General features: G+C 40.8%; 2 protein-coding genes across 3 annotated transcripts in view; both read right to left on the bottom strand.

Annotated features, from left to right (window-relative positions):
• LOC140477399 (exostosin-1-like) overlaps window positions 1-56,175 on the bottom strand; it is a 166,366-nt gene extending 110,191 nt beyond the window's left edge. The window contains exon 1 of the mRNA XM_072571221.1: window positions 54,776-56,175. Coding sequence (XP_072427322.1) covers window positions 54,776-55,731 — 956 coding nt within the window. The 5' untranslated portion in view covers window positions 55,732-56,175. The remainder of the gene's footprint in view (window positions 1-54,775) is intronic.
• A 72,305-nt stretch (window positions 56,176-128,480) lies between these two features.
• samd12 (sterile alpha motif domain containing 12) lies at window positions 128,481-285,673 on the bottom strand. Of its 2 annotated transcripts, none has more exons than XM_072571219.1 (5): window positions 285,533-285,673; window positions 253,293-253,468; window positions 219,650-219,785; window positions 207,833-207,973; window positions 128,481-128,593 (listed from the first exon to the last, which is right to left on the bottom strand). In XM_072571219.1, the coding sequence occupies exons 1-5, from the start codon at window positions 285,543-285,545 to the stop codon at window positions 128,496-128,498; spliced, it is 564 nt and encodes a 187-aa protein (XP_072427320.1). In that variant the 5' UTR covers window positions 285,546-285,673; the 3' UTR covers window positions 128,481-128,495. The 2 variants fall into 2 exon arrangements, with proteins under 2 accessions (XP_072427320.1, XP_072427321.1); XM_072571220.1 differs by lacking the exon at window positions 128,481-128,593 and adding an exon at window positions 158,694-164,402.
• Between the last annotated feature and the right edge of the window lie 2,685 nt (window positions 285,674-288,358).

The raw sequence follows: 288,358 nt of genomic DNA, 5'->3' as shown, positions 1-288,358 counted from the left end.
CACACGCAGTGTTAAAATGATTTAAGTTGAACCTTTCAGTGAATCTATTAGTGAAGGAGGTCCTTCTGTTTTAGCAGAAGAAACCAAAAGCTATGTGCTATTCTCAACATTAGTTGAATTATCAGCCAAAGAATTTTCAATACTTTGCTAATAATTCTGAATATGGTTAAAAATCTCAAAAAAGAAAAATATTTTTTTTTAAAAATTGCTTTGTCTGATCATACAGCATATGGTTAGTCACAAACCACATTTAAAACATTGATCCATGTAATACAGCTCTCACCACTTAAAACACTGATGTTTAAAATAGACAGCTAAGTACGAAATTAGGGAGGTTTTGCTAAAACTGTACAAGACGTTACACAAATCATAGTTGGAATTCTGTTAATAGTTTTTGGCTCCTTGAAGTAAAGATTCACTAGGTCAATTCCTGGATGAAAGCAGTCCAGCTGTAGAAGGTGGTGAAGATGTGACTTATCAAGAATGGCATACAGGTTAGGCTTTTATTCATTAGAGCTGAGAAGAATAAGGGGTGAATTTATTGAAGAATAAAGGATTCCGAGGAGGCTTAACAGAGTAAATGCTGCAAAAATGTTTCTACTTGCGGGAAATTCTCACATTTGGGGACAAACTCACAGGGACTCTTAAAACTGAGATTTTCTTCTCCAAAGGAATTTATTCTTCAGGTTAGTGAATTCCTGGAATTCTCCATCCCAGGGCAACATTCCATTTAATTTTCTTACTGGCTGCACAGACCTCTGAGGCATGTGCATGGCATTGACTTCAGGAATTTAAAGTTTATGCTGTGATCGGCATCAGAAACATTGGAATGGCTGCATACGTGCAGTTTCAAGGGAACGTTGCCCCTGGTTTATGGAGGTTAGATCACAAAGTATATAAAGAGGAAGCAGACAGATTTTTGAAATCGGGAGTTGAGACCTATGATAAACTGACACAATAGAAGGTTTTGGCCTAGGGCAGATCAGCCACATCTTATCAAACGACAGTCAAGCTTGAGGGGTCAAATAGTCTACTTTGCTCCTTTATCTTATGCTATTTATGATTAAATTGAACAAAATACAAGATTCACATGAAGACATTGTTTAGTATTTGTTTTTATGATCATTCTTGAAATTGAAAAACAGTGATCATTAAATTCATTAGTCAGATAAAATGATGCCTTTATATTGCTTTACACAGGAGAAAAAGCTTTGAACACAAAATTCCTTGCCAGATAGCCCTCCGGTTTTGCAGCTGTACAATAACTTTTCTTTCCAATATGGCTATGAAGCAAATAATGGTGCTATGTAATGGATACCTTTCATGATGGGACTGTTAATAATAGATTATTACATCAGTATAATGGTAAGAGGTGGCTAGTTTCAAGCAGAAATACCAATGTAGTCCTATTGGACTGAATAGCATGTTTTTGTGCTAAACACACCGACACTCCAGGAACATAAACAGCAGCTGATATTTCCATGCTATATTGAAAAAAGAGTTATACAGAAGTGCCATTCTTCACTCAAAGCTTTAAACCAAGATCATATTTTCTCTCTCCTGATTCTATTACCCGGGTTACAATTGCAGTTTGTGGAACACATTTGTGTTCCAATTGGCTGCTGCTTTTCCTGCATTATAACAGGACTTAAGTATTTCCAAAATGCTCTCTGTTGTGTTAACTTATTGTATAAATTCAAGTCAATATCTCTTAGATGATGTAATGGAGTATATAAAGTACACAAAGTGGCTTTATAAAATAGATACGTATCTATCATAGAATGTAGCAGACTGTAATTTCAATATGGAACATATGGCTGCCTACAAAGACAACAAACAACGGCGTGATGGCTCAGTGGTTAGAACTGCTGCCTCTCAGCACCAGGGACCCGGGTTCAATTCCAGCTTCGGGCGACTGTTTCTGGAGTTTGCACATTCTCCCAGTGTCTGCGTGGGTTTCCTCTGGGTGCTCCGGTTTCCTCCCACAATCCAAAAATGCGCAAGTTAGTCAGAGTCAAACAACATGCCCTTCAGCCCAACTCGTCCATGCCAGCCAGATTTCCTAGTCCCATTTGCCTGCACATTTGGCCCACATCCCTCCAAACCTAAGTTAAGTGAATTGAACATGCTAAATTGCCCATAGTGTTCAGGATGTGTAGGTTAGGTGCATTAGTCAGGGGTAAATATAGGATAATAGGGTAGAGGAATGCATCTGAGTGGGTTACTCTTTCGAGGGTCATCGTGGTCCTGTTTCCACATTGTAGCGATTCTATGAATTGCACAGAACAGAGTGTTCATATTAAATTACGGAGACTGTCATAGTACTGCTGGTTACACCAGCTACAAATTGTGCGCTAATCATGTCTGCACAAATGTGGCAGTTATACTATGTTTTAGTGCTCTTTTACAAGGACACATATTTCCCCTCATTCACCCCTTCTGTGACATAGCTCACAATTTATAAAGCAGGTTTGTTACATTTTCCATTCAGTGTTGGTGAAAAACACTCAAGAGTAATATATATTTGTCCATTTTGAATCACAATTATATTCAGTTTATTAGATGCTTATTAGATGCATGTTTTGTGTACAGGAAATTAAACTTGCATTTCTGGATAGATACTATCAAATTACTACACAATGAAAGTAGATTTTGCAAGATCTTAAAGTACAAACTCAGTTGTCTATTAGAGTTTCTATTGTTCATTTATTGGATAGACTTATCCAATACAACCTTACTACTCCTGACATTCCTACAGAATATTTTTCTATTCTTCCACCCAACACAGACCCACAGTACAAGTTTCAATATCGACTGGAGCATTAACTTGAATACACTTGTTCAGTGATGCAAACCCGAAAGTTCCATTTCAAAGGATTTACCATTAAAACAATCAAATCCTCAACACAAAAATTCATGTCTGAAAATTAGATTTAGAATGATGAGCACTTTGCGCAATGTTTTCAATGTAATAGTGATCAAGATGACTTCAGGTACAATATTGGGAGGTGCCAAACAGTTTCCAAAACATTCAACTCTTAAGAGGGGAAAGGAATTATTCAGTCGTCCTGCAAGGATAACTACAAGATAAATTAACTTCACCACCTGTGTCATTTTATGATCTTAAAAATTCTTATACAGCCTCAGAATTGAAGGCAAATTACTGACTGGGAAATTGGTCGAGAAGCATGTGACATAAAGTAGTATTAATGGGTAGGTACTCAAATTGGCAGTATGTGACCAGTGGTGTCCCACAAGGATCTTTGTTAGGTTCTCAATTACTCACATTATTTATTAATGACTTGGATAATGGCATAGAAAGTCACATATCCACATTTAATGGTAATGCAAAGTTAGGTAGTAAGCTAATAGATTGCTGACCTTTATATCTAGAGAGCTGGGAGCATAAGAACAGATGTAATGCTGCAGCAAAACAAAACCCTGGTTAGAGCCCACTTGGAATACTGTGAAATCTGAGTACCACATCTTAGAAATGACACATTGGCCTTGGAGGGATTATAAGGTTTTTTTACAAGGATGATACCTAGACTTCAGGTGTTAAGTTATGAGAAAAGATTATACAAATTAGGCCTGTTTTCACTAAAATTGAATAAGCCAAGGGGTGATCTGAAAAAAGTCTTCAAGATTTTAACAGAAATGGGCAAAATAGAGAAAGATAAACTATTTCCACTGGTTAGGGATTCTAGAACTAGGGGACATTGTCTAAAAATTAGGGTCAAATCATTCAGAAAAGACACTTAAAAACACTTATAGACAATGGGTGGTAGATGTTTGGAACTATCTTCCATAAACAGTAGTGGATGCTAGGTCAGTTGTTAATTTTAAATGAGATCAATAACGTTTTTGTGAAGCAGAGATATTAAGGGATATGGACCAAAGGCAGGTTCCTACTGTTTGGACATAAATAAAAAAAGTTTCCGCTGATACTCTTGAAGTTTAATTCTAAATTCTATATTCTGCAAAGAAAACAATTAAAAACCAATTAAATAGACAAATCCAATCACATTCCATGGATAGCAACATAGTAATTTAAAAAAGAAATTGTGTGCACTAATACTTAAAGTGAAATACAAGACAAAATACAGCTCCATGCAGCAATAAGCACCAAAACTCTAAGTTGTCAGAGGGGAAATATTTAAGAAAGGCCAAATATATGCCTGCAATGAAGGGAAAAAGTCACAAATCAACAGAAAATCACTTCCAGTTCATGAACATCACCTACTGCTTTTTTAAAAAAAAAATTGGCTTAGGCTTACATCCCACAGCTTTCAATTGTTTAAGACAGTCTGGTGATTAAAAAAAGGAAAGATGAATGATTGATGCCTTATATTCTTATACTTCAACAAGCTTTCCAAAGAAAAACACAACAGAATAGTTAAATGTGAAATATTTTGCTTTATTCTAAATAGTAACATCATAAAGGTTCCTTTAACTCCTAAATTCCTAAAGCACTTATGATCTTATGATCTAGGAATTCCTTATAATTTTGGAATGCCAGTCCATATTGCCAAGGAAAACATTTGTATCACCACAGATGCAAAGAATGACAACATGTAAAAAACAAAACACAGAAAATCAACAAAGATACATACTAAAACAATCTAATGTGAATATGCAAATGTGAGGTAATATTTAGGCAATTGTATATCTTAATAAACAAGGATTGGAATACATGCGCAATGGAAAGATAGTGACAAGCACAAAATCTTCAAGTTCAAATGCATGATTTTCTCAATTTTTGGTACAGGTAAGACACATCCATTAAAGAAGTCAATAAAACTTTGTTTCATAAATATAAACAAGTGAGAAAAAAGTGCAAAAAATGTTATATAGAACAGCAGTTAAGCCATAGTTCAGACAACAATTCTTCATCATAGAATGAACAATAAAATCACACAATACAACATGGATTCTCCAGGTTAATACTGGAGAGGAAACTATAGTTACAAGCTAAGAGAATTATTCCCAGCTTTTCAGAAGCTCCTTGATAGAGGCTGCAAAAATACAAAAGCTTTGATAAGTAATTTGTTTTTTTTTGTTTAAAGAGACTGTAATGAGGAATTAGTTATTTCAAACTGTCACCAAGGAGGAAGAAAGGACTCAGGACAATTTTATTACATAGGATTGTTGGGTGTAGAATATTTTATCAAAGAAAATAGTGTAGGTGAAGGCTATTGTATCTTTCAACTGAAGCAGATGAAACAAAGGACTGTGAGTAAATTCATTTTAATTGCTCAAGTGTCAAACTGTTAAAGATCAGATGGGCCAAATGGTCTCCCTTCTGTGCTACAATACTCAATGGTTCAATGATAAAATGGTCAAATTAAAATGAACCAAAATGTAATCAAGACATTTTTAACTGAACTGAAACAAAGTCCTGTGCAAACTTGAGCTAGGTGTGATGAAAACTGTTGACCTTGCTAACTAAAAAACAACGTACACTGGAACACAAGATGTAAAGACATATGACTTACACATAATCCGCAAAGTATTTCTTCTGTTGTGAAGCACGCTTTCACGCTGTGGCTTTACAGAAGACTAAGCGCCAAGTTTTTTTTTAGATTAGATTAGATTAGATTACTTACAGTGTGGAAACAGGCCCTTCGGCCCAACAAGTCCACACCGCCCCGCCGAAGCGTAACCCACCCATACCCCTACATCTACATCTACCCCTTACCTAACACTACGGGCAATTTAGCATAGCCAATTCACCTGGCCTGCACATCTTTGGAGTGTGGGAGGAAACCGGAGCACCCAGAGGAAACCCACGCAGACACGGGGAGAACGTTCAGAGATAACAAACCTTAAACAAAACTGAAACAGCTTGTCATGCAACACAAGCATCATTCAGGATGCCTCAAGTCTCCCAGACAGGTGGTAAAATGATACTACTGTCCAACAATAAAGCTGCAGCCCAAACTCTCTCAGAACTCACTAAATATCATACACTATTAAAAAAAGTATAGATTTTACTCCTGAATGGAAGTGCTACTAATGAGTAATAATCAATAGTGAGTGTCACAATGTTGCCAGATTGGAAAGGAAATAACACATAGGAAGACTTTTCATTTCTGAAATTACTCTATTGGGAAAAGGCAGCTGTGAGAAGGTTAGGGAAGCAGGACGTGGCTTAATACTGACATTCTTCACCCTCAGATTGTGACATCACATTAATGCATTTTCCACTCACATATAATGAACGGCTGCTTGGCTACTGTACTAAGACTCCTCACACTGACTGTATGGATAAATTCCCAATGTGGAATAATTCAACTTGCACATCTGAATGGTGATTGTGGCTTAAAAATATACTCCTTTAAGTCTTCCAATCCATACATTTATATGTTCAATGAAACAAATTTGAAGACTGCTCACACTGCTTCATTCTAACTCAACACATTCAAAACAAATTCAAGACTGAAAATCATGTAAAACATATACCAAACTCTCAACTTGGGTTGAATATTTCTTTTAGAATGGATTTGAAAACAACATGGATATGTAAATTGCTCAGTTTATCACTGCTTCAACAATCTTTATTCTCTTTTTTCTGAGGTAAGGGATGCAATTTGATAAATTTGGCTCTTACTACAACCACTAATCAGTGACAAATATGCAAACATACCCTTTGCTCGGAGGTCTGACCCATACTGGTACCCAGTCTGGTACCTCATCAATTTAAAAATCAATAAAATCAGGAAAGAAAAAAAACACTTTCTTATTCTGGTTTTTAACTTACTCCATAGCCTTGCTACTTTCTAGTTCCGTTCCTCTTTTAGCTCTTCAAATCTTCACAATCATTGTACTTCCTAACTTTGGCCTTTAGGATATCTCAGAGTTTAATCATTATCAATGATGGCCAAACTTTCAACTGCTTAAATCTTAAGTTCTGAAATGTCCTCCCTAAAATCATTCTACCTTTTTTTTTAAAGCTCATTCTTTAGAACACATGCCTTTGTCCAAGTTTTGATTCTCTTACCAATATCTCATGTGCCTCTGCCAAATCTTTGCACAATAATTCCTTCTATGAAGCATCTTGGGATATTTCATGTTCTACATAGATGAAAGCTGTCGATCGTAATATTGAAGGAAGCTGGAGTATTTCTGGATCAAGAAATATCTTCCCTAATATAATTACATACTTGGAATGTTGTCCATGCTCACCACAGATGATAGCAAAGAATGGATTTTGATAGGACCACTGATGTTTTAAAAAGCAAGAGCTAAACAGTCAGGGAAAGGAGGTGTCCAAAGCCTTGACAGGAGAGATACATCTTAAAATAATTTAAGGGAGAGACCTAAATGCAAGTCGACAAAGTGGCTTGACAGACTAAGTGCAAGAATAGTCATAGAGATGTACAGCATGGAAACATACCCTTCGGTCCAACCCATCCATGCCGACCAGATATCCCAACCCAATCTAGTCCCACTTACCAGCACCTGGCCCATATCCCTCCAAACCCTTCCTATTCATATACCCATCCAAATGCCTCTTAAATGTTGCAATTGTACCAGCCTCCAGCACATCCTCATTCCATACACATACCACCCTCTGTGTGAAAAGTATGCCCCGCAGGCCTCTTTTATATCTTTCCCATCTCACCCTTAACCTATGCCAACTAATTCTGGACTCTCCAACCCCAGGGAAAAGACTTTGCCTATTTATTCTATCCATGCCCCACATAATTTTCTAAACCTCTATATGGTCACCCCTCAACCTCCGACGCTCCAGTGAAAACAGCCCCCAGCCTGTTCAGCCTCTCCCTATAGTTCCAATCCTCCAACCCTGGCAACATCCTTGTAAATCTTTTCTGAACCCTTTCAAGTTTCATGACATCTTTCCTATAGGAAGGAGACCAGAATTACATGCAATATTCCAACAGTGGCCTAACCAATGTCCTGTACAGCTGCAACATGACCTCCCAACTCCTGTACTCAATACTCTGACCAATAAAGAAAAGCATACCAAACGCCTTCTTCACTATCCTATCTACCTGTGACTCTACTTTCAAGGAGCTAAGAACTTGCACTCCAAGATTTCTGTTCAGCAACACTCCCTAGGACCTTACCATTAAGTGTACAAGTCCTACTCAGCTTTACTTTCCCAAAATGCAGCACCTGAATTAAACTCCATCTGCCACTTCTCAGCCCATTGGCCCTGTTGTAATCTGAGGTAACCCTCTTCGCTGTCCATTACACCTTAGATTTTGGTGTCATCTGCAAACTTACTAACTGTACCTTCTATGCTCGCAGCCAAATCATTTATGTAAATGACAAAAAGTAGAGGACCCAGCACCGATCCTGTGGCACTCCACTGGTCACAGGCCTCCAGTCTGAAAGTCAATGAAACTAAAAGCTGTTATTAATCATAAAAAAGGAAAATGGAATATACAGGGGACTAGAGTTAGGGGACTGGAGAGGGCAAAAGGGAGGGAAGGTGTAAAGAAGCAGAAGTTGGTGAAAATGCCATTAATTTCAGAATTTATAGATGAGAATGTTAGCCATGACTGGGCCATTCAGTGGACACGATGCCCTTCAGTGAAGTGCTCAGAACATTCTTCTAAATTAAAAAGTCAGAGAAATGAAAGTGTTATTTGCTGGTCAAAAGGTGTATAGTAGGAACTACAGAAAGTGACAATTGGGAGGCTGGCAAGAGCAGCAAGGGTCACAGCACAGGTAATTGTACAGCCTCCAATGAAATAATATCTTTCCTTAAATATTACAGTCTCTGTAATGGGGCGAAACCATTCACAGTACTCCAGACATGATCTCAGCAGCACTGGGTACAGTTGCAGAAAGACTTCCCCATTCTCATATTCCAACCCTCTTGACATAAGGGCCAATATTCCATTTGCCTTTCTGATTACCTGCTGCACCAGTGTGCTGGTTTTCTGTGTTTTGTGCTCCAGTACCCCAAAGTTCCTTTGTGTTGCAGCTTTTTGAAGCTTTGCTCCATTTAAATAATTCAGTTTGCCACATTAAAATGTGAGAGCCAGTGGTAATATAGCAGTCATAAACAGACCAAACAGAAACAAGTCAACACCATCTCTCCAGGATCTGTACTTGTGAAAGATTTAATAGGTAATGTACTGTCAGAAGGAAACAGAATAAGTATGCATACAACTGTCAACGGGAAACTCATACCAGACTAGGTATACTGTTAACCTCAAAAGGCACAAATCTTCTCATATAAAATTCTACACGTATTGAAGTATTAAACCTTTTAATCAGTAAATACGACAACTTCTCTATCCAATGCATAAAACTTATTTTACACCACAGAACTAACATACCAAAGGCACAAGATCAAATTAAAAAATATTGATATATTACTCCTACTTACCTTCATGACGTCTACAAATTAAATACAAACTCAAATGTTACTAATAACTAGTTTAGGATTCCAGCCAGCATCTGACTGCAAGGAGTCACAGGTGAGATGATGGCATAATAGCAATGTCACAAGACTAATAATCCAGAAGCCCCTGGCAAAATGAGCTCAGATCCTACTTTAAAATCTGGTACAATTTATAATCCAGTTTTATTAATGGAATTTAAGGCTAATGTCAGTAATGGTGACTATGGCAATTATTTTACCTATATGGTCTGTCCTAAATGTGACTCCAGAATCCACAGCAATGTGGTCAATTCTGTAATGGCTGAGCAGGTCACTTAGTTAAAGGATAACAAATGCTGACTTTGCCAGTGACACTGAAATCCCACGAAACCATAAAGAAACAGAGTTAACAAAAATAACCCAGGTGCCAGAAGTGTGATGCTTTATGTAGTGGGGTTAAAGAAACTACATAATCAAAACATGCGTCCCAATGCTCACAGTAACATCATATACCACTGTACTTTGACAATTTGGTAAATTAAAAGAAATGTATCTGGAAATGCAACTCAGTCATTTTGAAAATCTAACACAACTAAAGTAACTTAAATCATCAAAAATGACCACTAATCTCACCCAAAAAGGAAGTTTGCTCACTGCTGCAAATTTCTGCCATACTCTCCATAAAAAATACAACTCTAGCAAACTATTCTACAAAACATGCTAGCTACACTAACTCATTAGTAGTCTTCCTTCACAAAAAAATACGTATGGAGAGACTATTACCTCAAGGTAGGGGATAAATTGACTACCACAACAGATCTATGACTGACCATTACTTTGCACCAAAAGTAGCCTCTGAATTGTGATGAAATGCAGAATTATGTTCAATTTTGTCCTGTCCAGATCCAGGATTGTCAAGTCCTTTCAAGCTCCAATATACCAGGGAGTTCAGTGAACTCAGCACAGTTCAAGAACTAATCCTGAGGTCTTCTAAGTCAAAAACAATAAGTGCCTGTCAGATATCACTGGCTCTACATGGCTGTTACAGGAATTTATCATGTGGTGAGCATCATTTTAGGAATTAATTTATTGGGGGGACAGGGTGAGGTGGGGTGAGACAGTGAGACAAAGAGTGAGACAGAGAGAGACATGACAGGCAAAGGTAAACAAGCAGACTACGGATAGCAGGCCCAGACAGAAGAAAAGTTGAATGAAGGATAAGAGCTAAGAGAAGAAGAAAGTGGGTAAGCTGCATTGAATGCAACCCATGTAATATGACAATGATATAGGAATATGCAAGATTGGATGACAGTGCTAAAACCAAACCAAGTCATAACAGGACAGGAGATAAGGTGGGTAAAAAATATACAAGGATGTTATTGAGGTTAATGTTAAGTCCTACAGGCTATAGGATCTCCAATTAGAAAATGAAATGTTATTCTTCGAGATTACGCTGAGGCTCGATGGAACACTGTAGTAGGCCTATGACAGAAATGCTGGAAGGGAACATGGTAGTGTGTTTGCGCTAGCATTTGGACTGCAGCAGTTCAAGAAGGTAGCTCACTAATTTTAAAAAGGGCCTATTCAGTTTCTCCAGCAATTTCTATTTTTTTATATTTAACAGTTAGATGATCAATTATTTTGCTCCTGTTCTTCTTTACAGAAGGTCACTTTTCTCAGGTTTCCCAAAAGTTGGCCATGCTTTTCCGTTTAACTGATAAAAGTCCAAATATTCACATACTACTCAACAATGATTATTAGACAAGGTTTGTAGGATTCTGAGAGAAACCCCACACGACTTTCTGTTCCTGAGATTTTCAGCTATTTAGCTCAGAACTCAGGGGAAAAATACCCATTTTAAAGTGGTGATGTACACACAAATCAAATGCTCAAGTGTAATTTATATCATTTCTGCAACAAATGTAGCTATAATTAGAAACAGATAGTCCCCTATAGGGCAGGTTGCCTTTTCCCAAAAGTTTTTTGTGACTTACAGCCCTTTTAACAGTAACATCACTGACTCTTTTAATAAAAACAAAATCAAAACCATTCACGAAATGTGGACGGCACTGGCAATGCCAACGTTGATCACCCATCCCCAACTGACCTTGACAAAGTGATGGTGAGTTACTTCCTTGAATCACTGTAGTCTATAATTTGCAGGCACATTCCCAATGTGATCACATAGCTTATAGGAAAGGAACTCTGGGATTTCAAACCACCATCAGTGATATGGTTCCAAGGACGGCATGCATTCTGGGAGGGAAATTTGCAGGTAATGTTTTCCCTTACATCTGGTCTATACTTTTTGGTGGTAAGGATCATATGTTTACAAGGTACTACTGGACAAACCCAAGTGCTTTGCTGCAGTGCATAGTGTAGAAGGCAGACATCCTGACTGTGCAGGATTCTGGATTAGTGGTGCTGGAAAAGCACAACAATTCAGGCAGCATCCGAGGAGCAGTAAAATCAATGTTTCGGGCAAAAGCCCTTCGTCAGGAATACAGTATTCCTGACGAAGGGCTTTTCCCCGAAAAGTCGATTTTACTGCTCCTCGGATGCTGCCTGAACTGTTGTGCTTTTCCAGCACCACTAATCCAGAATCTGGTTTCCAGCATCTGCAGTCATTGACATCCTGCACAGTTAGGTAAAAACAAACAGCCTGTTTTATCCTGGACGGTGTCGATTTTCTTGCATATTGCTGGAGCTATACTCAAGGCAAGAGTGCAGCGCTCAATCACACTATTAATTTGTACTTTGTATATGGTAGACAGGCATTAGGAAAACTGGAGGAGAGTCAATTGCTGCAGAATTCCAAGCCTCTGGCCTGCTCTTGTAGCCACAGTATTTATATGGCTGATTTCGTTCAGTTTATGGTCAATAGTATCCCCCAGGATGATGATAGTTCAGAGTCAATATGGTAATACCATTGAACATCAAAGAGTCAGTTTGTCTTGTTGAGGATGGTCATAGCCTGGCATTTGAGTGGCCTGTATATTATTTGCCAATTATCATACCAAGTCTACATGCTGTCCGGGTCTTTCTATATATGGATACAGGCTACTTCAGTATCTGAGAAGTCATACAGAACAATCAAACATCCCCACGTCAGACCTTATAAATGGAGGAAAGTCATGGATGAAGCAGATGAAGATGGTTGGACGGAGGATACTATGCTGTGTAATTCCTGCAGCAGTGTCTGGGACTGACGTGAATGACTTCCAACAGCCATAATCATCTCCGTTGAGATGAGCATGATTCCAGCCAACAAAAGGTTTTCCCCTCCAATTCCCAGATTTGAATTTTGCTCAGGATTTCAAGGGTATCTGAATATCAGATCTTTTATCCACATTTGGACCAAGGCTGTAGTGAGGTCATCAGCTGAGTGGCCCTGTTGGAACCCGGAATGTGGGTCAATAAGCAAACCATTGATGAGCCTGTTCAGAGAGAAACAGAGTTAATGTTTTGAGTCCAATACGACTCTCCTTCGGAACTGCTCTGCTTGTGATATGATCTTTTGATAGTTGCAGCGTTGAATAATTGTGTGATCACGCTGTTTAGTACGTGTACACTGCTTACTCAGGAACCTAATTTGAAAAGGAAGTGTAAAAGGAAGGAAATGGCACACATCCTTTATTATACACTTGGTGAAATATGTCTCTAAATAGCAAACAGTGTATAGCTCAGCATTTAAAACAATGTGGCCTATGATTCAAATTATATATGAATTTAAAAAGTGGAAGGCTATGTATCCTCAATACTGTAACAAATTTAACTCTAGCAAATTTCATAGGGTTTTGTTTTTAGTTCGTAAAAGTATGCATATTAACTCTGGACAAAATTTCAAAGGTGACTTCAAAGGTTTCTTAGACCTGGTTTCAAAATGTCTTTGAAATCAAAACATCTTTGAAATCAAAACATGCACACACTTATTAAAGCATTGGTTAAAGGATGGGGTTGGGAAACATCAGCCATGATCGAATAGTGGAGCAGACTCAAAGACACTAATTCTGCTCTATATCTTATCGCCTTACAGTTCACAACCCCTATGCAGACTGAAATGCAGATGTGGAACATGAGCATAGCATCTGGTTTCTGCAGGAATGATCAGTTAATCTTTGTCTTGTGGCAAAATGGAGGAATGGTAGCAAAACTGCCCATTCTCCCTTCAGTGTCATGGCTACTACTATAAAGAAAAAAAGTGCAACTTTATTGGGATTTTTGCTATCACAAAACAGACATAGAAACATTGAAACATAGGAGGAGTAGGCCATTAGGCTCATTGACCCCGTTCCGCTTTTCATTATGATCATAGCTGATCATCCAATTCAATATCGTTATTGCTTTTCTGCCACATGTCCTTTGATCCCTTTTGCCCCAAGCTCTATCAACCTTTTTTTTGAAATCACCACTCTTTGGATAAAGGAATTTATCATCTCCCTGCCTCCCTTTTAAAATAGAAGGTTCCATAGTCATCCGCCAATCTGTAGAAAGTTTCCAAAGACTGCAGAATTTTGGAAGATGACCACTAGCGCACCCACTACTTCTAGGGCCACTGGGTTGCAGATTACCAAGCCCTGGAGACTTGTTTGCCTTCCATCCCAGTAATTTCCCAAATACCATTTCCCTTTTGATACTGATTTCCTCCAGTTCTTCCCCCTCACTAAAATCTGCATTCCCCAACATTTCAGATATGTTGTATGTGTCCTCCTTTGCATATACAGAACCAAAGTATGTACAGTATTTAATTGGTCAGCCAATTGCTTCCCATTGTAAATTCCCTTGTTTCTGACTGTAAGATTTGACTACAGTAATTTTTTCCCTTCATATACCAATATGTTTTTTTATGTTCTTCATAAACTTACTCTCATACTCAAGTTTTCCCTCACTTAATCAATCAATCAGTTGTTTCTACTTCGCTAAATTCTAAGCAACTCACTTCTCAGGCTTTTCTTTTAGGCCAATTGCATGCTTCTGCCTTGGATCTAATACGATCTCTAATTTGTTTTGTAAACCACAGATTGGCTATCTTTCCCATTTTACCTTGTGCCAGAGAGGAATGGAAGGCTGTTGCAATTTGCTATTGCCTTTCCACTGTCATTCCTTTAAATAATGTTCCCCAATTAATCACACAACTAATGCCTATTAGCATCCTAAATTCCTCCATTTAGAATCATGACCTTAAGGCTCAGAATCAATTACATTGCTCTTCATCTTAATGAGGAACCCTTTTATGGTCACTCATCTCAAGGGGCCTTGCACGATCACCAATTATTTGTTTCACATTACGCAATACCTAGCCCATGATGCCTGTTCTGTCGCTGATTCCTCAAAGTATTGGTCCAGAAAACCATCCTGTATTCACTCCAGGAATTCCTCAGTTACCCTATTGTTACTAATTTGATTTATTGATCTACCAAGTCAACCATAATTATAAATGTTCCTTTATTGCAAGAGTCTCTACTTTCCTGTTTAATGCCATTCACAACATCACCCTGACAGTTTGGGAATTTATATGCAACTCCCACTAATGTTTTTTGCCCCTTGATGTTTCTCAGTTCTACCCATACAGATTTCACATTGTCAAAGTGAATACCCTTACTCACTGATGAATCAATTTCCTCTTTAAACAACAATACTGCATTTTCCTTCTTGACTGTGTATATGCATCTCTATGGGGTTGGAGTCCCTTCCTTTGAAGACAAATCTGAAGTCAGTGCTAAGATTATACAACTGATTGTGCTTTTATATATATGGCATCCCCATTTATGAGTAAATGGAAATAGGGTGCTTGGGCCTGAGGCTGCTTGACTTTCCTAGAGTTTAAAGTATGCGCAGCCTGAAGTTATTGCATTTGCGCTTATTTTGAAGTTGCTTGCTCCTTATCTTTGGCAGTGCTTTACTCTGGCAGTTGTAAATTCCTTCTTCAATTGTTCACCTCAACAGTAACTCACAGTGGAGCTAGAAGTAAAGAATTCATTGTAGTTACATGTTAAAAAACCAACATTAAGCTGTAGAAGCTACTAGTACAATTAATGAATTGTGTACTTGTGATCTGTAGCACCACAATCCAACTGTGGATTGATTACTACTTTAATCAGAAGACGTTCGTTCATTCCTAAACAGTTGAACCTTCACCTCAGTAATGCCTGTGTTACTTTCAGCAACAACTGCATTAATCAAAGTGTATGAACTAGGGATTTGCTCTATGTGGCCTCTCAATTTTTCCACTGTGCTAGAAAGAGAAAACTTGTGCATATATAGCATCTTTTGCAATAAATCAATTCACAGTTTATGAAATGCTTTTGAAATTTGCACCACAGAACTACCACAGACAGCTACAAGATAATAACCAGGTAAATTTTTGATAGTGAATGAGGGTTTATTGGCATGGACACTGAACAAGACTCCCCTGCTCTTCTGCAAACAGTGTGGGGGGGATATTCCGTGTTTGAACAGTGTAGACAGGGTCTCTGTTTAATGTCTCACCTGAAATACAGCACCCAAATAATGCTACATATGCTCCACTTGAAGGACACACATCACACAAGGTTAATTTGCAGATACTGTGGCTCAGTTAACACTGCTGTCTCAGGACCAGGGACCTCAGTCACCCAAGGCTGGAATTGAGCAGTCTGTGAAATTTGCACATGCTCCCAACGTCTGCATGGGTTTCTTCCAGTTGCTCCCAGTTTTCTTTCACAGTCCAATGATGTGCAGGCTAAGTGGAGTAAGCATGGTAAATGTAGGGCTATGGGAATAGAGTAAAGGACTGGGTTAGGTGGGATGCTCTTCAGAGGGTAGGTAACAGACTCCATGGGTCAAATTATTGCTTTCCAGACTGCAAGGATTCTACAGCAAGCAATATGGATGGTGAATGGAAATTTCTTTATTATTACGGGAATTTTTGCTGCATTTATATTGGTTGAGACCCCACATCTGGAGTACGATAGAGTTTTGGGTCCTTATTTGAAAATGGATATAACTGTACTAGAAGCTATAAAGTGAAGTTTGCCTCAGTATTTACAGTAAAGGAGGATAAGTAATTCTTCAACATTAAAGAACTGCAGATGCTAGAAATCAGAAACTGCTGGAAGCACTCAGCTCATCTGGCAGCATCTGTGGAGAGAAATGAGTGCTAAAGTTCCAGGACCAGTGATCCTTCTTCTGAAGAAGGGTCACTGGGTCTGAAATGTTAACTCTGCTTCTCTATGGATGCTACCAGACCTGCTGAGTTTTTCCAGCAATTTCTGCTTTTGTTAGTTATTCAACATGCTTACCAGTTCCACATGGTCATTACCAATTTCCCAACTTTCATGGTCTTTAATGTGTCAGTCTTCAATGCTCCTTACCACTCACTTCCTCTTATGTCACGATAAAATTTCTATTATTGATTTTGATGTCCCTTGCAAGTTTACTTTTATGATCAATTTTAGAAGCTATTATAACTGCTTAGTGGCCTTTAGCTGGTCTGTATATCATTCCCAGCACGATCTGTGCTGTTTTAAGCTCTTAATTCTATGCTACCCCATGTTGCTGTAGTTGTGCATGGCTATTTTCTTCTGTGGAGTGAAGCTCTCTCTCTCAGGGACATGAACTTGAATCATCCTCCACTGTTCAATTGTTTTACCCATTAACAGATTTTTCCAAATTTACTGCGGACAGTATCTCTCATCTCATTAAAGTCGGCCTTATCTAAATCTGGAATTCTTGCAGCTGATTCAGCTCTGTGCTTTCAAATACGACACTGAACTCCATCATGTTATGGTTGTTATTTAGATTACTTACAGTGTGGAAACAGGCCCTTCGGTCCAACAAGTCCACTCCAACCCTCTGAAGACTAACCCACCCAGACCCATTCCCCTAACACTATGGGCAATTTATCATGGCTAATTCACCTGACCTGCACATCTTCAGACTGTGGGAGGAAACCGGAGCACCGGGAGGAAATCCACGCAGACACGGGGAGAATGTACGAACTCCACACAGACGGTCACCCAAGGCAGGAATTGAAGCCGGGTCCCTAGCACTGAGGCAGCAATGCTAACCACTGAGCCACCGTGCTGCCCCTAATGGATGAAATAGGAACAGCGTCCACTCTGTCCCTAGGCAGTCTCGAACCTCAAACTTTCAGTTAACAGCTGAGCACACTGACCAATTGTGCCACAGAAATTTGACAAATGCTCATGCACAATTAGGTTAATTAATTAAATCAGGCTTGACACATTGTCAAATTCAATATTCCTATCCCCTTGTCCATCCTTCAGGACAATTTACGGTAGAAAACTATCCTGGAACCTCCAGAAATTCACTATCTTGCTAACAGATTTGGAGATGTAAACTAGCAAAGTTATAATCCTCCTCAATACTACTCCACCTTTGTGCCACACTTGCTTAATTTCACAATTATACAATTAGCACTTCACACATGCTACCAGAAAACTAGACACAACACCTATTAGTTTTAGAGCCTTTACTGTTCCTCAGTTCCACCTATACATTTCAACTGGATGTTTTCTCTTCATTATATTCTCCCTCATCTCTAACGTAGTTTTGTTCCTAATTAGTAAGGCTGCTCCAACCCTTGTACCATTTTCCCTAACATCATTGGTAACGTGGTATATTTAGTTCCCGGTCCCACCCATCCTCCAGCCATGTCTCATTAATTGGTTACTACATCAAGGCCCAATTTGAATTTCAGCTCATTTAAATTTATTCCTTATCCTGCATGAATCTGTACATAGAACTTGTATTTGGGTCAGACACGTTAATCTGTCCTTCAGCACGAATGCTTTATTCACCTGTTTAATCTTTCTTCTGGTTTAAATCATTACACTTATACTTTTGCCATTACCTGCCTTGCCTAAAGTAGGATTCCTGACTGCTTCTTTACACACTGTCCTATTAATTGCTTTTGAAACTGTTGATTTTTGAGCCCCACCCCACTTTTTATTAGGTTAAAGTCATTTAAAGTCCTCCCAATGATTTGGATTTGGGGATCAGGAATAATATTACCAAATTTGCAAATGATATATAGCTATGTCAAAATGTGTGGTGTGAAAGAGCAGCAAAGCAGTTTCAGGAGAGTTTGGACAGGCTTAGGTGAAGGGACAAAATTATGGCAGATAAAGAAATGTGGAAAAATGTAAGGCTATCCATTTTGGTAGGTGATGTAGATGTGCCAAATATTTCTTAAATAATGAGTTTGGAAAGTGTAAATTTACAAAAAAGTCTAAGGTGACACTGTTGACAAATCTGAGGGCCAATATGCAGATGTAGCAATCTATTAGCAAGGCTACTGGAATTTTAGCCTTTATTAGAAGAGGATATCAGTGGTGAAGTCTTGCTTCAAACGAATAGGAGCTTGATTAACCCACAACTGGATAGTCCAGGTTTGATCTCCTTGATTAACCTGTAACTGGATAGTCCAGGCTTGATGTCAATGAACATTCACCAGACCAGTTCTTGGGAAGATTATTTTTCGACTCAGAAGACAGTTTTCCCTGTAGAGGGCAGGTCGTTGAATAATTTTAAGGTTGATGCTGACTCCTCCCTTGTCAATCAAAATGTGTCTATCATAATAGTGTGTAGAGAGGCCACCTTAGACAGCTTTGACTATCAAATGGTAGAGCAAACAAGAGAGCCTAATGGTTTACCCCTGCCCTTTACCTCATACACATGCTCATATGTAATTTCTGATTCAGAAACTAAACAGTTGGCAACTGAACTATAGCTAATGTATTCATGACATGGTGTATTCTGCCAATTTCTCTCAAGGAACGTTCAGTGTGCTTATCACTACTATATGAAAGTCAGTGCAATTCACAATAAATCACATTGCTGCCTTTATGTAGTCCGGTTGACAAGTGATCCCAGACTTACAGCAATGTGGTCAACAATAACTGCCTTCTGAACAATCAAGGATGGGCAAGAAATGCTGGTCTGACCAGAGATGCCTATATCTTATGAATGAATTGAAAATACAACAATGGATTTAGATTTAAGATTTAGATTTTATTGTCATGTGTACTCAAGTACAGAAGTACAAGAGTTCAGTGAAAAGTATCTAATGTTATCATATATGGTGCCATCTTAGGGACAAAGGTACCTAGGTACTAAAACCTCAGGTACAATGCAGTAAAAGAAACAAAGTTAAAAGTTAAACATCACAGACCTTCATGGAATAAGTATAAAAATAAAGAAATAAGGTAATAGTTAACATTAAAGTCCTTCTGAATATAATCTAGAAAAATAAATGAATAAAGTTAAACATTCAAAAGTCTGAGTGCTTGCTGAGGCCCCAATATCCTCTAATTAGTTCGCTCTCCAAGAGACTTCAGCTGCCTGTTTTATTAGATTAGATTACTTACAGTGTGGAAACAGGCCCTTCGGCCCAACAAGTCCACACCGACATGCCAAAGCGCAACCCACCCAGACCCGTTCCCTGCATTTACCCCTTCACCGAACACTACGGGCAATTTAGCGTGGCCAATTCACCTAACCTGCACATTTTTGGACTGTGGGAGGAAACCGGAGCACCCGGAGGAAACCTACGCAGACATGGGGAACATGTGCAAACTCCACACAGACAGTCGCCTGAGGCAGGAAATGAACCTGGATCTCTGGCGCTGTGAAGCAGTAGTGCTAACCCAACGTTCTCACCACCGCCAGTTGCCAGGGACCTCCCTCACTGCGTGGTCTTCCTACATCCTGCTGCTGATGTCACTGAAGCTACTGCCTTGGAACTTGCCTGGGAAGGGCCACTCAGTCTCTGATCACCAGGCATGCGCTGGGCCCCACTCTCACTGTCAGTCATCTCAAGTGCTGGGATGAGAAACTGCAACGGGCCACTAAGACACCATCATGGGCAGCAAAAGACTCCTGCACTGTGCCAGGAAGATGCCTCGCCAGGCTGAGAGGACAACTTGTCAGGTGCATGTTGAGGCCAGGAGAAGGAAGAAAGAGGAAAAAAAAAGAGAAACAGACGAAGCAGACAAGCTCTGCCTGAAGCGTCCTATTCTGCTGCCATCTTAAAAGATTTTGAGGGTTGATTATCTTTACTCGCCTTTAAGAATTAGACATCTGAAAAATTAGTAACATTATTTTTTTTACATTAGGATTAAACCTCAGCACAACGTCGTGGGGCAAAGGGCCTGTTCTGTGCTGTACTTTTCTATGTTCTATGCTCTGTGAATGAACCATGCAGAAACCTGACAAAATTCAGCATTTATCATCTATCTTTGTGGCTGGACATTTCAAGGAAATTAATGCAGACAGTGAATTTGTCAGGAACCACTGCTCTGGTTTTTCCTGTTCCATATGATGACAAGCCTAAAGATCAGTAGCTACTTACTACACAAATTGATCAAGTCGATAATGCTCCAAATCTGCAAGGGAAAATCCCATGCAAGATCCAAGAAGAATCTGCACTATTGTCAGCACAGGGGCTCAGTGGTTAGCACTGCTGTCTCACAGCACCACCAACCCAGGTTCAATTCCAGTTGCAGATAACTGTGGAGTTTGCACATTCTCAGTGTCTGCGTAGGTTTCCTTCGGGTAGTCCAGTTTCCACCCACAGTCTAAAGATGTACAGGCTGCGTGGACTGACCAAGCTAAATTGCCCATAGTGTTCAGGGAAGTGTACGTTAGGTGCATTAGTCAGGGGAATGGGTCTGGGTCGGATACTCTTCAGAGGGTTGGTGTGGACTTGTTGGGCCAAATGGCCTGTTTCCAAACTGCAGGATTCTATGCTGGTTAGATAGGATGACAAATCTGCACAGACTGAAGGCAGATCTTGCATTATTACAAAATGAACTTAATGACAGAGTCTACAGTAAATCTTTGTGTTTCAGGAATACCTGTTTGTGAACAGGATCTCACAGAAAATAAATGTGAAACATCTATCTACATTGTTGTGTGTTGACATTTGCAAATAATAGATAACCCAATACGGTCAGATGACGAGATAACCAAACATTTCTTTAATTCTCATTTCAGTAAGGGTACATGTAAAGAGTCTGATATTGCATAATGACAAACTAATTGAGAAGCATCTCTAATACGTTCCTACAACATATGAATCTGCAACAGGAGTAAGTCAGTCATAAGATCACGGCTGACCTGATTAGAACAAAGAAAATTACAGTACAGGAAAAGGCCCTTCGGCCGTCCAAGGCTGCGCCAATCCAGATCCTCTATCTAAACCTATTGCCTATTTTATAAGTATCTGTATCCCTCTGCTCTCTGCCCATTCAGGTATCTGTCTAGATACATCTTAAATGATGCTATCGTGCCCGCCTCTACCACCTCCGCTGGCAACACATTCCAGGTACATCCCACCCTCTGCGTAAAGAACTTTCCACGCATATCTCCTTTAAACTATTCTCCTCTCACTTTGAACATGATCCCTAACAGTAGAGACCCCCACTCTGGGGGAAAAAGCTTTATGCTGTCCATACTTCACGATTTTGTAGACTTTAGTCATGTCCCCCCTCAACCTCCGTCTTTCTAATGAAAGTAATCGTAATCAACTCAACCTTTCTTCATAGCTAGCACTCTTTATACCAGGCAACATCGTGGTGAACCTCCTCTGCACCCTCTCCAAAGTATCAACATCCTTTTGGTAATGTGACCACCAGAACTGTACGCAATATTCCAAATGTAGCTGAACCAAAGTCCTGTACAACTGTAGCATGACCTGCCAACTCTTGTACTCAATACCCAGTCCGGCCGTATGCCTTCCTGACTACTCTACTGACCTGCATTTCCACCTTCAGGGTACAATTGCCATGAACACCAAGATCTTTCCCCAGGGCTTTTCCATTTCCTGTATAGTTCGTTCTTGAACTGGACCTTCGAAAATGCATCACCTTGCATTTGCCCACATTAACCTCCATTTGCCATTTCTCTGCCCAACCCTCCAATCTATTTATGTTGTGCTGCAGTCTTTGACAGTTCCATTCACTATTTCCACTCCATCAATCTTAATGCCATCTGCAAACTTGCTACTCAGACCACCTATACCTTCCTCCAGATTATTTATGTATATCACAAACAACAGTGGTACCAACATGGATCCCTGTGGAACACTACTGGTCACAGTTCTCAATTTTGAGAAACTTCATTTCACTACTACGATCACCTACTACCCAGCCAGTTCTCTATCCAGCCACACCCTGGACCCCATTCGACTTCACTTTCTCTATCAGTCTACCATGGGGAACCTCATTACTCTGCTACCCCTCACCACCTAGCTCATCAAGAATCTAACCATTTATAGAATCAGAGGTGTACAGCCCGGAAACAGAATCTTCAGTCCAACTCATCCATGCCGACCAGATATCCTAATCTAGTCCCATTTGCCACCACTTGGCCCACACCAGTCTAAACCCTTCCTATTCATATACCATCCAGATGCCTTTTCAAATGTTGCAATTGCACCAGCCTCTACCACTTCCTCTGACAGCTCATTCCATACATGCACCACCCTCTGCATGACAACATTGCCCCTTAGGTCCCCTTTTAAATCTTTCCCCACCCACTTCAAACAGAAACCCTCTGGTTCTGAACACCCCCACTCCAGGGAAAAGACTGTGTCTATGCATCCTATGCCTGCCGCTCATGACTTTATAAACTTCGATAAGGTCACCTCCCAGCCTCAGATGTTCCAATGAAAACAGCCCCAGCCTATTCAATCTCCCCCTATAGCTCAAACCCTCCAACCCTGGAACATGCTTGTAAATCTTTTCTGAACCCTTTCAAGCTACACAACATCCTTCCGATAGCAGGGAAACCAGAATTGCACACAATATTCCAAAAGTAGCTCAACCAATGTCCCGTATAGCTGCAACATGACCTCGCAACTCCTATACTCAATGCACTGACCAATAAAGGCAAATATACCAATGACTTCTTCGCTATCCTATCTACCAGAGACTCCACTTTCAAGGAACTATGAACCTGTACTCCAAGGTCTCTTTGTTCAGCAACACTCCCTAGGACCTTACCATTAAGTCCTGGCCTGAATCGCCTTTCCAAAATGCAGCACCTCACATTTATCTAAATTAAACTCCACCTGCCACTCCTCAGCCCATTTGATCAAGATCCTGTTGTACTCTAAGGTAACCGTCTTTGCTGTTCACTACACTTCCAATTCTGGTGTCATCTGCAAACTTACTGAGTATACCTCCCATGTTCACATCCAAATCATTTATAAAATGTCAAAAAGCAGCGGACGCAGCACTGATCTTTGTGGCACACCACTGGTCACAGGCCACCAGTCCGAAAGGTTACCTTCCACCACCTTCAAGTCAATTCTGTATTCTCCCTGAAATCCATCCAATCCCAGCTTGCTGACCAGTCTACCATGAGGAACCTTGACGAACGCCTTACTGAAGTCCACATAGATCATGTCCAACGGTCTGTCCTCATCAATCCTCTTCATTACTTGTTCAAAAAACTCAACCCAGTTCATGAGACAAGATTTCCCGCACACAAAGCCATGCTGACTATCCCTGATCAGTCCTTGCCTTTCCAAATACATGTAAATCCTGTCCTTGGATTCCCTCCAACAACTTGCCCACTACTAAATGTCAGGCTTGCCGGTCTATTGTTCCCTAGCTTTTCCTTACCACCTTTCTATAATAGCAGTACCATGTTTGCTAAACTCCAATATTCCATCATCTCACCTGTGACTACTGATGATACAAATATTTCAGCAGAGTGCCCAGCAATCACTTCCTAGTTTCCCACATTGTTCTAGGGTATACCAAATCAGGTCCTGGGATTTTTGCATTTATACTCATCTTTATGCATTTTAAGCCAACCAGCACCTCCTCCTCTGAGATATGGACATTTTTCAAGATGTCATCATCTATTTACCCACCATTCTATATCTTTCATGTGCTTCACCACAGTCAACACTGATGCAAAATCCTCATTTAGTATCTCCATCTCCTGTGGTTCCACATACAGCTGATCTTCGAGGGGTCCTATTCTCTCCCAAATTGACTCCCTTTTGTCCTTAATGTATTTAGAAAATCCCTTTGAATTCTCCATAACTCTATTTGCCTCAGCTATCATGTCCCCTTTTTACCCTCCTGCCTTTACACTCTAAGCATTCACTTGATCTCTGCTGCTTATACCTGGCATTTGCTTCCTTCTTTCTCTTGACTAAAACCATAATTTATCTAGTAGTATTCCCTACACCTACCAGCCTTGCCTTTCACTCAAACAGTGTCTCTCTGGGCTCTTATCTCATTTTTAGGCTTCTAATTTTTCAGCCGGCCATTTACTTGCTAACATCCGCCCCCTATCAACTTTGCAAAGTTCTTGCCTAATACCATCAAAATTGGCCTTCCTCCAATTTAGAACTTCAAGTTTTAGATCCAGTCTATCCTTTTCCATCTCTATTTTAAAACTAATAGAATTATGGTTGCTGGCTCCAAAGTGCTCCCCCACTGACACGTCAGTCACCTGCCCTGCCTCATTCCCCAAGATTAGGTCAAGTTTTGCACATTCTCCAATAAGTACATCCACACACAGAATCAGAAAACTTTCTTGATTATCTCAAACATTTTCAAAGACTTTGCTTCTATCACCTTTTAAAGGAACGGAAGTCCAAAAACTCCTAACCCTCATAACAAAATTCTCATGTTCATTTTAAATGGGTAACCACTTATTTTTAAACAGTGACCCTACCTTCACAAGAGGAACCATCCTTTTCACATCCATCCATCAAGACCCCTTTGGATCTTTTATGATTCAATCAAGCTGCCCCTTATTTTACCAATAGAAGGCATGTGGAGTTAGGAGGTCATGTTGCGGCTGTACAGGACATTGATTAGGCCACTGTTGGAATATTGCATGCAATTCTGGTCTCCTTCCTATCGGAAAGTTATGGTGAAACTTGAAAGGGTTCAGAAAAGATTTACAAGGACGTTGCCAGGGTTGGAGGATCTGAGCTATAGGGAGAGGCTGAACATGCTGGGGCTGTTTTCCCTGGAGCGTCGGAGGCGGATGGGTGACCTTATACAGGTTTACAAAATTATGAGGGGCATGGATAGGATAAATAGGCAAAGTCTTTTCCCTTGGGTTGGGGAGTCCAGAACTAGAGGGCATAGGTTTAGGGTGAGAGGGGAAAGATATAAAAGAGACCTAAGGGGCAACATTTTAAACGCAGAGGGTGGTACGTGTATGGAATGAGCTGCCAGAGGATGTGGTGGAGGCTAGTACAATTGCAACATTTAAGAGGCATTTGGATGGGTACATGAATAGGAAGGGTTTGGAGAGATATGGGCCGGGTGCTGGCAGATTGGACTGAAGTTCATTGCCAGAATCCTGCAGCAGCCAAAACAGCAAGTTCCTTGTGAACCATACAGACAAGTTAAGCTTCATTCCTTTTATGTAGTCAGCACAGCTTCAGCAGACAGAGGAAAAGCTGGGTCATAATTTCAAATTATCAAACAGGCAAATCAAACCTGACATTAAACAGTTTTGTATTTATTGTGTGGCTGAAAATGACTGCAGTTTGCTTAAATTGCATGTCAGCAACCAAAACTTTAGGCTTATAACAAATTACTTTGAAAAATATTCCAGATCATTAACTCTCACTTCAGACTGGAAAAGCCATCAGGGGCAGTTCTACATGCATAACCGACCCAAACAGTGGCTTTCAGTGACTCTTGCCATCTCTCCATTAGGTGGGAGGAGATTGCTTTGGGAACGGTCATTCCTAACATTAGTCTGTTCTAATTCACTTCTTAATTACAGATTTCAGTTTACTTCACAAAACTTAATTTATCCTTTTACTTCAAATGATTAAGTCCACAGGCTGATTCACTGTAACTTACATGGTCTCTATGCACATGTAGGAAGTGCTCCCCTCCATTGTTGCAGCACAAATACTTCCAGGTTTCCAGATACAGTGATAACCTCTGCAAACCAAATGTGTATGGTAATACAGAAATACTGTAACTTTATGATTCCTTCCTGACTCATCTGAAGATACAGATACTTGTTGTGGTAATATGCAATTGATAGAACAAGCTTTCCAGTATTCAACCTACATTTTTATTTTAGTTTACATCATAGTGACAATTCTGCCAAATCCCTGAAATCCTATTCTGTACAATCATGTGAAAAAGCTAATTATTAAAATAGCTTGAAACACAATGTAACAAAGAAAGCTCTTGTATTGAGGTTATTGTTCAGTTATTATAATTCCACAAATCATAGGCCACAGTAAACTCGACATGCCTTGCTTTAGTGTGTTAAATGGCTCCACCCCCTGGAAAACATGTTTATTGTTAGGCAATTAACTATCACTGCTCAAAGTACTTCACAATAAGAGTTGGTTGCACTTGACCGTTTTCTGGAGGATTAACTTATATTAGAACATTTTAACTGTAGCATATGGAACTTTTTAAAAAACTGCAGTGTATCAATTTCACAAATGTAAACATATTTAATGCATCATATTTAGCAACTAAAACTCTGCTATAATGCTTCAAATTCATAATAGTGCATTTTGCTTTCAATATATTCACATCGAAGGAGGGGAGAGGTTAAATACTTTTTATTTCTCAAAATGCTGGAAAGAATGAAAAACCTGACGAAACACATTTTTCAAGCTGTCTAAAGCAGATCTTATTCTTCCATATCTCAATTGCTCTGCTCTTCTAAATCTCAATTCTAATTCTATCAGAATTACTTACAAAATAAAAACTGAAAGAACTGATGCTGTAAGTCAGGAAAATAGAAATTGCTGGTTCTAAGGAGGGTCATAACACAAAATATTAACTGATTTCTCTCCACAAACACTTTCAGACCTAAACTTTTCCAGCAATTTCTATTTTTACTTCAGAATTAATAACAATGTTCTCTTAAATCTAATTTTAATGTTGATCTTGCTCTGCAGCTGGAACATTACATTTTTCGTTACATTACTCTAATGCATTTTGTATGGTATGATCTGCCTGTACTGCACACAACACAAATCCTTGCACTGTACCTGGAGGAATGTGACAATAATAAATCAAATTGAACTGTTGAGATCAATTCAGTTGTACAAGGTATTTTCCCTTCCCACAAGATTTACTCTTGTGGCCTCCAAACAAGATCTCAACGTTATCAATTATTCACAATTCAATGCTGTCAGATTTAAGCAGCATAGAAACAGACCCTCTGGTTCAACTCATTCATGCCGACTAGATTTCTCAATTGATCTAGTCTATTTGCCAGCATTTGGCCCATATCCCTTTAAACCCTTCCTACTCATCCAGGTGCACCTTATGTACTCTCCTCCACCCTCAATTTAAAAAAGTTGCCCCTTAGTTCATTTATAAATCTTTCCCTGCTCACCTTAAATCTACACCCTTTAGTTTGAGATTCCCCTACACTGGGAAAATAGACCTTGGCTATTCATCTGATACAAGCATGAGGGGCACGGATAAGGTCACATCTCAACCCCGATGCTCAAGAGGTAAAAAGTCCTATTTGCGCCCTTCAGGATCTCAAACTAACCTTTTGAAAACGTAAGGCATATGCCATACGTAGTAACAGTACTTCAAAACAAACAATCAACAGATTCATTTGGAGATGTTACAAAAAGCCACATTGTTGTCTTTTAAAACATTTAGAGAGACCACATGACATTCTAAAACATTTAACAGAGCTCCACAGTACTGTAATTTAACTTTTACATTTAGAATACACAGATATTAAATGTAATTAAATAGTACCTGACAATGGGGATGACAGAAAATAACAACGCAAAGACTAAGTTATCAAGTCAAGCTATTATGGAATCCAGCTTGAAAGAACATTGCTCATGACAACATGCCTCCCCCCTGCCCCAGAACAATCCGAACTTAATGCCATGATTGATGAAAGCATACAAAAAGATAGCAATCTCCCTGATTGTGCATAGAATGTTACTTTCAATCTAATAGCTTAAACATAGAAAGTACGATATGCAAGTTCATCAAAATAAGCAGAAAAGCAGCAACCAATATTTAAATAAAGCTTAGAAAAATGGAATATAACAGTGGGCTGACATTCCATCAGTTGGCTGCAGTTCATATCCAGAAACGCAGACAATGGAAGAGGCGAGATTCCGCTCTTCTGATATTATTTTTCATGTGCTGTCAAGGAGTTCACTGCTTATAATCAAACTGAATTAAATGTGGCACAATGAGGAGAACAAAAATCAAACTGGAAGGAATAACCTCAAGGTACCAAGACATCAAAATGGAAATAGAGGTTATTAGATTTTGATAATCAGCACTTATGACATAATGGAGAATTCGTGGACATGTCACCCTTACACTAAAAGAAGACAACAGACATGTCTCTAAATGCACACAAGGCAGCCTCTCATATGTCTCTGAAAGTAAAGTGTTTCTATGCTGGCATTTCATTCGGTTATAAATAAGGTGTTTACAAGGCTCACCTGTGCAAGTCTCCAGTGAAATATTCACCATGTTACTTTTTACTATCCTCCATTAACATTAGGACAGATAATAATTATCTGCAGTAATATAATTCCACAAATCCAGCTTTTAAGCAAGTGCAAACTTTGTTGCTCTTTAATTATACCATGAACTTGTCTAACTAATGTTAGAAAGGAGGACCATTTCCATTTGAGATGCAGTTTGTAAACTGAAATATCACATTTCAGGTCATTTTGATGAGCATAAATGATTCATTAACAAATGACTGACAGTGATTTAATGGATGATTTACATGACAACTATGTAGCACATTCAAATGTAAATGCTACTGTTCCTGAGAAGCCTTTAAAGAACAACAGTGAATAAAACATTTCTTTCTTGGAGGAGGAATCTGAATAGAACATCCCTGTTTCACATCCATTTGTCACCTGCCCTCTCACCAAGAATTCATGAGTGGCTTTTAATAGAAAATTCTGCCGTCCAACGAATAAAATCTTTCAGCTTCCCTGTAAAATATTGGCAAGAAATAAAAATCCCAGTATATCATTCCAATCAGCACATAACAAAAGGTATAACAGAAATTGAGACATATGCCACGATGAAACATCAAAAAAAATCTTATTTCCAAATTGCCATGAATAAAGCCTCATTAGATGTGTGCAATAAGATCTTAAACAGCAATGAGATATATGACCTGATCATCTGATATAGGTTGAAGAACAATCAGCCAGAATACCAGGAGACTTACCTTGTTTTTCTTAGAACAGTGGCACGAGACTTTTACCATCGGAGGAACAAATGGGGCAGGCAGGCCTTGGTTTAAAGTTTTACACAAATGGTGATAGCTACAGCTGTGCAGTAATTCTTCAGCGCTTAAAATTGTATTGGGTTTTCAAATCATAATTGGTATCTTAATTAGCAAAAGATTGCAAATCAGAAGATCTGTTACCGCTTCACAGTTGGGAATGTCTTTCGATGTTGAATGCTAAATAAGCACCAGTTTTGTTGACCTTATTAGTTGTAAAAGTTTATATCTCCACAAGCTAACAAATGATTACCACTGCACTCATTACTCAGCTGACCAGCTTTCCCTTTAACACCCAACTAAACAGCAAATTTTAAGTGAATCAGTAGTTGGTAATTTTAGCATACTTAGCAGTGGTAACTTATGATTGTAAATTAAGTAAATTCACCAAAGTCAACATGCTACGGCTTTGCTTGTTTGGAATTTTTATGTCAGCTTCACTTGGGGAAAAACACCAGCTTACACACATTTTCCACAAATGCAGAAGAAAACGAATTAGTTGCTTCAATGCCAATTAATTCAAGAACAGTTCAGTAACCAGACTAGTTTCCACTATTCTGACAGGAAGTGAGAGATATTCAATTTACAACAATGATTTAAAGCACAAAGGTCAACAGAAAATTCTTGACCAGGCTATTATTTGCGTCATGAGAACCAATATTTGTTCGCACACTTATTTCCTGGTCAACAGGCAAAGTTGCTGCTAAGGATTGGAAAGGTTTTTTGAATTCTGTTCCATTCTAAGGCATTAAGTGTAAACATTAGAAATCCTCAGTTAGCATACAGTTGAAAACATCCCACCACCACACCCCAATCATTTCACAGATCAAACAATCTTCATACTCTGGAGATTGCCCACCAATCCCAATTGATTATGATTACAATAAGATGTGCGCTACGGAACCCTCATGATTTAGTTAAAAACACTCAACCCTACCCAAATTCATGTACAGAACATACATGAGCCAGTAGTATAACTGCTAATTTTAGGAAACAATGTGGCAGAAGTGTCAGTAGGGCAGTATTTCAGTGATAGTGAACAAAACTCAAGATTTAATTAAGATAGACATGGAAAGGGACAAAGATGGACTGGAAAAAAAGATTACATAAGGGAGAGGATGTGAGCAACTTTAATACGATAAGACAGGACCTGGCTAAAGTAGATGGTATGTGGTTTCTTGTAGCAAAACTTATATCAGAGGAGAAGGACCCTTTCAGAAAGAAAGTGCAAGATTAGCACGCTCCCATAAAAAAGGTGAAATCCAGAGATGCTTGATGTCAAGGAATGTAAAGGATTGGATAGGCAAAGCTAATGGCAGATACCTGGGGCTCAAAACCAGAAATCCAGGAGGTATATAGAATGCGCAGAGGGTTATGCAAAGAAGAAATTAGGAAAGTGAAAAGGGAACATGCAAAAACACAAACAGGTAACATTAAGGAAAATCCAAAGGCATAAGTATAATCAGGGTAAGAGCAGGGGCTATTAGGGACTAAAGTGGCAAATGGCATGTGTAGACAGAAGACATAGGTGAGGCTTTAAATGAGAATCTTGTATTCGTATTCACTGTAGAGAAGGACAGTGTAAATTCAGAAACCAGAGAGAAAGGCTGTGATATGCTTGAAAGAATTAGAATTGGTTTTAGTAGGTGCAACATTAACAAAGATCCCAGACAAGATGTTGGTCAAGCTGCTGTAGGAGGCAAGAGAACAGATTGTGAGAGCTATGACATTAATTTACAAATCTTCTTAGTCACACATTGGATGCCAGAGTCCTGTAGGTCAGGCAATGTAGAGCCATTATTCAAGAAGAATGTTAGGGATAAATTAGAGACTACTGGCAGATAGTCCAACAACAGTGGTGGGGAAAAAAAATTGAGGGACAGAATTACTCTCCATTTGGAGAGACAGGACTAATCAAGTTTAGTTAGCATGGCTTTGACAAGGAGTTTATGTTTAGTAGATTTGATTGAATTTTTCCAAGGAGATTACTAGATCAATAGATGTGGATAATTCAATTTGTGTTGTCTACATGGACTTCAGTAAAGCTTCTGACTAGGTTTCACACAGGACTCTGGTCAAGAAGCTAAGAGCCATAGTATCCATTATTGGCGCAGAGGCAAGAGGCAGGGGGTATTTGCCAAACGTTGCTTTCGTGACTGAAAGCCTGCGTCTAACGGACTGCAAGGCTTAATGCTGGACCCTTTGCTGTTGGTAATGTACATCAGTGATCTAGAAATAAATAATTGGACGTTTGATCAGAAAGTTCACAGATCCTACACTCATCAGGACTTAACATTCATTGAAGGGGTAAAAACCAACATTTATATTGCACGAGAACACAGTACTGATTGGTTGGCAAGTGAATTCTGATTGGTAGATGCAGCATCATGCGAAATACACCCATGAATACTGATTTGGAGATGCCAGTGTTGGACTGGGGTGTACAAAGTTAAAAATCACAACACCAGGTTTAATTGGAAACACAGTAGCTTTCGGAGCGACGCTCCTTCATCAGGTGACAACCACCTGATGAAGGAGTGCTGCTCAGAAAGCAAGTGTGCTTCCAATTAAACCTGTTGGACTGTAACTTGGTGTTGTGAGATTTTTAACCCATGAATACTGGTTGACAGTTGACTGCCAGCTTCTCAGTTTTAAACCAAGCAGGTTAACTTAAACTGGCCAAGGCATTACCCTGAGAAATTAATCACAACAGATGCTGCAACTTACTGCTACTGTGCAACAGCAACATTGTGGTGCTTACTACTAACAGAGTGCTGCAACCAAATTTTAAAAGTATTCTATCATCCAAACAAGTACCAAGATCTGTATATTTCAGTGGCGAGATGCTAGATTTTTAGGCCCTATGTCTAAAAGGTAGATGGATAACTACTTCAAGCAAAGTACTGCTGTCCATACAAAAGCACCTCATGCTTGCAAAATTCATAACTATGTCCAACACAGTGATTCTGCATTTGGATAACATTTGTTGGATAATCTTGCGTGCGAGAAGAATTATGCTGACAATTAATTTAGGATTGTCAGCCAGGCTATGGAGAGCACTTGAATGTGCTGGAAGCCTGGCAATTAACTGTCAATCAGCATTAATGGGTATATTCTCCATGGCAATGCCAGAGGATACTTGCCAACCAGCTTTCTACTCTCATGCAGCATAAATGGTGACTCTTCCCTTCTTGACAAATGCCCTGATGAGTGCAAGACAAAAGCTTTGACAAAATGTATCTCGTTTTAGCAATTCTAAGTTATGAATTACCAAATGACTAATTTTATTCTGTTTACACTAACCTATATTAAAAAAAATCAATAAATCAATGGGAAGCTTCATTTCAAAGTTTTCAAGTTATCCACATCACAACAGTTGTGAACATGAAGTTTCATTTTAAAACGTGAAGTTTTCTTAGGGTAATAAAATTGTTAATTGTAAAAGTAGACATGCAAAATAAGGAGCGAAAGAAATCATCTATTAGAATAACGATTATGATTACGTAAGGATGGCACTTATGTTTGTCATGCAAGGCAGCAATGAAAAAAAAAGTTAACAAATATATTTTAAAAATCTGAATAAGTGCCCTGTGTTTGACAAAAGCAGGGACAAACAATGTCATTTAATGGCAAGTAGAAAGCTAATGCTAAATCAAAAACCTTAAACTACTTTCCTAACAGAATGCTAGACATACCTACACTATGTGGACAGCATGAGTTCAAGGTTGTGGATCCCCCCCACTTTCGCAACAACAGTAGATGCTGGCCTGGTCAAGAACACTCACTTACCATGAAAAAATTGTATTAAAAAACGTTGGCAACAGTTACATACCACAATATTCATTTCCACCCTCCTCTACACTGTACACCTGAACCAAAAACAAAACATAAATCCATGATATGGATATTAGAATTCCTAGCTTCACAACTTGCCCGAATTACATTCTGCATTTGCTCCAAATCCACAATATTGTCATTTGACTTATATGCTGCTGGTCTGTATATTAAGGAGCTCGCACAGTTACAGCATAAAGACTGATGAAACAGCATGAGGAAGTAGTTAAATTTTAAACATATATCATTTGATATCCACCAGAATCTGCAGCCAGATCTGCAAATACAGTGAGATTATCTTAAAACTAAATTATCCAAATTTGAAGATATATTAATTGATATTTATTACAACATACTTGAAGACATTTTAATAGCATATTAAAACTTAGGGAAATTCCAAATCTGCATTTATAGTGTTAACATTTATAAACTCTTAAATTATACCATGTTTCCTCTTGGTATGAAGTGAAATTAAAGTTGGCATCATTTGAGAGCCAAATTAATTACTTTCAGGTGAGCTCAAGAATTTCAGTGCACAAACTTTGTGGATGGTTATCAAATTCAACACATCAAAAAGATTAATACAGCAGATTTGAAGACGCTTTTCTTTACACAGTACAGCTGGTGAAACTAACACTCCATGGTAAAGGTGTTTCTCTCCTCCCCCTTTAGTTACAGCTCCCCCATGAAACTGAAAAGATTGGATCAAAGTAATAGCCAATTCTGAAGTTTTCTTGGTACCATTGTCCCTTATTGACAGTAAGCTGGAAGCTGGGATCACTATTCTGAAAATGCCAACAGCTCTCTGCCCTTGCAGGAGAACAGCTCTTTAACTAAGGTCACCAAGTTGCCTTGACTACAATTACCAAAGCCTTGAAAAATGAAGTGGATTTCTGCATCCAGCTGCTAAACATGACCAGGCTAGAGTATTGAAGCTGCTGACAAAGAAATACCTTTCAGTGAAAAAAACTTTTCGTTTTCTTTGTTCATGTCAGTTGGAATAAAAATACAAGCTACTAATTTTTAGCTTGAGATATAAAAATTAAAAAATTTCTTGACAAGCACTATTTCAATATAATTGTCTAGGCAATTATAACAACTGATTTCACACTGCAGAGGCATAAATTAATATTAAATTATCCATAAATGTCAATTTACTAGTATCAGAGACAAAGTCAGGAAGTGTTCTACACATTCCCTAGACATTCCTGAAATGTGCTGAAAGAAACGGGGAGTCTACCTTGTTCCAAGTACTCATCCACCCCTTGAGAAATAAACCAGATCACAAATTCAAGATGGAGCACACAAGCAGTGCCCAAAAGTGAATGTTTTCGCATTTCGTTTTAAGAAAAACACTCCAACAGTAGGTCTGACGGGAACTGTAGACAATACTTGTTCCATCATTCAATGGTGATTGCTTTGAATTCTACTCTCCTTTGCATTAAACTCCTCAATACCTTTACCTGACAAAATCTTAGGATTTGAAACGTAATTATCCCAGTATGCACAGTCTAATGAAGAAAGCAGTTCCACAATTCCACTACCTTTGAGAGATACTACTACAAATATGCAATGAGAAAAATACACAAGAAATCAAATCAGTGGAAGACTGTGTTAAATGGATGAATCTGTGGTTCTGGGGAAGGTTAAAATTACAGGAGCAAGCTAGCTTGCAAAAGAAAATTTAAAACAAAAGGTTTTAAATTTGACACTCTAGGGTCTGACAGTCACATTAGGTCACTTATGACTGATAATTGACTAGGACTTTGTATAGGACAGTGTAGTGTCCTATAAGCTGATGTTTATTGAAATTATTTTAACAACTATTATTTTCAACTCATAGCCTACCCTTAAATGTCTTCCTTGTTGATTTTCCAATCCTTGAATGGTCTTTTGTGTTTTAAATGTGCCCTATTTTCATCATAAAATTGAAAGAATTGCCATTTCTTATGAATTCCACAAAATCATGATTCTTAGAGATTGTATCAGCACCTCTAAACACAGGTGACAATTCGACTACCGCTACTGGTGTAGTTTGCAAACATTGCTTTCCTCTTCATTCTGGAACAGCATGAAGCAGTAAACAAAATATACTGGTAATTTAAAGAAATGAAATAGTGCTAAAACAAAAACAAATACAAATGTGCAGGTGTTTCAAGTAACAGTATATTCTCTTACCCTGAATTTTTAACTGAATCTTAAAAGGTGGTCAGCTCAAAAAATAAAAACAAAATCATTTTCTGAAAAATGCAAATATGACTTGCGCAAACCAAAAGGATGCAAGAAACCGATTCAATTACACAGTTACATCTAACAGTACTGTTATCATGCAAATATGTTGTGTGCTTGGAATGAGCTGCCAGAGGACGTGTTGGAGGTAGGTACCATTACAACATTTAAAAGACATCTGGACGAGTATACAAATAGGAACGGCTTAGAGGGATATGGGCCAAATGCTGACAAATGGGACTAGGTCAAATTGGGATGTCTGGCTGGTGTGGATGAGTTGGACTGAAAGATCTGTTTCTGTGCTGTATGACTATAAATATATCCTGTGAAGCAGCAATAAAAGTCTCCATGAACAAGCTTGTAAAATCTCTGCATCCAGCCCAGTTCTGATCTCAATGAAGGTTGCAAGACCTGGTGAATTGCACCGACATGCAGGGCAGTGAACCATGGCAATCTCAATTTCACAGACCGGATAAAATACTGAGCAACTGTGGCAGACCCCTTCGTCCTGTAGTTATCCAAACGATGAACATCAATACGCGTTCCATTACCAAGCTAAACCTGCATTTCACAAAAAGTCAGGGTATGACCTATACAGGACAAAATTACCAACACCAATTTAACACTTTCAAATAAACTACTTTAACAAAAATAACTGATCTGTATGACTTCAGGGCAAACTTTAACACTGCTTTCATGAAAATTCAGCTACAATTTTTTTTAACTCCCAACTAGACTTATGAAGTCTTCATTTTCTTGACCTTGCTACATTCTAGGGAATGAGGCTGTTCATAAATACAAACCTTATTTTCTCAGCTACATTATAATGAGCAACACAAGTTAACAGTTTGGATGTTTAGAAAGAAGCTAAATAGAAAAATAAAATGCAAGGCATACCAGGGATAGAATGTTTCCAAAAAGAAATTGGAAATCAAAATTAAATACCTAACAGAAAATTAAGTCAATGCAAAACAAAATCAGTGTTGGCAGATAACAATTACTGAGGCAACTTTTATAAAAAGGATACCCATTGTTGCCAGCAAGGTTCAGAGAATATAGAACATGGTAGCTTAAGCTGCATCTTACTGCTGTCAAATGCTGGCAGTTTCTTGGCCAGACATTCAAATTTCTCTTTCTGAAAATAACACCAACGACCCATGAATTGCTATGAATTCATTTAAATGAGCCCAAGTAAAGTAACTGGATAGTCTTTATGTGCCTGTAAAGTTCAAAAGCAAATTCTGACAGTGACTGCTCCACACTAGTTCAATTGAAAAAAGCTCAAGGCCCAGCCAAGCCACAGCTTGAAAACTGTAAAGGCATTTCAACAAACTTTCTCACAGCAAACTGCTACAAGGGAAAACCAAGTACTGAACTGGAGGGGCAGTCTATTCAAAAGCACTGTTGCTCTGCCTCTCCTCCTCTCAACACATACCATTTATAGCTTATTTAAATTCAACACAGGAGCCTGTGTCAGACAAAAATAAGGGGACACCACATGAAAAATTCATAACAAGCAGCTGCTGAAGATATAGACAACTAAAGTGAGGAAAACTCTCACACTGACTCTTCAATATTCCTGCAATAGAACAGCCTTTAAACCTAAATGGAAGAAAATACAAAACAACCTAGAACTGTTAAGCTTAACTTTTAGGGAACTTTACAAAAACTATATTGCCTTGAAAGAGTCAGACAGTAAATTTAGGAATGAGTTAATCTAAATAATGTTGTCCTCACTACTTGATATAAAATTCATTGCAAAAGTAAAATGCCAGCTCAAACAGAAAATGACATCAGCTCTGCACAAACAGACTGTAAAACTTTACTACAATTCTTCGAAGTGGTAACGAGCAGGATGAATAAAGGAGAAGTAGTTGGATACATTTGGGTGGATTTTCAGAAGGTGTTTGATAAAGTGCCACACATTACACTAAGTGTATAAGCATGCAGAAAGGACTAATTAACTAAAGACAGTTTTTTTTTGGGGGGGGGGGGGGGTTCAGGATGGCAACCTATAACTACAGAAGTGCCACATGTAAAAACAAGGACTGCAGATGCTGGAAACCAGATTCTAGATTAGAGTGGTGCTGAAAAAGCACAGCAGTTCAGGCAGCATCCAAGGAGCAGGAAAATCGACATTCCTGGCAAAATGAAGGGCTTTTGCCCAAAATGCCGATTTTCCTGCTCCTCGGATGCTACCTGAACTGCCGTGCTTTTCCAGCACCACTCTAATCTAGAAAGTGCCAAGATCTCAATTATCATTCCTGGAAGGGCTTATGCCCAAAACGTCGATTCTCTTGTTCCCTGGATGCTGCCTGACCTGCTGTGCTTTTCCAGCAACACATTTTCAGCTCTGATCTCCAGCATCTGCAGTCCTCACTTTCTCCTCAAATATATATCAATCACTTGGTTGAGAAAAGTGAATGCACCATAAATAAATTTGTGGAATACGTAAAAATAGGTAGGAAGACAAGTGGTGAGGATGACAGTCTGTAGAGGGATATAGATAGGTTAAACAAGGGGAAAAGACTTGGCAGATGGAACATAATGTTGAAAAATCTGATTTTTAAATGGAGAAAGACTGCAGAAAGTTGCTGGAGGGGGATTTGGGAGTCCTCACACATGAATCACAAAAAAGCTAGCATACAAATTCAGCAGGAAGGCAAATGGGATGGTCTTTATTTCAATGGAATGGAGAATAGAGGTAGAGAGATTTTGCTAACACTATAGAAGGCACGAGTCAGACAAAACGGTCAACAGTTTTGGGCTCCATATCTAAGCAAAGATATACTGGTCTTGGACACAGTCCAGAGAAAATTCATTAGGCTGATATCAGATATGAAGGTACTGTCTTATGAAGATAGGCTGAGTAGACAGACACATATTTGCCCATAAGAGGTGATCTTATGGAAACAATAAAAAGATTCTTCAAGTGCTTGATAGGATAGATGAGGAAAGATAGTCTTTTGACCCTCTGTTTCTATAAGGTGAAACAATCTCAGAATAAGAGAAAGATAAGATGAGAAGGAACATCTTTTAGAGGGTTGTGAATCTGTGAAATTCTTGTCCACAAAGGGTCACTGAGCCAGACAGATTTTTAATCTGTAAGCAAATCAAGGGTTATGGAGAAAAGGTAGGAAAGTGGATTGGAGGATAATTAGTTCAGCTATGAGGTCATTGAACCCTGGAGTAGACTCAATGGGCTGATTGATCTACTTCTACTCTTATGGCTTATGGTCTTTTAGCTGCTAAACCTAATTCAAGAACATAACTAAACATTTTAAACAACAAAACTTCCACTTTTTAAGAGCAGCTATATAACAATTTAAAAACAAAAAAAAGGGCTTCTGGACTAGACTTGTTTCCAGACTCAGTTCAGGATCTTCCCAGAAGCTATAATGTTGCAAATTGCAGCTGTTTGAGGGGGGCATGGGATGCAGATGGACTTCTAAGAGTAGAAAGTAGGAGTTAGCTGTGAAATGTACACTTATGTTAGACCATAAGACACAGAGGCAGAATTAGGCCATTTGACCCTTCGAGTCTGCTCTGCCATTAAATCATGATTATGTTTCTCAACCCCATTTTCCTGCATTTGTCCTGTAACCCCTTAATCTCCCTACCAACCAAGAACCTATTTCTATCTTAAATATACTTAATGACTTGGTCTCCAGTTCTCTGCAGCAATGGGTTCCACAGATTAACCACACTCTGGCTGAAGCAATCCCTCATCTCAGTTTTAAAAGTCTGTCCCTTCATTCAGAGGCTGTATCTTGTTCCTACTCTCTCATAGGAGTGAAAACATTTTCTCAATATCCATTCTATCCAGGCTTCTTAGTATTCTACAGGTTTCAATGGGAATGCCCAATCCCATCCTTCTAAACTCAAGAGTCCAGTCCTAGAAACAACAACCGCTCCTCATATGACAAGCCCGGTCATTCCCGGGATCATTCTTGGAAACCTTCTCTGCACACTCTTCAACATCAGCACATCTTTCCTTGAAATTTAAGGCCAAAACCACACTCAGCATTCCAAATGCAGTCTGAAGAGAGCATTATACAGCCTCAGTAGTAATTTCTGCTCTTGCATTCTAGTTCTCTTGAACTGAATACGAGCAATCTTCCTAGTGGCCACCTGAACTGCATGTTAATCTTAATCAAAACCTGATCTAGGACTCCCAAGTCCCTTTGTGCCTCAGATTTCCAGAGTCCTTCCCCAATCAGAAATTAGTCTATGCCTCTATTCATCCTACCAATGTGCATAACCTCATACTTTCCCACATTGTATTTCTTTGATTAGATTAGATTACTTACAGTGTGGAAACAGGCCCTTCGGCCCAACAAGTCCACACCGCCCTGCCGAAGCGCAACCCACCCATACCCCTACATTTACCCCTTACCTAACACTACGGGCAATTTAGCATGGCCAATTCATCTGACCTGCACATCTTTGGACAGTGGGAGGAAACCGGAGCACCCGGAGGAAACCCACGCAGACACGGGGAGGACGTGCAAACTCCACAGTTAGTCACCTGAGGCGGGAAATGAATCCGGGTCTCTGGCACTGTGAGGCAGCAGTGCTAACCACTGTGCCACCGTGCCGCCCAGTCTTCTACCCTGTCCATGCCCTTCCACAGACTCCTTGCTTCCTCGACACTACCTATCCCTCCACCTGTCTTTGTGTCATCTGCAAACTTGGCAACAATGCCCTCACAGTTTCTTCATCTAGATCGTTAATGCATAACATGACTTCTCGTCTATTACTAGCCAGTTTACCATCATCTTCTCCCGCGACTTTCTTTTTTTGGAAGTTAGCTTCTGCTGGCTTTTTAAAGTTTCCCAATCTTCTAGCTTCCCATTAATCTTAACCACAATCATATACTTTTCAATTTGCTTTTATGTGATCTTTGACTTCCCCTGTTTGCCTGTAGCTTTATCCTCTCTTTAGTTTTTCCCTGGGATGAATTCCTGCTGTGTCTCTTAATTATCCCCCAGAAACTCCTGCCATCGCTGCTCCACTCTCTTCATTGCCAAGCTCCCCTTTCAATCAACTCTGGCCAGCTCCTCCCTCATGGCTTTGCAGTTTACGCAACTATAATACCATCACATCAGATTCCACCTTCTCCCTCTCAAAATACAGGGTGAATGCTATCGTATTTTGGTCACTAGCCCCTGGGGGTTCCTTCAACTTAAGCACCCTAATCAAGTCTGCCTCATTACACATCACCAAATCCAGAATGGCCTGTTGCTTAGTGGACCCTCCCACAAATTGGCCCAAAACAAAAACCATCTCAGACATTTGACAATTTCATTTTTTTTTAAATCCAGTACCAACCTGATTTTCGCAGTCCACCTTCATACTGGAGACCCTCCAAGATTATTCGAATAGTGACTTTCTTGCATGCCTTTTCCATCCTCTGACTTGTTTTCTTCCCCACATCTTGACGACTGCTAGGAGGCCTGTATACAGCTGCTATCAGGGTCTTTTGCCCTTTGCAGTTCCCCAACCCTATCCACACAATTCTGCACCTTTTACTCTATATCACTTCTTGCTATTGACTTCACAGTATTTCGTATTGACAAGTATTCCTGCCCTTTCACTAGGATATATATCCTTAGATATTTAGTTCCCAGTCCTGATCCCGTTACAGCCACCTTGCTGTTATACATACAACATAGTACCGAAAAATTTCAGTGTGCTGTAAGCACATTTATCTTGTTTCATATATTGCATGCAAGTACAACACCGTCAGTCCTACATCAACTGTTCCCCTTCTCATAGGTGAACCCTCATCTGCTGTGAGTAAAGTTAGATTCCTGACCCTTTCCATACTCTGTTCCATTACATATTTTAGAAACTTTAATATCACAACCGAGCCCTCTTCCCCTTTTATTTTTTTCCGTGCTGCTGAGCCCTATGTCCCTTTAAATTCTTTCCATGTAACTGAACCCAACACCCCCCTCCACCATTATTTAGTTTAAGACCTATGTTTTCTCACTGGTAGATTATTTCTACCACCTACCTAACCAGAATGTAATAGGAAGCATGGAAAAAGAGTAGGCCATTCAGCCCCTCAAGCCTATTCCACCCTGGCTGATTTATAGCTTAACTCCATATAATTTCCTTTGGGCCACATCCCTTAATACTTTTGCTTAACAAATTATCAATCTCAGATTTAAAATTAACTGACCTAGCATCCACTGCCACTTGTGGGCCAAAGTGCAAAACCTCTAACCACCCTTTATGTGGTAGGAGTGCACTCAACATCTCTACTGAGTAATCGAATCCTAATATTTTGACTATGCCTCCTAGTTCTAGAATCACGAACCAGTGAAAATTATTTTTCTATATCTAACCAACACTTTTCTGTTAATGTCCTGAAGACTTCCATGAGATCACCAGTTAATCTTCTAGATTGTAACAAAACCAGGCCTAATTTGTATAATCTCTCCTCACAACTTAACCCCTGAATTCCAGGTATCATTTTTGTAAACCTACATATTATTCCCTTTAAAGGTCAATACTTCCTTCCTAAATTACAGTGCCCAAGCTGCTCATAGTACTCAAAATGGGGCCTAAGCATGATATTGCAGAATTCTGCGTGCTTATACTCTAGCCCCCTAGATATAAAAGGCCAGCATTCGATTACCCTGGTTGCTTTTCTGCAACCGTTTGCAGCATTTTAAAAATCTATGCATCTAAATACCCCAAAGTCACTCTAGACACCTCAAACAGATAGAGATGTGTAACATGGAAACAGGCTTCTACCATACTCATCCATGCTGACTAGATATCCTAAGTAATCTAGCCCCATATCCCTCTAGGCGAAAGTGAGGACTGTAGATGCTGAAGGTCAGACTCAAGAGTGTGGTGCTGTAGAGGTAAAGCAGGTCAGGCAGCATCCGAGGAGCAGGAGAACCAACATCCTGATGAAGGGCTTTTGCCCGAAGTGTCGATTCTCCTGCTCCTTGGATGCTGACTGACTTGCTATGTTTTAGCAACATCAACTCTCGACCCATATCCCTCTAAACCCTTCTTATTCATATACTTATCCAGATGTCTTTTAAATGTTGCAATTGTATCAGCCTCCACCACTTCCTCTGGCAGCTCATTTCATACACACACCACCTTCTGTGAAAAAATTGCCCCTTAAGTCTCTTAAATTATCACTCCCTCACTCTAAATCAATGCTCTCTAGTTCTGGACTCTCCTACATTTAATATCATCCATCTAGAAAGTATTCTGATCTATCCTTTTTCAGTCCAAAATGGACAACCTCACACTTGCTTACACGGAAACCCACCTGCCACACTTTTGCCCATTCACCCAGTCTATCTCTTTAACATTGTCTATAATGCTACCTTTCGATCATTACAAAATTTGGATATATGACTTTTAATGTCATTATCCAAGTCATTAATAATTAACATCCTAGTTGGACAACACATCTAGCAAATTCAGTGATAGCAGGAATCAGTGGTTCTGTACTGTGAGCATAAAGAACGATGCTGAGACATCTTGGTCAGTAGGTCACTGAAGTGATGCAGCCTAAGGACCCCTTAAAAATTTGGAGATAAAGAAGCTAACAGAATGACGGTAATAAAGAAACTTGGTTACTCAAAGCAAGTCTGTAATTTATCATTCCTAAGATTTTTGTTAAACTTGAAGCTGGTTAAAGAAAATCTAATGAGAGACAATCAAGCTTGGAAAGCTTCAAGTTGGAGATTGCTCAAGATAATTGCTTTCCAAAATAACTTACTGCTGTCAACTGAATTAATTTCAACCATTAGCAGCATTGAAACTTCTTGTACAGTACAAAAGAATTAGAAGTTGAGAGTTTGATTTAAAAAGCCAGGTTACCAAAATAAAAATCACCTAGCATGGAAGAGCATTTCTACAGTATTTGTCTCTCATTGTCTTACTAGCATGCTTTTTAATGTAATTTTTTGTGATTGAAGGATTCCAACTAATACAGAACAGAGCAGGAGTTGAGCATGTTTAAATCAGGATTTTGCTAGTTTAAAAGAATTTTAAATATATGCAGGCCATCTGGGATGCATAAATCTTCATAATACCAAACATTGTCTTTGTACATGCCCCTACCCAAGCCCCCCAAAATAATGACAGTATCAAATTTAGGAAGAAGAGCGAAACAAGCCACATTTCGTAGCTGAGTGAATGAGGCTTCAATATGCATAGGTTATTGTCTACTCTATAGGTAAAATGCACTAAATACTGGGCATACTCAATTTTCATGTTACGTTGATTTGGAAGAACAGAAGATGTTTCTTTAGTACCAAGGGCTGCACATTTATAAAGCTGGTTCTTCTGTGCAATCAATCACTTTGTTAAAGTCAGCAGATTGTTGACTAGTGGTTTTGAAGTGGTAAGGCCATGACCGAACATCTCTACAGCTTTATTTTTATGACCAGCTGTTCAGGGTCAAGAGTGACAGCTGCACTTAAAATTATTTTTGTTCAAAATTACTGTTGAATTTCTTGATAATCAAGGTGGTTTTCACTTTTGTTCATAACAATTAAATAAATAGCAAAACTAAGGAGAGACAACTATCAGGAAGGACTGAAACGGTTCAGATTCTTTTCTCTGAAAAAAAAGGCTGATGGGGTAAAAGTAGGAAAGATAATTCTACTTGTGGGGGAGCTGAGGAGTCCAAAACTGAAGGTAATAATCTAAGGTAGCCCTTAATACATTCAACGGAGAATTAAAGAGAAACTTCTGAACCAGAGAATGTGCAGTCCAACACCACAGGGAGCAGTGGAGGTGCACAGCAGGGATATAACTGAAGAGGAAATTTTAAAAAATGAAGGAGGAATGGCTAGAAAACCATGCTGATATAGTTGAGAGATAGGCAAGGTGGCCCATGTGGAGCATTGCTCAATGAGGCTAAATCTCTATCATTCATTCTATGCAATTTCCACATAAAGCAACAAAGCCCTCCTATCAATTTTGGATCACTATTTTTAAAATATTACTACATAAATACACTTTTAACAATGTTTCTTTTTCAATTTTATTATACATATATATGCTTAAAGATACAAAGACAATTGAAAAGAACTTCACAAATATAAAACACTTGAGGTCAACATTTAAGCATCCATTAACTGCTTCACTGGTTCCCTTTAGAATGCAATACCCAAGATTGACAGCAGTTGGCCTGCTCTGAGTCCACTCATGACTTCACGTTTCAGTAAAATGGGTATATCAAATCAAATTTGGCAGGAAGCTTGCATTCTGCACAACTTTATGTATTTGCCTACTTTTAGAACCAGGTTACCGAACATTTTGAATTATACACCACAGTTCCTTTGGCAGTTTTCCCAACTGATGGGATTTATTTCAAACTACATCTGGGCATTCCTCCAACCATACAGTGCCATCTTCCAACCAAGGGTGGGCAACCTGCTCCCACATTTCTGCCAATTCCACTACAAAGATGCTATTTTGGAAAAATAATTCCACATACATTTGCCCTCTTGTAGAAAGGTCACAAAGCATTCAAGCAACAGTGCAGCTTTTGGCTCAGCTACCTTGAACAAAAATTATGAAAAATTATTCAGTATACAGTTCTCAATACTATCCTTCTAGACAGGTGAAACTCCCTCAAGCTGAGGGAATGACCATGGGCATTTAAAACAAAAATAATTTACTGACTGCAATCCTTAATTTAGGCAAAAGTTAAGAACAATTACAATTATCAAATACATGTACAAGGCATTCCTTTACTCTTGCCTGTAGTGAGTTTCTAGTCTCACCTAATCTAATTTTCCCAAGAGAAAATAAAGCACGCCCCTATTTGGTAGAAGGGGGAAAGGTGATCTATATAAAATTCAGACTATGCTTGGATTTTTAGCATGAGATTACAGAGTAAAATTGGTAGGTTTCTCACCTACTGAATCGTTCAAAGAGCAAGTTGCAGCTGATAGCCTGTCTTTACCACATATTTACTTCTGGCATCAAGTTCGTTTAGATTGGAGTGGTGCTGGAAAGGCACAGCAGGTCAGGCAGCATCCGAGGAGCAGGAAAATCAACGTTTCGGGCAAAAGCCCTTCATCAGGAATGGACGCAGGGAGCCCCCAGGGTGGAGAGATAAGTGGGGGGTGGGGTGAGGTGGGGATATGGTAGCAAAGAGTACAATAGGTGAATGGGGTGGGGATGGAGGTGATAGGTCAGAGAGGAGAGTGGACCGGATAGGTGGGAAGGGAGATTGGCAGGTAGGACAGGTCATGAAGACAGTGCTGAATTGGAAGGTTGGAACTGGGATAAGGTGGGGGGGGGGGGGGGGGGGGGAATTGAGGAAACTGGTGAAATCCACATTAATGCCCTGGGGTTGAAGTGTCATCTGGAACACTTCAACCCAATCTCCCTTCTCACCTATCTGCTGCACTCTCCCCTCTGACCTATCACCTCCAACCCCACCCGCATTCACCTACTGTACTCTTTGCTACCTTTCCCCCATCTCTTCTGTTTCCAAAACTTTCACGAGAAAGCTTATAAAGCTTTGGAATAAGAAAAAGTTCATTTTTAGAAAATATAAAAGTAGTACAGCTGTAAAATAAACTCATCTGCAACTAATGTAGAGTTGCTGCAGGTAAGTCCTTTTGACAGTTTTGTTAACATTTTAAACTATTTGAGGACCAACATTTTGACAGAGCAATTTAATTCAGATCTTTTTGAAAAAATAAGCAATTGTATGAATAATAATGATCTGCACATGCTCACTGAACTTGATTTTGAGATAATGATTGGAAGAGGAGAAGTGGAGAATGTCAGGGTGCGTTTTCAATCAAAAGAGAACAATTTAAACATGACTAGGAATTAAGACAAGACAAATGAACTGCTTGAACTTTACCCAGTGGTACTGATTCAGGTTTCACTATAATCTATCAAAAACATGTAAATGTCAAATTTACATGAAATTGATTTAATTATATTCAGCCAATACTTTTAATTAAATTTTTCAAGTTTACAGGTGATGAAAGTGACAGTGGGGGAGCATTTTGGCACCAGTGATCATAGTTCGATTAATTTTAAAATAGTTACGGAGAGGGACAAAGGTTGTTCACAGGTTCAAGTTCTAAACTGGGACAAGACGAATTTTGATGGAATTAGACAGGAGCTTTATAGAGAATTATATGGGTTCAGTGGTCAGCACTGCTGCCTCACAGTACCAGGGACCCAGGTTCAATTCCAGCCTCAGGCAACGGTCTGTGTGGAACCTGCACATTGTCCCAGTGTCTGTGTGGGTTTCCTCTGGGTGCTCTGGTTTCCTTCCACAATCCAAAGATGTGCAGATCAGGAGAGCTGGCCATACTATATTGCCCATAGTGTTAGGTGGTTAGTCAGAAGAAAATAGGTTTGAGTGGGTTACTCTTTGGAGGGTTGGTGTCGACTTGTTGAGCTGAAGGGCTTGTTTCCACACTGTAGGGAATCTAATCTAATCTAAGATTGCTGAGGTTGATTGGAGTAGCTTGTTTGCAAGCAAGGGGACCTCTGGCAGTTTGCAGGAATAGGGAACCCTGGATGACAAGAGGTATTGAGGCTTTGACCAGAAAAGAGGCGGCTGCGTGGCTCAGGTACAAAGCAGCTGGTTTCAAGAGAATCCATGGAGGTATGCAAGGAATACAGGAATTTACTGAAAAAGGAAATCAGGAGGGCAAAAAAAAAGGGCATGAGATAGCCTTGGCTGAGAAGATTAGGCTGAATCCAAAGAGGTACTTGAAGTATATTAAAGAAAAAAGAACAAGAGAGAGAATAGGGCCCCTCAAGGAGTTCAGGTTCACAGTTCTCTGAAAGGAGTCACAGGTAGACAGTGCAGTACAGGCTTCTTTTGGCACACTGGCCTTCATCAGGCAGGGCACTGAATATAGAAGTTAGGAAGTTATGTTGCAGTTATGCAGGACATTGGTGAGGCCGCACTTACAGTATCGTGTTCAGTTCTGGTCACATTGTTATAGGAAGGATGTTATGAAACTGGAAAGACTGCAGAAGAAATTTAAAAGAATGTTGTTTGGACTCAATGGTCTGAGTTACAGGGATAGGTTGGATAAGCTCAGACTTTTTGCTTTAGAGTGGAGACGACCGAGGGGGACCTTATTGAGGTGCATTAGATCATGAGGCACTGATAGGGCGAATGCACTCCATCCTTTTCCAAGGGCTCGGGAATCAAGGACTAGAGGTTAGAGAGGAAAGAATAAAATGGAACCGAGGGGCAACTTGTTTTTAAACAGAGGGTGGTACATATATGGAACGCAATGTCAGTGGAAACAGTTGAGGCAAGTACATTAACAACATTTTAAAAAGACATTTGGACAAATACATGGATAGGAAAAAAGGATATAGATCAAGTGCAGGAAAATGGGGATAGCGTGGCCGGACATTTTGGTTGGCATGGACCAGTTACCATGCTGTATAACTCTATAACATTCAATCTGTTAAACAAAGGATGATGAAAAATAAATTATTTTACCAAAAGGTTGCAAAGATAACCTCAAGTTGTCCTTTTCTGTGTGACAGATTTAATTGGTTAGTGTTTCTTTTTAATTTTAAATGTTACTAGCACTTCAACAACAAAAAAAAATACCTTAATGAAGCTAAAAACCATAATATGAAAATATTTGTTCAATCGTTAATACAGGAAGGGAAAATCTGTGTGTGACACATTAATTCCAAATTTATTGACAATTTAAGATACCAAATACCATCTAAATACAGAACGGAAAACCAAGAATACTATTTTATGTACGCCCCAGAAAATTTACAATTGATAACTGGAAAAATACAGCAAATTTGAAGCAATACAGCAATTTAATCAATGCTCAAATTTAAACCACAATCACCAAATCTGACATAATAAACCCATCTCTCAAAAAAAAACTAATACCTGTACATCAAAAAAAGAGACAGAAGTTGATCTCTTCTCATTCTTACCAAACTTATTTGTTCTACTTGTGAAAATATTTTCTTTCCATGCTGTATCTGTACTCAATTGAGCAACCTTCCAGTGCACTTTATAAAAAGAACAGACAAGAACATGGCAGAGGACATATAACGTGGAAAAACGTGAGGTTATTCACTTTGGTAGGAGAAAAGGATGTGCAGAACATCTTTTTTTTAAAATGGTAACAGTTTGGGAAGTTAGATGTTCAAAAGGAACCCAGGTGTTCTTGCAGATAAGATTGAAGGGTAATATACAGGTGTAACAAGCTAGAAGGAAGGGCAATGGAATGTTCATTGCAGGAGTAATGAAGTCTTGCCTCAATTGTATAACAGCATGGTTTGACCACACCTGGAGTACTATGTATGTTTTGATCTCAGGAAGAATACTACCAGCATACAGAGCGTAACAAAGGTTCACCAGACTTACTCCTTGGACAGTAGGACTTCTGTACAGAGAGACTGTGCCAACTGGAACTGTATTTTTCAGTAGCATTTTGATGAATGATAGGTGATCCTATTGAAACCTACAAAATATTTAAAGGAATAGGCAAAGGAGATGGAGTTAAGATGTTGAGAGTCTAAAACTAGGGGGACAATTTTAAAATAAAGGAGGAAGCCATTTAGGTCCAATATGAAAAGGAGTTATACTACTCAGTGGGTTGTGAACATTTGGAATTCTCTACCACAAAAGGCTGTGGAGGCTCAGTCTTCGAATATGTTTAAGATGGAAACTGATACATTTTTGAATGCCAGTGGCATACATGGTTCTGGGAATGGGGTGGAAAGGTTTGAAATGTTTGATCAGCCATGATTGTATTAAATTGCACATGTGCTCAACAGGCTGAATGGCCTACATCTGTGCCAATGTAATAAAATGAATTAATGTGGCATATTTAGAGTGTACTGGCTTAAATACCTCCATAAGACCAAAGGGGAAATCCTCGAGCAATTTCTGATTAGTGGAATAATAAACCAAGTCTCACAGAAATAATTATATCACTTTTTGAAACGAGATGCTTGGAACTTAGAAATTTAAGTGAAATAGAGAACTAAGCCACATTAATTATGATATCCACCTATGCAAATTTGAGAAGGAGAAGCATGGGGGCCTCCCCTCGCCCCACTCCTTCTTCTGTCTTTTCCACCACCCAGGCCTTTCCCGATTCTCAACTACTAATACATACGTGGGGAACAACATTCATGCTCTGTCTGTCAGCAAAAGCAGCCAAAACCTTATGGTCAATCAAGCTGGGTTTCACTCTGGAATGTGAGTTGTTCAATATTTCCATCAGCTGGGATAAGATTTGCTTTTAGTTGTCATATTTCCAAACACAAAATAGGCTATCAAAAAAAAATTTATTATTCTGGATAAAACTAATTCCACACATAGTACACAACTTCAGTTACCTTAATACAAATCACCACTTTGATATGTATAATGCATTTTTCCAATACAATTTTACGACGTAACTCAAATGTTGATCCCCCAAATACATTGTAGAAGTCTATGTACAATGCAACTACTCATCAAGTTAGCTTGATATCTCATTACTCAAGCCACATTCTAAAACGTATGCTTGCTTAGCACTTGGCATCATGCTTCCAAAACAATCAAAATACTTGACTTTAATTTATACATGCTGAGAGTTGTTGGCAAAACCTGTCAATGCATTCTTCAAGGTAGCCCCAACACACATTCTCTTGTGTTAAAATATCAGAGACAAGATGTGTGTTACACTTTTATAACTGGGAGCAGAGATTGCAAATTTTATCACAAAGGAAAGGCAGTGGAGTTCCAAAGTTTTCCTCAGGGACTGTTTTACTGAAAGCCTCTGACGATTTGAAACAGTTTGTACTCAAACTGTGTCAAGTTTGCAGGACAGAAAGTCAGGATTCAACAAGAAATGAACAAGTAAATTTCTGTGAGCCTGAGAAATGTACAGAAGATGCTACAGCATCACTAGTTTCACATGTATAATGCATTTTTCCAATACAATTTTACAACGTAGATTCGATTTTGACTTTGTCCTCCAAGCATTTAAATTAATGCTGTGGTAGGGAAGCACTATGCCTATATAACCATACATGTAGAAGTTTCACTTGGACAATTTAAATCATGCAGTCTAAATACAGTTACTGTCTGGTCACTAAAATTCCAGAGTCTGGTGAATTTGTATATATATGCAGCACCAAAAAAGTTCACTCTCAGCTAGCTCCTTGGATGTGAACTACATTTCCCTATTCTTTGGAGATACCCATATATTAGACATTTATCTAAAAATAAGTTAAAGCCATTAACAACCCCATACAATACATAATCTCTCCATTACTTCGACAACTGAAATTTCATACACATTCAACTCTATTTGCAATGAGCACACAGCTCTTTTCTTTTCACAACAAAGATTCAGGTAAACTCTCTGGGCTTCCATTAATGCATTATGGCTTTAAAAATGCCCAAGTTTATTACTGTATTTCACAGTCAAAAACTCTGATCAACTGTATCAATTTCAACTTCAAATCTGAATCAGTTGCAGAGTATCTGTCAAACACATTCTGCAGAATACCTTACTAAAGGTTTGTGGATTAATTATTGGACCAGTATGGTGACAGTCGTTTTTTTGATTACATGGCTCATATAATTGTACTTATCTACAACTAATAAATTGTGTTAAATGAAACAGCGAGAAAACTGACAACAGGATTGAAGGATTACATGGTTTGCTACAAAAGGAACCTATGCATTTTGTTAAGTAAAGAACGTTTAGATCACACTGTAGAGGTCACTACTGTAATTAAAAGCATACATAACCATTTTAGGACAGTCTTAAGACCAACGCTAGTTTTTGTTTCCAGAAACATCCATAAAACTAAAAAGCATGGTGAAAGTAGGAAAAATAATACAAATAATGTATTTTATATGAACTGAACAACAGAATTTACAAACAGGTCCTCAATGTCAATTCTTACCAGAATTGACATTCTGGTGAATTCTTCTATTATAACAGCATATAGGAAACACATCATAATTCAGCATTTGCCATGTATGTTTCTTGTGGCAGGAACTCACCATAAAGCAGGGAGTTCTAAAATTAATGGTTATCCATTATAGAGCTCCTCCTCATATCAGAAATAAATAACTTACACTATTACTAACCATAACCTTTCATGTTGTAAAAGGGTTTCACAATCAGTGATGGGTAGTCAGAGTCAAACACGAAAAAAGGCCCATGCCAGCTAGGTTTCCTAGTCTCATTTGACTGCACATTTGGCCCACCTCCCTTCAAAACTTTCTAATCCATGTACCCATCCAAATGCCTTTTAAATGGTTATAATTGTAATCATTTCTACTACTTCCTCTGCCAACTTGTTCAATGCACATACCATCCTCTGCATGAAAATGTTGCCCCTTAGATCCCTTTTAAATCTTTCTGCTCTCTTAAACCAATGTCCCTTAATTTTGGATTCCCCTACCCTCAAGAAGAGATATCAGCCATTCACCTATGCCCCTCGTGATTTTATAAACCTCAAAAATCACCCTTCAACCTTTTATGCTGCAAAGTCCCAACCTATCCTTATAACTCAACTTAGTACAGCAGCTAATTCATGCACACAAGATTCCTAGAACAATAATACAAATCACTAAGTAACGTCTTTTAGTGACACTGCTATAATTCCACTGTTGTTGTTTGATACATGCCATAGGATGCATCAACACTCAGTTGAGTATGGATGGGATCTTCATTCTGATGAAAGTACCTCTGACAGTACAATACTCCCTAAATACTGCACTGAAATGCTAACTGCATTTTATGCTCAAGATTCTAGAGTACAGATTGAACTTTCAACCTTCTCACTCTGTACCAAAAATGCTTGAGAGCCCAAGTGTAAATATCACCCTTTCCCAGCTGCTTTCAGTTCTGATGAAGGACTAGAAACTTAACTATTTTTCTTTTGACAGATGCCACCGGATTGGAATTTCTCAAGCACTTTGTTTTTATAATCGAAGACAAGCGACCAGCATGCACTTAGCTCAGACAAAGTACCAAGACCCTTAGTTTATATCAAATCTTAAATTACAACGAAGTTAATTTATTGCTGCCCAACAATAGATAAAAATTTAACCAGAGCTGGATTAGAACAGCATGCCCAGATTGCATTGTAAAATAATTAAATGTACAAAATAATCCACGACAATATGCACAATCTAATTTCTTGGGAGTAGAAAGGAACAGAATGCTGGCAATATCACTTATGAATCAAGTTAAATTACTTCAAAGTGGTAAAGCGTTTTACAGCGAAATTCATGTACTGACAGAAGTTAATTTCATAAAAGTTCACACTGAAATATTAGTACTCAAATCTAGTTTGTTTATAAATCCATGTGCCCACAATGGGATTAAGCAAGGAGTCAGTCTAACTGTTCTTCACATGTCAATATGGACATTAATTCAGAAATTTAGCCCATACTTAACAAAAACTTTTTTACAACTTCAACAAACTGGGTTATATACTGCCATATACCATGTCTACTATAACAGCTGCTATAAATGTTACAATCAAAATTAAAACAAGGCAATGAAAAGATCAAACAGAATACAGATCCAATTCCATTAACCATGTACTGAGTGCAAAAGCACAAATGCTTAACCCTTTAATCTTTGATAAGAAATCTGAAAGGTACTGTGAAATGTTTGAGTACAATGCTTCCAACTTACAAGTGGGAGGGGTTAGCATTACCATGGTAACAAATCAAACAAATCTATACACAAAATATAACAGTAAAACCTCAGGCAACCATATTGCATTCAGTTTTACAGCATTAGGGAAATTACTCATCAATTCTTCCCAACATGAACATTTGCTATTCAGGCAAAAAGTTGATAAGACTATAGACCAATTTGAACTTCTTTTTTAAATATAGAGCGGAAGAAAAAGGAAACATTAAATCTTTTGAGAAATTTCTTATTAGATATGCAAGCTGTTTAGAACGGCAGATTGCCAGTATTTCTTCAGGTATAGAATCATTCGCATATGGTCAGTGACTAGTAGAATGTAATGCATGGCATTCCTGACACCCCTTGGCTGAACTAAATCAATAAAAGCTGCACGACTACAGCAAAGTGTAAAAGCAACTAAGAGCTTTAGGAAACAATTTTTCACTTAAAAAGGATACAACAAAATGGTGGCGAACATCTCAAAATAATTAAGCAAAGACACGACATTTCCAAAATGTTTTCCTGAGAACTCATTTGACAATATTCCATCTTACTGAAAAGATACACCAAAATCCCAATAGCACTTAGCAGTTTAATTGCCTTCAGTGAGGGCAAAAAGTCTTGATGGCATTAAAAGAGTTCTCGGGTTCTTTCAAAACTAAACCAGGTTGGTAAAAATAAGAATCATTGCCAAGTGGGAAGAAAAATCACTTTGCATGAACTGACCAAATAAATACTTATTTAAAAAAAATACATCTCAATTAGAAATCTTTTTAAAATTCAAATGCCCCATACACCACTTCTGAACTATCAATAAAATCTGAAAATTCCATTTTACAGTAAAGAAGTTAACTAGTGCTTTTAAACTTTGTCTCAATCACACAAAGAACCAAACAACAGAATCACACTAATGTTTATGTGGCCTCATACTTTTGTCGTGATATTTGAGAAGGTAAGTCCATGTTACAACAAAATCTACCACACATTTGAAAGGAAATTTGCTACTGCGGGGCACAAAATACATTGGATGCCTTTTGTTCAGATGCTACTTTTATTCTACTGTCAAAGCAGCTCATTTCTGACAGGATTCCTCGAAAAACATGTAGAAATGGAATTTGGACCCGATACTGGATTGGTGGTGCTGGAAGAGCACAGCAGTTCAGGCAGCATCCAAGTAGCTTCGAAATCGACGTTTCGGGCAAAAGCCGGATTTCTGATTAAGGGCTTTTGCCCGAAACGTCGATTTCGAAGCTACTTGGATGCTGCCTGAACTTCTGTGCTCTTCCAGCACCACCAATCCAGAATCTGGTTTCCAGCATCTGCAGTCATTGTTTTAACCCATTTGGACCTAATACTCAATTGTTAAACCCATACCTACCATTTCTATGGATAAAGCAATCATTTTACTAAAATTAACATTTACCTTTCATATTCACTGTTGTCTCTGTCACAGCGGGCATCCTTATGTTTCTGCCAGTCTTTTCCATGTTTACAGGTTGTTAAGAGGACAATATCCTCTGCGTTATGGACATGATATAAGGCATTCCTGGTATCAGAACCTATGCCAGTCAAATACCTTTTCCCTTTAAATACCAGTAAGTACTTTCTCAGGGGAGGGATGTTATTGAAAAGCATATAACCCTTCTCGCCTCCGGTCCTTGGGTGCTCTTTAGAAAAGAGCGGTATGGAAACGTCAAAATTGCTTCTAAAATTTTCAGTACTGATGCTGGCTTTAGCTAACATCGCCTGGCCGATATCGAATCCCAGGTCCTCCGTGTAATCGGGCCAAGTTCCAGAATAGAGATTAAAAATCAAATGGTTCCTGCCATTGTTCCACAAGTACAGACTCTGAACTTTAGTTTTTAGGTTATGTACGTACTGAGGCGAAAGCTGATCGCGATCTAAAGTGTCCAAACTTAGCACGAAGAGACAAGCCTGTCTCGGGTCCGAGGTATAAAACTTAGAGTTCTCGATGGCTGCCAGGATGTTTTGGTAACTTTCGGACATTTTCTCCCCTTTCTGCTGCGGGTAGACGTAGACTTTGAAACCGTTTTTGTGACAGAGAGAGAAGTCGAAGCAAGAGTCCATGCGGCACTTCTTGCCCTTGTAGACACTGGTGTTAATCTCCCTCTTGTGCCGGGGGGAGCCGCGTTGGCTGAACTCTTCATTCTCGGGCTGGTCCCCGACCGAGAAACTCTGCAGTGAATTGGACCACTCGGGCCAGCGGTCGGGAGCCGACGGGGAGCCATCGGCCGCAGCCCACCGCCGGCTCTGCCTCCTCGCTGCGGACAGCCGCCCGAACCGCACTCCTGCCAGGTAGATGAGCAACAGCAGACCGGCGCCGGCTGACAACAGAAGGTAGCGTTTTTTGGCCTGCATGTGTCCGATCGCAGAACCCTGGCCGCACGGGGGGAAGAGAATCGGGAGAAGTGACTAAATCAGAACCCGAGCCTCGCCGATCACCTCCAGTCCGCCATCTTCCCCCAGCCACAGAGCCCCGCACTGAATGAAAAAACTTCAACACCTTTTTCTTCTTCTTCTTTTCCCAGATCCTGTTATTCCAGCGCATGTGGGCGATTTATTTTCCCCTCTCTCTCCCCGTTTTCCCCCACCCCCCTCTCCAAACTAACTAGCTCCCCCCGCCACAACGACTACGGCGTGGCATTGCAAGATGCAGTGGGGGCGGCCGTCGCCTCCGAGCCCGCAGGTCCTCCCGGGCACCAACGGTCGGCCGCGCGCCAGCCACAGGATGCGGGACCGGCGCGTGCTGGAATCCCGTCGCGTTCTCCTCTCAGCGCGTCTCGAGCCTTTCTCTCCCCCCCCCCCCCCCCTCCTCTCCAACCGCCGGCGGCGGCGGCGGCAGCAGCAATCTCTTCCCCACCCCACCCTTCAAAATCGCCGACACTGCAACCCACACCCACCTCCCCTCCGACCAACTACCTCTCCCCTCTGCAAATTTGCGGGATTGCGCCGGAGGAGAAGGTGAGAGGGGCGCCGCTTCTTTCACCCCGAAAGGGAGAGAGAGAGAGAAAAAAAAGGGGGGGGGGGTGGAAGACCTCCCGTTGTTCGGTCTCTTTGCGGGTTTGGAGACGGAGGTCACCGGTTGAATGAGGAGAATGTCGAGCTGCGGCGCCTTCACGGCCGGTTCCTGCCAGGGCCACCGAACCCTGTGTGTGAGCTGCGCCAGCACCGCCGCCTAGACCCGGTGTTCATTGTCAAAGCAACCCCCGGATGGATGGATACATAGACAGACAACCAGCCACTCAACCCCCGCCAGAGTCAGTGCAGGGCCATTGGGCTGCGTCACTTCCTCACACACCCGCTGCGCCCAATGGGACTGCGAGCAGGCGGGGCCTAGAAGGGGGTATTTTGGGGGAAGCCCATTCATGGGGAAGTGAGTGAGTGTTGCAGAATGGAGGGTATGCAGTTGTGAGTGATAAACTCATTCAGCTTTCACCGCAGAACGATTGGCCCAGCTACCTCTGCATGTTTTGCTTTATTGACCAACCGTGCCACACATATGGGGCATGATATGTCATTTTGTATTTTTTTTTAAAAAACGATGTTTTATTTCTGGGCTGATTATTTTGCTGCTTATTCCAATCGTGTTTTCAGTATCAGGAAGCGGAATAGGCTTAATTATTTCCGCCCCCTCATGCTTCATTAACAAGCCAGTCTGATTCCGTTACGAATCAACATTCTTCCCGTATCTATTCGTTTCATGGCGGGGGTGGGGGGAGATTTTGCTTTTAAATCCTAATCTCTGCTGTGTGCGTGGGAACGCAGCTGCCTGACACGGTTCCACAGCTGCACTGTATCGAAACTCACTGCATATGTAGTCAACCCAGATTGTGCTCAGCTTCACGAAAAACTGTTAAATCCAAACATGAATGAAATTTGCAAATTCAACCCCGTTCAGGGATGTGGTACTCCAATCCTATACGGTTTGAGTTAGCAGGATAATCCAGATTATTTCATATTTGAAGTGCGATTTATAATGTGTTAACTCAAGAAGAAAACGGCTGTAAAACCCGTTCAGATTTAGGACTGCTTTGAATTATTGAGTCAACTCGATATTTTCAGCATTCGAAAGATACAGGGCGTTTTACATTCAAACAAATACGTGGAAGATTTAATCCCTAATCTGGACGAAAGTGAGGACTGCAGATGCTGGAGATCAGAGTCTAGGTTAGAGTGGTGCTGGAAAAGCACAGCAGGTCAGGCAGCATCCGAGGAGCAGGAAAATCGACGTTTCGGGCAAAAGCCCTTCATCAGGAATGAGGCAGGGAAGGGCTTTTGCCCGAAACGCCGATTTTCCTGTTCCTCGGATGCTGCCTGACCTGCTGTGCTTTTCCAGCACCACTCTTAATCCCTAATTTGCCTCGAATGAGTTTTTTTTATCAGCAGAAAGGTGCACACGAAAATAACAGCAAAAGAACTATTGATCCACTAAACCTATCTCAGTCATGTTGCAATTGATTCACTTTTTTTAAAATCAATGCTGCCCACCTACCAGCAGCTTCTTCCCCTCCTCGAAGAAAAAAACAAGGTGAACTCAGGTGAAAAAAAAAACTCTGGAACGTTGCTCTCCGACCTTGAAAACGATGAAAACAAGTTCCAGCTTGATACAGAGGTATACTAATCACAGAACAACTTGTTCCAAAGGTTAATTGCCCCTTGCAGAAATAAACCGCACCCGATCACCAAACTGGACATGGGGTGAGGGGAAGAAAGGTAATCTCCTTTTCTGAATTATGTGGATGAAAAATTAAAATTGGATTAAGTTCTGCGCTGTTACCTTCCGTTGTAAAATACCTTTCTTGCACAACTCCTGGAGGGCGACCAGCATAAGTAGAACCAGACTTCATAAATTATTTCAGAAAGCAGAAATAAGAGAACATTAGAGGAAAGAAGTATGTTCACAGTGCGTTAAATTTATCTTCAGGTGAAATAAAAAAGAGAAGTTAAGCGCTTTTCACGTCAACTGGGTGTCTCAAATGTTTTGCAGCCAATTTAGTACTTTTTAAAAGTGTAATCAGTAAATGATAGGATATCAGTTTGCTCCTAGGACTCTCTACGTCATGCATTCCTGAATTAAACCACAATATCAAGTGAAAGCACGGAAATGAACGCAAATGGAGAGAAAAAGGAGGGCAAAAGAAAAATAAAGGCTCCAAACGATTAGTTACAGAGCCAAAGTTAATGGAAACGTGAGATTGGTTTGCCTACCTGCTGTTTTGCCGGATGATTCATGTTGCAGCGAAGAAGCGCAAATACAAATATCTTACAAAAAAGTGCTAAACAGTTTATTTATGCCCAGGGATTTTGACTTCAAAAACTACGTGTCTGAACGTAAGCAAGCAAGCCACACTCATAAACAACGGTCTTTTTGCACTGTTAACTCCTGGGTAAAATACAATAGAACAATTTCCCTTTTATAGTTGGATAGCTTTGTTATTGATAATGAATAACAACAAGACTATAAAAGTACAAAGTCTAGGAGGGTGGTTGTGGTAGCTTTTTGTTCAGTCTTTGGTGGTCTAATTTGATGGGGTGGGAACCACTGCTAGAAATCTGTAGAAAACGTAAAGATGTTATTCTGATTTATGAAGGAAGTCAGACAATCTGATTTCCTCACCCAACGCCACGTTTCTTTTGTCTTGCATTGTTAGGTACTCTGATTCGAAACGATCCATTCAAACAACACACTCTGTGGTTAAAGTTAGATTTTTTTTATTCGGCTGTTATTGGGAAATTTTGCAGGAGATTCAAGTTCCTAAACACCCAATCTCAAACCACTGCCCATTTCTTAATTCCTATTTATACCTAATAAGGTTTATCTTTTGACACTTGTAGTCCATTGATATTCTACAGTTAATTCTATTACTGGATTTGAAAGGCCAAGATTGTTGCTAACTGGGAACTTTGATTGGAAAGTGGTAGTATGCAGTTATAGCAAGTGATTAAGAAGGTAAATTGAATATTGTCAATTATTTCAAGGGAATGGAAAGTGAAGATGTAAGATTTTCAATTATTGCAAAGCACATTGGGAAGATCACAAATGGAATATAGTTTTGGTCTCCTTAAGAAAGGATATTTGAATCTGTTTGTTCAAGCAATGGAGGAGGTTACTGCAGATGAGTTGGTGCCAGCGGGTGTGTATGAAGGGAAAATTGACTCAGCAAGTAATCAATTCATCCCTGGAATGGTGAGCAGTTGTTGATGGCAAAGGTCTTCTGTCTCATGAAGTATCTGATTGGCTCCCAGGTAGCTGAACAGCTTGTGGGTCCCTGTGCTCAGGCAGAACATGTCTGAGAAGGAAGGCACTGTACTCTGAAGCAAAAAGAACACCTCAAACCTGAAGAAAACCTGTTTATTTCTTTCATCATTTACTGAGAGCTGTGGCTTTTAACCAATAAGTCAGAGATGTAATAGGTATGAACCAGTCATCCTGTACTTTCTGCAAACAAGTGTCTGTATCCAGAAAAAGAAGATTGTGAATCAGCAGAATCTAACAAGATTTCTCAGTAAATCCTGTGGACAGGGACCACTGAACTGCATTCCCAGTCTTCCCCTCTGCCCATAACTCTCATGTTAGTTTTGTATCTGTCTGTGTCTGTGTGTACGTAGAGGAAGTTTTATAAGGGTTTACAGTTTTAACTAGTAGAGTTGTATGTTGACTTATCATAATTGCTTATCTGAAGCTAGAATTTATTTATTTGTAATAAATTGTTATTATTGTCAAGTATAGTCTGTGCTTTCTGTCAACCTGCATCTAAAAGACAGGTAAAAGGCAAATTCTCACCATCCCCTGGCCTGTGACAGAGGTGTTCTATAGGGACCGTTTCTGAGTCCTCTTTTGTTTGTCATTTATAAAAATGATTTTGATAAAAATATAGAAGGCATGGTTAGTATGTTTGCAGACGATACCAAAATTGGTGGCATAGTAAGCAGTGAAAACGGATTTCTAAGATTGCAAAGTGACCTTGATACAGCATTTAAAAGGCATCTGGATGGATATATAAATAGGACGGGGTTTAGGGGGATATGAGCTGAAAATGTGTTGCTGGAAAAGCGCAGCAGGTCAGGCAGCATCCAAGGAACAGGAGAATCGCGTTTCGGGCATCAGCCCTTCCTGAAGAAGGGCTGATGCCCGAAACGCGATTCTCCTGTTCCTTAGAAGGGCTGATGCCCGAAACGCGATTCTCCTGTTCCTTGGATGCTGCCTGACCTGCTGCGCTTTTCCAGCAACACATTTTCAGCTCTGATCTCCAGCATCTGCAGTCCTCACTTTTTCCTTTAGGGGGATATGGGCCAAGTGCTGGCAAACAGGACTAGATTAGGTTAGGTTGGCATGGATGAGTTGGACTGAAGGGTCTGTTTCCGTGCTGTATATCTCTATGACTTTATTACTCTAGATGGGTCAATGGACTGAAAAATGGCAGATGGAGTTAAATTCACTTCTCAGTTATTGCCTTTCTCAAAGTTTTCCAGATTTTTCACAGAAGATCCAGTATTATACTTGTGGCTTTTTATACCATCAGAGCTGTTCAATGAATTCGATTTTTGACCCCTTGATTTTGCTGACTTAGTTAGGCTTTACTGAAAGCCTATTGTTAGATCGGGGGATATTGTTTTCATGCTTAGAGCGTTAATTGATATTTGAAGAATTGAAACCAGCCTTGCAAAATTTAAGTAAACTCAGCTATGCCTCTTAAGTAATTGGGGTTAATATTTCTGATAACATATATTTTTTCATTTTATCTTTATATTTAACCTAATTTGGTCAAACATGTAAAGGTGCAAAATAATGTGGCCATTGCACAGAGGAATGCAGAATCTATTGAAACAAATAAAGCAGAACAGTGTAATGAAAGAAAGACTGCCAGCTTCAAAAACACTATGCAGCCTGCACATACCAGCTACTATTCAGCTTTGATAGGCATATCACTGAGACACAGTGCACGTGCGCGCGCACACACACACAACCATTTATCCCTCTCTCTTGAAGTACAAGGTCACTGATAACATTTAGGAACAAAACCTGCAACACCTAACTTACTGAAAGGACTGTTCACAAAATCCCTAGTACTGAGAATATTTAGAATGGTGATCTCTGCCTTATGGCCTTTCACAAATCACCCTCATCCTACATTCTCGCATGACTACTTGCTTTATATCTGAAACCCCTTTTTTCATCCCAACATTTTTGTTCTGATTGTTTACTTTTAGCTACCCAAGAACTGTCAAAGAGCTGACATGTAGACAGTCAGGAGGCTGGAAGAACTCAGCAAGCCAGGCAGCATCAGAAGGTAGAGAAGTCGGCGTTTCTGGTATGATGCTTCTTCAGGACTGGGGATGAGTGTGGGGGGATCTGCAGCTTACACCTGAAAAGTTGACTTCTCTATCTTCTGATACTGCCAGTTTGCTGTGTCCTTCCAGCTTCCAACCTGTGTACTTTGGATTCCATCATCTGCAGTTTTTTTTTGTCACTAGATAGTTGTCAAAGCAGTCTCATGTAGAAGGTGTAAGTGCTCCATACCTTTGAGGAAGGCGTTCCATCACATGATCTGAAACTCACATCCACCAATTCACCTACAGGACTAACATGTATCTGAGAGGGTATTGTAGAGGTGGGTGCAAGTTACCTGGTACAAGTGGAATGCAGCAAGACCATGGGCTTCAGGTTCTGAAGAAAAGTCCTATTCAACTTGAAATATTCCACTGAGCGTTTTCAGCATTTTATGTTTTTGTTTCAGGGAAAATAGAACAGTCTGTTTGCCATCTCACTGAAAGGCAATGTTGCTGATGAGTTCTTCGAGACAGAAAAATAGAAATCAGCGTCCCGCCTCTATCAAGGAGCATAGAAGAGCACACTTCCACCATGGCACAAAGTTTTGCGCATTGTTTGAAGCTTATCCTTTCTAGCATAGACTTGGTAGCCAACTCTATGAACAGCACTTGTAGACCCTGCTGTGATAAGGAGTATAATAGCTATTGGCTCAATTCCACTGCATCACAAGTGGAAGCTACTTAATATCTTGATGCTGTAGTGGAAGAAGGTCAGGCTAAGATAATAAGAGCCACACTTGCTGCCATACAGACTTGGACTGTTGCTATTGTGTCTGTGGATTACATTGTGCAATGGAGATTACAGGGTATCACAACAGTTTGTCAAGCTGTCTGCAAACAGATTGCAGAGGCCCAGTCCTTGGGGAATTTAAGCAGCTCCGTGGAGCACAAAGCTCTCTTGGGGTGACTGCTATTGCAGGTAGCCAGCTCAAACTGCTGCAAAGTTAGTGCAGAGGTGCACATGGATGTTTCTCAATGCCATCTGCAGTGATGGAATGGGGAGAAACCAACAAATTTGAATTCTCAAGGAACATTTTGAATGAACTGCATAACAAGATTTTGAGCATTAAGCTTTAACTGTAAAAAATAAAGCAACTTTGACTAAACATTGCCTAAGAAAAAATGAGGACTGCAGATCCTGGAGATCAGAGTCAAAAAGTATGGTGCTGGAAAAGCACACCTGGTCAGACAGCATCCAAGGAACAGGAGAGTCAATGTTTCGAGCATGAGCTTTTCATCAGGAATGGGGTGGAGGGGCCAAGAGGGCTGACAGATAAATGGGAGGGGCATTGGACTGGAGGGAAGGTAGCTAACAACGCGATTGGTAGATGAAGGTGCAGGGTGATGATACTAGGTCAGAGAGGAGGGTGAAGCGGATAGGTGGAAAGGGAGATGGACAAGTAGGACAGTTCAAGAGGGCGGTTCCAAGTTAGAGGGTTGGATCTGGGATAAGGTGGGGCAGGGGAAATGAGGAAAGTGGTGAAATCAAAATTGATCCCGTATGGTTGGAAGGTCCCAAGGCAGAAGATGAGGCATTCTTTCTCCAGGCGTTGGATGGCTAGAATTTGGTGGTGGAGAAGGCCAAGAACTTGCATGTCCTTGGTGGAATGGGAGGGGGAGTTGAAGTGTTTGGCCACAGGGTGATAGGGTTGTTTAGTGCACGTATCCCAGAGATGTTCTGAAACATTCCTTAAGTTGGTGTCCTGTTTCCCCAATATAGAGGAGTCCACATCGAAAGCAATGGACTCAGTAGATGACGTATGTGGAAGTACAGGTGAATCTCTGTCAGTTGTGGAAGGATCGTTTGGAGTTTCGGACAGAGGTGAAGGGGAGGTGTGGTGCAGATTTTGCACTCTACCACTTAACCTGCATATCTTTGGATCGTGGGAGGAAACTGGAACACCCAGAAGAAACTCACCGCTATCCAAGGGTGGAATTGAACTGGGGTCCCTGGTGCTGTGAGGCAGCAGTGCTAACCACTGAGCCACCTTGTGATTCCTTGCTTCAATGAGTCATTATGTCCAACACCTTGCGTAAGCAAGGGAGAAAAGATGATTGGAGCTATGTAGGAGTGAAAATCTGAGGTTAAACTTAGATCAGCCGTGATCTTATTGAATCCAGGCTAAAACAGCTGAGTGGCCTACTCTCGTTCCTTGTTGCTATGTTCATAACTGTTAACAGTTCCCTTATACAGACCTCTTAGAATTCCCAAACCAACTTTCAACAGTAAGCCTGACTCTGGTGATTTTTTTATTTCTCCTAGCTTTGGTGGAACGAATCTTTTCTCGTCTTTAGATTGCCAAGGGATTTGTCTGTTTGACCTAGTGTGCTTCCTTCCCCGTTCTGACTCATAGCGTGCTGAGGCCAGCTTTCTGCAGCTGTCATCAGTTGCAGTCCTTTATTTCTCTGAAATCTCACTACCTTTCTTCTGTTCAAAAACTCTGGGACAGAAATTCTGTCGACAATCAGTCTAATGGCTCCTGATTTTTGTTTATTTATGAACATTTTGGATCTTAGCCTCATTAAGTTTCAACTTGGGTCATGGGATTCAATGATGCAGTGTTATTGTTGGGGAAAATTCATAGCTGTTCCCATGTTCCTCTACATTACTTCACAATGCCTTAAATTAGAAATACAGACAGACCACAAAACCTCAACTTCATAAAGGCAGGTTCCAGTGCTGGAAGTCCACAGTCATTCATTGCCATGCTGTAACCTCGAGGATAATGCTACACAAGTGACACAAAGATACTCATAAGCCAGGCACTAAGGGATACATGAGGTGAATAGTCCACTTTTGCATGTATTATTGTATGTCTTGTTGAACAAAGTTGTTACTGAAAAGCTTTTTCTTAGTAACTTCTATTGCAGGGTTTTGACCAAGGAAATGCTGTGATGGAACATAGCAGATGGATATAAAGTTGCAAAGGGGTCATTGGATGATATCATAATAGAAGTAATATCTCAGGAAATGCTCACTGATGGACCCAGTGGAGTGAAGAGCTCTTGGATGACTCCTCTCACCTCCACTTTTTCATGTTCTTGAGGTGGCTAACATGAAGGGATGGTGGCTTGAAGATGGAGAATACAGCAAATGCCTCATGATGAAGAGTTTGTGGTTTCTGCCAGGATAATGAGTTCTTACCAACCTAATGGACTGAACTAAGTTGGACAGCAACTGAATTTACATTTCTTGTACATTTCTTCATAATATATGGAATCCATGCAGCTATGAGTTGTTGTCAATGGCTTCCAGTACATTAAGAATCCTGCTACTTTGGTAAAACAATATGTCTCCTCTGCTTGCATCTCACTGGTTGCAGAAAAGATGATGAAATTCCTGATGAAGGTTATGCCTGAAATGTTGAATCTTCTGCTCCTCAGGTGTTGACTGACCTGCTGTGCTTTTCTAGTGCCACACTTTTCAACTCTGATCTTTCGCATTTCAGTCCTCACTTTCTCCTAGTGGCTCAGGGTAGCTGATAACAAAGGATGCATCTTCATGACAGCAAGGCTGTGGAGAACTCAGCAGGCCATTCTGAATTTGGTGACACCTCTGGCAAGTAATGCCGTGGATCTGGCCAATTGGTCGAAGCAGAGTTGCTTGTGAATCCTGAGGGTTTGTTTCATGATGTTCCTGGGCCATTCTAGGCATATGGTCTACAATTAGTTGGGTGGTGATGATGGAGATTCATGGATCATGTATTCAACAGCATCTTCATCCCCAAGCTTCCAGCTGCATGATCATCTTGGTGGCTTGAAGATGGAGGAAACAGCAAATCCCTCATGATGAAGATTTTGTGTTTTCTGCCAGGACAATGAGTTCTTACCAATTTGAAGGACTGACCAGAGTTGGACATGATCTGAATTTACATTTCCTGGACATTTCTTCATTATATGTAGAATCCACATGGTCTTCAGCTGTAGTTAATGGCTTCCAGCACATTAAGAATCCTGCTACCTTGGTATAACCATATGTCTCCTCTGCTTGCTTCTCTCTGGTTACAGAAAAGATTATGAAGTTCCATCTCCTGTTGTAAATGGCTTCCATTATTTCCCTAATGCAATGATGGATAGAAAACTGAAAAATGCTATATAGAAGTTGAGAGTGATGGCCACAGACAGCATTGTTCTGACCCACCTCTGAGACTGAAGGGCTTGTTGAAGCAGATGGCATGCTCTGTAACTTCTCCTTGTTGACTCACAGGTACCTCAGATATTGTACCTGGCTGACATAGAGTTGGGAGCAGGACCTTTAGTGGAGAGGCTTCTTCCTCTTGCTTCTGTGTACATCATCTGTCTCTGCAGCCTCAGTTTGATTCCCTGGTCCTGTCACAGCCCAAGAGCAACTGCAACTAAATAACTCATTAACTTATCAGCCTTTCTGTGTGGACATGTTGGAGAATTCTGACCTACCTGTTAAGACATAGCAAAATTTCCTTGCAAAAAAAACAAGTCACCAATGCTCATCCCAAAATGCACCAATGCTTTGCAAGAGTAAAGGTAAGTCATCCCACTGCAAGCTGGATGCCAGGCCCTTTAACTAGCACAATTGGGAGGAGTCCTTGTGCAGTTTTATTTGCTGACCATGAGCTTTAGAAGCTGTTTAATGTCAGAGCCTGTCCTCTTTCAAAGTTTCTCATGCACTTAAGGCACACCTGCGTGGATCTACTTCCAAGTATCAAAAATCCCACAAATCATCTTGGTAATCCAAGATGGAGGAAGGGAAAAATTTCTGGCTGTAACAGGCTGCTCCTTTATTGAGATATTTTAGGTGTTGGAGGTGATTTCCTTGAATTGCAGGAGCAGCAATTACTGTTTTATGTGCTGTTGCATTGTGTTGGAACTTTGGAGAAAATATCAGTCAAAACAACAGCACTTTTAAAAGGGAGAGGAGCAAAGACCGCTCATGGTCAGGTCAGTGCAGGGGAGGGAGAGAGAGAGAGAGAGAGAGAGAGAGAGAAAGAAAGAAACCCACACTGCTAACTGTCACAGCAGTGAACTTGTGTGTTGAACTCATGTATTGCTGGACATCAGAGTGCGTCTAGGAAAATTAGCAAACAGTGAAATTCACAACTGATCTTGGAGGAACCTGTTTGGGAGAGGTCACAGCACAGAAACAGATAAGTGAATAGTTTTAAGTATAGCCTTGCTGTAAATCTATAATAGTGGATAGTATGGGCTCTTTCTTGATTAAATGTTTTATTGAGATATGTCTCTTGACTAAACTTAAAAATATAAGCCATAAGTATTAAGTTAATGTTTTGTAGAGGAATAAGATGGTGCTATTTTCTGGTCTGTAGATTGGAAGAAGCAAGAATGGCCCTGAGTAGAGTGATATGCTCTTCTTGTCGGATGTGGGAGTTGAGGGAGAGTTTATGTGTTAGTGAGGATTATAACTTGCACTAAATGCCGTTGGTTGCGAATCCTATCAGATCGAAGGGATTGGTTGGAGGGACAGTTAGAGGCATTGGAGAATTTACAAAAGCAAGGGGATGTGATGGATGGCAGTTATAGAAAGGGAGAAAAGTTGCAGATACAGTCACATTGATGGGTTAACTCCAGGAATGGTATGGGAGATAGGCAGGTAGTGCAGAGTCTTCTGGGGCTATTCCCATTTCAAACAAGTATGCTGTTTTGGAAAGTGTAGGAGGTGATGGATTCTTAGGGGAATGTAGCACAAACAGCCAAGTTTCTGGTATCGAAACTCTAACACAATGAGGGGTACATTAGGTTCCAAGAGATCGGCTGTGTTAGGGGATTCTCTAGTCCGAGGCACAGATAGATGTTTCTTTGGCCAGCAGCGAAAAATCAGAATGGTGTGTTGCCTCTCTGGTGCCAGGATCAAGGATGTCTTAGAGAGGGTGCAGAATGATCTCAAGGGGGAGAGGGTCCAGCAGGAGGTCATTGTATACATTGGAACCAACTATATAGGAAGGGAAAAGGATGAGATTCTGAAGGGAGAATATAGAAAGTTAGGTAGGAATTTAAAAAGGAGGTCCTCAAGAGTAGTAATATCTGGATTACTCCCGATGCTACGTGCTAGTGAGGGGAGGAATAGAAAGATAGAGCAGATGAATGCATGGCTGAGGAGCTGGTACGTGGGAGAAGGATTCACATTTTTGGATCATTGGAATCTCTTCTGGGGTAGAAGTGACCTGGACAAGAAGGATGGGTTGCACCTGAATTGGTAGGGGGATTTGCCAGAACTGTTCAGGAGGATTTAAACTAGTAAGGAGGGGGTTGGGACCCAGGGAGATAGTGAGGAATAAGATCAATCTGACACTGGTACAGTTGAGAACAAAGGTGAGTCAAATATGTCAAGGGCATGCAGGGAAAAAGCAGCGAACAAGGTAGGACTGATAAATTAAACTGCATTTATTTCAATGCAAGAGGCCTAACAGGGAAGGCAGATGAACTCAGGGCATGGTTAGAAACATGGGACAGGTATATATTGGCAATTACAGAAACGTGGCTCAGGATGGACAGGCCTGGCAGCTTAATGTTCCAGGATACAAATGCTACAGGAAGGACAGAAAGAGAGGCAAGAGAGAAGGATGAGTGGTGTTTTTGATAAGGGATAGTATTACAGCTGTATTGAGGGGGGATATTCCTGGGAATACATCCAGGGAAGTTATTTGAGTGGAACTGAGAAATAAGAAAGGGATAATCACCTTATTGGGATTGTATTATAGAACCCCAATAGTCAGCGAGAAATTGAGAAAAAAATTTGTAAGGAGATCTCAGTTATCTATAAGGATAATAGGGTGATTATTGTAGGGGACTTTAACATTCCAAACATGGACTAGGACTGCCATAGTGTTAAGGGTTTAGATGGAGAGGAATTTGTTAAGTGTGCATAAGAAAATATTCTGATTCAGTAGGAAGGGTTTGAGGGATATGGGCCAGGTTCTGGCAAGTGGGACTAGATTGGGTTGGGATATCTGGTCGACATGGACAAGTTGGACTGAAGGGTCTGTTTCTGTGCTGTACACCTCTATGACTCTATGTGCAGGTACCTACTAGAGAAGGTGCAAAACCTGACTTACTCTTGGGAAATAAGGCAGGACAGGTGACTGAAGTGTCAGTGAGGGAGCACTTTGGGGCCAGCGAACACAATTCTACTAGTTTTAAAAAAGTGATGGAAAAGGATAGACCAGATCTAAAAGTTGAAGTTCTAAATTGGAGGAAGGCTAATTTTGATGGTATCAGGCAAGAACTTTTGAAAACTGACTGGGGGCAGATGTTCGCAGGTAAAGGGATGGCTGGAAAATGGGAAGCCTTCAGAAATGAGATAACAAGAATACAGAGACTGTACTCCTCCTCTCCTCCTGCTCCTCAGATGCTGTGCTTTTCCAGCACCACTCCAATCTAGAATCTGGTTTCCAGCATCTGCATTCATTGTTTTTACCATTTCTGTTAGGGTGAAAGGAAAGGCTGGTAGGTGCAAGGGATGCTGGATGACTGGTGAAATTAAGGGTTTGATTAAGAAAAGGAAGTAAACATATGTCAGGGATAGACAGGATAGATCACGTGATTCCTTAGAAGACTGGATGCAGGTTTGCTCGCTGAGCTGGAAGGTTCATTTTCAGATGTTTCGTCACCATACTAGGTAACATCTTCAGTGACCTCTGGATGAAGCACTGCTAATGATTCCTGCTTTCTATTCATATGTTTGGATTTCTTTGGATTGGTGAAGTCTTTTCCTTTGGTGGTATCATTTCCTATGGTGATGTCATTTCCTGTTATTTTTCTCAGGGGGTGGTAAATCAGGTCCAAATCAATGTGTTTGTTGATAGAGTTCCGGTTGGAATGCCATGCACCTAGGAATTCTCATGCATGTCTCTTTTTGGCTTGTCCTAGAGTGGATGTGTTGTCCCAGTCGAAGTGGTGTCCTTCCTCATCTGTATATAAAGATGTTAGTGACAGATGGTTATGTCGTTTTGTGGCTAGTTGATGTTCATGTACCCTAGAGGCTAGTTTTCTGCCTGATTGTCCAATGTAGTGTTTGTTACAGTACTTGCAGGGTATTTTGTAAATGACATTAGTTTTGCTTTTTGTGTGTATCAGGTCTTTCAATTTCATTCGCTGCTGTTTTAGTGTGTTGATGGGTTTGTGGGCTACCATGATTCCAAGGGGTCTGAGTAGTCTCGCAGTCATTTCCGAGATTTCTTTGATGTAGGGGAGAATGGCTAGGGTTTCTGGATGTGTTTTGTCTGCTTGTTGTGGTTTGTTGCTGAGAAATCGGCATTCTGTGTTTGTTGGGTACCCATCATTACCATCCCCTGAGAAAAAGAACAGGAAATGACATCACCATAGGGAATGGCACCACCATAGTAAATGACATCACCAACCCAAAGAAACCCAAACATATAAATAGAAAGTAGGAAACATCAGCAATGCTTCATCCAAAGGACACTGAAGATGTTACCGAGTATGGAGGTGAAATGTCTGAAAATGAACCTTCCAGCTCAGTGAACAAACCTACATCCAGAACTTGAACTTGAGCTCCAAAACTTCTCAAAACGTGAATATAAAGGCAGTAGGAATATACTTAAGAGGGAAATCAGGAGGGCAAAAAGGGGAAATGAGACAGCTTTGGCAAATAGAATTAAGAAGAATCCAAAGGGTTTTTACAAATACATTAAGGACAAAAGGGTACCTAGGGAGAGAATAAGGCCCCTCAAAAATCAGCAATGCAGCCTTTGTGTGGAGCCGCAGGAGATGGGGGAAATACTAAATGAGTGTTTTACATCAGTGTTTACTGTGGAGAAGGACAAGGAAGATATAGAAAGTAGGGAGATAAATGGTGACATCTTGAGAAATGTCCATATTACAGAGCAGAAAGTGCTGGATGTCTTGAAATGCATAAAAGTTGAAAAATCCCCTGATCAGGTGTACCCTAGAAGTATGTGAGAAGCTAGGGAAGTGATTGCTGGGCACCTTGCTGAGATGATTGTATCATCGATTGTCACAGGTGAGGTGCTGGAAGACTGGAGGTTGGCTACTATCTGTAGCATTGGCTCCATCATCACTCCAGAGGTAAATTTTATGGCAATTAATGTTTCATCTCATCAAAATCAAGCAAAGTTTATCCTGACACCAGATGATTGAATTGTTTACATAACATTATATTATATTTCTATAGTATATATTCACAATTTCCTGTGCAAGTGTTTTATATTAAATCTTTTTAATGTATAATTTTGATTGACATTACATTTAAGTAGTAAAAGTTCATTATGAGTACTGTTTCAGGAAATTAGGGATAAACTAGTTGAGCTGACCTTGACATTCTTAATAAGCTCTATAAGTCCCTGGTGAGACCACACTTGGAATATTGTGTCCAGTTCTGGTCACCCTACTATAGGAAAGATGTGGAGGCTTTGGAGAGGGTGCAAAGAAGGTTTACCAGGATGCTGTCTGGACTGGAGGGCATGCCGTATGAAGAAAGGTTGAATAAGCTCAGACTTTTTCTCTCTGGAGAGAAGGAGGAAGAGAGGAGACCTGATCGAGGTGTGCAAAATAATGAGGGGAATTGATAGAGTCAATAGCCAGAGACTTTTCCCCAGGGCAGGATTGACTGGTATGAGAAGTCATAGTTTGAAGATATTAGGAGGAAAGTATAAAGGAGACATCAGAGGTAAGTTCTTTACGCAGAGAGTTGTGAATGCATGGAATGCATTGTCAGTTGACGTGGTGGAAGCGAAGTCATTGGGGACATTTAAGCGACTGCTGGACATGCACATGGATAGCAGTGAGTTGAGGGTGCGTAGGTTAAGTTACTATATTTTACATTAGGATTAAATCTCGGCACAACATCGTGGCCCTAAGGGCCTATTCTGTGCTGTATCTTTCTATGTTCTATCTCATACTTGAAAAACAATGGGTTACATTTTTAAAATAACTTTAAATATTGGTAACTGTTTCAAAATGGTTGTAATGTAAACTTTTGAGCACCGTACAGGGAGCCACAGCACAGCTTCCAGGGATACATCAGATCACACCAAGATGTCCTCAATTTAGGCAAAAAAAGGAGATTTTTCAGGATTGTCCACAGGAATAATAGCCCAGAGAATATTGTGCTCTACATCGGTTTCCGGTAACATTAGGTAACACAATACTGTTATCTGCTGGGAATAATAAATGTGGTTAGCAATAAAAGTTGAATAACTGTGATTGATGAGCATAATACCTACTGCACTTGGAAAGATTTCATTTGCACTGCTTGCATTGGTTTAGTGCAGTCTAAAGTGCTGGAACATAAAATTGTCTCCAGCAACACACCATGGTTTAAACTATCAAGTTAATATTCATAAATCAATTTGAAAATTGCAGCCTGATTTCCCACCAAGAGCAGTTATTTCTCCCTGGAAATATGGCAAACGAATAGCCATAAACAGTCCAAAGAGTTGAAACAACAAAGCCCTCAGATGGAAACAAGCTATAAATTAATTTGTACTTGTCACAGCGTGAAACATTTTTTCATGAGTTTTAATTTGTAGTTTGTTCTGTTTAGTTTGTAATTCATGTGCTCATCATTGATAAACTAAGTAGCTTAAGAAATGAGTTATGACTAAATCTGTAGTTAAATACCATAGAATCATCAATGTTTACAGCACAGAAGGAACTAAGTCAGTCAATTGTTTGTGCTGACTCTTCAGTAAAACATTTTGTAACTAATGTCAGTGTCTTGCCTTCCTTTGTAATCTTGTATTTCCTTTGTTTCAAGTGTCTGTTTGATCTTTTCTTTAAAGGAACAAAGCTCTCACCATCAATGATTTCCAACAGCAAAGTATCCTCTGATAAAACATGCATTTGAAAACAAGCAATTCCTCACAAACTCCCCAGTGTTAAAATTATGACTCTTCCTCACTAGTTTATAAATTAGAGGAAAGAGTATTTCCTCACTAATATTATGGAAATCCTTTAATATTTTAAACGTTAACTTCTCAATATCACCTCAGCTGTCTTTGCTCCTGTGTAAACTAGAACAATCTCTTCGTAACTAAGTTTCCTGTGCATGATATTAATCTAATGAATCTGTACAATGTGTTTTCCATGGTTTAATGTTCGTTCTATATTATGGTTTCAAACCCTGTATTCTGATTGTAGGCTATCCTAGTTGACTGTATTAAATTGTTTTTGTATAAGATGCTTAAGGTAGAAAAGCATTCCAACTCACTCAAGTGTTTGCAATCATGCCAAAAATGGCCCAGAGAAAATGGGAAATAATAGAGTAAATGATAAAGGATTTGTAAAATTAAGTTTAAATAAATGGTTTAAACAGTCCTTAAAGAAGGAAAAGAATAGGAGAAGGGCTTTAAGCAGCTGAAGGCACAGCAGCAAATGATAGGACAAATAGGCAAAAAAGATGACAAGAGAAATTGAGCTAAAAATCAAACAACACTAGATTTATTTGGAAGCACTAGCTTTCGGAGCACTGTTCCTCTATCTGTGGACAAGAAGATTGTAAGACACACAATTTATAGCAAAGGTTTATAGTGTGATGTAACTGAAATTACATATTGAAAAAGACCTGGATTGTTTGTTAAGTCTCTCATTCTTTCATATGTAAATCGCAAAACTTTTTTTATATAAAAAAAGTTACATTCTCAAGTGAACTTTAACAATTGGTGTTATGTCAGCCCAGATAATGTATTGAAAGTGTGAGTTTCCCTGTGTGAGGCTGCCTGTGCCACAATGGTCAGACTGATTCGAATCTAAAAAAATGGATTCACAGAATCTTACATGGATTCATGCAGTTTGTGAGCAAAGTAAAATGTAAATCTGCAAGTACAAATTCACCCCACAAACTTATATGTGTATGTGTGTGTTGGGGGGGGGGGGGCGTTGGAGGAGGGGGGATATTAAGAGTGTCTGTAGAGAGAGTGTGTGTATGTGTGTGAATATAAAGGAGTATAAGTCTGTGAGAGGGTGTGCCTGGGAGTGTATGTGCGAGCGTATGAGAGAGGATCTGTGTGTGTCCGTCTGTCTGTGTGTGTGTTTGTATAGTGCAATGGGGTCACCTGTGGTGTGACATGAACCCAAGGTCCCAGTTGAGGCCATCCCCATGGCTACTGAACTTGGCTATCAGCCTCTGCTTGGCCACTTTTCGTTGTTGTCTGTCCTGAAGTCTGCCTTGGAAGACGGTCACCTGAAGGTCTGAGATCGAATGTCCCAGACCACCGCAGAATTATATTTTACTTTGCTCAAAAGCTGCATGAGTCCATGTAAGATTCTGTAAATCTGATTTTTAGATTAGAATCAGTCTGACCATTGTGGCACAAACAGCCTCACACAGGGAAACTCACACTTTCAAAACATTATCTGGGCCGACATGTCACCAGCTGTTAAACTTCACTTGCGAATGTAACTTTTAAAAAATGTTTTGTGAGTTACATACGAAAGAACTGAAACGAACATAGTCATTCTAAAAGATAAGAGACTTAACAAACAATCCAGGTCTTTTTCAATATATAATTGCAGTTACATCACACTGTGAACTTTTGCTTTAAATTTTGTGTTTTACAATCTTATTCTCCACAACTACCTGAAGAAGGAGCGGCGTTCAGAAAGCAAGTGCTTCCAAATAAACCTGTTGGACTATAACCTGGTGTGGTGTGAATTTTAACTTTGTACAGACCAAATCAGAAAAATTGAGGGTTTGAAGTAGATTAGAGCCTAGAACAGATTACAGGAAAAGAGACAAAATCAGAAATTGCTGAAGTCTCAGCAGGACTGGTAGCATCTGTGTAGAGAAAGTTTTGGGTCCAGTGATCCCTCTTCAGAACTGACTGCAGCCAAGGTCAGGCCCTAAAATTATTGAACTCAAGACTGAGTCCAGAAGGTTGCAAAGTTTCCAAGTGGAAGAGTTCTCTCAGCTTATGCTGAGCTTCGCTGAAGCACTATAGCAAGCCTGAGACAGATATTGGCCAAGGTGCATAGTGGTGTATCAAAATGGCAGGCAACAGGAAGCTCAGGTTCATTTTTGTGGACTAACCGTAGGTGTCTGCAGGGCAGTCATCCAGTACAGGAATAGAGGCAAGATCATGAAGTGATTTAAACAAGACATAGTTAACTATGTATTATGTCCCTCTGGCACCTCCACTTGTCTGATGTTAGCCTGATACTTCCACTTACCATAAGCGGAAGTATTGACCACTGCTGGGATATCCTGGAATCTCTGGCATTGATGCCATACTTAAAAGTTGTGCACCACGTAGAGTGATGGCAGTCTGGGGCTGCCCTGCACAGTTTGTGAATTTGCCTCATACATGACAGAGAAGGGGAAATTATTGTGCCGCTTTGTGTTCAGGCACCTGGAATCCTGATGGATGGAGTGGTGCAGAGGAGGGATGCTCTCTTTCCCCAGGGCTGCCAGAGAAGGCAACAACATCAGATATCGTTAGCATAGCCCAAGATTGCCAACTGCCCAATGTGGTCTCAACAATCCAGAGCAATGCTGCAGGAGGATCAATGATCCTTGCTGCTCCCCCAGGGTAAGTGCCTGCAGAGGCCAAAACCATCTCTCTTCTGTCTCACTGTCACATGTAATGTCTTCCCTCACTTACTCTCATCAACCTGACTTCCCCCACCAGTCTATTTACTATGCACTTCCTCTGCACTCTGACTCATTCACTGACTCTACCTTTAACCCTAACTCTGCAATCTAACTACTTGTGTCACACTCAACCATTTCCTTTTTCTCATGACATGAGAAAGCAGCCCACACTAAGACTGAAAGAGCCAAGACAGGCGATGTTTGACATTTAGTTCCTTGTCCCCAAAAAAGGAGATGATGCGATTGTGACCACCCTGAACAGCTGGCTGACAGTGCACTAATTCCTGGACTGAGGTGAAACCAAGACCTTGCCACATGGATCAGTACTGGGTCCAGTGCTTTTCATTATTTATATAAATAATTTGGATGTGAACATAGGAGGTATAGTTAGTAAGTTTGCAGATGACACCAAAATTGGAGGTGTAGTGAACAGCAAAGAAGGTTACCTCGGATTACAACGGGATCTTGATCAGATAGCCCTGTGTTTCTCATGGCTGATCCACCTAGCCAGCACATCCCTGGACACTATTAGCAATTTAGCATGGCCAATCCAACTAACCTACACATCTTTGGACTGTGGGAGGAAACCGGAGTGACCAGAGGAAACCCACGCAGACATGGGTTGAATGTGTAAATTCTGCACAGACAGTTGCCCAAGGACAGAATCAAACCCAGGTCTCTGATGTTTTGAAGCAGCAGTGCTAATCTCTGAGCCACAGTGTTGCTTGCTTCACATGCAATGTGTTTGCCATGTAGGCTCTGGTGCCTGCTGTAGGTGTTATATTGAGTTGGAATGGTGCCTTTCGGCAAACCATTCATCCCCTTGACTGGCAACTGCTGACAGTAATGACAAGTTGTCTGGCTTTGTGTCTGTGGGAATAGCGAGGCAAGGCAAACATAGTGTGAGCCTTTAAACTCTAGCTGAGGGAGAAAAGTGCAAGCAGGCGAGGCAGGAATAGAGTCATAGAGTCATGTGGATGTGCAACACGGAACAGACCCTTTGGTCCAACCCGTCCATGCCGACCAGATATCCTAATCCAATCGAGTCTCATCTGCCAGCACCCAGCCCATATCCCTCCAAACCCATCCTATACATATATCCATCCAGATGTCTTTTAAATGTTGCAATTGTACCAGCATCCACCACTTCCTCTGGCAGCCCATTCCACACATGCGCCACCCTCTGCATGAAAAAATTGCCCCTTAGGTCTCTTTTATATCTTTCCCCTCTCAACCTAAATCTATGCCCTCTAGCTCTGGACTCCCCGACCCCAGGGAAAAGACCTTATCTATTTTCTCTATCCTTGCCTCTCATGATTTTATAAATCTCAATAAGGTCACTCCTCAGCCTCTGACGCTCCAGGGAAAACAGCCCCAGCCTATTCAACCTCTCCTTCTAGCTCAAATCCTGCAAACTTGACAACATCCTTGTAAATCTTTTCTGAACCTTTTCAAGTTTCACAACATCTTTTCAATTGGAAGGAGACCAGAACTGCAAGCAATATTCCAAAAGTGGCCTAACCAATGTCCTGTATAGCTGGAACATGATTTCCCAACTCCTGTACTCAATACTCTGGCCAATAAAGGAAAGCATACCAAATGCCGCCTTCACTATCCTATCTACCTAAAAATCTACTTTCAAGGAGCTATGAACCTGCATTCCAAGGTCTCTTTGTTCAGCAACACTCCCTAGGACCTTACCATTAAGTGCATAAGTCCTGTTAAGATTTGCTTTCCCAAAATGCAGCACCCCGCATTTGTCTAAATTAAACTCCATCTGCCACTTCTCAGCCCATTGGCTCATCTGATCAAGATCCTGTTGTAATCTGACGTAACCTTCTTCACTGTCCACTACTCCTCCAATTTTGTTGTCATCTGCAAACTTACTAACTATACTGTTATGCTCACATCCAAATCATTTATATAAATGACAAAAAGTAGTGGACCCAGCACCGATCCTTATGGTGCTCCACTGGTCACAGGCCTCCAGTCTGAAAAACAACCCTCCACCACCACTCTCTGTCTTCTACCTTTGAGCCAGTTCTGTATCCAAATGGCTAGTTCTCCCTGTATTCCATGAGATCTAACCTTGCTCACTAGTCTCCTATGGGTAACCTTGTTGAAAGCCTTACTGAAGTCCATATAGATTATGTATACCACTCTGCCCTCATCAATCCTCTTTGTTACTTCTTCAAAAAACTCAAACAAGTTTGTGAGACATGATTTCCCATGCACAATGCCATGTTGACTATCCCTAATCAGTCCTTGCCTTTCCAAATACACGTACATTCTGTCCCTCAGGATTCCCTCCAACAACTTGCCCACCACCGACGTCACAATCATTGGTCTCTAGTTCCCTGGCTTGTCCTTACCACCTTTCTTAACTAGTGGCACCACGTTTGTCAATCTCCAGTCTTCTGTCTTCTCACCCCGACTATCAATGATACAAATATCTCACTAAGGGATTCAGTGATCATCCAGGTAGGAGTTTGCACTAAGAGAATGAATGGGCTGCTTGACTTGCAGTCTGGTCCAATTTGTCAGCTGGGTAGCTGTCCCTATGTACAAGTGAACAGTATTACAATAAAAAATACTGGTACATTCTAAAGTGTAACATTAATGTGCAGAACCATAATGTAAATAGATCATAAATGTGCCATGATGAAGCAGAGGTTGGTATCAATGTCCTTGGATGTGGGATGTATACAGTCCCTGCTCATGGAGTGTGGCCCGAAATGTTGGTGCTAGCCATGCATGTTGACTTGCATAAGAATGCCAAACACGGTACTAACAATTCAGAAAGTCCCCACCGTACATGGAAATCAGAGGCCTGTGCAGCTCATAAGAAAATTCGAGGGAAAGCTGGTGCCATGTGTCAAAAATGGAGATCTAGAGGAACAAGTGATGAACTGGAGTTGTCAGATCCCCGCTCTGTCATTCATGTCGGAAATTCTCAGCTTTTATTTTCTATCCAATGGGTGGGGGAATTAAAAACTGCGTGTTAATGCGGTATGATTAGGTATTAATGAGCCACTCATTAGTAAAAAATTGCAGCACAATGTCCAACATTTTGTTAGAAAATTTGATTTTTTTTGTCTCAACAACAAGAACAGCCTTGCTCAAGTTCATAAGTTCATTAGATATAGGAGGAGAATTAGGCCATTTGGCCTATTGAGTCTGCTCCACCATTTGATCATGGCTGATAAGCTCCTCACCCCCTTTTTCCTGCTTTCTCTCCATATCCCTTCAACCTATTATCAATTAAAAATCTGTCTAATTCCTTAAATTTACTCACTGTCCCAGCATTCACTCCACTTTGGTGTAGCAAATTCCACAGATTCACACCCCTTTGGGAAAAGTAGTTTCTCCTCAACTCTGTTTTAAATTTGCTACCCCTTATCCTAAGACCTGTCGTCCCAGAATGCCCTACAAGAGGAAGCATCGGCTCTATGTCTATTTTATCCACACCTTTTAATCATAGAATCATAGAGATGTACAGCATGGAAACAGACCCTTCGGTCCAACCCGTCCAATGCCAACCAGATATCCCAACCCAATCTAGTCCCACATGCCAGCACCCGGCCCATATTCCTCCGAACACTTTCCATTCATATACATATCCAAATGCCTCTTAAATGTTGCAATTGTACCAGCCTCCACCATTTCCTCTGGCAGCTCATTCCATACACGTACCACCCTCTGTGTCAAAAAGTTGCCCCTTAGGTCTCTTTTATATCTTTCACCTCTCACCCTAAACCTATGCCCTCTAGTTCTGGACTCCCTGACCCCAGGGAAAAGACTTTGTCTATTTATCCTATCCATGTCCCTCATAATTTTGTAAACCTCTATAAGGTCATCCCTCAGCCTCCGACGCTCCAGGGAAAACAGCTCTAGCCTGTTCAGACTCTCCCTGTAGCTCAAATCCTCCAACCCTGGCAACATCCTTGTAAATCTTTTCTGAACCCTTTCAAGTTTCACAACATCTTTCCAATAGGAAGGAGATCAGAATTGCATGCAATATTCCAACAGTGGCCTAACCAATGTCCTGTACAGCTGCAACATGACCTCCCAACTCCTGTACTCAATACTTTGACCAATAAACGAAAGCATACCAAATGCCTTCTTCACTATCCTATCTACCTGCGACTCCACTTTCAAGGAGCTATGAACCTGCATTCCAAGGTCTCTTTGTTCAACAACACTTCCTAGGACCTTACCATTAAGTGTATAAGTCCTGCTAAGATTTGCTTTTCCAAAATGCAGCACCTCACATTTATCTGAATTAAACTCCATCTGCCACTTCTCAGCCCATTGGCTCATCTGGTCCAGATTCTGTTGTAATCTAAGGTAACCCTTTTCGCTGTCCACTATACCTCCAATTTTGTTGTCATCTGCAAACATACTAACTGTACATCTTATGCTCGCATCCAAATCAATAATGTAAATGACAAAACATAGTGGACCCAGCACCGATCCTTGTGGAACTCCACTGGTTACAGGCCTCCAGTCTGAAAAACAACCCTCCACCACCACCCTCTGTCTTCTACCTTTGAGCCAGTTCTGTATCCAAGTGGCTAGTTCTGCCTGTATTTCATGAGATCTAACCTTGCTAACCAGTCTCCTACGGGTAACCTTATTGAATGCCTTACTGAAGTCCATATAGATCATGTCTACCACTCTGCCCTCATCATTCCTCTTTGTTACTTCTTCAAAAAGCTCAATCAAGTTTGTGAGACATGATTTCCCACGCACAACGCCATGTTGACTATCCCTAATCAGTCCTTGCCTTTCCAAATACATGTACATTCTGTCCCTCAGGATTCCCTCCAACAATTTGCCCACCACAGAGGTCAGGCTCACTGGTCTATAGTTCCCTGGTTTGTCTTTACCACCCTTCTTAAACAGTGGCACCACGTTTGCCATCCTCCAGTCTTCTGGCACCTCACCTGTGACTATCGATGATACAAATATCTCAGCAAGAGGCCCAGCAATCACCTCTCTAGCTTCCCAGAGTTCTCGGGTACACCTGATCAGGTCCTGGGGATTTATCTTTAACCGTTTCAAGACATCCAGCACTTCCTCCTCTGTAATCTGGACATTTTGCAAGATGTCACCATCTATTTCCCTACAGTCTATATCTTCCATATCCTTTTCCACAGTAAATACTGATGCAAAATAATCATTTAGTATCTCCCCCATTTTCTGTGGCTCCACACAAAGGCCGCCTTGCTGATCTTTGAAGGGCCCTATTCTCTCCCTAGTTACCCTTTTGTCCTTAATATATTTGGTAAAAACCCTTTGGATTCTCCTTAATTCTGTTTGCCAAAGCTATCTCATGTCCCCTTTTTGCCCTCCTGATTTCCCTCTTAAGTATACTCCTACTTCCTTTATACTCTTCTAAGGATTAACTCGATCTGTCCTGTCTATACCTGACATATGCTTCTTTCTTTTTCTTAACCAAACCCTCAATTTCTTTAGTCATCCACTATTCCCTATACCTACCAGCCTTCCCTTTCACCCTGACAGGAATATACTTTGTCTTGATTCTTGTTATCTCATTTCTGAAGGCTTCCCATTTTCCAGCCATCCCTTTACCTGCGAACATCTGCCCCCAATCAGCTTTCAAAAGTTCTTGCCTAATACCATCAAAATTGGCCTTTCTCCAATTTAGAACTTCAACTTTTAGATCTGGTCTATCTTTTTTCATCACTATTTTAAAATGAATAAAATTATCTTGAATACCTCAATTTGATCTCCCCACATTCTTCTAATTTCCAGAGAGTATAGGCCTAAACTATTCAACCTCTCTTCATATGATAAACCGCTCACCTCTAGGATCAATCTAGTGAACCTCTTTTGAACTGTCTTCAATCTTTCCTCAAATAAGGGACCAAAACTGTGCACAATATTCCAGGTGTGGTCTCACCAATGCCTTGTAAGAATACTTCCTTACCTTAATGTTCTACTCAACATCTCAAACAAAACCAGAATTTGCTGGATAAGCTCAGCTGGTCTGGCAGCACCTGTGAAGACAAATCAGAGTTAATGTTTCAGGTCTGGTGAACCTTCAACATCTTGCCTGACAGTTCCATATTCCTTATCATGGCCTACATCATTCGGGGGCTGAGACTATTTCACCTTACATTCTCTCTAAAACCTTCATGGCTTTTTTGAAGTGTGATGCCACAAATTGGACACAATACTCCAGTTACTGTTGAACTAGTGCTGTACAAAAGAGTGCAATAAGTTATTTCCTTCCATATTCTGTGCCTCACATCAAACCCTTGATCCAATATGTCTTTTAAACAACATGCCTTTTAACCTGCTCTTTCAATCTGCTCTGCTACAATCAACAATCTGCACAAAAATATGCTAGGTCTCTCTATTCCTGAACCCATTTTAGAATTGCATCTTTTTTTTATATTGTCTCTCTTTGTTCTTCCATCAAAATGTATGATTTCATAAGCCTCTGCATTAAATTTGATCTGCCACATGTCTGCCTGTAAAACCAACCTATCTATTTGTTTTAAATTCTGTATCATTATTGTTGTCTCAGTTCATAATATTTCCATATTTCGCTTCATCATTAAATTTTGTAATTGTTCTCTGGTCATTCACATCTCGCAAAGCAGTTCACCTGGTACTGATCCCACTGAAACCTACTGCATATCTTCCTCTGGAAAAACAGAGGAACAACCACCTGAAGAAGGAGTGGCACTCCAAAAGTAGTGCTTCCAAATAAAAACCTATTGGACTATAATCTGGTGTTGTGTGATTTTTAACTCTGAAATACAGGCATCAGTGAGGCAGCGTCGAAGTCATTTGTGTATTTGTAGAAACTGATTCCATATTTGTAGATGGTGTTGTTAAATGGATTCTCTGACTATAATCAGATAGGTAAGAGTGGAACCAAATGATGGTAGCCTGACTGGAAAATTGAAGGTAATGAGAAGTGGCTCAAATACTACCAAGAAGCTGAGGACATGAAGGAATAATGTAGTTATAGTAACATCTTTATTGTGTACTCATTACTATTCAAAAATGCCAAACACAATTGGTCTTTTTTGTGGATTTATTTTTCTATATTCATGCATTCAAGGAGCTATTTATTTACACTGAGGTATCTTAATTGCTATAAACATTTCAGCGTCTTCCTGTTGAGGCTTCACACTGACTCTTTAGCTTTCTTGCTGAAATGCATCATTTCTCTACATTAAAGTAAATCTCCTCATTGTAATTTTAGAAATGAACCTAAGTTAGCACTTTTGTCAAAATAATAGCAAAAGGGTTTTAATATCAGTACATTATACAGCAATTTAAAAGCATTGTTCATATGTAGTAATTTTCAGCTTGTGTTGAAAGAAAAATGACATGTTCTATTATAGTGCTTTGCATTGTCTCAGGGTATCCCGAGTTCATCATGTTGAATTACTTACAGTCCTTGTTCTTTCACAACACAAATCTGTGCATAACAAAGCTTTGCAAATGGCAAATATGAGGGGATGAGTTAATCTGTTTTGCTGGAGTTGCTTAAGAGATAAATATTGGTCAAGAGAATGTAAAGATTCCCTGCCTTTCTTCAACTGAGGTTATGGAACCTTTTACAGACACTTGAATAGGCAAACATTCAGTTTAACATTACATCTAAAATTTGCACCTCTTAAATCAATGAAGATTGTCTGATTGAGTCCAGGAGGGTGTAACTTCTTGACTGAGGCACTCTTTGCTACTGTACCAAACTGATAATTAAAGTCAGAGTTGAGAGTTTAGTGCTGCCTTTCCAGCACCATACTCTCGGCTCTGATCTCCAGCATCTACAGTCCTCACTTTCTCCGAGTTAATATTTACGATAAGTTTCTTGTAAAATTTAGTTTACAGACGCTGTTATTACATCCACCTTTTCATTAAAATTCATCATTTTTAATAAATTATTTCAAATTTGAACTGGTTAATTATTTTTGAAAATCTCCCTTTATCTTTTCTGAAGATATTAAATATTTTCTGGGTATGAGGCACGCAAACACCCTCACCATTCCCAAGTAGCTATTATTCACATGGGAGATTTGGGAGGATAATTTATATGAAAGACAGGACATCTTACCCACGCCATTGTAGCCGTCAGCCTATAGGCACCTGCCATGCCAGCAAAGTTGGTGGATAGTAATCAACTGTAGCAGCCAATAGCAACTCTGCTCCTCACTAATCAAGTATCCTAATGGCATAGTTAATATCAGCTGACACTGAGGATTGAATTAGGAACTTAATTGCACTATATACCACAGTTATCTGCTGGATCAACATAATGTGCCAACTAGAAAACTGGAAAAAGTTCAGTATTTAAAAACAGATGAACTTTTTTTTGTTAAGGAGAACAATATATCACATTGGAAGTCATGAAGCAATTGGTCTTATTTTCTGTGGTGATCTTGGGTTTCTGCCAATCTCCCACTGAAGTTATGCTGGAGAACCTGTGTTGAACCTAGAGTTAAGCGTTTAATGATTGATTGATTCATTGTTGTCACACATACCAAGATACAATAAAAATGGTTGTTTTGCATGCTGTACAGGCAGCTCTTACCATACAAAATCATCAGGGGAGCAGAACAGAGTGTAGAATACATTGTTACAGTCACAGAGAAGGTGCAGAGAGATCAGAATTAACATTTGAGACGTCCATTCAAAAGTGTGATAACAGCAGAGAAGAAGCTATTCTTGAATCTATTTGTATGTGTATTCAAACTTGCATATCTTCTGCCCAATGGAAGAGGGTGGAAGAGAGTGGAACCAGTGATTTAGGGGTTCCTAATTATGTTGGATGCTTACCCAAGGCAGTGGGAAGTATAGATGAAGTGAATCGATCGTAGGTTGGTTCGTGTGATTGCTTGGGCTGTGTTCATGACTCTGTGGTCTCGGGAAGAGCAGTTGCCATACCATACTGTGGTGCATCCAGATAGAATGCTGTAAACAAAATAACTAACTTGCAAGTTAAACAATTAGTTTGATCCTTGTACATTTATAAATAAATGTGTTGCTCAGAAGTATTGCTTTGGAAGTAATCCATCATGCTAGTGCAATTTATGTTAACCTCAGCTGACACTATTATCCAATTCACTCAATTAAAAGTCAACTGAGACAAGTTAGGTCTTATATCTTATTAAAATATATTTTAAGAGTGGTTTTGAGCTTTGAAACTGGGTGAAATTAAAAGTATTATTTATGAGTTGGAATCTATGATGTCAATTCAATTGAATAAATAGATTTACAACATCAAACTGTACAGTGCACACATTATGCACTCACATGTCATAATCTGACAGTATTTAAAGGGACAATGCATGACTGGAAAATGATGATGGTCAGAAAGGTCAGGTTACAAAGAATGAGGATATTTTAGATTCAATGACATCATGGAAATTACTATTGAGGACAGCCAGGATGGTGAGGGAAATACTTGTCCCCAGCATTTCAGCAAGAAAGAAAACATAGACACAGCATAGAAGATGAGCAGCAGATGTATAGAATCCAGTTCAAAGATGCAGGACAGGAAACATTTCTGAAGAATATTGATATTGGATTCGAAACATTAACTTTGTTTCTCTCTCTGCCCATTCTGCTGAACCTGTCGAGCATTTTCTGTGTTTGTTTCTGATTTCCAGCAGCCCCAGTATTTTGCTTTTATCAAAATCTAATCTCCTCCTTTTACTCTTAGGCAGAGTCCAGTATAACACATAGTCCTGTTCAGAGGCATTATATTCCTGTTAGGGTGAAGGGTAAGGCTGGTAAGAGTACGGAACATGGATGAATAAAGATATTGAGCCTTTGGTCAAGAATAAGGACTCAAATATCAGGTATGGACAAGTGAGATCAAGTGAACCTTTTGAAGAGTATAATGGGTATAGGGGCATTCTTAAGAAGGAAATCTGGAGGGGAAAAAAGAGGATATGAGATAGCCTTGGCAGATAAGGTTAAAGATAATCCAAAGAGATTCTACAAGTATATTAAAAGCAAAAGAGCAATTAGGGAGAGAATAGTGCCGCTTAAAGATTGACGAGGTTGTCTATGTGTGGAACCACAGGTGATGACAGAGATACTAAACAAATATTTCACCTCAGTTTTTACTGTGGATAAAGAAATGGAGGCTAGAGAACTTGGGGAAATAAATATTAATGGCATGGAAACAGTCCACATTACAAAGGAGGAAGTGCTAGAGGTCTTAACAAACATAAAGGTGGATAGATCTCCAAAACTTGATCAAGTGCATCCCAGGACATTGTGGGAAGTTAGGGAAGAAATTGCAGGGTCCGTATCAGAGATATTTGTATCATGTACAAGATGAGGTGCTAGAAGACTGGAGAAGACTAATATTGGGCTTTTATTTAAATAAGTCTAGAAGGAGAATCCTGGGAACTATAGATTGGTGAGTCTGATATCAGTGGTGGGTAAGTTAGGGGAGGGGATTCTGAGAGATAAGATTTACATTTGGAGAGGCAAGGACTGATCAGGGATAGTCAGCATGGTTTTATACGTTGGAAATCGTGTCTTACAAACTTGACTGATTTTTTTGAGGATGTAACCAAAAAGATTGATGATAGCAGAGTGGTAGACATTGCCAACATGGTTTTTAGTAAAGCCTTTGACAAGGTTCCACATGGTAGACTAATGAGTTAAATTGGATCACATGATATTCAGGGGGAGCTTGCCAAATGGACACAAAATTGGCTTGACTTTGGGAGTTAGAGGCTGTTGGTAGAGGGTTGTTTTTCAGACTGGAGGCCTTCTGGCCAGTGTGCTTCCACAGGGATAACGCTGAGTCCAATTTTGTTTGTCATTTATATAAACAATCTGGGCAAGAATTTAGATGGAATGGTTAGTAATTTTGTAGATGACTGCAAAATTAGTGGTATGGTGGACAGTGAATAATATTATCTAATATGACAAAGGGATCTTGATCTATTGGGCCAATTGGCTGAGGAGTGGCAGATGGAGTTTAATTTAGACAAGTGTGAGGTTTTGCATTTTAGTAAAACAAACAAAGACAGGACTTATACAGTTAATGGTAGGGCCCTGAGGAGTGTTATTGAACAGAGAGACCTTGGGCTCCAGGTACATAGTTCTTTGAAAGTTGCATCACAGGTACACAGGGTGGTTAAGAAGGTGTTTAGCACGCTTGCCATCATTGTTCAAATCTTGAGTATAGGAGTCGAGATACCATGTTGAGACTGTACAGGAATTTGGTGAGGCCACTTTTGGAGTACTGATCACCCTGCTATAGGAAGGATATTATTAAATCTGGAGAGGGTTCAGATAAGGTTTACCTGGATGTTGCCATGGCTGGAAGATTATGTTAGAAGAATAGGTTGGATCGACAGGGGCCTTTTTCAATGTAAAGTTGTGGGGTGACCTATTAGAGGTTTATAAAATCAAGAGGGACAAGGATGTTGTGAAACTTGAAAGGGTTCAGAAAAGATTTACAAGGATGTTTCCAGGGTTGGAGGGTTTGACCTATAGGGAGAGGCTGAATAAGCCACGGCTGTTTTCTCTGGAGTGATGGAGGCTGAGGGGTGACTTTATATAGGTTTATAAAATCTTGAGGGGCATGCATGCATGTATGGAATGAGCTGTTGGAGGAAGTGGTGGAGGCTGGTACAGTTGCAACATTTAAAAGGCATCTGGATGGATATATGAATAGGAGGGATATGGGTCAAGTGATGGCAAATGAGACTAGATTAATTTGGGATATCTGGTCTGCATGGATGAGTTGGACTGAAGGGTCTGTTTCCATGCTGTACATCTCTATGACATGGATAAGATGAATGACAAAGGTCTTTTCCCTCGAGTGGGTGAGTTCAAAACGAGGGGGCATATTTCTAAAGTGAGAGGAGAAAGATTTACAGGGACCTGAGGGGCAATGTTTTCACACAGAGGGGTAGTTCACATATGGAATTAACTGCCAGAGGAAGTAGGAGATCCAGGTACAGTTACAACATTTAAAAGACGTTTAGATTGTTACATGAATAGGAAATGTTCAGAGGAATATGGGCCAAATGCAGGAAAGTGGGATTAGTTTAGTTTGGGAAAGTTGGTTGGCAATGCCGAGTTGGAATGAAGGGTCTATTTCCATGCTATATGATTCAATTACACAATAGTAATCATTTTTCATGCACTTCCTCATGCCCTCATTTATTAATTTATTATTGTCATTCACCATAATATTAATGCAATGTGATACTTCTGTTCCACAATCACAGTCAGCCAGTTCACATATTGCCAATTATTGCCTCCTGAGCATCAACTTGGACTTTCTCTTGTTTCCTGATGAATGCCACAATATTATGGGATCTATTGCACACAAATGCAATGTGTGTATGTGTGTTAGCACAAAGAGTCCATTTCATTTGTCATGTTTTTCACATCATGATGGCATCCCAGCAGTATTGTAAGTGGTTGCTTCGTTGTCATCCTCCTTCTCCTCCTCCACATTCACCTCACCTGAAGATGTTGATGAGCCACTATTATTCTCTCTGCTGGGCAGCACTGTGTAGGATGCAGCACACCGTTATCATGCTTCACCCACTGATGTGCCTTTTGACATATGTAAGCACCTGAAGTACATTTTCAACTTACCATTCTGTTGTTTTATGATATACATAGCGGTCATTCAACTGTCATTACAGTGCCCCTATCCAATATTAATGGGTTGCTTCGCATTATTTCATGAAGGAAGTTTGAAATGGGTATGCCTTGCTTCCCGTGAGCCAGATCTTAAGACTGCTTCCTGGAAGAAATGGTCTGGAACTTCAGACTGCCACAGTATGAATCTACCCCAAGGAATTTAGCATGGATTAGCACGAACCCCTTCTTGTGGCTGCATACCAGCTGTGCACTGATTAACAAACATCCCGTGTGGTTCATAAAAGCCTCAGTTGCTGTGGCCCATATGTGCAATCGGTGACATTCTGTTAGAAAATATCCAGTTAAAGAAGTAAATCCGAGTGACTACTTGTTCTGTTTACTGTCACCACAGGAAGATTACATAATTGTCAGCCCTGCCAAATAATCAATCAGTGTAAAATCAAAAAAAATTGTGGCTTTTTTTCATCTCCATTGAGTTTCTTACCCACCACTGCCCAGGCAGTTTCCAGTTCGTAGATATCTGAAATATAAAAGGAACAAGGGGTGCATTATTTCTGAAAGGAAAAGGGAAGGGAAGAGACTTACACATTCTGCACTGTCATACAGAGAGAGTCGAGAGAAGAGCAAAGAGTAGGATTGAAGAAGGAAGATTAGGATCCAGATACGCTCTTCATCACATTGTTTCAGTATCACATGGTCACAGCCTCAATGATTCCTCATTCTATGATAAACACCACTGTTTCCTCCATGGCTGCTGTAGGGCACTTTCTCCTGCAAGAAAGAGGGAAATTTAGCAGTGGAATGTTGTGCAATATCTTTGAGTGATACGACTCTTGTGTTTGTATCTTTGCCAACATGTGTGAGCACTGTGAGCCAATATATGGAAGGCTAGCAATTGCGTTGTGCATATGAAGGTGGAATATAGTGAATTTCAGGGTTGAATCCTGATCTATAGAGATTGCAGATAGGCGGGTGATGAGGATGCAGCAAATTGAGCAGTGGATAAGAATGGTGGTTTCGGTGACAGGATGCTCCTTGTGATAAGAACTCACTGAGCCGCTGACTCTGTGGAGAAGGACTGGCAAGTGGGAGTGCTGGTAAAATGGCAGCAGAATGTATCAGGGAAGGGGACAAATGTCTTCTTGCTACCACAGCACATTAGCATGGTAGGAAGCTCAACGGTATGACCACTCACTAGATGACCAATTGAGTCAATTAAGTATTTAATTCAGGTCCATTTCCTGCCCTCTGACAATTTACCTGAGTTGGATAGATCACTGTGTGTCAGGTAAATCCTGGAACCTCCCAGAGGCATGCTCGAGGAGGGCTCTTTATGGTTACTCCATGGCTTACAGTCAGAGACCTTGGCCAGCTCCATATCAATGTCAACATAATTGGAAAATACACCCCCAGTCACCAGCTTCAGCCTGATTACCTGGCCCTGGTTTGGTACCAGTGCCTTCTAACTACAGTCTTAGCAGCGTGCACCTCTATCATTGAAACTGCCAATGAATCATCCTCAGTTCAACAGTGGTCTTAACAGTGGCCTCTTAATTGATCAATTTTTTAGTTCATTCCTGGAATGTGGAAATTGCTGGCCGGGCCCAATATTTTTAATTAGCAAGCTTTGATTGGCCTGGAGCAGTTGGTGGTGAGCTGCCTTCTTGGACTGCTGCAAGTCCTTAGTATGTAGGGATATCCACAGTGTTGTTATGAAGGGAGAATCAGGGATGGTGCAATTTGGAATGACATTGAAATGACTACATTTCAAACTTATGAAAGTATCAGCAGAAAAAAAAGTACTGAAAACTGGATAAACAAATAATTTGAAATTATTTCCTTTGCTTATCCTTTGTCACAGATTTTCGTCGGTCACACAAAATTAAGTGTTGGATGGGTATTCCAGGCCATTCTCAAGTTTGCTCATAAATCATCTACTGTAAGACAGATATAAGTAATATGGTCATCATTCCATGGATCGTCCAAGGGACAGCTGCTGTGTGTGTGATATGGCTAAACAGGAATTCTAACTAGATGCTAAATGCATGTAAACAACATCATGTCTAGATGAGGCTTAAGGTAAAGACTGTACCTCTCTTATTGATGTTTGAACGGAGTTATCTGTCTTTGGTCCTGCCATCTCTCTGTGGAGGGGTAGAGTTTTGTGAGGAACAATGACAATTAAATGCCTCAGTCAAATTCTGGACAGCAAATGCAAATCTATCCATTGAATTCAAGAACATCACGTTCTTGTTCTTTTTTAGACATATAAACTATACTGTAGCACTTTTTTACAGGGAGAGTTGGAAAATGTATATCTGACAGCAGATCATTAGGGATGGGCAATAGATGCTGGCCTTACCAGCAAGGCACATTTTGGGTTGAGCTTAATCTGTGGAATTCTTTATCACAGAGGGCTGTTGAAGCTGGTCATTAAGTTCATTCAAGGCTGAGATAGACAGATTTTTAATTAGTATTAAGGCTTATGGGAAAAAGGTAGGAAAGTGAAGTTGAGGATCTTCAAATCAGTCATGATCTTACTGAATCGTATTGAATGGCCGACTACTGCTCCTATGTCTGGTTTCTCATGGTTTAGGTATGTTCACATATACTATACAGGCTATTCAAGTAAATGATTGTGAAACTTGAAAGGGTTCAGAAAATATTTACAAGGATGTTGCCAGGGTTGGAGGATTTGAGCTATCGGGAGAGGCTGAACAGGCTGGGGCTGTTTTCCCTGGAGCATCAGCAGCTGAGGGGTGACCTTATAGAGGTTTACAAAATTATGAGGGGCATGGATAGGATAAATAGACACAGTCTTTTCCCTGGGGTGGGGGAGTCCAGAACTAGTGGGCATAGGTTTAGGATGAGAGGGGAAAGATATAAAGGAGACCTAAGGAGCAGGGGGTGGCACGTGTATGGAATGAGCTGCCACAGGAAGTGGTGGAGGCTGGTACAATTGCAACATTTAAAAGGCATTTGGATGGGTATATGAACAGGAAGGATTTGGAGGGATATGGGCCGGGTGCTGGCAGGTAGGTCTAAATTGGGTTGGGATATCTGGTCGGCATGGACAGGTTGAATGAAGTGTCTGTTTCCATGCTGCACATCTCTATGACTCTATGATTCTATCAAAGAGCCACAGGCATGAGTAAACCTATGCCTAACACAGGAAGAACAGGGAAGTAGTAACAGACTTGGTGGGGAACTTCAACATCGACCATTAAGCTTGGCCTGGTGGCACCACTCCTGATTGTGGTGAGGGAAAAATACAAGGGAAAAACCCACTTGTTCTCATCTCGTCACTCTACTGAATTTGATTCATTAGTCCATCCTTCATCACACTGTGTGGAATATCACTGTGCGAAATGGAATAGATTCTGAAAGTTTGAGTAGCTCAAAATTAGGCATCTGTGAGGTGCTATGGGCTCACTTCATCTCATCCACCAGTTTAACAATTCATTCCCTTCTTCACCAGCCTACCATGAGCGCATTATGTGCCAATTACAAGATGCACTAGGACTGTGGGAGCACTTTCACAAAACAGATTGTGGTGATTTAAGAAGAATGTCTTACCACAATATCACTCTCTGAGATGCATCGAGAACATGCATCATGTACAGCAGACATTTCACATCCCAGGAGAGTCATCCCCAGTACTGCCTTCACAAAATTCTTTAAGTCCACTGGCAGGATAGGTGTCCAATATGAGCATCATCTCCCTGGCTAATATCCCCGGTACTGGGGCAATGGTCACACGTGATGAGCAGGCCACATTGTCCACACGTCTGACTCAAGACTCCCTAAACAATGGCTCTGCTCCAAGCTCCACAATGGTAAATTGTTACTCAAAGGCAAAGGAAACGATACAAGGATACCCTGAAAGCCTCCCTAAACAAATATGACATCCAACTGACACATGGGAATCGCTTGCCCTGGAACACACAAACTGGAGAAGAAGCATCTGTGAATGTGCCTCAAGTGTCACCAAGTGGAACACGTGGAGGTCAAGCACAAGCAGCAAAAAGAGAGCACAGAATCTACAGCACCCCATGTCCCCACCTCCTTAAACAGCACAAGGCAGAGTCTACAGCCTCAGGATTGAACTATTTAGAAGTGACCGCAGAACCAAGCTTCCAGCACTCTGGAGTGAAAGCAAGTCATTCTCGTTCTTGATGGACAGCCAAAGAAATAAAAGAAGGTTATTGCTTAGCCATATGAAGCATAGTGAAGCATATTCATGTTGGATAAATAAGAAAGTTAGACTATTGTATTGCTTGTGTGTATATCACTTTATTTAATTAGAATTTATGGGCGGCACGGTGGCACTGCTGCCTCACAGCGCCAGAAACCCGGGTTCAATTCCCGCCTCAGGCGACTAACTGTGTGGAGTTTGCACGTCCTCCCCGTGTCTGCGTGGGTTTCCTCCGGGTGCTCCGGTTTCCTCCTACAGTCCAAAGATGTGCAGGTCAGGTGAATTGGCCATGCTAAATTGCCCGTAGTGTTAGGTAAGGGGTAAATGTATGTGTATGGGTGGGTTGTGCTTCGGCGGGGCGGTGTGGACTTGTTGGGCCGAAGGGCCTGTTTCCACACTGTAAGTAATCTAATCTAATCTAATCTAAAGTGGGATATAAATGATGGCCCTGACAGCAATGCACATACTGAATTGTATTCAGTTAACTAAATAAGTCTGGAATAAAATGCTAGCATGAGTAATGGTGCCCATGAAGCTATTGTATTGTTGGAAAAGCTCAGTTCATGTTTGGTCAGGAAAATGCTTTTTGCTATGCAGACTGACCGACAAATAATTCCAGATCTGCCTCAACGTGATTGACTCCAAACTGACTTGTAAATTAACATAGAAGCCAGTTGAGGAGTTTACTATACCACCTTCTCAAGGAGTGTTGGGTCTGGGAAATAACTGCTGATCTTGTTCTTGATGCCCACATTTCATAAATGAAAAAAAGTAGCCATATTGTATACAGTACAATCTCAAATGAATGAATGATTGGATAATCTGTTTTTGTTGGTTTTAGCTATGGAAGGAATGCTGATACCAGGTATCATTTACTCACTTGGGAACTTTGAGATTAAGCCTCACTTGAAAGATAGCAGTTTGAATAAAGTCAACAGTCTTTCAGGATTACATTGCTGTCACCCAAATATGTTACCAACCAGAAATGAATCCAAACAATAAGAAATAATGATTTGAAATGATAAATCTCAATTATTGCGCATTGATAAAGGAACCTATAGCACATTCTAAACATTAGGGGTAAATTTTACATTTCTGCATTCATTGAGCAGACTTTTACAGTGCCCTGCCAGGGACTTTGCTGGGAGGAAGTGGGGAGGGGCTTGCAAACTCCTTTGGGTGACCTTCCTGCTGCTCAGCCACCTGCCTTATTAAATGCGTGGACAGTCAAGATTTAGGATGTCCCGTCTGCCTCATCCCAATTATTGACAAAGTGATGCTTCCTGCCCAGCTTCAGAATTGAGGCCAACTGGGGATGGGTGGGTGTGGTGGGTGAGTGGGGAGGAAGGAGTTGGGGGGAAGAGCTGAGCAAGTCAGCCTGGTTGGGTCTCAGGCAGGATTGGATGGGGTACCTTCCTCAAATGCCCCTTTCTGTATCAGGTACTCATCAAGGTCTGTCCCAGCAAGTGCTCCCTGATTCCGCAGTTTCCCCTCAAGGTTCGGATGTATCTTCCCTTTTCACCCATTGGCCATAGGGTTTTCCAGTCATGACAACCTCTGTACCACACTTTCCTGATTCTCAACCCTGGAATTTAGAACGCAAGGACTACACGTAATCTCAATCTCTGTTTTTGCTGGAACTACAGAGCTCCTGCCCAATCACTTTGGTCAGCAGCATTCTGCAGCAGGACTTCTTTCCAAATGTTGGAAGTCTCATCTCCAGTCAGTTAGTGAATTTCATAGATATAGGGTTGCTGTGAGTACCCGAGATGCATTCCCCAATAAATCTTCAACTGGCTAGAACTGAAGACCCCATCATCTAAAAAGTCCTATGTTTAAAATTGCCACAAGGTCAGAAAATCAGTTAGCATGTCTATCTAAAGTTCCAATTTCTTGAGAAGGCTCATAAAATTGCAATTCTCTCATTACAACGATGACTACACTAAAAGTACTTCATTGGCAGTAATGAGACATCTGGTTATTGTAAAAATGCTACACAAACACATCCTCCTTTTCCATTCTTTTTACTTTGTGTTTCTCTTTCTAATTCAATACTAATTGGGTTCTTCTTATCAAACTTACATGCAGATGTGGCTTCAAAATCTTCCCTTTAGACTTGTTTGTTTCCTAAGCCTTGAACATTTATCTTTTGCACTGCAAAGTCATTGGCACACGTTAAATCACATGTAATTTCACCATCTGTTGTTCCTGTCTTCAATTCACCTTCATTAAATTTTTACATTTTTAAAATTCTCATATTGAAATTCCTCCAAGACCTCTTCTCTCCCTGTCTCTGTAACATTTTGCAAAATCTCAGTCTTTCTCCAACCTTGGATTCTTGTGCAATCCCATTTTCTCACTCCACTAATTGCAGCCAGGTATTCAGCTATCTACTCTCTGATCTCTTAAATTCCTTTCCAAACCGGTCCAATCTTTCCACCTTTCTCCTCTCTTTCTAGCCCATCCTGAATTTTTAAACAAGCTTAGTCATCTGACCCCTTCTTGGTTTGGCGCCAGTTTTTGTCATATTACACTCCTGTGAAAGGGACTTAGGATGTTTTGCTGTATTAAAGGCAGTATAAATACAAGTTATTCTTGTTGCTATTTTGACATTGGGAAAACATAGAAACAACAAACAACAGTGAGATAAATACCAGTCATCCATCTGAATAATCTATGAAGGAAACCAATACTTTATTTAATATAGAACTTCTTTGAAGCTTTGCCAACATGGGGATAATTTCCTTTGGTTTTTTTTGTTCTAGCAAAACTGTAAACATTGCAGGATGATTGCCTTCAATCACTATTTCTGGTTCAACCATAACGTGTTCAATCTTAACGACTTTTAAAATCTTGTGAGAATTAACTGTTATAGGGTGTATTTGTGTTAAGTTTACAACGGCATTGACTCATAGTAACCAGAGGAAACGGTCCTCCAGGTGTTAGCACAGATTGAGACAACTTTATTGTATCACAGATGAAATTTTAACCCTCAAGAAAATGTTGGAGAGGGTGGGGGTGGAGGTGGAGGTGGGAAGGTGATTAAATCAGGAAATTTATGAAATCAAACACCAAAACACTGCAGACAGGGTTTGCTTCTACTTTAAACATGGGAAGATCTGGACAGAATGAATACGCTGTTCCGGAGATGTTGTTCTGTAATGATTGATGTAATGTGATTGATCTCCCATTCCTGATGTTTTGGTTGCAATTTTAATTTAATTCCCCTTGTAGATTCCCAGAGCTTTGGAAAACCATCAGCTAAAAGATGCAGCAGGCATCTTTAGAGCACTGTTCAGAGGCCAGCAGACCCAGGGGAAATCCCTCCAACCCTGCATGCAAATTTTCTGCAGTGGTCAGCCATCATCTGTCTTTCAAATTCACCTCACCCTGTTACCCCTTTCAATTTCTCCATCTTAATTAATTGTTCAGCCACCTAACTCCCTGCTACCAAGCTGCAAAGATTCCTTATGTCCAGTGTCTGTCCCTATTGTGTTAACAGCGAATAACATTTACTCTAAACAAATGGAAAAAGACTATGTAGCATAATTAAAATAAATAGTAAATCCATGACTCAATTATAACACTCTCATCTGAGTCAGAAGGTTACTATTTTATCTCTAGATAACTGACTGCACAATGCAGCCCCATTCCCCAATGCTGTACTAGTAGACAGCTGCACTGTTGGAGAAGCCATCCTTCAGCTGGGTCTTTAAGTCATGTCTGCCATCTCAGATGACTGCAAAAGATCCAATGGAACTATTTTGAAGAAGAGTGAGTGAATTCATTCCAGTGTCCTGGTGAATATTTAATCTTCAAAGAACAGCGCAAATAGATTATCTGGTTACTATCATATTGGGGTTTGTGGGACAGGAATAGACCATACAGGCCATTCCATCTGCTCCACCTACCAATATAGTCATTTATGATCTTCGACTCCACTTTCCTGCTCATGTCTTATATCCCTTGATTTCCCGAGAGGCCAAAAATCTAACACAGCTTTAAATCTATATAACAATGAGGAATCCATAGCCCTCCCATATCTGCCTAAAGCTATTTATATAATTTACCAATTTAGCTGATAATTTCATGTGCTTAACAAAAACAGCTACAGAAGGCAAAACAAAAGGTAAAAAGCAAGGCCTCCTTCTCTCTCTGCACAGAGTTACTACTTGCAACAAATTCCCAAATTGACAGTCAATTCATGAAGCATTTCATTGGTCAATCATACTCATTTTCTGTTCACTTGCTGTCTTAACTAGCTTGCAGCTTTAAAGTCCTGAGTTAGAACTGTTACAGAAGGTAAAGATCAGAGAGTTCACAAGGGCCTCGTGTCAGTGTAGGGTAGTACCATAGGAAAGGGTAGGAGTGGGGTGGTTACAAAAAACTAGGTTTAAAGTGAAGTGGTTTCAAAGGATATAGTTAAGAGCAGAGTTATTAGAGGTCCTGTGTAATGCCTTGGAACACGCTACTACATTATAGGTGCTATAAAAATACAAGTTGGTATTGTAGCTCAGAGAGATGGTATGGATAACATTTGGAGGGAGGAAAGAAAGTACTTCCCAGTTGAAATGTCAGAACTTGAAATTAAGGGAGATGAAACTCTGAATATAGGAATGAAATTCCAAAGCTATCCATTTGCTGATCAATTCTGGGATACAATGGGCAGACCATTAAAAAATATTCACATTATACAATAGAACTATACATTAATAATATATTCAAATCTTAAAATGTAGTGAGTTGAAACAATTAACTTTGATTTGACATCTTCATGTGGTTCTTTTCAGAAACTTCTTCCTCTATTGCATAATTTCCTGGAGCAACACATCAACTACTTATGCTTCCCACTCCAGAGCATATTCCCAGAGGATTCCTGGTCTCATGCAGAGATTCAGTTGCAGGAGTGCACAAGCAGGAATGTGTGTGCACATGGAAGGTGATACTTGGTCTCAACACCTCTGGATTTAGAAAGAGAAGGCAGAGATCTAGAATCTCACTCACCTCTAAGTACTGGCCCATTCGGCTTTTTGAAGAACTTGTTCATTGGCTGCAGAGCTCTATGAAGCAATTTTCAAATTTGTAATCACTAAACCTGAACACTTGAGCACATAGGACTACACAGTTGTCTACTTTAATGAAGCTTTTATGCAAGACAATAAAAACACTACATTGGACAAACAGGCAGAAAATTAACCACCAGGATACATGAACACCAACTAGTCACAAAATGACATGATCCTCTCTCACTAGTATCCTCACATACGGATGAGGAAGGACACCACTTTGACTGGGACAATACATCCATTCTAGGACAAGCCAAACAAAGACACACACGAGAATTCCTAGAAGCATGGCATTCCAATGGGAACTCTATCAACAAACACATCAAGTTAGATCCCATCTACCACACCCTGAGTAAAGGAACAGGAAGTGACATCCACAGGAAATGACAACACCAACCTAAAGAAACCCAAACATATAAATAGAAAGCAGGAATTTCAGCATTGCTTTGCATGAGGTCCACTGAAGACATTACCTAGTAAGGTAACAAAACATCTGGAAATGAACCTTTCAGCTCAGCAAGCAAAGCTACATCGAAGACAATAAAAATGTTTATCAGCGAGGGTTTTTCAGCAACCTTGACTGCAGTGCCATTTATCTGGCCCATTGTTCAAATCTCTGATCTCTGAACTACTGGCTTTCTGAATTCTCGCTTCCTCTGTTGTGTAATGCTGTGAAAGGCCAATTTGGACTGTCATCTGCCTTTGACACTTCTGCTCCAACGAGCTTCACCGATCTCCTCTTCTAATTGGGAGTCTAGATTAGAGTGGTGCTGGAAAAGCACAGCAGGTCCGGAAGGGTGATGAAGGGCTTTTGCCCGAAACGTTGATTTTCCTGCTCATCGGATGCTGCCTGACCTGCTGTGCTTTTCCAGCGCCACTCTAATCTAGACTCTGATTTCCAGTATCTGCAGTCCTCACTGTTGCCTACTTCTAATTGGGAACCAAGCTCACCTCTAGTTGAACTCAGGCAAAACATTTCGAGATTGCAGCACATGAGCAACACAGACATGATGCTTGCCAAGATCTAGAGTTATCTTATTGCTGAGTTCCTGATCCTGAAAGTCAAATCCAGGATATCAATTTTTGTTTCCAATCTCGTTTAAAGAACTCCAATGAATTGTCTGAAAACCTTGATGCTTGCTCTGCATGTGATGCCATTTCTCAAAGTCAGGTCCTCTTCTCTGTTTTTTACAGCCACAATGCTTTCAGTGATATAGATATTTTTAATCAACCTCTCAGACATTGTATGATGTACCTATGAAGCAGGTTGGACCTGGACCCAGACCTGCTGACCCAGAGATAGGGACACTATCAATGTGCCACAAAGAGGCATAGGCTGTAGGCAATTAAAATAACAGGCCTCCTACTAACACATGTAACCGATGAACAATATGGGTAGTGCCAGATGCGTGCATTCATTAAAAACAGCAGGCAGCAGGAAGTCAAAATGCTGCCTGCTTTGTAATAAATGAGTATGGATTAATGGTATAAAAGAAAGCAAAATCTTGCTGAGGCTGGAGAACTGAAATAAAAATAGTGTTTGAGTAGTTCAGTCATTTTGACAGAATCCGTGGAGAGAAATTTCTGTTTTTCCACAGATTCTGCCAGACCTACTGAGTTTTTCCAGCACCTTCTGTTTTTCTTTCAGATTAATCAGATACCAGGATCTCCACATCCGTCTTTGGGAGTTAATTAATGTAACACCACTTTGGTGAAGCTATACTGGAGATCAGGATTTGACCATGACAACATTAAATGGTCAGATGTACCATATCAACATGTTTTACAAATTTATAGAAAAGTTGTGACTTTAATCGCTCACAACTTTCATAACATAATAGCATATTAACAAATGATATCGCATATGGGAAGTTTAAACCAAATGTAGCATTTAAATGAAACAGGGAAATAACTGAACCAGGGCTACAAGCATAATTCAGTTCTCATTTCAAAGCCACATATTTTCTTACTTTCATTTTGTTATATTTTCATTTTAAATTTCCATGTGGAAATATTTATTTACATGTATAACAGCAAAGTTGTACATAGCTTTTCCATGGATAAAATAGTATATTGAAGTTGCAGGATAGAAACAGGACATTTGGCTCAATTTGTCCACACCAAAGTACTCTATGTACCCTATTTCATGTAAACTGGTCAGTATAACCTTATGTTCTTTTCTCTTGTGTGTGTTTATCTAGCTTACTCAGCCACTTTTCAGTGTTAACAGCAGACATGGGAATTTATAACGGATGAAATTGATAGGTGGTGCATGCAGAATTATGACTTTTAATATATTATAAATATTTAAATTATATCACTCCATTTATTAGTAATAAGAATATGCAATACATGAAAGTGAAAATTATTTAAGCATTATTCATTTTAAACCTGGCGATGCCAGGAAATAAAGTCAAACGCTTACACAATTGCATATGTTGCAATATGGAATTGACTTTTCAGCTTACGCCACGATCATTTTGAACTTTCCCCTCAATAACTGATTCCTACAAGGTTACAGCTTTGGGATTCCTCACTCAATAGACCATTTCTCAGTATTGTAATTTTTAAAAAAAATCTCTTCTGAAAATACTGACCCACTACAATGGCCGCATCTTGTTATTTTTACTTTTAATTTTGATTGTGGACTGAAATGCAACAAGTACCATTTTACAACAAAGGACTGAGGAAAGAATTGCTGCACTTTTAAATACTTTCCTCATTCCTGAAGAAGGGCTGATGCCCGAAACGTCGATTCTCCTGTTCCTTGGATGCTGCCTGACCTGCTGCGCTTTTCCAGCAACACATTTTCAGCACTTTTAAACAACACGTTATTAAATCCTATTGTGTGTGCTTTGATCAAGCTGTGGGGAAAGCCCTTTGTAGATGGACTGGCCCAGGCCATGTATGCAAAGTGACATTTGGGTAGCAACAAGTTGCTGATTGGTTTGTGGAATTGTGGTCAGTTGTAGGTGCCAAAGCTTGACAATAACAATCTGAGGAGCTCCAAGGTGACTTTAACAGCACATCAGTGTTACATCCCACTGGGGTAGTGCACTCGAGGTGAAGTCCCGCTCTTATAAGAATCATCACAAAAAGTACACAGAATTCCCAAATTTACCTGTTTTTTAGATCCTGGTTGACAGAAAACACAGACAAAGTTTCTTTATTTAAGAAGGAAAACTATTACAAATAAATAGATTTTAGTTGCAGGTAAATCATTATGAACCATTGGCGTACAATTCTACTAGTTAAAATTCCAGCCCCCTTATACTCTCCCCTTTACTCACATACAGACAGGCACAGACAAAACAAAAAACACGGGTTGTAGATTGATGGAAAGGCTGAGAAAGCAGCGTAGTGGTTCCTGTTAACAGCGTTTGCTGAGAGGATTCTTGTGCAGGTCAGAATGCTGCTTCTCAATCTCCTCACTCTGGATGCTTTCAGTTGCTTGCAGGAGGCATAGGGGTAACTAGTTTACATTTTAAAAAGTCTCTGACTCATAAATTAAATATCACAACTTACAGCAACTACTGAAAGGGGCAAAAATTGGTTTTCCTCAGGATAAAGCAGTTTTTACTACAGAGATCAGAGACAGCTCCTGAGATTGGAGAAATCTGATAGCTTCTCACAATCCTTATCACAGTTCGAAGCTGTTCAGCCACATAGGAGCCAATTACGAGCATGGTAGACAATGGGAACCCAGTAGATGTGGTATATCTAGATTTCTAAAAGGCATCCCACAAGGTGCTGCACAAAAGGCTGCTACATAAGATAAAGATGCATGGCATTACGGGCAATGTGTTAGCATGGATAGAGATGATTAATTAACAGAAAGCAAAGAGTGGGGATAAATGAATGCTTTTCTAGTTGGTGAAGAGTGACGACTGGTGTGCCTCAGGGATCAGTGTAGGGACTGCAATTATTCACAATTAATATAGATGATGATTTGGAGTCTGGGACCACGTGTATTGTGTCAAAGTTTGCAGATGACTCTAAGATGAGTGATATAGTAAAGTGTGCAGAGGATTGTGGAACGTTGCAAATGAACATAGATAGTTTAAGTGAGTGGACTAAAGTCTGTCAGATGAAGTACAATGTTAACAAATGTGAAGTCATCCAGTTTGGTAGAAATAACAGCAAAAAGGACTATTACTTGAATGGTAAAATTTGCAGTATACTGGTGTGCAGAGAGACCTGGGTATCCTTGTGCATGAATCACAGAAGGTTGGTCTGCAGGTACAAAAGGTAATTAGGAAGGCAAATGGAATCTGTCCTTCATTGCTAAAGAAATTGAGTTTAAAAGCAGGGAGGTTATATTGCAGCTGTATAGGGTGCTGGTGAGGCCACACCTGGAGTACTGTGTACCGTTTTGGTCTCTTTATTTGAGAAAAGATGTACTGGCAATAGTGGGGTGCAGAGGAGGTTCACTAGGTTGATTCCAGAGTTGAGGGGGTTGGTTTATGAGGAGAGACTGAGTAGACTGGGATTATATTCATTGGAATTTCAATAATGGGTGGGGGTGAGGCGGTTCTTATAGAAACATGCAAAATTATGAAGGGAATAGATAGACATAGAGAGGATGTTTCCACTGGCAGGTGAAACTAGGACTAGATGGCATAGCCTCAAAATTAGGGGGAGCAAATTTACAACTCTAGTGAGAAGGAACTTCTTCACCCAAAGGGTTGTGAATCTATGGAGTTCTCTGTCCAGTGAAGTAGTTGAGGCTTCCTCAGTGAATGGTTTTAAAGCTAAGATAGATAATTTTTTCAGCAATAAAGGAATTAATGGTCATGGTGAAAGGGCAGAGAAGTGGAGCTGAGGCCATGAAAAGATCAGCCATGATCTTATTGAATGGCAGAGCAGGCTCGAAGGGCCAGAAGGCCTGCTCCACCTCCTAGTTCTTATGTGCTCGTGTTCACATGGCTGTTGACAGCAGAAGGTTGTTGTTATCAATAACTGCTCACTAGTCCATAGACCAAACAGCTACTTGTTGCCAGCTGATATTCCATTTGTATACAGCTCTGGATTTTAGCTTGTCTTCAAACTTCCATTACTGCTTTAATCAGGTGATGCTGAAGAGTGGTGACCACATGGCGAAGGGAACTCATGCCTGGCCACCTGGCCCCAGCCCATTGTAGAGCGCTTAACAAGAAGGATTGTAAAGTTGAACACTTTACATTATTTCTTTATTTTTCTGCCATTATATTCTTTGTTTTGGTTTATTTTTCTGTGTGTTAAGGTGGTGCTAGAGAGTGGTGACAACATTTTCACTGTATTTTATAACAAAATAAATGAGACAATAAATAAGTTAAATCAAAGAATCTGATTCTTTGTGTAAACAGCACTTACATGCTGACTGAACAGCATGGGGTACAATTCTAAGTTGGGAGGTGGGGTATAGAAGCAGAGGGACCTGAGTGTATATATACATCAATCATTGAAGGTAGCAGGACAGATAGAGACAGCACAGTGTTCTTTGCTTTGTTAATAGGGGCATACTGTACAAGAGCAAGGAGGTGATGTTGAACTTGTGTAGACAGTTGTTCGACCTCAGCTGGAGTACTGTGTACAGTTGTAGACAACATGTTATAGGAAAGATTTGAATGCATTGGAGAGAGTGCAGAACTGTTTGCTAAAAATGGTTCCAGCTATGAGAAACATCAGTTATGAGGATAGATTGAAGAAGTTCCCCTTGGAGAGAAGAAGGCTGAGAGGAGGTTTTCAAAATTATGTGTAGGCTGAATACAGCAGATATGGAGAAGCTGTTCATGATCATAAAAGGAACAAGAACAAGAGGACATAGATTCCTAGCCGTAGTTTCAGTGGATAAGTTGCAACGATGGGTTTGTAATTCTTTTAACATTGGTATTGCATGAAAATACAGCAATACAAAAATCTTGCTTTAAAGTTCAATACTTAATCATCATTGATTTGATGATACATACCATCCATTCTGTAACCATATTTGAGCATAGACAGTGGGGTGACAATGTGATATGTGTCACTTCCCATTTAGTAAACTTCTTTAAATGGTTTTCCAGTGTGATGTGGTCCATTGTCAGACACAATCCATTCTGGGAATAAATGGTATAAACTGTAGATACCAATGGTGTTTGTGTTCATTGTGCCAATGGTGTTGTGTTTATTGTGTTCCTAATTTGTTGACCAGTGGGTCATCTATCACAAGGATATAATCTTTCCCATGTGAATCTGTTGCCACTTTCAATAAGGAGTGGCATGAACATTACATGAATATAGAAGCTTCCTTCACTGCGGGATGTGCTACATTTGGCATGCCTCACATGCATTCACGAGTTGTTGAATTTTCTGACACATTGCGTGCAAGTGCACAGATTCACGTGTTAGCTGCTGTCTTGTGTGTACTCATGTATCCCTGACATAATGTGAACATGGTATTTTGATGTAATGCGTTTGGTATTAGGAATTGTCTGTTCTTAAAAATAACTTGTTGAAAATAGATCTTTAATACTGTTATACTATCCTGAATAATGATCTCGTGAAACTTTTGTAGGTGTTCATCTTCAGCAGTTGTCGAGTGCAACTATTTATACTGGCTCTGGTAAATGTGTGACAGGTTATTTCGAGAATGTCTTGAACTTCATAGTGTAGAATGGGATTTAATGCAAATTAATACATCCAGCTGAGTTTTAGATGACCACAGGGGTGTATTGGAATAGAAAGGTACACAAGTCACAAAGACAGAGATCATGGTTAAGCATCAGAGAGGCACAGATTTCCTGAGCAAGTCTAACAAACTACTCACATAAGACTTGCAAGTGACAAATAGGGACAGTGGTTAAGAGATCAAACTTTGAAAATTAATTGGGACACAGCACATGTTTTGGTTTGATGCATGCCCATTGGGTGGCTGGTGACTAGATCCCCACTGTTCACTCATTTCTCCTGTTAAGTTCAACCCAACTCCTGCTGTCAAATTTGATCAAACTTCCAATTTTAATCCAATCCCAATCTTGAAGGAGCTTTAGACTGGCATTGGACAAACAACACATGTTACTCAAAGTTGTTGATGCCCCTGGATTGGGCTGGAAGACTCCAGTCAGGGTCAAACGCCATCCCGTATTCCTAATTTCTCCGCCTCCGCCGTATCTGCTCCCAGGAGGACCAGTTCCACCATAAACACACCAGATGGCCTCCTTCTTTAGAGACCGCAATTTCCCTTCCCACATGGTTAAAGATGCCCTCCAACGCATCTCGTCCACATCCTGCACCTCCGCCCTCAGACCCCACCCCTCCAACCGTAACAAGGACAGAATGTCCCTGGTGCTCACCTTCCACCCTACAAACCTTCGCATAAACCAAATCATCCACCGACATTTCTGCCACCTCCAAAAAGACCCCACCACCAGGGATATATTTCCCTCCCCACCCCTTTCCGCCTTCCGCAAAGACCGTTCCCTCTGTGACTACCTGGTCAGGTCCACACCCTCCTACGACCCACCCTCCCATTCTGGCACTTTCCCCTATTACCGCAGGAACTGTAAAACCTGTGCCCACACCACCTCCCTCACCTCTATCCAAGGCCCTAAAGGAGCCTTCCACATCCATCAAAGTTTTACCTGCACATCCACTAATATCATTTATTGTATCCGTTGCTCCCAATGTGGTCTCCTCTACATTGGAGAGACTGGGCGCCTCCTAGCAGAGCGCTTTAGGGAACATCTCAGAGACACCCGCTCCAATCAACCAAACCGCCCAGTGGCCCAACATTTCAATTCCCCCTCCCACTCTGCCGAGGACATGGAGGTCCTGGGCCCCCTTCACCGCTGCTCCCTCACCACCAGACGCCTGGAGGAAGAACGCCTCATCTTCCACCTCGGAACACTTCAACCCCAGGGCATCAATGTGGACTTCAACAGCTTCCTCATTTCCCCTTCCCCCACCTCATCCTAGTTTCAAACTTCCAGCTCAGCACTGTCTCCTTGACTTGTCCGGACTTGTCCGACCTGCCTATCTCCTTTTCCACCTATCCACTCCACCCTCTCCTCCTTGACCTATCACCTTTATCTCCTCCCCCACTCACCCATTGTACTCTATGCTACTCTCTCCCCACCTCCACCCTCCTCTAGCTTATCTCTCCACGCTTCAGGCTGACTGCCTTTATTCCTGATGAAGGGCTTTTGCCCGAAACGTTGATTTCGCTGCTCGTTGGATGCTGCCTGAACTGCTGTGCTCTTCCAGCACCACTAATCCAGTAGTAGCATAGGGAAGTTAGACAATTGCCTAAGTGTCTTGTAAATGGGATGAAAATATAACATTTTCTGTACTACACAGTTTTAAAATGCACATGACTAATATCTTAAACCATTTACAATAGATGAACAGTAATTAAAATCAAGAACAACTTTCTTTATACTCACTTTATGTGTTTTGCTCAAGTCAGCCTTAGTCCAACTTTGTTCCAAGTATATGCCTGCATTTCATCGTAAGGTGACAGCTTAATGCAAGGGTATCCAAACTGACCCACAGGTCAAATGCAGCTCTGGTTTCTTAACTTATGACCCTAACTCAAGCAAGGTCTGTTCTGTTTCCATTTTATGGGCATGTTTGAACAGTGTTACCTCACGGCAGATAAATCATAAATCAGAACACCAAGATCTGCTAACGCGAGTGACTTTAGGTCTAACTAGGCTAATGGTAATGTGGGTTTGAAATTTCAAGTGACCCTTGAGGTTTCACTGGATTAGGCTTATGTGTCCCACAATGACAAAAGCCTTGGCACAAAGATTACTGACTCATAATGATTCCTTGTGAACCTACAAGAATTAATTTCAATGCTGCAGCTGAGTTTAATATGTGTAACTAACATTTTAGCATTACACGGCGTTACTGTTGTGGCCTGATGAGACACAGAGGAATAAATATTTTATGGAAATATCAGTTTATATATTTCAGTTAGCCCCTGCCAAAATATTGTTTGAATGAGATTTTAATGACAAATGGAACCAGAGGTAAAAGAATATCACAAATGACAAATAATTCTGGAAACTGTGAGATTGGAACCAGAAAGTGAAATTGCAACAAGCTGCAGTTTTTTTTGGCGTCTGTAACATAAAAGGCAATGTTAGAAAGGAGGCCAGTATTGCCCAATTAAATGACTAAAAGAAACTGGTTTGCCAAATAATTATGTAAAAAAACGCGCAGTTACTGGGAGTTAACTGGAAAAATCCCAAAATACAAGCATGGGGATTGCAATATCTAATTAACCTGTGGCTGTTCATTGTGATCCAGGCAGCATGTTGAATTAGAAATTCTAGCTATTTAAATGATTGGTTACACACATCAGAGGGTGCATGATAGTGCAACTGGCTAGGTCTGCTTAGAAGCAACTTGCGCTCCTTTGAGGGGAAGTGCATTGTGGCTACAAGACAGTGATGAGAATTTTGTAAATAGTCAATCTGATCTGTCACATTAAGACATGGCTAAATATATAAGAGAGTGAACACCAAGGTTTCTGAATGATGCAGCTGAGGAGTGGGTATAAAATATTATGAGAAGATGATCCATATACCGGGTGTGCTGGTTTCCTCCCACAGGCCAATCATGTGGAGGTTAGGTGGATTAGCCATGGGAAATGCAGGGTAATGGGGTTGGTCTGGGTGGGATGCTCTTTGAGGGGTTGGTGTGGACTTGATGGGCCAAATGGTCTGCCTTCACACTGTAAGGATTGTATGACTTCTACGAAACAAGTTGTTTTGAGGAGTGAGTTAATCTTCAAATGGGATATTGCATCCCCTCAAACACAAATGGTACAGCATAGATGAGGATAGCCACTCAAGACTTATTGAGTAAATACTAGGAAGCTTATTGTATGAATGTAACTATATGCAGGCCACATGAATAAAATCTACTTTTAGGTGCACATTAGCTTTAGGGTCTGTCTCTTCCCAACTCCTTTATGTTACCCATGACATGACCATAGTGATATCTGATATGCTGACTGTGTTCAGTCAAGCAGAAAAAGTTTCAACCCTATCAGACTCATATGCAAAAGGTACCTTCCCAGCTGCGCTAAGAGTCTTCTACATTCATAGTCACAGAGATGTACAGCATGGAAACAGACTCTTCAGTCCAACCAGTCCATGCTGACCAGATATCCAAACCCAATCTAGTCCCACCTGCCAGCACCCGGCCCATATCCCTCCAAACCCTTCCTTTTCATATACCCATTCAAATGCCCCTTAAATGTTGCAATTGTACCAGCCTTCACCACTTCCTCTGGCAGCTCATTCCATACATGTACCACACTCTTTGTGAAAAAGTTGCCCCGTAGGTCTCTTTTATATCTTTCCCCTCTCACTCGAAACCTATGCCCTTTAGTTCTGGACTCCCTCACCCCAGGGAAAAGACCTTGCCTATTTACCCTATCCATGCCCTTCATAATTTTGTTAACCTCTATAAGGTCACCCCTCAGCCTCCGATGCTCCAGAGAAAACAGCCCCAGCATGTTCAGCCTCTCCCTACAGCTCAAGTCCTCCAACCCTGGCAACATCCTTGTAAATCTTTTCTGAACCCTTTCAAGTTTCACAACATCTTTCTGATAGGAAGGAGACCAGAATTGCATGCAATATTCCAATAGTGGCCTAACCAATGTCCTGTACAGCCGCAACATGACCTCCCAACTCCTGTACTCAATACTCTGACCAATAAAGGAAAGCATACCAAATGCCTTCTTCACTATCCTATCTATCTGCGACTCCACTTTCAAGGAGCTATTAACCTGCACTCCAAGGTCTCCTTGTTCAGCAACACTCCCTAGGATCTTACCATTAAGTGTATAAGTCCTGCTAAGATTTGCTTTCCCGAAATGCAGCACCTCGCATTTATCTGAATTAAACTCCATCTGCCACTTCTCTGCCCCTTGGCCTATCTGGTCAAGATCCTGTTGTAATCTGAGGTAACTCTCTTTGCTGTCCACTACACCTCCAATTTTGGTGTCATCTGCAAACTTACTAACTGTACCTCTTATGTTCACATCCAAATCATTTATGTAAATGACAAAAAGTGGAGGACCCAGCACCAATCACTGGTCACAGGCCTCCAGTCTGAAAAACAACCCTCCACCACCACCCTCTGTCTTCTACCTTTGAGCCAGTTCTGTATCCAAATGGCTAGTTCTCCCTGTATTCTGTGAGATCTAACCTTGCTAATCAGTCTCCCATGGGGAACCTTGTCGCAGCCCATATATATCACGTCTACCGCTCTGCCCTCATCCATCCTCTTTGTTACTTCCTCAAAAACCTCACTCAAGCGCATACGTTTTCTTTGTACTTTTTCCTGCTTCTGTGGGGATCCTCAGGATCCAATGTGTGGCAGTGGTTTTTGGAACAGGAACTCAATATGTCAGGACCTGGATTGGCACCTGGGAAACCTCCAGCAGCTGTGTGGCGGCTCAGGTTCTGGTCATGTGAGTCGTGAAGAGGATAAGAGTAGAATATAGATAAGTTACCTGAGCATGCAAAGATCTTGTAAATAGAAAATAATGTGGGAAAGTATGAAATTGTCCACTTTTGCAGAAATTATGCTTTTACAGGGAATGTTGCTGGTGCCAACCATTGCTTAAATCATTACACCTATCACTCATTCTTTCAACCCCTAATGATGAAAGTTCAGTCTTTTAAGTCAGTGGCTTAAGCTCACACTTACATGCTGAAACCTGTTGCCAGCCTTATGCTTACAGCTCATGAGCCTTAGCAGCTCTTTACCATTTCATCCATATCATTCAGATACTCTACAGGTCTCTGACTGACCCACCTCCCTCTTTTTGCTGAAGAAGATGGTGCACAGTAGGACTCCGAAGCATAAAACGTTTCTTGTAGATTTAAACCCCACAATGCTGTTCAACCACAGAAAAGGGTATTGCTAAAGTCATGGACATTGGTGGACCAGGAGAAACTGGTGAAATGTCAGTAGTTATATTATTGGGTTAATAATCTAGAGGTTTGGACTAATGATCTGGTCACATGCTTTGTAAATAGGACATAAGTAGGATATGGATAGGCTAACCAAGTGGTCAAATATATGGCAAATGGAGTGTAATGTGGGAAAGTGTGAAATTGTATGAGGTCGCAGAGCTTCAAGATGCAAAATGATCTGAGTATCCTAGGGCACAAATCACATAAGATTAATATACAGGTACAGCAAGTAACAAGGAAAGCTAATAGTGTGTTATTTTTTGTTGTGAGGAGAACCGAATGCAAGGATATGGAGATTTTTCTTCAGTTATACAGGACATTGGTGAGACCACATCTGGAGAACTGTGTACAGTACTGGCCATTGTATTTACAAAAGAAAGTTAATGCATTGGAAACTTTTCAAAAAAGTTTACAAAACTAACATCTGAAACAATTGCCTTATGAAAAAGGACAAGACAGGCTATACGTGTATTCTCTGTTTAGAAGTGACAGAGGTGATACATATTGAAATATTTCGAATCCTGAAGGGACTTGACCAGGTAGATATAGAAAGGATGTTTCCTTTTCTGGGACAATCTAGATCTAGAGGTCATGGTTTAACAAGAAGGATCATCCATTTCAGACAGAGATGAGAAAACCATTTCTCTCAAAGGGTTGTGAGTCTTTGGAATTCTTTCCCATCAGAGGCAGTGGATGTAGAATCTTTAAATATTTTTAAGGCAGATGTGGATAGATTTCTGATTACTAAGAGCATGAAAGATAATTGGGTGTGTGCAGGAACATAGAGTTGAGCTTAAAATCAGATCAGAAATCCTATTATTGGTGGAGCAGGCTCAAAAAGCTGAGTGGCCGACTCTTGCTCCTTGTTTACAGGTTCATATCAGCTGTATGATAGAAGCCAGATATATAAAGGTTAATAGTTACAGGCACCTAAAGAGCTAAATCCCTGCCTTAATTTAAGGTTGCAGTTGTTGTACGTCAATTGATAGGTTTCAGTCATGACATCACTTTTTTTTAAAAAAGGACCTCTCATAAATTAACCTTCACTGAAGTTGTAGTCAGAGAATTGCTCCCTAAAGCCTCCTGCCGGATTTGGACTTTCCATCTTTATCCATTACAGCAGCTTACTGTGTCCTGCATAGTCTCTCAGATACAAAAATTCCAAGCAGAATGTCTATCGGGCCATCTATCCCTGGATGTAAAAATAACCCAACAATTAAGCTGTAAGTAGTTCATGTAGTTTATTTAGTTGTGCTGGACACAGAGACTATTGGAGTCTTCATTCCGTTTAACATAATGTTCAGCTCTGGTAAGTTAAGGGAAGTTAAGCAGTGTTATCACTGAAATTTGCAGTCTGCACTGATTTGCTTCATGACATTGCTACACTGCATCATAGATCTGGCTCAATGAAAATGATAATGAAATATGTAGCCTTCTAGATTAAAACAAAAGTGAGCAGCCTTCATTGTCTGGCAGAGCAAACCAAGGTCACAAGTCAGGATGACATGATCCCAAAGGCCCAGGTCTGACTTGCAAAGACAAATTGGAAAAAATAACTAACTCTGGTAGAAAGAGAAATCCCAAGAAACCCAATAACATGCTCACCTTGCAAAACTTTTTGAAACCATAAGGGTCATGATTTGAGTCTCCACAAAATCTCCATATCTTAATGCTGAAGCAGGTGAACAGAAGAGAGGAAAAAGTAAATTCCATTCTGGAAACCACTACCACATGGAAGATTCTACCGAGTGTGTGCAAAGATTTATGTATCCAGAATTGGACTGCAGATCAGTCATGTGCAAACCCATGGCAGAAATGCATGAACCTGAATAGACTTCATATTTGAATCAAGCAACAGCAGAAGATAAAGGCTGCCACCTCTTTGCCAGTAACCAAATCTATCAGAATTTGTGGGGTGGAATTTGTTGAGTGGTGGAGGTTTTACCCACTGGCTAGAAAGCTGGCAAGAGAGCCCTGCTATTATTTTTCATGAAGCCAATCAGGAAATGCCAAGGCCACCAGTAGGCCTTCACCTGAAACCAAGACCCTGGGAGATGAAATCCTCCGAGAGCTACCAGCCAGTCAGAAGATGGCAATTTTTTGTGCTCACTAGTTCAACAGAGGGGCAATGACTGCTGCAGGAAAGACACTTACCTAAGTCCCAGGATCACAGGGTGATCCAGGCCAAGGGTGACTCATGTGTGAGGGCTGGTGTTTTGCAGGATGGTGGGGGTTAAAGAGTGAGGGAGATTTGTTGGCAAGGCAGCAGAGAGGCTAACAGTGGGCTTCCCAATGACCAGTCCCTCAATCAGCAGCTGTTGACTACTCACCTCCAAGTTTCATTGCCATTGTCGGAGCCTTCAGACTGTCCTAAAAGAAGTCTTGTCTCCTCCACATTGTCATGGAGAAGGTTCTAGGTTTGTTTCTGTTCCTTGCTGCTGCTTCTCTCTCTTCTAGCCTAAACTTTCTTCAGCATGAGCTCTGGACACAGGTTTTGACTTCCAGGATGCCTATGATTTTGCTTCACCTTTTTATTCTTTCATAGATTGTGAGCATCATTGGCTGTACCAGCATATATTTCCCATTCATAATTGCCCTGGAGAAGGTGGTGATGAGCTGCCTTCTTGCAGTACAGCAATCTGTATGGTGTAGGTAGACCCAAAGGGCTATTAGTGAGGGAGTTCCACAGTTTATGCTTTTTTTGGGAGTGTGGAGGAGATCACCAGGTTGTCCATGTCCCCAACACAGTGTCCTCAGTGTCAGATAACTTCTGCAAACATGGCTATTATGTTAATATACTTGATTGCTTCTCCCCAGAAATTAAAGACATTCCCCTCATTGACGGTTATCCCTCTGTGCTGAAAAATGTGTTGCTGGAAAAGCGCAGCAGGTCAGGCAGGATCCAAGGAGCAGGAGAATCGACGTTTCGGGTATAAGCCCTCTGTACCAAACAACTGGCCCCAGCCTGAAGGCAGATATTTGGACACCAAGGTCCCATTCACCTCCTCTGTTACATGAAGCATACAGAAAACAAGAATTGAAACATAGATGTGCACAATCCACAGTAGGTTGAGAGATAGGGACTAATTTGTAATAGAGAACCAGAGGGCTGAGTTCTCAATGCAATGTCTGGAACTGGGACAGACAGATGGATCCTGGATCCTCAACAGGCACCTATCTTATGCAAGGCTATTTTGAAATGCAAAGTAGCCTGATTGGCCAGAAGGCAAGCTTGGTTCCCAATTCAAGCCTTCAGGGAGGGGAGCTCCCTCTTTGATGCCACCACCTTGCCGATTAGGTTAGGCAGTTCCTTGGTTTAATGCACAAGGAGTAGAGGGGCGGTGTTTATGCTTGATGGACCCACAGAATAAGTTTTAAAACTAATTCAAAGCAATTTACCATGGCTGTGGAATGAACCAGCAGGTATGTATAATTGTGCAAAGAACTGTTTGCTCTCCAGAAAAAGATTTTAAAATTCTAATCTTGGATCCAACTCTTCTTGCCCTATGGTGACCCGCTGGGATTCCAAACCCTGGGAAGCCTGGCCTCCATCTGTGAACAGTGAGAAAGCAGTTAAACTGGAAGCACAAAATCTCCGTAAACTACTGAAAATGTACCCCTGTTCTCACCCCAACATGCCTCTGTTAGAATTGGAAGTGGGTGTGGAGAGGCAGGACTAGACCAGGTCAAATACCTCCTGGTTTGTGGTGGAGTTACAATTTTCTCAAAGCTGCCATTGGTGGACAACTGGCCCTCTTTATAGATAAATGGACTGCTTGGCAGGAACTGTGCTTGTATCTATTTCATGTGACATTTTTCTGACAGAGAAGACAACAATTAGATGTTGCTGAAATTGAAAAAAATACATAAACGGTTTAACCGAGGCATTGACAATAAACCTTTTTGCTACTGTCATGCCAGTAGCATCTGCTGGCAGTTAGCTGATGGTCTCGAGCTGTTTGATTTATGTGCCCTGTTAGGAACCAAGCAAGTGGCAGCAAACAGACTTCGTTAAAATGATTTGGAATGAATATGCAAATGTGAAAAGCTAAACATTTGCTTGAATATGTTACACATTGCTAAATGAAGCTGCACCAAATTGACACCAAACTCTAAGATTAAATTTATAACTTTTATTTAGTGTGTCTTATATCCATATAACCTCGAGGAAGAAAATTGCAAATAATGTTACTGAACTCTTAATTAATTCCATCTAGGTTCATTATCTACAAACAGGGGGACTGTATTATCATATTTAACCACGTCTCCCCAGATATAAAAGATAATACCTCATTGAAAGGGACCGCGCCACATGTTAGGTCAAGTCTGCATTGCTTCAACTCCTGGAATTGGGAGGTGCTGGAGAGTGATTGAGGGAACAGCAGAGGAAAATGTCAACTTAAATGGGGAGGGAAGAGTACAAGTAAAAAACTGGGTTAAATTGAGTAGCATAAAGAGACATGTAATCAACATAAAAGAGAGTAAATGTTAACTTCTGCACAACATAGGTTAATCTCTCCACAATATCATACCCAGAACATGGGTTTGGGGTGGCACGGTGACTTAGTGGTTAGCACTGTTACCTCACAGTGCTGGAGATCTGGGTTTGATTCCAGCCTTGGGTGACTGCCTGTGTGGAGTTTGTACATTCTCCCTGTGTCTGCATGTGTTTCCACCAGGTGCTCCAGTTTCCTCCCACAGTCCAAAGATGTGCAGGTCAGGTGGATTTTCTGTGCTAAGTTGTCCATAGTGTTCAGGGTTGTGTGAGTTAGGTGTATTAGTCAGGGGTAAATATAAGATAGGGGGAATTGGTCTGAGTGGGTTAATTTTCAAAGGTCAGTGTGGACTTGTTGGGCATAAGGACTTGTTTCTACACTGTAGGAATTCTAAAAAAAATCATACTTTCCCCATATATTGTTACCCATAATTTCTGCAGTATTCAAAATAACAATCTGTGTAATTGATTAAAATGTGCACATATATATAAGATGAGGCTCTACTTCTTGGCTGCTCATTGCTTTTATTTCACTGTTTATTGAAAGAAAACTTGATTTTTGTGGGGGTGGATGGAGTACATTTTGTTCTTGAGGTGCAACACCCACGTCCTGTGAATGCATAAAATGTAATGCTACAGTGGGAGTAAAGTTCAGACTAGTTCCAGCAGAAAATTGTCTGAAGAGGAAGACATTTCTAAAATAATGGGTAATTAGCAATACTGGCAGCTGCCCCAGTAAGAAGATAACAAGAAAAGTAGAATGGATAGATTTGAATTCAATAAAAAAGTTTTTTATGCTACAGATCAAAGAACTGCTCCAGATTAATAAAAATGTTTGTGAACAGTGGAATATCATATGGTTTAATATGTATGATAAACAAGTACTGTAATGTGATGCAGACAAAGTTTGCCTGGATATGGTGATAATTAAATGGTTAAGGTGCTTACTTATCTTTAGTACCATGGACCTTACTAAGTAAATCACCTTTTTTAGTTCCATGTCCTAAATCGCCCTTTTAATTAAATTTGTCATTTTTTTAGATTAGATTAGATTACTTACAGTGTGGAAATTTTTGTAAGACAGAACTTGAATATTGCTCAAGAAAATACACAATTTATTGAAACTTTTCATCTTGCACTCATCAAGACAATTTGCAAGAATACAAGCTCAAGGGGAAATCCAAATCGTTGCGAGGAGAGTTGAAAGTTGGACTCTGTTGGTAAGTTGGTAAGTGGTAAGTTGGTTGGTTGGTAAGTTGGTTGGTAAGTGGACTCTGATAGATCAGGGTAGAGCCATTGAGAATACACCCATAAGTGCTGACTGTCAGTTAACTGACAGTCATCTTTTACATTTTAAACCCAGCAGGTTGGCTTAGATTGCTCAGGGCATCACCTGAGAAATGAACCAGTAAACTAATGTCATCTATTTTGTTAAAACAGGTGTAATGAGTGTACATGTTCTTTCTGTCTGTAAGCAACAGGGCCTTGTGCACTAATGTAAGTAACTTCTCGTGCACACAGTGTGCCTGATGGCCAATCTTAAATTGGTTGTCAGTGTAATTCTTTGCAAACTCATGATTACCCAAATAATGTTGTTCGATTGCAGAATCGTATCTGATGTTCAACTCTGTGTTGCATGTTTTGCAGGCACAGGCTAGTTTTGTATGGTTCGTATCTTGCTTGTTGCAAACAGTCAAAGAGATAGGCTATTTGATATGATCAATTTTCAGTCCCAAAGACTAGCAGATCCTATCAAACCCTTTCTATTTGTTTTTCAATTTTTGGTGAATACCAAAGGTTTCATGGCAGAGTACACAAAAAAGACATAGAGACTTATGCCAGTGTGATGGTACCATCCCTCCACAAACAGCAGCCTCAAAACAGATATTGTGGTGACTCACCCATTGAGGAGATATTTCTATGCAGAAAACATCTGGTATGTTTGCTTAGGAAACAATTATTATTGCACTTTATGTAATATGTTGTAGGTGAAGTAATTTTCAATATGAATGTAAATGAGTTTTTTTTGATGGTGTAATTATTTCTCCTGTTACCCTTTTATTTAGATTTCATTTTTGATGTACTCACTTTATTCATGTCTGGAACTTTAGCCTTTCTTTTCTGATCTGTAATTCAGAACATGGTCATCTTATCCTGCAGCACTGGGTGGAACAATCACAGTGGCACCAGAATTTCATAATCATTCATTCTTTGAATCCTGTAAGGCATAGCAAGTCTGGACTTGTGTGCTACGTGTTCTGGTAATAGAAAATGCCAACAATTGCAAATTAATTAGGAAAATTAATGTTTAGAGCTGAGAAACAGTAACAACAAATTCTGCTCTGGGGGTAATATCTTGGGAGAGTCTGGAGAGTTCTACAATTGAATGAGTCAGAATTGCTTCTGAATTACTTTGTATTAAGCAGCTGAATTGTGATGATAACAAAATTATACTGCCATAATTGCCCTAGACTGGGAGACTTGGGTTTAAGTCCTCATGTGGCACAGTGGTAGTGTCTCTTACCTTGGTCCTGGAGGCCCAAGTTCAAGTCCCTTATGCTACTGAGGTGGGTAACAACATCTCTGATTAGCTTGGAAAAAAAGTTAATAATTTTTTTTAAAAAGTTTAAAAATATATTGCCTGAATATATGCCTCTTCTGGTGCAGTGGTAGTATCTCTTCCTCTTGACCAGGAGCCCAGGTTGAAGTCCCACCAGCTCCAGTGGTGGGCAATGACAAGTTGATTGAAAATATTTATGCTGCCCAAATATATGTCTCTTCTGATGCACTAAATAGTGCTAGGAGGCCTAGGTTCAAGTCCAGAGGTGTGCACTAACACCTCTGAACAGGTTGATTAGAAAATATAAATACACTTTCCCGATAGCTCAGCAGGTTAAACAGAGGTAATTGAAAACATGGAGACCCGTCCAATATGGATCCAGCTGTGTTTATAGTTTATGTGGCCAGCCTGGCTGAGAAAAGTGAAATTTGTTCAAACTTGTCTTTCACTGATGGTAGTGCTTCCCAAATATTCTTCCATTGCCACCCCATTTTGCTGCCACAACCCCTGTACGTTAAGTGGGGTAGGGGGAAGACTTGTGAGGCTGCAGTGGCCTGTTGGAGTGAAGGAGCTGAGGTTGAGGAGATGTGTGCTGGAGCTGTATGCCAAAGGTAAAAGTTCATGAGAGCGGCAAGTGAGGCGGGGGGGGAGGGGTGGGGTGGGGAGGGAATGATGGTGATGGGGAGTGGTGGGAGGTTGGTGGAGTGGGGATTCAAAATTATTTCATTCGAATTATGACTCAACCAGCCTTTCAATTAACTTTTTCAGGCCTCCAGGATCAGGCAATTAGGTCACACTCACCACTAGAAAAACTCCAGATATTTAAAGGGCTGTTAACACTCAGAGCTCAATGGCAGCCATTGTTGACTCAGAGCTTGTGGCTGTAATAGTTGGTCAGCTATCCACAAGCTACTGGGGTTTGTGACCCAGAGTTTGGAAAGGCCTATGACCCAGCCTGTTTTCACAAGTAAAAAAGTGTATGTGACGTAAGGATAGGATTCAGCATAGACAAAATATCATTTTCAGTTGAACAGCAACAAAATCTTGCATTGTATAGCACCTTTAATATAGTAAAAATGTTTCACCAGAGCACTGTCAAACAAAATATAATGTGGTGAAAGATCAGGACAAATGAACACAGTCTCACCTAAAACACTCCTGACCTGTGTCTTATGGATGGTGAACTACTCCTAGCTTCTGATCTGCCCTTGGTGCCACTGTACTTATGTGGCAAATTCAGTTGAGTTTCTGGTCAACAGTAGCTCCCAGGATGTTGTTAGTAGGGGATTCAGTGATGGTAACACCACTGAATGTCATGGTGTGGTAATTTAGATTGTCAGTTATTGGAGATGCTCATTGCCTGGCATTTGTGTAGCACAAATGTTACTTGACATGTGTCAGCCCAAACCTGGATATTACCCCGATCTTGTTGCATTTGAACATGGACTGCTTCAGTATCTGAGGAGTCACGAATAGTCCTGAACATTGTGAAATCATTGGTAAATATCTCCACTTCTAACCTTATCATGGGAGGAAGATCATTAATGAAGTAGGTGAACATGAGTGGGCCTGGGACATTACCCTGAGGACCTCTTGCAGAGATGTTCTGGAACTGAGATGATTGACATCCAAAACCAAAATTGCCTTCCTGTGTGTCAGGTATGACTCCAACCAGAGGAGAGTTTGTCTGCAATACCCATTGATTCCAGTTTTGGTCCTTGATGCCACACTTGGTCAACTGTCAAGGGCTGTCACTCTTACTGCACCTCTGGAATTGAGGTCTTTTATCCAAGGCTGTAATGAGGTCAGGAGCTGAGTGATTCTCACTGAACCCAAACTGGGAATCACTAAGCAGGTTATTGCTGAGCAGGTGCTGCTTGATAGCATTGTTGGTGAATTCTTCCATCACATAACTGATGATCGAGAGTAGACTGACAGGGCTGTAATTGGCCGATTTGGATTTGTCCTGCTTTTTGTGTACAGCGCATATCTCAACTATTTTACAAATTGTAGGGTAGATGTAATTGAATTTGAAGGGGTTGGTTCAAGGAGTGGCAAGTTATGGAGCACACGTCTTAAATACCATTGTGGAATGTTGTCAAATCCCTTTGCAGTATCCAGTGCCTCCAACCATTTCTTGACATCACGTGGAGTGAATCAAATTGGCTGAAGACTGATATCTATAATGCTGGGGACCACTGGAAGAGGCCAAGGTGCTGGAGTATCGTTCTGCTGATGCATCCACAGTGCATCATGGATGGTCAGTCTTGCATTGCTAGTTCTGTTCAAAGTCTTTATCATTCAACATAGTATGACAGTGTCATAAGACATATGGAGGGCATTCTCAGCGTGAATATGGCATTTTATCTCCCCAAGGACTGTGCAGTGGACATGGACAGATGCATCTATAGTTGGCAGATTGGTAAGGATGAGGTCAAGTATGTTTTTCCCACTTGTTGCTTCCCTCACCAGCTACTGTAGACCTAATCCAGCATCTATGTACTTTAAGACTGAACCTGTTCAATCTGTCGTGCTGCTGCTGAGCCACTCTTGGTGGTGGAGATTGAAATCCCCCACCCAGAGTACATTTTGCACCCTTGCCACCCTCAGTGCTTCTCTGAGTGGTGGTTCATCAGTGAGGGAGTACAGTATGTGGTATTCAGGAGGACATTTCCTTGTTTATGTTTAAACTGAAGTGATTAACTTCATGGGGTCCAGAATCAAAGTTGAGGACTCCCAAAGTAACTCCCTCCTAACTGTATCCGACTCTACCACCACTTCTGTGGGGTCTGTCCTATCGGTGGGACAGAACATATCCTGGAATGTGGTGATGGTGTGTGGGATATTTTATGTAAGGTATGATTCCATGAGAATGACTGTCTGGCTGTTGCTTGATCAATCTGCGAGATAGCTCTCCCAGTTTTGGCATCAGGCCCCCAGTTGTTCATAAGGATGACTTTGCTTTGTTCAGACAAGCCGGCATCAACAAACCACCAGCCTCACACCATCGTGCCTGCTCTCAGACCAATTCTCACTTTCCATGCTCGTGACATCTCACTTTTTGTGCAGGGACATGATGCACCTCACACATCTGCACACAATGGACTTCTTTGGCTCTTAGCTTAATTTCTTAGTGCTCATTCACTTTGTGGTTACCTGGAGACTGCCAGCATCTGTGGATTGTATTGTTTTTAAACACAGATGGAAAGCCAGGTTAGCTTGTGATGGTGGATAGTACTGAACAGTCAAGTGTGTGGATATGTCACTAGGTTGCATCAATATCATGCCTGTAGCATCTGTCAGTGATAAACGTGACACTCTGATTACCAATTGGCCACGTGTGAAAGTGAAAGAGGACCAGTTCTTTATGGGTTGAAGGGGGACCATGGTTAGTCCAGGGTGATGCCATAGTCAGTCAAGGCACCTATCCAATTCCACACCAGGGAGCTGGCCAGGTTAGTCAGGCACTGAGTTCTAAACCAATACCTGTTTATTTTTCTGCATTTTTGATTGTGGACTGAAATCGGAAAAAGACTGTTTCAAATACCAAAGACTGTTGAAGGGATTGCTGCACTTTTTAAAAGCAAGTTTCCTGTCACTCAATACAAGTGTTGTTTACAGAGCTGGTGGTTCAAACAGTAGGAAAAAGTTAATTACAGATGAGCTGGGACCAGTGGCTGTGAACAAAGGGAGGTCTGACCAGCAAAACTTCACTGATTTGTCTCTGAAATGGTGTCCATTGTTGGTGACAAAGGTCTTCTGCCTGTTAACAACTATGTGACTGGCTCCCAGATATCTGAGCAGATTGTGGGTGTGAATGTTTGGATCGGAAGCTCTTAGACCTCCAGCAAGGAAGGAGTTAATCTTTTCTCTCCAGGAAAAAAAAAGAAACATTTGAAGCTGAAGAAAGCCAAAGTAATTCCTCTTATCTGTTGCTTTAACCAACAAATCTGAGACATTATGAACGTGAACCAGTCAGCCTGCCTCCTGCATGCAAGTGAAAGTACCAGAGGAAGGAAGATCAAGGAACAGCAAGTCTTGACAAACCAAAACGATCATCTCAGTGAACCCTGAGGGCAGGGAACATTAAGCTGCCTTCCCACTCTTTCCCTCTGCCTATAATATCCATGTCTCTTTTTGTGTCTGTCTGTGTCTTTCTGAATGTGTGTGTAAAGAAAGTTTTATAAGGGAGTTAGCATTTTAACTATGTTGAGGTTCATAATTGTTTATTTGTAGCTGGAATCTAATTATTTGTGATAAATAATAGTCATTGTCAAATACAGAAACCTGGTCTATGTTTTCTATCACCTAGGGTCTAAAAGACAGGTAAACGGGGATTTGTGCACTCTTACAAAATCTTTCGCTTTTGTGATGACTGGAATAGCAGAACTAGATTGCCAGAACACCACTGCAGTGAGGTTCACCAATGGGATCCATGTCCTTGTGTACTGGGGATGGTTTGTGGTCAGTCTGCAAGTCAAGTGGAATCAAATCTACGAATGACAGGAAGATCTGTTAGGGTGCTATGGAGACATCAGTCTGAAATGGAAAGTTTTTTGCAATGAGACAAAGAGGGACAGAGTAGGATGGAAGTGGATAGTAGAGCAGTTTGTTCTGATGCATTAACAAGAGTGGTGGTGAAGTGCAGAGGGCAGTTTGAGAGGATGATGTGGGTGACTTGTAGCTCATGAGCCTTTTTGAAAACAATGTGCAGTGGTTGCCTTGTGAGTGTGAGGTTATTCAGAGAAGATGGCGGCACATTCCCTTGCACAGCACCTTTTTTCTGTCATGCTGGCTAGGTCCTTTTCACCTGGGACTCAATTCATCAAGACACCCAGGTCTTGAAGTGGAGAGCGAGCTGTCCTTTCCTCTGGGTCGTGCCCTAAATGTACCAGTGTGTGGTGACGTTCCTGTTTGTCACTTTCTGAAATGGTGTGCAGCTGGGCTTTAAATATGGCTCCTGCAGCATGTTGCCAGAAAGTTCCAGTGGTGGCGAACACTCCTCTTCTCTGACCACATGATTCTTCAAGAAAGGAATCCAAGAAACTGATGACATCATTAACGAGGTGAAGAGTGGAAGATTGCATAAGAAAGGTCACTCCAAGTCTTGGCAATCAGAGTGCCATAAATCTCACTTGAACTGCTTTAATTCAAAAACAGAAAAACTCTACACAGTATTAAAGAGACCCTCCATGTTCTATTCATTGTTATGACTTGGAATAAAAATGCTCAAAAAAATTATCAGTTTTCACCTTTCATGGTCTTGATGAATTGCCAAGCTGTGTGCTTAGCATTCCTTCAGAAATGCTGCAAGTGGAATTTAGCTCCAGTATGTGATGCCTTGTTTAAAAGTTGTATGATGATGTAAACATGCTAGCCTGAATAACCTGTGTGAAAGAGAATAACATTCTTCTGTACAGTATTATCAAAATGCACTACGTTTAATGGATTTAAAACCTTGAAAATAATTGGACTAAGTGGACTGGAAGTTCTCAGGATAGTGGTGGTGTGAAGCTAAGCCTGAAGGGGCGGAGTCTTTCTGCATTAACTGTTCTGGGAAACCCTGACTGGACTTTGTAAGCAATCAGGCAGCTAATTTCGTGGCATCGATTCTCCTGTCCTTTTAAAGGTCAAGATACCACTGCCAAAGACAGTCAGCTACTCGGAAGGTCAGCAGGTGTTCGGCCCAATAGTGCCCCCAGGAGTGGTGGCCGTAGCTAATACACTGGTTTAGGAGCAGTATCAGCATGGACACCATTCTTGGGAGAAGCTAAGTGGGGTCAAGGTTGCTGAGAGCAATCATTTGGGGGTGAGAGGTAGTCAGTGAGGGGAAAATGTTGCCTCAAGTGTGGTCATTGCTACAGGATGGATCCTCTTTAAGTCACAAAGTGCTTGAATAGGAGCTCCCCATGCAAGCCACCAACCTCCCCTACCCTCAGGGAAGTCACCAGGGTTTCCAGGCAGTTTCTTTGGGCAATAAAGTAGCTTCTCCCTGTGGGTACAAATTCATAGCGTTGGGAAGGATAAGGTTAAAAGCACTGAATGACCACTCTCACTTTACCTTACCACTACACAATCAGTCAGGCCCCAGAAGTCTCAGTGTTGCAATATTTCATTCAGAGAGTTCTGTAATGAGCACACATAATTATTGTTTCTTTTGCTAACTCTGAAAATCTCACTGAATGAAGATGATTGCAAACTTGTTCAATAAAGTCAAAGGTGTGGCTATGGTCTCACCATTTTAAATAGGCTTAGTCATTTTCATAGAGAATTCCATATGTACACTCACATAATGCAGATAAATGGATATCGCTATTAGAGTATTTTCTTAGCAAACATTTAATATCATACAGTGACTAAAGAAATAAAGCATTCATAATGAGAAACCACTTGCACTGTCTTACAAACAATGTCTAAAAAGGTTAATGTCCTCACAAAAGAAGTTGTGTCAATAAGATACTCAGTGTCTGTAACAAATCCTTAATTTAGAATTGGAGTTGCATTTTGCCCCATGTGGCTAGTGACTAAAGCATTAAACAATGATAAATTACAAACAATTAAACAAATGGGGTGGAGGCACAGTGCCTCAGCGGTTAGCACTGCTGCCTCACAGCACCAGGCACCCGGATTTGATTCCAGACCCAGGCGACTGTCAGTGTGGAGTTTGCACATTCTCCCCATGTTTGCGTGGTTTCCTCCGGGTGCTCCAGTTTCCTCCCACAATCCAAAGATTTGTAGGTTAGATGAATTGGCCATGCTAAATTACCTGTAGTCCTTAGGGATGCCCTAGGTTAGGTGCATGAGGCACAGGAAATGCAGGGCAAAAGTGAGGACTGCAGATGCTGGAAATCAGAGTCTAGACTACAGTGGTGCTGGAAAATCACAGCAGGTCAGTCAGCATCCAAGCAGCAGGAAAATCGACATTTCAGGCAAAAGCCCTATCAATGCAGGGGTTTAGGTAGGGAGATGGGTCTGGATGAGGTATTCTTCAGAGGGTCAGTGTGGACTTGTTGGGCTGAATGGCCTATCTCCACGCTGTAGGGGTTCTATGATACCATGACTGCCCAGGCAGACCCATTGTTCTGCCCCACAGAACTCACCTCTTCCTACCTCAACTTAGTTTTTCCTCTCCTCGTCCAGTCCCTGCCCAATTACATCCACAATTCTTCTGATGCTTTATATCAGTTTCATAATTTCCAGTTTATGGGCTCCAGCCACCCCCTCTTTACGATGGACATGCAATCCCTTTACACGTACATCCCCAATCAGGATGGTCTTGGCATTCTTCACTTCCTCCTGGAAAAAAGGCCTGAACCATCCCTGTCCACCACCACCTTCCTCCGCCTGGCTGAGCTTATCCTCACCCTGGACAACTTCTCTTTTAACTCCTCTCACTTTCATCAGGTCAGAGGGGTGGCCTTGGGTACCTGCACAGGCCTTATGTGTGCTTGTCTCATTGTGGTGTAAGTGGAACATTCCTTGTTCAAATCCTACTCTGGGCCCCACTCACAACTCTCTCTCCCGTTTCTCGATGGTATCATCAGTACTGCTTTCCTCTCTTGTCTGGAATTGGGAAAGTTTATCAATTTCACTTCCAATTTCCACCCTGCTCTGATCTTCACCTGGTCCATCTCTGACTCATTCATTCCCTTCCTCAACATCTCTGTTTCCATTTCTGGGGATCAACTGGTCATTGGTACCCACTACAAACCCAATGATTCATACAGTTACCTTGACTGTTCATCGTCACACACTGCTTCCTGTAAAGACTCTATTCCATTCTCCCAATTCCTCGGTCTCTTTTGATGATGTCAGCTTCAAAAAGGTGGACTCTGAAATGCCCACCTTCTTCCTTAAACTGAGGATTCTCCAGCACAATAGTTCACAGGGCCTTCCGACCCATGTACCCCACCTCAGCCCTCACCCCCCTTCCCTTCCCTTCCCTTCCTTCTTGTCCTCACCTACCTTCCAAACAGCATCCACATCCAGAGGATCATTAGCTGCCATTTCTGTCACCTCCAGTGGGATGCTACCACCAGACACTTATTTCCCTCCCCTGCCTTGTCCACCTTCCACAGGGACCAATCCCTCCAGGACACCCTGGTCCACTCTCCTTCACTCCCAATAACCCTCCCATAGTCCCACCGCATCTTCTCCTGCAACCGCAGAAGGTATAACACCTGTCTGTTCACTTCCTCCCTCCACAGTATCCAAGGACCCAAACACACCTCCCAGGTGAAGCAGCGCTTTACCTGCATTTCGCTTAATCAATTCGACTACATTTCCTGCTCATAATGTCATCTCTCCTACATTAGGGAAACTAAGCCCAGGATGGCCACTTTGCAGAACACCTATGTTCTGTTCTCAAAAAAGCCTCTATGTTTCTTGTTGCCTGTCACTTCCATCACACCACCCTGTTTCCTGGCCAACATCTCTGCCTCAGGCCTGCTGCAGTGCTCCAGCAAAGCTCGGCGCAAGCTGGAAGAACAGACATCATTATCGATTTAGTAATTCTACAGCCCACTGGAGTCAATATCAAGTTCAACAAAGGTGCTTGAGGCACCATTTCCAGTGTCCTTACACCAAGACCCTCATACCAGGCCTTGTTATTACATGGTCTACCATTACATACAATCCATTGTTAGCCACCAATAGTCTCCATTAGTATATATTTATTTGCCTAGATTGATCATAATCCACTCCTTTCTCTGTCCAACTGTTTTTTTCTCTGGGCTCTAATTCCATCTGTTGTTTACTCCTTAATTCCTTTCCACCACCTTATATTCTGCATAAAAAAAACAACTTTTTCCTAGCTACCATCAGTTCTGAAGAAGGGTCACTGGACCTGAGATGTTAACTTGGATTTCTCTCCACAGATGCTGCCACGGCCTGCTGAGCTTTTCCAGCAATTTCTGTTCTTGTTTCTGATTTCCAGCAACTGAAGTTCTTTCAGTTTTCATCAAAACTAAGCTTGGGTCATGGGAATACAAATTGAAGACGGAGATGTATTTAAAGATAAATGCTTAAATTGTAAAGAACAGGATTACTTCAATACATAATAAAGCAGGGTTCCAATAACAGCACAGAGTGGGCAATGTTGACTGTATTGAAATAAATGTTCCAGAGCCTGAGACTAATGAAATGTCAGCACAAATGATACGTGTAATTACACAAAATTAATTTCCAGGGCGTGGTTCAGTTTAACTTATTTCTTCTATAACCTTAAGGCTTTGAGGGATTTCTTGGCAACACTGATTGCCAATAAACACATTGCTGCAGTAATTGTTAAATTAAATTGTCTAAGTTAAAATGACTACACAAACTCAGCAAGTGCGACTGTGGTATTGATTTTAAAAAGTTTAGTAGTCTAATTTACAGAAGTTACAGACAGATTGTTAATTGTAAAAGATTAATGGTAAAAAAAAATACTGTGGCACCAATTAAGAAAATTGACAATTCAATCAATAAGAAACCTTCAAATATCCTTGCTAAATCTTTTCTGGTAGTCATGATGTGGAGGTACTGGCGTTGGACTGGGGTGGGCATAGTCAGAAGTCACACGACACTGGGTTATAGTCCCACAGGTTTACTTGAAATCACAAGCTTTTGGAGCACTGCCCCTTCATCAGCTCCCACTTCAACTGACAAACGAGCAGTGCTCCAAAAGCTTCTGATTTCAAATAAACCTGTTGGACTATAAGCTGGTATTGTGCGACCTCTGACTGAATCCTTTCTGATGTATTCCCTAGTTCTAAAACAACCTTGTGTTTAAATTTTACTCAATTGAAGGAATTAAGACACTTGTGTGATTTTGAAGTTAAATACATGGCCATTTAAAGAAAAATATAATGTACTGGAAACTTCACGTTCTGCAAATTGAATATAGTATGCTGAGTGTAACACATTTTGAGTTTGATGATTGAAGTGATTTATTCAGGTAAATTTCAAATTCAAATTCAAATTTTGGTTAATTCCTATTGAATCCTTTTAAAAGATTTGTGAGTTGTTGGTACATCTTTGCTAAATAGAAAGAATTCTGAAGGAATATGTTAAGACAGAGGAAGAAAAGGGCTGGAGAGGAAGCAATCAGTAAAGAAATATTTGTCTGGATTTTCCCTGGGGTGGGGAGTCCAGAACTAGAGGGCATAGGTGAGAGGGGAAGATGTAAAAGGGACCTAAGGGGCAACTTTTTCACACAGTGGGTGGTGCGTGTGTGGAATGAGCTGCCAGAGAAAGTGTTGGAGGCTGGTACAATTACAGCATTTAAAAGGCATCTGGATGGGTATATGAATAGGAGGGGTTTAGAGGGATATGGGCCAAGTGCTGGCAAATGGGACTAGATTAGGTTGGCATGGATGAATTGGACCAAAGGGTCTTTTTCCTTGCTGTACATCTCTATGACTCTAAATAGGTGCTGGGGTATCATGAGCAGGATACTTTTTTAGTTGTCAGCAGGTGCCCCAAGACCATGCCTACAATTTCGGACCCAAGGGTAATTTTAATATACATGCCAGCTCCCAGCCAGTGTCCTATGCTTGTGTCAAACTGTAATATGGAAAAGCTGGTGTTGGACTGCTCTACAGAAAATTAAAAACCACACAACACTAGGTTATAGTCCAACAGGTTTATTTGGAAGTACTGGCTGTCGGCTACATGATGAAGGAGCAGCGCTCTGAAAGCCAGTGCTTCCAAATAAACCTGTTGGACTATAACCTGGTGTTGTGTGATTTCTAATTGCGTCAAACTGTAATTGGAAACTTGTTGTTGCTCCTCTTGTGGGCCTGCTATGACAGGATAAAGAGTTGTGATCAAACTATCTCAAGAAGAGTTATTTTGTTACAAAGTGTTGGAGTGGTACAATGTAAATGTAGGCAGAAGTGAGGACTGCAGATGCTGGAAACCAGAGTTTAGATTAGAGTGGTGCTGGAAATGCACAGCAGGTCAGGCAACATCCAAAGAGCAGGAAAATTGACATTTCGGGCAAAAGCAAGATTTCCTGATGAAGGGTTTTTGCCCAAAACATCAATTTTCCTGCTCCTCAGATGCTGCCTGACCTGCTGTGCTTTTCCAGCACCACTCTAATCTAAACTACAATTTAAATGTGCATGGCCAGACTGTGATTGATCTATCCTCAGCCTATTGATAATTGTTCCTTGGGGAAAACAGGTTTGGGATCCTGTCAAAAATTTTGAATATTGGGTGCATGGGCAAATGTGTTTTTAGCTGCTGGGTCTTTCCACTGGGAAATGAGTGAGATATGTTGTCAAGTAAGTTTCTACCTTGTGGACTTATGTAAGTTCAGTGTGTGGGTAGCTGTTCTGGTTGGTAAAGCGGACAAAGAATCTAACCCACTTTAATTTATGTTTAGAACTTTATACATCCCATTATGTAAATCAACAAAACTTGTTAAGCAAGAAATTGGGATGCATACATCCAATTTCTGGATGACGTTAAGTGTTCCAAAATAATGTCACAGCCCACACACACCCATAGGGAAAATTACAGTAAATGTCGTATTTGTGAGATTGTTGTAATGCATCCTCAGCAGAAGTGTAACAGCAGACAGATGATGACGTTAAGCAGCATATAATGTTGATCTAACACAAGCCCTTCCATTTTTTAGCTGATGTTCCCTTTTAAATATGCCGAGTTGAACATTCATTCAGCAGCAGAAATGATAGCTCTTCAGTGCGATTGAAAGGATTTGCTTTCTCTCTATTCATTCATGGGATGTAGATGCCACTGATAAGGGCAACATTTAATGTCCATCTCTAATTGCCTTTTGAACTCAGTGGATAGATAGAGCATTTCAGAGAGTAAGAGTTAACATGTTGTTGTGGATCTGGAGTCACATAAAGATTAGACCAGGTATAGATGACAGAATTCCTTCCATAAACGACGGTAGTGAGCCAGAAGGAGTTTTATGACAATTGATAATGGTAATATGATCATTATCAGTCTAGTTTATAATCGCAGGTTTCTAACCAATGTTCCCAGAGCATCAGGCTGGGTCTGTGGATTAGTAATCCAGGAACATTACCACTAGCCACTCACTCCTCTCATGAACTACTTGCAGGTTAGTTGTTGGTTAATTTATTCTGGTTGTAAGTTTAATTGTAGTGATTTGGTGTTTTCTGTAGTTGTTTGAGGTCTATACTATGGTAGGTGCTGGACAGCATTTTGCTGACTCAAGTCATCTAGACAAACCAGTTACTTGCAGAGATGGGTACACTCAAACAAGAGGCTGGCAGAACATAGCAAGTCAGGTAGCATCAAGAGGTAGAGAAGTTAATGTTTCGGGTACCTAGCTTGATGTGTTCTTCAAGCCTCCCGTTTGTCTACCTTGGATTCCAACATCTGCAGTTCTTTTATCTTTAACGGGTAAACTTGCAGATATTCACTTTGGAATTCAATTCGACCTGGGGAAAGACCAGAGATAAATTACAGCAGAACAAACTGATAGAAGATGGAGTAGGAAGTGGGGGGGGGGGGGGGGGGGAGAAGAGTTCTCAGCAGGTGGCTATATCCCCCAAAATGTTAAGGTAGTAATTATCCTTCCTGATTATCAGTGAGTAACATTAGGGTGAATTTGATATGGATGCCACGAGTCACACAGCAGCAGAAGAACAATGTTACCCCTTCCACATGTGGTGGCTTAATGTGATCATGTGGTATTTGACCGATTGATGATCTGGAATGGGGGGGCATGAGGCCCATGCAATAACCGAGATGAGGCAGTCCATGAGTCATCAAATGCCAGGGTCATCTCACTGAAAGGCAATGTTTTGAAAAAAAGCTGCTAACCTTCTATGTAATATTGTCCCTGAACACTGGCCAAACAACAGCACTGAAGATCCCTGTGACTCCTCTGTCGACTTCTCTGCTCTGGTGGCTCACCTGAGAACCTAAAGGATAGACTGGGATGGTGTCACTATGGCAAACACAAGCCACAGGGTTGTCATGTACTAACATGAGATGGTGCACCCAAATGTGAACAGTCAGGAGCTGGCAAGGAGTTCTGGCAACAGATGTTTTCTGCATGGCTATATCTTGGAGAGAGGGGGCCATCTGTCTTTGCTACTTCTTTGAGAGTGGAGAGATGGAGGAATCATGATGGAGCCCTATCATGGGCCAAATGCTTCCAACTGCATACGTTTATGCTACTCTTCTGCTGAAAACTCACATTGCCCCTTGTTTTGCCTGTAGGAGAAATGGGCCCACAATAAAACTAGTGGAAGTATTTCAGCCATTTACGCCCAGCAGAGAAGGAGCTCCTGAAACTAAATGGTTCACAAGGTGGTTGCGTAATGTTTTAATGGTGTGAGAGAAAGAAGAGAGTGAGAAAGCATTGAGCTCATGTGCTCATCTGTAGATATATATGGAAATTGATAGCAGGCTTGCATTGTTTGAGAAAATGTGAACTCTTGAACCCCAGTACTCTCCCACAGGTCTTAGCACTCAGGAAGCACATCACCCACAGAGATTGGGTGTGTGCTGTTTCCCTTTGAAGAGAAGGACTATTCCTCAGTGGGTGCAGCATCACATCTTTCCCGTCATCAGTGCAAATACTCTCTGGGCAGTGACTCTGCACTGGTGATTAGATTCTGAATCACAAACTAGTAAACGTTTTCCACCTGCCTCACTTGCAGTCAGAGGCTGTTACAGCCAGAAGGCTGTAGGAGGTCAGGTCCACGCTGAGTTCCAGGCAGATGATGTGCTTCTGGAGTGGCCAACATGGAACCTGCTGAAACTACAGTAAGAGAGGAGGGAATATTTCGTGGAACCACCAGCAGCTTTCTGTAGCTCCTCCTGGACAATAGAAGAGTTCACCCCAACCATGAGTGTTACCATGTTTCAGGTATATGCCTTTTTATGCTTAAGTTCTATCCACAAACCCTTACTTGACAACTTTTCTAAGATATCATCCCTCCTTACAGCATTAACTGGCTCCCTAGCTAATAATACAATACCATTTCTACTTTTGTACTCTCCCCTATCTTACCTGAAGATCCTTTACCCTGGAATGTTAAGTCAACAATCTTATTTTACCCTCAACCACATCTCTATGATGGCAACAACGTCTTAGTTCCATCTGTCAAATTCACACCTTTAACTCAACTGTCTTACCTCTAATATTCCTTTTTTTATTTCAAAAGTATACATAATTCCATAAAACTATCTTTATATAAATGCATAGTCACTAAAGTAGTTCAGTTCTGTACAGTAGCAAATAAAAAAAAAACCAAGTAAACATTGGAGTTTGACTCTGTCCAACAAACAAACCAAAGGCATCTTTTATTTGTGCAAGACTATATTTACATATAATTTAGGCACTGGGAGGATTTGATAACTGAACAGACCCCAATTTAACTTCAGCAGAAAGACCTCAGACAGTGGTCTTTTTCCACTGTACCTCTCTTGCATTATAGTAGAGATCATTCAGACTTACCTTACTCCCTTGAGACACCTGGATGAATCTGGTCTGGCTTGGTTCTTTTCTAAGTTATGTTGTGTTCCAAATGAACTAATGCACTGTGCCCCTGCCCCTGCTGAACTAATTTAACTTTATTAATTAGTGCCCCCTTAATCAATATCACACTTACTGTTAGTCATTGCAGCATTTCCAGCTGTCTTGTCGGGTATCATCAATATCCTTGTTCCCTCAGTAAGGCTGCTAGTATTGGATAGGTTGTACATGGTTAGGTCCTTACCTTAATCAATGTGTACTGTCAACAGGCGGAATGCAGGAGTTAACTAACGGGTTTGTATCCAGGCAAATGTTGATTGTCCACTTAGAGAGAGGGCTTGAGAGTCTCACAAAACAATTATCAATGGTAAACTGAAACAGAAAGTGTTGGAAAAACACAGCATATGTTGCAGCATATGTGGAGAGTGAAACAGGGTTCTCATTTCAATTCTAATATGATTCTTGTTTGGAATCTCTACAGGTGCAACTCACCCTATTGAGTTCCTTCAACATTGTCTGCAAACCAAATACATACTCCCTTTCTCTTTGTAGACTAAACTACAATATCTCTCATTATCCAAGATTCCAAAATCTTGCCATCCTCAACTTTCATTCTTGTAAGAAAATGCTAGTCCTGAACTCTGGTCAACTGACTTTTAAAATACTCTTACATGTCAGATGTGGACCTATTTTCAAACAGCTGCACCCAAACCAATTTTTCCAGTTCCTGCCTTACATTTGTAATTAGCCTTCCCTAATTTAGCACTTTCACCTGAGAACCTGTCTTATCCTTTTCAAAAATTATCCTAAAACTCAGAATTATGATTACTGTTCCCAAATTGCTCCCTCACCAAAATTTGGTTCACCTGAACTGGCTTATTTATCCAATAAAAGATTTAGTACAGCCTCTTCCCCTGTTGGATTATCAACACTTTGCTTCAAGAATTCCTCCTGGATGCATCTAAACAAACGCTGCCCCTTCTTAACCTCTGGCACAAAGGGAGTCCCAGTGAATAGCAGTGAAGTTAAAATCAGCTGCTATAACAATCCTGAATCATGAACTACTGATATATCCCGCCTCAGGCGACTGACTGTGTGGAGTTGGCACGTTCTCCCCCGTGTCTGCGTGGGTTTCCTCCGGGTGCTCCGGTTTCCTCCCACACTCCAAAGATGTGCAGGTCAGGTGAATTGGCCATGGTAAATTGCCCGTAGTGTTACGTAAGAGGTAGATGTAGATGTAGACGTAGGGGTATGGGTGGGTTACGCTTCAGCGGGGCGGTGTGGACTTGTTGGGCCGAAGGGCCTGTTTCCACACTGTAAGTAATGTAATCTAATCTAATCTAATTGATATCTGTTCCTGTTGTAATAGTACATGCACCCATCACTACCTTTGGCAGTTCATTCCATACATAAACCACTCTTTGTATAAAAAAGTTGCCCCTCATGTCTTTTTAAAATCTTTCTCTCCTCTCACCTTAAAAACTATGTCCCTGGTCTTAAAATTCCCCAACCTAGAGAAAAGTAATCTGCCATTCACCTGATCTATAACCCTCATGATTTTAGAAATATCTATAAGGTCACCCCTTAACCTCCTACGGTCCAGTGAAAAAGTTCCAACCTATCCAACCTCTCCTTATAATTCAAACCCTCTATTCCCAGCAACATCCTGATAGATCTCTTCTGAACATTCTCCAACCTAATAATATCCTACTTATAACAGGGGAACCAGAACTGGACACATAGCCCAGAAGAGGCCCCACCGAGGTCCTTTACAACCTCAACACTACCCAAGGTGTTACTTTCAATTGTATAAGACTAGCCCATGTTTGATTAATAGTCAAAATCTGCTGGTCCTATGACCTTACCAGTCTTCAGTATTGTCAACTCACACAAACATCACTATAATAACCAGACAGACTCTTGTTGCAGATTAAGCTCCTTTTTAAAGACAACATATTCAATAAAGTATGACATGCTATCATTTGTACTGAGATAGCGGGTTGAGAACTGAAGCTGGATTGGACACTGGAAAAATAAGGAAGACGAAGCAACCTCATTGAAGTAAGTGCAGGAAAACTGCATTTATGACCAAAAAATAGTCATGAATTTTATCTATTATGTTAACTTTTATTTTTTTACTGCCAATTATTTTGTCATCAATTTCACATGACATTTATTTCCTCTCAATATAATTTCAGATGGAGAAAGCAAGAACTCATCTTTATGTTGTATCTTTCTGCTGTTTTGTAGGTAATAGACAATAGACAATAGGTGCAGGAGTAGGCCATTCTGCCCTTCGAGCCTGCACCACCATTCATTATGATCATGGCTCTTTCTTAAACGAATCAACTCTTTCTTAAACGAATCCAGAGACTGGGCCTCCACTGCCTTCTGGGGCAGAGCATTATACACACCCACCGCTCTCTGAGTGAAGAGGTTTCTCCTCATCTCTGTCCTAAATGGCCTACCCCTTATTTTTAACCTGTGTCCTCTGGTTCGGGACTCACCCATCAGCACACATGGCACCCAACAAAATTCCACAAACACAAATAAATAGATAAGCAATTTGATTTAGTTCTGATTTTGGACAAATGAGAGAAAAAGAAACTCATTACTCCCCTTTAAGCAGTACAAACTGTTAACATCTGCTCGAATAATTCAGTGCCAAGATGGCCATTTATGATGAAGTACAAACATTTTTACAGTGATTGTAACAAGGTTGTGACAGGATATCCATTCCCTAATTGGGAATCTGGTCCAATCAGGGAGTCCTGGCTTACAGATATAAACAGGTTTGTCAGGGGTTCTGTTCACTCTAGGAGCTGTCTCCGTGCTAGCTGGGTCAGTGTCAAGTACTATGTATGTGTAAATAAAGGATAACTTGGGACAGGATACCAACCTTCATGGAGTAATTTCAATTTATTGTGGATGAAATTTAATTTAGGTGATGGAGGTCTTGACCAGCAGATGGTCAGCTTGCAAATGCCCACCACACCAACCTCCCCCCTCCACCGCCTTGCTAGTTTTCTCAGAACCTTGCCATATTTTTATTTTTAATTGAGTACCAACAAGCCTCTTAGGGGCCAAAGTCCTGCCCACTGAGAGCTTCCAGCCAATGAAAAGCCAACATATCATCATTACCTGGCAGTGTCACTATGGATACAATGACTGTTCTAGACCAGCTCTCCAAATCATTTCACTTAATGCCATTCTCTGTCTACTCCCGCAAATCCTGCACCCTTTTCAAATAACAATTCCCACTCCCCTTGGAATGTCTTCACTGAAACTTCCTCTCCCCCAATCTCCGGCTGTGCATTCCAGATCCTAACCACATGCTGTGTGAAAAAGTTTTTCAGCAAAACAAATCACATCTAACCACTGGATTTCAAATCATGAAAGTCTTGAGAATTTGTGCTGGCATTCCAGTGAGGGTCTTCAAAACTTGTAAGCAACCGCTCACATCAAGGCTTCATGTGTTCACCAATAGACCTTGAAGTAAGTGCACTACCCCACCCCAATTTTAAGAATTTGACAACGTAACTATCTTCAAGAAGGGAGGTAAATCACACTGTGGGAAGTGTTGAGGCATTTCCTGTTGTCCACAGTGGGGAAAATTCCTGACACACATTCTCCGGAACCACATATTCCTGTGGCTGAGGAATTCCTGCCAAAGACAGAATGTGGTTTTAGACCTTCCAGAAGGACCAGACAAATCGAAGAAAACTTTTCAGTTTGCTCAGAATTCTTTATTGCCTGAAAGCTTGGAGAGTGGCAGGTGAAGGAAGAGGTGTCCAATGGTAGCAGCAGCAACAACAGCATGACCGGTTACACAGCTCTACTCCAACCCGAATCTCCTGGCAGACGACAAGAAGGTAGTGTTTGTGCTGAGCCCGTCCGCACCAGGCTACCACATTCTTTTCATCCCTCTCTTTTTTTGTCCTTTTTTTCCTTTTCTTCATCCTTCTGATATCACAGGGAGGCCAAAGTATTGTTGGCAGCAACTCCTGAATTCGTAGGCCCAGAGCATGGGCATCTGGCATGATGTCAGGGTGCCAGCTGCAGCAATGGCAGAGTGGGGACTTCTGGCTGTTGTGGTGGTGGCTCATTGACAATGGTGATGTTGGTGCCCAGAGCGGGGACCTTGTAGAAGTCCTGCAGCCATGTTTTGGTTCCCTGTTGAGGGAGATGAACTCTATTTCAGCACATTATTTTAGAATCATAGAGTCCTTACAGTGTGGAAACAGGCCATTCAGCCCAAAACACAACAATCCTCCAGACCCAATTCCCTACATTACCCCTGACTAATGCACCTAACCTACACATCCCTGAATGCTATGGGAAATTTAGTTTGGCCAATTCACCTAACCTGCACATCTTTGAACTGTAGGGGGTAACTGGAGGAACAGGGAGAATGTGCAAGCCCCACACAGATAGTCACCCAAGGTCCCTGGTGCTGTGAGGCAGCAGTGCTAACCATTGAGCCACCTTTATTTTATTCTTCTTGTACCTCAAAATGACACTAGATTGTTGTGACGGAACACTTTTCACCACATCTCCCTAGACATAAGTGACAATAAATAAATCATTCAGTCAATCTGACCAAAGAATGGGAAACACAAGGTTCTGCAAATTGTTCTCCAGAGATTTATAGGTTCAAGAAACTTCATCACAATCTTTCCACTGTGAGGATAAGACAGCAGAGTAAAGTTTAGGATTATCAGAGCAGCCAAATGGCTCACTTCTACTCCCAGTTCCATGAGGTCTTGATTAGATTACTTACAGTGTGGAAACAGGCCCTTCGGCCCAACAAGTCCATACCGCCCTGCCGAAGTGCAACCCACCCATACCCCTACATTTACCCCTTACCTAACACTACAGGCAATTTAGCATGGCCAATTCACCTGACCTGCACATGTTTGGACTGTGGGAGGAAACCGGAGCACCCGGAGGAAACCCACGCAGACACGGGGAGAACATGCAAACTCCACACAGACAGTCGCCTGAGGCGGGAATTGAACCCGGGTCTCTGGTGCTGTGAGGCAGCAATGCTAACCACTGTGCCACCGTGCCGCCCCCTGAAGGTCACTGCTTCAAAATGGCACAACTGCAACTGTCCCATGTGGGAGATCTGAAAACGTTACGCTTGAATTCAAATCCGTGCAGAGCAACACTGTATGATAGCCTTCTTTACTATTAACAATCTAATTTACAATGGATTAACTTCAAAAATAATTGCCCTCCATTGTAAGCAATAAATCCTACCTCTAGTAGAAAACATTTTAACCTCAGTTGCCTCTGTGCCAAAACTAAAACCGATCACCACATTCCTATGGGGTCTATTTGGATAACTACAATGTCTGTCCGAGGCTTGTATGCCTCTATCAAACTTTCCAATTCCGCAGATGTGATTCTACAGACTCAGCTTGTCCTTGAATGGTGTCAAACTAAAAGTCACATCAACCCAGACCAGGTTAGTCAAATATTCCACTTCCCATAAATGTTGAAAGACAAGACTCTGGAATACGTTTAGTATTTTTCATACCATAACAACCACCTCCCCCAGAAGGCCACTATTAACCAACTTCACAGAAATGGAACTCAAGGCTTTACTTTTTCCAAAAATAACTTATAAATCAAGCGAATTATATATCAGAGGTTAACATATGATAACCTGTTTCCTAACTTCAGTCAATGTCTGTCTTCTGAATCTATATCTCCAAATTAATATGTGCAATAATTATTTTAAGTCATCCGTACTTCTACTGCACACAGTTAATTGGAACAGGCAGAAAATGTAATCGTGCATGATCTGACACTTTAAGTGCAATATAAAGTGCAGAACTAGGATTTTGGAAAGGTTTATGTGAACTGAGATACTATTAGGATTTTGCTTCATCAAGAATGTTATTAACATAGATTTTTGAGGCTTAACAAATAAATCAGTTTCAAACTCAATTTTGTTTCCTCTATGCAAATACAGTATAAACACTGCTGTTACCAAGACACCAAAGACTACCAGAAATCAGCACAGTAGGTTATAGTACCACTGGGACATGAGAGTGCACTGCTTCGACTCCACCATTCTACATAACAGCTCTAGAATCAGTAAAGCATTCTCATCTATCACGAGTTCTATATATCTCCTCTTTGCTTAATTGACTAATGTACCATGTTAAACTGCTGCTTCTCAATAAGCTATCAGAAAATAGCTATAAATCGTTGACTGGCTACATTAGATAACTTTGATCACAAACACCCTAAAATCAACAACACAGGTTGATTAAATTTCAGAAAATGAACAGGTATTTCTCATAAAATAACAGCTAGTCAGTAGTAATATTAAAGTGTAAAGGTAAATTCACCATTCTCCTACTGGAGCAGAGAATGGCTCTCTTATTTGAGAGAGAAGGATGGTAGTGGCTTAACTGGAGGGTAACCATACCTCGATAAGGGCAGAGATTGAGAAGGAGAATGCTTCATGGCAAGAACTGAACCAGTACTGTTGGCATTACTCTACATTTTATAGTGCAGCCCAATTGAAACTTAGATACACCTTTTACATCTGGATGTGAAATATTGAATATTTTGCATGATCCTGCTTTCTTAGTATACAATGACCAAGAGCCAAAAACACGTGTAATCAAGATCCAACCAGTATATTACAGCTCATACTGAGGATCAATCTCACTCATGACAATGTGACATAATGTAACAATATAGAGAAAGTGAGGTCTGCAGATGCTGGAGATCACAGTCAAGAGTGTGGTGCTGGAAAAGTACAGCAGGTCAGGCAGCATCCGAGGAACAGGAGGATTAACATTTCAGGCATAAGCCCTTCATCAGGAATAAGGCTTGTGGGCCGGGGGGCTGAGAGATAAATTAGAGAGGGGTGGACTGGGGGAGAAGGTAGCTGAAGATATCATAGATAGATGAAGGTAGGGGAGAAGGTAATAGGTTGGAGTGGAGGGTGGAACTGAAAGATGGGAAAGACGATGGACAGGTCAAAAGGTCCGCTCCATCCACCTCTCCGACTTATCACCTTCTCGCCGACCTTCATCTACCTGCTGCATTCTCAGCTCCCTTCCCCCAGCCCCACCCCTCTCCCATTTATCTCTCAGCTCCCTCGGCCACAAGGCTCATCCCTGAAGAAGGGCTTATGTCCAAAACATCCATTCTCCTGCTCCTCGGATGTTGCCTGACCTGCTGTATTTTTCCAGCACTACGCTCTCGACAATGTAACAATATGTCCAAACATGTTACCCACAAAAGCATACATGTTAATCATATTATTTCCCAAGCCGGCTCAATAGTTGTCAATGAAAGCCACCACCTGAAGTTACTTTTGAATACTGCAAAGGTCTCTTCTGCACATGTGCAGGCCTTCTGCATCGACACAGTTGCAAATTCAAGCATCACAAATACCATCACTTGAGGAACTAGCATTCAGTGCCATCTCTGTTCAGTAAACTTTCAATGCCTTCTGCAGAGTTAATCATTTATAAGAAGGACAAGGCAGACTACATGAACAAAGTAGATAAGAAGCAAAAATTCATGGAGAAAACAAAATTGCATTTATATAGCACCTCAGTTTGTCCCTAAATCCTTTCAAAATCATTTTATTGTTGTCATGGAAACAACAGCCAGTGTGCACTTAGTAAGGTCCTTCAAATAGCTATATCCGATCATCTGTATTTTCTGTGATGATGTTTGATGGACAAATATTAGGACATCCTGGAAAATGTTCCTTCTCTCCTTTGAGTAGTGCAGTGGGATCTTTTACAACCATCTGAGAAAGCAGACAGGGCATTGATTTACCACCTCATCTAAAAGATGGCAGATCTGACAGCACCTCTTAGAATTATGTTGAAGTGTCAACCTTGATTATGCATTCACGTCTCTGAAGTGATGAAATGTGTACAACTAAGAAAGAAATACATAGAAGTCAACAGTGAACATTTCACTGATGTTGCGGGCTCAAGGAATTGGTAGTAATGGCCGTGGAGAAATACCAGTTTGACTTGGAGTTGGAAATCAAAGGTGAAAACATGAAGCTTGAGAAATAGATAGCAGGCTCACAAACATCGGCCAGGAAAAAGACAACTAAAGATCAGAGAAAGCCAACAAGAAAGAAATGGCAGCAGTCAGGAAATAATGAAATGAGACACAGAGAATCCAGAACATCAAGAAACAGGACTAAAGAAGGAAAGGAGTGGCATTGATTTTAATTCTAATAACTTAAGGTGAATGATAGCAATTTGACTGCCCATTTCACATGTCTCCTGCCATTTTCTTCATGACAGTTGAAAAGATAATACACAGAATCTGGCAAATTCATGCTACTGCTTAATGAATCTATTACACATTTGTTTAAAATCTCGAGAATACAACTGTTTGTATTACAATATTAGAGATTTGAATTTTTCTGTGTGGAAATTTAACAAACAATGAAAATCACACCTCCTCCCTCACCTCCATCCAAGGCCCTAAAGGAGCCTTCCACATCCCAGGTCCACGCCTCCCTTCGACCCACCCTCCCATCCTGGCACCTTCCCCTGCCACCGCAGGAATTGCAAAACCTGCGCCCACACCTCCTCCCTCACCTCCATCCAAGGCCCTAAAGGAGCCTTCCACATCCATCAAAGTTTTACCTGCACATCCACCAATATCATTTATTGTATCCGTTGCTCCCGATGCGGTCTCCTCTATATTGGGGAGACTGGACATCTCCTAGCAGAGCGCTTTCGGGAACATCTCCAGAACACCCGGACCAATCAACCACACTGCCCTGTGGCCCAACATTTCAACTCTCCCTCCCACTCTGCCAAGGACATGGAGGTCCTGGGCCTCCTTCACTGCCGCTCTCTCACCACCAGACGCCTGGAGGAAGAACGCCTCATCTTCCGCCTCGGAACACTTCAACCCCAGGGCATCAATGTGGACTTCAACAGTTTTCTCATTTCCCCTTCCCCCACCTCACCCCAGTTCCAAACTTCCAGCTCAGCACTGTCCCCATGACTTGTCCTGACTTGTTCTACCTGCCTATCTTCTTTTCCACCTATCCACTCCATCCTCCTCCCGCCCCCGAACTAACACCATCATCCCCTCCCCCACTCACCTATTGTACTCTATGCTACTTTCTCCCCACCCCACCCTTCTCTCACTTATCTCTCCACCCTTCAGACTCTCTGCTTGTATTCCTAATGAAGGGCTTTTGCCCGAAACGTCAATTTTACTGCTCCTCAGATGCTGCCTGAACTGCTATGCTCTTCCAGCACCACTAATCCAGAATGAAAATTAATGACAAATATAACACTTGTAAATCCATGTTCTTTCTTTTCTTCTTGAATAAATCGAAACATTTTTGTTAGTTTGTGTCTCATTCTAAAGGGATTTGAAATGTTCAGCCATTGATTTAACTAAGTCTTAATTCAGCTTATACATATTCCATTCATAAAGAAGTTGACTGAAACACTCAAGGCTTTAGTCACTCCTATTCTGGAAAATGCAACGTAAAACTCTAAACCTTTACGAGTTGAATTGTGCAAGGTCTGTGGGGAAGCCAAGTATCAGTTGTATATATCTTTCATCAACCTGTTCAGTCTGGGGAAGGTAGGATTTGAACCTTAATCTTCTGACCAGAGGTAGGGACATTATCACATACTAGAATATATCAGTTGTATACTTGCTATCTACCTCATGAACTACAACATCTTGTGCAGGTATCACAATAACCTGTTTACCTGCTCAATCTCCCAAAGGAAATACAGCTTATCTCACATTGTGAGCATACATATGTGACAAATTCGATTTCTAACTTGGCACTTTGGATTTTGAAATCTTTTTTCACCTTGCAGGGGCCTCATGTATTGATCCTAATTATTCATCAAGAATCTAGCAACTGCAGTCTTGAAACAATTTTATCAACAGATCTTGCATGATGTTGCTTGTAAGTGAATTTGTAACTTTATTAGAAATGCAGATGCCTGATTTCTCCTAATGTGGCTGTGTGTCAACATTTGATGTTACAATTAGAAGCCCTACAGTGTGGGAATTGGCCCTTCAGCCCAACAAGTCCACACCAACCCTCCAAAGAGTAACTCACCAGACCTATTCCCCTCCCCAATATTTACCCCTGACTAATGCATTCAACCTACGTATCCCTGAACACTATGGGCAATTCATCTAACCTGCACATTTTTGGATTGTGGGAGGAAACCAGAACACCCAAAGGAAACTCACATAGACACGTGGAGAACATGCAAACTCCACACATACCAGCCTGAGGCTGGTATTGAACCCAAGTCCCTGGTGTTGTGAGGCAGCAGTGTTCACCATTGAGCCAAAGTGCCACCCTGTAAAAACACCTTGGGATACTTTACTACATTAATCACCACAAAAAATGCAAATATGATTGATCTTATTAAAAAGGATTTCTGTACGTGGACCCTTGTAATTATTTCTGTCTCTCTGATATCTGTCTGTCTCTCTTAAGATATTGGAAAAACTGACTGCTTTGAAACTTCAATTGAGTTTTTTATATCAGGTCATCAAGTCACAGTCTGAAAAGTTAACTCTGTTTCTCTCCACAAATGCTATCAAACCCTGTTGACTATTCCCAACATTTTTAACTCACAGTAAGTTGAGTTAAAGAAGAAAAGTTTCCAAAATCTGTTCCAAAGCAAAGTCATACTGGATTCGCAACATTAAATCTATTTATCTCTCCACAAAGACCAGATCAGCTGAGTATCCCCAGCACTTTCTGTTTTTATAAATTGCTTATAAAGTAGGGTGTGGATGAGGGGAGGGCATTGAATGGTGGGTACCATGAGGGACAACTGTTGGAGGGCCCTCTGATTAGTGCCAGAGATATGGAAGTGAGGCAGCCTCTCACTCTTTCTGTGGTCAACAGACTGCAGAGATAAAGCTGCCAGGCTCCATGACAGTCGCAGAGCTCCCCAGCACCTGTTAAACCTGAGTGGAAGTTGGGTCTTGCCCAGCCGACACCTACTCCTTGCTCCACGCAAGGGTGTGGAAAGTGGAAGTGGACAGGCTAGATTAGATTAGATTAGATTAGATTACTTACAGTGTGGAAACAGGCCCTTCGGCCCAACAAGTCCACACCGCCCCGCCGAAGCGCAACCCACCCATACCCCTACATCTACCCCTTACCTAACACTATGGGCAATTGAGCATGGCCAATTCACCTGACCTGCACATCTTTTGGACTGTGGGAGGAAACCGGAGCACCCGGAGGAAACCCACGCAGACACGGGGAGAACGTGCAAACTCCACACAGTTAGTCGCCTGAGATGGGAATTGAACCCGGGTCTCTGGCGCTGTGAGGCAGCAGTGCTAACTACTGTGCCACCGTGCCGCCCACCGTGCCACCAACAGCTCAGAGACTCAGTTTACAGGTCCTTTGGCCTGCTTTCGTTTCTTCGGGTGGTCTGTAAAAACCCAGCCTAAATTGTTTTTGGGGGGGGGGGTGCAGGGTGGCATGGAGACATTATGTTGTAAAGAACAAGTCAAACTTAATATTTCCAAATTGGTTTTACAGATTCTTTGCATCTCTGAATAATGACTAAAAGTAGCAAATGTAGCTCTGTACTTACTTAGTGGTTTATACAGGCAAATATTCAAATATGATACTTGTTAAATGGTTGTCCTAAGGGAATTATTATATAGTTAATATGATTTATGTAACCAATGGAGTGAAAAGGTGTTCCATTTATAACCCAAAGATTGTAGTTTAGCACACAATAGCAACAAAAGTTAACAATGGACGGAAGTTTTGAATCATTTTCCTTAGCAGCCGTGTGTGCACTTTTCAAAATAGCAAACTTGTGAAAGCCATCAGAAAAATATGAATAACTGCTGCCAAAAATCTTTTCTTCTTCAATTGTACAATTTTGTGGATTGGTGATTCATGTCCAATAACGCTCTTGTATTGCAGCTGGTATGACTCATCTGCATCTGTGATACCAGTGAGTAGGCGGCTGCATTAACTGGGTTTGTTTTACATAAATCACTCAGTTTCAAAATACAGCAGCTAAAGATATGGATATATGTATGCATCACCTCATAACCTTTACCAGAGATCCAATAAGTCTTTAATTTCCTTTGCTGATTCTATTAATTTTGCGGATAATTGATCATGGACTGAGGCTATCAGTGCTCATTGCTAGTATTCAGTAAAATGTATAGTAATGTCTGATACAGTTGAATGCAAAAATCAGGAGATTGCTCTTCCAGTTGTCCTGCTGCTCCACAAACTTCACAACAATGATATCTTCCTGAGAAGTTCTGCAAACATACAAAGGTCATGAAGCTGCAGTACTGACAATATATATGTTATACATTTGAAAATGTTAGGACTTTTCTGTTCAAATATAATTAACGTTTCAACACAGTGATCAGTCTTAATTTCTATCAAACAACTTCTCTGGCACTGAAAAGTTACTCCTATGGCGGTGTTACCTAATTCGTTCAGTTTTGAGTCATTGTTCCAGTGTTAAAAATTGTGATTAAAATACAAGCTCTTTATGCCTCTTTTACATTTATCTCTCAATCCTATCTTTAACATGACTAAAACAAATTGAGAAGTCAAAGCTTTTCACCTGCTAGGAGCTATAGGAAGTCACTTCGCTCTTTAAGCCTGATCCACCATTCTGACCATGGCTGATTCTCTTATCTCTTGCCAACTTCCAATTTTCTCAGGATTATAATGCAAGAAACAGACTTGAGGAAGGCATGAGAAAAAGTGCTGATTGGTTCAGCCATCATTGGTATGGAGATGCATCAGGAACAGATAATTGTCAATCTTCATTCTCAGTCCAGGCTTGTAGATTCTGATTGGTCAGGGTGTTGCCATGACAATGCAGCAGAGATTGGCAGTCCCCAAGACCGTTTTTTTCTTCCCAATGAAAGCGGTGCAATGTATGTATAAATCCTTTTTGTTTACCTATCTATTAATCTATAAAGCTTCTGGCACATACAAATACATCACACTTCAGGCTTGACTGATAACCTGAAGTAAATTTCTATTGTTATTCTTAGTGCAGTCCAGTCTATTTAACAAATAATGTCCAATAGCAGAATCACATCTAATGGTGGATCAACTATTCTGAAACATGCAGGCCATTTGGGAATGTGGCTGCAAGAGCAGGTCAGCAGTGATAAACCTTTTGACTCTCAAAGCTACCTGCCATCTCCAAGGGAAAAGTTAGGAGTGTGATAGAATACCTCTCACTTATGGGAAATATATATAGCTGTAGCAATATTCGAGAACAAAGAACAATACAGTACAGGCCTTCAGCTCTGCAAGCTTGTGCCAGTACATTTTGCCCTTCCATTCTAAAACTGTCTTGACTTACAGGATCCTTTTCCCTCTATTCCCTTCTTATTCATGTATTCATCCAGCTGCTTCTTGAATGCTGCAATTGCATTTGTTTCCATTACCTTTTCTGGCAATGTGTTGCAGGCACTTACCCCAACTTTGTGTGAAAGACCTGCCTGGTACAGCTCTTTTAAACTTGCCCCCTCGCACCTTGAACCTGTGTCCCACAGTAACTGACCCTTCCACCCTGAGAAAAAGCCTCATACTTTCCACTCTTTCCATGCCATTTACAATCTGTGATTATGCTTTTCCTTGAACAAGGTTAGGTTGTCCTTGTTTTTTCTTTCCAGATGTGTTGTAAAGGCAGAGGTTCTGTTTTGTCTGCATTTATCTACTTAAAGAAGCTTCTAAGTTAAAAAAAACTTGTACAATAAAAGGGGACTGGCCAGTTCTCCCAGCTCAGCTTTTTTCCATTTTTGTTTGTTTTTAGCAGTCTGGCTGCTCAGAGCTGCTGGTCAGTTGTTAGCTGAGAATCCAAAAGAAACAGCAACATGGAAGTAGGTGTTGCATGCTGAATATCTCTCCCATCTCTCTCTCTCTCGTATAAGACCTTTGTTTGATTTTACCCTTTTTGCCAAGGGGTGTTTATGGGGATTGTTGCAGGAACTTGGAACAACATCATTAAGTTGAGTTTTCAGATAGGTTAAATTATTCTGTATTCTGTTCTCTTTTGTTTGTGTTTCATTTGGTAATCTGTAAATAAATTCTGTTTTGTTTAAAACTAAGGGGTTTTGACCAACAGCATCACTCCTGGGATATCTACTATACACCTGCTCAAAACAACTAGAAAATTGAGGGTCTGGGCTACCTTTTGAGGGTCTAACCTAGTCCATAATACAGTCTCATAGATTTCTATCACGAATTTCAACACTACCCAAAACAAAATAGCCTGAGTTTTGAGAAGATTTGTAGCTCAGGTTGAGGTTCTGGATGTAGGTTTCCTCGCTGTTGTGGACGGTTCATTTTTAGATGTTTCGTCACCATTCTGGATAACCTCAGCAGTGAGCCTCTGGATGAAGCACTGGTGGCATGGCCCGCTTTCTATTTATGTGTTTAGGTTTCCTTGGGTCGGTGATGTCATTTCCTGTTCTTTTTCTCAGAGGGTGTTAAATGGGATCCAAGTCAATGTTTGGCTTGTGCTAGGATAGATGTATTGTCCCAGTCGAAGTGGTGTCCTTCCTCATCTCTATGTAAGGATACTAGTGAGAGTGGTCATTTTTTTTGTTTTTTTTAGTGTTTGTTACAGTTCTTGCCAGTTATTTTGTAAATGACATTAGTTTTGCTTGTTGTCTGTATAGGGTCTTTCAAGTTCATTAGCTGCTGTTTTAGTTTGTTGGTGGGTTTATGGGCCTGAGTAGTCTGGCAGTCATTTTCAAGATGTCTTTGATGTAGGGGAGAGTGGCTAGGGTTTCTGGATGGGTTTTGTCTGCTTGTTTGGGTTTGTTGCTCAGAAATTGGCAGACTGTGTTCATTGGGTACCCGTTCTTTTTAAATACACAATATAGATGATTTTCCTCTGCTCTGCGTAGTTCCTCTGTGTTTCAGTGTGTGGCTGCTCATTGAAATATTGTACTGATGCAGCTTCGCTTGTGGGTGTTGGGATGATTACTTCTGTAGTTCAGTATTTGGTCCGTATGTGTTGTTTTCCTGTAGACGCTAGTTTGAAGCTCCCCATTGGCTGTTCACTCTACTGTAATATCTAGGAATGGCAGTTTGTTATTGTTTTTACTTCCTCTTTAGTGAATTTTATGCCAGTAAGGATACTATTGATGGTCTTGAAGGTTTCCTCTAATTGGTTTCATTTAGTGATGACAAAGCTGTCATCCACGTAGCGGACCCAGAGTTTGGGTTGGATGGTTGGCACAGCTGTTTGTTTGAGTCTCTGCATTACTGCCTCTGCTAAAAACCCTGATATCGGATCCCAGGGAGCTCCATTACAGCAACCTGCCACACCTCCTTGAATATTACCTTTCAAATCCACAACTGTTGCCACCTGGAAGGTCAGGAACAGCAGATACATGGGAATACCATCACTTGCAAGTCTCCCTCCAAGCCATTCAACATCCTGTCTTTGAACTGTATCACTGTTGCTTCACTACTTCTGGATCAAAATCCAGGAACTCCTTCCTGGACCTCTTCAATAGGTTTAGCTACACCAATTGGACTGAAGGTTTTCAAGAAGGCAGCTCATTCCTAACTTCTCAAGCTCAATTAGGAATGGACAACAAATGCTGGTGTAGGCAGTGACATTCACTACAAAAAAAAAACTGAAGGTTAAATAATAAAAAGGCCAACAGAATTTAGGGTTTTTGAGTAAATGTAAAGAAGCAATGATGACTTCAATGAAAAATTTGGTTAGGCCAGTCAGAGTAACCTGTAAATGTTTGGGTAGGCCTTACAGTAAGGTCAATAGAGATATTGTATAAATTCAGAAGCATGAAGGTTTAGATACTGGGATTATTTTCACTGGGACAGAGAAAGTCATGAGAAAATTTACTAGAAATGCTTGAATTCATGAGGGATTTTAACAGCAAGATTAACATGTATTGTTTTATCTGGTTGGGGAATCGGAGAGAAGGGCTTCAAGAATGAGCTATGAGATCAGGGGAATTCTCTTAAATTGAGAATTTTTGGAGAATAGAATCCATTGCTACAGAATTGTTCAGGCAGAGACTGTTGCTTATTTAAAAGGAATTTAGATTAATAAATGATGCAGAAACTACAGTCCTGGAGACAGATCAAGGCAGTAGGGTTAGTTTTATACTAGTTGAAAAGTGTGGTGCTGGAAAAGCACAGCAGGTCAGGCAGCATGCAAGGAGCAGGAGAGTCAACATTTCAGGCATAAGCACTTCATCAGGAATGTTCCTGATGAAGGGCTTATACCTGGGATGTCGACTTTCCTGATCCTGAAATGCCGCCTGACCTGTGGTGCTTTTCCAGTGTCACACTTTTCCACTCTGATCTCCAGCATCTCACTTTCTCTTTAGTTTTATGCTATTCTATCAAAGAGCCAGCCCAGAAATTAAACGCTAATTGGTCACCTTCTACGTTGGTTGATTTTTTGGCAATTCTTTATTGCAAAACCTATGGGATATTGAGTATACCCGATACCTGCTGGTTGCCATTTAATGGGCCAAATACACACACTGTCCAATATTAACATTGTCTTGATACTGATCAGGACAGGAGTGAGAGTTAATTTATCCCCAGTCGAATGTGATAGTTCTAGTACTGCCTCGATGGGATTGAATAACACATATCAGACTGGACAATTGATACTGAGATTGTGTGGTCTTTTTATATCAATACCAAAAGGTGTTTTTTTTTCCTTTTTAAAGGTTATTTGTCAATTTCTTTTGCTTGCAACTTATCAGGAGCTATATAAAAAGATGGTCTGTAAGAATCACAGGAATTATAGTGAAATAAATGGCTTTCCTTTGCTGTGTAGATATTTTCCTAATCAACCTGCTCAGAGATGCTATTGGACATCTCTGGAACATAAAAAGGTCCAGAAAGGAGTTCTTCCTGGATTTGGATCCAGACATAGTGAAGGAAACGTGATATAGTGAATCTGCATCTCTTGGTCCACAGGCATGGACAATACAACTGCACTGTCAGAGCACACCTTGACAAGGTATCCAGTGAATAAAAGACACATACATTAAGAATGTTTGTGAGTTTCACTGTCCTATATGCAAATTTGCAGTGGAGCAAGGATCCTTTAAGATAGTGAATTTCAAAAGTACTAAAGTTTGCATATCTTTTGAGCGAGAGAATCACACTCCATATTTTGAACAATTTCTTTCACAGCTTTCCTAAGAAAACTAGTAATAATTTAATATAGGATACATCTTAAATTTCAATCTGAACTAACATACTACATAATTGCATGAAAATATTTGCCTCTGATCTGAAAACTAACACAAACTTAATGTTTTATTGACTGTAATGTAATTTTCCCTTACGCTCAAGCAAGTTATGATACTTCAGAAACTTTTACTATATGATTAATGAACAGTAAGAACAAACAATTTCATGATTCACTTTAATCTTAACTTCCGGAGAACATGCCCAACTTACTGCAAGTACAAGCATGCATTTTGTCTTTTCTGATGAATTGAACCATAGGGTTTAAATGATTTCAGCCAGCACAGATCAATCTCGGGACTATGTTATATCTGCTGAAGGACTACACTGAAGCAAGAGAAATTATAAAATGTTTAAATGCTGGGATATAATACATCTTGAACAGAGAGGAAAACGTTAAATGTATTTTCTTTTTCTCTAACTTATGATTCTGAATTATATCAGAATCCCAAGCATCATCTTCTCATTTACTTTCCTTAAACAGTACTGGTGTCTCCTCAACTGACTGTGATTCATTTATTTGATACCATGAGGAAGTTGGAAGAAAGCTGCACTCTAAGTAATTGTTCTTGAATTTCTCATAAAAATAAGAAGATTCAATTTTATAAATGAACTGAGCAAAAAAGGATATGGAGCATAAAATAGTCCATGAGTCACTGAAAGCTATGACGCAAGTAATTAGTTGCAGCAAATTATTAGGAAGCCAAATAGCATTCATCTCAGGGGAATTTCAGTGCAGGATTAATGATGTCTTGCTGCAGTTATATTGCATATTGGTAAGACCTCACCTAGAGAATTGTGTACAGTTGTGTTCTCCTTATTTGAGGAAAGATAAGATTGTCAGAGAGGGATTTTAATGGAGGTTCAGATTAATCCCATGGTTGTCTTATGAGAAGTGACTGAGGAACCTGGGTCTATATTTCCCAGAGCTTTGAAGAATAAGGGGTGACCGCAGCAAAACTTATGAAATTCTTTCAGGCCGTGACATAAATGTTTTCTCTCTGCCTGCTGAGTATAAAATCAGGGGATATAAATAATGTCACTTAAAGGGGAGGTTGAAATTTAAACGAAGAAGAACTTCTTCACTCAGAAGGTAGTGAAGAACGCTCAACTCCAGAGGGATGTGGAAGCTTAATCATTTGGCATATTCAAGACATAAATCATACATTTCTGGAGACTAATGACATCAATGGATAGGGAGATAGTGTGGAAAAGCGGCATTGAAGTGGCTGATCAACTGTAATCTAATTGAATGGCACAGGCTATGAAGTAGGCTGAATGGCCTAAACCTGTTCCAATTTTCCTATATTCCATTCATGTCCATACAAATAGAGAGAAAGAATGAGTCATTTGATCCCTTTGTGCTTGCTCTGTTAATTGATAAGAGCACGGTAGATCTGACTGTGACTTTCTGTGTACTCCGTCCAGCCTTCTACTCCCTTATAAAGAATCAGAGTAAAATATTCAACGACACCACCTCCACCACTCTCTGGAAAAGAGAATTCCACAGAATAATGATCCTTTGAGGGAAAAAGAAAGCCCATCTTTGTTTAGGGGAGTTCTCGTATTTCTAAAGATGCATTCCCAACCTCTAGTTTTTTTCCAAAAGGTGCAACATGATTTCAGCATTCACCCTGCCAAGGTCCCTCTGGATATGATATGTTTTAATAAATTCACCTCTCATTCATCTCACCTCCAGTGGTTACAGAGCCAACCCGTCCACCCTCTCCAAATTGGACAACATCCCTCATTCCAGAAATCACTTGAATGAATCTTCTCTGAAGTGCTCTAACCAAAATATATTCTTTCTTCCATTAGGAAACCAAAATTATACATAATACTCTAGTTTTGGTCTCATCAATGTCCTATACAATTGTGGCAAAACTTTCTTACTTTTATATTTGTGGGCGGCACGGTGGCACAGTGGTTAGCACTGCTGCCTCACAGCGCCAGAGACCCGGGTTCAATTCCCGCCTCAGGCGACTGACTGTGTGGAATTTGCACATTCTCCCAGTGTCTGCGTGGGTTTCCTCCGGGTGCTCCAGTTTCCTCCCACAATCCAAAGATGTGCAGGGCAGGTGAATTGGCCATGCTAAATTGTCCGTAGTGTTAGGTAAGGGGTAGATGTAGGGGTATGGGTGGGTTGCGCTTCGGCAGGGCGGTGTGGACTTGTTGGGCCGAAGGGCCTGTTTCCACACTGTAAGTAATCTAATCTAAAAAATATTCCATTCCCCTTGCAATAAATAACATTCAATTTATTTTTACAACCAATTTCTATATCCCCATACTCATTTTATGTAAATTATCTGTCAGGGCAGCCATATCGCTGAGCTGTTCAGTTTTGTAGTTTCTTTCTAGTTCAATAATACGTTGCTTTTCTATTTTTCTTGCCAAAACGTACACATTCACACATTTACCCAGAATACGTCGGTAACACACTGGCTCAGTGGTCAGCACTGCTGCCGCACAGTACCAGGTTTGGGTGACTGTCTGTGTAGAGTTTGCATGTCCTCCCTTATCTGCATGGGTTTCTTCCCGCAGTCCAAACATATGCTAAACATAATGTGTGGGGATGTATAGGTTTAGTGAGTAAGGTATCGTTAAGTGTGGGGATAAAGGTTGGATCTGAGCAGGATGCTTTTCAGAAGGTCAGTGTGTAGATGATGGGCTGAATGGCCTCCTCCTGTACTGTAGGGATTCTATGATACATCCCACCTGTCAAGTTTTTCCCACTCCTTTAACTTCTCTGTATTCCTTGGTAGATTCCTTATGATTTCTTTAGATTTACTCTCATGCTTTGATGTGCATTTGCAATTCTTAGGCATACAAGGCTATGGACCAAGTGCAGGGAAGTTGGATTAGACTAGTTAGGTGATTATTTTTGAATCATGTGGATGTGATGGGCTGAATGGCCTTTTTCTATGCTAGATCTCTATGAGTGTCTGACTGTCCTAGGTATTTTGGTGTCCAAGGGAGAAGATGGTGGTGTAGGGGTAGTATCCCTCGGAAATTACGCTCAGACTAAATATTTGGGACATGGATTCAAATCCCAACACGTCAACTGGTGAAATTTAAATTCAATAAATAAAATCTGGAATATAAGGTAGTTTCAATAATTGTAACCAAGAAACCATCATTTTGGTCATAAAAAAAGTCATCTGATTATCTAATACCCTTCAATGAAGTAAATCTGGCTTTCCTTAGGCTACCTTAAATGTTAAAATCATGACATCTACCTGGCAACAAGAAAGTTGCCCAGGTATGTTCTACATGCAACAATCAAGACAAATTCAACCCAGTTAACTACCATGCCAGCAGACTATTCGCAATCATCAGCAAAGTGATGAAAGACATTGTAGACAGTACTACCAAAAAGAATTTACTTTTTGATGACCAACCCATGACACTCAGATTGAGTTCCACTAGGCCTACTCATGACCTTATTACAGCCTTTAACCAAATATGGACAAAAGTGCTGAATTCATGAGGGAAATTAAGGATGCCTGCTTTGACATTCAAACAGAATTTCACTGGGTGTGTCTGGTTGGAGGTCAATAATCTCACCAGTCATCAGACATCACTAGAGGAACTCCTGAGGGTAGATATTTTTAAGCAACCTGTTCAATATAATTCGACACTTCTGAAGCAGATGGGACTTGAAAGTGGGCCTTCTGGTTCAAAGGGCACTACCTTTGCACTACAACAGCCCTATAGGTCCATAGAGTAGAGTCCTAGGCATAAATATTTATTTGAGGCTGTTTCATCAAAGCCCTTCCCTCCAAGATGAGGTTGGAACTGGGGCTGTTTGCTGATGATTACGACATGTTCAGCACCATTCGTGACTCCTTGCAACACTAAAGTAGTCGATCTCTAAACGTAGATAGACCTGTACAATATCCAGGCTTGGGCTGATAAGTAACAAATAAGGTTGTAGCAGGTTTAGAGTTCATTTGAGGAATTTTCTTCACACCCAGAGGATGGTGGGAGTCTGGATTATGCTGCCTGGGAGGATACTTGAGATGGAAAACCTCTCAGCTTTTAAAAAGTACTTCAATGTCATACAATTCCAGCCTATGGGCCAAGTGCAGGAAAGTGGGATTAGTGTGGATTTAGAGTAGATTTTTGTTGGTGTAGATTTGATGGACCAAAGAACCTCCTCTGTATTGTATGGTTCTATGGTCCTTCTCGCACAGCACTTCAGGGAACATCTCCGGGATACCCACATCAATCAACGCCACCGCCCTGTGGCTGAACATTTCAACTACCCCTCTCACTCTGCCGAGGATATGCAGGTCCTGGGCCTCCTCTACTGCCACTCCCTAACCACCCGACCGCCTGGAGGAAGAACGCTTCATCTTCCACCTCGGAACCCTTTAACCCCAGGGCATCAATGTGGACTTCACTAGTTTCCTCATTTCCCCTCCGCCCCCAAACCTTACTCCAGTTCCAAACTTCCAGCTCAGCATCATCCTCATGACCTGTCCTACCTGTCAATCTTCCTTCCTACCTATCTGCTCCACCCTCCTTTCCAACCTATCATCTTTACTCCTTCCTCCATCCACCTATTGCACTCTCAACTACTTTCTTCCTAACCCCACCCCCCTCCCATTTATCTTTCCACCCCCGAGGCTTCCAGCCTCATTCCTGATGAAGGGCTCCTGCCTGAAATGTCGATTTTCCTGCTCCTCGGATGCTGCCTGACCTTCTGTGCTTTTCCCGAACCACTCCAATCTTGGTACTATGAATGCCTGTCACTTGTGTGGTGCAAATGATCATCTTCAACAGGAAGGAATTCAATGACCACCTCTTGACATCCCATGGCATTATTATCACTGAATCCTCATAATCCAAAATCCTGGGGATCACCATTGACTAGAAACTAAGCGAACCTACCAAATAAATACTGCAATTAAAGCACAGATCAGGGGCTGGAAATTCTTCAGTGAGAAACACGCTACTGACAAGACACAGGTTAAGAATGTGATGTAATGTGATGTTATGTAATGTTACCCACTTGCCCGGATCCAACAAATTCAGGATAGCTGAACATCATCCATGGCAAAACAGCCAACTTGACTGGCACCCCATTTACCACTTTCAACATCCAGCAGCTGTGTGTCCCAACAAGATGTACTGCATCAAAACATTAAGGCTGTAGTTTGGCTAAGTTGGCTGGATGGCTACCAATACAAAATGTTGCTAACATCTCACATTAGCTAAGGTTATCATGAAGGATTCTCCTTCTCATCTCTCCCTTTGCCTAAAGCGTGGTAATCCTTAGGTTAAATTACCACCAATCGTTGCTCTGCAATGAGAGAACAGCCTTATAGTCTGGTAAGGAGAAAGTGAGTACTGCACATGCTGGAGATTAGAGTCAAGTGTGTGGTGCTGGAAAAGCACAGCAGGTCAGGGAGCATCTGAGAAGGAGAATCAACGTTTCGGGCAAGAGCACTTCATCAGGAATGAGACTGGTGAGCAAAGAGGGCGGAGAGATAAATGGGAGGGAGTGGGGCTGGGAGGAAGGTAGCTGAGAGTGCAATAGGTAGATGGAGGTGGGGGTAATGGTGATAGGTCAGAGATGAGGGTGGAGCGGATATGTGGGAAGGAAGATGGACAGGTAGGGCAGGTCATGAAGGTGGTGCAGAGTTGGAAGGGTGGAACTGGGATTAGGTAGGGGGAGTGGAAATGAGGAAACTAATGAAGTCCATGTTGATGCTGTGTGGTTGTAGGGTCCCAAGGCAGAAGACAAGGTGTTCTTCCTCCTGGCGTTGGGTGGTTAGGGTGTGACAATGGAGGAGGCCCAGGGCCTGCATGTCCTTGGCCATGGGGCGGTGGCATTAGTTGGTGGGGATGTCCTGGAGATGTTCTCTGAAGCACTCGAAGTAGGCATCCTATCTCCCCAATATAGAGGAGACTGCATCAGGAGCAAAGTGCAGGTAAAACTGCGATGGATGTGGAAGGCTCCTTTGGTCCTCACCTTCCACCCCATCCAGCTCTGTATACATCGCATCATCCTCCACAATTTCTGCCACCTACAAACAGACCCCACCACCGGAGATATATTATTTCCCTCCCCATCCCTATCTGCTTTCCGTGAAGAGCATTCCCTCCGCGATTTCCTTGTCAGGTCCATCCTCCCACTAACCCACCCTCCCTTCCCAGCACCTTACTCGGCCACCACAAGAATTGCAAAACCTGCACCCACACCTCCCCCCCTCACCTCTGTCCAAGGCCCCAGAGGAGCCTTCCACATCCATCAGAGTTTTACCTACACTTTCACACGTCATTTACTGTATCTGTTGCTCCAGGTGCGGTCTCCTCTATATATGGTCCCGTAAGGCCAGACTGACTTTGTATGCCTTTACTTTTAAATACAGCATTGTAATGTAACGAAAGTATCAGCAATTGTCAGTGACGAGTAGATTAACCAGTGAAAAATGAAAATGAAATAAATGAACAGCCATTACTTCAACTGTCTTTAATTTTATTTGGAAAAGCGTGTTCGTATTAAATAATAAGGGCAGAACATGCAACAATGGCACTACACCCCTGTTTTAATGATGTGCATGCTGCAGCTTGTTTTATGCATTCGCATTGAGAAACAAAGAGTCCAGAATTTGCCAATGTAAAACTGGTCATTATTACTCAATGCCTTTTCTCATGGTTTTTAGAACATTTTTTCCCACATAGAGGATTGTGAAGCAAGTTACATCAAAATATTGGAATTTTGAAGCAAAATTTATTCTCAGCTTTAGTCAGATGCCTGAGTGAAGTGCGGTTAAAATGCTAATAATCTAGACAATGCATTTAATGCCTCAAAGACCAAAAACAATAAGTAATTTGTGATCCAATCTTGGGAAATGATAAACATTTTACCCAAAATCTACTGGGAAATCCTCTGCTCCGAGTTCTTCGTAGACGTTTCTTACCACAAGCGCATTCCTATGTGAATAAACACATCGGATAAAATAAACTCATTCCTCATTACTCACTGATTCACTAGCCATGGCTCAGGACCACATCCCATGTTTTCAATATTCCATGTTTTTCTTCCCATTGATTCGTCCGGTCTGACTGCGCTGACCTTTGCAGTGCATGGGAGAGTTACATTGGAGTGGTTATCCATTTCTTATATTATCTACAGACAGTCTGTGTCCCTAACCCCAATAGATTACGAGGATTTGGCGTTGAGAGACAGAGAGAGAGAGAGATACACACACATATTTAATAGGCAGGGCTTTAAATGGTAAACAAAGAAAAAACAACAAACTGCAGGATGCTGGAAATCATAGAATCAGATAATGCAGAAAAGGCCCTTTGAGTCTGCGCCAACACATGAGAAACACCTCACATTCAACCTAATCCCATTGACCAGCACTTGGCCCATAGCTTTGAATGTTATGATGTGTCATGTCCTTATCCAGGCACCTTTTTAAAGGATTTGAGGCAATTTGCCTCTACCGTCCTCTGAGGCAATACATTCCAGACTGTCACCTCCCTCTGGATAAAAAACATTTTTCCTCACACTTCCCAGACCTCCTGCCCTCATTTACAGGACAACCGCGGTCAGCCGAACATCGATTATCCAAATTTTGGATTATCTGAACAAGATCTCAAGGTCCCAATGCTTGGGCCGCTCCCCGCGCCTATCAAATCAGTTATTCGAACATTCCATTATCCGAACAAAGTCCTCCCCACCTGTGTCATTCGGATAACCAAAGTTGCCCTGTACTTCCTCTTTCCTCACTATCCATGGCCTCTGCCACACCAGCCAGGTGAAGCAGCAATTTACCTGCACTTCACTCAAACTAGTCTACTGTACTTGTTGCTCACAATGTGGTCTCCTTTACATTGGGGAGATGAAATGTAAATAGGGCAACTGCTTTTCAGAACATCTGCAAAAATTACTCTGAGCTTCCTGTTATCTGCCACTTCAATGCCCCATCATGTTCCCTGGCCAACATCTCTTCTCAAGCCTGCTGCAGTGCTCCAGCAAAGTCTAGTGCACATTGGGAGAACAGCATCTCATTTTCCACTTGGAGATCCTGTGGCCTTCAGGACTCAATAGACTTCAATAATTTTAATGCCTGAGCAACTTCTCCCATCTCCCCAAGCCCCGCAAACCAGACTTTGACAACTAACTCATTGACAGCCATGAACAATTATTGATTTCCCCAGGCTGACTTTGAGCCATTTCTTTGTTTGCCCAACTATTGTTCTTTCTGGGCTTCATCTCCACCTATTGTCTAGTCCCCCTCCCACCCAATCTTCAACACATATGAATAATTTCCAAACTACAATCAGTTCTGAAAAAGGGCTACTAGACCCAAAACGTTAACTCTGCTTTCTCTCTACAGATGCTGCCAGACCTACTGAGTTTTTCCAATGATTTCTCTTTGTGCTTCAAACAGTAAATTGTGCGAAAATGTTACTGCCAAAACTCAAAGTTCAACTCCAGAAGGATAAGTACAAATGACTTACTTTAATAAAGCAACAACGACTCACTATTGCAAAATATAACATGTTCATGACTTTCTTACCACGTGAAGACAGATTGTATTGAATGAATTAAATGAGTTGGAATGTACTTACTGCCTTGTTGTACATGCTTGAAGCTGTGCAGTAAAGCATTTTAATGATAAAACCATGTCATAAATGAATCATGAATTTGTTTGCAATACTTTTGGAGAGATTGCAGAAGTACAAGTGGCAGCATGTGTATAAGACACACATTTCCGGTGAGTACGTCAAGTAGTCCAATTGTTCGTTACTACTTAGTTAAATATTAGGCAATAAGGGCACACCTTTAAATGCAAGGCGAAGAGACTACTTACAAATTTAACTAACGTCATTGTACATGGGGGAACACCTAAAACAAGATTCATAGGTTTTATTACTGACATCCAAAGTCGTACATCATACAAAAATGCTGCTTTTTATACATTTTGTTCAACCCCTTACTAAGGTTTGCCACTTGGGAAGTGATTGAGTTCGAGGAGGCAGAGATATAAAGATATATTTCCTGTATCCACAAACCCAGCTTGAAAGGTTGTTCCCAGTATGTTGAGATTTTCATCACTGTAATAACAGGAGCTGGCTCTGTCACCCTGAAACAGTGCAAAAGCAGTGATTGGCTGTGTGAACCCACCTCAGTGATCCGGCATTTTGTTCTTGGTGCACATATAATAAAATCTCTAGTCTTCACTGTCATACACTGTCCAGTTCTGTCACCTCATGGCTCCATGACTGCTCAAAGTTGCCATGCAAGTCGAATACCAATTCATGTCCACCATGTAGCCCCTGCACGATATGCCCCCCATGTCTCCACTCCACCCCCATTTTCTTAACATCCTGCATGTAAGCTCATCCAGCATCCATCTTGGGTAGGCCTCAGGAGACTGGAGTGAAATAAAATTAATTCCCATAATGTTACTATTTTAAAAAGGAACACTCGATGATAAACATCAATTATTACATTTAAATTACTTGCATAACTGAATCTCTTGGAGAAAAATATTCATATTCATAGCCCTACAAAATTTCTTTGTACCCCTTGGAGCTGTCAAATTGTCAACTAACAGGCTGTGATAAAGATAAGATTGTGAAATCAGTCCCATTGCACAAATCCGGTAATGATTATCAAGAATCAAGGTGAAACAGCATTATTTTTTATATGACTGCACACACTTCTTAAATTTAAAGGACAGGAGGCCTAACATACGATGAATGGCTGAGGATCCTGGGATTGTATTCATTAGAATTTAGAAGGTTGAGGGAAGATCTAATAGAAACTTACAAGATAATGCATAGCTTAGAAAGAGTGGATGCTGAGAATTTGTTTCCGTTAGGTAGGGAGACCAAGACTGTGGGCACAGCCTTAGAATTAGAGGGGGTCAAGTTAGAACGGAAATGTGGAGACATTTCTTCAACCAGAGAGTGGTGGGCCTGTGGTATTCATTGCCACGGAGCGCAGTAGAGGCTGGGACGTTAAATATCTTCAAGATAGAAATTGATAAATGCTTGATCTCACAAGGAATTAAGGACTATAGGGAGATTGTGGGTAAGTAGAATTGAAATACCCATCAGCCTTGATTGAATTGCAGAGTGGACTCGATGGGCCGAATATCCTTACTTCCACTCCTATGTCTTATGGTCTTAAATGTCTTGACAATTCCAATAAATTTAAACACTTCACACACACCTAGTTTAACAACTGCAAATGACATGTGGCGTTTCTCATTGGACATCCAAAAGTTGCTCCTATCTCTCAAAAGCGCTTCTGTTAGATGATGTTGATGTTTTCTTTAAAAATGTAAAGTCCTCAGGGTGTGTTTTGGAAATCCCACTAACGAAAACTGAATCTCTTGCACATGAGTAAACCACAGATGTGCAAACTTCATCACGCCATTTCTCATCTTGCCACTCTAGCAATAACAGTAGACACAGAGAGGGAGAGGCATCGCTGAAATTGGTGCGTAGAAGACCCTCTCTGTCACTGTGAAAATTCAGGCCATCGATAGTCACTAGTCCTAACAAGACCAGCTTGGAGTTCATTAATTGCTAACGTCTGTTAAAAACTCAAATTCAAGTTATCTACTTCCTTAACAGTAGCACATAAGATGAAAGTGATCAATTCTATTATTAATATTGTTGGTTTGCCTCCAACATTGACTACATTTCAAAAGTCATTGCTGGCCTTGAAGGTTTCAATCATTCAGAGGATGTAAAAAAGCACCAATACAAAATATAAGATGTAATTTTTTAATCTCATTTAGTTAAAACAGCTCTGCTGAGATTAATGTATGAAGGCAGACATATTCAGTATTGAGATGCTGGTACAGTAGCTATCCTGCACTTTATGGATTATTGAGTTTAATTACTTGTCTGACTTTGGTTGAAAGCTGTACTGTACTGGTTTTTCCTCGTTCCTTACTACTCCAGGTAAGTATTCAAAATCGTGTGCTATAAAATAATTTCTCTTTCCATGTCATCACTTTTACCTCCCACACCCCCTCAACCCCACTGCTGTCCTTTTCTTTAGTACATTACATCTATGAGGCCTGATACAAAAACATAAGATTTCAATCTGTTTAAATAATTGCAAAATGTATTATTGTAAAAGTGTTTTTTAAAGTAACTTTAACATTTAGGGATAGTACTCACAAAAGTCTTATCCGTGAACCTAAGTTTAAATCAGTTCAACTAGTCTCAAGGATCATGGAAACTCAAAGGTAAATTAGAAAATGCTGTGCAATCTTTTAATGTTAATCTAAAATCCCTTTGCCCAAAGCTGGCAATGCCTCTAGATTGACAAGGATTGAGTTTTCAACAATTTCTCCAATTTTGGACAGTTCAAGTAGGTTTTCTTAAGTACTGGAACTAGTGGGCACCTTTTTTTTAACAATCTAAAATATATCTAAATTTACCATTAAACAAAAGAAAATTTACTAGTGCAATCTGGACCCAATTTCCTCATTTTGTTTAAATACAGAAACCATCTCTTTGTAAAAAAAAGTCTAATATTTTCAACATTGTGCATCTTCAAGTAGAAAAGGAGACAACAAAAGCACATTATCTGCAGCAGACTAAATATTGTGAAAAGATAATGTATGTTAATAAATTTCTAAAGAATTGTCAAAAAATATTTTTGCATTTGGCAGGTATGTACTCACAGTTTTAGATAAATTCTAAGGACTCAACATGAACACAATACTGAAGCTAATCATAAGAAAATACTACACCCATTACATCTTTATTGTGTACATCACATTTCATACATGCATAAATACATAGTATATACCTTCTCAAAACTGCTTCCAGATTGTTTTCTTGAAGCTGTACTGTACTACTTCATCATCGCTTAGGTTGCATACATTTCATACAGTTATAAGCCCATCAACAGAATTAGCTCAGGAATAAATTACACCGCAGGATTTCAAATCTGTTCATTCAAATTAAGACATATAGTCAGTGCAATACAGTTCCAAACTGGATTGAATAGTCTGTGTTTGTCAAAAATTATGGGATGGTTTGTCACATTAACAACTGGCACTTTCAAAGTTTAGTTGTTTTGAAAGCGGAATCCATGACACAGTTATATGTCCATGCGCTTCCAAAATAAATACCTATTAAAATTATAAATTAATGCAGTTCATCATTTGATAAAACTGTATGAATATAAACTTTAAATACTATTGGCAATGCCCTTCATGACACTTTATTAAATGGAAAAAATTCCTTTAATCTGTTTCCACCAATTCACGAAATAATGCAATTGATTTCTGAACAGTAACTTCATCACTGGCTTTCCATGGATAACTAATATCAAGCACTCAAACAAGAGTTAACTCAAAAACATTATTAGTAATTATTCCTGTGTACTTATTATTTTAGCGAAATAAAGCAGTGCAAAACCCTTTCCGAAATTATGGAACCCTTTCATTATCCAAGCTAGAAACCTGATTAATTTTCAAAGGACAATTAGTGTATACTCAGGCTTTCTAAATTAAAGATATTTTACAAAATTAAATGTTGATTCTAATAAATTGGCATTTCAATTATTTTAAAAATCTTTCTTACTGTAGTGTGAATGTCCAATAAATATTTCAAAGCCTGTAAAGTGTTCAAAGTGGTTTCCTATACATAATATACAATAAACATATTATCAGCTGTAGTCCAAGACTTGAAAGTGCTAAACAATGAGATGTACCTAAAATAATGGTGGGATGGAGAGGGTTAAGGCGATGGAGAATAGTGGAACAACAGAAAGAGAACTGAAAAAGGATTGACAACTGAGGATGAACATAGGAAGTACTGAGGAAGAAGAATTAAGTATTAGCTCTGGATTCTAGGCATAAAGCTTCTTATTTTTTTGGAAAAACGTTTTGATCAAATTCCTCAGATTTCTGAATAAGTCCTTCGTAAAGAGGGAAACACTGATATTATTAGATTTTGGGGTGGGTAAGCAGAGAGCCACATGTAGGTTCTGGCCCTCCTTAAAAGCGAGTTTGACATTCAGAGGCTTCACAAGTGTTTGCACAATAACTTAAAACTTACTGAACTTTCTGAATTACAGTGAAATCTAGTGCAAAGTTCTTGGAAAAATACCGCTCCCAAGTTATGACTCATACTAAATTACAGCATCATAGACAGTGTGAATCAGTCTGTCAGTAGAGGTTCCTGGATAATGACCAGAAGCAGCTAATTTTTTTTTGTACTTAGATCTATAGATCTAAGGCACCTACCCCAGTCAGACTAATTTCTCTGTACAGACCAGGCGAGTAATCCAGAATTCACTGGCAGATTAATGTGTTTAGCCACTGAGCCATTTAATAGCCTTCTTAATTCACTTCCATTCAAAATTAAAAGAAACTTTTTAAGAAATTTGTACTTGGCATTCTGGATTTAAACTATGCTTTACAGTCCTAATTCTTACTTCATCTCATGAGATCTTCCAACAAAAGGGATATTCTCAATGTCAGAGAGTTTCTCAGCTGGTCAACATGCTTAGGTTAAAGAATGGACATCTCCTGTCACATTGCCAGGATGAGCTAGTTAGGAGCTGGCAGGCAGGCAAAGCAGCCAATTAAGGAAGACAGATGGGGCTTTCACACTGCTGGTGCAATTTGACCACTGGCATCTCTCTCTATGCAGAAACACTGAGAGAGATGGTTACTGCTCAACAGAGGGAATGCAAAATGGTACCTCCACTTTGAGGAGCCTTTGCAGAGCTGGTAGAGGAAGTTGTATTATGTTTGCTGGGATTAAGCAGGTAAACTCAGTAACTGTACGAGAAACTCTTCCAGCGGGGGCATCAGAGCAGTACAGATAGTCTTTGATGCTGCAGACTACTTCTTGGGTCATGGAGCCCTGCCTCTACTGGCATTCGCCACCCTCTCCCCCATTTCACAGGGAGCTGCTGGGAATCCACATCCATGCAGCTGGAAGCTTCCTCACATGAGACCAATGGCATAGGAAAATGGTTCTTCATTGCACCTTCAATTGTTACAATTGGCCACCTACCTCTGGGAAACTTTTGTAGTGGCATTACTACAATGGGCAATCGTCGCAATGTGGCTTCACAACATTTTAATGGGCCACTCACCTCACAGGCTGTCATCCCAGGGCTGGTAAAATCTCAGCCAAAGTCTCTCAGCATCCCTTGGGAGAACTGAAACATGATTACTACATAACTTGTTTCAGCTGAGAATTTCATAAGCTTGCAGATATGATTTGATAGACCTTTTAAAATAAGTAAATCAGCGTCCTATTATATCACAGCTCATTCACACAGAGCATTCAGTTGGAGCATATTCTTGTAGAGTTAGTTTCACATTTATAGCTTTTTAATGTAACTGCTGAGATCTTCAAATGCTTGCTGAGAATGGCTTAACATAGCGTAGATTTTTAAAACACATCACTTGATGTTTATAAGAGTAAACTCAGCAGAACAAAACTGTCTTCTGGCGAAGATTTTCTGGAGAAATTATTCAGATGATTTCAATTGTCACTCTTGTTCTGAAAAATAACAGGCTGCTGTATCAACAGGAATTTAATGGGAGGACCACAAATGAGCTACATTTTCATTCTTCCAGTAATAAATATCAAAAAAAGGGAAACAAGCAGCTGTGTTGAGGTATGTAGTAGCAGCATGCAGACTGGACAATTTTCTAGGAATTTAATGCAATGCAACATATTCGAGTGCAGTACTTTAGCTTTATTTTGCTATCCCCTTTGAACTAAGAATTTTATTTCAAAGTCAGGAGAAATAAATTTTGAATTTTAAGAATGCCTGCTGTCTATTGTATCTGGAAAATTGCATTCTTTGATGCACATTGACCTTTCACATAAATCCAATAGATTGATATAGTAAAGAGAATCATTCATAGTTTCTGCAAGTAAATTAACCATATGCACATTTAGGTATAGAGAAAATGAAAAAGAAACCCAACTAACCTAACAAAATTACTTCACAGTATACAACAAAAGCACTTGAATCAAAGCTGGTTATCTGTAAGATTAATTTGTATGATTAATTTAACCTTTAAAACAGAAAGTATAATTCCACATTTGTTAGACTTCACCTTTCAATTATGAAGGATGCAAAAGTGAAAAATTGAAATATTCTTTAGTAAATTTCTACTTAACAACTTGGGTATTTGCAGAGTTCTTTGAAACAACATTAAATTAAATCAATCCACAATGAAAGGATTCTGCTATTAACAATTTACATCAAGCATTTTAGAAAAAAAAATCAATTTCAATTTTCTCCACTGTATATTTTTGCATGGCATATTGCTACAGACTGGGGAATTAATAGGACCTCTGCCATCAACAACTGACAAAATTCTACCATGTTGATTTTGAATATATTAAAGTCAATAATTTTGCAGTGCAATTTACTAGTAAATCTTAGTCCTAACCTGGTGTTTCGCCAACCTTGTTCAAGCTGCTGAATGTTTGGGGAATGCATGCAAATGTATGTAATAGAGAGAAGTATTGAAATAAAGAGCTTCTCTCCAGGTGGTATAATGCCTAAGTATGAAGGGAGACACGTGACATATGTTTTATTATGTTGGGAAGGGAAACAGCAACAAAGTTGTATTGGCAGTTAAACATGAGCTTGAATGTCCTTGGAATACTTTGACATCCTACAATTTAGGAGCATCCCAGTTTTGAGTTCTCCACCACTGACAGTGCTGTCTTCAGTTGTCAGGTCCTTAAGTTCTGGAATTCTCTCCCTAAATCTGTCCTTTCCTCCTTTAAGAAACTCTTTAAAATCTATCTTTTTGACCAAGCTTTTGGCGATATCCTTTAATATATGCTCATGTGACTCAGTGTTAAGCGTGGCTTGATAACATTCCCACAACAGGATATTCAACTATGTTAGAGTTTGGCTATGTTTTCCAAAGATTGTGTACTACCAAAAGAAAGTCTAATGAAAAAGATGTTGTGTTGGACTGTAGGATAAAGATGAAAGCTTCTCTCCTCCAACCTCCAATCTGTCCATTGGTTGAATTATCTCTGCACATTGGTCAAAAATTGCAGTTCTCAATTCTCACTACATTACCTTCAGATGTAAAGGAGCACTTGCTCTGGTAACACATGGAGGACCTAAAGGGTGAAACTCACATCTGATGCTCTCACTAAATAAAGCTTTACCACACATCACTGTCAGAAAAATCAAAGCTTTATGGTCTCCAAGCATCAGATCAATTCACAAAGGTCAGCCGACGTATTTAAAGAATTTAACTTCTTGATTTTTTAAATGTCTGGATGGTTTCAATAATTTACTTGCATATACCCAAAGTCCATGTATTCCCAAAAGCTTTAGCAAACGTTGTTCAGAATATCTTTTTTTAACTATAGGAGAGTTGTTTCCAGCGTGAGAGGGCACTTCTGGTTAGGAGCAGAGTGGAAAGCCACAGATTTGCTTTGTGTCAAGAATTTGTCGCAAGATCTTCAGAACCACACATTTATGGCGAGCTATCCAGTGAAGCTGCAGGGAAAATAAAATAAGATCAGCTCCAAGCACATGATATGGTATAGTGTAATAATGTAAACAGACTATTTAGAGCAGAATGCAAAGTCTCCATACAAATACACTGACTTTGTTCCCTAAAACTTGGGTGGCATGGTGGCTCAGTGGTCAGCACTGCTGCCTCACAGTATCAGGGACCCAGGTTTGATTCCAGCTTTGGTCGACTGTTTGCGTGGAGGTTGCATGTTCTCCCTATGTCTGCACGGGTTTCCTCTACATACAAAGATGTACAAGTTAGGTGGATCAGCAATGCTAAGTTGTCCTGTAGTGTCCAGGAACGTGCAGGCTAGGTGGATTAGCCATGGTAAATGCAGGGTTACGGGATGGGTAGTGGCTGGGTTTGGGTGGGATCCCCTTCAGAGGGTCAGTGCAGATTCGATGGGTGGAATGGTCTCTTTCTGCATTATACAGATTTCATGAAACATAATAACACTTATATAAAAACTACATTTAATGTGGGAGAAGTCATCCCAAAGTAGGATTTGGCAAAAATGCCAAATGAAAAGATTATAAAATGGGTGACATCAACTTGGACAAAGAGCTGAATTGTGGATTAGTGGTGCTGGAAGAGCACAGCAGTTCAGGCAGCATCCAAGGAGCTTCGAATTGGACTAGCATGCTACATGATTTTGAGGAAGGTAGAGAAACAGGACAGTTTTGAGTGGAAATTTTAAAAGTCAGAAAGGCACGAAGGCCGAAGGATTTTGAGCACTGGAGGAAGTTAAAAAGGAACAAATCCATTAAGAAATTTAAAGCAAAAATCAGAATGCTGAATTCAAGGAGTCAGGGAGCGATGAGCCAGTGAGATTATGTTTTCTAAGTGAAAGATTGGAGATCAGGTAAAAAAGTATTAAAATACTCATATCCTCAGAAATTACAATTCAGGGGTGCTTGGAAGTGAGAAAAACAGAGGAAAAAAGGATAGGCAGTATGATGTTGTTAATACTTTGGTTTTCCACTTTAGGTTTAAAAAGATGTATAGTGCTTCTTGCAACTACTTATTTTAAAATTACTTCAACTACTAAAATTTTGAATGGCTTCTGGCATTAGGAGGTACTGTACATCAGGACAACAGTAACGTGCAAAGTTATTGCTGAACATCAGCTTCCACCAGTAGTTACAAGGTCTCTCTTTATAACAATGCCATTCCATTAACTTTGTGTTTAATTCTAATCTTGTAATCGAGAAAACAATGTATTTTGAAGAAGGATGCTTTTTCAAGACTACCAAATGCACACTATGAGCTAAATTGCGCCAAAAGAAAGAATGCTCTGATGTCAGGAAGCAATTGGGGTCATTTAGCTGTATCACCATTTGGTAGGACAGACACAGGGATTTTGCCTGCAACGGCCATTGAAGAGCCAGTTGGCTGGGAAGCTAGTTAATAACTATGTGGCATCAGAGTTCACGTCCCTCCCTATCCCAGAGGAGTGTCATAACAACTCCAAATCGGTTGATTCAAAATATTAAACGAATAAGTGGCAGGCAGGTGGTTGCTCTGGCAAGTCGAAGGCAGGAACAACATTTAACAGGCGGTCAGCATCTGTAAGGCGAACCGCAGACAAAGCGGGCAATGAAAAGAATGTTGAATAAGGGAGACTGGGCAGGATCAACAGGAATTAGAGGAATGATTCCATCAACATCTAATGAAGATCCATTAGAAATGCTGCTCCAGGCTGTGAAAGGTATGGGGAGAGGAGTGCCTCCCAGTGAACTGGAGGAGACAGCAAACCTTACCAAGAAGGGTAGCTGGAACTGGCTGACAATGTCAGCAGTCAATGTGGTTATGATAACATGGGTGTAGATGGAATTGTTTCAACAACATGGTATATATGATATAGCAAGATGATTGACATAAATGATAGCAGGCATGCAACTCTGCACATCATACATGCTGCCCATGTGGGAACAGGTGAAACCCATGCATCATGTATGACCAGGGCAAGAGACAGTGAAGGCTCAGATCTGTCAGAGTTGATCACTGCATTTCCAAGACTGAATGGCAGTTAACAGCAGACTCCCAGTGTCCATAACGAGGGATGGGAAAGCTGGCATATGCTAATCAGCACTATGAACACGAAACACAATAGACGTAATGTCTAAATCTGATTCATAATGCCAGGGAGCGTAGAACTGGAGGTGCAGGTGCGGAAGTTCATAGCAGTTGTGATCCCAATGGAAAAGCTGGCATGGAAATGGAATGGGTTACAGAGGGCAGCCTGTCACTGAGGGCAAGGAAGGTGTAATGTCCATGGAGTAAAGTGATGAGTCTATCAATCCTTCTGACTCACACTGGTCTTCCTGTGGACCTTGATGATCTCAGGAAGCTACAGATCAGGGACAGGCAACAGAAGTTGACGGGAGGCAAAAGATGTGTATATCACTCTTATTTTTTCCCCTATTTCTAATAGTGGTTGAGGCTCTGACATCACACAATTCCTCAGAGGAGGAACTGCAACCATTTGATGAGAGAGTGACTCATCAGGTCATCGCACCCTCCATCAGCACAGTCACATTCAAAAGTCAGTGGACACAGATTCATGGTTAGAGATGGGACACTTGCTGGTGAGAAGTGTATAAATGTGCATGAATAGGCAATGGAAGCAGTGACACCTGTGGCCTTAGTTCTTACTTGGTTTTGCCTAAAGGTAACTGTAATCTCACACTATGTGGGCAATTGTCAGTTACCCAATAGCTTATCAAGGCAAACTGTTATTTAAAAGTTATAATTTCAAAGTAGTGATGCAATATTACACAACAGCAATGCAGAATGGGCAATAAATAAGGAAAAAAATTCTGTATTAACTGTGTAACAGTGGCATGTTGAATCTTTGGATCACTAGTACATGATCTGGTAAAATATTTTAAGTCTCAGATTCTGATTGTTTACATATTCCTATACAATTTCTTAAACTTGGAGGAACTGCTTGGGTGAAGTTCACAGCAGATTAAGTGTCTTATTTTTAAGTGTGACCTCCAGAAAGTCTGCAGTAGTGAGTAGAGTGGTTTCTTTCTTGATTATATGTTTTTTGAGATATGTTTCTTGATTAAACTTAAAATATAGGCCATAACTATTAATTTAACCGGGGACAGTGTTTGTAGAGGAATAAGACAATGTTATTTTCTGGATGTGTAGATTGTGAAGGAGCAAAAATGGCCTTTAGTAGAGTGATATGTGCTTCTTGTCAGACGTGGGAGTTTAAAGAGAGTTTAAGGGTTACTGCGAATTATATCTGCAATAAATGCTGTTGGTTGTGAATCTTATTGGATCGAATGGAGACACAGTTAGAAGCAATGAGAAATTTTCAACAGCAACAGTATGTGATGGATGGCAGTTTTAGGAAGGGGGTAATGTCTCAGATATGGTCACAAAGATGGGATAACTCCAGGAAAGGTAAGAGAGGTAGGCAACTAGTGCAGGAGTCTTCTGTGGCTATACCCATTTCAAACAAGTATTCTGTATTGGAAAATGTAGGGGGTGATGGATTCTCAGGGGAAGGTAACACGAACAGCCAAGTTTCTGGTATCGAGACTGGCTTGAATGCAACAGGGGCTCGTTGGGTTCCAAGAGATCAATTGCGTTAGGGGACTCTCCAGTCCAAGGTAAAGACAGACGTTTCTGTGGCCAGCAGCAAAAAAGCAGAATGGTGTGTTGCTTCCCTGGTGCCAGGATCAAGGATATCTCAGAGAGGGTGCAGAATGTTCTCACAGGGGACAGGGGCCAGCAAGAGGTCATTGTCCACGTTGGAACCAATGACATAGGAAGGGAAAAGGTTGAGATTCCGAAGGGAGATTACAGATTACAGGACTTTAAAAAGGAGGTCCTAGAGAGTAGTAATATCTGGATTACTTCCGGTGCTAAGAGCTAGTGAGGGCAGAAATAGGAGGATAGAGCAGATGAATGCATGGCTGAGGAGCTGGGAGAAGGATCCATATTTTTAAACCATTGGAATCTCTTTTCGGGTAGACGTGACCTGTACAAGAAGGACAGTTTGCACCTAAATTGGAAGGGTTCTAATATACTGGCATGGAGATCTGTTCGAGCTGCTCAGGGGGGTTTAAACTAGTAAGGTGGGGGGGGTAGAACCCAGGGAGATAGTGAGGAAAGAGATCAATCTGAGACTGGTACAGTTGAGAATAGAAGTGAGTCAAGTAGTCAGGGCAGGCAGGGACAAGGTAGGACTAATAAATTAAACTGCATTTATTTCAATACAAGGGGCCTAACAGGGAAGGCAGATGAACTCACGGCATGGTTAGGAACATGGGACTGGGATATCATAGCAATACTGGCAGCTTAATGTTCCAGGATACAAATGCAACAGGAAGGGTAGAAAGGGAGGCAAGAGAGGAGGGGGAGTGGCGTTTTTGATAAGGGATAGCGTTACAGCTGTGCTGAGGGAGGATATTCCCGGAAATACATCCATGGAAGTTATTTGGGTGGAACTGAGAAATAAGAAAGGGATGATCACCTTATTGGGATTGTATTATAGACCCTGCAATAGTCAGAGGGAAATTAAGAAACAAACTTGTAAGGAGATCTCAGCTATCTGTAAGAATAATAGGGTAATTATGGTCGGGGATTTTAACTTTCCAAACATATGACACTGCCATAGTGTTAAGGGTTTAGATGAAGAGGAATTTGCGAAGTGTGCACAAGAAAATTTTCTGATTCAGTATGTGGATGTACCTACTAGAGAAAGTGCAAAACTTGACCTACTCTTGGGAAATAAGGCAGGGTAGATGACTGAGGTGTCAGCGACCATAATTCCACGAGATTTAAAATAGTGATGGAATAGGACAGACCAAATCTAAAAGTTGAAGTTCCAAATTGGAGAAAGGCCAATTTTAATGGTATTAGGCAAGAACTTTCAAAAGCTGACTGGGGACAGATGTTCACAGGTAAAGGTACGGCTGGAAAATGGGAAGCCTTCAGAAATGAGATAATGAGAATCCAGAGAAAGTATATTCCTGTTAGGGTGAAAGGGAAGGCTGGTAGGTATAGGGAATGCTGGATGACTAAAGAAATTGAGGGTTTGGTTGAGAAAAAGAAGGAAGCATATGTAAGGTATAGACAGGATAGATTGAGTGAATTCTTAGAAGAGTATAAAGGCAGTAGGAGTATACTTAAGAGGGACGTCAGGAGGGCAGAAAGGGGACATGAAATAGCTTTGACAAATAGAATTAAGGAGAATCAAAACGGTTTTTACAAATACATTAAGGACAAAAGGTTAACTAGGGAGAGAATAGGGCCCCTCAAAGATCAGCAAGGCAGCCTTTGTGTGGAGCCGCAGAAAATAGGGGAGATACTAAATGAGTATTTTGCATCAGTATTTACTGTGGAAAAGGATATGGAAGATATAGAATGTAGGGAAATAGATAGTTACACCTTGCAAAATGTCCATATTATAGAGGAGGAAGTGCCTGATGTCTTGAAATGCATAAAGGTGGATAAATCCTCAGGACCTGATCAGGTGTACATTAGATCTCTGTGGGAAGCTAGAGAAGTGATTGCTGGGCCTCTTGCTGAGATATTTGTATCATCAATAATCACAGGTGAAGTGCCAGAAGACTGGAGGTTGGCAAACGTGGTGCCACTGTTTAGGAAGGGTGGTAAGGACAAGCCAGGGAACTATAGACCAGTGAGCCTGACCTCTGTGGTGAACAAGTTGTTGGAGGAAATCCTGAGGGACAGGATGCACATGTATTTGGAAAGGCAAGGACTGGTTAGGAATAGTCAACATGGCTTTGTGCGTGGGAAATCATGTCTCACAAACTTGATTGAATTTTTTAAAGAAGTATCAAAGAGGATTGATGAGGGCAGAGCGGTAGATGTGATCTATATGGACTTCAGTAAGGCGTTCGACAAGCTTCCCCATGGGAGACTGATTAGCAAGGTTAGATCTCACGGAATACAGGGAGAACTCGCCATTTGGATACAGAACTGACTCAAAGGTAGAAGATAGAGGGTGGTGGTGGAGGATTGTTTTTCAGACTGGAGGCCTGTGACCAGTGGAGTGCCACAAGGATCGGTGCTGGGTCCTCTACTTTTTGTCATTTACATAAATAATTTGGATGCAAGCATAAGAGGTACAGTTAGTAAATTTGCAGATGACACCAAAATTGGGGGTGTAGTGGACAGCGAAGAAGGTTACCTCAGATTACAACAGGATCTTGATCAGATGGACCAAGGGGCCGAGAAGTGGCAGATGGAGTTTAATTAAGATAAATGCGAGGTGCTGCATTTTGGGAAAGGAAATCTTAGCAGGACTTATACACTTAATGGTAAGGTCCCAGAGAGTGTTGCTGAACAAAGAGACCTTGGAGTGCATGTTCATAGCTCCTTGAAAGTGTAGTCACAGGTAGATAGGATAGTGAAGAAGATGTTTGGTCTGCTTTCTTTTATTGGTCAGAGTATTTTCAGGAGTTGGAAGGTCATGTTGCGGCTGTACAAGACATTGGTTAGGCCACTGTTGGAATATTGTATGCAATTCTGGTCTCCTTCCTATCGGAAAGATGTTGTGAAACTTGAAAAGACTCAGAAAAGATTTACAAGGATGTTGCCAGGGTTGGAGGATTTGAGCTATGGGGGGAGGCTAAACAGGCTGGGGCTATTTTCCCTGGAGTGTTGAAGGCTGAAGGGTGACCTTATAAAGGTTTACAAAATTATGAGGGGCATGGAGAGGGTAAATAAACAAAGTCTTTTCTCTGGAATCGGGGAGTCCAGAAGTGGACGGCATAAGTTTAGGGTGAGAGGGGAAAGATATAAAAGGGACCTAAGGGGCAACTTTTTCACGCAAAGGGTGGCATGTGTATGGAATGAGCTGCCAGAGGAAGTGGTGGAGGTTGCTACAATAGCAACATTTAAAAGGCATTTGGATGGGTATATGAATAGGAAGGGTTTGGAGGGATACGGGCTGGGTGCTGGCAGGTGGGACTAGATTGGGTTGGGATATCTGGTCAGCATGGAGGGGTTGGACCGAAGGGTCTATTTCCATGCTGTACATCTCTATGACTCTATGACTCTAATCCCTGATCTGTTAATTCTTTGGAAGATAGCCAACTTGTGTCCTTCAACAGCATTGAAGACCAGCTTATGACTTACAATTACTGTTAACAGATAGCAGTGCTACACCTATTTAATGTTATGTATTTCAAGAATCACCAATAATTTTGTCTTGGCATGAAACCATTCGCAGTTATCACAGAAAACAAAGACAACCGATATAATAGTAAATAGTTCTTTTTTCATAAGTATGTCTAACATTAATAAAATAATACTTAAAAGCTATTTTAATGCACAAATGTTATTATGTTAATAAAATATAAATGCCAATAAAATCTAATTTTGCAGAAGGCATTCAACAAGAAAAGATATTTAACATTTTGGAGATAATCCCCCAGAGCCTAAACAGAGGAAGGTTTCCTCTATGCTAGATGACGTAATGTCAAATCCACCTATGAATTTATGTTTTACTATGATTAGCGTAGAAGAAATTTTCCAGTTTATTTCATATTTTGCAGTTACAGAGTCAAATTTCTGAAATTAAATACCTATGATTTACAGTAGCCTTCCGGAACTAACTTAACACCACAACCTCTGTAGAAGTTTCACTTCTATTTTCTCATTGCTCTTTTGGACAAATGAAACTGAATTCTTATGCTCAAGGCCAGATACACTCAACATCCCATTTTGTTTCCTTGCAACAGTACATTGCTGTTGAATATTTTTTCTCACATCTATCTACATGTCTGGCCTTTGTCTGCACTTCATTTGATACTTAAGAAAAATACATGCCTGTTCTTATGCTCCTAAAGTTTACCTCATTTACATTGAAATCAGTCAGAAGGCATGTTTTCAGAGAGTAAGGGACAGGAATGAGAACAGATTCCAGCTGTTGCACTGAATAATTTGACAACCCTTTTCACACAAGCTGTTGGATTCCCAAGAATAGAGCAGACAGTCATGTCTTTTTAAGTAGCACATGGCTTAGGAAGAGGAACATGGAAGAAAAGAAAAATGGAAATTGACAGTGGAAGTAACTAACGTATCCAATTACTCATGCTATACAATGAAAATAATGCAGTTTAATTTTTAGAAAATCTTTCTCTTCCATCCCCCACCTCTTATAATAATGACAACGAGCAATTTAATTTTGTTAAAGGTCTGACGTAAATGAATATGATCAAGAAACAACAGAACAAACGCGTGTTTTTAAACCTAATTGCCTGTGAAGCACTTTACTATTGTAATTTTATAATAAATTTTTAGGCTGTTTGTCAATTTCAGCCAGGACTGTGGCCACTGAAGTTACACATGGACATAGTCAACATTATGGTCAGCAAGCAAGGAGTATGACGCTGATAGTCTTTCATTCCACCTCAACCACATTTCAGTGGTGCAGCTCTAAGCTTTAGTGTCAATTAATTAGAGTTTTAGTTGTCAACTAAGAAACTCATTTAACCAAAAAGGCACAGTTGAAATGTCATGTGTATTGTTCTGGGCAAGCCTGCAATCCATTAAATAGAAGCAGAATTATAAGAACAGTAAACAGGAAGTGACAGTGTCCACATCAAGAAAAGTCCAAAACCATCGAAGACAAGGAAGAAACCAGTCAGTCTGGGGCAATGGGGGGGACTAGGTTTCAGTCAGTCACTAGGGCTGACCCTCTGGGAGCTCTTGTCCTGCAGTCCGACCAGAATGTTGAAGGGTCTGTCCAGAGCATTGTCAAAGCTGAAGCTGACTCATGTCGAGGGCTCAGGTGAGCTGTCACAAAGCTAGTCCTTTTTTTCTAAAAGCTGTTCCTTGACTCAAGGATACTCTATCCTTGATTTTTTTTGAGGGATAATAAACCAGGCCGGGCTCCGGTCAGTCTGGTTTGGTACAGAGATGAAAAGGATTTTGAGAGGCCTTTTGTTTATATGTAAACAGATGAGACTTCAGGCCAAAGTGGTCATGTTTTAGACGTGACCTGTATAATGAAAGGGGAGTGGTCAGCTTTCTAGCCGAGCAGTTCAATCCAGAACTAGTTGAGAGTTCAACAGTGAGCTGTGTGAAAACTCTCTTCTCTCTTTCTGCCCTTCTAATTTCAACCTTTAAGCATCTGTTCCATTTTTTAACTGTGTTTTAAGGGGATTTGCTTATTGGGACTGTTGTGTACATTCGGACAGCATAACTACGTCCAGTTTGGATGGACTGAATTCTGTTGGGGTTCTTTATTCTGTTCTTTGTGTTTCACTGTGTAATTTTGTACGTTTTTTTCTGTTTTAAACCTGGAAGTCAACCTTGCTAACTTAATCCAGGTAATTTTCACTATATGCTTACTAAAAAATTTGCAAAGGTATGGTCTGGGCTGCCTGTTTAAGAATGTTTTGAGTGGTCTGGCTTAGTCCGTAACAGATTGGGGGCTCTTTGCGGGATTTAAAACAGAGAGTGATGGGTGCTAGTGTCTTTATTTCAGATGTAGGTTTGGTTGGATGGACAAAGCTTGGGATAATAATATCTCACTTAGTAGCCAAAAGGTTTCTGGAAATGAATGCAGTGACATTGGAAGTTTTGCAAAAAGTGAATAAGACCAAGCTGCAGGAATTACCAGAGAAGCTGGAATTGGAACTGCCTGCTTCTGTGAGGAACAGAGAGATAATTACAGCAGTAGCTCAGCGTTTAAACTTGCTGGAGAAACCATCAGAATCTAGAGAGATAACAAGAATTCAATTGCAAATGAAGCAGCTTGAATTAGAGGCGAGAAATAAGGAAAGGGCAGCAGAAATGAAACAGCTTGAGTTATGATTAAAAGCAGAAGAAAGGGAAAAGAGCGAGCAGAAGAACAGAAAGAAGAACAGCAGAAGAGAGGGAAAAAGAGAGAGCAGAGAGGGGAAAAAGAGAGAGCTTTTGAACTTCCAAAACTGATACTTAAAATGAAAGTCAGCTTAAAAGGCTGCAGATAAAGGCTGAAGATAACCTTAGCGAGGAAATAGCGCGAACTCATGTGGAAGAGCAGAGAGTTAAAACAGCACGGTTAGTAGCTGAAGTGGCTGATGATTATGAGCTAGTCCATAAAACTTGGTTTGGCTTCCAGAATCAATTTCAGTCCATGAGGGATAGAAATTGCGGCAAAGAGAAATCCTCACATGGCAAGGGAAAGGTAGATCTCAGTGAAGATCATAAGGATAACTTACCCACAGGGTAAAAAAGAAACCCTTGAGGGGGTCAGAGAAGTTAAAAAGCTCAGGTGTTTTCATTGTAATAAAGTGGGCCACACGAAATCACAGTGTTGGTGGGCTAGGAGAAAGCCAGGTGTAGGAAAACTGGATAAACATGGAAGTTTTGTTGGACTAGTAACAAAAAGCATGACAGAAGTTAGACAACTGCCTCAGAGTGTTCAAGATAATCAGGAGGTTGGTTAAGGAGGAAGTGCCAGATCTGCTTAAAAAATATACATGTAAGGGTAAAGTTTATTCACATAGGCCAGGAGCAGTAGGTAAGGAAGTTACAATATGAAGGGGCACAGGATCCTCTCAGTCAGTAATGCTGAAGGGTAAGGAGATATGTACTCCTGAGGGACTATTGCCAGAAAAGGTACTGGCAACAGGAATTCATGGTGAGACAAGAAGTGCTCAATTATGTAAAGTGAGGCTACAGAATCCACACAAGAGTGGAGAATTTATGGTAGGAGTGCTGGACAAACTCTCAGCTCCAGGAATACAACTTGGCCTTGCAAATGATATAGCTGATTCATCGGTAGGCGTGCTGCCTACTCCAGTTGAAAAGCCAGTGGAGACGCTAGCAACTGAAGACATGAAGAATGTTTATCCAGGAATTTTCCCTGATTGTGTAATCACAAGATGACAGAGGCACAAGCAGGAGGGATAAAAAGGCACAAATAAGGAAGCTGACATAGCATTATCTGAGACCTTTTTTGATCAGATAAGTGGAACAGAAAAGGAGCAAAAAGAAAGCTCTGCTACAGTTATTGAATTACAGCAGAAAGATGAGGAGTTAAAACAGTTATATGAAAAGGCATTTTCAGAGAAGAAAAATGAATGCATCCCTGTGTGTTATTACTGAACAAATGATGTCTTAATGAGGAAATGGAGACCATCACACATTCAAACAGATGAGAAATGGGCAGAGATTCATCAAATGTTTTGCCAGTAGTGTATCGAAAGGAGGAGCTGCAAGTGGCACATGAGCTATCACTTGGAGGTCATTAAGGGGTGAGGAAAACATAGGCTAAAATACAAAGACATGTTTACTGGCCTGGACCACACAAAGATGTAGTTGTATTTTGTCAAATGTGTCATACATGTCAACTGATCAGAAAACCACAGGCAGTCATGAAACCTGCACCTTTAATGCCTATTCCAGCATTTGAGGAACCTTTCACAGGAGTCTAAATTGATTGTGTAAGTCCCCTACCTCAAACAAAAAGTGTGAATAAGTATTTATTAACAATAACAGATGTGTCGACTAGATTTCTAGAGGCAATCCCATTACATAATATCAAGGCAAAAAGAGTTGTAGAAGAATTACTTACATTTTTTTACTAGTTACGGACTGCCAATAGAGATCCAGTCAGATCAAAGATCAAACTTCACATCCAAACTATTCAAGGAGGTTATGGATAACTTGGGAATAAAGCAATTCAAATCCACTGGATGGTAGGCACGTTGCTGACCATTATCATGCAAAGGCCAAATAAGAAGATTTCAGCCTCCCTGCAGGAATAGATGGTAGATGGGAAGGTACACTGGTATGATTTCAGTAACATGAACATGTCATGTTGCTCACGAAGAGCTGTCATTTCCAGCTGCACAGGATGCCACAATGTGTGGAGTGGAGCCCAGGTGGGAAATGCTGCACATGAACTGACTTTCCTAGGCACGATGAGGCCAGCTGGCAGTGTGAAAGTCTCAGAGAAACATCAGATTACTGTCTCCACAGATCTCCTGAAAGCACCATAAGGATGACACAGATCAAACCTACCTTTACTGTGGGTAACTTACTTCTCTGAGGAAACTGCAGGCACTGCCTGCTCCGACACCAAAACCAACAAGAGCAGAATCAGAAGCTGCACCAGCTACACAGGCACAACAGCCTGCACAAGATGGCCGACAGAAACAATGTTCAATCAGCTATTTGCATATGATCCAGCAGCAAAGTCAACAATGCTTTAGGACAGCACCAGCAGCAGCTGGATGAGCATCAACACCATCTACCCAGGAGCCTCGATGGAGACAGTCACTCTCCATTCCTGTGCAAACGCTCCATTTCAATGAGCCACTGGAGACTTCTGCACAATCTCAGAGGCATCCAATCACTGCAGGGATCTCTATTGGGACTTCTGCTGTTTGTGATATAAATGGCACAGATGAACATGAAAATGTAGGTGGTTGGACTATTGAGTTTACAAACTATACAAAGAATGGTGGAGTTGAGGATAGTGTAGAAGGTTGTCAAAGGATACAGCAGGATATAGAGCAGTTAGAGAAATGGCAGATGGTGTTTAATCTGGGTAAGTGTGAGGTGCTGCACTTTGGGAGACCAAATGTTAAGGAAAAGTACACAGTAAATGGCAGGGCCCTGAACTATGTTGATGTACAGAGAGATCTTGGGATTCAAGTCCATAGCTCCTTGAAAGTGGCCACACTTTCTAGTGGGCGGCATGGTGGCACAGTGGTTAGCACTGCTGCCTCACAGCGCCTGAGACCCGGGTTCAATTCCCGCCTCAGGCGACTGACTGTGTGGAGTTTGCACGTTCTCCCCGTGTCTGCGTGGGTTTCCTCCGGGTGCTCCGGTTTCCTCCCACAGTCCAAAGATGTGCAGGCCAGGAGAATTGGCCATGCTCAATTGCCCATAGTGTTAGGTAAGGGTTAAATGTAGATGTAGGGGTATGGGTGGGTTACGCTTCGGCGGGGCGGTGTGGACTTGTTGGGCCGAAGGGCCTGTTTCCACACTGTAAGTAATCTAATCTAATCTAATAACAAGTACATAAGATGGTGAAGATGGTGAAAGACATGCTTGCCTTTATTGGTTGGGAAATTGAGCACAAGAGCCAGGGTGTCATGTTGCAGCTTTATAAGACTTTGGTTAGGCCACATTTAGTATTGCACTTGGCTCTGGTTGCCACATTACAGGAGGGATGTGGAGGCTTTGGAGAATATTCAGGAGAGGCTTACGAGGATGCCGCCTGGATTAGAGAGTATGGAGCATAAGGAGAGGCGAGAAAAACTCAGGTTGTTTTCTTTTGAGCAGCAGAGGCTGATAGAAGTCTAGAAATGCAGAGATAGGGTTAACAGTCAGAACCTTTTTCCCAAAGCTAAACGGGGAGCATGCATTTAAGGAGAGAGAGGGAAAGTTCAAAGGAGATATGAGGGGCAAGTGTTTTTTACACAGACAGTGGTAGGAGTCTGAATGTACTGCCAGGGTTAGTGCTGGAGGCAGATACAATAGGGGTGTTTAAGGGACTTTTAGGTAAGCACATGAATATGGAAGGAATGGAGGGATGTGCATCAAGGGCAGGCAGAAGGGATTAACTAATTTGACATCACGTTTGGCACAACATCGTGGACTGAAGGGTCCATTCCTGTGCCATACAGTTTTATGTTCTACTAGACCATCAGAATTTTACTCCAAGTATGTATCATGGAGACCGAAATGATTGTCTTCAATCCTGCCACAATCTCAGATTCCTTGCCACCAATCCATTCTCCTAGTATTTTTCAGTGAACGAGATGCCTGGATACTAATTTGATCTTGAACTGAACTTTGGACTCCATGTGCTCCCAGCACCTACACCTTTTCCTCTAATGTAACACATCTCTATGCTTATCCCTGTCCATTTGTTCCTGAAACCTCCATGTGTTTATTTGGTTATCTGTAGACTTGAATATATCAATGTTTTCCAAGTCAGTCATTCATCTTCTACTGATCAAATACAGGAGCTATTTTGAACCTTTGTTGTCCATACCCTTAGTTGTATCAAGTACTCCCCATTTACTTACCACCCATGCCACTAACCCACACTGGCGTATGCTATCTGAATGCCTTGATTTCAAAATTTCCTTCCTTGTGTTTAAATCTCTCCATAGTCTTATACCCTTCCTTTTTCTGGAACCTCCTCTAGCATTACAATATTTAAAGAACTCCCTGCTCCTTCACTTCTAGCTGTTTATGCATCCCTGATTTCCTTTGTTCCAGCATTTGTGTGCATATTTTTGGCTAAGATTTACATTCTGAAATTACTTGCCTGAATCTCCCCAACTTCCCCATTCATCTTTAAGGCACTCCTTAAAACCTACCCCTACTCTTCTAAAACGTTGTGTGCCTGGTTTTGTTCCCTTGAAGCATTCTGGTGTACTTCACTATATTAAAAAGGACCATATAAATGCAAATTGGTGTTTCTATAAACGCTATAATGAAAATCAGTACTATAGAATTAAGTTTCCTTGTAAAAATGTTGAAATGATTTAAGATAATTGTTCGATTTGAATTTTATCCTGAAGGGTAATGAATATTATATAAGTAATAAAGAATTGAGACATGTATTTCAAGTTAAAGGCCAGACAGTATTGCTTCTGTAGTGGGGATAAGTGATTGAAAACATTAGCAGATTCCATAAAATGTTCAAACAATCTTGACAAGAATGGATTTAGAAGCATGTCACATTAAACTGACGCACTGTAGATTTTTCAGGGAGAATTGAGTTTGTGCTATCTGGTGAAAATAATTTAATTGGATGTTCAAAGGGTTTGAAAAAAATTCACAACAGAAACTTCTGAGTATGTTAAGGCATGGGGTGGTTAATTAAGAGTACTATCTATAAATTAAGTTTGCAATGTTATTCTTAGCATGTAAATATAACAAGATTTTTGTGACTCACTATATTCACAGAAACAGTATCGAATTGGCTGGGTATATGGAATTGAAAGCTGCATTTAAATGAAATGAAATTAGAATCAATTAAAGGGAACTGCTAGAAAATTCTGGAGATCCTCAGAAAGGTAAAGATGCCTTTTAAGGGTCAAGATTTAACTGTCAAGAGGCCAAGACATTGAATGCCTCTGTCCCCTTTTCCCTATAGTGATACACACTGAGCTGGTACAGGTTGTGAGCTCACGAGAATTATGGTTCTATGGAATTAATGGAAAATTAGCTAACTGGATTGACAGGAGACTTGGCAATAGGAAACAAACGGAAATAATTAAAACAGAACAAGCTGTCTGTGCATTGACTAAACAAATTACACTAGCAACTGTTTTAAGTCCCCTGCTGTTCAGACTATCCAGAATTGATTTGGGAAGCAGGCATCTGCTGAAATCTAGCATTGCTAAGCAACCAATTTAAAGGTCAACAAATAGCATTTAAAAAGTAGTTCAGTACTCAATGATGCAGACTTACTAAGCAATAGCAGGTTAAATTTTGTTGCAGATATAAATCTGACATGTTGCATACTGGAAATAAATGCAAATTTACTTGTATCTGTCCTTGGGGTGCAACTGTTGCTGATAAGGCCAATATTTATTGTGCATCCCTAATTACCTTTGAAATACCACTGGTGAGCTGCTACCTTAAACCCCTGTGGTTATATGGTTTATGTATGCTAACAATGCTGGTAGGAAGAAAGTTTCAAGATTTTGACTCAGCAACAATAAAAGAAAGGCACCTGCAATGCACCCTGACGTGTCTGCTACTTGTGTTCTTCTAGATAGAAGAGGTTGAGAGTTTAGAAGGCGTTACTGAATTAAGTATGCCAAATTGTGGCAGTGCATTGAAAGATGTTACACATTACTGTCACTGTCTGTTGGTGGTGGACGGGGTACTGATCAAGCAGTTTGCTTTATCTTGGATTGTGTTGAACATTTCAAGTCCTGTTAAAACTGCATTCAGCTAGACAAGAGGAGAGTATTCAATCATATTCTTGACAAATGCCTTGCACACAGTGGACAGGCCTTTTTCCCGGGCTAGATTTGCACATCAAGATGGGTTGGAAAGGGGTTTTCCCAATTTTTCCTTCCCCATTGCTTTAGCTTCTATCTCAAATTTCACCTCTTTCAGAGGATCATGTGACTTTGGTTGTGGTGCACAGTTTGCATATTATGCCAGAACGGTATTCCAATTGTATGGAAAGGGCGGCTTGATCAGATAGTTCTTTGCTGTCTGTTGCTGTTTGTACAACTGATGAGGGATCATCACCAAATAAGTTTGCATGTAAATACATCGTTTCCAGGGAGCGGCCATAACATTTGTGTCATAAGTTTGCTACCCATTTCTTTTAAGATCAAAATAATGGAAATATTGGTTATCCATTCAAAACATAGCATCTCAGAGCATATTACAACATACTTTTAAGCAATAATCTAAACATTCAAACAAAAAGTCACAGTATATAGAAGACATGGTGGGGTGGTCTTTCTCTACAGTTTAATATCGTCTCTGTTCTATCTAAGACAACATTCTCAAAAATTGCATAATGGTGGCTTTGACACAAGCATCCAACTGTTTGTGGAAAGTGAACAGCAATAAACCACAGTGAAAGGGAAACAGCTTGCAAAAAACACAGGTTTTTCTATTTAGACACTTGCACAACTTTTTTAAAAATCTGAAAAATAATTTCTCAGGAGCCATTTCTGGTATGGAAATCACTGATCTTGTGAAAACACTGCTTGAAGGTGCAATTCTTTTTATTTTGAAATAAACAGAATCCATTCAAAATAAGCTAACATGTGCTTAACACAGCATAAGGGTAAGGAAGTTACGTTGAACTTATAAAAGACACTAGTTTAGCCTCTGCTGGACTGTTGCATCCAGTTCAGGGCTCTATATTTTATTAAAGATGTAAAGCATTGGAGATAGTGCAGAAGAGGTTTTCAAGAATGGTTCTAGAGATGAGGAACCTTCGTTATGAAGGTACACTGGAGAAGCTGGGATCTGGGAGAAGAGATGGCTCAGAAGGGATCAGATTGAATTCTTTAAAATCATGAGAGGTTTGGAATAAATAGGGTGAAACTGTTCTCACTCATGAAAGGATTGAGAATCAGAGGGCACAAACTTACATTTATTAGGAATAGTAGAAATGATGTGAGGAAAAGTTTCAAACAATGATTGGTCAGAACATGGAATGCATTTCATGCAAATGTGGTGGGGCAGGTTACATCAAAGTGTTCAAGAGAGACTTTGATTGTTATTTGAAAAAAGGAATACTGCAGAGCTATAGGGAGAATGCAGGAGAATAGCACTTGGAGAGCTGATGCCAACAAAAAAGGGGCTGAATGGACTTTCTGTTCCGTAATAATTTGTGAACACAGGTCATCATGCTTACTTCGCATAATGCATAGAACATTACTCAATACAGCATTTCATTTCTGCTTTTTGATTTTCAAAAAATTTACAGGAAGATCTCATTGTAACTTGATCGCATTTGTACCAGTTTTCCATGATTTTAAAATCTTTTTCTAAATTTAGTGGTTGAGTGAGAGACCTCTGTGAAAAGTCATCCCTGTAGTTCCTACTGGAAGGAATAAGTGTGAAACCGCTCTGTCCTGGTGCCATGTATCAAGATCCATAAATCTTAATCTGTAAAATCTTTCACTGTATTTTTCAGAGAAATTGCGTGCATCACAGAGTGGTGTCCATCAATCTATTTATACTAGTTGAGTAACTGTTCCTCTTATTGAGCAACACGGGAACCATTTTCCAATTGGGTCTGTTGTGGATTTCTTTAACAATACTATAATGGAACTAAACTTCCAAAAAACAGAGCAGAGCAAAGATCTTAAATCCCATTTTATGGATTACGTGTTAGCAGAAGAATGTCACCTCCTACAAATCTCATTTTTTGTCATGCTCTTTTTAATTAGAGTTCCATTCAATAGCCTATTGAGGAAATGCCCTGACATTTAATGTAATTTAGTACACAACAATATAGAATAACAGCTCCAAAAGCCTGAGCTGTAAGTTTATGATTTATTTTTTGCAGAAGAGAAAATTGGAAGCTATGGTGGTGGAAGGAAAATGAGATTTGAGAGTTTTTTTGCTTGGCTGAGATTCTAAACTTCAAAATTCTGTTGTGAAAGAGTGAACCTGAACTGTTGGCTCATGTTAACAGAAAAGATTAATATGCAAACACTGTTGGACTGTGTACACTCAAGTTTCAATGTGGGATATGTACAGTGGCAAACAAATACAGAGAACTCAGTTCAGACATTGACCGTCTTTCTTCCCAGTATAATAACTTCATAAAATGCTATTAATTTTAACCCACTTGAATAGTGGATTGCAATCTTCTTGAATATATTGTTTGACTTGATGCCCACCAATATGCAATGAGTAGTTTCATTTTCAAATGCCTAATTAAAGATGACTCGTAAATCTAAATGAAACCTAATTAATTTTGAACAGTAAGTCAGGACAATTCTATCGTCCACTTTATGCTACAAAAACGTAAAAGGTGAGAGATATTTATATTAATTTACAAACATTACTCCTATAACATAATTTATCGATCAGATTGTGAAGCTATTAGCTCATCTGATGTCTTCAAATAAAAAGAGGCAAGATTTCACATTAAAGTCACTTTTCTTGATACAGGCCTTAACTTGGTTGGCGTGATAGGATAAACAAGATAAGAGGAACAGACCTAGGTGATCCTTACTAGGATTTCAAAAAACAATACACACTGAAAAACTGAGAAGTAGCACTGTTAGAGAAATGCACTGATTAATTGTCTCATCTTGAATGAAAAGTTTATCTATGAACTACTTCCTGTTCCTATGAACATAATACAGACACTGTATTATGCTGCCACTCTCAAACTATGCAAGAGCAACCCATTCCTAATCATGTTACAATTAGAATTTACAATTTACGACACAAATATAGACTTTTTATAAGAAAATCCAGAGTATTCAACCAATCCAGAGTCCACGAATAATGATCTAATTCAGAACTTTCTTTCCAAACCACCACCTACTTCAGAGAATTTTCTTCATGATTTCTCATTTCAAATATTTTTAAAACTTAATGGTGAAAGTCTTAAATCAAATAAGTACATGTTTATTTGGTGAAAAAATGCCGCGGTGATTTGAAGAAAAACTGAAAGAGCATATTAATTAAAACAACTAGGCTGAGATAATCATTAAAATCTCTGGTTTATTTAGGAAGTTGTTGCAGAAGGGAAAGCAGGCAACCACAGTGAACAGAGGACAGACATTAAAAGGAATTAAGATTTTAAAATTCACCCATTTAGTTTTCATTATTTAATGTGCTAAGTGCATTACAAATAATGACAAAATATAAACTCCATTCCTCCACTGGCGAATCATGCTTTTGTGGATGATTCATACTGATGGCATTATTCCTGGATTTGTGTTGATTTGTTGAGAGAGTCCAATATGGAAAAGCAGCTCCCTGGAGTACTCTCGGTTAATAACTAATGAAATCAATTTGTATTGACCATATTGAGGCTCAGTATCTTAAGAATATTCATTTTGCAAAAATAAAAAGCCCTGAAGTTGGTTTTTAAAGAAATACTGACATCAAGGTTCCCTTCAGTTTGCACCTTTAAATTAAATCAATTGTTCTATATTTTGTCCTTTCTTTCAATGTTGTTATGATTTCATTTCACTTGAATAGAATTGCCTTTCTTCAATTTATAATGCTTCCACTTTAGGATGCAAGTTGAAGTAAGTGTTACAGCATTTTATTACATCCTGTAGCTAACAAAATTGGTTCTATTTTCAATACTGTAAACGATTACCTCCCAAAGCAGATTGAAAGAAAAAAGATTTGCACCTGACTTTGCAGACAGAATTTACTCAACACTAGAAACCACAACATAATAATCAACTTAAATTGAACAGTGCAGATTAGAAATGTACGTGTGTGACAGCATAAGAAAAAATACTGTGGGTGCAGGAATAGGCCATGTGGCCTCACAAAACTGCTCGCCATTCAATAAGATCACATCAACTCGAAAGGTGATTCAACCATAGGTTACAAAGGAGCTTAAAGATTACATTTGATCAAGGGAATGGCTTATGAGAATGCTAGAAATAGTGATAGGTCCAAGCATTGGGAGCAAAGGAGGCTCAAGAAACTAATATGGAAAGGGAAATGAGAATATGAATACAGGCTATTGAGGAACAAAGGCCGATTGTAAAAGCTTCTATTGATATGTGTAAGGAGAAGGATTAGCAGGATAAATGAGGCCATTACAGATGGGGACAGGAGAAGAAAAAGAAAAAGGTGGAGAAACTAAATAGATACTTTGTGACTGTGTTCATGAAAGAAGATATGGAAAATCTCCCAGAAAGAGAGTCATAGAGATGTACAGCACAGAAACAGACCCTTTAGTCCAACTTGTCCACGCCAACCAGATATCCCAACCCAATCTAGTCCCACCTGCCAGCACCCAGCCAATATCCCTCCAAACCTTTCCTATTCATATACCCATCCAAATGCCTCTTAAATGCTGTAATTGTACCAGCCTCCATCACTTCCTCTAGCCGCTCATTCCATACATGTACCACCCTCTGTGTGAAAAAGTTGTCCCTTAGGTCTCTTTTATATCTTTCCCCTCTCACCCTGAACCTGTGCCCTCTAGTTCTGGACTATCCCAGTCCAGGGAAAAGACCTTGTCTATTTATCCTATCCATGCCCCTCATGATTTCATAAATCTCTGTAAAGTCACCCCTCAGCCTCCTACGCTCCAGGGAAAACAGCCCCAGCCTGCTGAGCCTCTCCCTAAAGCTCAAATCCCCCAACCCTGGCAACATCCTTGTAAATCTTTTCTGAACCCTTTCAAGTTTCACAACATCTTTCTGATAGGAAGGAGATCAGAATTGCAGGCAATATTCCAACAGTGGCCTAACCAATATACTGTACAGTCGCAGCATGACCTCCCAATATCTGTACTCAATACTCTGACCAATAAAGGAAAGCATACCAAACGCCTTCTTCATAATCCTATCTACCTGAGACTCTACTTTCAAGGACCTATGAACCTGCACTCCAAGGTCTCTTTGTTCAGCAACTCAACCTTACCATTAATTGCATAAGTTATCCTGCTAAGACTTGCTTTCCCAAAATGCAACACCTCTCATTTATCTAAATTAAACTCCATCTGCCACTTCTGATTGGCCCATCTGATCAAGACCCCGTTGTAATCTGAGGTAACCTTCTTCATTGTCCATTACACCTCCAATTTTGGTGTCATCTGCAAACTTACTAACTATACCTCTTAAGCTCACATGTAAATCATTTATATAAATGATGAAAAGTAGTGGACCCAGCACCGATCCTTGTGGCACTCCACTGGTTACAGGTCTCCAGGCTGAAAAGCAACCCTCCACCACCACCCTCTGACTTCCAGCTTCGAGCCAGTTCTATATCCAAGTGGCTAGTTCGCCCTGTATTCCATTACTTGTCAACTTCTGTAACTAAAGGGTTAAAATCAAATCAAATCAAATATTCATCAAGAGTTAGTACTTGAAACAAATAGCTGGCTTGAAAGTTAAGGAAGAAATAGCAAATCTGGGCAGAGTCAACATAGATTTCGGAAAGGGAAATCACATTTGACAAACTTGTTGGGAGTTTGAGGATTCTACGGTATTGATAGCTTAGATAAAGAAATAGATGTGGTATATTTGGATTGTCAGAAGGTTTTTGATTATCGGTCCCAAACAAGAAATTAGTAAATAGAATTAGCGTGCATAGGATTGGGGGAGCATACTGATATGGATCACGAATTGGTTAATAGACAGAAAACAGATTAGGAATAAATGCATCATTCTCAAGATGGTAGATTGTTACTAGTGGAGCTCTACAAGGGTCACCACAATCTATGTGAATTACTTGAATGTGGGGAACAAATGCAATGTTTCCAAATTTGAAGATGACACCAAACTACATGGAAACATAAATTACAAAGAGCATGGAGGTTTCAAAAGGGCTTTGAAAAGATGAGTGAATGGGCTAGAACACAGCAGATGGAATATGATATAAACAAATGTGACATTATTCACTTTGGTCAAAAGAAAAATGAAAAGCAGAATATTTCTTAACTGGGGAGGAATGGGAAGTGCTGGTGTCCAAAAGGATTGAGCATGAATAGAAACTAGTGATTAGAAATTCAAAGTGAGTTTTGCGATACATTTCAGGGGGATTTGAGTACAGTAGTAAAGACGTCTTGCTGCAATTGTATAGAGTCATGCTGAGATCATACCTGGAATTATTGTTTATAGTTGTGGACCTGCTATCTAAGGAAAGATATACTGGTTTCCCCTGGCTGGTGACTCTAAAACCAGTAAGCAATCTCAGGAGAAGGAGCAGACAATTCAAGACCTAGATGAGGAGGAATTTCTTCAATTGAAGGGTGGTGAATCTTTGAAAATTTCTACCCTGGAGGACTGTAGAAGCTCAATCATTGCTGAAGTTCTGTTGTGTTATTTCTCACAATTAGTATGCAATATATCTTTAAAGGACATATTCTAAAGACATCAGTGGACTATGGACATGCTGTTTTCATGTTACTGAGCTGACTTGCAGTGTAAGACACTGAGGGAAGTGTACTACAATTTGCATCACAGTTGCTTTAATTTAGCCTAGACACAAAGTGCCTATGATGGTGATACATATATTACAGCTCCCGCATGTATTACAAGTCTATTGAATACTTCAGCATTACGTACCCACATTTTGTTTATTATGTAACAGAAGCTAACACAAATATCACCTCATCAGGATATTCATATCTGATGGTGAGACACAGTGATGGCATTAGCATCCCTTACAGGCATATTGCAGAAGCAGCTCTGAGATCTAATATGTTGAAGACAGATATTGATAGATGTTTGGAGATCAATGTCATTAAAAGATATGGAGATAATGTGGGAAAATGGCAGACGAAATAATAGCCATGATGGTACAATTACAACATTTAAAAGGCATTGGGATGGCTAGATGAATGGGAAGTGTTTAAAGGGAAATGGGCCAAATGCTGACAACTGAGACTAGGCTAATTTGGGATACCTGGTTGGCATGGACGAATAGGACCAAAAGGCCTGTTTCCGTACTGTACATCTCTCTGACTGTATGCAGAATGCCAGATCGGTTCTTTTCACTGAATGGCGCACTCCTGTTAATTTTCCTGCCCCTATACCGTATACCTTGATTCCCTTTAGCTTGTCCACTCCTCCAGCCTAGCAATCCTAGTTAGAATTCCCTTTTTTCTCCTCCAATGAATGCACCACATCTCACTATATCCTCTCATCCTACACAAACACTCAACCAGGATTGTAACTCTCACTTCCTTATATAGGACACGTTGAATATCAGCTGTTTTCCAAACACTATCATGGATTGATGACCTGATTCCTGCTTTCTTGCAGAAAGTAGTCAAAGTTTAAGTTAAGATGACTCAACTGGTGAAGTCAAGCTCATTTGTGCCTCCTTGTAGTTTCCACCTTGATAGGCTAAACTTTTTTTAAAATGAAATTTGCTTTATCCAGTTCTTTGCACAAGCAAAATACTTCAGATGCTGGAAATCAAAAAGAAAACAAAACATACTAGAAACACTCATCAGGCTATGTAACGCCTGCGGAGAAAAACATAGCTAACACTCGAGATCAATGATCCTTCACTAGAACTTTGCACAGGTTTTTGTCTTAACTCAAGGAATTTGAACATTTCCATAGTTTAAAAAAAGATTTTCAAACAAATGTTATTCATTGAACCAGGAAATAGTGTGTTTGGTGACCTCAGGAAGGTGGACACTGGGATGCCCAGGATTTAGGATCAGTGTAAGCCAATTAACTCCTCAAGCATACTCCACCATTCAATTAAACCATAACTGGTTCATATCTTAAATCCATAAAGTGCTTCATTCAGAACCTCCACAAACCCTTTCTTAACAGAAATCTCTCACTCAAGTTTTGAAACTTTCATTCTACAGGCTAATGGAGGAAGATGATTCAAAAATCTACTGCACTCAATGTGAAGAACTGCTTCCCTACATCAGTGCAGAATAGTTTAAAAGTGGCTTGCTAAGTGATTATAGGGGGCAGTTAAGAGCCAATAACAGAAATTGCTGGAAAAACTCAGCATGTCTGCCAGTACCTCTGAAGAGAAATCAGAGTCAATGTTTCAGGTTGAGTGATCCTTCCTTAAAGCTGAAGAAGTTCTGAGGAAGGGTCATTCGAACCATAACATTAATTTTGATTTCTGTCAACAGTTGCTGCCAGACATGCTGCTTTTCCAGCAATTTCTGTCATCGCTTCAGATATACAGCATCCACAGTTCTTTTGGTTTTTACTTAGCACTTAAGAACAAAGCATGTTGCTATGGATCTGGCCAAGGATAGTAGATTTCCCTTCTCTAGCCGTCATTCATGATCCAAATGCATTTTTTTAAAAAACAACAATTGATGACAGTTTCATGGCACCATTACGGAGACTAGCTTTCAATTCCAGATTTTGTTTGAGGAATTAATTGTATTTAAATTGCCATGAGGAATACACCAAAGAAAAGTTATTCCCCAATCTTTACTTGAAAAAGCAGAATGTGTAGGTGTGTTCTTTCTGTGCCTTTCAAAACTAAAAAGAAGTTTGAAGGACAGCTATTCCCTGGTGCATTCTCCATAGCAATCAGGACCCTCGCCTCATGGAGAATAAATTATTGTTCGCTTTGGGATTTGGTATTCTTACATTTCTGTCCTAATGATTGCAAGGAGAAAGGCTGGAAAATTTGTTGGAACAATTCTCGAAATAAATAATAAAAAATCAATTTTGTAACAGTCTTAATTGTACCTTCAAGATGACAATTGGTGGCACCTTATAAATATCTAATTGCATGGTGAACATGTAACTTCTTAGGTTGAGAATTGAAGTTTTTGAATCAAGATATACAAGGGCATCTGGTTTGAGAAACTCAAAGTAATTGCAAGTCAAAGATTGACCTGTGTGTGTTTAATAAGGTAATAGTGGAATATATTGGAAACTAAACTGAAAACTACCTCTGAGCTTCTTGAAGTAGATAGGATGTCGACTGTGGTCTCAAAAAGAGTTTTAAATTATTCAAAAGGTAGGAAAGGGAAGTTGGGAAACATTATTTCAAATCTTCTCATGGGTCATCAAAGACACACCACATTGATGTGGGGAGAGATTGTGAGGAGGAGTGCTTTTCTTTGTGTCTGGTTTAGTTTTATATGGGTAATTCACCACAGAAGCAGGCATTTGAAGTCTGGGTCCACAGCAGTTTTGAGGAAGCAGACAGATTTCCAGGGTCTGGGGACCAGAAATAGCAGGATATGGGGGGGAAAACTGTATTCCTGCAAAGCAAGAAAATAGTGAAGCTTACTCTTGAACTGGGGTGGTACTGAAGGAGAATTAGAGGGTCACAAATCATGATGTTAACAGGAGGAACTCAAGAAAGCTCATAACCTGGAGAATAGCAGGAACACTGAAGTGAACCAAAATTTCAAGACAAGGGGCACATATTTAATGGAGAGGACAGAGATTTTAAAAAGACATGAGGTACATTTTTTACACAGAGGGTGGTTTGCATATGGAATGAACTTCCTGACAAAGTGGTGAATGCGGGTATGATTACAACATTTAAAAGACATTTGGATAGGTACAGGAAAGGTTTGGAGGGATATGGGCCAAGAGCAGGCAAGTGGGGCTAGTTTAGTTTGGGATTATGTCCAGCATGGACTGGTTGAACTGAAGAGCCTGTTTCCATGCTGTATGACTCTATGACTCTGTGAGTCCTTGCACACCTTGGCTTGGAGAAATGAAGGGACCGCAGGATCCTGTAAAGTATAAGGAAACTCTTGGGGGGGCGGTGGGGGGGGGGGGGGGGGTGGGGAGAGGTGGAAATAAAAGTGTACCAGCAAGTGTGTTGTGATTTATCAGATAAAGTACGAACGTATAGTACAAATATAGCTTTGTTAATACCACCTTTTTAAATTCATACAGTATGCATATTTTGTTAAATCTTGTGGCATAATTCTTTTAGTCAATAACCATGTGTCTGAATTTCTTTAAAAAGATGGCATTCTCCACTGATATTATAACAATATAGTTTGAGCAGCACAACTCCACATCAAGTGGGGCAAGGTAAGGACATGGGCTGACATGAACGATCACAGCTGGAATGGAAATTAAACCCATGCTGTTGGCATTATTCTGTACCACACACAGAGCTAAGCCAAAGCAAATGATCTTTTTAAATGGAAAAAAAAACTTTGTATCTGGAATTTATTATGGATAAATTTAACATTTCACAAATATAAAATTGGCTTTTTGCGCCAGTGTGGGCGTTTAGCAGCAATGACGAAATTAGAATATAATTAAAACCCAGCTACACCTTATTCAACTAGCTGGATCACTTTTCAAGTATTTGAGTGTTTACAGTGAGAATAGCTCCCTTCGATCAGAAGCCACTGTCAACTCTATTAATCCTCGCAATTGCATTTGGTGAGCTGGGCTACATGATCAGGAATGCCTCTATACAATTCCAGACACGGGTTATGAATCACTGATGGCATATCCTATATTTCTCTGCTATTCTGTATATCTGCAGGCTCCTGGGCTAAGATTTATACTGAAGTGGTGGTCCTGCCCACTGGCTCAAAATCCATCTCTGCTGGCCTTGGAAGCAATGCAGTTATTTGGGGTGGGAGCCTGAGATCATGACTCTGCCACTGGATGGAGTTCCACTTTAGTTGCTTGATTAAAATCACTCATATTTTGATCACTTGTATAAAATCTTCTTTGCTGTAGAATGACTCCAGGCTTTCTTGTGGCAAAGTGGTAGTGTCCCTAGCCCTAGACCAAGAGGCCTATGTTCAAGTCCTATCTGGTCCAGAGGTAGATAATAACATCTCTGAACAGGTTGATTAGAAACAAAAGGTTAACTAAATAAACATTTGAAAAAAATGACTCCAGCTTTTCCATTGAATCGATGTCCATTACTTGCTAGTAAAACTCAAGCATCCTCTTAAAGCACAATGCCCAGAATTATACACAATACTTCAGCTCAGGGTTGACCAGTGCTTTGTAAGATTTAGAGCAATCAATTTATCAGCAAGATTAAGTCAATCTTTCATCCACTTCCTCTACATCCCAACATTTAGGCATTGTTGGCAAAAACAGGAATGCTACATAGTTTTGATTTCAATGACAAGAGCTTCTGGTGAAGGTTACAGTGCTTAAAATGAAAGTAGAACATAGACAAAACTAAATGCCAAGGCTAATTAGATGATCAAATTGTGAAGATAAACTTCACTCAAAATATTCACTCCGCTAGTAAAAGCAAGTTCCTGTTAAGCAGAACAGAAAATGAGGTTGTTAACTTTCTGTTAAGAGATAACACGGGTTGTCCTCTGACGAACAAATCAGTTCTGACAATAATAATCAGCTGAAAGTATTCACTTGTTTTTCTCTCTTGGCAGACGCTAGCTGGCCTGCTGTGTGTTTCCAGCTGTTATTTTGTAGTTGCAATACTTCATTTGGTTTTTCCAATTTAGCTAGCAGGATCCAACAAATCATTCAAAATGCTTTCTCATTTGTTTTACTTTCTCAGTAAATGAAATTTATTCATTGAAATAGTTTTAAAGGTCTACATCAGAGTTTTTACTAAAAGGTCACAGCTTCCTCCAAAAGCTTGGGTCTGATTTGTTTGCCTAGAGTTAATGGAGTTGTATTTGAATTATATATTTCAAAACGTGTGCCAAATTTCCCAGAATGGATCAGTACCCATTAGCTTAATCAATAAAATAGTTTTCTTCAGATCTTATCCTTGCTGCCAAATCTCTTTTCTTCAAATTATTTTGAAATACAGCAAAAATTTGAAAAATTTCAATGAGTTTACTCTTTTAATTGTGATTTTTCTATTAAGTGGCTGCATGAGAATGAGAAAGGACGCTTTGACTTTATATTTTTGAGCCCTTTGAAAACATTGCTCCCCAAACTTGAAATGATTTTCTTTCAAAATGCCAGTCAGACTTTTCTTCAGCATTACTAACATGATGAGACTTGATCACCTTCCTGGACATTCAAGACCAATGAAATACTTCTACCAGAGGAGGCATTTTTACCTTCTCGGTCAAACTCTGTTGCACAGGGAGGTAGCATTTGGAGATCCTTGTGCATGGGATCATGCACAGAAGTGGTTACTTCTCTTCAAGAAGGCATTTGAAGGAAGGAATCATGGACTTAATGAAAGGGAGTAATGTTATGTTCCATGATTTCATCATTGGGCGCAAGAGGAAAATGGTATAATAAGAACACATTGAGGAGGCAAGAACAAAGATTCTGCCAGTCTTGCCTGAAGTTGCCACCTCAGTCAGTGCAGTCTCAGCCAGCTGGAAGAAGGCCCAGCATTGTAAGAAGAAGGTCAATGACCTTCTCTGATCCGCTTGGTGAAAAGCCACTATTTACTTTCCGCTACCTCACACCTCTATCTCGGCTCCAGTTCCCACCTCCCACCAAAGTTCATGTTTTGTCACTCTCACTATTGCCTGCAAGGGTTTCCCTCACCCACTCCAAACCCCCATCACCACAAACACTGAAGGTCCTCTGCACTGCCTACACAATCATTCAGGACACTTTATTCTCCACAAATTCTCCACTTTACACCCCTCCTCCCCCTGTCCTCCCTGCTCCACATACAATTACAGTAACAGTTGTGTCAGTCATTTTCATCTCCCTCAAAGCCTCCCTTTCTCACATTCCAGGAGAAAACAGCCCACAATAGGTCAGAAGGAGCTGAGACTAGTATTGGGCTGCCCAACAATCAACTGTTCATCCTAATCCTGACGCTAACTGCTCAAGCTGTTCGAAAATGCAGCTGATTGCAGCTGACGTTGAGATAGACCTTGCTTGAATTTTCACATGATTCTCCCAGATTTACCACCATGGTCCAAGTCATTTGGACTTCTAAAAGATTCCACCCAATGTTTTAAAAGGAATCAGAATAACATCTTGTGATATATTCACTTTCATGTGCCATATGACTCAAGTTCACTGACGACTGCTGCTTATTGTACACATTTTCTACTAAGTCACTGTTCAAATGGTTTCATAAAGCTCTTCAGTTTACTCAAACATATTTTCTTCTGACCATTTCTGTTTTGTTTTTGTCCCTATCCTTGTTTCAAAACATCACATTTATCAAATTTCAATTCCTATTTCTCAGCTTGACTTTGTAATTGATTTAGAATTCTCACTGCAATGTTTGGCCTCCTTCACTGTTTGCAGCTCCTTGTGTTCCCCCACCTCCCCTGTCAGTCTTACCTTTATCTTCACTTCTAAATCATTGATTTGCATGGATCCTAGAGGCATCTCATTAGTCACTCTGTCACATCTCCACAAATTATCATCATCTTTCTTATTTGATGCAGTCATTTGCCAACTGAATTCAATAATTCTCTCCTTACTCAGAGCTTTTTACCTTCTAGGCCAAACTCTGTTATGCAGTGTCAATGTCTAGATACATAAAAGTCCATAGAATTCCTTGCAATTCTTGCAATTGATTTTCTCCAGATCAATGCCATGTACGCAGGCAATTGAACCTTACTATCTTTATCTCTTTCAATACCTTCAGTGGTTGAATTTTCTTGAAAGTGATTACTTTGGACCTTAATATTTGAGGAAGACAATATTTATTCTGTCAAATATTTCAGTAGATACGGCCACTAGAAAATAAAATTGATTAAGCTGTTTAAAAGTAGTATTTAAAGATATTTTAATGACAAATTTACATAATCCACAGTTTTACACCAGATATAACAATTCTCTGTGGTGTTCTAGATGAACCAGTGGGTATTTCTGCTTTTTTTTCCTCATATTATTTGAAGGTATGAAGAGAAGAGGAGAGTAGCATAATTGAGTTTGCACAATTGGACAATTGCAAAATTGGGGCAGCACAGTTGCTCAGTGGTTAGCACTGCTGCCTCACATCACCAGGGTCACAGGTTCAATTCTGGCCTCAGGTGACTATCTGTGTGGAGTTTGCACATTCTCCCCGTGTCTGCGTGGGTTTCCTCCGGGTGCTTTGGTTTCCTCCTACAGTGCAAAGATGTGCAGGTCAGGTGAATTGGCCATGCTAAATTGCCCATAGTGTTAGGTGCTTAAGTCAGAGGGAAATGGGTCCCAGTGGGTTACTCTTCAGAGGGTCGGTGTGGACTGGTTGGGCCAAAGGGCCTGTTTCCACGCTGTAGGGAATCTAATCTTTATATTGATAAGAGCAGCTTGTAAAGTTTAAGTTAGCTCAGCTGGCCAGAGAGCTGCTTGGTGATGCAGAATGATGCCAACAGCATGGGTGCAATTCCCATACTGGCAGAGGTCACCATAAAAGCCCTCACCTGAGGTGTGGTCACCTCTATGTTCAGCTCACCACCAGTCAACGAGAGCAACCTACAGTCCTTTGGGACAATTGTGATTTCCAATTTTCAATTAACAAGAACTTGTGCAAAGTACATAGAAAGGTTAGTGAGAAAAGATATATGGTTAAAAAGAATAACCATTTATCGTTTTAAAACCAATGTTACAATCAGTAAACAAACAGATTGGCAATTATGTTTAAAAGGATATTGACAGAACTGTGGAAACATTCATCAGATTTTCTCAATTGGAAAATTAATACCTACTACTAGATCAAGTTACTTCTTCACAGACTATTTAGAAATGTCATAAATTGAATTATAATGTATTGTATATGAAATGTGAAAGTTAATTGCAAAGGTTAACTTTCTTCTCACACACCATGCATGTGATAAGGTTATTCATCTATAGAAAGTTTGAATCCATTTCTAAAATCTATGCAATTTACCACAATGATTTATGGTAGTTATAAATCTTTATCAATTCTCAAAAAAGTTATTTTAATGTAGAAAATTGAACTAAATATATCACTTTTTGTTTTGATAACTCAACAGATTCATGGAGTAGGATAAACCAAATAGGCAAGTTTAGGTTTAATTCTGTCTATGTAGAACTGGCTAAGCTACAGCTCATGAACATGGAAATGAAGAACACAGGCCATTTGGACTTTCAAGGGATAGGACACGAATAGGAAAGGTTTAAGAGGGACATGAACCAAATGCAGGCAATGGAGACTAGTTTGACTTGAGAAAGCTGGTCAACATGGACAAGTTGGACTGAAGGGTCTGTTTCCATGCTGTATGACTTTACGATTTGATGAAAGATCATCGTAGCACCAACTCCACACAATTGACAAGTGTGGTGTTTCGCTTTTAAATTAAATTGTCGGTAGCCTGCGATTTGGGTAGGAAATGAGGCAAAGTGTTGACCACTGTTTTTGATTTTATGACAGATATTTACTCAAAATATCTTCCATGCTAGCATTTGAATTTTTGAAATTCTTTGCTGCATACTTTTCGCAAAAAGTTATACTGCTGCATCTGAAAAATTGAACCATTGAGGTGTGTGTTATTCAGATGGCATATAGATGAAACATATATATGTTTTATTATAATTACTAAACAATGATTAGAGATTCTCAAACATTTACAGAATGGCATGGTTAATGCAATATTGGGGCCTATGTCTAATGGGCAAATTGAGGGATTGTTGGCTTTGCCTAAAATAATTGCTGAGGTGTGAATTTCAAATCACAGATCTTTGTTCTGAAGAAATACACCAAAGACACTTAGTGCAGCAAGAAGTCATTTGATCCATGAAGGTCATGTAGGCTCTTTGCTTGAGCATTCCAATGCTAGTTTCTCTGCCTTGGGCTCTATCTGTATTCCATATTTTCCATTGTTAAAAATATCTTTTTTTTAATCTCTTCCTCTGCAATGGTCTTTGCTTTAGTCAGTTCCAAAGGCAAAGAATTCCATGCATCAACAATATACAATGTAAATTAATTTCGTACAAGCCCTCTTCACTGTTAAGCACAACATGCTTAATTTACTGTTCCCTTAGTATAGATTCTACAATTGGAGGAAACAGACTTGTTTGCCCAACCAAAGCCCCTTCATAATTATAAGAAATGTAGATTAATCAATGTTGTAATCATATTTGTTTAACAACACTAGCAAATACAGGAGCAGGGATGTTTTCCACAATTGAACAGGGCCTTGCTGAGACCATACTGAAACCAATTGAATGCAGTTTTCATCTCCTTATCTGAGGAAGGATTTTCTATCTAGGAGGAGAGTACAACAAAGTTTTACCAAGCTGGTTCCTGGAATGATAGGACTGATGTATGAAGCGAGACTGGATCAGTTAAGACTACATTGGGGTGGCATAATGGTTGGTACTGCTGCTTCATAGTACCAGGGTCTCAGATTCAATTCCACTTTCAGCTAACTGTCTGTGCAAACTCCACAAGTTCTCCCAGTGACTGCGTGGGTTTTCTCTGGGTGCTCCAGTTTCCTCCTGCAATCTAAAAATGTGCAGGTTAGTTGGATCAGTCATGCTGAATTGTCTCATAGTGTGCATGCTAGGTGGGTTATCCATGGGAAACGCGGGTTTGGGGCGGGATGCTGTTTGGAGGATTGGTATGGGCCTAATGGCCTGCTGCCATACTGTAGGGATTTTATATTATTTTAACTGAAGTTTAAAAATCTCATGGAAACAATTGGCAGAAGGAGTGATCCCAATGAGCTGGGGAGTTGAGAAGTAGAGGTCACAGTCTAAGGATTAAGGGAAGGCCATTTAGGACTGAGATGATGAGAAATTTCACCCATGGTGGACCCATGGAATTTTCTGCCACAGAAAGTGATTGCAACCAAAACATTGAATGTTTATAAGAAGAAATTAGATATGCTTCTTAGAGCTAACAGCATCAAAGGGTATGGGAAGAAATTGGGAATGATACTGAGTGCGATGGTCACTCATTGGATGGTGGAGCCAGCTCGAAGGGCCAAATGGCCTATCCCTGCTCCTATTTTGTAAATTTAAATGTTTCCACTTCACCGTCTTCACACCCTCCTCTCCCAATTACCTTTGTCTCCCTAATCAAAATCTGTCTAACTCAACTTTGAATATATTTAGTGACCCAGTTTCCACAGTTTTCTGAAGAAGAGAATTTCACAGACTACTGACTCTCAGAAAAAATTGTTTCACCTCATCTCAGTTTTAAGTAGGAGACTACTAACCTTTAAACTGTGTTGTAGTTCTAGATGCCCCCTACCCCTGCAAAGGAAAGCATTCTTCCCAGCATTCATCCTGTCAAGTCCCCTTTGGGGACACTCTCATTGGGTTTATCAGTGGGGGTTAGGATGGGGAGAAAACCTGTGCTTTTTCACAATTTTGCACCCCCCCCCCCCCCCCCCCCCGCCCCCCACCATTTTCACCAAAGCAAGACTGGGCTTGTCAGTAATGCTTTGCAGTCAAAAAGAGTCTTTTTTAATATTCACACAAAGCATGATAGCCAAGTGAGCCTGGTACAAAAATTGCTTCTGCCTGCAGTCCACACACACACACACACACACAGACACACACACAGGAGTCAAGCTTTCAGAACAGCAGGGGAGAAAATAGTGAAAAAAGTGAAATCTAAAAGAGTGAAAAGTGCTTCTCAGAACTGCTATAATTGCATATCTACAAATATTAAAAGCAGTTCTAATCTCTGTAAATTACTCAAATTAGGAGCGGAATTCAATTACATTAAGCAATTTAAAATGTGAGACAATAGTCAAGACTGACAAAGACCAAAACGTAAAACTCTGAACGCAATCTGCCAGAATTAGCTAGATATTTTTTCACTGCTTCCCTTTAATTACTTTTGGCTTTCTGCATACCACTTTCATTGCTAGCATTGTAAAAGGCTCTCCTGGGTTTTGAACAATTAGTGTTGTAAAACATTTACAAAAGGGCAAATGTAGTCTAAACAGAACTACCCAATGGGACTGATTACATCTATTGCTAATAACAGGACATTCAATTTGTAGGTATGTGTGCAATGTAAACCATTACAGTGTAAATTCATTCAAACAGATTTGCTATTTCTAAAATGTTTTAGCACCAAAGCTGTTAATTTTGATACACAAAAAAGTACTTTCAATTAACTGCGATGGATAATACTTATGGAGCTTAGATGAGTGACAATCATAAATTACTAATGCTATAGTACAGACTGCTTAAAATGATCAGGCACAAAGGAAATTTATCAAAACAACATCCACCCTTAAATGTTTGCGCAGTTCTATATAACAATAGAGATATTGCAGTAATTGTAGCAAGTCAAGAATAATTAAACAACATTTACTGATTATGTTGGCAATCAAATACACAAAGGAAATGTTCCCAAAATAGTTTAACATAAGCATATAATAATGTTTAGACATCTTTTCTACTAGCATATTGAACAGAATTTCTAGTGGACCAAAAACAACTGGTAATTATAGCTTTCTCTATCTATAAAATATGACTGGAGTATGAACTTAAAAAGTCATAGACCAACGGATGTTCTTCAGAAGTTTGAGACTACGACTAAGACCTTAGGATTGTGGAGCAGATTTAGGCCATTCAGCCAATCAAATATGCTCTGCATTCAATCATCTTCTCGACCCAATTCGGTAAAAACAATGACTGCAGATGCTGGAAACCAGATTCTGGATTAGTGGTGCTGGAAGAGCACAGCAGTTCAGGCAGCATCCAAGTAGCTTCGAAATCGACGTTTGGATGCTGCCTGAACTGCTGTGCTCTTCCAGCACCACTAATCCAGATTCTCGACCCAATTCCCATGGCTTCTCCCTTTTATCATCTTTAATCAAGAACCTATATCTGTCATAAATATACTCAATGACTTTGCCTCAACAGCCTTCTGTAGCAATGAGTTCCTCAGATTCACCACCCTCTGGCTGAAGAAATTCCTCGTAATCTCAGTTCTAAAGGTCGTTCCTTCACTTTGAGGCTGAGCCCTCAGGGCCTACTCTCTCCTACTAGTGGAAACATTTTCTCTATGTCTGCTCTATCCAGGCCTCTCAGTGTCTGGTAAGCTTCAATGAGAACCCGCCTCGTCCTTCTAAAGTCCGAGTACAGACACAGCATCCTCAACCGCTCCTCAGGACAAATCCTTCATCTCTGGGATCAATCTTGTAAACCCCCTTTAGACCCCCTTCTAGGCCAACATATCCTTCCTTAGATACAGTGACAAAAACTGCTCAAAATGATCCAAATACTGTCTGAGCAGAGCCTTATATAGCTTTAGCTGTATGTCTCTGCTCTTGTATTCTAACCCTCAGTTCAATCATTGCATAAAATATCAGAAACTTCATTCTACAATTGATGATGTCACCAAACGTTCATTCAAACATGGGAATGTTCCAAATGTAAATTCTAGATATTTATGAATACAAAAGTTTTTATAATCACTCATTGCTACTGTTGAGTTGATTATATAATTGAGAATAATGATTAACTGGCAGGATACAATTCTGAAAGGATACAGAAAGTAATTAGAAATTATAAGTCTCGCTCTTCGCACTCATGATGATTGGAACAGATGCCAACAATAGCCTGATCTCCATTTCCAAAGTCATTCTTGAATACATAACAGGTTCAGATAGCATATGGTCACTAACAGTGGTCAGATATTCAGTTAAGAGTTTTTTTAGGTACAAGAGTGAAATTAGACTTGGACGTCTTCCCAGAGTAACGAAAACAAAATGTCAATATAAAGTTTGAATGACTAAAACAAAAGATTGTGTACATAATATACCAATCACATCTTCAAGTCAAATCAAAATTTTTCATAATTAATTATTTCTGAAGGCCCCTCCTTAAGAATTTTTCCTAATTGTTGGAATGTATCTATTCTGCACTTTCTAGAATATCCCTTTAGATGTTTGTCACTGCATATCTACTGAGATATTCCTTAATCAAAGTTGCCAGTTCACATGCACTTGCCCTCATAATTGCCCTTGTTTAAATTCAAAATACTTGGACTCATATGTCTTAAACTGTCTGTAATATCCAATCATTTTATGGTCACTGGTACCCAGGGTTTCTTTCACGATGATGTCAATAATTAATCATGTCTCATCAGTTTAAACCAAGACTAGTATAGCTTGCTCAATGGTTGGTGCAATAACATGCTCGTCTGATAAACTGCCCGAAAATGTTTGATGAATTCCTCATCAACTATTTTCTCCCCCATCTGATTTTTTTCCCTTTACTCGAAGGTTAAAATCCTCAATGATTATCACTATGTCCTTTTGATAAACTCTCATTATTCTTGATACACTGGCCTAGCATGTGGTTACTGTTAAGGGGTCTGTACATAACACCCACAAGTGACCTCTTGCCTTTGTCATTCTTCATATTTTCCCAGATTGCTTCTATGGCCTGAATTTAGGTCATTTCTCTCTATTGTACTAATGTTACCTTTAATTAACAGAGCCACTCGTCTATTCTTTCCTTGCTTCTTGACTTTCCTAAATGTCACATGTGCTTTAATGTTCAGGTTCCAATCTAAGGAGCAGGAAAATCGACATTTCGGGCAAAAGCCCTTCATCAGGAACGAAGGCAGGGAGCCTCCGGGGTGGACAGATAAATGGTAGGGGGGTGGGGCTGGGGAGAAGGTCGCCAAGAGTAGCTTCAAGCCGGAGATGTACTGAGAGAGAGAGAGAGAGAGAGAGAGAGAGAGAGAGAGAGAGAGAGAGAGAGAGAGAGAGAGACTCACTGAAATCCTTGTGGAGGGAGAGCTTCTTCAATGTTGGCATCCTTGCAAGAGGATTCGCAGTGAGGTTAAAATCAATGAGGCAAAAGTGTGGACTACATATGTTGGAGATCAGAGTCTAGATTAGAGTGGTGCTGGAAAAGCACAGCAGGTCAGAGAGCATCCGAGAAGCAGGAAAATCAACATTTCGGGCAAAAGCCCTGAATCAGGAATGAGGCAGGGAACCTCCGGGGTGGAAAGATAAATGGGAGGGGATGGGGCTCAGATGCTGCCTGACCTGCTGTGCTTTTCCAGCACCACTCTAATCTGGACCCTGATCTCCAGCATCTGCAGTCCCCACTTTTGCCTAGTTGATTTTAACCTTACTGCGAATCCTGTTGCAAGGATGCCTACCTTGAGGAAGTTCTCCTTCTTCAGTGAGTCTCTCTCTCACTGCAACCCCCAGGTCATCTCCTCTGCCCTGAAGCTATTATTTGCTACCTTCACCACCGGCCCCACCCCCTCCCATTTATCTGTCCACCCCGGGGTCTCCCTACCTTCATTCCTGACGAAGGGCTTTTGCCCGAAACGTCAATTTTCCTGCTCCTGGGATGCTGCCTGACCTGCTGTGCTTTTCCAGCACCACTCTAATCTAGACTCTGATCTCCAGCACCTGCAGTCCTCACTTTTGCCTCGGTTCCAATCTAGGTCATTCTGCAGCCAACTCTCAGTAATGGCCACAGACTGCACTTACTTATCTCAATTAGTACTACTAATCAATCTGTTGTTTCGAATACTACATGAATTCAAATACAGTGCCTTTATTTTTGTCATTTTGTTACTTTTATGGATTTTAGTCTTATCTGGTTTGCTCTTAGATCTGTATTCTCAGTCCTTTATCGTCAATGTCTGTTTATCATTTCTCACATTATCCTCACAAATGTTTTTGAGCAAGGACATAATGTTTGTAATTCTCCAGTTTTCTGGCATCGCCCCTGAGTTTAGGAAGGCTGAAAGATTGTGGTGATTGCCTCTGCAATTTCCACCCTCATTTCCTTCAATATGCTTGGATTCATCTCATCCGGTCCAGATGCTTTGTTAACTTTAAGTCTCAATAGCCTATCCAACACTACCTCCTTATCCAACTGATCTTTGGCAAGGCTGTGGTAAACCTAAATAACAATGAGACATGGAGTGGAAAGTTACCAGTATTTATGCTTGTAACCGCTATCAGCCTGAAAGTGGATACCTTTGGATAGTTGAGGTTTGGCATTTCAATTAATCAGTCAACCAATATTCAACTAGAAGTAACCCAGAAGCTAATGGCTATTTTGCTGAGGTATACAAGGTACTAACTGCCTGTAGAGATATTCTGCAGTAAACAATCAATCAATGCCTGTGGAAAAATAAAGGAATTCTATTAGCTTTAAGATCTTATGAAAGGAGTGTGCTGAAGTGTTGACTGTGTATGCACTAAAAACACAAGGCAGACCAGCAGAAATTACAGAAAGGAAAATTAGGATTGAATGTTTGAACTGTTATTGAAGTCAGCCCAAGTGTAAACCACAGAAAGTACACAAACAGTATTTTGAAAACAATTTAATTATGAATCTGATCAAATGTTTTGGAATTTTCAAATGTATGCATTGGATAATTCATTTGCATCAGGTTATTTGATCAGTAAATAACCATGGGATACTTTCATAACCCTTTCTCTCCCAACAGTACAACTGTCTTAACCAGTATTACTTGCTTAGAATGAACAAATAAAAATGAAAGAAAGGATATTTCAAAACTCTTTATTCAAAATAAGTCATAGTAGAAACTTGAAATGTTGAAAAAGAATGTTTGTTACTCTGCAGCTGATTTAACAGCATACTTTACAGCTACGCTTCAACAAGGACAATACACACTGACACCTTGCTATAGCTCAAAGTACAATTTTCATGCAAATAAAAAGCATCATGTTAACATCAAACAAGTCAAAAGCTGCTAAGCATGCAATTTCATATTCTACGAAGTCTTAGTTCATAACTTGACGACTGTATTTAACACATAACTGCTGTTGATTCACTTTTCCCAACATATTTCATATGTTAACTATTAGAAGAATATTGGCCTGGATTTTCCACTGGCCAATCCATTGCACTGGCTACTCCATGGCAGATGGGAGTTGCACACAGGAACCCTGTGGAACTTCCATTGTACTATAATATGAAGAAATTGCCCAGGAAATGGAAGGCTACACTGGACCATTCCAGTATGCTCTGGAATCTACCAAAAGCCACTATGTTAAGAAAATGGTGTCTTCGAAAGGGTCCGACAAAATTGAGTATATAGTTACTCAAGAGAGGTCAGATTATTAAATATGTAGCCTAACTCCTGAGTAACTACGTAACTGATCCCATACTTGCCACACATACATCCAACAAGTCCTCCTTCAAAACATTTCCATCCATAATATCTAACCCAAAACTTCATAATGGACTCACCCTGTCTCCACCAATGTCAGACCCAACCCAAACACCTTCCCCATTTCCTTCCACTGGACCCAACTCTCCGTCCTCCACCACCACTAGTCCAGAGTCTACCCCAACCACTTGGCCTCTGGATTGGACCTGAACCAACCTCTTGCTAATGGACCAAACAGCCATCCCCCTGTCACCCCACCCACCCTACAAAACCCAAACTCTACCTTCCCCACCTACCATACACACCCAGTCATGACCAGATTTCTCCAATCCACCCCAACATATCCTAAACACTTCATCACTTATCTCACCTGCTTGGAGTTACCCAAGTTCTTAGAATGCTTTTGAATCCCTCTAGGTAGACACATTATTCAGGACACCTTTTAACATGAGAATGCTGTTGCACACCAGCCAACACATGGTCCTTGACAGGTTTATCCGAATCCAGTGGCAAGGATAACCCAATGACTGGGGATCTCCTTACTGCTTCAGCCTTCATCCGCCATTGCACACGAATATCTTCCTCCTGAATCACTGTTTAGGACTTGTTTAGGATTGCACTTTGTCTGCTTCTTCCCCTCTGACCTTACCATGAGTGGCTTTGCCAAAGGGGTGCTGAGAATTCCTGATGGCATTGCTCTTAGGATAGGAAGGAAATTAGAAATTGGCGACTAATTTCACTGCTGAATGCAGACTACAAAATCCTGTCTAAGGTCATTGCCAACCAGGTCAGGTCTGAGGTGGGATCAGCGATTCACCCTGAGCAAACTGCTGCTGCACTAAGTAGGACGATCTCTCAGAGCCTCGAGCTCCTCAGGGACATAAGTGCCTAAGAGCAGGAGAGAGGGCTACATGCCTGCTCATCAGCCTGAACCAGGAGAAGGCCTTTGACAGGAGAAGGATATTGCACACCTACACGTGAGCTGTGGTTTCCAAAATAGGCTTTGGTGAGAGAATCTGGAATTGAATCTGACTGCTCTATACCAACAGCAGTTGTGCAATCTCCATCAACTGGTGGGAATCAGAATGCTTCCCAGTCATATCTGGAATCAGGCAGGGCTGCCCACACTCTCCTGCTTTGTTTGTGCATTGTATTGAGCCTTTTGTGGAGTCTGTAAGGAAGGATGTGAGCCTGAGAGAGGTGACTATTCAGAGAGAGAGGAGGCCTGCAGGTCAAAGCCTCCCTGTACATCGGCGGCGTCACCATTTTCTGCTCGGATCCGCTGTCAGTGCACAGACTCATGAGCATTTGTGATCAGTTTGAACTGGCCTCAGGAGCCAATGTAAATCAAAGTAAAAGTGAGGTTATGTTCGTTGGGAACTGGGCCAACCAATCTTTCATCCCCTTCACCATCAGGGCAGATTACCGGATGGTGCTGGCAATACTCTTTGGAGGGGCTGGGACATATACAAAATCTTGGGAGGAGTGCATCACCAAGGTGAAGTAGAAACTGGGATGTTGGGATCACTGCTCCCTCTCCATTGTGGGTAAAAATCTAGTTGCTAAGTGAGAAGCACTCTCTCTGTCATTGTACATGGTGCAGGTCTGGCCCATTGCCAGAACCTGTACCGTTGCAGTCACCCGAGTCATTTTCCACTTCACCTGGAGGTCTAAGATGGACTGTAGCCACAGGGACACCATGTCAAAGTTCTGGATAAGTGCTGTGGGATGAATGAATGTACCCAACGCTGCCCTCATCCTGATGGCCACCTAAGTATGCAGCTGCATCAAGCTGTGCATAGACCCTTTGAATGCAAAGACTAAGTGTCACTTTATTTTGAGGTTTTACCTGTCCCCAGTGTTGCCAAGGACGGGACTAGCCTCATTGCTGCAGAACACTCCAAGTAGTTGGACCGTTCAGTATCACCTGTCCTTCTTAGAGAAATTTGCAAAGACAAACACCTTTGACAATAAGTCCATCTGGAAATAGTCAGCACGCGGCATCTTTCAGACTCTTCCAGAAAAGCAGAGGGTGGATCCTATCAAGTTGTTCCCTGAGCAGACTGCCAAAGTCATTTGGCACAATGCCTCATTACCAGAACTTTCCAATAAACACCAAGACATCACTTGGCTGGTGGTGAGAAGGGCACTAGCCAAGAGATTCTTCATGTACACCTGGGTGCTCTGTGCCACCGCACACAGCCCTCGAAGCAGCTGCTGGGGGATGGGGTGGGGGTAGAGACTGCCATACCTCTCATTCTGAACTGTGTCTTTGCAAAGGAAGTCTGGAGAGAGATGCACTGATTTTTGTTGAGGTTTTTCCTGAACAGCTCTGTGACACAGGGCTCTGTGCTCTATGATTTGTTCCCAAAATGCATGCAGAGACAAACAAACATTGACCGCACCTGGAGAACTACCAACTCGGTGAAAGATGCTTATTGGTCTGTCCAAAATTGGTGGGTCTTCCAGAGCAAGGAGTTGACCTGGACGAAGTGTTACAGACTGGCACATTTCAAGGTTCCAGGACTGTGTCCAAAGATATGCAGGTTAGATGGATCGGCCAAGCTAAATTGCCCAAAATGCCCAGGGATGTATACGTTAGGTGGATTAGTTATGCGAAATGCAGAATTGCAGACAATAAAGGTTAAGGGGGATCGATTTAGGTGGGAAGCGCTTTGGAAGGTTGGTGTGGACTTGATAAGATGAATGGCCTGCTTCCACACTGCAGGGGATTCTATGATACTGTTTGCTAAGGGACACATTAAAGCTTGGGGCAGATGCCACCAAGGCCCAGTGGGGAAAGACTAAGGTCTTTCTTTCTGCCCAAGTTAAATGGATGTCTGCTCAGGTATCAGACCCTTGCAGTGCCTTAAATGTACATAAATATAGACTTGTACAAGAAATGCCTTGGGTTTGTTTGCTGGTTAGAGTCAAACTCCAATGCTTGTTTATTTATGGTACTGTACAGAATTGAACTGGTCTAGTGATTATGTATGTATATAAAAATATTTTATGAATAAAGTACATTATTGAAATAAAAGAAGTCACAATAGTATTTAGGAAATGCAATAGCCAATTTACAAACAACAATCAGACAATGAGCTGATAATCTGGTCTTTTTTGTGATAATAGTTGAAGGTTAAACTTACAAAGCACATCAGGGAAAGCTCCAATCCTCTTCTTTGTGCTATCATAAAAGGATCTTATACATTCACCAGATGTATAAGGACTTTGTTTTAACATCGCACCTGAAATTTGCAATCTCTGGCAGTGCAGCATTTGCTCAGGACTGTACTAGAAATGCTAGCTGTGATCTTTGTACTCAACTCCTGAAGTTGAATGTGAATCCAGACATGACAATGCTGCTAACATTAGTGTTAGTTTGCAAATACAATCATTTTCATGTATTTTGCATCATTTAAAAAGTATCAAGGGAAATTCACAGAATTTCAATGTAAATCCGATAAAAATGGACAATAACCAAAAAGACAATAACCAAATAGTAGGGGGTAAAATTTTTCAAAATAAAATAAATGGGATGTGGATATGACTGGCTGGGCCAGCATTTATTGCCCAACCCAAGTTGCCCTTGAGAAGGTGGTGGTGAGCTGGCTTCTGAGCCCCTGCAGTCCATGTGCTGTGGATAAACCCACAATGCCCTAAGGGAGGGAGTTCCAGGAATTTGACTCAACTTAAAAAGAGGTTGGTTTTAAAAAGAATCTTGAGGGAAGAGAAAGAAATGAAAAAAAGGTCAAACTGTTGGTAAACTACTCAATTAGACGGCTGAATGGAAGGCTTACGATGGTACCATGGAAAGAGAGGATGATCAAACTGCTGGAGAGGGAGGAATGTGGAATTTGCTGCTGAGGAGTGGGGGAGGGGAAAGTGGTCATAGAACCAGATGAAGTTAGGGAGAGAGGATTTATAAGGATTGAAACAGGCAGAGAAGAATTATAAAATTAAGCAAAAATGTTTTCTATTCCTTACAGTTTTTCATTTCAGAAATTGTGTTTGTTGTTAAACACAAATTGGATATAAAGATCAAAATTATATCACATTTTACCAAAGGGCATAATTGTTGCCTCTATTAATTTAACTTGTTTCTTTAATTAATGCACATTGCAATGAAACTCATCTAGTCGGGGCATAGATAAATATTTTTATTTAATCTTGACTTTAGAATAATTAAATGCACTACTTCAAAATTCTTAGTTTGATTTAAAACAATTTAACAATGGAGTTAAAATGATAGTTACTGATAAGGAGGAATGGCAGCTATTGATTTTTTGGAGGCCTTCAGTGTATATGGATTTGGCCCAATAGCTTTACTCAACACAGTAATCTGTACCTTGTGTAAGTAGCTGTAAATTGCGGACTTCCTCTCGGACTCTCAGATGCAGAACCTGCTGAAGGACGTGCTGTCGTTGAGTTTCTTGGACAATACCCATCCTTTCCAACTTCTTGTCTGTCAATCTTAGAAGCGCTCGACCTGAGGATACAAAAACGCTTACTGCTTCTGATGAAAGGTCACTGCCTCGAAAACTTAAATACTGTTTCGTTCTAAAAAGATGCTGTTAGAGCAAGTACATTTTTCCAGAGTTTTCTGATCTTATTTCAGCATCTGTAGCCTTTAGTTTTACAAATTTTACTTATGTTTTTGTAAATAAGCTGCAGCAGGAAAGTAAGTCAACTCTTTCTGTTGGGAGGAATAATCTCAGAACCATTACCTTTAACCTGATGAGCTGTCTTTTATGAGCTTTACTCACAGATAACCAACATGGCGGAGCTTCCCAAAGCTGGGGTGGGCATCCAAGTGGGGTCACTGACTGACATTTATGGGTCATGACCTGAGGCTACAATGGCTTCAATAACTGACTGGCTCATAACAGCCATAGTCCTGCTCCAACAGACTCCTCTTCTGACAGTACCTACCCCCTCACCATTTATGCTCAAATCTGCACCACCTCTTCCCTTCCCCTCTTCCCCCTCCCCTTCACTGCAAGGTCACATCAATTTTCAACCCTTGAAATGGGGCGTCATAGTGGAAGAAATTTTGGGAAGGACTCATAATTATATCCATTATAAATATACTATGCAAAACACAGTGGCCTTAGACTTATGAGGTCTTCACTTCAATACATGATCACTAGAATTGTAGATTTATTATGTATGTCTGCATGTATGCATATGTACTTATAATTCTTGTTCTTAGAATTGAGTGCTGGTTCAGTTTTATACAGGTGGCCAAATTGTCGTCATCAGTTCAGAATGGGATAAACCCACTTAAGGAAAAGCACAGCAGGTCTATTTGGTGAAGTTATCTTCCAGCACAGGAGTCTGACATCGAGATCCAGTAAGGTTTCAAACATGGTAAGCACAATGTTCACATTCTGGAAACATACCTCACCTCAAAATACACTTCTTGATTCCACTCTTTACAATCAACATTTACATTGGTAACTTTCCTCATTAAGTTTTAGCCGAGTCAGTGCTGGTCAAACATCATGCCTATGTGTGACCCCGTTTTAATGCCTCAGGCTTCCTGTGACTCCGCAGTGAAAATTTGGGAATGGGAAGGGAAGGCAGTGTTCAGAAAGTTGTTCACAGAGGGGAGTTGAGGCTTGTTTAAAATCAGCTAGGTTTTCCCTAAAAAGAAATTCCCAACTTTTTGCATGCTGCGATTGGAGCAACAATCAATCTTCAGAAAAAAGGCACATCCACTGATCAAAAGAAACATTTAAAAAGATACTAAAACTCAGTCATAGCTCCATCACCATTGCAGTCTCTAAGCTTGCAACCCTAAAACCTTGCCCTGTGACCCCACTGGTGATAACGACTCAGTTTGTGAAACCTGACCAATCACCTACAGACATTCAGCTGGTTTGGCATTACCTGTGGTGAGAGAAACAATGTTCACATTTCAGCTTGTGCTCTGTTACCATAACCTGAAACATGAACTCTGATTCTCTCTGCACAGATGCTACTCGACCTGGTGAATATTTCCATCTTGTGCTTTTCTTTTAGATTTTAGCATCCAAGATATTTTGCTTTTAATCAAATAGCTTTCTGCTTGGCTTGTAGTCAGAATGCAGCTACAATGTAAATGAATATCTGTCAGTAACTAGCATATTTGTCACTTGACTATCAATGATCATTTTACAAATCAAAGTGAATCAAATGATTGTCAACTGAAGTATATTTATTTAATGGGTTTGTCTCTTTGTCTGGGGAGAATGTCCAGCTCATTCAACTGGACACAAAAGGAAAAGGATCTTAGTTTCAGCAATTTATGAATTTGAGCTGAATATTTGCTACAAAAATGACTAGAGTTTAAAAAGGTTAATAAAAATAAAATGCTGACAAATTCAACAAAAACAGGTTACACAGTGTAAACACTCAGCAGATATTAATCAGAGAGCTCAGGGTGTTCTTGATGATAAAATGGAAATATTCACCAAAGAAATCACTTAATCTCCGATTGGTCACAACATAGAGGACACTGCACCACGAGTGGCAAAAGATTGCTAGTTTCAAAGGTAGACACTTATGATCAGAACTGTCTTAAATTCTTATTTGTCATAAATATTTTCACAATATTGCCCCTGTTAACATGAGACCAATTCTGCATGAGAATAGTTCAATGCTTCACATTAATTGAATTGTAATTACTATCCCAGAAGGATAGCAATTCTGACTTAATTCTTTTTGGCTCGGGTAGAAGTTCCTTTGATGTTCACAATTGATTTATTTAAGATCAATAAACACAAACAGTGAAATTGTGGAGACTACAAATTAGGCATTTTAAAGTCACGTCAGCGTTTTTATAACATAAATTTATTCAGTATTTTAAGGAACCATTCGGATAACCTCTTAAAGTACTACAGTACCTCTGAGAATTACCAGAATGAAAATCTTGTACTTAGCACCGAAGATTTATGAAAGAAAGAGAAACAAGTAAATGAAGGCAGCTGGAGAAAATATTTCCCAAAGCAGCTTCAGTCTTGAAGTTATGAATATTTGGATATTTTTTAGTCTGTCATTTGCAAAAGAAGCAAACAATTAGATTACATTACAGTGTGGAAACAGGCTCTTCGGCCCAACAAATCCACACCGACCCACCCATACCCCTACATTTACCCCTTACCTAACACTACAGGCAATTTAGCATGGCCAATTCACTGTGGAAGGAAACCGGAGCACCCAGAGGAAACCCACGCAGACACGGGGAGAACGTGCAAACTCCACATAGTCAGTCGCCTGAGGCGGGAATTGAACCCGGGTCTCTGGCGCTGCGAGGCAACAGTGCTAACCACTGTGCCACCGACAATATTTTCTCTCTCTGGAAATGATTTATACTATTGAATGTCCTTGTGTCGTAATATCACAGATATGTCACTGATTATGTTCTGAAAAAAAAAGGTATTTCATGATTGGAAATTACCAGTACCTTCAAATTCAAGTTAATACTGACCTTAACCCATTTGAAACCTATTCACTTCCACAGAACTAAAAATCAAAAATGGAGTGAAAATGTATTTGGAGAAGAGAAACAGTGGACTTTCCAAGCACACAATTATTTGGGAGGAAGTATCAAACTTACTTCTAAAAATCAGAAAAAGACAACAATTAGGAAGATAAACCATCTGCTTATTCTATTCAATTAGGGAAGAAAGAGAATTTTAACATATAAAGTGAGTGCATTGCGTTTGGATGGGTAATACACCAGCATAGACAGTAGAAATTTGAAAGGCAGCGAAAGCTGAGCTGAAACATGACAGCAGCATTCATGTTCCACCAACACTCTCATTCGTTTGGCTAAACTGGTCCTCACCCTTAACAATTTCTCCTTTGAATCCTCCCACTTCCTCCAGACCAAAGGGGTAGCCATGGGCACACGTATGGGCCCCAGCTATGCCTGTCTCTTTGTTGGCTACATAGAACAGTTGATCTTCCGTAATTACACTGGCACCACTCCCCACCTCTTCCTCCGCTACATTAATGACTGCATTGGCGCCGCTTTGTGCTCCCGCAAGGAGGTTGAGCAATTCATCAACTTCACCAACACATTCCACCCTGACCTTAAATTTACCTGGACCATCTCTGACATGGACCTCTCCATCTTCATTAGTGACAACCGACTTGACACTGACATTTTTTTACAAACCCACCGACTCCCACAGCTACCTGGATTTCACCTCTTCCAACCCTATCTCTTGCAAAAATGTCATCCCGTATTCCCAATTTCTCCGCCTCCGCCGTATCTGCTCCCAGGAGGACCAGTTCCACCATAGAACACACCAGATGGCCTCCTTCTTTAGAGACTGCAATTTCCCTTCCCACGTGGTTAAAGATGCCCTCCAATGCATCTCGTCCACATCCCGCACCTCCGCCCTCAGACCCCACCCCTCCAGCCGTAACAAGGACAGAACGCCCTGGTGCTCACCTTCCACCCTACAAACCTTCGCATAAACCAAATCATCTGCCAACATTTCCGCCACCTCCAAAAAGACCCCACCACCAGGGATGTATTTCCCTCCCCACCCCTTTCCGCCTTCAGCAAAGACCGTTCCCTCCGTGACTACCTGGTCAGGTCCACGCCCCCCTACGACCCACCCTCCCATTCTGGCACTTTCCCCTGCCACCGCAGGAACTGTAAAACCTGTGCCCACACCTCCTCCCTCACCTCTATCCAAGGCCCTAAAGGAGCCTTCCACATCCAAAGTTTTAACTGCACATCCATTAATATTATTTATTGTATCCGTTGCTCCCGATGTGGTCTCCTCTAAATTGGGGAGGGTGGGCGCCTCCTAGCAGAGCGCTTAAGGGAACATCTCCGAGACACCCGCACCAATCAACCAAACCACCCCGTAGCCCAACATTTCAACTCCCCCTCCCACTCTGCCGAGGACATGGAGGTCCTGGGCCTCCTTCACCGCCACTCCCTCACCACCAGATGCCTGGAGGAAGATCGCCTCATCTTCCGCCTCGGAACACTTCAACCCCAGGGCATCAATGTGGACTTCAACAGCTTCCTCATTTCCCCTTCCCCCACCTCATCCTAGTTTCAAACTTCCAGCTCAGCACTCTCCCCTTGACTTGTCCGGACTTGTCCGACCTGCCTATCTTCTTTTCCACCTATCCACTCCACCCTCCCCTCCCTGACCTATCACCTTCATCTCCTCCCCCACTCACCCATTGTACTCTATGCTACTCTCTCCCCACCCCCACCCTCTTCTAGCTTATCTCTCCACGCTTCAGGCTCACTGCCTTTATTCCTGATGAAGGGCTTTTGCCCGAAACGTCGATTTCGCTGCTCGTTGGATGCTGCCTGAACTGCTGTGCTCTTCCAGCACCACTAATCCAGAATTTGGTTTCCAGTATCTGCAGTCATTATTTTTACCTTTTTACAGCATTCATGTTTAGCTGAGGTACATTTAGCTGATTGTGGAAACAGTATGATCATTAGGACAAGAAATTTCATTATGGAGTTCTGGGAACTCAAAATGCACCAGTTAAAAAGGAGATGACATTCGTCTGTACTTTATGGAGGTATTTAATGTTGAGGGAATGTTCATTGCCTGTTCAGCCAATGAGGGAGTCACTGACTAGACCTGCATTTACTGTCTATCCCTAGTTTACCATGAGAAAGTGGTGAAGAATTCCTTTCTTAAACCGTTGCAGTCCTTGGAATGCTGGTACATCCCCAGCTCTGGTTAGGAAGGAAGTTCCAGGATGTTAGTTCAACTACAGTGAAGAAATGACAAGGTAGTTCCAATCCAGGATAATGTACGGCTTCGAGAGCAACATATATTTGGCGGTTTTCTTGTGCATGCTCTACATTTGTCCTTCTGGAGGTAGCAGCTTTGAAGGTGCTGCTGAAGGAGCCGAGGTGAGCTGCTGCAGTGCATTTTGTCGTTGGTACACACTGCCATCACGGTGTGTTTGGGGGTGAATGTTGAAGGCAGTGAATATGGTGTCAATTAAGCAGGCTGCTGTGTCTTGGATGGTATCAAGCATGTTGAGTGTTGTTGGAGCTGAATTCACTCACTCATCTGCCTGACTTGTGTCATGTACATGATTGGCATGGAGAGACAAGTTACTCACTGCAGAATTCCCAACCACTGACCTGTCGCCACCATTATGATATTATACATGCTGGTTCAGTTCAATTTATTTCTTATTTTAAGCTTACATTCGGTTTGCTTTTTAAAACGTAGATTGATGCTTTCTTCCACCCAATTGTTTACTGATGAGTCTACTCTTTCCTTCTTCCATCACTTTACCTTAAAGTCATGTAGGCTCAGTCTTAGTGGTTAGTGGTTCCGATCAGCATAGAAGCTTTGAGAAGGTGAAGGCAGTTAAGTAGATCACAGTAAGGTGGGGGAGGTGAGAGGACGTGTACCAAAGTTTAGGAAAAAGACATCTAGAAGTGACAATCATTTGTGACATTTCTGACAGTGACATTGTGCTGTGGTTGCACAATACAGACTCAAGTGGAAAGAAACAGAGAGCTGGGCACATCGGTGGCACCTACCCCATGAAAGGTTTGACTGAGGCTCAACTTCAATCTATCTGAAGAGCTGATTACCACCTCAGGTGGTCGCAAACACTTGTGGCTTCCTTTAGGAAGGGCTGCCTCCACGATGACGCAAATGGCCATTCAGTACCCACTGTCCTCAGTTTGTTTTACTCTGGCCCTTTGCAACACACCAGCACAGATAGAGAATCTCTCAATTGATGGCATGTAAATATAAAAGGCAGGTCACTGGTTCCTTGCCAGAACATTGGCTTATGTCAACATCTTCAGTGACAGCAAGGAAATGGTCAATTGCATTCCCCTCTAGCCCATCCAAGGTGCCATCGACTGCACAGATTTAGCAATGAGGAACACTTGATAGTGACTCTTCTTCATTGAATTTCCGAAAGGTTAACTCTTTTTGTCCAGAAAGACTGCCAAACTGGCTGATCTTATCCAGCACTTTCTTTCTTGTTTCAGATAAGGAAATTAGTTTCCTTCCCAAAAGGACATTTGTAACCCAGCTGTGTTTTTCCTAGAATTGATAATAGTTTCGTGGTTATAATTAAACTCCTAATTCCACATATTTATTGAATTCAAATTTCACCATTTGACATGGCAGGATTTGAACCAGGGTCCACAGAACATTACCTGGGTCTCTCTGGGTTAATAGTCTCATGATAACAGCACTAGGCCATCACTTGCCCTTATAGTATTACACTAAATATTTGTACAGCCTTTTCTAGCATCATGCTTAACCTTGGTCTGGACAATATTTGACAGAGGTCAAAAACATTGCAAAAACATCCAAATCTAATCTATAACATTGCAATAGCTATGCATCTGATTATACAAATTTTAATTTTGATATGCAATATATTTAAAATAAAATCTGCTATTAGTTATTCTCAGAGTGGAACAATTTCCTGAGAATAGCAACAACCTAGAGTTAATTTAAATTATTCATTCTCTCACTTACAAAGGCAAAGGGAAGCACAAATGAAAGTGGTATCATTCTTCATTTTAGTTAATGGCTTTGACAAACCACGTTTGTTCTAATAACAGTACATGGTACAGAAATGCAATTAAGACAAGTCAGCACAATTTATTCCCAACAGTTAGACACTCCAAACATTTCCCTAGCAACTTTTGAAATGCATTATTTCTTAGCTTTCATCTTTACCCGTGAAAGAACAAGAGATTCGCTTCACTTCAAAGAAGGGGAATTCAGCTTGAATGCAAATATTCCATGGAACACCTTCACAGTACAGTTTTCTTTCTTGGCTCAGACATTAAGAATCAATACAGATAACAGCATCTAGGGGCCTAAGTTCAAAAGTAGAGAGCTTGTTCTGGGAATAATGTGTCAGACATCTGGTCAATATTGCCCACACGGCACAGCTGACTGACAAAGCCAAGTGAGTCAATGCTGGCCTGAGAGAGGACACTGATATTAGAGTCAAGATTAGAGTGGTGCTGGAAAAGCACAGCAGGTAAGGCAGCATACGAGGAGCAGGGGAAAAGAAACACCATTTCGGGCAAAAGCCCTTCATCAGAAATCACTGATATTAGAGTGTCTATCCTGCCAGTGGGATTTTGAGGAGCATCGCAGCTCATATTTTTCTAGTGACTGAAGATTTGCTGTACTTGGTTCATGTCTCTGATGCACTTGGAAGGACAGGCAACGCTGTTGCCTAATAAATCATGAGTTTGGGGCTAGGTTTGAGGTTCTTCTCATACTGTTCTTCATATGACCAAAGGTTGTGCTGGCACACTGGAGGCAATGTTGAATTTCATAAATCTTTGTCCTTGCTGAAAAAGAAGCTCCCAAGGTAGGAGAATTGATCCACATGGGAATGTGGTTCACTGTGGTTCGTGATAGTCAAGGGATAGTGTTGCATGGTAAGAGCAGCCTGATAGTGTACCTTTGTCTTCCAGATGCTTCGTACAAGACTCATTCTCTCATTTGCCTCCATGAACGGTCAATGATAGCTTGATGCTCAGCCTCAGATTGACTGTGTGCACATGTAAGCATCATTTGCAGACTTAAGCTCAATGACAGAGGTTGAGTGGTCTTGATTCTGGACTGAAGACAATGTAAACAGAGCAGACTTAGTCATCTTGTTTCCAGCTGGAAGCTTCATTGATATTCAGAGTGTTGCAGTGAGGAATTTGGAGTTGGCATTGGTGCGTTGACATAGCCCTTTGCATAAGCATTTGGTCTGTGTTGAATTAAGGATAACATGTTCTTGTATAGCAGGCAAAGAATTGTGATGACTCTTTACAGTCAACCAAATAGGAGGTGGACTCTCTATAGTCCCTCCCAATTGACTTCATGAGATAAAGATGGCCCCATATCTGCTATTCTCTGCACTGTTCTTGGTTTTGTCTTGCTGTGAAGATTACATGTGCTCAGTCTCTTGATGACAGAACCTAAATTGTGACCCTTCTTGTAGATCTTCATTGCCATGCCTCCTGGTGGTTCATCAACATTTTTCACTTCTCCACTTCCAAGCCACAAAACCAATCCTGATTTACTAAGAAATGAGATATCTTCTTTCCCACGATGGTATCTTAGAATGAGGCATCAACCCAGTGAAGCTACATACCGTTACCTGTGGACGAAATGCTAAAAGTAACAGGACATGAAACAGAGCTAACAAATATCTAACTCTTTCCAGTCAAGAATGGTGAAGAATATCCAGGAAACTAATATGAGGAGGAGACTCCACAGGTCCAATCTCAGTCACAAAGGAATCTGAATGAGGGCAAATTACAAGATTGAAGCTTTTTTTTCCAATATTCTTCAGCCAAAAATGTGAAATCTGTTAATCCAATTGGTCTCTTCCAATGTTCCCATCAACACAGAGCTCATTGGGTCAGGGAAACAAGTGCCTTCACAATAAAGCAGCCTGATACTTCTAACAAAGGTTCGTTGGAAATGAAATGTTAACTCTGTTTTCTCTCCACAGATTAGATTACATTACATTACATTACAGTGTGGAAACAGGCCCTTCGGCCCAACAAGTCCACACTGACGCGCCAAAGCGCAACCCACCCATACCCCTACATTTACCCCTTACCTAACACTACAGGCAATTTAGCATGGCCAATTCACCTGACCTGCACATCTTTGGACTGTGGGAGGAAACCAGAGCACCTGGAGGAAACCCACACAGACACGGGGAGAACGTGCAAACTCCACACAGTCAGTCACCTGAGGCGGGAATTGAACCTGGGTCTCTGGCGCTGTGAGGCAGCAGTGCTAACCACTGTGCCACCGTGCCGCCCAGATGCTGCCAGACCCGAGTTTGCCCAGCATCCTCGGTTCTTTATTGTTATTATCCTGATTTCAGATGCTTTCAAAACAGGTTTACTCTCAACTCCAATGCAAGAGGAACTTATGTTAATTCACTCTTTTTATAATTAAAATAATCTTAGTTGAGAGACTTTCTACAAAGAAATTTTAAAACATTTTCCTACTTTACAATGGTCCTTTACAACCATCATCTGGGTATTTAAGTAATAAAACTTCAAGTTGAATATTGTTACTTAACTAAGTTCTTGAAGATTATTTAAAAAGTGCATCTTGGAAATTTTAAATAGGCAACAGTTAGTATTTTTCCAATAGAAGTGATTAGGAACTCCAACCTGAGTCTGCCTGAAAATGTGGCAGTGGCATAAGAAGTTGGAAAAAGTGGAGAAAGGCAGGAATGTGAGTTGCTTTTTCCATACGGCTATCATTGACATGATGAGCTAAATGGTCTCCTTCTGTGCTGTAACCATTCCATGGCTCAGTGGTAGGTTTGATGGACAAGATGAATTAGGAAAAGGCTTGAGGGAGAGTGGAAATTTGGGTGAGATGTCGAACGAGGCCAAAAAGTCGCATTGGCACGTGCTAGACGCTGAGAAGCGATTCTTGCTAGTGAGCAGCGAGAGGCTTATTGGCATGGATCATTACTTAGTATTACCCTCACTAACATTAATTTATCAATTTACCATCAGCTGGATAGAAACTAAATGTGGAAATTCTTGACATAATAATCAGAGTGGTTGGCTGTGAATTCTAGGTCACCACTTGCTCCTCCAGGCATCTTAGACATCTGGCACCAACATCTCAGGGTACACTCCGTGGGCAGTGAGCGCATGCATCCCATGTCCACGGATATTGGCACTGGACATGTGCCAACCTTATTGCATCATCATGGCACATTTCCACCTACTTACAGTAGTGTTACACATCAACGCTACACTTTGGGATGCACCAACACCCATCATTGAAACGTTGTTGCAAGGACTCTGTACGCAAAGATGTTGATAGGCAAGAGAATCAAATGTTAAATCTGGGATAGTTGGGAATGCGACATTCAAAACACCAACAGATTAGCCACAATTATATTGAATGGCAAAGTACTAACTCATATGTTTGTATCTATGCCTTGATAATGGGTTATTCACAGAATGCAACATTATAGATATCCCCTCCCATCTACCCACAACAGTGTTCTAGCAGACTGTCCTTACTCCCAAATCACCCTACTCAGAGAATGTTATTACATTTCTGGAAAAAGTAGGACTTGAACTCAGGTCTCCTGGTTCAGACATAAGGACACCAGCACTGCACCACAAGAACCTAGTTAAGCTTTCCAAGTTACTTTGCTCAACCTGCTCTGATATGGATAACACACGGGAGCGGGTGGGACATGAACCCAGATCTTCTGGCTAAGATATAGGGACTCTCTCACTGCACTACGAGAGATATAATAATATAAATTGTTTTCTAAAGAACCTGTTCAGCGATGTTATTATAAAACTCTGGAGCAAATAGGACCTGACTCTAACTTTACCACTTTGCACTTCGGAACACTTCTTTAAGGGCTCTTGTGGCAAAGTTTATAGTGCGTTCTTTTTTAAATGAACTATCAGTCTCGGACAGCACCAAAGCCTTTTCAGTAGTAAATCAGATATTTTCTGACCAACCTGTCCAGAGATGTTATTATAGTTTGGATAAGGTGGGATTTGAACCAGGCCTGCTGGCTCAAATGTACAGATACTATCATTGCACCACAAAAGCCCTAATAAAAGTGTTCCAAGTTCTTAATTCAATAGTGTCCTTAACATGTGGAAGTTAATATGATGAACCCAGGATTAACATCGGTCAAAAGGGAATTTCACTTCAGGATATTTTAAAGAATTATTCATTAGTAATTACTGTCAAACATTTAAACAACAAAAGTTGGTTCATCCAACGACTACCAAAGTAGCGAAGTATGAATTCAGAATAGATACAGCATGGTGAGATGAAGCACAATGCAGAGAACCAGAGTAGCAGAATTAGAGGTTCCATTTGATCTTCAGTCAGAGCACATCATTTAAAGTCACAATGAATGCAGAGAGCTTGGGGTTGGGGAAAGAAATAGAACAACAGCATCAGCTTCTGCTGTAGCCACAAGTGAAAAAGGTGCAATTAACAATTGACCCCACTGCACAATTGTTGCACAGTTAATTGGGAACTAGAATGGTGAGCTGGGAGGAATAAAAGCTGAAAAGATCACATTTCCTTGACTACTAAGCATTTTTAATAGCATTTTGACATCTTCGCCCAACCCCAACATCTCCCTCCTCCACATTTGTTAATTTTTACACTACCTGTTATATCATGCTGTTTGAAGGACTCACTGTAGGTCTGATATTGATTGGGACAGTGTTTCTTTAACCATTTACAAACATCCTGCTGGGTCCATAAAGCCACTGGTTTACTTAGTTTTACTTGCCCAGGGTTTGCCTGCAAAAGAATACAAATTCCATAAACATTTGGATTAGAGCAAACAATCTGTACTGTTTCTGATAACTGAGCCTTTTCTCAATAAAACATTCACACAAGTCAAATTGTGTGTCTTTTTTTTAAAAAGTGCCTCCTACATTAACGTAGTAGCTTCCACCTGCATATGGCTGTTTTTTAAACTATTCCTTCCAAATCTAATTGAAGGATGAAGAAAAATATGCTGACACTGGATTGTAGCGACGGCTAAAATAAAAAGATTAATTTAAAAAGATTGTATTCACTGCACTAAAAGTATGAATTTCTCAAAAATCAATAACAGATACTGCAACATTATTTTCCAGTGTATAAAACCAATATGCAGTGCTGCCAGCTCTAATCACCTCCAGGTTATTATATGCATGAATTTATAATAACTAAGTAGATACAGTCTTGGCTAGACAGTTTGCAACATGAAACAATTCCTTCCCACTAATTTAGTGAAGCATTTGAGAATTAGATAAGCAAGCTGTCATCTAATACTGGAATTTCAGAGACTGTCTCATTATATGGTGAGTTGCATCATTTACTTATTATTATTGATCTAGAGTCTGAAAAATTAGTATAAAACATTGGAATGTGAAGCCATTTCTGAGGTCTTTCATTGACATTGAATCAATAAGACATACACAGTTCTATAAGACATAATCCTGGTTTCCTGTGGGTCCCAATGTAAAGTAGGCTGTGATTTTACTTACATTACTTCCCACCTCCAGTAGCTTCTGACAAAAAAGAACTCCATAAATAATTCTTCCACAATTTGCACACGCCCATTGAGCCTACTATTTCGGTGGTGGTTTGATTAGTAGGAGAAGCAGTGGCACAGTGGTAATGTCATTGGACTAGTAATCCAGAAACCCATGTTAATTTTGGGAGGAACACTGGCTTGATTCCCAGCATGACTGATAGTGAAATTTGAATTCAATGAAAATATGGAATAGAACGCTAGCCTCATAACAACCACGTCAATTGTTGGTAAAAAAAACTAGTTCGCTCATGTCCTTTAAAGGTAGGAAACCTGCTGTCTTTCCCGAGTCCAGCCTATGTGTGACTTCATTGTATATACCAGAGCGAACAGGATCCACATTAAAATAACTCTACATCTTAACAAAATAGTGTACAGGGCAGCAAAGCAAATAGAAATACTGGTGGCTTTGTCAGCCTTCAGAGAAAATACTAGTTATGCTTAAAGTGTTGATCCTGTGGCAGAGTTGCTTGAGTCAGTTTCCAAAACACCACCTAATTGTTTGGTCTGCTGTGGTAATTTCAGCATCTTCAATCGTATTTTCAGATTTCAAGCATTTACTCAGCTGGTAAGGCAACTGAGCAGATGGACCAGATTCGATGTCTGTTCTGTGTTGAATCAATGATCTCATCTGCTACAGCACTGGAATGTTATAACTGACCTTAAGGACAAAGTGAACACATTAAGTATTCCTGCTCCTTATTATTGCATTTGCTAGATTATGAGAAAACTTGGATCATAAGACACAACAAAAGTTTAGAAAGAAACAGAGAAGAAAATATTCTGTCCACATAGGTATTTAATACTAATATTTACCATCACAGAAAAAATTGAATGCATCAAATCTTATGAATTATAGAAGCTTAAAAGTTTCTCAACGTTGTTACACTCATCATTATTGGCATTTGCAACTGTCATTTTAAATAATAGATCATCTTCGCTGCCATCTAGGGAACTGCCGATATCACATTTCTTAAATAACTTCACAATGCTCTTTCGTTTTATGAATAGTCACAAATTGCTCATCCACTCATGAAACAATGTAGCCCTGCATTTATCCTGTTGGTGCCAAGCCATGACTTCAGGCCTTCATTCATGTGCCATACTTCAAAGGCATGGTTTGTTTATATGGCTCATTTATTAAGCTGTGCTTAGCTACTAAGGCCATCTGGAATCGAGCTGGTCTTCAAAATCTACAACTTTTTTTTGTGGTCTCTGTTGGGTGTGTGCCTAGAACAGGTAACTACTAATACAACTTAGTATTTTAGAAGCACCTGCATGCTCAACCACCAACTCTCCAGACACAACTCATCCTTTCTTCATTCACTCATCCCTTAGAACAAACGTCAACAAGAATTACTTGTGGAATGTCAACCTTTGGTGCTGTTTTTCCTTCTCAGATCAGAAACAGTAGCAGCCTTTTTGCTGACTTAATAAGTCAAAATGACAGTGCAGTGGCTCTTCTCCTGGTCAGATGTTTTTAAATGGTGCTAGAAGCAAGAGAGAGTCAACACTCTCATTTGACAGAACATCAAAGTTAGGGGAATTTTATCATTATTGAGAACTGTCCAACTCTAATTAATGTTCTTCCTTCCTCGCATTAATCACAAATCCATGAAATTCAATTTGCTTTGTGTTCAGTTCAAATCTTCTCCTATCCCAATTTCAGTACACATGCTTAGCCTGCGTCTGTTCAGAAAGTTGCACCACTAAGATACTGCCTGCCTAAATAGGCATCGTTACCTACTACTGCTCATCTGATTTTGGTCGATCGAGAAATTCTATTCCTCCTGTAATCTGGAGTCCAATTTTTCACCTCTTCTTCCAGTTGTAACTACTTTGCGTGTCAATGAAAAGTCTGCTTCCTCTTTTTCAAATGTTCGCTTAATCTAGTTCTATATCTTTTTTTTCAGTTGAAGGAAGATCAAGATGTCTTTCTGCTGCTCTGTTTCCACGCGCTTCCTTCTCATTACCTTATCAACTGCAGTTTGAATCTTACTTGTTTAGTCATTCAAATCAGTTTTAGTTTTAGTTTTAAAAGCTGTAATGCCAACATGGTCTGTAACTCCTTAACACATGCTAATGACCAGTGCAATGTGGTAACTTGTGCACTTAAATAACTACATCTAATGAACTGACAAATATGGTTGTGTCTTCAAGCTTCTGCTGGGAAGTGAACAAGTCCAAATGTTAGAAGATGAATGCATTAGGCCCACAAGTCCATTCAGTTGCTAGAGTGCAGATCCTCATTGATGAGCAATGGATTTTTGTTTTGGTGAGGTACTATTGAGTATTAGGGAATGCCTGTCGACTGGAGAAATGAGGCAGCTAGGAGCTAATTTCATTTTGCAAACAAACAGCTGCAATGAAGTAGCGCATCATAGAATAATTTTATACTTGGCTGGACAAAAACGGCACTGAACGCAAAGACATTTTTGCAGCTACTGCTAATAATTGATCACAGTGAAAACAGAGTGTGTCAGAATGCCACCCAATGGATGAATTTGGAAAATAAAATTCTTGTTATTTATCAACCAGGTCTAGACATCATTATCATGGTGTGTTTGTCTTCGTATCATTAAAATACACGAGACCAGAAGAAGATTCTATCGATTACAAGCTGCCTCCCTCCCTTGCGGATGAATCAGTCCTCCCCCATATCAAACACACTGCTTGGAGAAAACAGAGAGGGTGGCAAGAGCAAAGAATCTACTCTGCGTGAGGCTACATCAATGTCCTTGACCTGAAGTGGCTAAGTAGCATCACTACTGAAGGACCCAATAGCCATATCGTGCAGGGTGAGGGAACCAACTGCTTAACCTTGTCCTCAGCAGTCTGTCACAGACAGATTAGTAGGAGTGACCACTGCAGAAACCTGTCTCATCTTCAGAGTGAGGATATCTTCCATACTATAGTGGTACCACCACCATGCCAAATGGGATAGATTCACAACAGATCTTGTCACTCAAAATTGGGGTCCAAGATGTGCTGTGGGGTATCAGCAGGAGCAGAATGTATCCAACCACATCCTGTAACCTCACAGTGCAGCAAATCCCTCACTGCACAAGCATCACCAAACCAAGCCATCAAATCTGGTTGAATGCTGGAGGACATGTCAGGGGCAGCACTAGGCATACCCAAAAATGAGTGAACCCACAACACAGACCTATGCATATGCCAAAGAGTATAAGCAGCAGGTGATAGAGAGAATGCCAAGTAAGGTTATAATCAATGGATCAGATCTAAACTCTGTGAATGGTGCAGGTCAATTAAACACCTAACAATAATGAGAGGCCTAGCACATTAGTGCAAATGAAAAGCTCAAGCATTTACAACCATCTTCAGTTATAAGTAGGGACTGCATAGTCAACTTTGGCTTCCTCTCGAGGTCCCCAGTTTGCTTCACTCCACTTAATGTCAAGAAGTGGTTGAAAGCCACTGGCTACTGCAAAGACTATGGGTCCTGACAACATCCTAGCAATAGTATTGAAGGTGTGTGATAGAGTCATACAGCACAGAAACAAACCCTTCAGTCCAACTCATCCATGCCGACAAAGATTCCCAAACTAAACAAGTTACTCATGCCTGTGTTTAGCCCATATTCCTTTAAACCAATCCCATTCATGGATCTATCCAAATACTTTTAAAATATTGCAAAAGTACCTGCATCTGCTACTTTCTCTATCAATTCATTCCACATACGAACTACCTGTATATTAAAGAGATGCCCCTTAGGTCCCTAATAAATCTTTCTCTACTCACCTTAAAAAATATGCCCACCTGGTTTTTAACTTCCCCATCCTAGGGAAAGAAAAATTTGCTATTCACCTTATCTATGCCCCTTATGATTTTATAAACCTGTATAATGTCATCCCTCAACCTCCTATGCTCCACAGAAAAAAAGTCCCAACCTATCCAGCCTCTCCTGATAATCTGAACCCTCCAGTCCTGGCAACAGCCTGGGTAAATCTTTTTTGCACCCTCTCCAATTTAATCATATCCTTCTAGAGTAGGGTGAACTGAACTGTACACATTATTCCAAAAGACGCCACAGCAACATCCTGTACAACCTTAATATGACAACCCAACTCCTATACTCAATGGTCTGAGCAATGAAAGTAAGCATGCTAACTGCCTTCTTAACCACCCTGTCTACCTGTGTTGCAACTTTCAAAGGCTACAAACCTGAACCTCTTGGTATCTTTGTTTGACAATAGTATTCAGGCCCTACTATTAATTGTACAAGTCCATGTTTGAATGCCTCACATTTATCCAAATTAAACCCATCTGCCATTCCTTGGCCCATTGGCCCAGTTGGACAAGTTTCATTGTAATCTTAGGTGACCTTCTTCACAGTTCGAGAACAGGCTCTAACCCTAATCACCACCACTGCAAACACAGACATCTGAAAAATGGTAAAATTACCTTGATATATCATGTCCACAAAATGGGGCGCAAGTGTAATTCAGCCAATCAGCACCACATCAGTCCACTCTCAATCTCAGCCATGTGATGAATGGTGCAGTAAACCATGGCACTTACATAGCAGTACACTGCTCACTCACACTCAGTTTGGGTTCTACAAGAGCTACTTTCTTCCTGACATCACTACAGGGTCTGTCCAAAGATGGATGGGAAGTGCAAATGACTGCCCTTGACGTCAAGGTAGCATTCAACCTAGTACGGCATCAAGGAGTCTTTGCAAATATGAAATCAATGGGAATTGGGGGAAAATCTCTCTACCAGCCCAGGTTGTACTCAGCACAAAAGATTAGCATTCAATAACATCAACCATCATAGCCACAGGATATTATCCTGAAGAGGTCCTGTAATAATGTTCAACAGCCAACTATATTCAGATATCTCATGAATAAACTTCCCTCCATCAGAATAGGGGATGAAATTCACTTGTTTATTCTTGCAATCATCAATGAACAAACATCATTGGTAACACAATCCTTCTCCTTTTATTTTGTTTTTGCACAGTTAAATGTTCCATTGGGCCTGAGAATAATACAAGGGTACTTTTTACTTCACTGCTTGTGCCAAGTAATTCTTCTCTGCCAGTAACCGAAGCTTAGTGCATTCTGCAATGTGTTATTGAACAAATCAGGATCTATACACTCGGTATGCTTGAAAGTAGGCCTGCAGATACAGGACAATTTGCATTACATAAACAACTGGCAAACTGTGTGAAAGCGTCACCAGTTTATTTCTTCTTCATTTTAATGTTATATTAATTGCACCTTGTGATTGGCTGAACTGTTCGTACCATTTGAGGGGAGGAACTACCTTGCAGTAATTTAATTTTTATCACAATATTATACACAGCCAATACAATTCAGTTTTAATGAGCAAAGAAAGGAGGGTTGATAACTTAATCATAGTTTGTATTAGGTTTATGAATGAATATTATTGTCAAGTATGTTGTAATGGATCGTCAACTAAAGAATGCAAATTACCTAAAAGTAAGAGCTCTAAATGCCTGACTTGCCTATAAAACATGCATTTTTTAAAGAAAACAAAATGTCTAAGTTGCGCTGTTTTGATGCCACAGTAATTATTACATCTACCAATTCTGTATGTGTGTGAGGCTGCAGTTCATGGTCATCATTAATGGTGCTTGCTGCGGACGTCTCAACACTGCCCATAAAGGCCTAGCGATATATTTTTCTCAGAGATTTGTTGAAACCATAAAATAGAAGGTTTGAAATATGCATATTAGAAATTTCTGTAAGTTGGACATGAGTGTTTGGCAAAGAATTCCCAGCCTCTGGCCCCCAGTCATAAGTAGGCAGTATTTATATGCCTTGTTTTGTCATTTCTGACAAATTGAACATGTTGGGTTTATACTCACTGGAGTTTAAAAGACTAATAAGTAGAAGGGTGTCTAAACGAATTGTAGATAATCGCAAGAGACCAAAATGGGTTGGGATTTTCTGATTTAATCCTTTAATCATCTCTCTTGTTGGAAATAGTCATTGTCTTTCACTTGTATGTTGCGAATGTTACTTGTTTCTTATCAGCATAAGCCTAAATGTTGTTTAGGTGTTCCTGTATATTGGCACAGTTACTGCTTCATTACTGTTATAAATTTCTACCTAAATTATATTGTTTAATAATAGTATTGTTAAATTTCTAACGTACATATTTCAAACCTTCTAATTTACTGTTTCAACAAATCTCAGGGAAAAATACATAGTCAGTGTATTTTACTTCCTAGTTTACAGCACATGATGATATTTTCAGCATAATTAACTGCTTACTCAGATAGCAATCCTGATTCTTGACTAGGCCCCAAGTTAAAATTATTGTTGGGAAAGGGGAAATTCATACCACAGAGATCGCTAGGCCTTTATGGGCAGTGTTGAGACGTCAGCAGCGAGCACCATTAATGATGACCATGAAATGCAGCCTCACACACATACAGAATTGGTAGATGTAATAATTACTGTGGCATCAAAACAGCGCAACTTAGACATTTTGGTTTCTTTTAAAAAATGCATGATTTATAGGCAAGTCAGGCATTTAGAGCTCTTACTTTTAGGTAATTTACATTCTTTAGTTAACAATCCATTACAACACACTTCACAATAATATTCATTCATAAACCTAACACAAACTATAATTAAGTTATTAACCCTCCTTTCTTTGCTCATTAAAACTGAATTGTATTGGCTGTGTATAATATTGTGATAAAAACTAAATTACTGCAAGGTAGTTCCTCCCCTCAAATGGTACAAACAGTTCAGCCAATCACAAGGTGCCTTTTATACTAATATGTAAATGAAGAAGAAATAAACTAGTGATGCTTTCACACAGTTTGCCAGTTGTTTATGCAATACAAATTGTCCGGTATCTGCAGGCCTACTTTCAAGCATTCTGGATTAGTGGTACTGGAAGAGCACAGCAGTTCAGGCAGCATCCAAGTAGCTTTGAAATCGACGTTTCGGGCTCTTCCAGCACCACTAATCCAGAATCTGGTTTCCAGCATCTGCAGTCATTGTTTTTACCTACTTTCAAGCATATTGAGTGTATAGTTCCTGATTGTTCAAAAAGACATTGCCTGCATGTATAGTCTCCCCTCATTCCAAATGTATTACTCACTTTACAATGATTGTACATTCTAATTCTTAAAATCTCCTTCAAAAACATGTTGCAGTCTGTTAAATTTATTATGTTGATTGATCATGTTCCTGTTCATGAGAGAAAAAGGATCAGTACTGCAGAATGCACTAAGCTTCAGTTACTGGCAGAGAGGAATTACTTGGCACATGCAGTGAAGTAAAAAGCACCCTTGTATTATTCTCAGGCCCAATGGAACATTTAACTGTGCAAAAACAAAATAAATGGAGAAGGATTGTGTTACCTCTATTCAATCAGATGACTCTGCAGAATTATCCCTCTAATTTCATGACTATAAGAATCTCCAAGCAGTAATTTTTTTTATATAAAATCTCCATGGAGATCTACAGGATTTGATTCAAGAGGGCACTGCTGTGGGATCACAATCCAAATGTAGCCCCTATACACAGAGTCTGACCAACTCATTCTTTAAAAATGCTGATCAACAACTATCAGCAAGACTTAGACTGATGCTTCAAATCTCACCACAATGGAAATTCTAACGGTGCTCAGCACATTATGATCTTTTCTGTAGGTTGCTCTGCTTAGTAACAACGCCATCAGGTAGCTATATAGGGATAATGACTCTTATGATTAAATACATGCATTTGAAATATTAACTTTTTCTTTTGTCCACAGATATTGACTTGCAGTATTTTTTTTTCAGATTTTTAACATTTGCAGTTTTTTTTTTAAAAGCAACACATTCTGTTTGTTGCACTGCAATCCAGTAGCTCACTATAGTGTTTGCATGAAATGTCTGGGCATCACACCATTTTGTAACTCTGAAGGTTCAGTGAAGGTTCCATCTGTTTCAGTGGTGAGAGAGTATTAGTTCACGTGAACCACATGCACCCTCTGCTGCTCCTTTCCGGTACAACAGTTGTCTAATTAAGCCAATTGACATCTCAGCTGCGTCACTATCGCCCAGAGCAGGGGCAAGGACAGAAATCAGGGAACTGGTGCTGCTCCTGATCAGGGTCCCCAGCCCCTGGTACAACTGAGGGCTCAGACTGAACCTGTACACAGCAGTTCCAGTGGGCTCTACCACAAGCTGCTCCAAAAAGCCAACCTATAGACATTCCACAAATTCCTTTTCTTGAGATCAGTTTCCAACCTGATTTGCACACAATGCATATTGAAATTCCTGCATATCGAGTCCCCCATGATTGTTGTAATAGTTGTTTCTTACTTGGTTTTTCTATCTCTAGATTTGTTTTCTGCTCTGACTCTCCAAACCCTGTCCATCATCTACAAGTCAGGAGTGTGATGGAATACTCCACACTTAACTGACAGCCACAGCCCCTACAACACCCAAGAAGCTGGACACCATCTAGAACAAAGCAGCCCGCTTGATTGGCATCATATCCACAAGTATTCACTCTCTCCACCATCGACATTTGGTAGCAGCAATGTGTACTCTTTACAAGATACACTGCATAAATTCACCAAATATTCTCAGACAACGCCTTCCAAACCCAGACCACTTCCAACGAGAAGGACAAGGGTAGCAGATATGTGGGAACACCAATAGCTTCAAATTCCCCTCCAAGACACTTACCACCCTGACTTGGAAATATATTGCTGTTCCTTCACTGTTACTGGGCCAAAACCCTGGAATTCCCTCCCTAATGGTATTGTGGGTCAACACACAGCGGGTGGATTGCAGCGGTTCAAGAAGGCAGCTCACCACCACCTTCTCAAGGGCAACTAGGGACGGACAATAAATGCTGGCCCAGCCAATGATGCCAGCATCCCACAAAATGAGTAAATTTTAAACAAATCTTTACGATTGCTAGGATGTCCGTATATAACTTTTATCAGTGTCTTTTTATCTTCGTGGTTCCTCAACTCTCCATGCACAAATTCTACATCTTCTGAACCTAGCTCACTTCTCGCTAACAATTTAATTTCAGTCCTTACTAACAGAGCAACACTGTCCCCTTTGCACATCCTTTCGATATGACATGTACCTTGGATATTTAGTTCCGAGCCCTGATCCCCTCGCAGCCATGTTTCTGTGATCCCACAACTTTGTACCTGCCAATTTTAATCTGTGTTACCAGCTCACTTACCTTGTTTCATATGCTACATGCATTTAAGTGCAGCAATCCTGCGCTGACTCACCCCCCCACCCCCCAACCCACTTCTTATTGTTATCACCTTATCTGCTGTGCTTGAAGCTAAATTCCTGACCCTTTCCATATTCTGTCCAATTACTTGTTCTGCAAACTTTAACAACCTCTCCTGAGCCCTCCCCCAATAAAAGTTTTTCCATGATTTTCCATGCAACTGAACATCTCTCCCGCCCCCTCCCACCACCATCCAGTATTTGGTTTAAAGTCCTATCCACAACGCTAGCTGTGCAATTCTAATCCCAGCACGACTCACATCCATCCCATTGGAACAGCACCTTCCTTCCCCTGTACTGGTGTCAATGACCTATGAATTTAAACCTGTTTCTCTCACACCAATCTTTAAGCCATGTGTTTACCTCTTTAATCTTGTTGATCCTGTGCCAATTTGTTTGTGGCTCTGGCAGACCTTACCACCTTTTTGATTCTGCTTTTTAAATTCAGTCCCTAGCTGCTCATATTTCCTCAACAAAACATCTTTCTATTTACATCATTGGTACCTATGTGGTCCATGACAACTGAATCTTTCCCTCCCACTCCAAATTCCTCTGCAGCCCAGATGAGATATCCTGAACCAGGCAGGCAACCCAGCTTCGGGACTCCTGATCCTGGCCACAAAGAACAGGGTCTATCCTCCTGAATACATAATCCCAGATTACAACAACATCTCATTTCTCCCTCCTGTTGATTGGGGCTGTGATCAATTTGTCATCCTCTCCATGGCCCCTGCTCTCATCCACACAGGGAGCAAGAATCTCAAACCTTTTCTTCAACAAACTCAAAGGCTGAGGCTCCTTAAACATGACCTCCCGGGTTCCTTTACCTGCCTGATTCATAGTCACACATTTCTGTCCCTGACCCCGACTGAATTTGAAGTTGTTAATCTCAGGGATGTGACAGCTTCTTGAAATACAGGGTCTAGGTAATTCTCCCTCACCCTGATGTGTTGCTGTATGCGAAGTTCAGACTCCAGCTTATCAACTTTGAGCCAGATTGCCTCAGCAACTAATACTTGCTACAAATGTGGTCATTGTGAACCCCAATGGGATCCACCAACTCCCACATCACGCAGGTGCAACTCATCGCCTGACACAACATCTCTATTTTCTTTACGTAGAATCATAGAATCTCTACAGTGTGAAAAGAGGCCATTCCATCCATTAAGTCTGCACTAATCCCCCCCCCCCCACCTCTGAACAGCATCCCACCCAGAACCCAGCACTCCCACTCCACCTTATCCCCATAACGCCACATTTCCCACATCCAAGCCACCTCGTCTGCACATCTTTTGGACACTATGGACAACTTAGGATGGGCCAGTTCACCTAACCTGCACATCTTCAAACTTTGGCAAGAAACCCACACAGACGTAGGGAGAATATGCAAACTTCACACAGATACACACCTGTGACTGGAATCGGATCCGGGTGTCTGGCTTTGTGAGGTAGCAGTGCTAACTACTAAGACACCGTGCCGCCCCTTAGTTCTTAATTTGTTTTTTTAAAATCCTACTAGTGTTGTTGTTTGTAATCTGTAAATATTTCTCCTATTTATTGTCAATCTTAAAGTAATCTAGAGTAGATAGTCAAATTAACTGCTATTACCAACCAATGAACGTATGGTTATCCTGTGATGTCAATCTGTTTTATGCTGGTGACTTGACCCTAGGCATTACTTTATCCTGTTAAAAAGAAATCTTACAAATGATGATCCAAAAAACCAAGCAAAATGTACCTCTTCCTCTCTGCACTGTATTCCCTCACTGTCACTAAAGGCCCCAAACCATATACTCACTTAGGAGATGCCTCACTCTGGATGTGACCTCTCCTTCCTGGCCACGTGAAGCTTACTGACGTTTAATGAGGCAGGCTTTTTCAAGAAATGTAACGTGAAGGAACAATGCTCAACAGAAACTCATCCCAAGGAAGAAGAAACATACTAAAAGGGGAGGATGGAGTGGATAAGGGAAGCCAGGGATAGCATTAAAGCAAAAGAAAAAGCATATAATGTAGTGAAGGTCAGTGGGAAGCCAGAGGATTGGGAAGACCATAAAAACCAGCAAAGGACAGCCAAATAAGCAATAACAGCTGAGAAGATGAAATATGAGAGCAAGGTAACCCGTCATATAAAAGAAGATTGCAAGAGGTTTTTTTTTAAAGACACATTAAAAGGTAAGAGAGAGGCAAGTGGACATTGTGTCACAAAACTGGTTCCTTTTTTTACTAAAAGCTGTTCCTTTTCTCAAGAATACTGTGTCCTTGTGTTTTTCAGAGGGACTGTAAATGCTCCTGGTGCCAATTTGACTGGTTTGGTACAGAGATTAAAGGGAATTAAGAGACCTTTTAGTTTATATGTAAACAGAGAGACTTCAGGCCAGAATGTTCATGTTTTAGAAGTGATCTGTATAATGAAAGGGGAATGGTTAGCTCTCTAGCTGAGCAGTTCAGTCCAGAACTAGTTAGGAGTTCAACAGTGAGCTATGTGGAAACTCTCTTTCTCTCTTTCTCTTTCTGCCCTTCTAACTTCAAGCTGTAAGCATCTGTTCCATTTTTAATGGTGTTTTAAGGGGGTTTGCTTATTGGGACTGTTATATATATTTGAAAGAGTATAATGAAGTCTAGTTCAGATAGACGGAGTTCTGTAGGGGTTGTTTATTCTGTTCTTTGTATTTCATTGTGTAATTTTGTGAATAAATTTCTGTCTGTTTTAAAACCTAGTAATCAACCTGGCTAGCTTACTCTGGGTAATTTTCACTGTACATTCATTGAAACAAATGGCAAAGTTATGGTCTGGGCTGCCTGTTTAAGTTCATAACAGATTGGGGGCTCTTTGCGGGATTTTAAATAGCGAGTAGTGGGAGCTAGTGTCTTTATTTCGGGTGTTGGTTTGCTTGGGTAGACAAAGCTTGGGATAATAATGACTCTTTCAGTCGCCAAAAGTTTTCTGGAAGTGGATGCAGTGACATTGGAAGTTTTGCAAAAAGGTGAATAAGACCAAGCTGCAGGAATTAGCAGACCAGCTGGAACTGGAACTGCCTGCTTCTGTGAGGAAAACAGAGATAATTACAGTCGTGGCTCAGCATTTAAACTTGCTGAAGAAACCCTCAGTCTATACAGATGGCAAGAATTCAACTGCAAATGACGCAGCTTGAGTGAGAGGTGAGAGATAAGGAAAGGGCAGCAGAAATGAAACAGTTTGAGCTACGATTGAAAGCAGGAGAGAGGGAAAAAGAGAGAGCAGCAGAACAGAGAGCAAAGAAAGAAAGAAAAAGAGAGCTTTCGAACTTCCAAAACCGATACTTAAAAAGGAAAGTCAGCTTAAAAGGCTGGAGATAAAGGCTAAGGGTAGGCTGAGTGAGGATGAGCAAGCCCCTGGTAGTCAGAAGCCAAGTGAGAAATTGTTTAAGTATGTTCAAACATTGCCTAAATTTGATGAGAAGGATTTGGAAGCATTTTGCATCTTATTTGAAAAGGGGGCTAACCATATGCAGTGGCCAGCGACAATGTGGGTTTTGTTGATCCAAACCAAACCTGTAGGCAGGGCTAGTGAAGTGTGCGCATCACTACCAGAGGAGGTATCTGGGGAGTATGAGGAGGTGAAAAAAGCCATTTTACGTGCATATTGGCTTGTACCAGAAGCCAACAGGCAATGTTTCAGGGAACCCTGGTCAAACCTATATTGAGTTTGAAAGGATCAAACAGTAATTTCGATCGATGGATAAGAGCTTTAAAAATTGAGCAAACCTATGATGCCATTAGCAAGGTAATTATTTCAGAGGAATTCAAAGATTCACTGCCCGAAGTAGTGCGAACTCATGTGGAAGAGTTAAAACAGCAAGCTTAGCAGCTGAAATGGCTGATGCTTATGAGCTGGTCCATAAAACTCGGCTTGGCTTCCAGAATCAATTTCAGTCCATGAGGCATAGAAACTGGGGCAAAGAGAAATCCTCACGTGGAAAGGGAAAGGTAGATCTCAGGAGAAGATCATGAGGATAACTGACCACAGGGTAAAAAAGAAACCTTTGAGGGGGACAGAGAAGTTAAAAAGCTCTGGTGTTTTCATTGTAATAAAGTGGGTCACACAAAATCACAGTGTTGGTGGGCTAGGAGAAAGCCAGATGGGGGAAACTGGACAAACATGGAAGTTTTGTTGGTCTTGGTTAGCACTGCTACCTCGCAGCGCCAGAGACCAGGGTTTAATTCCCGCCTCGGGCAACTGTCTGTGTGGAGTTTGCACATTCTCCCTGTGTCTGCGTGAGTTTCCTCCGGGTGCTCTGGTTTCCTCCCACAGTCCAAGGATGTGCGGGTTAGGTGAATTGGCCATGCTAAATTGCCCGTAATATTAGGTGATGGGGTAAATGTAGGGGTCTGGGTGGGTTGCTCTTCGGAGGGTCGGTGTGGACTTGTTGGGCCGAAGGGCCTGTTTCCACACTGTAAGTAATCTAATCTAATCTAGTAACAAAAAGCATGACAGAAGTTAGACAAGTGCCTCAGAGTGTTCAAGATAATCAGGAGGTTGGCTAAGGAGGAAATGCCAGATCTGCTTAAAAAATATACATGCAAGAGTAAAGTTTATTCACATAGGCCAGGAGCAGTAAGTAAGGAGGTTACAATATTAATGCACATAGGATCCTCTCAGGTAATGCTGAAGGATGAGGAGATATGTACTCCTGAGGGACTATTGCCAGAAAAGGTATTGGCAACAGGAATTCATGGTAAGACAAAAAGTGGTTAGTTATGTAAAGTGACGCTACAGAGTCCACACAAGAGTGGAGAATTTGTGGTAAGAGTACTGGACAAACTCTCAGCTCCAGGAATACAGTTGGTCCTTGCAAATGATATCGCTGATTCACCAGTAGGCGTGCTGCCTACTCTGGCTGAAAAGCCAGTGGAGATGCTGGCAACTGAAGAAATGAATAATGTTTTTCCAGGAATTTTCCCTGATTGTGATCTTGTGATCGCACAGAGGCACAAGTTGAAGCAAGAGAGATCAAAAGGCACAGATAAGAAAGCTGACACAGCTTTATCCAAGACCTTTTTTGATCAGATAAGTGGGACACAGCATAAGCAAATAGGTAAATGTGCAAGTATCTTTAGCTCTGCTAAGCTGATCGAGATACCGCACAAAGATGAGACTTAAAACAGTTACATCAAAAGGCATAGACAGAGAAGGGGAGTGAATGCCTTCCTGTGTGTTATTACTTAACAAATGATGTCTTAATGAGGAAATGGAGACCATCACACATTCAAGCAGATGAGAGATAGGCAGAGATTCATCAAATTGTTTAGACAGTAGGGTATACAAAGGAGGTGCTACGAGTGACACATGAGCTACCACTCGGAGATAATTTAGGGGTGACGAAAACACAGGCTAAAATACAAAGACATTTTTACTGGTCTGGACTACACAAGGACATAATTGAATTTTGCCAGACGTGTCATACATGTCAGCTAATCAGAAAACCACAGGCAGTAATAGTACCTGCACCTTTAATACCTATTCCAGCATTTGAGGAACCTTTCACAAGAGTCTTGATTGATTGTATAGGTCCCCTACCTCAAACAAAAAGTGTGAATAAGTATTTATTAACAATAATGGATGTGTCAACTAGATTTCCAGAGGCAATCCCATTACGCAACATCACAGCTAAGAGTTATTGAAGAACTATTTAAATTTTTTACTAGATATGGACTATAAATAGAGATCCAATCAGATCAAGGATCTAACTTCACATGCAAACTATTCAAAGAGGTTACGGATAACTTAGGAATAAATCTACTGCGTACCATGCAGAATCGCAGAGAGTGCTAGAGAGATGGCATCAAAGACTAAAAACCATGTTATCGTCAGGATTATCCAGATGATTGGGATAAAGGAGTTCAGTTTGTGCTTTCTGCAATCAGAGATGCACTAAATGAATCGACCAAATTCAGTCCATTTGACTTCATTTTTGAGCATGAAGTAAGAGGACTGATTAAGGACAAGTTAATAAGTCAGAATTCAGAGACCACCCATTTGGATTATGTGTCAAATTTTAGAGCACGATTAAATAGAGCTGGAGAGCTGGCTAGTCAGTATTTAAAAGTATCACAACATACAATGAATCAGGAAGCGGATAAGAAATCACAAATTCGCAATTTTGCAATTGGAGATAAGGTATTGGTGTTACTTCCAGTAACATGTGAGCCTTTAAAAGCAAGGTTTAGTGGACCTTATCAAATTGAGAGAAAATTCAGTGAGGTGAACTACTTGATAGGGACTCCAGACAGGAAGAAATCTCTCAGTGTGTAATATGAATATTCTCAAAAGGTATTTTGATAGGGAAGGAAAGCAAGAGGAGAAGGTATTCATGATTACAGCATTCAAATGATTCTGAATTTGACATTCCTCAAATCAAATTGGACAATGGGGTAGTTGTCAAAAATTGGCATAAATTATTGACTTACCTTCCACTAGAAAATCAAAATGACCTAAAAGAATTTTTGTTATCACATGGGGAGATATGCAGAAATAAACTGGGAAGTACTAACCTAATTGTGCATGACATAGATACTTTGGATGTAGGTTTGCTCGCTGAGCTGAAAGGTTCACTTGCAGACATTTCATTAACTTACTAGGTGACATCTTCAGTAGACCTCATGCAAAGCAATGTTGAAAATTCCTGCTTTCTATTTATATGTTTGGGTTTCTTTGGGTTGGTGATGTCATTTCCTGTGGTGATGTTATTTCCTGCGGTGAAGTCACTTCCTGTTCCTTTTCACAGGGGGTGGTAGATGGGGTCTAACTCGATGTGTATGTTGATAGAGTTCCAATTGGAATGCCATGTTTCTAGGAACTCTCGTGCAAGAAACTGCCATTCCTAGATGTCACAGTAGAGCGAATAGCCAATGGGGAACTTTAAACCAGCGTCTACAGAAAAACAACACACACGGACCAAATATTGAACTACAGAAGCAATCATTCCAACACCCACAAACGAAGCTGCTTCAGAACAATATTTCAACGAGCCAACACACACTGCAGCTTAGAGGAACTACATAGAGCAGAGGAAAATCACCTATACCGTGTATTCAAAAAGAATGGTTACCCAATGAACACAGTCCGCCGATGTCCAAAATCTCAACCTGAGCTACATATCTTCTCAAAACTCACTATGACGTAGATACTGTTCCGATTAAGCAACATCCTTAGGCATAACCCTCTAAAGTTGGCACAGGTTCAGAAAGAGATGGAGCGCATGCTCCAAAATGGCATAATCGGAGTGTGGTATAGTGACTGGAGCTCACCCATAGTCATGGTGCCAAAGCCAGATTTACCCAACAGTTATGTGTGGACTATTGCAAAGTCAACGCTGTTACAAAGATTGATGCATATCCAATTCCACAGCTGGAGGACTGTGTCAAAAAAGTGGGACAAGCAACTTATATTTCGAAGTTGCGCTTGCTCAGAGGCTACTGACAAGTAACTCGGTCAGAGAGAGCAAAGGTGATTTTGGCTTTCATGACGCCAAATGGACTATATCAGTTCAAAGTCATGCCATTTGGTGTGAAAAATGCTCCAGTCACATTTCAGAGATTGACTAATAAGGTCATTGCCAGATTACCCAACTGTGTGGGATATATTGATGACCTGGTGATTTTTTAGTCACTCATGGAAGGAACATCTACAGCATTTATTGGACTTGTTCGATCAACTTCAGAAGGCAGGCTTGATGGTAAACCAAGCTAAAAGTGAATTTGCCAAAGCCCAAGTCACCTTCCTGGGCCATCTTATTGGACGTGGACAAATGGCCCCACGGGATGCAAAAATGAAAGTAATTGGGAAATTGTCCACACTGTCAATGAAAAAAATAGTACTATGGTTCCTGGGATTGAGTGAATTTTACCAAAAGTTTATGCCGAACCTCAGCAGTGTGGCTGTTCCACTCACCGAATTGTTAAAAAAGGGCAAGAAGTTTCAGAGGACAGCAGACTGTCAAAAGGCAATTGACAGCCTAAAAACTTTGTTCACCACTGCCCCAGTATTAGCCATACCTGTTTATACACAGCCTTTCAAGTTGGCTATCGATGCCAGTGATGTGGGTGATAGGGCGGTGCTCCCACAGGAGGATGACGAGGGAATAGAAAGACCCATCGGGTGTTTATCCAGGATGCTGAACGTACATCAACAGAAATATTCAACAGTGGAGAAAGAGACTTTAAGCTTGGTGTTGGCATTACAACACTTCAGTGTCTATATTATCTGCAATGCTTCTGAGACAATTGTATACACTGATCATAACCCATTGACATTTGTGGAAAAATTTAAGGATAGAAATGCCAGACTGTTTAGATGGAGTTTGTTGTTGTAGCCATTCAATTTGACAACTTGTGAAAACTTGATTGCTGATGTGTTATTGAGGCTCGAATGAGATATGGAGACATTCAGTGGAGCACGTGCCATGGCCCGTATTTGCATGTGGTTGTGCATGTTTATAGTTAGTATAGTGTATAGATATTAACCAGGTTTTTGAAGGGTTTTAAAAATGAAGTTCTCTCTTTGGTATTGATGGTTCGTTTTTTTAAAAGGGAAGAGATGTCACAAAGCTGCTTCCTTTTTTTCTAAAACCTGTTCCTTTTCTCAAGGATATTGTGTCCTTGGTTCTTTTGCAGATGGGTCGTAAACAGCTCTCGGTGCCGATCAGACTGATTTGGTACAGAAATTAAAAGGGTATTGAGATGCCTTTTTGTTCCTATGTAAACAGATGAGACTTCAGGCCAAAGTGGTCATGTTTTAGAAGTGACCTGTATAATGAAAGGGAAGTGGTCAGCTCTCTAGCTGGGCAGTTCAGTCCAGAACTGGTTAGGAGTTCAACAATGAGCTGTGTGGAAACTCTCTCTCTCTCTTTCTGCCCTTCTAACTTCAACCTGTAAGCATCTGTTCCATTTTTAATGGTGTTTTAAAGGGGTTTGCTCATTGGAACTGTTGTGTATATTCGGAACAGCATAATTAAGTCTAGTCCAGATCGACTGAGTTCTGTAGGGGTTCTTTATTCTGTTCTTTCTGCTTCATTGTGTAATTTTGTGAATAAATGTCTGTCTGTTTAAAACTTGGTTGTCAACCTCGCTAGCTCCGGGTAATTTTCACTGTACATGTGCAAAAACAAATTGCAAAATTATAGTTTGGGTTACCTGCTCAAGAATGTTTTGAGTGGTCTGGCCTAGTCCATAACAATTGGACTGCTGGAAAAATGAGGCTAGAAAAGTAGTAATAGGGACAATGAAATGGTGGAGAAACTGAATACATACGTTGCATCAGTCTTCATGGTGGAAGACAACAAATGCATCCCCACACCTTCAAGACAGTCAGGGGCAGAGGTGAATGGCATAGGCATCACTCAAAGTGAGTGCTGGGGACGCTAAAAAGTCTGAAGGCAGATGAATCACCCTAGGGCTCTGAAGGTGATAGCTGAGGAAATTGTGGAGCCATTGCTGGTGATCTTCCAGGAATTAATGGAGTCAGGGAGGGTTCCAGAGGACTGGAAAATGGCTAATGTAAGACCCTGGTTAAGAAGGGAGGGAAGCGGAAGAAGGGAAATTATAGGCTGGTTAGCTTGACCTCAGTCATTGGTGAAATTTTAAGAGTCCATTTTAAAAAGGATGAGATTGCAGAATATTTGGAAATGCTGAGTCAGCGCGGCTTTGTCAAGGTAAAGTCATGCCTGACAAATCTGTTAGCATTCTTTGAGGTGGTAATGAGCAAGTTGGATAAAGGAGAAACAATGGCCTTAGACTATTTGGATTTCCAGAGTGCCTTAGACAAGGTGCTTTCAGGAGCCTACTAAATAAGACAAGGGCTCATGGTGTTAGGGCCAAAATACTAGCATGGATTGGCTGATTGGTGGAAAGCAGAGAGTAGGGATAAAGGATGGCAGCCAGTAACCCTCAGCCTCCAATGCTCCAGGGAAAGAAGTACCAGACTGTCCAGTCTCTTCTTATAACGGAAACCCTCCAGTCCCTGCAACGTCCTTGTAAATCTTTTCTGCACCCTTTCTGGTTTAACCTATCTTTAAGGTTTTGGTCAGACCACATTCGGAATATTTTGAGCAGTCTTGGGTCCTATATCAAAGGAAGGGTGTGTTGTCAGTGAAGCAAGTCCAAATGAGGTTTACAAGAATGAACCCAGGGCTGAAGGCCTTGTCATAGGAGGAGTGGTTGAAGACCCTGATTCTGTACTAGATGGAGTTTGGAAGGATAAAGGGGTGATCTCTTTGAATTTTGCAGAATACAGAGAAGCCTGGGTAGAGCGAGCCTGGAGAAGATATTTCCACTAGCTTTACAGAACTTTAGTTAGGTCACACTTGGAATATCGTGTACAGTTCTGGTCGCAACACTACCAGAAGGATGTGGACGTTTTGGAGAGGGTACAGAAAAGGTTTACAAGGATGTAGCTTGGTTTGGGAGATTCTAACTATGAAGAAAGGTTAGATAGACTGGGTTTGTTTTCACTGGAATGCAGGAGGTTGAGAGGTGACCTGATATAGGTTTATAAGATTGTGAATAGCAGGGATAGGGTGGAAGGGTCAATTGAGGACGAAGGTACAAGGTGCTAGAATTAGAGGGATACAGATCCTGTAAGTAAAGACTGTTTTAGTTTGGAAAGGCAAAATGTGTCAGTGCAGGTTTGGAGAGGCCTGTTCCTGTGCTGTATTGTTCTTTGTTCACTAGGAGGACAGACTGCGACCTGAGAGCACAAGCTCAGAGCTCCGCCCTTTAGAACTGACATGTGGAGGAATTTCTTCAGCCAGAGAGTGGTGTACTTTGGAATTCACTTTCTGGGAAGGCTGAGGAGGCAAGTCTTTGAGAGTGTATAAGACAGAGCTAGATAGGTTCTGATTAGTTAAGGGCGGCATAGTGGCACAGTGGTTAGCACTGCTGCCTCACAGCGCCAGAGACCCGGGTTCAATTCCCACCTCAGGCGACTGACTGTGTGGAGTTTGCACGTTCTCCCCGTGTCTGCGTGGGTTTCCTCTGGGTGCTCCGGTTCCCTCCCACAGTCCAAAGATGTGCAGGTCAGGTGAATTGGCCATGCTAAATAGCCCGTAGTGTTAAGTGTGGGGTAAATGTAGGGGCATGGGTGGGTTGCGCTTCGGCGGGGCGGTGTGGACTCGTTGGGCCGAAGGGCCTGTTTCCACACTGTAAGTGATCTAATCTAGTTAGGGGATTAAAGGGGAGAAGGCAGGAGAATGGGGTTTGAGAAACATCATGATTGAAAGGTAGAGCAGACTTGGTGGACTGAATGGTCTAATTCTGCTCCTTTATCTTATGACTCAAGAGCCCCAGTTATCGGGCTCTGGTCTACCCTATTATCCTGGGCCACATTTAAGGAAGGTCTTTACTTAGAAGGCAATACTGCTGGTATGTATTAACCAGAAGTGCATGAATTACACAGAGGCTGCACTGTAATTTCAGACATCATGCTGGGTACAGCATATCACTGTTATGTTCACTGTGTACTTGTGATATATTAAGATAGAATTTCCACAGGGTTCTCCTCACATCTCGCTGTAAGTATGGAGGAAGATCAGAAGAAATTCTAAAGAAAGTGGCTCTTTAGTTTTTTGCCTGAACTCCTAGTTATCTTCTAGAGAAGGTTACAAAAAACACAAACAAGATCAAACAAGATCAAATACAGGACTTTATTGAAGGGATATATCTGGATCAGTCATCATAGTCCATGGGAACCGTTCAAATCTCATTGTTATTGAAATTCTCAGCACCAACTGAGGGCCAAGCACTCTGTTAATGTGCACTGTTTGCTGCCAAATCCAAGTGCAGCTTTTACCTGAAGGGTTATATTGCCAGGCATTCCTGAAAACTATTAACATTTTGATTTGAGCCAACGCTCTGTGTGATTTGATTTGGGGGTTTGTGGGGGAATTAAAAAAAAAACAGGCTCACTCCAGAGAAAGAGACATTCTTCCTGAAAAATCAGGAAGCTGGTTCTGAGAATAATAAAGTTGGTTTTTGGACCAGCGAGGCTAAAGGAACAACACAGTTCAAATCGGAATGGTGTGCACTTTGGAGAAGGCAGTGGGATTTGATGATGTTCCCATTCCCCTGAAGGTTTTGGCCTTCTAGAAGGTGGAGGTCACAGGCTTGGAGGTGCTGTTTGAGAAGTCTAAAGGGACGAAACCTGCAGGTGGTACACACTGCAGCCACAGCATGCGGTGGTACAGGGAGTGCAGCCTGCTCTCTCCTTGATGGAGCTGACCATCTTCAATTTTGATGCTTGCCCGACTAGTATATTCCATCACACTTGTGACCTATAGTCAGTGATGAGGCTTTAGGGAGTCAGATATCGAGTTGCTAGACAAAAGCAACCCCAGATTTTTCATGGCGAAGTATTTGGTCATGGTGGTGCAATGAAGCTCATACTCTGTTGAACGTGCTTACCAGCTGGTAATTATGTAGTACAAATATTGCCTGCTATTTAAAAGATTCACATGAATGAATGCAGACATGAGGATCTTCACTTATGAAGACAGATTGAAGTAGGTGGGGCTATCTCCTTGCAGAAAAGAAGGCAGAGGTTAAATTTAATAGCGATATTCAAACTCATGAGGTGTCTGCAGAATGAAGATATTGGCAATGACTATGACAGCATTTTATGAGTTCTAAATGGTACTGCAATTATATCCAAAATTGGCTTTGTGGCTTTTCTGTAACACTTCTATGAACATCATGCAATCATCAGCAAACATGTCCACATGTGATCTGATAATGGGGGGAAAAGAAAAGATGATGGGACTCAGCATATAGCGCTATCGAACTTCAGCAAGATGTCTTCAGTCAGATGGTTGGTCTCAAACAACCACAATCATTTCCCTTTGTGCTGGGTATGCTCCAACCATTGGAGAGATTTCATGGATTTCAGTATGGTCAATGTGTTCTTTAATTTTCTTTTCTTTGGAGCCAAGAGATCCTAGCAGACCCAACATCCTGGATGAAACAATACTAGAAGTGCATCTGTTAGATAAATTATAGACTCAAATTCATAACTGCTGATACCACAAGAAACCTCGTAAGAGCAGGAGGAAGTCTAAGTATTCATTCCTTCTGACTATCTCCACCAGCAAGAAATATTCTCCAGTTTTGCAGTGAAACAGCACATGTACAAATACATTGGACTTGTGTTAAATACTACCAGAAGATGTGGAATACTTAAGTACTTTGCAGTGCTTGATAGGTCCCAGAAAATGTGCAAAAGCACACATCATCTTTCTACTGATTTTGATTGTAAGTGAACTGCATTTCTGCATCTCGAACTACAGATATTATAGCTGTAATTTTACTGATGGGTGACATTCAAAAACTTTCAACTTCTGTCATTCAAAAAAAAATACAAAGAAGACTAAAAAATTTATGCAGAGAGTTGTGAATGCATGGATGCGTTGCCAATGGTGGTGGTGGAAGCAGAGTCATTAGGGACATTTAAGTGACTACTGGACATGCACATGGACAGCAGTGAATTGAGGGGTGCATAGGTTAGGTTATGTTATTTTAGATTAGGAATAATCCTTGGCAGAACATCGTGGGCCAAAGGGCCTGTTCTGTGCTGTACTTTTCTGTGTTCTATTTGTTGCCCTTTAATCTCAAGCCTTTTAACATCCATTCCTTCATCACAATTTATATTGATGACCATTCTCAATTTTGTTTGTAAAGCTACTTATCCATCACAATGTTATCTTCTAGCTCATAATTCCCATCCATGTCACAGGTTTCTTGAAGTTTCAGTTTCCTTTACATAATTCCACGAACATACCAAGAAAAAAAACATTTTAAAGTAACCATGACTTTCCTTTCCAACTCCTTAATGAGGTTGCTCCTTAGATCAATTTATCTTTCCAAGCATTGTATACAATATTATTTTGTAAATTATCCTTTTTCTCAGTTCCCATTGAAGTTTAACTATATGTTTAGCCAAAGTCCTGGAATTTCCCAGCACTTCCAATACACTGGCTGCAGCTGGTCAAGTAAAAGTCTCTCAACACAACTTGTTACAGCAATAAATGCAGGCTTGCCCATTCTCACTTCAAAAAAACTGCACTTATTTATCAGCTGTTAATTTCAATATTTAAGTTACTCAATGGGCAAAGGTAATGCATACCAGATAATTTATTTATATTAGGAACATATTATTTTCCAACATAACCCTGTCAATATTATTTCTGACCCAAGCCATCAGCCTTTCTGTATAAAGCAAATTGTATCTGTCCATTATTGTTACCAATAGGCATGTCAGAAAGAAAAACATTAGCATCATCAATTTTGTGTTCATCACTTCATTTCATTTGCTTCCATTTCTTCAAACAATGTGGTTTAAATCTAGATACAAACTGAATACTTGGACGACAGATCTCAATTTCCCCTCAATTAATATAGTGGCAGATAATCTCGAAAAAGGACATTGATATTCAAGGTAATTATCAGTTTAAGAACAATTGGTATTATTGAACCCTAGTTTAGCACTTTTGGATTTTCGAAAGACCTTTGATAATAGGTTATAGAAAAGGTTGTAGCACATGCTCAAGGTCACTGGGGTGAATCAAGACATGAGCATAAATGCAGGATTGGTTGAAGGATCGAAAGCAGAAATTGGGGGAAAAAGAGGGTCATTTCCCTTAATTAGACCATTGCTAGTTAGGTACTCTCAGGAGCACAGCTGACCTCTCTCAATCTATTATTACTCAGTCAGAAGTCACACGACACCAGGTTATAGTCAATATATTTATTTGAAATCACAAGCTTTCAAAGTATAGAAGTCTTCACCTGACAAAAGGCGATACTCTGAAAGCCTGTGATTTCAACTAAACCTGTTGGACTATAACCTGGAGTCATGTGACTTCTGACATTGTCCACACTGGCACCTCCACATTATTATTATGAGTCAGCCTCTTTATTCAAACTGTTACGTATGAAGCTTGGTGATAATACAAATTTAGTGACAATAAACGTAATTCTAATTCTAGTTGAGAGAATAAAACAATGTAGTGGAACCGTAAGGTTATGTATTTGTTTTCAAGAATAGAAGAGAATACTATTTTTAAACTGGAAAGTAAGTTTAAAATATTGGTGTTCATTGTTAACAGCAAATTAACTTGGTATGTACATTTATTCAGGTGCTGGGCATTGTTATGCAAATCAACTTTTCAAAAATGTTACTATACAGCTCTGGAGCAGGTGGGACTTCGACCAGGGCTCCTGGCTGAGAGATAGGGATGCTACTATTGCACTATGAGAGCTGGGGATTAACTACATGTGGGAGCACATTAAACTGTCTTGGATTTGAATTTGAACTTTGGATTTGAAGGTGCATGTTTGTAATGTACATTGCTGCAAATAGTAGAGTCATAGTGGTGGAATCAGACTCTTTGGTCCAATTCATCTATGCTGACCATGTTTCCCCAACTAAACTAGTCCTATTTGCCTGCATTTGGCTCATAGATCCCTCTAAACCTTTCCTATTCATGTACCTATCCAAACGTCTTTTAAATGTTGTAACTGTACCCGCATCGACCATTTGCTCTGGCAGTTCATTCCACATATGAACCACCCTCTGTAAGCAAACTTTGATTCTCAGGTCCCTTTTAAATCTTTCTCCTCTCACCTTTGACCTATATGGTCTAGTTTTGAACTCCCTCAGATTTAGGGAAAAGAACTTAGCTATTCACCTTATGTGCCCCTCATGATTTTATAAATAAATCCCTGTAACAGAGAAAACGTTCCTCAGAGCAGCTGAGAGCCAGTGAGGAGTGGACTGGAGGCTTGGAATGGAGTAGGAACGGTTGTTCGATTTGGGTGTGGCGCAGATTGTCAGACCACATGTGGAAGCCAATGTGCTCAGATACTGCAATATAATGCTTATGGTGTAATTTACTTACATAACTACCCTTTTAGCTATGTCTTATTTCTGTAAAGTAATGTAACAACTTTTCATTTTTATTCCTCTTTTTGTGCCTAAGATTTGTACCGAGGTATTTGTACTTAAGATGCACATAGGAGGCAATATTGTAAAACTTTTCACAGTACCCCTGTGCATCTGTACTTGAGTACATATGACAATAAAGGATACCATAATAAGGTCACCCCTCAACCTCTATGCTCTAAGGAAGAAAGTCCCAGTCTATCCTGCCTCTCCTTATAACTCAAACCCTTCAATCCTGGTAACATCCTTGTAAATCTTTTCTGCACCCTCTCCAATTTAATAACATCCTTCCAGAGCAGGGTGACCAGAACTGAACTCAGTACTCCAGAAGTGGTCTCACCAACATCCTATATAACTACCACATAGCATCCCAACTCCTACACTCAATGGTCTGGACAATGAAGGCAAGCATACTAAATGCCTTCTCAACCACACTATTTACTTGTGACACAAATTTCCAGGAACAATATCCTGAAGACTAGATCTGATGGTTCCATAATACTAACCTGGTGCCTACCATTAATTATCCAAGTCCTGACCTTGTTTCTCTTTCCAAAATGCAAAACCTTGCATTTATTCAAATTAAACTCCACAATTGTCTCACTTTGTGGTTGCTCATCATTGGAATTCTGTGCGTAAGGATTAGTCACAAATTCTAGCTTTCTCCATCTGGCAACCTGAGATATGTCATTCAGTGGAATTTGGATATTCGTTTATACACAGCACAAAGTTAACAAAACAGATACAGCAAACAATTAGGCAAATATGTGTTGAATTCTGCATGGGAATTAAAATTAAAAAAATACGGAAATCTTGTTTCAGCTGTGCAAGCCTTTGATGAGACTACACCATGGGGTATGCTGTACAAATTTGGTTTCCTCAGTGAAGGACAAATGTTCTTGTCTTATAGGGAGTGCAACAAATGTTCATGAGGTAAATTTCTGGGTTCACAGGGTTGTCCTATATGAGAAGGTATTACACAGAAAAGATATACATTCTGTGGTGCTGAAGAGTGAGAGATTATTTCATTAAAACACTCCAAGAGAGCTGTGCTGGGTAGGTGTTAAAAGATTATTCCCTCTGGCTGGAGAGTCTAGAATTGGAAATCCTCTCCATTGTAATAGGTTTGAGTATTGAGGTAGACTAGAAATCCAGTTGGAGTTGAGATTGAAGACCAGCTTTGTTTTTATAGGATAGTGGAAAAGGCTTGAGGATCATGTGAGTTACTCCTATATTTATAGTCTAAGCGTACTTTAAAATAGAAGGAAAATTTAGAACAAAGAACAGTACAGCACAGGATCAGGTCCTTCAACCAACCAAGTTTCTCTAAACTAAAAACCTTGTGTCTCTATATTGACCGTATGCCCTTATTCCCTGCTTATTCACGTATCTACCAAGATGTCTCTTAAACATGGTTATTGTATCTATTAATATCTACTCCTTTGGCAGCACATTCCGGGTTCTTACCATCCTCGGTGTAAAAACAATTTGCCTCTCACAATCTCCTTTAAATGTTCCCCCCTTTACCTTAAACCTGTGGCCCCTAGTAATTGACATTTCTACCCTGGTAAAAAAGACAGACTCTCACTTCTATCCATGCCTCTCATTATTTTGTAAACCTCTATCAGGTTGCTTCTCAGCTTCTGATATTCAAGTCAAAATAAACCAAATTTGTTCAATCTCCCCTCATAGCTAATACCCTCTAAATCAGGCAACATTCTGGTAAACATTTCCATACCCTCTCCAAAGTCTCCACATCCTTTTGGTGGTTGTGGCAACCAGAAATGCACCCACATTTGGGCCTAACTAAACGTCTATCCAGCTGCGATAAGACTTACCAAATTTTATACTCTATGCCCCAATGATTAAGCAATAATACCACATGCCTCTTGACCATCTTATCCACTTATGTTCCACAGTGGACCTGCATGCCTAGATCCCTCTGTATATTAAAAGGGCTCTGCCATTTATTGTGTACTTCCCTCCTTCATTTGACCTTCTATATTGCATCATCTTGCACTAGTCCGGATTAAATTCTATTCTGCCATTTCTCTGCCTAAGTCTCTACCTATCAATATCCTGCTGTATCCTCTAATCAACCTCCTACATTCTCCTCCAAAATCACTTACATACACATTACAAACACCAGGGATCCCAGCAACGATCCCTGAAGAACACTACTGGTCACAGATCACAGCATTCCACCCTGTCTTCTATGATCAAGCCCGTTCTCTATCCATCCTGCCAGCCCTTTGTAGAGCCCATGTGGCTTCACCTTCTTATAGAGCTGATCATGAGAGATCTTGCTAAAGTTCATATAGGTTACATCTACACTTTTGCACTCATCAATCATCTTTGTCACTTCCTCATAAAACTTGAATCGAATTTGACAGACACAACATCCCCCACACAAAGTCAAGCTTTTTATTGTTAATAAGTCTGTATTTTTCCAAATGTGACTAAATCCTGTTCCTACGAATCTTCTTGAATGCATCAGTGGTAGGGAAATCAAAGTTCACAGGCATATAATTTCCTGGATTATCCCTTTTTAAACAAAGGAACAGCATTAGTTGTTTTCCTTCTTCTCCGATCTCTGCTCGGACTAAAGAGGATACAACGATTTTGAACAAGACTCCAGCATGTTCCTCCCTCACCTCTTTCAGTATGAGATAGACCCCATCAGGTCCTGGGGACTTGTCTACCTTAATACGCTTCAAAACACCTAACACTTCTTTTTTTATATCAACGCACTCTAGAATATCAACATACCACCCCCCTCCTCCAGACCCATTATCCACCATGTCCTCCTCCTTTGTGAACTCTGATGCAAACTATTCTTTAAGGACATCACCCACTTCCCCTGGATCCATGCATAAATTCCCTCCTTTGGCCTTGAGTGGACCTATCCTTTCCCTGCCTACCTTCTTGTTCCTTACATACATGTAAAATACCTTAGAATTTTCCCTAATCCTGTTTATCAAGAACATTTTATGGCCCCTATTAGCCCTCCTAACTCCTTAAGCTCTTTCCTGCTTTCTTTGTATTCTTCGAGAGCTCTGTTTGTCTTCATTTTACCTAACCTTATGTATGCCTCCTTTTACTTTTATCAATTTCTCTTGTTATTAAGATTCCCGAATCTTGCCAGCCTTATCCTTCATTTTCTCAGGAACATGCTGGTTCAGAACTCTAATCAATTGGCTTTTAAAAGATTCCCACATGACAGATATCGATTTACCAGGGTAAAAACAATGACTGCAGATGCTGAAAACCAAATACTGGATTAGTGGTGCTGGAAGAGCACAGCAGTTCAGGCAGCATCCAACGAGCAGCGAAATCGACGTTTTGGGCAAAAACCCTTCATCAGGAATAAAGGCAGTGAGCCTGAAGCATGGAGAGATAAGCTAGAGGAGGGTGGGGGTGGGGAGAGAGTAGCATAGAGAACAATGGGTGAGTGGGGGAGGAGATGAAGGTGATAGGTCAAGGAGGAGAGGGTGGAGTGAATAGGTGGAAAAGAAGATAGGCAGGTCAGACAAGTCAAGGAGACAGTAACTGAGCTGGAAGTTTGAAACTACGATGAGGTGGGGGAAGGGGAAATGAGGAAGCTGTTGAAGTCCACATTGATGCCCTGGGGTTGAAGTGTTCCGAGGCGGAAGATGAGGCGTTCTTCCTCCAGGCGTCTGGTGGTGAGGGAGCGGCGGTGAAGGAGGCCCAGGACCTCCATGTCCTCGGCAGAGTGGGAGGGGGAGTGGAAATGTTGGGCCACGGGGCGGTATGGTTGATTGGTGCGGGTGTCTCGGAGATGTTCCCTAAAGCGCTCTGCTAGGAGGCGCCCAGTCTCCCCAATGTAGAGGAGACCACATCGGGAGCAACGGATACAATAAATGATATTGGTGGATGTGCAGGTGAAACTTTGATGGATGTGGAAGGCTCCTTTAGGGCCTTGGATAGAGGTGAGGGAGGAGGTGTGGGCACAGGTTTTACAGTTCCTACGGTGGCAGGGGAAAGTGCCAGAATGGGAGCGTGGGTCGTAGGAGGGTGTGGACCTGACCAGGTAGTCACGGAGGGAACGGTCTTTGCGGAAGGCGGAAAGGGGTGGGGAGGGAAATATATCCCTGGTGGTGGGGTCTTTTTGGAGGTGGCGGAAATGTCGGTGGATGATTTGTAGGGTGGAAGGTGAGCACCAGGGGCGTTCTGTCCTTGTTACGGTTGGAAGGGTGGGGTCTGAGGGCGGAGGTGCGGGATGTGGACGAGATGCGTTGGAGGGCATCTTTAACCACGTGGGAAGGGAAATTGTGGTCTCTAAAGAAGGAGGCCATCTGGTGTGTCCTATGGTGGAACTGGTCCTCCTGGGAGCAGATACGGCGGAGGCGGAGAAATTGGGAATACGGGATGGCATTTTTGCAAGAGATAGGGTGGGAAGAGGTGTAATCCAGGTAGCTATGGGAGTCAGTGGGTTTGTAAAAAATGTCAAGTGTCAAGTCGGTCGTCACTAATGGAGATGGAGAGGCCCAGGAAGGGGAGCGAGGTGTCAGAGATGGTCCAGGTAAATTTAAGGTCAGGGTGGAATGTGTTGGTGAAGTTGATGAATTGCTCAACCTCCTCGCGGGAGCACGAGGTGGCGCCAATGCAGTCATCAATGTAGCGGAGGAAGAGGTGGGGAGTGGTGCCGGTGTAATTACGGAAGATCAACTGTTCTACATAGCCAACAAAGAGACAGGCACAGCTGGGGCCCATACGTGTGCCCATGGCTACGCCTTTGGTCTGGAGGAAGTGGGAGGATTCAAAGGAGAAATTGTTAAGGGTGAGGACCAGTTCGGCCAAACGAATGAGAGTGTCAGTGGAAGGGTACTGTTGGGGACGTCTGGAGAGGAAAAAACGGAGGGCTTGGAGGCCCTGGTCATGGCGAATGGAGGTGTAGAGGGATTGGATATCCATGGTGAAGATGAGGCGTTGGGGGCCGGGGAAACGGAAGTCTTGGTGAAGGTGGAGGGCGTGGGTGGTGTCTCGAACATATGTGGGGAGTTCCTGGACGAGGGGGGATAGGACAGTGTCAAGGTAGGTAGAGATGAGTTCGCAGAGCGCTTTAGGGAACATCTCCGAGACACCCGCACCAATCAACCAAATCACCCCGTGGCCCAACATTTCAACTCCCCCTCCCACTCTGCCGAGGACATGGAGGTCCTGGACCTCCTTCACCGCTGCTCCCTCACCACCAGACGCCTGGAGGAAGAACACCTCGTCTTCCGCCTCGGAACACTTCAACCCCAGGGCATCAATGTGGACTTCAACAGCTTCCTCATTTCCCCTTCCCCCGCCTCATCATAGTTTCAAACTTCCAGCTCAGTTACTGTCTCCTTGACTTGTCTGACCTGCCTATCTTCTTTTCCACCTATCCACTCCACCCTCTCCTCCTTGACCTATCACCTTCATCTCCTCCCCCACTCACCCATTGTACTCTATGCTACTCTCTCCCAACCCCCACCCTCCTCTAGCTTATCTCTCCATGCTTCAGGCTCACTGCCTTTATTCCTGATGAAGGGTTTTTGCCCGAAACGTCGATTTCGCTGCTCGTTGGATGCTGCCTGAACTGCTGTGCTCTTCCAGCACCACTAATCCAGATATTGATTTACCCTCCAGCAGCCCCCTCAATACACATTTCTGAATTCCTGCCCAATATTGTCGTAGATAGTATTCCCCCAATTTAACACTTTCCCCCAAGGACTACTGTTGGCCTTATCCATAAGTAACTTAAAACTTATGGCCAGTATTCCCAAAGTGCTCCTCCACTAAAATGTCAATCACTGGGCTCGGCTCATTCCCCAGTATAGGTCTAGTACAGCCTCTTCCCTTGAAGGAGTATTTACATATTGCTTCAAGAAACAGATCTAACAAATTGCCTCAGTCCAAGCCTCAGGCACTAAGACAGTCCCAGTCAATATAGGAAAAGCTAAAAATAACAACCTTGTTTTTGTTTTTAATTTTTTTCATAATCTGTGCATCTGTTCCTCCATCACCTTCTGGGTATTGGGAGGCCTGTAATACAACCCAAAGTGATTGCACCTTTTGAATTCCTCAGCTCTACCAACATGGCCTCAATGGAAAAGCCCTCTGGCAGTGTCCTCCCTCAGTATCACCGATATTCTTTCTAATTAGTAATACAACTCCCCCAACTCTTTCACATTCCTCTCTATCACCTGAAACATCAAAACCCCAGAACATTAAGCTGCCAGTCTTGTCCATCTCTCAGTCAAGTCTCTGTTATAGCTTCAACATCATGGTTATATGTACTAATCCAAGCTTGAAGTCCATCTGCCTTAACTGTCATACATTTTGCATTAAAGTAAATACATCTGAGACTGCCAGGCCCAGTGTCTTCAGTAACCTCCCTGTCTATCTGTTTTTCCTCTTGCTTTACTGGCCATAGTGTTTAACTCTTCCTTGGTCATTTTGTAATGTTAAAAGATTAAATTGTACTCCCTCTCTGGATGTTAATATAATGTTAAAGGGTTAAAATGTACTGTCTTTCATTAAGAAGCTGAACATTCTGGAAGTGGGGGGGGGGGGTGACATACTGTCTCGCATGCAGCAATGTGGATGACTATCCATTGTAATCCTTACTTCATTGGCAGCTATTTACTACTATTCTACTGCTACTATCAAATTAAAACTCTCATTCAGTCCCTTCTAATCAGAAATGCTTTCATAGCCATCCCCTGGCCAATCAAATTTGTTTGCGTGATCATCCCCCGAAGGTAGGGCATATCATATCTACATCGTCTTGGGGAATCACTGAGTCAGGAAATCATTTGCATAACGGTTCCCAGGATTAGGGCATTTACATTTACAATATCTCTGAGGATAACCTCATCCTACCATTGTATATGGGGTAACATATGGTTATGCAAGGGTTGGGGGGGGGGAAAAGTGACCAGAACAAAGGGGAAATGTTTCTTTTGTTCGGGTCTTCTTTGGACTTGACTTCACATGTCTGTGAAGAGGGTCAAAGGGGGTCACCTAGTTTGTAGAGGCTTTATAAACTTTAACTGTTTGCAGAAGTTGGTGTGTGCAAATTGCATCTTGTGTGTGAAACCTCGGAAAAAAAACTAACAATTTCACCTGCTGACCTACCGCTCTGCTTCCTCTCCACCATTCTACTTTAAACCCTCCCGAGTGACACTGGCAAACCTCCCTACCAGGATATTAGTTCCCCTCCAGTTTAGGTGCAACCAGTCTTCCTTGTACAGGTCCCATCTGCCCTGCCAAACATCCCAAAGATCTATACACCACATTGACGTCCTACACCAGCGCTTTCGCCACGTATTTAACTTTACTATCTTCCTATTCTTAGCCTTATTGACATGTAGCAAAATAAATTTTTTTTAAAAAAACAATTTTGGCCAACTTACACAGACAAGACAATACAGTTTCAAATGTATCAATTAAGATTTATTGGATTTTTTTTAAGGGAAGGAGCAAACATCTAATTGCAGCTACACTTACCTTCACTGACTCAGTTTCTGCCACGTGAAGACTCTTTGGACTATCATTTGATTCTATCCTTAAAGCCTTTTCATCGTTTGAATTCAATACTTCTGGATCTCCAAGTACCTGCAAGCTCACATCTTCAGTGCAAACAGCATGATCCACACCGTTCTGGTTAAGATTACAATGGATAGCTGTAAAATTGAAGATTAATAAAACATAAGTAAGCATTTAAACTTTGCTATTATCAGCTGAAACACAAGCTGTGTCATCAAATTCCCATTTTGGGAAACCTGTACATGTTTTTGCTTGCATGAATTTAGACCCCAATTGGATATGGGTGCAAACAAGTTGAATTTTTCAGAACATAGATTCAAAAAGCACCAACCAATCTGAATCCACCTACTAACCTGAGTGGATAAGGAGTTCTAAGTCTGACTAAAGCAGACTGTCTTATCAGTTGAAACTCAATTAGTAGCACATTTTCCACTGAGTTCAAAGGTTGTGGGTTCAACAATTCATTCTCCTGTGGGTATAAATGATATCTGCTCCTCTTTGAAGTAACATTATGCAGAATTATCCCGATATCCTCAACCATCACAAAACAAATTATTGTGATTACTTTCCAATTTCTGAGAGCTCACTGTGAAATTTGGCTACTGCAATTCTTACGTTACAACAGTGACTACACTTCAAGGGCTACACTTTGGGAAGCCCCACAGTCAGGAAAGGTGCTATAAAAGAATAAGATTTTTTAAAACTATGGCGTTCACGGGCAGCTATTGGTTTTTGTAGCAGATACAAATGGAATCTTAAAAGGGGATCTGTGTAACTTTGGTCAGTTTAATTCTCTTTTCCTTATCTTTGTTCCTCGATAATGCTGGGACTGATTAGTTTGGTTGGTTGGATGGCTGGTATGTGATGCAGTTTGATACCAACACTGTAGGTTTAATTCTTGTACTGGCTGAGGTTACCATGAAGGACTCTCCTTCTCAACCTCTCCCCTCACCTCAGGTGAAACCACCAGTAGTCATCTCTCTAATGAGAGAGCAGTCCTATCTTCTGAAAAGACTTTACTTTTACCATGCTGCAAGTAACCTTCCACAACTAGTTGCATTGCTAGGAGGTACCTAAGTTTATAGAAATTCAAGATTGCAAAGTGCTAGATGTGTGACTTTCAAAACTAAGAAAAGCATTTTAAAACAATTACAGTGCTTCATCTGATTGAATAATGTTAATTGTGTCATCAAGAATATGCCAGAGCAATGTTGCCCTGTAGGAGTTCAATGTTCGCCAAACTTATGGAATATAAGGTAACCTGAGCACAATGATACAAACACATCTAATAGTTAAAAAATGAAACTGCAACAGGTTTACAACTTTTAGCCATCAAGAATCAAGATCAATACATTTACTGCCAGAGTTAGGGGAGCACCTTATAAATGGATTTGCAATCCAACCATTCTGCAAAGTTTAGTCTCCTCATATCATCTCAGAGACTGGGGACAGTCTTCCAACTGAAGTGTTCTGATAGTGTACTCCAAGAAAAATTTCTTCAAGAGTAAAATATAGAAACTCACTCTCTTTTATTAGAATGGATATACAAGGAGATTAGAGGGATGGAAAACAAATGTCTATGTATTGACTTCTGCATTCTGACCCTCATAGAGCAAAGAGCATTACAGCATAGGAACAGACCATTCAGCTCTCCAAGCCTGCGCCAATCCAGATCTTCTATCTAAACTTGTCGCCTATTTTCTAAGGGTCTGTATCCCTCTGCTCCCTGCCCATTCACATATCTGTCTAGTTACATCTTAAATGTCACTATGGTGCCCATCTCTACCACCTCCGCTGGCAACATGTTCCAGGCACTCACCACCCTCTGCATAAAAAACTTTCCACGCAATTTCCCTTAAACTCTTACCCTCTCACCTTGAACTCGTGACCCCTAGGAATTGAGTCCCCCACTCTGGGAAAAAGCTTCTTGCTGTCCACCCTGTCTATACCTCTCATGATTTTGTAGACCTCAAATCAGGTCTCCCCTCAACCTCCATTTTTCAAATGAAAATAATCCTAATCTATTCAACCTCTCTTAATAGCTAGCACCCTCCATACCAGGCAATATCCTGGTGAACCTCCTCAACCCTCTCCAAAGCATCCATATCCTTTTGGTAAAATGGCAACCAGAGCTGTATGCGGTATTCCAAATGTGGCCAAATCAAAGTCCAATACAACTGTAACATGACCTGCCAATTGTTATACTCAATATCCCATCCGATGAAGGAAAGCATGCCTTATGCCTTCTTGACCACTCTATTGATCTGTGTTGCTACCTTCGGGGTACAATGGACATCAATTTTCCCCAGGGCTTTTCCATTTCCTAAATAGTTCGCTCTTGAATTGGAGCTTCCAAAATGCCTCACCTCGCATTTGCCTGGATTGAACTCCATCTGCCATTTCTCTGCCCAACGCTCCAATCTATCTATATTCTGCTGCAGGCTTTGACAGTCCCCTTCACTATCTGCTACTCCACCAATCTTAGTGTCATCTGCAAACTTGCTAATCAAACCACCTATACTTCCCTCCAGATCATGTATATCACAAATAACAGTGGTCCTTGCATAGATCCGTGTGGAACACCACTGGTCACAGGTCTCCATTTTTAGAAACTCACTTCCACTACTACTCTCTATCTCGTGCTGCCCAGTCAGTTCTCTATCCATCTAGCTTGGACCTTGGACCCCATGCAACTTGACTTTTTCCATCAGTCTACCATGGGGAACTTTATCAAATGCCTACTGAAGTCCATGTATATGACATCTACAGCTCTTCCTTCATTATTCAACTTTATCACTTCCTCAAAAGAATTCTACTAAGTTGATAAGACTTCCCTGCACAAAACCACATTGCCTATCACACATAAGCCTATCTTCTTCCAAACATAAATAGATCCTATCCCTCAGTATCCTCAACTTTGACGTCAGGCTCACCGGTCTATAAATACCAGGAACATCCCTGCTATCCTTCTTAAACAAAGGGCCAACATTAGCAATTCTCTAGTCCTCTGGGACCTCTCCCATTTTCAAGCTTGCTGCAAAGGTATCTGTTAATGCCCCAGTTAATTTCTCTCTCGCTTCCCTCAGTAACCTGTGATAAATCCCATTTGGACCTGGGGACTTGTCCACCTTAAAGCCTTTTGGAACACCCAATACTTCCTCCCTCCTTATGCTGACTTGACCGAGAGTAATCAACATCTATCCCTAACCCCAGCATCCATCATGTCCCTCTCCTCAGTGAATACCGACGCAAAGTACTCATTAATAATCTCACCCATTTTCTCTGACTCACGTAAATCTTTCCTCCTTTGTCCTTGGTGGGCCAACCCTTTCTCTAGTTACCTTCTTGCTCCTTATTATATGAATAAAATCCTTTAGGATTTTCCTTAACCCTGTTTGCTAAAGATATTTCATGACCCCTTTTAGCCCTCTTAATTCCTCATTTCAGATTTATCCCACTTTCCCAACATTCTTCCAAAGTTTCGTCTATTTTCAGTTGTCTAGACCTTATGTATGCTTCCTTTTTCCTCTTCACTAGTCTCACAATTTCACCTGTCATCCAGAAAATTTACTATTTCTATCCCTCATTTTCACAGGGATATGGCTGTCCTGCACGCTAATCAACCTCTCTTTAAAAGCCTCCCACATATCAAATGTAGATTTACCTTCAAATCCACATTCCCCAACTTCTGCAAAGTTTTGCTATAGTTAGCCATCCCCCAATTTAGCACTCGTCCTTTAGGATTGCTCTCATCTTTGTCCATGAGAATTCTAAAAACTTACGGAATTGTGATCACTAGTCCCAAAGCAATCCCCTATTGAAACTTCAACCACCTGGCTGGGCTCATTCCTCAACGCAAGCTCCAGTATGGCCCCTTCTGGAGTTGGACTATTTACATACTGCTCTTACATACATACTCTTACAAACTTTGCTCCATCCAGATCTCTAAAACCAAGTGAATCCCAGTCAATGTTCCTATTGCTCCTACATCTTTCTATGATCGCTTCATATATTTTTATCTCTATCTCACGTTCGCTGTTGGGAGGCCCGTAATACAGTCCCAACATTGTTACCGCACCCTTCCTATTTCTGCGCTCTGCCCATATTGCCTCACTGCTCAAGTCTTCCATAGTGCCCTCCTTCAGCACAGCTGTGATAACCTCTCTAACCAGTAATATAACTCCTCCACCCCTTTTACTTCCCTCAACCAATTCTCAGCAATAACATCATATATCCAGGTAATAATCCAAGCCCTAAGCTCATCTGCCTTACCTACTAGACTTCTCACATTAAAACAAATGCACCTCAGATCACCAGTCCCTTTGCGTTCATCATCTGCTCCCTGCCTACTCTTCCAGTTAGTCACACTGACTTCATTACCTAGTTCCTTACAGGCTTTAGTTACTACCTCCTTACTGTCCACTCACCACCTCATTGGTTCCCATCCTCCTGCCATATTAGTTTAAACCCTCCCCAACAGCATTAGCAAAAGCACGCCCAAGGACATTGATTCCAGTCCGGCCCAGGTATAGACCATCCAATTTGTAATAGTCCCACCTCCCCCAGAACCAGTCCCAATGTCTCACAAATCTGAACCCCTCCCTCCTGCACCATCTCTCAAGCCCATGCATTCATCCTGCCTATTCTTTCATTTCTACTCTATTTCAGCTTGATGATGTTCGGTCTTCAGCCATTCCGAACAGAGCATTTGGATATTCATAAGATCCTTGGTTCATTCTTCTACAAACTTCTCCTTTGATGCAGTATGTGCCCAATCTTTTCACATGCATCTTTCAAAGTATCTATAAAGAGGAGGGCAGAACATACTTGCCGCCCTTCAGCCTGTCCAAACTGCATACTTCAACACAATGTTAATTGCTGTCTATTGTACATGTACATCAACTATTTGTGAAACCAACTAAAGAAAACTAAAGCCTTCAGTTGTTTCACACTGCTATAGCGTAGGAGCAACAGAAGTGGTGCTTACCATTAATAGGATGCAGCTCTCAAGCCAAAAATTGAGTAATGTGACATATGAATTTCAGTGGCTGTGTGATCTCAGATATATAGGTTGTATGTACCAAAGACTGGCAGATCATATGGGCCAGCACATCCCTTCAGCTTTTTACGGCAGGTACCATCTGTACCCATCAAGCCAATGCTTGCAAAACTCTAAAACAGTAGATGTGATTACATGATTAGAGAATATTTTTACTGAATAATCCTGTGTTATGAGAATTATACCCATAACCAATTTATATATTTGTATATAACCAATTTAAGATAAACAGTCAAATTTGCTGTGCGCTCTGCTTTTGCGTATTACAGCTACATTTATTAATAAAACAGTGCCCTATACATTGTGTACATGTTCTTTCTGTCTGCAAAGTGTGGCTGGTTCAACTTAAAAAATAACAAACAATAACCATCTCTGGTTATTCTTCAGAGCAATGCCTTGGCCTATCAGGAGCAACCTGCCCAGATTAAATTTAAACAAACAGAACCAATTTTCAGTTTGTCACTTTCTAACTGGCAAATTCTCCATGGCAACACCTCTACCAATTAGAGTCTACTTGTAAACCAACCAGCAGTTTCTGCTTATAAAGTATAAAAAGTGCTCGTATTGCAAATATCCTATTGAGTGGAAGACAAAATGCTTCAGCAAAGTGCATGTATTTTTAGCAATTCTAGTTCTTTAATTCCTATTTCTGTCTCAAGATTCCAAAGAAAACGTCCAAAGGACAAGTGTTGTTCTACAGGCTTGTCTTGCTTTCACAGTGTTTCAGAGTGGTCTCTAGTCTAACAGCAATGTGGTCAATGTCTCATGGTTCCATTAGGCATGCATGATAGTGGTCCAGTGAGTCAGATCCATAGTTCTAACCACAACAAAGTTAAACAACTCAACATTGTAAAAGGTTCTAAAAATGAATTTGCCTTATTGTCATTATTACAAGGGGGCATAGCTTTAAATTAAGGGGTGGTAGGTATAGGACAGATGTTAGGGGTAGGTTCTTTACTCAGCGAGTCGTGAGTTCATGGAATGCCCTGCCAGTAGCAGTGATGGACTCTCCCTCTTTATGGGCATTTAAACGGGTATTGGATAGGCATATGGAGGATAGTGGGCTAGTGTAGGTTAGGTGGGCTTGGATCGGCGCAACATCGAGGGCCAAAGGGCCTGTACTCTGCTGTATTCTTCTATGTTCTATGTCATATGTTATCAAATGAGTACAGTTAAAAGGCTCTAGAAATGAAGCACATGTGGTAAGTTAATGGGCAACATTGTTTTACACAAAACCATGTTTGAAGTATAAAGGGACATGCTGCACAGATAAAGGCTATTCATCAGTGGTGTCTCTTAGTCATAAAGACGTACAGCATGGAAACATATCCTTCCATCCAACTCATCCACACCGACCAGATATCCTAAAATAATCTAGTCCGATTTGCCAGCACTTGCCCTGTATCCTTCTAAATCCTTCCTATTCATATACCCAACCAGATGCCTTTTAAATGCTGCAGTTGTCCCAACCTCTGCCACTTCCTCCTGCAGCTCATTCCATACATGCCTCACACTTTACGTGAAAAGGTTGCTCCTTAAGTCCCTTTTAAATCTTTTCCCTCCCACCCTAAATCTATACCCTCTAGTTCTGGATTCCCCCAACTCATGGAAAAGACATTGTCTATTTACCCTGTCCATGCCCCTCAAGATTTTATAAACGTCTATAAAGGTCAACCCTCAGCATCCAACATTCCTGATAACAACCTGAACATGCTGGCTGATTATTCTCACTCCACACCTATTTTCTTTCACAGATCATGAGCATCATTGGTTTTACCACCATGTGTTCCCATCCCTTATTGCTAAAGGTGGTGAGCTATCTTCTTCAATCGCTGCAATTACCCGTCAAGACCTTGATGTTAGAAGATTCAGCAATGTCGATGATATGTCAAGGAGTAGTTCAAGACACTAGATTCATTGTAAACCATTCCTATTTTAGAGCTGCTGTAGTGTCACACAATACTCTGGAGAGAATCTTCAGTGTGAATATCAAAATTTGTTTCTGCAAGGACTGAGTTCACTCCTTCCAATACTGTCATAGACAGATCAATCTGTGACAGGTAAATTGATTTGATTCCCTACAGTGTGGAAACAGGCCCTTCAGCCCAGCAAGTCCACACCAAACCTCCACCCACCCAGATCCATTTCCCTCTGGCTAATACAGCTAACACCATGGGCAATGTAGCATGGCCAATTCATGACCCGCACATCTTTGGACCTTGGGAGGAAACCGGAGCAAACCCACGCAGACAAGGGGAGAATGTGCAAACTCCACACAGACAGCTGCCCAAGGCTGGAATCGAACCTGGGACCCTGGTGCTGTGAGGCAGCAGTGCTAACCACTGAGCCACCGTGCCGCCTTATGATGAGCATAAAAATTCCATCCCCACTCCCTAACCACCATGTACCTCACCTTCTTGCTTCTTAACACTCCTTTGTGTCTTCAGGACTTATTCAGGTGAGTCAGGGGCAGCTATCAAGTAAATTTTGGTGATGGCCATTAAAGTTTGCATGTAAAGTACATTGTATTTATGTGACTTTTAGTGCTTCTTCCAAGTGGTAGTAAACATGAACAGTACACATATGTCAACTAAGGAGACTGGTACATGGTAATCAGCAGGAGACTTCCTTTTGTGAAGATCAATGTTCAAGACTCCAGAGGGCACTCTTTCTCAATGATATTCTGCTGCGGTGGCCCCACTTGTAGGCTGTGCTACCAGCAAGAGAGCACACCATCACCAGTCTGGAATGTGAAGCCTGCAACATTAAGAAAGGGTATGATTCTGTGACTATGACGATATCAGGGTTTTGCTTGACTAAACAATAAGACATACTCTCCCAATTTTGGCCCAAGTTGTCCCTTGGATAATAGCAAAGGGGAGGAGTTTATAGGATCAGGTTGGAGTGTCTTTGTTATAACAGGCCGGAGCTAAAGTTTATCTCGGGTGGTTTGTACAGTTTTATTATTCTTGTAGCTTGTTGGTTAGTTTGAAACAGTTTACGGTCTAGCTCGGTAATTTCAAATGGACAATTAAAAGCTGTGCTTCAGATTTCTTCTCCTACTGAACAGCACTGTACCAGAGGGGTCTTCATGACAATGAAGTATAGATGCTTAAAACTTAATATTTAATTGAAGTCACAGTTTACTGTAAAAAGATAAATAATTGAGGCTTTTGGTGTTGCAAAATAAATGCAAGAACACCAAATTTCAAATGATCACAACAATATGTCCTCCAGCAGAAAAAAAAGATGCTGATTGGGTAATCAGAATTGATTTGTCAACCAAAGCATTGCCATGGAGAAAGCAACAGGGAATTAAGCTGTCCATGCTTTTAGGTTTTCCACAAAAGGCAAAGACTTTAACACAGTTCTTTTCTTTGCAGAGAAACGGTCCCTTCACATTGCTTCTGGCAAGTGTAAAGTGTCATGTTTCAAGTTTGATCAATGATTTTAAAATAAGTGTTTGTGTAGTTATTAGCACACTCAGGGTTGTTCAAGAAGTACTGGTCAATCACAGAAACACATCTAAGACTTAATATTTTGCTTTGAGTTTTGAAAGCACGTATTGGTTTAGAATGGTCTTTACCTATAACAAAGGACTGATGGAGCATGTTGTTTGATTTGAACAGCAAGTCACTGGGATAAAATAACCTCTGTACCCAGCAACACACTGGCACCAAAATTCATATACAACATTACCCAATGGTAAGAGACAATAACAGAAATTGCAGGAAAAGCTCAGCAGGTCTAGCAGCATACTTGGAGAGAAATCAGAGTTAACGTTTCAGGTTGAGTGACCCTTCCTCAGAATTCAAGCTAGACCCAAAACATTTACACTGATTCCTCTCCAAGTATGCTGCCAGACCTGCTGAGCTTTTCCAGCAATTTCTATTTTTGTCTTTGATTTACAGCATCGGCAGTTCTTTCGGATGGTCAGTAGTTTCTCGGGCAGAATGTCTTATTCAGCTGATGCCAGCATTCTTTTATTGGAAAACATCAGTTGTGTCATCACTGCAAAGTACCAGCAAAAACAACAGGAATATGTTCATGCCTTATATCTTCTTTGAATTACCCAAGAGCTTGCAGACCCTATGGTTCCCCTTTACTTGGTAAAACAACTCTGACTGGCTAAGGCATTATAATGAGGTAAAAGCAATAACTGCAGATGCTGGAAACCAGATACTGGATTAGTGGTGCTGGAAGAGCACAGCAGTTCAGGCAGCATCCAACGAGCAGCGAAATCGACGTTTCGGGCAAAAGCCCTTATTCCTGATGAAGGGCTTTTGCCCAAAACGTTGATTTCGCTGCTCGTTGGATGCTGCCTGAACTGCTGTGCTCTTCCAGCACCACTAAACCAGTATAAGGCATTATAATGGTCAGCCCCATTTGTTTTATTCACTCATGGATTGTTGGTGCTGCTGACTAGGCCTGCACTTATTTAGTGTCCTGACTTGTAATGTGCTATCTCAGCAGCATTGGTGAATTTACCCAGTATTATAAATTGTAATTGTTGGACATTTTACTTGCATGCATTTATCCTAATGTTTTAACATGTCTCACTTTTCAGCAATATTCATGGTCTATATTACCAACTTACTAAATTAAAAAATTCTCAGTTGTACTGGTGGAACTTGAGCTCATGTCTCCAGTTCAATAATCTGCGCCTCCAACGTACTCTTACAATAACAAGCAGTAAGGTACCAGCCATTAAACAAACAGATGCTGCACAGTGTAACATACATGGCATTAACGATCACCTTTACAGGGATTTCTTGATCATAGCATCTTCTTGGGGGAATTGAACAGATGCAACTTTAAAAAAAAGCCTGCCTAGCACCTTGAAAACCTTGCACTATTGCCAGTTTGATTCACTCAACTCATGGATCAAACGTAGAAAAGGCTTTCATTTCAAGTCTACCTAACCTCCAATGTGACAAATTAATATTCTACACACAGGAATACTAATTTCATAACATTTCTCTTTGCTACACAAAAAAGTTTTCCCATTCAACACAACCTTCAAATACAATAAAATGTCACACCTAATACAGTCAGTAAAAATAAAACAAAATTCAGCTTATTGTGAAGATCACCTATTGCTAATTTTACTCTTTAAAAAAAAGGTGAAGCACTATTTTGTTTTTAAAATGTCTGCTACCAAACACGGTATAATGGTTTTTGGCGAACAAATGTAATGCAGAAAATTATTCTACCGGTGAGTAATCAGCAGCCAATTGAAAACATTAGAATTCCATGTTTGCACAGACAGACAGATCAGGACAAGGTTTAGTATGGCCACGTACCACAAGGTTTGGATTTTTGTTGCTGTGATCGAGTGAAATGGAGATAGGTGATGAAAAAAATGATGCTAATGGATGCACCTATTTCTGTTCCTTATCCTGACTTACATGTTGCAGAAAGAGAGAGTGCTGCCCACAGCTATATTGGGCTAAATTTAGAGCTTGACTCCTAAAAGGTTTTGAAATATTCTTCGGGGCAGACAACCACTGTGTAAAGCTGAATGACCCTATTGTGATAGATTGGAACCAATGAACACAAAGTGTTTCATTTGATTGAAAGAAAAAGGTGTTTTGAAAAAAATGTTTACTCTATAGCAATTACATTATAATAATGTGAGCATTCAGGGAGCTGAAATCTGGGATAGGCTCACAATCAGTTCCACCCAATTTGAAGAGGCAGATGCTTTCAATTTATTTTTCAAAAACATGCACAGTCGCCAGCAACAGCAATGGCCACCAAGCAGGACTGGAACCTGGCTATCTTCTCTAGCATCCTGCTATCTTCCTTCCCTGCCCCTGCCACTAATTTGCCATCATTTTTGACCACACATCAATTAACCCCCTCCCCCTTCACTCATCAGACACTTGGTTTGCTTCCCACTCAGCATGAGTACACAGGCTCCTGACCTTGGAGTTCAGTGAAAGTGATTGTTAAGCAAGGCTACCATGCATCAGCTTTCCAAGCTATCTGGGTCAAAATGGAGAGAATCCAATTGATTTTTCCCATATGCCATTTATAAGCCAGCCTGGCGATACCCTCTGCAACAGACCAGGCGCCAATCTAGATGCTCGATCAACAGGGACCTGACAGAAAGAAGTGATCCACTAGATTGGAAGATTCCATTGCCCAGCAATTCATCTTGAAGCCACCTCAATCAGAAATAGAGTTCCTCTGCTAACCACTCCAAAGGAAACCTTGGATCCTCAAAGATGGCGGTGGAGTAGCACTCCTCAGCCAGACCTTGTCCTCTCTGTCACTTTCTTTTTCTTTCCCCATCTATGCTTTTTAAGAATTTTCTTCTTGGCGATGTCCTGCAGCGTAGACTTGGACTCCCGACCTCAGTGTTGACCCGGCATGGCAATCCCTTGGCTTATTGTGGTGTTCTCTCAGGTCGGCGAGGCTGTCTCTTGGGGGGCCTGGCGTAGCTGCAGCATGGAGTTCTGGCCTAGAGATGATTACAGAGTGGTCTCCTACCCTAAAGATGAAGCCCAGAGTGGTCCAGAGTCAAGGCCCAGTGTGGACTAGACCTAAGAATTTGTATTTAAGAAACTGTACCTAGGTACTATTGTATCTAAGATGGCACCATAAGTAGTGACTTGTACGCATTTCACCATACATGTAACAATAAAGCTAATTCTAGTTTTAAAAATAATGCTGTGCCAACTGACTACTGTACTGTGTTTTACTGAGCTTTGTTGCATGGCATGTAGGATAAGTGTGTAGCTTGGATGTCTACCAATTCTTCATGTGAATATCATTTTCAGGCAAACTAAATCAAAGAGGGGCCTATGGTCAGAAATAAGGAACAGAACACACACATAACTAGAAAGAATGTGTTAAAAGTAGAAGATTGCAAGATATAAAATTATAAGACTGAAGCTTGGGCAATTTAGAATAAATCATCTGCAGGAAAAAAGATAAACCAAATGTGTGTATTACATTCTGCATTGTAATGTTGCAGTTTATAAAGATGACCAAGTTATATTCAGTAACCAGTATCGTAAAAAGGCCCTTTGAAGGGTTAAACCTGAAATTACCACACAGAGCTTAGATTGGGTTTAGAATAGAGTGTGGCAAACGAACAGAGTGAGTGGGTAGTAGTAAATAGTTGGAAAGATGTCGTGGAGAGGGAGTTCCAGGATTCTCTTTGTTCACTCCACCTATCTGGTGGCATTTGATCTCACTGCTCATATGTTGCCTGTTATTTTTCTTTCCTTACTTCCTTTATAATTGATCATCAGAGAACCAAAATGAGAAAAATTTAAGAAACAATACATTTGAACAAATAAAATGATGTGCTGGCATGTTTTGGAAATAAAGCGGAGTTATTCAAGTACATACCAGCATCCATCTTCATATCATACCAAGTTGTTTCTGATGGAGGAAATAAAACTGAATCTTTAAATGGCAACAGAGTGCTGGTGCTGACTAGAATTCAGACTTGCAGGACTAGTTATGTAGCTGGACACAATTCCGAATAGAAATGATGAGTTATATTTCAAAGTGTTGCCACATTTAAACAGTTTGTAGAGGCTTGGTGTTGCTCCCAGTAAATGTTGATAGGCCTGTTTGTGTTAATCATTCTCAGAATTTAAGAATCAATATATAAATGCAACTTTTGGCATTTTTTATGCATCATCACTCCAGCATGTGGTCACCTCCTGGATGTCCCAAAATACCTATGGAAATTAATCCATTTGGGTCTAAATCTTTATACTTCAGGTAACTGATAGAGGATGCCAGAGCCTCAAGCTATCAAACCTCCTGGAGAATGACAAAGTGACATGGTGACACAGTGGTTAGCACTGCTATTCCACAGCGCCAGGGACCTGGGTTCAATTCCAGGTGGAAATTGTGGGCAACTGTGTATGATGTTTGTGCATTCTCCACATGTCTGTGTGGGCTTCTGCTAGATACTCCAGTTTCTTACCACAGTCCATAGATATGCAGATTAGGTGAATTGGTTATGCTAAGTTGCCCCAGGTTGATAAATGGCAAAATTATATCAGTTCCCCGACATGCAACGAACTACAATCAGAGTAGGCAACAACACCCCCTTCACGATAATCCTCAAAACCAGCGCTGCACAAGGTTGCATACTCGGCCCCTTACTATACTCCTAAATACACGAGTGTTTGGCCAAATGCAACACCAACTTCATTTACAAGTTTGCTGATGACACCCTGGCAATGGAGAGGTTTGAGTTATAAAAATAGGCTGGATAGGCTGGGACTTTTTTCAACTGAAATATAAGAGGTTGAGGGGTGACCTTATAGAGGGTTATAAAATCTTGAGGGGCATGGATAAGGTGATAGCAAAGGTCTTTTCTCTAAAGGTGGGGGAGTTCAAACTAGAGAGCATATTTTTATGAGGGGCAATCTTTTTTACACTGAGAGTGATTAGTGTGTGGAATGAACAGCCACAGGAAGTGGTGGATGCAGGCACAGTTACAACGTTTAAAAGACATTTTAAAAAGTACATGAATAAGAAAGGTTTGGAGGGATATGGGCCAACACTGACAGGTGACACTAGTTTAGTTTGTAACATGACCAGCGTGGACTAGTTTGTACCAAAAGGTCTGTTTCTACACTGTATGATGCTGTGACTCTATGACTATGACCACCGTTGTAGGTCAGATCTCAAACAATGATCTGATGGAGTACAGAAAAGGAGATAGAGTGCTTAGCGCCATAGGATAAAAACAACAATCTCTGCATTCATGTCAGCAAAATGAAGGAGTTGGTCATGGACTTCAGGAAGCAGAGTGAAGGGCACACCCCTGTCTGCATTAATGGTGCTGGGGTGGAGATGGTCAACAGCATCATGTTCCTGAGAGTGACCATCATCAACAATCTGTCCTGGTCCAACCACATTGACACTATGGCCAAGAAAGCGCAACAACGCCTCTACTTCCTCAAGAGGCTAAGGAAAATCAGCCTGTTCAGAAAGACTCTTGCCAATTTTTATAGATGCACTACAGAAAGCTTCCCATCTGGATGCATCATAATATGGTTTGGCAACTGCTTTTCCCAAGACCACAGGAAACTACAGAGAGTCATGAACACAGCCCAGTCTATCAGGGTAAACCACCCTCCCATCCACTGAGTTCACCTTCACTTCCCACTGAAGCGGGAAAGCAACCAACATAATCACCCTCCCACTCCAGTTATACTCTTTCCCACCTTCTTTGGTCAAGCAGAAGATATAAAAGTTGAATCCACATACAAAAGATTCAAGACCAGCTTCTTCCCTATTATCAGACTCTTGAATGGAGCTTTTAACTATTAATGTTGAACTCTCGGTATACCTTCTCAGCAGCTATAACACTGTATCCTGCCCTGTGTTCTGTTATCCTGATGCACTTGTATAGTACGACCTGCCCGTAAAAGCACATTAGACGACACTTCTTCACTTACCTCAGCACACGTGACAGTAATAAATCAAATCAAATTAACGGAGTCTAATTTGAATATGATCATGAAATGAAGCACTCCATGTCGTCATTGCTTGTAACAAGCAAAGCTCTCAAAGTGATCACATCACAATTGTACCAGATCAATCAAGACTTTGAAAAAAATGTGGCACCTCTTCATGCCCTTGAATTGCTAACACAGAGCTTGTAAAAATTCATTTCCCAGCCTTGGCTGACATAGAATATTCTACTCCTCAGCATACACACCATTTCAAGGTGCCTACAAATCTCTCATACTCCCTCGACAACAGCTCCCAGCTCAGCAATGCACTGCCACATAGCTGATTTATGTTTTCAATTATATCAAGTTTTTAATACATACTTTTCAGCTGCCCAAGGAATAAATTCCACAGTACAATACAATGCAGCAACAAACTACAATTTATAAAAAGATGCTGATTAACAATTCATGAATCAGATGAGCAACTTACTGTTGTGTACTTATCTGGCCATTACAGATGGGAAGAGAAGGAATCAGAGCCACATGAAATGGAGTTACAATGGATCAAAAAATATTGGGAAAGTGATGGCCTAGTGGTGTTATTGCTGGAATGTTCACCTGAAGACCCAGGTAATGTTCTGGGGACCTGGGCTCAAATTCTGTCATGCTACATGGTGGAACTTGAATTCAATTTTTTTTTTAAAAACTTCGAATTAAGAGTTTAAATAAAGCCACTTTGGAAAGACCCATCTGCTTTACTAATGTCCTTTAAATTGCCAACCTTATCTGGTCGGGCCTACACATAACAGCAAAGGGATGGGCTAGTAATTGCTAGCCTGGCCAGTGATGCCCTCATCCCCATTAAATAAAAGAACAAGATCCAGAGACACTTCAAATAATTAAAAAAAAAACATGAAAATTGCAATTCCATGCATTTTCCATTTAGAACCTGACAGGATTCTGGTCTGAATGCAGCTCAGATCCTCTGCTGTTTGCATTATTGAAGAAAAGCAAAGCTTTCATTCTCTCGGATAATGACCAAGTCAAATTTCTACTGAAAAATTGTTACTGCTACTTCAGTGACTCCAATGCCTAGTAAATGGCAAGCCCTAAAAAAAAGTAGCTGTACATTTAATTTCAAGTTTTATTGTCATGCGTACTCAAGCATGGGGTACAAGAGTACAGTGAAAAGTGTACAAATGTTGCCACACACGGCACCATCTTAGATACAACGTACCTTGGTATAAAACCTTAGTTATAGAACTAGAAGAAATAAATAAAGTTAAAAAGTCAAACATTATAGTCCTTTATTAAATCATGGGTCTGTGGATGCTCCAAGCTGGACTTTCCCCAAGAGGGCATCCTCTCCCCTGTACTGGGCAGGCTCTCACCCACGTTGGGCTAAGACCAGCCTGTGGCTGACCTTTGCTGCTGCTGACCTCCATCAGGCATGCCAGGCTTTGCTGGTGCTTGCTGGTCTTTGGCCCAATCGTCACTTTGCTGCTGATAGCTGCTGTCGCCATCTTTGCCACCACTGTCAACTGGACTCATGCAGGGCCCCAACCGCTGCCACGTTCCGTTGCCATGGTAGCTGGGTGGCTGCATAGTCCCTCTCTGGTACTGCTCCGGATGTCGATGAAGCCGCGATGCCAGAAACCAGCGTTCCGGCCGGGCACGCCTGCTGACTGTGCAGCCACACTTGGAATACTGTGGACAGTTCTGGTCGCCATATTTCGGGAAGGATGTGGAAGTATTGGAAAAGGTGCAGAAGAGATTTACAAGGATTAGGGTGTAGGTTTGCTCGTTGAGCTGTAGGTTTGATATCCAGACGTTTCGTTACCTGGCTAGGTAACATCATCAGTGGCGACCTCCAGGTGAAGCGAAGCTGTTGTCTCCTGCTTTCTATTAATATGTTTGTCCTGGATGGGGTTCCTGGGGTTTGTGGTGATGTCATTTCCTGTTTGTTTTCTGAGGGGTTGATAGATGGTATCTAGATCTATGTGTTTGTTTATGGCATTGTGGTTGGAGTGCCAGGCCTCTAGGAATTCTCTGGCATGTCTTTGCTTAGCCTGTCCCAGGATAGATGTGTTGCCCCAGTCGAATTGGTGTTTTTTTTCCTCCGTGTGTAGGGCTACGAGGGAGAGACGGTCGTGTCTTTTTGTGGCTAGCTGGTGTTCGTGTATCCTGGTGGCTAACTTTCTTCCTGTTTGTCCTACATAGTGTTTGTGGCAGTCCTTGCATGGAATTTTGTAGATGACGTTGGTTTTGTCCATTAAGACCCAGTACAGCCCAATGTTATCACATGGATGATGAAACGATAGTGTACAGGGACGAGCTGAGAATAGTTCACAGGCCGGCGCAACTTCGAGGGCTGAAGGGCCTGTTCTGCGCTGTATTGTTCTATGTTCTATGAATTGTGGCAGACCGTCAAAGACCCCCCAGCCACTGCCAACTCTGCCACTGCCTCCACAACCAAGATCCCTCCAGGACATAAAGTAGAGAAAGAAAAACCACCTAAAGTACTGAAAGAAAGAAAGAAGAGGCCAGAGTGGACAAGTCTACTTTTTCGGGGGAAATGTGCAGGAGTCAATGCTGACGTTTCGAACACAGCATTATGATTCAAAGTGAGAAGATACTGCCAGACCCAGTGGATATTGTTATCCGATTAGTGCAATACATCCCAAACCACCTTCTTGTGCGATGCCATTTTCACATCTCAGATTTAGTCTGCTGCTGGGTGAAAATTAGCAGGACTCCAAGAGTTGTTGAGTGGGAGGGGAGGGGGCTTCAATTATTGAAGAGCTAGATGGAGGACTTCAGGTACTGCAGCAAAGGTGTGAAAAGAGATTAACATGTCCCCACTTGCCTCAGCCTCCTCCCATCTCCTTCACATGACAATTGTTGTAAAAGCGTGCAGAATGAATATTCCCAAAGACTCTCACACGGCAAGAACTGAGCCTCAATGAGCAATTGATCAGGCACTGTCCGACAATAGAAAATATGCAAACATTTTGTGGGGACCACACAGCTGTTAGGGCTCAGCTAAGCTTCATGTCAGCCCTTGCTGCTTCAGAGATAAGTCCAAAATCTGGCCTTACAACCCACTGATTGGGAAGTCCAGGATTAATGGCTGTCGCCAAACCATTGCAAAAAGACAACTGGAATAGAATATCATAACCTTCAATGGTCCGTCAAGGTCACAGTAATCTGAAACCTTAACTTTACCTACCCCCTTAAATGCATACCCTTAAAATATCAGAATAATTTATTGATCCCTTCCTTGAGAAGGAGTGACACTGTGGCTCAGTCATTAATACTGTCGCCCCACAGCACCAGGGACCCAGGTTTGATTCCACCCTTGGTTGACATCTGTAGAGAGTTTGCAAGTTCTCCCAGTGTCTGGTGGATTTCCTCTGGGAGCTCTGGTTTCCTCCCACAGTTCAAAAATGTGCAGGTTAAGGTGGATTGGCCATACTGAAATTGTCCATAGTATTTGGGGATGTGTCAGCTAGTTGGATTAGCCAAGTTTATTTAAAATCACAAGCTTTTGAAGCACTGCTCCTTCATTAGGTGAAGTACAAAGGACATGGCGTGGTTTCTCTGCTCCAGGGAATTACTGGACAAAGGGTAGTCATTCGATTATGTCCCATGTCTGTCTTCTGAGGCGGTTGTTCTGATTTTTCACTGTGGCCTGTCAAATGAATTGAGTGTCATATCCCATTCTCATGAGGGCACCTTTCAGTATTAGTAAGTATCGGTTGTGTCCCTCTTTGTCTGAGCAGATCGTGTGTATACGCAGGGCTTGTCCATAGGGGATGGCTTCCTTAACCTGTTTAGGGTGAAAACTAGAGAAGTGAAGCATCGTGATGTTGTCCAAGAGCTTGTGGTAGATTGAGGTACTGAGGTGTCTTTCTGGATGGAGATGTGTGTCCAAGAATGAGACTGACTCATGGAAAGTCTGATGATGCGATGAAACTTGTTGATAGCCTCACTTCAGCACTTCAGTGATTCTTTGCTGTGAATTCAAAAGGAAGAAGATGCCATTGATACATCTGGTGTACAGTGTTAGTTGGAGGTCCTGTGGGGTGACGAGGTCTTACTTGAACTTGTGCATGAAAATGTTACTGTATTGGGGTGCATGATGCTTTGTGTGTATGGATGAAGAACTGGTTGTCAAAAGTGAAGATGTTGTGATCAAGGATGAAGCGGATGTGTTGTAGGATGGGATCTGAAAATTGGCAGTTGGTGTTGAGTACTGAGACTGTTGCAGTGATGCTGGTATTGAGTGCCGAAAAATCCATTGTGATGAGGAATGTTGCTGGTTCAACTAGTCCATGAGTGCTGAGTTTGTGTAAGAAGTCTGTAGTACTGCGACATAAGCTGGGCATTCCTTGTACAATGGGTTTCAAGATGCCCTGAAATGTAGCCAAAGAGGTTCTCACACAACCGGAACTCTATCAACAAACACATCGGGTTAGAGAGGTGAAAACAGTGACTGCAGATGCTGGAAACCAGATTCTGGATTAGTGGTGCTGGAAAAGCACAGCAGTTCAGGCAGCATCCAAGTAGCTTCGAAATCAACGTTTCGGACAGACATCCGAGTTAGACCCCATCTACCATCCCCTGAGAAAAAGAACAGGAAGTAACTTCACAACAGGAAATGACATCACCAACCCAAAGAAACCCAACCATATAAATAGAAAGCAGGAATTTCCAGCATTGCTTTGCATGAGGTCCACTGAAGATGTTACCTAGTAAAGTAATGAAACATCTGGAAATGAACCTTTCAGCTCAGCAAGCAAACCTACATCCAAAACCTCAACCTGAGCTACAAATCTTCTCAAACACTCACAGGTTCCTGTTGCCTGACATGATGGGACATCTGGGTCTGTTGGCACTGTGTATCTTCAGAAGGCAAGGGAAGTCTGCTATGCGAGACGTACACAGGATAAGAGGGCATAGGATAGTCTGAAGGTATAGATCGAAGGTCTTGATCAGTCTGTTAAGTTGATAGCGGTGTTCTTTGGTCAGATCGGCAGGTAACATTGTCTGTAGTGTTTCTGGTTGTTTAGTTGTCGGTACGCTTCTGTTCTGTATTCTGTATGATGATGGTTCTTCCTTTGCTGATTTGATGATGTTGTGGTTGATCTGGAGAGCCTGGATGACGTTGTGTTTGGGTTCTGCACTATTTTGTGAGTACAGCTGATTAATCGAACGTTAACACATCTCCTGATGGCTTGAGCATATATGTCAAGCCTAGAACAGCAGCCCCCTGAAGGGGTCCAGTTCAACTGTTTCTTCTTTGGTCACTGCACTGCAGATCTCTCTGTCAGCTGTTCTGGTTCACTAGTTGTCTCATTGGGCTCACTGCTGACATCTTGGGATTTGTGAAAGAATTCCCACAGCCTCATTCACCTGATGAATTCCTCTGTGTCTGCCACAAGACCAATGGGATCCATTTTGGTATGTGTGAGAAAGCGAAGCCTTGGCTGTGAACTTTTATTTTGTCTGGTTGAAGGGTGTGGTCAGACAAGTTGATGATGTGGTACTGCGGAGGCTTGGTTGCTGCTTGTGGTGATGCCCAGGTTCTCAGGTTTCCCGTTCTTGGTGTGCATATAGGTGGCATAGTTCCACTGCCTTTCTGCTAGGCAGTGTCTTGCAGTTGGTCCTGAGTGCAAGCTGAGAAAATGACCTCTATCTTAGTTTCAAGGTTGCGGCATTCATCTGAAAAAGAAGCAGCACTCCGAAAGCTTGTGTTTTTATATAAACCTGTTGGTCTATAACATGGTGTCATGTGACTTCTGACTTTGTCCACCACAGTCCAACACTGGCACCTCCATATCATGCAGCATTCCTAACCTTTTGTAGTCACTATATTTTTATATAGTGAGTCCAGTTGAGTTTTGGTCAATGATAATCCTTAGGATGTTAATAACTGGGAGGTGGGGATGGGTTCAGTGACGATGATAGCATTGAATGTGAAGGGTGATGATTAAATTGTCTCTTATTGGAGATGGCCATTACCTGGCATTTGTGTGGCACAAGTGTTAAATGGCCTGGATATGGTCCAGGTCCTGCTGCATTTGGACTTAGTGCAATGTTCAACACCATTTGTGTCTCCTCAGAAACTGAAGCAGACTATCGGCAGCAAACATCCCCACTTCTGACCTCCTAACGGAGGGCAGGTCATTGATGAAGCAGCTGAAGATGGTTGGGCCTCAGACTCTACCCAGAGGAACTCCTTCAAAGATGTTCTGAAGCGGAGATGACTGACCAAAACAACTGCAACCATCCATGTGCCAGGTATGACATCAACCCGCGGAGAGCTTGTTGGAAAAGCTCAACAGATCTGCGGCATCTGTGGAGAGAAATCAGAGTTAATGTTTCATGGCGAGTGACCCTTCCTCAGAACTGTTACGTTAACTCTTATTTCTCTCTACAGATGTTGCCAGATTTGCTGAGCTTCTCCAGCAATTTCTATTTTTGTTTCTGCTTGACAGCATCCGCGGTTCCTTTGGTTTTTGTTTAGCAGAAGGTTTGCCCCTGATTCCAATGAATCCTGCTTTGCTGGGGCTTCTTGATGTTACACTCAAGGACCTTGATGTCAAGGGCTCTCACTCTCATCGCCCCTGTAGAATTCAGGTGTTTTGTCCATGTTTGAGCCAAAGCTGTAATGAGGTCAGGAGCAGAGTGTCCCTGGCAAAATCCAAACTGGGCATCACTGAGCAGTTATTACTGAGTAGGTGATCCTTGATAGCACTGTTGATGGCACCTTCCATCACTTTACTGATGACCAAGAGTAGACAGATGGAATGGTAACTGACTGGATTGGATTTGTCCTGAATTTTGTGTATAAGACATACCTGGGAAACATTGTCAGACAGAAGCCAGTATTATGGCTATACAGAACAGTTGGGCCATGCGTGTAGCAAGTCCTGGAGCAGGTCTTCAGTACTATTGCTAGAATGTTGTCAGGGTCCACAGCCTTTGCTGTATCCAATGTCTTCAATCATTTCTTGATATCATGTGAAATAAATCAAACTGGCCAAGGACTGGCATCTGTGACACTGAGAACCTTTGGTGGAGGCAGAGATGTGCAAGGACATCCTGGTCCCCCTGAACACAGCACTTTCTAGTCGCTCCCATTTAAAAACATTCAGCCCTTATTTTTCTGCTCAAAATGAAAACTTACACTTTGCCATATTGTACACCATCTGTTAGGTTTCTGCCCAGTTACCCGATATCGACATTGCCTCGATCACCATTGATTTCCAATAGCCCTTTGCTTCTGTTCTACAATTGCTTTATAGATTTTCAAATGTTGCTTCTAGGCCCCAAATGTCTGTCTGAACTCCTTCCAAAAGTGGTGCAGTCCAGAATCACATCCTCTTTCAAAAGATCCAACTTGTATTCCACTTACCCACAGAGTCACAGAGTATCTGGATTACTTAAACTAATTAACTTGTAGCTTCAGCACAAAAACTGACTTGTAAAGTACACAGAGAGCAAGATCTCACTTGCTAACCCCTGACTTTTGAACCTCGCTCTAATCTGGAATGAATAATTTAAATTTCAAATGATAGGGAAATCATTCTCAGGCTTGCTTGTCTTCAGTTCCCAGCTGCAGTTGGGTCCACCTGCAGTTTGAAGGCTTTCACCCTTCTAACGCTGACCTTCAAAGAACACATGGAAGGACAATAGATGTATATGTACCCCGTTCAGCCCAGCAACTTCTGAACTTAAGTTACCTTATCGAAAAAAATTGATCTCCAAACTAAAATTACATTCATAATGCACAAGTCATCAAATTACATTTTCATAACAAATCCCTACACACGTAACTCCAGCTCTGATGAAGAGTCATCTAGAATCAAAACTTTAGCTTGGTCTCTCAATGAATGCTGTCTGACCCACTGTAATCTCCTGGATTTGTTGTTTTCACCACACTAAAATAATTTTCTTACAATACAATTAATTTTATTAATGGTTTAAAACTTAAGCTATCCTAAACAGAGCAGCCTTGAAAATCCCAAGAAGCAACAATGCTTGTTTGCGTTGTCACCCATTTTCGGTGTCACAGCTAAGAAGATCTACCCCATATAAGAAATTTGAGAACAGGGTATTTGCCACACTATCTGTCCTGACAATATCCCTCAGACCTTTCTCTTAAAAAAAAATGGACTACCAATTACAAAAAAATATTTTCTGTAAAACTAAAAACAGGATTTAATGGGAATACTTCTTTATAACTACAACTGGATAAATGCAGGGACACAACATTTAAAAGTCTCTACAAACCCAAGATATTTTCAATTTGTATGGGTTTAAAATAAACTGAAGGTCGTGTCCCATCTTACTCTCACTGCAGTCCAACAATAATGCACTCATATTCTGTATGTTATTGTGAAATTAAGTTTGAAATCCAATGTTACTTAACTTCTAGTTTCTACACAAGGTTTAGAATGGATGGACAAAAGTTCCTGAATTACCGAAATAAAACACACCCTCTATCTGCACAGATCCATTGCCTGAGAAGGAAAAGGGAGTGAATGAAGTTGGAAGGGAGGGAAACAAAAGGAAGACAAAAAAAATAGAAAATAAAAATGAAGATAGTACACCCTTCTCACTCCACTGTGATACTCACTAATAGCATTTTACAATGCACAATATAAATTCCAGCTTGTTTCAACATATAAACTAGGATAAAAAGTTGACCACTCAACCCATTGAGCCTGTTCTGTCATTCAGTAGGTTCATGACTGATTTGGTTGCTGATCATACTTGCAACTTTTGGATAGCTTTTTACCCCATTGTTTGTCAAGAATACGTCTTGTGGTGTGATTGTAACTTGGTCAAGAAGTTCTGGGCTCAAGTCCCACCTACCCTGGAGATAACACGTCTGAACAGGTTGACTAAAGTAATGATACCTACCACTGTCTTAAAAATATTCAGCACCCCATCCACAAAGATCCAGGCCTTCCAGCACTAATGCACATGTACAAAAAGCACTGCAGAAATTCATCACAGTACCGTCCAAACCTATGATCACTTCCACCTAGAAGCACAAGGGGAGGAGGTAAATGAGAACACCACCTGCAAGTTACCCGCCAAGCCACTCACCTTCCTAACTTGGAAATATGTTACCATCCCAACATGCCACTGGTCAAAATCATGCAACTCCCTCACTAACAGCATTATGGGTCTACCTACAGCATGCAGACTGCAATGGTTAAAATAGTTAGCTCACCACTACTTCTCTGGAGCAACTAGGTATAGGCAAAAATCTGGGCCCAGCCAGTGAAGCCCATAAACCCCAAATAAGAAAAAAAAATCCAGCATCCACTTACAAAACATAATTCCAAATTAAAACATTGGCTGCTAGTTTTGAGGCAGGTCAATAAATGATGCTCAGCTTGTCCAATTATTATGCAGCTGCAAACAGCAAAGCAAATAGAAATGTTGGAAAAACAAGTCATTATTAAACTATACAATATTTTCATTAAACCATTTGATGTACTGCATTCAGCTTTGGAGAATGAGAGTTTATCAAAGAAGGCCTAACAAAATTACAGAACAGAACAATACGATTCCTAGTTTCGAGTTGAGTTATTTGGAAACACTGGAGTAACTTGGGACTTTTCAGCTAACCCATACAAAGCTATTGGGAGAGATGACAGGAGATCAAGGCAGAACAAACAAGATGGCAGATTGCTAATGTTGATCTTGCTTTGAGCACCCCCTGTACAGTCATAATCTTATATGCCTCACCCTGTCTAAACATGCTATGATCTGTATATTCTTGTTTGCTATGATCTACACGTACTGTTTGCAAAACAAAGCTTTTCACTGTACTTAGATACATGTGACAACAATAAATCAAATCAAATCTTGAACAGTAACTCAAATTAAAGTACAATAGAATAAGCAGCATAATTTGGAACCAGATCAAATAAAACAGTGATGTGAAATGCCCTGACAGAACAAAGAGTCATAGAGTCACACAGTCATAGAGATGTACAGCACAGCAGACCCTTCAGTCCAACCTGTCCATGCTCACCAGATATCTTAACCTAACTTGGTCCTATTTGCCAGCACTTGGCCCATATCCTTCCAAACCCTTCCTATTCATATACCCATCCAGATGCATTTTAAATGCTGTAATTGTACCAGCCTCCACCACATCCTCTGGCAGCTCATTCCACACATGCACCACCCTCCGCAGGAAAACGTTGCCCCTTAGGTCCCTTTTAAACCTTTCCCCTCTCATCCTAAACTTATGCCCTCTAGTTCTGGACTCCCCCACCCAAGGGAAAAGTCCTTGTTTATTTACCCTTTCAATGCCTCTCATGATTTTATAAACCTCTATAAGTTTACCCCTCAGCCTCTGACACTCCAAGGAAAACAGTTCCAGCCTATTCAGCCTCTCCTTATAGCTCAAACTCTCCAACCCTGGCAACATCTTTGTAAAATCTTTTGAATCCTTTCAAGTTTCACAACAAACGTCTGATAGACAGGAGACCAGAACTGCATGCAATATTCCAAAAGTCCTGTACAGCTACAACATGACCTCCCAACTCCTCTACTCAATGCTCTGACCAATAAAGGAAAGCATAACTAAACACCTTCTTCAATATCCTATCTACCTGCAAGTCGACTTACAAGGAACGATGAACCTACACTGATTAACACTTGAAAACAGATCTATGGGTCTGTCATGAAGGCTGAAAAAAAAAAGTCAGCTGATAGGATTGAGATGTGTCGCTTCTTTTTTAAAAAGGATTTAGCAAAGCGAGTTGAACAGCTTACCACATTCCTATCTACTTAGTCTTCCAAACTTCCTGTATGAATTGTTTCCTTAATTTGAAAGCAAGAAGGATTTTGCAACAGAGGTTCCAAGTCACAAGGTTTTAAAGGAAGAAATGAAATTATATGAGACAACTTCAAGAAATTGACTTTTAACTTTGAAGAAACTTTGTCAAATGCTTGATCCCACTGTGATTAATTATGTATGACCTTTTGACAAAGTGCCATATAATTAGCTGCAAAGGAGCTCTGTTTCTTACAAAGGACAACATTGGCTCATCTAAGGGAGTAGGTCTTTTATTAATTCTGTTTTAGTAGGGGTGTGGGTGTGAAGGTGGCACCATGACATTCCTAGACTATTCTCCAGTGAACACTGATTGGAGACGTGTAAATATTTTCTAATCAACCTGTTCAAGGATGTTGTTACACACCTCGGAAGATGGGATTTGAACTCTGGCCTCCTGGCTCAGAGACAGGGACACTACTATTGCATCATAGGAATCCTCAGGATGACTCAGAGACCCACAGCACAGAAACACTTCTGGTCCAACTCGCCCCTGTCAGCCAGATATCCTAAATTAATCTAGGCCTATTTGCCAGCACTTATCCCTCTAAACCCTTCGTATTCATATTCCCATCGAGATGCCTTTTAAATGTTGGAATTGTACTCGCCTCCACCACTTTTTCTGGCAGCTCATTTCATAAATGCACCACCCTCTGTGTGAAAACATTGCCCCTTTGGTCCATTTTAAATCTTTCCCCTCTCACCATTAACTTATGCCCTCTAGTTTTAGACACCCTACCCTGGAAAATAGACTTTGATGATTCACCTATACATGTCCCCCATGATTTTATAAACTTTTATACGGTTACCCCTCAGCCTCCGATGCTCCAGGGAAAATAGCCCTAGCCTACTCAGCCTCTCCGGAAAGAAATTGAAGACTGCACAGGCTGGAGATCAGAGTCAAAAACTGTGGTGCGGGAACCGGTCAGGCAGCATCCGAGGAACGGGAAATTCGATGTTTTGAGCATGAGCTCTTCAAACATCGATTTGCCTGCTCCTTGGATGCTGCCTGACTGGCTGTGTTTTTCCAGCACCACACTTATTGACTATTCAGCCTCTCCCTGTAGCTCAAATCTTCCAACCCTGGCAACATGCTTGTAAATCTTTTCTGAACCCTATCATGTGGGAACTATTTGGGAATCAACATAAATCAGTTGTGTGCCGAACACTCAGGGATCACCTGCAGGAACAAAAAGGTGATCAATTTACCACAGGTGTTAGACATGTGGATTAGAGGGTATGGGAAGGAGGAACAAATAGATGGAAATGAATGTCTAGCTGATGCTAAACAGAAATGCTGATACTTGTTTATAATAATAATAATAATTTGAGTAAAATCACTGCAAAAGATTAGCAAGCTTTGAATGTAACCAGAGTTATTCTGTGCGTTTTGTGACGTTTTTATGCATCTTTATGATTCAGATCAACCTTGTCCACAATTCCAGGCTGAAGTTGTCAAATTTGACACGAGTAGGTCCACTTAATGAAGTTTCCATTTTAAAAAAACTTATTTTAAAAAACCTGAATATTGTTTTTAAACTGTTCAAGACTGTTTCTTTAAGTCATTGTCAGAAGTTGTAAATTAATTTACAAGCAGTGGACAGAACACATTAAAATATTTTGTGATAAACCAATTTTCAGCTATAGAACTGAGAGTACAACCTTTCATTACAACCTTTCATTTGTAAAGTAGACAAAGTAACAACTTCTATCATAAAATGAAACAACTACAGATGCTGCAGGTTCGAAACAAAAACTGAACTTGCTGGTGAAACTCAGCAGGTCTGGCAGCATCTGTGGGAAGAAAGCAGAGTTAATGGTTCGAGTCCAGTGGCTTTCCCTCAGAACATACTGAGTTTCACCAGCAATTTCTGTTTTTGTTACAACTTCTATTCTGCAGCTTCGAGGATTTTATGCTTGTGATTATGCAAAGGATTCTTCGTAGAAACTTGACCTGAAATTGCATCAGTGTCATTTCAACTGTATTTTATACAAAGAGAGGCAATTCCACTCCAAGGGTGGTTTACAAAGCAAACACATGAAAAACTGGTAGGCTGTTACAAACTAGCTAAGGCAGGTCTATGATGACAGTTCAAGATATATTCTTATTACCTGGAAAGTTTGGATCTAAAATGGAGAGAACCATTATCTTTAGGCTTGATTTGTATTTCGACATTGAGTATATGTCTTAATGTACACAAATAATGAAAGTATGAGAGTTGCCTGTAAATGTGTTTAAATTCATTTAAAGTTATGCTTTTAAAAACCCCTCAAAGTGAATAGTTCAGTGTTTTACAAAAAGAAATATTACAGTAAAATAAATTGAGTCTATTGCCTAGCAATGAGGTGTCCTATAGCAGAGGGAAATGGAAACAGAAACCAGTTATTTCTCAAAGATAGAACCATCCAGAAGGACAGTGAGTGTGTTGGTTTATTTCATACAAAAGCAGGTCATTCAGGAAGAAGAGGCCTATAAGAGTAACAGGAGAAATGCAGGCCCAGATGCTTACAATATCAGTAAGAGTAAAGCTCCAGAGACAAACAGTATGGAAGTGGCATTTAAGGATGCATGTTAAGAAGTAAGTGAACTGTGTTGTCAATTTAAGGATCTTGTGAATATATATTAATTAAAGAACACCACATCAAGTGAATTCAGACATTATTCAGAAAGAATCCAAGTACAGCCACACTACAGAATGCGAAACTTTAAAGTGAAAATAAGATGACCCTTCATCGAGGTTTGAGTACCTTAAGAGTGTTGCTGAAGGCAAGGTCAAATCTTTATTTCTGATATGCGTAATAAGATGGTTTCACATAGTTTTATAAAATGCATAATAGTTTGTGACTTTTCACTTGTAAGTAATAAACTTTGATACTCTTTTGTAAAAATACTTTTGGAGCCTCTTTAGAAGGATAAGAGGGGGATCTGATTGAAACTCACAGAATTCTGAAAACCCTGGATAAAGTGGACGTGAGAAGATGTTTCCACTAGTAGAAGAGACCAGGACCTGAAGGCACAGCCTCAGAGTGAAGGGATGGCCCTTTCAAACTGAGATGAGGAGCAATATCTTCAGACAGAGGGTGGTTAATCTATGGAATTCATTGCCACAGAGGGCTGTGAAGACCAAATCACTGTGTATTTAAGACAGAGCTGTATAGGTTAGTAAATGGATCAAGGTTATGAGGAGAAGGCGGGAAGTTAGAGACTGAGAAACATATCAGCCATGATTGAATGCCAGAGCAGACTCAATAGGCTGAGTGGCCTTATTCTGCTCCTATCTCTTATACATTCAGTGCCTGACTACCGCAGTGACCAAACTTCAAAAATAAACCTTATGGGCTATCAAGCCAGATTTCATTCTGGAATCCAACTTATCCAGTATTACCATCAGTTGGGATCAGAACTGTTCTCTCATTCTGACTAGCATGACAGTAATTTGAGATTATATCTTGATGCGTATACAAAAATAACTTAACATCCCCTCAGCACATGATCCCACTTTACTTTGGTGTGAATGCAGACAATAGAAAATATAAAGTCATGGAAGCAAGATACTTCTTAAAATCATGAGAGATTTTCAGACATATTTTTGTCCCATGTTTTCATTCGAGGTTCTGAAACTGGGTGCCAGGACTCCAGCTGTGGCTGTGAACTGACATTTTGTGGTCAGGAGCATAGAGACAGCAATGGCTGCCTTGGAATTTTGACCAAGCTACACAGCTGCTCTTCTATTGGAATAGGTACCTGCTTTTACAGCTCCCTTCTGTCTCCAAACTGATCCTCCTCTCCTCACTCGCTACTCTGCCCATCTTCCCTCCACTGTGTGTACCACCCCAACCCATCAGTCTCTGCCCCATCCCATCTCCACTCTTGAGATCTACTCTATATCACATCTCTGCCTTCTACAATACCACACTTAACTCCCCTCTCTGCCCACCCCAGCTCTCTGGAGGGGTTGAAACAACTTTCAAGCTTCACCACAGTGTCACAATGAGAAAAAGTTTGAAAAGCAACTGTTGAAATACTGGTAGGCTTTCCCAATCAACATTTTGAGAGTTGAAAATACAATTTTCACAGCATACTTGTTCACGGTTATATACTTAAAATGGCAGGTCAGTCGATACAGTTTCTAAAGGTTACTCTGGTAAAATTGCTCATCATAAATTTCAGCTAGTTTCTTATGGTTAAAAAAAAGCAGAACCAGAACTCTGTACAAGAACTCTGGGGAAAAAAACCCACCAAAAATCCTGTCAGTACTGTTTTACAGTCTGATTTAAAAGATGTCATGCTCTGAAAGCTGCTGTTGTCAAATAACACTAAATGCAGGAATGATCTAGATGAAAAAAAGTGAAGAAATTAAACATATATGTGGCTCAGTCAAGAAGGTTCCTTCTTCACTTATTTTCTCCTGGTACCCTACCTACTTGCAGAAAGCATCTGAAGACTTCTAATATCTTACACATTCAATACTCTCACAGATCAATCTTAAAAGTTTACTTGCAAATTAGTTTACTATTTTGCACATAATAGCAAGATTACTATGCCTAGTTTTAGTGACTTTACTTCCTACAAATCAAGTGACCAGAGGTTTAAATCCAACTTCAGGAAGAGGCTACAAAAGGCCTTGGTGGGGCAAGGCTGTGTGCATTGGTGTCAGTCCCTAACCGAGATAAATGGGAGATTCTGAGGCAGGAAGAACTGCTAGCTAGAAAACCACCCAGTAAAATCTGAAAGAATAATGGTTGATATGAAGATGATCACATGAAGGTGACCCCACATAACAGGGAGAAAATACAGAGAAAGGAAGGGTTATTGTTAAGAAGAAAACCTTTGGTCAATAACCATTGCATCTATGTATCAGCTATACACTTTCAAAATAAAATTTAACTTAAAATATAATTGCATATGAAATTCAATAGTTGGCTTATGGCATTACTGCTTTAAACCTCTCCTGCATCTATAAGGATCAAGTCAGGCACGTGGTCAAACATTTACATCTTGTGACAACACTCGTGAAACTAAATATCACCCAAAAGACAGCTATTCACTTGACCTACCAATGACTATTGAATCTAATACTCACCCCTACACCACTTGTCCAATGTGGCTGCAAATATATATTTGTCACAGGATATAATGTGGTGACTCAACAAGGTTATTCCAGCAGTGCCCTCCCCTGTGACTACTTCTCATCAAGAACAGCAGCAGGAATGCTGAAGGTGATAATGTCCCTGTTAGACTCGCTTTTCAGATGTCGATATTGCTACTTCCTCACTCTGTATGTAACTATTTTGGGAGCATCAGAGACTTCAGTAGTGAAGTGGATGAAATGGATCACTGCCACCTTCTATTTCTATCTTACTTTAGGTGTTGCTTCGTCACATCACCAGCATTCCAAGAATAAATTTTTAAAAAGTGAAATTGAATGATTTACATAGAAAACCCAATCATGACTTAGATATCAGAAAATGTAGATGTGTGGCCTATCTGCTTTAAGATAACAAAGAGGAGGAATGTGGTGCAGAACACAAAACTTTCCATTCATTAAACAGTGATGTAGAATCTTCATCATCCATTGGAGAAACAATTTTCAAACTTAAACAAGGAATGGCACTTATAATAGTAGTGTTTCCTAAGTATTACACAAGAGTATATCTTCGATTTGGGCTACCATCTGGGATCCATAAACTTCTAATACATAGACATTAGTGGTAAGTGATGGATGTCTGCTGGTGGCAGTAGGTCCACAGATTTTTGATAATATTATTTAGAGTAGAGGACAGCAGAATGCCAATCCAGGGTCACCTAACTCAGGAAATAAGCACCAACAGTTTTGAGAGAATCAGTGCCCAGTTTGTAGAGATTTGCATTCCCCCACCACCCCCCAAACTGCTGATGACCTCATCTGCATGTTTTATTTTTGTCTGATCAAGAATCTATAAAATTTTCTCAGTTTTTGAGTTCAGTTCCCCTATACAAATAAAGCTGTTTCAGGGCACAGACAACCCACCCCACTAGAGGTGCAATGTTAAAATGGGCAGAAGATATACTTGATTCAGTAGACTGAGAAGACATGACAAAAAAAGTCAATAACACAACCATTTTTTAAACTTTAAAAGACATAACATGTTGGAGCTAATTGATACATATAAAGAGGCTCAGATCTTCCCATTCGTAGGTATACCACTTATCTTCAAACATAAAGTCCTCACCATTTTAACAGTTAAGAAGAGGGGATTCAAAAGTGGGAATAGACTGAAATAAGTGGGTAGCTGAAACATCCCCTTCAGTCCTTCAATGATTTTCGACTGCATTAAAGGGTCGCTATCCCCTTTAAAATATTAAGCAAACCTGGTTGTATTTACAAACAAACATTGGCAGCAAGGTCACATCACAAAGTACGTGGATAATGAAAATGGTACACAACATCGACGAACCCCATCACAAAACCAAGCATTGTCAATGAAGGTTAAAGAAAGATCGCAGCACCAGATATACAATTCTGCCCAAAGCCAACTACCTGGACTGGTCGGACACGTTTACAACCCAGAGTTTAACAACATTACCAAAAATTTTCGAAGAGCTGACTTGCTCTTTTGAAGAAAAAAAAACTTCCATCTTTAGCTTGTTATGCTCCAAACACAGAGCAACATTAAAGCTCCTGCTGACATCTCTCCGAAAGCATGCAGCAAACATGCCATTAAATCTGAATGAGAGGGGAGCACAGATAGAGAGAGAGCTAGCTCCAGTCAGCTGGCACATCAGCTGGAGTTGTCTTCCTGCTTTCTGCAAAAGGAAGTCAATTAACCCAATAAAAAAAATACACATAAGCAACCTCACCTTGCACTGCCATTATATCAGCGACTCTTTAATCCCAGCAGTATCCATTTAGTGTCCCTACAGTTATGCTCCAAAGCTAAAGAACTCTCCAACATACAGGATTCTCCAGAGCTTCTGTCGCTCTTCTCCGACCTGCACTGAGCAGCACGGCGCATGTGCCTCTGGAACCTGGGATTTGTAGTCTCCCTCCAGCACTTCCCAATCACTGGCTGAAGCGGAAGGCAGCAGCAGTGAGCGCATCGCACTCCACACAATGCGAACAGCGAGAGCAGCAATGCAAAAGCCCAGCGGAGTGGCAAAGTCCTCCCACGGCAATGCTCTCACGCTGATTAGGATCTTATGGAGATGAACTCTAATTCCCAATGTGCTTTGAAATGTAGCAGGTTGCTAAGGCTAAAGGGTGGCACAGCAAGGCTGTAATGTCATTGAGAATTCAAGCAATCTTAAACATTTTCTATTGGCAGCAATGACGTGACCGATTTACAGAGAGCGGCAGATAAAAGAACATTTATTTAAAAATTTAAAGTGAATCGAATCATTTTGAAGCAAAAAAAAACACGAACTGCTTGATCAGGGCTCAATTCTTCACAATCATCCCTTACTTACTAAATTTTAATTTTATTTAATTCTGAAATTAGTTTAGACTAAATTTCTTGGCATTTGAAGTGCTTGCCATTTTTAACCACGGAGATGGAGATGAGTCTAGTAAATTACGTAATTTATTTCATGGTAATGTCATTTGAAAACCATGTGATTTAAACACAAATTCCTTCCTTGTATGTAAAGTTTTCACTGACATTCTGTTGAAAACTGTATTCTCTTGAACTTTAATTAGCACAACCCGATACGAGACTGAGTATAATCGTAAAATGATCTTTAATCAGGTTTTAAGCTTACTGCTCAGCAATAGCCTGCTCACATGCCCAGGATGGGTGCTGCCAGGGCCACTCAGCTCCTGACCCTCGTTAACAACCTTGGTTCAAACACAAACAAAAGAGCTGAATTCCAGAGGTGAGTTGGGATTGAGAGGCCTTGAGACTAAGGCTGTATTCAACCCCGTGTGGCATCAAGGAACCCCAGCAAAGCTGGAATCAATGGGTATCTGGGCAGACTCTCCATTGGCTAGAGTTTGGGGTGGCATGGTGGCTCAGTGGTTAGCACTGCTGCCTCACAGTGCTAGAGACCCAGGTTCAATTCCCACCTTGGGCAACTGTTTGTATGGAGTTTGCACATTCTCCCTGTGTCTGCGTGGGTTACCTACGGCTGCTCTGGTTTCCTCCCACAGTTCAAAGATGTGCAGGTTAGGTGACCAAAAAATATAGCAATGGAATTAGATCATTTAGCCCACCCAGTCTACTCTGCCATTCGATCTTGGTTAATATGTTTCCCAAATCAATTCTCCTGTCTCCTCCCTGTAACCCTTGATCCCTTTACTAGTCAAGAACCTATTTGTCTTAAATACACTCAATGTCTTAGCTTCCACAACACTCTGCAGGAATGAGTTCCACAGAAGCACCGTCCTCTGGCTGAAGAAATTCCTCCTCATTTCAGTTCTAAATGGTCGTCCCTTCGCCCTAAGTCTATTCTCAGAAAGGTTACATTGCCCTTGGAGGTAGTGCAGGCTGGGTTTATCCCATTTAACCTATTTTTGAAAGGTTACATTGCAAGGAGAGTTAATATGAACTAACATTCTATTTCCTGTAACTTACAGGGATAAAGAATGATTTGATCAGACATTAAGGAGAACATATTGGTACTTTGGAAAAATATATTTCCATTGTGGGGGTGTGTAGACTAGGAGAATATAAAAATTATAGTCAGATCTTTCAGTAGTGTAACGAGAAAACACTTCCATGCACAGCTGGTGGTTGAAGTTTGAAACTCTCTTCTGGATTAATGCTCAATTACTCGTTAATTTAGATGTGAAACTGACAGACGTTTGTTAACTGAAAGTATTGAGGGATGTAAGAAAATTATGAGTTTATATCAAGTTGGAAATAGCTCAGTCATGATCTCATTGACTTTTCTCACTCGAACTGAATGTTTGTTGTGTTAGGGTGACTCAGGAGCCATTGAAAAATGGCATGTGTGTCTTTTTTACAAGATTCTGGATCCCATTTCCCAGCTTTCCAATTTTCAGAAGTGTTTTTTTAAGGGTATGAGCAGGTTCAGGTCACAGGTCCATACTTGGCACTAGTAGATGTTGCTGGCTCCTTTGCTAAGAAGGGCATTTCCTACGGCTCTGCAATTTTCATTGACACAAGCCAGCTTTTAAAAGTGTTGTAGTCCACAGCAAATGAAAGATGTCCTAAAAATAGTCTGAATGAAGGGTCATTTTGAAAAGGTCACCCACATAGAACATAGAACAATACAGCGCAGACAGGCCCTTCGGCCCTCGATGTTGTGCCGACCTGTGAACTATTCCCAGCTCGTCCCCCTACATTATCCCAAAATCATCCATGTGCTTATCTAAGGATTGTTTAAATCTCCCTAATGCGGCTGAGTTGACTACACTGGCAGGTAGGGCATTCCACGCCCATACCAATCTCTGCGTAAAGAACCTGCTTCTGACATCTGTCTTAAATCTATCACCCCTCAATTTGTAGTAATGCCCTCTCATACAAGCTGATGTTGTCATCCTAGGAAAAAGTCTTTCACTGTCTACCCTATCTAATCCTCTGATCATCTTGTATGTCTCTATCAAATCACCCCTTAGCTTTCTTCTTTCCAATGAGAAGAGACCCAAGTCTCTTAGCCTTTCCCGATAAGACCTTCCTTCCAGATCAGGCAACATCCTGGTAAATCTCCTCTGCACCTTTCCCAATG

Source organism: Chiloscyllium punctatum, chromosome 5 (genome assembly GCF_047496795.1).
Source record: "Chiloscyllium punctatum isolate Juve2018m chromosome 5, sChiPun1.3, whole genome shotgun sequence".
Lineage (NCBI taxonomy): Eukaryota > Metazoa > Chordata > Chondrichthyes > Orectolobiformes > Hemiscylliidae > Chiloscyllium > Chiloscyllium punctatum.
Note: the sequence above shows the minus strand (reverse complement) of the source record. Positions and strands in the feature narration are given on the sequence as shown.

Bases quoted from the DNA above. Each gene is read 5' to 3' on its own strand.
- samd12 (XM_072571219.1), bottom strand. The intron at 219,786-253,292 runs GTAAGTGTAGCT...ATTCTTTTGCAG, and splicing joins CAGAAACTGAGTCAGTGAAG to GCAAACCCTGGGCAAGTAAA. The intron at 207,974-219,649 runs GTAGTGTAAAAA...TTGTATCCTCAG, and splicing joins CAAACAGCATGATATAACAG to GTCGAGCGCTTCTAAGATTG.